We start from the raw sequence: 263,139 nt of genomic DNA on the forward strand, positions 1-263,139 counted from the left end.
TATTGCAGTACAGCGGTGAGAAAAGGAACCATGGAGCGATTACACGTCTGAATGGAGTAGAGAGATAGGGATTTCCAAGCCTCTGATTTCTTCAGGGATATGTCGCTGTTTCTATTTCTTAATAATTGATAAAAATGAACGTCATCATGTATCTGTCCCCTGATGTATTTAAAGAAAACCAGCTGTAAAAGTGATGATTTACTTGTGTGACACGTAAGGGTGCAATTACTGATGCAACAACACATCATGTCAGCTATTACATTTTTTTACATTTATGTCATATCATAGAGATTAAGCAGCTGATCTGCTCTGTGTCAGCCTGATCCCGTCAGATCTCAGAAGCTAAGCAGTGCAGGATCTGGTTAGTACTTGGATGGTAGACCTTGTCGGAACACCAGCAGCTGTGTGTGTTTCTCCGGGTAAAAATGGAGTTGCGCCAGGAAGGGCATCCAGCGTAAAACGTGTGCCAAATGCCGATGCGGATCTGGCCTTATCCGCTGTGGTGACCCTGAACAATACGGGAGCAGCCGAATGGACAGCATGTCATATGGTAGAGAGTTTAAAGGGCATGACTTTAGACATTTTTATATACAGAAGCCTTATTTTTAATTATTATTTTTTTTAACTTTATGTCATTCCAACATTCAGTTGTGTGATAACTCGAGCGTTCACATACTTTTTCTTGCCACTATATTGTGATTTTTGTTTACATTTTTAGTTTAAGATGGTTAATCTTCAGATCAGTTGGATAATATTTTTACCGGTTGTGTTGAGTGCAGCTTCTCTAACTGAAGTCAAGGAGGAGGCGAAACTGACAAAATCCATGTGGGATGAACCTCTTTTGACAAAACTGGACTGTTCCACTGCCAACCTCCTGGATGGTGTTCAGGCGGAGTTCCAGGCAGCAGAAACCCTCCTGTACTGTCACTCAGGTCAACGTACCTTCAGATTTTACTGTTTGCATGTACGAATCAGAATCAGTTCTATTGCCAAGCAAGTTCTCACATACAAGGAATTTGATCTGGTGTCATTGGTGCATAAACAACAGTAAAAGAAAAATACTTCTATTAGAAGTAATAGATGCATAAACAACAACAATAAAAAGAAAAGGAAAAAATGCTTCTGTAAGAAGCAAAGGAGTCAAATAGACAAATGGGCAAAGCTAAGTTTACTGTCAAATAGATATAGTGGAATGGGGCTGTGCAGGCATGCAGATGAACAGTACAGGGGTGATCAGTTTGTGGTAGTGGGGGGGAGGCAGGATAAATGGGGGGTTTCTTCCATTATTTATAAGAATGATAAAGGTGCACGGTGTAAAAGTTTGGTGAATATTCCAGTTGTGCTTCTGTTCCCATTGACTTGTGACAACCTCCTGATACCAGAGCAAAGAATGGGATGAAGTCAAGATACAGTTGTATGCAAAAGTTTGGGCATCCCTGCTAATTTTCATGATTTTCCTTTATAAATCATTGGTTGTCTGGATCAGAAATTTCAGTTAAATATATCATATAGCAGACAAACACACTGATATTTGAGAAGTGAAATGAAGTTTCTAGTATTTACAGAAAGTGTGCAATAATTATTTAAACAAAATAGGGCAGGTACATAAATTTGGGCACCCTTGTCATAGATTTGAATGCATTTACCACTAATTATTGGAACAGAAAATTGGTTTGGTAAGCTCATTGACCCTTGACCTCCTTACACAGGTGAATCCAATCATGAGAAAGGGTATTTAAGGTGGCCATTTGCAAATGTTTCCCCTCTTTGCATCTCTTCTAATGAGTGGCAACATGGGAGCCTCTAAACAACTCTCAAATGGCCTGAAAACAAAGATTGTTCAACATCATGGTTTAGGGGAAGGATACAAAAAGCTATCTCAGAGATTTCACCTGTCAGTTTCCACTATGAGGAACATAGTGATGAAATGGAAGACTGCAGGCACAGTACTAGTTAAGGCCCAAAGTGGCAGGCCAAGAAAAATGTCAGATAAGCTGAAGCAAAGGATGGGGAGAACAGTCATAGTCAACCCACAGACCTGCTCCAAAGACCTACAACATGATCTTGCTGCAGATAGTGTCTCTGTGCATCGTTCAACTATACAGCGCACTTTGCACAAGGAGATGCTGTAATGCAGAGGACACAAACAGAGTCACTTGAGGTATGCTAAAGCACATTTGGACAAGCCAGCTTCATTTTGGAATAAGGTGCTGTCCCTGATGAAACTTAAATTGAGTTATTTGGACATAACGAGGGGCGGTATGCATGGCTGAAAAAGAACACAGCATTCCAAGAAAAATACTTGCTACCTGCAGTAAAATCTGGAGGTGGTTCCATCATGCTGTGGGGCTGTGTGGCCAGTGCAGGTACTGGGAATCTTGATAAAGTTGAGAGTCACATGGATTCCAGTCAATATCAGCAGATTCTTGAGAACAATGCTCATGAATCAGTGACAAAGTTGAAGTTGCGCCAGGGCTGAATCTTTCAACAAGACAACAACCCTAAACACTGCTCAAAATCTACTAAGGCATTCATGCAGAGAAACAAGTACAACGTTTTGAAATGACCATCTCAGTCCGCAGACCTGAATATTATTGAAAATCTGTGATGTGATTTTAAGCTGGCTGTCTGTGCTCAGAAACCAACAAAGCTGAGGTGTTTTGTAAAGAATAATGGTCCAAAATACCTTCAACCAGAATCCAGACTCTCATTGGAAGCTATAGGAAGCATTTAGAGGCTGTTATTTCTGCAAAAGGAGGATCTACTAAATATTGATGTATTTTTTTCTGTTGGGGTGCCCAAATTTATTTACCTGCCCTATTTTGTTTAAATAATTATTGCACACTTTCTGTAAATCCTAGAAACTTCATTTCACTTCTCAAATATCAGTGTGTTTGTCTGCTATATGATATATTTAACTGAAATTGCTGATCCAAACAACCAGTGATTTATAAAGGAAAATCATGAAAATTATCAGGGGTGCCTAAACTTTTGCATACAACTGTACTCCAGAAAGGTGTTGTTAAATAAGAACACAAGCTAACAACAGATTTCTCATTTGACTTTGAATTTCTTGTCATAAGCAGAGAGAGAGATTCACATCACTGCAACTCTGAAAAAGTCTACAACCCCTGGCAAAAATTATGGAATCACCGGCCTCGGAGGATGTTCATTCAGTTGTTTAATTTTGTAGAAAAAAGCAGATCACAGACATGACACAAAACTAAAGTCATTTCAAATGGCAACTTTCTGGCTTTAAGAAACACTATAAGAAATCAAGAAAAAAGATTGTGGCAGTCAGTAACGGTTACTTTTTTAGACCAAGCAGAGGGAGAAAATATGGAATCACTCAATTCTGAGGAAAAAATTATGGAATCACCCTGTAAATTTTCATCCCCAAAACTAACACCTGCATCATATCAGATCTGCTCGTTAGTCTGCATCTAAAAAGGAGTGAACACACCTTGGAGAGCTGTTGCACCAAGTGGACTGACATGAATCATGGCTCCAACACGAGAGATGTCAATTGAAACAAAGGAGAGGATTATCAAACTCTTAAAAGAGAGTAAATCATCACGCAATGTTGCAAAAGATGTTGGTTGTTCACAGTCAGCTCTGTCTAAACTCTGGACCAAATACAAACAACATGGGAAGGTTGTTAAAGGCAAAACATACTGGTAGACCAAGGAAGACATCAAAGTGTCAAGACAGAAAACTTAAAGCAATATGTCTCAAAAATCGAAAAATGTACAACAAACAAATGAGGAACGAATGGGAGGAAACTGGAGTCAACGTCTTGACCGAACTGTAAGAAACCGCCTAAAGGAAATGGGATTTACATACAGAAAAGCTAAACGAAAGCCATCATTAACACCTAAACAGAAAAAAACAAGGCTACAATGGGCTAAGGAAAAGCAATCGTGGACTGTGGATGACTGGATGAAAGTCATATTCAGTGATGAATCTCGAATCTGCATTGGGCAAGGTGATGATGCTGGAACGTTTGTTTGGTGCCGTTCCAATGAGTTTTATAAAGATGACTGCCTGAAGAGAACATGTAAATTTCCACAGTCATTGATGATATGGGGCTGCATGTCAGGTAAAGGCACTGGGGAGATGGCTGTCATTACATCATCAATAAATGCACAAGTTTACATTGATATTTTGGACAATTGAAAGGATGTTTGGGGATGATGAAATCATTTTTCAAGATGATAATGCATCTTGCCATAGAGCAAAAACTGCAAAAACATTCCTTGCAAAAAGACACATAGGGTCAATGTCAACGAGTAGATCTGATTTGATGCAGGTGTTAATTTGGGGGATGAAAATTTACAGGGTGATTCCATAATTTATTCCTCAGAATTGAGTGATTCCATATTTTTTTCCTCTGCTTGGTCTAAAAAAGTAACCGTTACTGACTGCCACAATCTTTTTTTCTTGATTTCTTATAGTGTTTCTTAAAGCCAGAAAGTTGCCATTTGAAATGACTTTAGTTTTGTGTCATGTCTGTGATCTGCTTTTTTTTTTACAAAATTAAACAACTGAATGAACATCCTCTGAGGCCGGTGATTCCATAATTTTTGCCAGGGGTTGTAAAATAACTAAAGTTCTGTAAAAAAAAAATAAAAATAAAGTTTTTAATGCAAAAAACAAATGCAATTTTTATTTTAAATTGAGTTGGGATGGGGGGCAGCAAGGTGGATTAGTGGTTAGGATTGTTGCTTCACAGAAAGAAGGTCATGGGATCGATTCCCACCTGTGTCCTTTGTGTGGAGTTTGCACGTTCTCCCTGTGTTTCCTCTGGGTGCTCCGGCTTCATCCCACATCCAAAGGTTAGATGGATTAGAAAGTTGTCCGTAGGTGTGAATGTGTTTGTTTGTGGCCCTGTGACAGACAGGCGTCCTGACCAGGGTGAACCCTGCCTCACATCTTATGACTGCTGGGATAGGCTCCAGCCCCACCGTGACCGGATCTTGGTAAGCGGTTGGGATGGGAATTGAGAACCGGCTCCAATGTTTCAATCTATCAGACACTGTTAGATCTCTCTTATCAGCAGCTGCATGTTTTGGGGACAACTTCACACATCAACTCACGTTTGACATCACGTCTGATGTCAGTACGAGTGAAATCTGCTGACGTTGATCCTGAAAACCTGTGTCAGCCCACATTATCTCAGAGAAAATTAATCAGGTATCCATAAAGAACCGGACAGGATAATGGCATTGATATCGATAAAAGTCAAATCCCATCTCTTGCAAGGAAGTTTTATGGATATTTTTTTTTTTTTTTTTTGTAGTGGAAAATTTGCGACGGCATATTAGGGCCAAAAATCAGGAGGGTGAGGGGTGCTAATATTTCAATAAAGTAACAGAAATGACACATTCTTGTGCAGCTGCTCTGTTTGGCTTGCGGTGCACAATCCACCTCTAAAGTCAGTGACAATAAAAAAAACCCTCATACTCTTTTATGATCATCAATTTAACTTTAACCTTTTTTGCAAATTCATGACATTTTGGGTTTCGCAGATTTACACGTTTTAATGTTTTTTCCCCTCAGAATATGCCCCCCCCCCCCCCTCTTATGTTTTTTTTTGTTTGTTTTTTTCAAACCTACAGCAGCTTGACTACGCCGTTGTGCCTATTAGTCATATCTGGGGTGTAATTTCTCGGTTTCTCAGCTCTGGAATGCACTTTTTGTTTGTTTTTTTTGTTTGTTTGTTTGTTTTAAAGCGGGGAATATGTTGGCGGGGGTTCGTTCGGTTTGTGTTGCACAGCTGTCAGAGAAGGGGTGTCGAATCCTCTGTGGTTTTCTTTTTTCCTTATCACCTCCCTCCCTGCTGCTCCTCTTAGGGTCAGGTAGCAGGCGTAACACACTTTCACACGCGCACTCACACACCCTCCCTCTCTCTCTCTCTCTCACTCTCTCTCTCTCTCTCTCTCTCACTCTCGCTGTCTTCAGAGGGATCGGTTTTTGCTGAGGACAGCATGGGTGGCTGTGAGCTGTGACGATGGAGAAGAGAGTGTGTGTGATCCAGACTGACTTCCACCAGTACAGAGCCACCATCGCTCCCCACAGCAGACGCCTGGCACATGTAAGAAACCGCACACTCCTCTTCTCTCCCTCTCTCTCTTTCTCTCTCTCTCTAACCTCCTCTTCTCTCCCTCTCTCTCTTTCTCTCTCTCTCTAACCTCCTCTTCTCTCCCTCTCTCTCTTAACCTCCTCTACCTCCCTCTCTCTCTTTTCTCTGTGTGATGATCTCTCTTTTCTGTCACTGTGGGCTCCTGTGTGTTGCTGCCTGAAGGGGCCTGAGGTCTCATCCTCTTGACAGGTGCTCTTGTTCAGCAGGGGGCGCTGCAGTGTGCATTCGATTTTGGGTTTGATGGGAATGGAAGCGATGCTTTCTACTCACTGCTTCTTTTTTGGTTTGTTGCATTGCTGCACAGAACTTGAGAAGTTCTGTTTTTAAGGTCCAAGCACCCCAGGGTCGCTGGTGGAGGACTTGACTAATTTTATGGATTTTTATTTATTTATTTTTGTCACATTACAGTTAAATATGCTTGTGGTTTTAAACACCCTCAAACTCTCACAGTTCTGTGTCGATGTTTGTGGAAACGCCTCTGCTGTTAGCATCATTTAAAGGGCTCGTTTTTATGTCACGGAAGATGATATCTGGACTTGGAAACAGCAGCTTTCCAAGCTCATGGTCTATAGGATTTTTCCACCCTGTGCTTTGTCTTAGAAATGCAAAAAGCTTTATTTTATTAATGCGTCAAATGCGGGCAGCACAGTGGCTTAGTGGTTAGTACTGTTGCTACACAGCAAGAAGGCCATGGGTTCGATTCCCACCTGTGGCCTTTCTGTGTGGAGTTTGCGTGTTCTCCCCATGTTCGCGTGGGTTCTCTCCGGGTGCTCCAAAGACACACGGGTTAGGTGGATTGGATTCTTTAAAAAAATTTGTCCGTAGGTGTGCGTGCAGGTGTGAATGTGTTTGTCTATATGTGATCCTGCGACAGATAGGGATAGGCTCCAGCCCCCTGCGACCCTTAATTGGAGTAAGCAGTTGAAGATGAATGAGTGTTTCAAATGCCCCAGCTCACAAAAACTGTTTTTTTGGGGGGGTTAAGAATCACCCTGTTTATGAGTCTTGTAAGCACAACTGCTCTTGCATCAGTTTGTGTGTTTCAATGAAATTTTACACAATGACAGACCACAATGTGAATCAGTGAGTTTTCTAAACCGGGAAATAGGGGTGCCTCACCCTCTTGCCGAAATGCCAATTTTTATTTTTAAGCGTTATTCCTAGCATACAGCCTTCCCCTGGGTGATCGATTTTTCTGTAAATACATAACATTGATGCCAGGAAATAGCAAGCATGTTCGTAATAAACAGCATAATTTTTTTCCAAAATACTAAAACATGGCAAAATGACAGTAATAATGCGAAACATGTCTTGTTTCACTCAGCTCCCATGCTCTGTTGCGTGGTCCCAGGGGGGCTCAGACGAACTGCCTACTTAGCCCACTTTTGCCATGATATTTGTACTGGTGCCTGTTTGATGCTGTGAGCTGTCAGTCCGTTGTTTTGCGCAGCAGGTCTGAGTTGAAAAAAGAGTTCCCTTCTGTGTCTCAGAGCAAACATATTTTTAAACTATTCTTTTCTTTCAAACTCTGTGCCACTCTGTGAGTGTCCTCGCTCTGGTTAAACTAAAAACACAGTTGCAGACGTGCGACGCGTTACAACAAATACTAATGCTTTTTTTTTTTAAATATGCCCAAAGGCTCTTTCTGAGGACAGCATGTAAAGGGCTGTTAAAACCTTCTAACCTCTCAATTATGTCATGCTTTCCAAATGGAAAGAGGGTGTTGTGGGTATTTATAAGATTTTATCAACATCAGTGCCATTATTGATTCTGCTTATCTTTCTGATTCTTTATTGGTTCCCTTATCAATACTTCCTGTGAATTTTCTGTGTGTAAAAAGTATGCTTTACAGGTTTTCTATGTTAACAACATTTTATTGAGTCTTAAAGTAAATAAATAGGAAATTAGTCACTAGATCTTTGATCTCTGGACATAAATAAAAATAAATAAAATGTGTATCAGTAATACCCGGGCCTGAGTTTTACTACAATTCTGCACTGTTTAATTGATGAGCTATATAAAATAAGTTTGCTTAATGTAACTCTTCTTGAAATGGCTGAACATCAACTTAAATTTCAGGGTGCTTTCGGAGAAGGGGGCAGAGCCTGAACATATTTAAGACTTTAACACCCCTTTTCATTTTAAATAAAATTTTCGCCGCTGGCCTTTTATGACAGTTTCTCCTGTAAAATGTTGTTGCCTGAATTGAAAATAGTTCCAAAATTCAGGGTGTTACTGTTCTTCCTACATGACCTGGGCAACATCATGGAATCGTCGTTGTCCCTGTCGCTCCAACATTCCAAAGGAATGCAAACTGAGACAGGCTGGAAACAGCTTCTTAGTAAAATGCACTGACTCGTACATAGCTGAAGGCAGTTTAGCAGCTCAGTCGTTAGCGTGCCCCCTTAGGGCAACGCTGTAGTTTCAAACCTGATCTCTCTGCTGCCGTGTTCTTCCACTGTGATCCTGTCATACTTACATGTCCTCAAAACCACTGGAATTGTTGGATGTTTGCACTTTTAAGAACCATTACTTTTCCGTATGTTTTTTGAGCACTACTTTTGTACTGTATATATAATTTTATACCCGTGTTTTTGTTTACCGATTTATTTTCATGATGCTGGGTGAAAAGCTGGAGCCAAACCTGCAAAAGAAATCTTTACCTTTTAGAGCAGAATTGAATAGTGATCAGTCTTCAACATTAGCTTTTGAAGGAACAATTATTGTGTCTTTGATCATATTAAAGGCTGGCTGGTAGATCATTAGGAGCAGGTTGGACTCTTGGGCAACACCTTCTGACACTCACACAGGATGTTTTTTCAATAATAAATGATAAGACATGTCACAGCCCATAATCCACAGTCTGCATCCAGCCCTCAGACCATTTCTTTAACCACTGCCCAAAGTCTAGATCATCATCATCAGTGGTGGTACTACCAGAATGCGAGGATAGCTGAGAAACAATACAAGAAACAATACAATACAAGACATTTGATTCTAACACCAGAGGTAGCCCCTGGGTGCTCAGTGTGCTGATTAGATTTTTGTGTTGTTTAGTGTATAGATTTGCATATTACTGGGATGAAAGTCATTTATTATGTTTTTCCCTCCCTAATAGCCATTGCTGTGCACTGCTTTATCTACTGCTATAAGCAACAGGTTGATTGTCATCGTGTCCCAAGGTTCATGAAATGGAGCAATATCGCAACCTGGTGGACATTTACCATTAATGCAGGTACAATAGAATTTTACCAAGAGCTCTAGTAATTTATATTTAAAATGTTCACTGTGAAAGGCCAAGGGGACGTCCATGTTTCATGTGGGTGCGCCAGATACATGGTTACTTGTGGAGATGGACTGCTTCTTTGCATGGGTGGTTGCCATCCAAGAAAGAGCATTATAGTTTGGTAGATGTGGCGACATGCAGCACATGGTCCCAGACCTGACATGAACTATGTTAAGTTGACACAAAGGTGATGACTTTTGCAAATATTCTCATTTGAATAAATAATTCTAAAAGCATAACTCAAGAATGCTTGAGAAGAGAGTTCATATTCACAACATCTACATGTGTTTTTGTGGTTTAAGTACATCATCGAGTTAAGGAGTTGGGCTACCAACTTGGGTTCAATTCCTGGTCATGCTACCTGTCTTTGTCCTTGGACAAGACACTTCCTCTGCACTGCCTCAGTCCACACAGCTGTAAATGGGGAAGTAACCTGCAATGGACTGGTGTCACCTCCACGGGGAGTCGTACAGTGGAATCCGAATCATGCTATGGAACCTGGGGATAAGCACCAGTGGCCCTCAGGGCTTACACAGGACTTACTAGCAGCAATAGGGTGCCTAAAACTTGCAAGGCCATTAGCTTATTAACCTCTTAAACCCTAGAGTCCCCAAATTTGGGGACTTTCCCTGTTTTGGAACATTTGAACACTCATAACTAACCAACGCTGACACCAACATACACTTATTATACATCAAAATGTCAAGCGAAGTCTCCTTTACAAAAGTATCCACTTCAATCACCTAGCAACTAACCACAGCTGAAACGCCAAGCAAATAAAGACATAAATCGGAATTCATTTTTGGGGGAAAAAAAACCTCATTTACTCCTACCAAGTATTATTTACTTTCAATTTTTTTTTTTCTGCATCCACAACCATCCCCTAGGACCTGTCTTTTAGCTGATCCAAACTTTTTGCATTTTTGACCTTGTACAAGCTGAGAAATAAATCATAATGGGCCTCATGTATCAATGTTGAGCACTTGTGGCATAAATTTACGGCGTAAACTTGAAATACACCAAAGTCACCGTGATATGTATCAAGCAGTGCGCACCTGCCCATTTCCGGCGTACGCCTGACGTGATCTTGATAAATGCGGCGGGTGGAAACGATCGGAATTATAATAAACACGCCCATAAATATTCAGACGCCGCTTCAGACACACCCTCATTTTACGACATAGAAGCCGGAAAGACGGCAATGAAAAAGAACTCCACCAATCACAACGCGTGCCAATAGAGCGTCAAAAGCAGCCGTCGTATCAATTGTTTTGTAGTATATTGATATACTACAAAACAATAAAGTGTTACAGTGGCCCCTCATTAATCGCTGGAGTTACGTTCTAAAAAATAGCCCGTAATACGCGAAACCGCGACGTAGTCAGCGTTATTTTTTACAATTATTATAGACGTTTCAAAGCTGTAAAACCCCTCACTACACAGTTTATACACTTTCTCAATCAGGCATGAACATTTTCTCACTTTTCCCTCGTGTGTAAACACTCTCAAAGTTCAAACCTTAGTAGGAAAATAATACCAAACTGTTTTCAGGCCCAAACATTTGTTTGAGAAATAAAAATAGAACGTTTTCCTATAAATAATTATGATGGCATTTAGAACTAACAAATTAATTTTAACAATCAACGAACGAGGTCGGACACATAAGAAATTATTAATAGTGACTGACCAGTATGTCACAGATCGGGCCTCTGCGTCCTGACGCTGCGCCTTTTTCCACTCACACCTCGCTGCAGCAGGTGTTTGTTTCCGTGTGACAAACACAGTTATGAGTAGTTGTTGGGGCTCTTTTCCCTTCTGGGCAACAAGATTCTTATAAACAGATATGCAGAACACAGAACACTGTAAAAAAATGTCTTTATTTTTTAAATGTACAACCCCTGGCAAAAATTATGGAATCACCGGCCTCAGAGGATGTTCATTCAGTTGTTTAATTTTGTAGAAAAAAAGCAGATCACAGACATGACACAAAACTAAAGTCATTTCAAATGGCAACTTTCTGGCTTTAAGAAACACTATAAGAAATCAAGAAAAAAAGATTGTGGCAGTCAGTAACGGTTACTTTTTTAGACCAAGCAGAGGGAAAAAAATATGGACTCACTCAATTCTGAGGAATAAATTATGGAATCACCCTGTAAATTTTCATCTCCAAAAGTAACACCTGCATCAAATCACATCTGCTTGTTAGTCTGCATCTAAAAAGGAGTGATCACACCTTGGAGAGCTGTTGCACCAAGTGGACTGACATGAATCATGGCTTCAACACGAGAGATGTCAGTTGAAACAAAGGAGAGGATTATCAAACTCTTAAAAGAGAGTAAATCATCACGCAATGTTGCAAAAGATGTTGGTTGTTCACAGTCAGCTGTGTCTAAACTCTGGACCAAATACAAACAACATGGGAAGGTTGTTAAAGGCAAACATACTGGTAGACCAAGGAAGACATCAAAGCGTCAAGACAGAAAACTTAAAGCAATATGTCTCAAAAATCGAAAATGCACAACAAACAAATGAGGAACGAATGGGAGGAAACTGGAGTCAACGTCTGTGACCGAACTGTAAGAAACCGCCTAAAGGAAATGGGATTTACATACAGAAAAGCTAAACGAAAGCCATCATTAACACCTAAACAGAAAAAAACAAGGTTACAATGGGCTAAAGAAAAGCAATCGTGGACTGTGGATGACTGGATGAAAGTCATATTCAGTGATGAATCTCGAATCTGCATTGGGCAAGGTGATGATGCTGGAACTTTTGTTTGGTGCCGTTCCAATGAGATTTATAAAGATGACTGCCCGAAGAGAACATGTAAATTTCCACAGTCATTGATATGGGGCTGCATGTCAGGTAAAGGCACTGGGGAGATGGCTGTCATTACATCATCAATAAATGCACAAGTTTACGTTGATATTTTGGACACTTTTCTGATGTTAAGGATGATGAAATCATTTTTCAAGAAGATAATGCATCTTGCCATAGAGCAAAAACTGTGAAAACATTCCTTGCAAAAAGACACATAGGGTCAATTTCATGACATAGGGTTAATGTCAACGAGCAGATGTGATTTGATGCAGGTGTTAGTTTTGGGGATGGAAATTTACAGGGTGATTCCATAATTTATTCCTCAGAATTGAGTGATTCCATATTTTTTTCCTCTGCTTGGTCTAAAAAAGTAACCATTACTGACTGCTACAATCTTTTTTTCTTGATTTCTTATAGTGTTTCTTAAAGCCAGAAAGTTGCCATTTGAAATGACTTTAGTTTTGTGTCATGTCTGTGATCTGCTTTTTTTCTACAAAATTAAACAACAGAATGAACATCCTCCGAGGCCGGTGATTCCATAATTTTTGCCAGGGGTTGTATTTCTGTATTTATTTTATTGTGACAACCGAATGGAGACAACAGAACCTGGTTGCAGGACGGGTGAATTAAGGGAATGACGAAACTACAGTTGTTATTATCAATTTCATTGTCTAAAACGATCACACCACATGAAGTTAAACTCAGCGCTGCTCTGGCTCCAGGCTCGACGTCTGGAGAAAAAGGCGAGCAGCGCTTTCCTTCCTGTCAGCGCTGTGACCACGGATCGTGCTCCATAACAATCCCGCAACAGCGGGATTTGTATTGATTATTATGTAGTATAATCAGGAAAGTGTTATTTATGTAACATATGCATTGATTTGTATAATGGCACTGTTTATCATGTTGATCATCTTCATTTTTATGTGGATTCCAGCGCTGGTTCATTTTGGTGTATAATTTACACCACCTCTCGACCTGGTGTATATTTTCAGCGCAGCGTACGCCAACGACCACATTGATAAATGCCAAGTAGCGCAGCCGTTTTGGCGTACACCCCATATACGCTCAAATATCGCCGTACGCAACGTTGATACATGAGGTCCAATGTATGGGTATGTGATTTTGGTGAAATAGGCTCTAGGGCTTAAGAGGTTGCCTGTTGTTTCAATGATGTCTGACTTTGTGCCATCATTATGTATGAATCATAAGGGTTTTATCTTGAACGCCCCACCTTCTCTCCACGCCACATTATGTTGGCTCTTGGTAGAAAAATAGTGGTTTCCTATTTTCACAGATGATGCATATTGGTGCTCTGGTGCTGCCTGCTTTTAGGTTAGTTTGCCAGAAAAGACACGATACTGCATACGGACCAATGCTGTGATTTTGCCGATACCTTTTAAATGAGCAAAATTAGAAGGCAGATTTGCAGATAACTCTGTCAGTGGCTGTAACCTGCTGGTGCTGTGGTCCAAATGTCAGGCTTTTCAATCCATCCAATATGAGTAATGATATTAGACAGTCATGAATTGGAATATATTATAGACGACATACCTTAGTGAATTTTCATGAGAGAAGAAACTCTCAACTGCTTTTATACTTTCAGCACTTACTTTGCCAGTGTAATTATCTGACAACAATCATGCCAATGATATGATTTATAAGCCGGCATACTGTTCCTGACTTGCACCCCATCTACCATGTGAGATGAGTGTAAGTGAAGTGTGAGGTTCTTGACTGATCAAAGCCTGGCAGCGCGTTCCTCCGTGACCTGAATCAGCCAGAAGTTCAGCCAGAGGCCACGGGACTGAGCTGCACTTTTTAATTTAAGAACACCGTTGTTCTGTGATTCTGCAGAAATGCATAACGGTGAGTGGACGTTAAGGCGCAGCCAACATCGATCAACAGCACACCGCCAGACCTCACTGCTCCCTCAGAGAAACTAACGCTCCAACCTTTGATCAACCAACAAGCCTCTGAAATCAGTTCTAAGTCAACAAGACTCTATTTGAACCTGATTTAATCTGGGTCCAAATTATATCGGGTCTGTTGGGTTCTGTTGAATAAAATGCCGTACTGGGTGGTGATGGTCTAGATGTTTGACTAGAGGAGCCTCACTTCAGATCTGCATCAGACCCAAAACTAGGAAGCATCCTTTGGCCGGGTCCTTAATGCCCAAGTTGTTCTTGGTGTGCACCTTACATGGCAGCACCCTGACATCAGTGTGTGAATGGGTCTGTATGTGAGGCATCGCTGTAAAGCACTTTGAGCTTCTGTTTTTGATGGTAACATGCTTTATAAATGCAGTACATTTACACTTTACTTTGTGTCAGAAGAAGAAGAAGAAGAAGAGGAAAAGCCATATAATATAATAAAGCCTTTATTGTCATTGTACATACATACAACAAAATGTGTCCTCTGCATTTAGATTTTACAGTTTGACACAATCCAACCACTAGGAGCAGTGGGCAGCCACAGTCCGGCTCTCGGGGACCAACTCCAGATGTAGAGACGCTGCCTTGGTCAGGAGCAGAGAAAGGAGCAAACCCTAAATAAGCATGTTTTTGACTGTGGAAGAAACCGTAGGAATGCAAACTCCACACAGAAAGGGTGGGAAGCGATCCCACAACCTTCTTACTGTGAGGCATCAGTGCTAACCACGCAGCCACCGTGTCCTGCTGATATCTGCCCTGATGCCCAGTAGAGCCGGTGCTTAACCCAGGATTCCACAGTAGTTTACGACTACTCCTGGATGGGACACCAGCTCATCACAGGTTACTCCCCCGTACCTATTTACACCTGGGAGGACTGGAACAATGCAGATCAAGTTTCTTGTCCAAGGACATCTAGGCAGATAAAATGACTGGGAATGAAACCCAGGTCAACATATCAGAATCCAAACTCAATACTCTACAAACTGTGAAGGACACAGATTGTTAGATGCCAACAATAAGTCGGGCAGTTAAATAATTTATTAATTATTATGAATTAATGTGCATGTAGCATTTAAGGTTTTTGATGTAAAATGGATCATAATGAGTCTATTTCTTTAACCCTAATCTTCAGCGATGGAAAAAGATCCAACTCCTCTGGCATGTTTTCCAAATAGTACACAACAGTATGCAGTAAATATTTTATTAGCACTGTGATTATGTTAGAAAATGACTGATGTTTAGGCCTTTAACAAATAGAGAACTGTGGAAAAATGCACACAAGGGCACAACTAAAACATTTCTAGGTTGTGTCAAGATTCTTTACTTGCATAGTTATACTCTAACAACATGCAGATAAACGTCCCCCAAAACCGTGCCGTGTGTGTTGATAAAAATAAATAAATCTGTTTCTCTGTGTGTGATCCACCTTAGTAATTTTCCTGTCAGATCAGGGAATTGAGCTTTAAATGTTTTGGTCAGAATCCTGTTGCTGCTAAACTTTCAGCTGTTTATGTTTTTCATTATGATTTCATATATTAGCACATGTACCAAATATATAAAAAGTTATAGCTAATAATATGAATTCTTCCTCCACAGCAGCCCCCTTCTAAATAATATTTGCTGGCTACATACGAGTATCACGTTGTAGTTTTTGGGGGTCCCAAAGCAGTCTGGATTATTATTTGCTGGAAAAGTGTGGACACTGAGTGGGACCTTGTACGTTAATACGTTGCTTAAGCACTCGAGGGCGCCGTCAGTAGTATTTAACTTCCTGCAGGTGTGAACAGGAGTTGAGATGGAGAGCAGCTGTTCAAATAAAAGAAAGGAATGGATATGATGAGATTGATATCCCAGTTAACACCAGTAAAGTGTAGGAGTGTCAGAAATCCAAGGATGAGGAACTTGCTTGGAAAGCTGGTTGCAATATCTAGGAAAAATCTTCTATTTCCTCAGGGCCACCACAGTGGATCCCATCTGGGAATAATGATGATAATAATAATAATAACAAAAAAAGGTCATTCTTAATTCCAGCAAAAAAAAAAAAAATCTGATGTAAATTTTGAAAGTTTGTTTGACTTGAAAAGCAAAGTGTCTTTTCCGATGGCGAGTGTTGTGAATGGGACAAAGACCAGCGCACTTCAAGTTAGAACACGAAACGTTTTCAAACACATCCATCATGCAAAGAAAGGGATTGTACGGCGACAAAGACGGCCTTAAATTGGCCTCGGTTAGTGTGTTGTCAGCGGTACCTGTGGATTACCGGGTTGAGCCCTGGGATCACTCTAAAGGTGAACCATCGATACGTCTTCCACGGCCTTTCTCGACATCACTTGTTGAGTGTGACATTAAATCCCACACTGACAGATAAAAATATGACCTGAACTCACGTCAGGTGACGGCGGTTCAGGTGTGTCAGCCGGCGTGCTGTGTAACATACGTGCACTAAATCTTACATGACAACATGGCAGTTACCGGTGCATACTTGTACAAAGTGGATGCCACATTTCCCCGTCTAATTTCCTGCTGACACGCTGTAGCGTTCTTCATCTTGAGGAGGTGAAGTTGCTGTTGGCCTTCAGAGTGCCGAGGTAATGACAGCTCTTTTCCACTGTCAGAGATACTCAAGCAGCAGCAGGTTTTTTCGATGTGCTTTCCTTTTTTAAATCTCTTCTTTGAAACTCACTGTGGAAAATCAGCTCACATCTGTTTTCCAGTGTTCTACTTTTTTTTTTCCGCTTTACTGGAAGAACTTAATTTGCTTGTAGTATCTTGTTAGGTGTGGAGAAAAAAATTGATGCAGTTATCAAATTTAATTTCTCTCCGCAAGTGTTTGCTTTTTTTGTTACAATGCGTTTAGATTAAAGCTACAGTGTGCAGGGTTTAGGAGCGCTTGTTAGCAGAAATGGAGTGCAGCATTCATAACCGCCTGTGCAGAGTTGACGTGTTTTCAGAAGATGAAAATGAGTCCTTCATATCTACATGAGAGCGGTCCCCCTCGTGGACACCACCATATTGCAGCGGAATGTTGATTCAGTAGCCCTAAAGGGACGTACTAACTCTGCCTTTTGCGTTGTGCAGCACGGCTTGGTGGCTAGCGCAGGCTAACAAGGTTGAGAACCCTAATTTTTGTGAAAGGATGCATGTTGCTTATTCCAAGAGTAGGTAAGGGAACATGAGTCCACATTACTAAAGAAGCAAAAAAAAATCATGACGGGAAAACAAAGTCATGACCAGCGTTGACATAATACAGTTTGCAAGCTCACCACAAGATGACACCAAATCCTGCACACTGTGGCTTTAAAGTTACAGCCCAAGAAAGCCTTTTGGTGTTTAAAATGCATAAAGTTGAAATGTATTTAAGTGTGTGGGCTGACGTCTCATTTGGCTGTGCACAGAAAAGTCAAGAATACGAAGTGAAATATATAAAACCTGAAGAATGCTGAGGAAAGTAACGTTTATTTGTTGAGTCACAGTGCTGGCTGTGGTTTACTCTCTTGTGATTGGCTCCATGTAAATGTGTTTGTATGTAAGTATGTTAATGAGATATCTCAGGAACGCCTAGTAATCCAAGTTTGAGTAGACTTGGCAGGTATGTTGGGCCTACGGTTGGTCAGAACAGGTCAATCCTGGGAGCATGAGCTGGTGCCAAATCTGCCATAACCCCATGGAACCACCTCTGGCCCTGTAGTGGAAGAAGTGATTTGATTTTTTTGGTTAAGACTAGACAATGATCAAGAACAAGGTCAAAGTCGATACTGGAAAATGACTAATTATATAGAAATGACTTGTTATTTTATTGATGATGAACATTTTTTTAAAGGCTTATGTAATATTTTCTTGACATTCCTGACACTTTGAGCACTTTTTTTTTTAATCTATTTCAGATGATTTCAAATATATTAAATTTTAGGCACATGCACATGAGTGATTTTACAAACTTCAGCTACATTTCAGATCTGGGCGTTCTTGGCACTCCCTTCACTGCCCATGTCTTAGCCTCATACATCATTACTGGTCTAATCAGTGTCTTATAAATGTGACCTTTACCCTTTGCCTTAATTTGTCAGTCTCACTTAACTTCATTTCCACTCTTCCAATTGTTGCATCCAGTTTGTACTTTATTGGTTAGTTTTGCACCTGATTCTCCATCTTTGGCCGCCACTGGTCATACGTATTTAAAATGAATCAGTCCTTGGTGCATCTCCCTGCAGGGGTAATATTCTCCAGTCTTCCAGCCTATGCAAAAGTTTCACTTAATATAAGCTCCATGAGTTGTGTGCAAATGCCCCATCAGTCTGAACTGACCCTCTCAGCAGTCTACTGTGGAATATAGTTTTCATACAATCATATTGTGCAAACACATCCAAAAATGGAACCATCAACTCCTCTTTGAGATAATGTGTTGAGAAGTCGAGCGTCATTCTTTTCTCATGCAGACGTGAATTCCTTTGCAAAAAGCAGGTTTGGTTTGTGTCACAGGGTGCACGGAGTATTATTATGTTTATATTCAGCTGTCAGGATCTTTGTCTGCAGTCTGACATCTGTTGAGCCTGTGAGTCTGGTTTGATGATGAGGTGTTGCTGATGGGGAGTATGATGCCCAACAACAATCTCTTTACTTTATTGTGTGCATCTGAGAAACTAACCTCTGTTGTAGAACCTTTTGATCTCTGGCCTCTGTACCAGGTGGAGATCAGATCTGCTTTAAGAGGTCTTTCAGGTCTTAGTGTTTATCTGGGTTGAAGTGCCTGCGTGTTGGAGTTAAATGCACCAGGAATGCAGAAAGAAACAGGTCAGGAACGTGTATCAGATTTACTCCAGTGACTTACCGGATTGCCTCAGTGACCCATATAGTCAGATGTAATGCAGTTAGTAATGGTTTCTACTCCAAGCTAGACCCAACATTCTCAGTATGTTTACATAAATAAGGTCATTAGTTTCAGAGCAAAGTAGTGGATTTGATGATTACTCCATAGAAGTAAGTCCTCTATAGGTCCTGAGGTACATGGCTCCCAGTGTGTATCCCTGGATTCTGTAGTGTGAGGCAGATAAGAGTCTGCAGCTCCGCTTGGCCATTAGAGCTCCAGTCACGGGGGTCCTCAACACGCAGACATGTATGTGCTGCATCATGCACAAAATGTCAAAGCTGACGCTCCGTCGCAATGCAAGTAATACTTCTTATCTTAGTCTCCCTAAATAACTGCTCATTTGACACAGTCATTCCAGTGATACCCAAGGATCCTGTGAAGATACGTAACTCCAAATACGTAACTCATCTCCCTAAGTCACTGGTTAGCATTAATGTCTCAGAACCTTACAGTAAGACAGGCGGCAGGAGCCTCAAGACTTGGAGCTGGTTATTGGTAGGTAAGATTTCTGTTGGCCCTGATTTAGGTTGGCGTCCTGTCTAGGGTGTACCCCGCCTCTCGCCCATTGACCGCTGGGATAGGCTCCGGCCTTCTCGTGGCCCTTCATTGGAATAAGCTGGTATAGAAAATTAATGAATGAGTAAATGCACATCAACTTTTTGAGTTGAAGGGGTGGGGGATGATGTTCCAGGAGAACCATACTGCACTCTTGGAAATTAAATAATTAAAATACTTTTTGAAGTAAATTGCCTTCCCGTCGTTGTTTCCTTAACCTCAGATTTGGCTGCATAAAAATGTGTAAAAATAGTTTATTTGGGTTGGGCAGTGTCTACTTCATTGGTATATCACCATGTCTGCCATGATGCATCATGCAGGGAGCTCTTGTTGTGTTGGATTATTTTTGTCCGTGCTCAAATTGAAAGCTGGATGCCGTGTTGTGTTTCCTCCGCTGGATGACAGTCAGCTGTAGCCTTGCATCGTTGCTCTCGATTGGCTTCTGGCCTCCGCCCACTATACATTTGGTTCATGAATCTCAGCCTTTACATATACAAATAAATACTCACGCCATCATTAGTTTTTGCACTCTGGCTGCTGCTTCCTTAGGGCCCCTTCACACATAGTGCGAAGTTTGGACGAAGTTCACACTTAGTGCGCATGACGCAGGAATCGTGTGCAAACCGTGTAATGTCGTAATGCTGTGCGAACCCATCGCACCCTCTCACGGCAGGTGTCGGCCAAATTCCAGGTGACACGCATGAACAGCTAACACCGCTCGCATGGCACTTAGAAAATGTGTGGTCAGTCGCACTCTGCACGACAGCAGACTGCAGACGACCACTGTCGTACTGGCAGGGAAATTTGTTCCACATGACTGTGGCTTTGGTGTGTGCGCTGAGAACTGACAGGAGGTGTGGCTATGACAGAAGTAGCTGTGGTGATCTGTCATTCTGGACCTTCCAGCTTTACAACACCTACTGGGTTTGACAGACAAGGACTGCCAACTGTCCACTGTGAGGCGCGTGTGTCTGATTGCTGTATTTACGTGGACATAAATAAAAACATATCGCGGTGACGACAAGCTGCAGCCAGTGAGCACGCACACGGAGCGGACATTGGCAGCCTGCCAGGTTGAAATGGACTGTCAGATCAAAACATGCAGCGGGCGATCTGACGGTCACGTTACCCACGTGAGTAGGCATGGGCCGGGATGAGATTTTGACAGTATGATAACCGTGGGCAAAAATACTGCATTCTTACAGTTTCACTTTGCTTTAAAATGTGCTTTAACAACATTATGGCTATTTGCATATGAAGCACATGTGATTCAGGTGCACGAATTGACGCGATGTCTACCGAGCACTATACCACTGATAACTTTAGAGAAAATACCGAAATAATCTGCCCCGTGGGAAACATGACTTACTTGCTTAGGGAGAAACGTGGCTGGAATAAAGTCCGGAACTCTGGATGCTCAATAATGGCCCAGCTTCACCAACAAAGTGCTTGGAATAGATGTATTTGGCCTTCTTGACATGTTTGTGAGAGAAATTTGGTCGACCACAAGCACGACTCGAGTCCACCGCGTGTACTTCTCAGTGGTTTCAAAGATGGGATAAAGTTTACTCCTTCCATGTAATCCTTTGTGGGTATCTTGAATCGCTCAGAGTCCGACACAGGCCAAAGCTACAGTGCTTTGTTGCCACCATTTTTGGCTTGAAGGGCTATTCTGCGGAAAATAAAATGAAAAAGACGAGTTGGTCTTTTTAGATGGAGGGAAAAGTTCAGTGCAGGCTTCGCCTCCTTCAGTCATGATGCAGAGCTAGTTAACGTTAGCTGCCTGTTTGTAAACAGAGACAGAGGTGGTCACCAGGGGGAAGGGCGTCAGCGGCTGCTTCCACTCTGCCTGTCAAGAATTCTCATAACCCGCTCATACCGTAGGGACAGTATAACAGAAAATTTTAGTGGTTTTGATACTGTGGCTTTTTCATGCCGCGGTATACTGTGAAACTGGTTATTGGCCCATTTCTACACATGAGCTCTGTTCCATATGATGCAGTACCTGTGCTGCGGCGCGCCGTCCATAAGACACGTGTGTCAGGCAGGACATGCGCGCAGCCGACTGGACGCACCGGACCGGTAGATGTGGACATCAGAGCGCACTGCTTCTTATTCATGTCATTTCATGACTGTATGTCTGTGACCATGGGTTATCACCAGAGGAACAGACGGATCATATTTGTGTTGCTCGCTTGATAAATGCGGTGTTTTTATATGGTGTGGGATTTTCTTTTTTTTTTGTAATACTTCCATGTCCTTCCTGAAATGAGGCAGCTTCCAGCAGCTTTCAAAGAACAGCTGTGTAGCTCAGTGCTAAAAGCCGTGGTCACAACCCGCCGTACTTGCACGTGCGTGCAGTCTACTTGCAAAAACGTGGGCTAAATTTGGAGATCCGTACTTCATAAGTACTGCCTCAGTACGAATTTAGGAGCACGCAGACACACGCAGACACACGCAGACACACGCAGACACGCCGTAGAGGTTTTAGTGCATGCAGAACGTTCGCTGCGGTCAGGCTGCGGATTCATCAGCAGTACAGATGACGCATGCTGTGAGTACTGCCTCAGTACGGATTCAAAGCAGCACATTTTCATTCAATTACTATTGAATTAACCAAATCCACATACTGTGGAGGCCGACAGACTTACATGCACAATGCAGCTTCTCACTTGAACTTGGACTTTATTTCCAAACGTCAGCAACACAGACACTCCACAGCTTCAGTCTGATAACTAGCTGTAACTTTTCGAGGCAAGTAAACACTCGTACAACTGACCGCTGCAGGCTGGACATGCTCATGCATCCCCAACGCTGAAAAACACCTGCTGCTCCGGTACCGCTCATAAAAAAGAAAAGCGACCCCACACACACACACACACACTGCTTTATTGTCAACTCTCTTTATCGTTACACTCCTAGAGACGTGCGTTGAACGTACTCCCTCCCTCCTCTTGCTACTGCCTCCGTACGTTTTCACAAAAACGTAGTGGCCGTGGCATCCGCAGAAAACGTACAGCGAAAAAAAACACACGGTGGGTTGTGACCAGGGCTAAAGTCGGTGACTGGGAATCAGAGCCTTTGTTTTTTTGTTTTGTTTTTTTCCCCTGTCTGCATATATAGTAATGGTAAGTGCCACCCTGGCAGAACCATTTATGAACATTAATACACATATGCAATTTATTCTTGTAAGACAGAAGGTATATAGTGCATGAGTGAACGTGGTGTGTGTGTGAGACCCCCATCTGCCCTTCCCGATCAACCTTCAACATCATACTCAAAGCCAACCAACAGCTTCTATCAGGAAGGGCCGACCACCAAAACAACACGAAGACAGACAAGAACGAACAAGAAGTGGTGAAGGCAATAACTGTGAAGTGACACACTAAGGAGACAGGGCCTCAACCATATAACATACCAGGACAAACAACCACACATGAACAAACAGTGACAGCAACAGTCTGTAATTAGTGAGCATCCATACCCTAATCTAAGACACCAGAGTGTTAATCCCCTTGAGAGCATCCAAAACCGAATTGTGGTGACGGCTACAAACATGCGACCATCTACACACAGAGACTCAGATCGCAGCTAAATATCTGATCACTACTGTGGCTGGTGTGCTGGGCCAAGACTAAAGTACAGAACCTTACCATATGACATGGACCACTCCGGTGCGTTGAAACCATACGGCCGGCCATGAGCAATGACGGCAACGAGCCCAGGACATGGGGCCCTGGGAGAAACCAGGATAAAAGGGCAGCAGAAGGGCACATGGGCCAGGAAGGGCAGCCCCCAAAGCCACCGGGGCAGACGACGAACCAACAGGGGAGCGGCCTGGCGGCGCCGGAATGTACCCCTGATACCACCACCCCCCCACGGAGGCACGGGGAGCAGCCTCATACCCAAGGGAAGCACACAGGGCGCTGGCAGATCCCACCAATAGGGGGTTACCCCAGAACCACACCACCAGGGCCATGGCCCCAGAAGACGGGAGCGAGCTGCGGCAGCAAGGTCGGGGAGCAACCGGATCCAAACACGGGCAGGGACCACCAAGCCATACGAGGGTGGGGCCCGGCCCCCAGACAAGATGCGAGGTGCAACCCCAGGAAGCACGAGGCCCCCACGACACCCAAGCCCCCCCGCCTAGCGCAGCCAGCAGGACCCCTCCAAACTCTCCCCAGCAACCCCCTATGTGACCAAAGATAAAGTGTTGCATTAAAAGCAGGGCAGGAGACGGCAGGTGGCAGACTGCCATGGGAGGCCACGACACACCGCTGCACCACAGCCTGCCCTGCAAACCCACCACCGTCTAGTGACCCCGACTCTAAATTAGTGAAGGTGTTTACTAAATGTGTAGAAAGAAAGTGTGTGCATTAAAATTGCAGGGCAGGAGTGGCGGATGGAGATCGCAATGGAAGGCTACAGCGCACAGCTGTGCCACAGACTGCCCTGCAAACCCATCCCCAACACCCAACCGCAAAATTCTATGAACCCTATAGTGTGCTACTTACAACCCAATATGATGTGCGTGCAGGTACTAACCTGGTGAAGTGCATTAAAAGGATGTGACATGTGAGGCCCAACCCCAAGCAGCAGGCGGAAGGAGAGGGGCGGCGCAGGGAGCAGGCCACATACACCAGGCCCCCAGCCCAACCTCAGATCTGGCGGAGGCGCCAGGGAAACCACGAGATTGGTGGAGGCGGGCAGCCCGGGAGGAGCACCAGAGGCCCAGGGAGGAACAAACCAAGAGGGGGGACAGGGAGCCGCAGATGGATGGGCCACACTGCCCAGAGGTCCGTCAACTAGGGAAGGCGCGAGATGGGACCCTGGAGTGGCAGGGGCAGCCGAGCCACAAACCCGGAGGGAGAGGCCAGGGCATGAGGGGCCACATACACCCGAGCCCTGGGGAGAGGCACCACCCCCCGCCGAGGTACTGGAGCCCAACCCACCATCTGCAGAGCAGACAGACCCAAATGAAAAGGAACGATGGCCGCCAACTGTCAATAGGACCAGAAGCCCCACGGAGCGGCACCACGGCCCCCAACGGCAGGCCGCCCAGCTCCCCCAGGTAGAGAGGCGCGCCCACTAGGGTTATGACAAATCTCAAATTTATTAGCCTGGGGTTATAAATGATGAACTGTTAACTAAAACTCACAAAAATGACTTTGGTTTTGCCAGACCTTGAAAAAAACCTCCCGCACCTAAGACAGTTTCATATTTCACATTAAAACACCTCGCAGCTCAAACACTCTTTATTATAACATGTCACTTTTACATACAATACACAAGGAATACATGAAAATGAGTACATATAGCATTTGTAGTATTTTTAATAGTGTTTCAGATTTGTGTATTAGTGTTAATAAATTTGCTGTTAAGATATTTATCTGTTTTGCAAGTAGAACAAACCTCCTCCATCAACTTTACAGCCGTCTCAGCTACTATGTTGGAGCGAGGCACATCAAGCACTGATAGTTCCTTTTTCCAGTGAGTAGAGAAACATTTCACATCTTTGGGACACTTAAGTTTGGATATTGCTAATAGCAGGTCTTCATAATCCATCTCTTAATAGTGCTGGTTAGAAAACCAGGCCCACAACCATGTAGTTGCAATGAAATCACAAGTTACCCTCAGCTGTTCTCGCCAATTTGAAAGAAGGAAAAATGCAATAAGTGCAAAAATTCCTTATGAGTTCCACCTGGCACTGTGAGTGATGGCAGCTTGTGCCATTTGATGTGAGGCCATTTTTACTCTGTTTTGTAAAACTTGTATGCTTCACAAAGCTCAAAAGGGAATTTAAAATCATGTCTCCAGCCAAGGTTCTCATACTCTGGTATCACTTCTGTGCCCATGTATGCATTTTGTAAATCATCATCCTGTTCCAAAATCTCATCAATAAACTCATAGTTAATGGTAGGTGACTGTGACCGTATAGGAAAAAAGAAGTCCAACACATGTCGCAGAACAAGATCAAGAATGTGGTGCTGGCAGCCGATGTATTGAGGTTCATCGAATCCCTTGTCTCGAAATGTTCTCTGAAGCCTGGCTACAACACCATTTTTGCGACCAGTATTGACTGCTGTTGTGTCAGAGATGATCATCTGAATACTGTTATATTTTATCTTTTATCAATTTTATCTATTTTACCTTTATTTTTTATTTCTTTTAATTATGGTTTATTAATATATTTTAGCAATATTTATTTGTATATATTTTCTTGTTATTTCTTGATACTTGCTAATTCTTTTCTTGTTACATTATTTTTAAATAGTATTGTGTAAACTCGTATATTTTTAAAAGTGATGCGGTGCTAGGTGCGGGAGGTTTTTTCATGATCAAATGAAATAAACTTCAAAAAAGTGATCTGTGGGTAAAGGTTCATCAAATGCAACATCAGGAAAATGAAAGTTTTGAAAAAGTTTTTGTGTGAAGGGGCCCTTAAGTAAAATATTCAACAGTGCTCAATTTACCACAATTTGTTTTCTCATTCTTGTTTGAAACAGAGGTGATATGTAGTAATGTAATAATCAGATTTGGTCAACAATACATTTCACCCTCTGTTGAATGAATGTACTATTACATTATTGAATACTAGTGCATATATAGCACTATTGAATGAATGTACTATTGCATTTCTACCTCGTTTCAACCCATAGTAGAATTTGAATTATTTTGATTCTGGAATTTCAAAATAAATTTCATGAATTTAAATATTAAAACATCGTGAGTATTGATATTTCCCCCCACCCCTAATAAATACAGTAAGGTGGAAAAAGAGGTCGGCAGGCTATCCAGCCTGCTTGCTGTGCTCCAGCTGAGTGGAATAATCTACCTGTCAAAATGAGAACGTTGCATTCTGTTGAAACATGAAAATCAGACTAAAAACTCAGTTATTTAGTTGTATTTCATGTGCGTATGATGAATTGCGGTGCTGAATTTTTATCTTTGTTTTTCTCTGCTTGCTTCTTTTTCTTTTGTTCTTTATTTTTGTGTGGGAGGGTTTTTGATATAAAGCACTCTGACACATTTGACTGAGATTTGCACTGTAAAGTCATTATTATGATCTAACATTTAAAAAATTCCCAAATACGAGTTCTCAGACATCCTGCTTTGATATTCTCCTTCAGCTTCCGTCCCTCCCTCACCTGTTAGCTTGAAGTGCGTGACGCTTCACATTGTGGCCGTTTGCATCGTGTCACCCCAAGTCTCTGACATCTGTTTCATCAGATCTTAGTCGGTAGAGTGCAGAAAGAAAGAAACTTCTGCTTGCAGCAGCAGTGGGAGAAGTCTGTGGATTGAGGAGAGACACAGGAGGAGCACAGTTCAGACCACAACATCTCAGCCAAATGGCCCAGCTGAAGTATCAGACTTTCCTTCCAGCTCGGGTCTCATCCGCAGAAAAGGAGGCAGGGGTGAGGGAGAGAGAGGAGCTGAGGAGAGCCACAGAGCAGAGTGACCGACTCCTCTCTGAGGTCCGAGAGCTGCAGCAGAAGAACGCGATGCTTAACAAGGAAAAGAATGAGGTGGCCACTAAATATCGAGCTGTAAGTCTGCCTCGCTGCTCTTTTTTCCTCTTTTGTTCCATCAACTTGATATTTTCGAACTTGCTTGACTCCGTGCTCCCTGAGGGATGTAGAATGTGGTGTTTATAGTGACCTCAGGTGCGTGATATTAAGTGGATAATGATACCTCAGACCAGAGAGCAAAGATGCAGCCATCAGTGTGTTCAGGCTTGTTTTAAAGCTTCTTTGTGTCTGTGGGCTTTGATGCTCGGTTGATTATTTTCCATCTGATCTTTTTATTGAGCGGTTGAGTAGAGAGTGTGCACGGGTGTAAAGGATCCGGGCCTGTGGTTTGTTTTTACTGTGTGACTGCAGGGTTTTAACTGATATTGGGGAAAAAAAACCTGAATAAATTTACATTTGACCTCTTTTAACTTGAGAATGAAAGTGTCAAGACTTATGAGTGACATGTCATTGGCTTTGTCCTATTTCTGAAAATGCACATAATTAATGGTAAAACAACTATATGTTGAGGGCTTTTGAGAAAATGACTTGTTGCTGGGTTCAGATTGTGCTGAAGTGGATCCTTTTTGTCAGCAATAATGGTTATTTTTTAGTATAAAGTAGCTTTTCATTAATTGTACAGTAAAAATAAAATAACACTTCACACTTTTTCTCTGGTAGATATCATTAAAAGTACTAGTTTTCACACACACACACACACACACACACACACACACACACACACACACACACACACACACACACACACACACACACACCCCACACACACACACACAGAAAGAATTGTACTACATTCAAATATAGTTTTTAAAACCAGAAAAATGTAGTCAGTTTGAACCAGTTTATATTGGAACAACTTAAAATCTGTTAAACATCTGGTTCAAAAACTGGTCAAATTTGTTTAAAAATGTTTGAATGGATAGAAAACTGTTTAAACTTAGTTACAATCAGAATTATGTCTGAGTCAGATGAGAGTAATTTTATGCCATTTTACTGTAATATTACAACATTTTAAAATGTTGGATTCCATTTTAAAGTTGTTAAAAAGTGACTTACACAGACCCAGAACTGTTATGATCAGATTGTCTCTCACTGAGCTGCACTAAGATATTTTACTATTGCAGTTTGAAATGTCCAAAACAAGACACTATCTTGTTTTAAATAATTTTCAACTGGTTAAAATGTGAATTTGACAGGTATAAGACTGATTAAACTGAATTATGATCAGATGATCCCTTATGGAGCTACATTATAGCCATTTAAAGACATTCCACCATTGCATTAATGTAGATTAACAAGAAAAAATAAGACAACAACTGTCTTAAAACCAGTTACAATTATATTATTCCATATTGAACTGTATCAAAGCAATTTTAAGATATTTTAAAAGTACAAAATAAGCAGCTGTCTCAAAACCTGTATTTTAAATTCCATTACAATCAGATAATCCCTTATACTGTAGAGTAATATTAAAGCAAATTTGTCATTTTATCATTCAGTTGGTGCAGTTTAAAAGTTTAAAATACAACAGTATCATGTTAAAAGCAATTAGAAAGTTGTTTAAAAAGTGAATGAACAGATGCAAGACACTTTAAACTCAGTTACAATTAGATTATCTCTTATAGAACCATATTAACACACAGCAAGAAGGTTCTAGGTTCGCTTCCTCCCGGTCCTTTCTGTCAGGAGTAGGTATGTTGTCCCCGTGTTTGTGTCCAGCTGGCCCAGTGACTGCTTGGATAGGCTCCAGCCCCTCCACTTCCTTGACCATTGAGTGGAATAAGCGTGTTTATAAAATGATGGATGCCAGAGCCGATTTTTTGAGCATTTGTTTGATTATTGAAAAGTGGCTGGACATCCCATTTTGGGGTGGACATCTCCTGCAGGCAGACGATTCTGTGGTTCAGCTGCGATGCTGTTTGTGTAAAACACTCCATAGTTGCCCACAGGGTTTACTATGGTGGTGCTGAGTGCCGTAGCGAAGACATCAGACAGCTTCAGTGGAACATTTCAGAAAGCGTCTCACCAGTTGGCCCGGAGCTCTGAGCACTTTGTCTTTTATTGCTGTACATAAATTCAAGTGTCACTGCTGATTTTTGAGGCTTTGACTGCAGTGACCTTTTTGCAAGACTCATTTAATGCCTGAATGACTGAAAACAAATTTCTGTATTTATCATCAGAATTCATCCAAAGACTAAAACTTATTGCTCATATTTTCCTCTCCAGTCCAGTTTTTAGCAACGTGCAACGTATCAGTAGCACAAGTCCTCTGGAAAAATTTTTTCTTAATCCCTTTCAGAAATTTTGCTTCAAAAAGCCCGAATCACCAGGAGTGCTGTGGCTCCGGCTTTGTGTTTTCTTGCACCGCTTTGATTAGCAAAGCGTTCATAATGACGTTAATCTGCAGAGGAGACGGATGGAGCAGCGTAATTCATACTTGGTGCCTTTGCAATTTGACTGCAGCGAGAAATGTGACCCTATGTCAGACCCATTTAGTGCTGCTGTCTGCAGGAAGCCTTCCAGTTTTCCACTGGAAATGGGTCCTTGTAGTCATTATCCTGTCGGCTGCTGAGGCTGGAGTTGGCCGACTCCGAGCAACACGTAATTCTTCTTTCATCAGCGGATGGTGAATTCCTGATTCTTAATCGGCCTTATCACCCTGCTGCTGCGGCCCTGCTAATCATTTTAATTACTTCTTTACTCAAACTAGTTACTGGCTTTTGAACTTAGTTCTTTACAGAAACTCAAGAACTTGGGGTACTTTCACACCATGAGAAAAGGAATTAATTTAGTTCTTGAAGGGTCATTCTAGAACAGTTTGTTTTTTAGTCACTACTCCAGAATATGGACAGGCTGATGTTACTGGAATGACTGAAGCTTGGAAGTTGAGTAAGACGTCTTCAAGGAGAAGAACGTGGTATTCCACAGCTGTGAGGGTTCCCACACCCAAAGACTGACATGTGACCCTGAACCTTCCCCACTAAACCCTCAACCCAAACATGTCCATGTCCAAATGTGTAAGAATGCCCATTTTGGACAAAAACCCATTGATGTAGGTTTGGTGAATTGGTGACTCTGTATTGACTGCAGGCGTGAGTGAGAGTGTGAATGTGTTCACCTGTCTATATGTGACACCGGGACAGACTGGCGTCCTGTCCAGTGTGAACCCCGCCTCTCGCCCTTTGACTGGTGGGATAGGCTCCATCTCACCCATGACCCTTAATTGGAAAAAGCGGGCATAGAAAATGGATAAATGAATGTTCTAAAGCAAATAAACAGCAATAACTCTCCACATTAGCAAATTATTCTGTCCAAAAAATTACTGCACTAGGAATAATAAATAAGATTTGTACTTTGCTATAAATAAACATAATGTATATTAATTTCAGACTCATTTTCATTTCAAGATTTATGCCAAAGTGACAGAGGAACCAATGTCGTCACGTTGTCATCGAGCGGTAAGCTTCGATGGCCTCAGATGTCGCCCTACTGGCCACATCTGACTGGCCACTTGTTCAGTATTCTTTCATCACACACTGAGCCACTCAAGCTCCACCTCTTTATAGATTAATGAGTTCATCGTGACGTAGCCAGAGTCAACACTGCCGCTGCTGACAAGATGGCGATGCCCAAATATGTAAGACTGCTTTTTTGCATTTGCGCAGTCTCTCTAAAATTAGAAAGGTCTTGTCTCAGAGTGATGCTGGAAAACTAATTCATGCATTTATTTCCTCTAGGCTGGACTATTGTAATTCATTATTATCAGGTTGTCTTAAAAGTTCCCTGAAAAGCCTTCAGTTAATTCAAAATGCTGCAGCTAGAGTACTGACAGGGACTAGAAGGAGAGAGCATATCTCACCCATATTGGCCTCTCTTCATTGGCTTCCTGTTAATTCTAGAATAGAATTTAAAATTCTTCTTCTTACTTATAAGGTTTTGAATAATCAGGTCCCATCTTATCTTAGGGACCTCTTAGTACCATATCACCCCAATAGAGCGCTTCGCTCTCAGACTGCAGGCTTACTTGTAGTTCCTAGGGTTTTTAAGAGTAGAATGGGAGGCAGAGCCTTCAGCTTTCAGGCTCCTCTCCTGTGGAACCAGCTCCCAATTTGGATCAGGGAGACAGACACCCTCTCTACTTTAAAGATTAAGCTTAAAACTTTCCTTTTTGCTAAAGCTTATAGTTAGGGCTGGATCAGGTGACCCTGAACCATCCCTTAGTTATGCTGCTATAGACTTAGACTGCTGGGGGGTTCCCATGATGCACTGAGTGTTTCTTTCTCTTTTTGCTCTGTATGCACCACTCTGCATTTAATCATTAGTGATTGATCTCTGCTCTCTTCCACAGCATGTCTTTTTCCTGGTTCTCTCCCTCAGCCCCAACCAGTCCCAGCAGAAGACTGCCCCTCCCTGAGCCTGGTTCTGCTGGAGGTTTCTTCCTGTTAAAAGGGAGTTTTTCCTTCCCACTGTCGCCAAGTGCTTGCTCACAGGGGGTTGTTTTGACCGTTGGGGTTTTTCCGTAATTATTGTATGGCTTTGCCTTACAATATAAAGCGCCTTGGGGCAGCTGTTTGTTGTGATTTGGCGCTATATAAAAAAATTGATTTGATTTGATTTAGATGTGGGCTTTGTATCAGCTGTTCTGGGTCTCTATAGAAAACCTACAGGTGGCGTCCTGCAGGCTATGCATGGATCTATTTTTTTCCATTTCCGAAGCATCCCTCAATAACTTCACATTGGTTAATAGCATCTCACAGCAGGACCTCACAGCCTTCTCTTTCCTCCAGTGTTGTCACTTTAGTTTTAAATGCTTGGTTTTATGAGCTTTTCCACATTATAGAGGCACAAATTCGATCAGCAAAATGCCAAGAATATGGTTTGCATTTATTAACAAGCAGCCAAACACAATGAAACATCATCTGTGTGGCCAGAGGGCTTTCCTGTAATTCACATCCTTTGATGAATAAAAGAGTAAAACCAAAGAACAAACAGTGTAAACAGGAAATGGGATTTCTTTTGCAGTACCTATTGGCGTTACCGGCCTTTCTATTTCATTGAGAGTGTTGTTGGACAGAAGCGGTGTCTGAGCAGGCAGCTTGGTTGAGCCAAGTCTCTGGCTTTTCCCCTTCAAGTGGGAGTGACAGGAACAGACCTCTGTACTGCCACTCAGACCACATTGCCAAAATAAAGCTGAATTCTCAGAAACCCTGTGTGCTTATAGGGTTCCAACGCTCGGTGGCGTTGGCAGAGTTCTTATCCTTTGTCATATAACGGTCCACTTTTAGATTTGGTGTTATTCTAACTTACATAATTTCAGGAAGTCAGATTTAGGAGGAACTCACATAGAAAGACTCACATTATCTTTCACTGTGGTTGTTTTCTCATTGGGTTAGAGTTCTCAAATAAAACTGGACCTTCAGCAGTCTCATAGAACTTGGTAAAAATGTTGAGCGAGACCTCAAATCGTACTAGAATTTGGGCAAACATTTGTTTGTGTGTTTGTTCCACAACTCCTCTAAGGTGCTTTGGCCACTTTCCACCAAACTTGATATGTGGATGACAGTCAATCCCAGAATTCCCCCTTAAAGGTCAAGGTCATTTGGGTCAAAGCTCAAAATTATGATTGTAGGAATGGGAATTGAGAACCAGAATTTGAATTGGGTCCTTCACTCGTTATCACTTCCTGTTGTCAATAATATGATAGTTTTGGCAGTTCTGTGTTAAAGCTCATCTCATGATGTCAGACTCTGCATCTCGTAACCAGAACAGATGCATTAATACTGAAAACCTCCTCTTCACTTTTACAAGCAGAATATTGATCAGGAATTGATGAAGGAATCAAAAAAAAAATTTGAGCCGACAGAATCAAAAATTTTATCAATGTCCATAAAATCTGATCAATTCCCATCCTTGTTCTGCTGTGCACCAAACCTGGCACACATATGTGAGTAGGTTCCAGAATTAACCAGGTGACATCAAACTTATCAAAGGTCGATCATTGGCGTAAAGGTCATTGGGTTCAATGGTTAAAATGGATAAAACACTGATCAGAAAGCAGCAGATGATGCCCTCAGTGGCAGCCGCTGCTATTGCCAGCGAGTATAGCACATCATTGGTTGCCACTAACACACCTGTTCTGCATGAGACAGGCTGTAAGGTCAAAGGTTAGCTCCACACATTCAAATCTGGATATGGCACATATGGTAACTTTAGCAGAAAAATGCACATATCTGGAAGGAATTTTACTCCAGCATGACGTCTGGACGTTCTCTGCACATTGTGTGTGTATGTACGACCCTCTGTAGAGCCATTCATCTGAACGGAAGCATATTTTTGCACACGTACTGGCTATAACTTTTAATACCCGTCTTGTACTTTTGACGTTTATACATTGCACATGTATGTATGCAGTATTTCTTTTTTTCTTTCCTTGTCAAATTCTTAAAAGAGTCACAAATTTTTTATCCATAGTTCTTCCAAAGACCTCCAGTTTGTCAGGCACTACTCACGATTTTTTGTTGTCGCTGTTATAACCTTTTGTCCAGTGGTCAAATTGCCCCCTTGAGCAATATCATTTTTGCTGTAGTCCTGATATAATCATGCAACCCTTCTTGATGTGTATTTTTTTTTTTTTATCTCTGCTCATCTGTGGTCCTTTCATGAAAAAACACTCGAACTTGAATCTAAAGAACAATATGCCTCATTGTTCTTGAATAACATGAATAGCATGGCATTATGAGGGAATTGTGTGGGTGTGGGCGCACAAGACATTTATGTCAATTATGATGTGGACTAAAGCAGAATTGTCTGTTATCTCTGGAATTCTGTGCTGTTTTTCCCCCCGTCTTTGTGTGACTGATGGCTTTGATGGCACAGCTGAGGCAGAATAGCTAAACATTAAAGGCTTTTCTCACCACCTGACATTCTACACCAGCAGCCACCATTCATTCCCCTGGGACACCTTTAGATCCCCTGAAGCTGGGAGGAGACACCTGGGTTTTTTTTTCAAGGGGAGTCCAACAAATAGCAGCGGCTGTACTAAAGTGGACGATACGTTGGCTAGCATGGATGGCTACAGGCGACCGTGGAAAAAGAATGCTTGGATTTCAGTGGCCTATATCTACACCCTAAAATGCAAAATAGATGAGGGGTTGGTTGACTGCGAGAAGTGAGGGGGGGGGGGGGGGGGGAGCTGGCATAGAGCCTTGAGAACGAAAGCAGTTTACAGTGAGAGGAAGGCGATAAAAGGTGAGCAGAGCTGCACCTTTGTTGAGTGAATTACTGCCGTTCCTCCTGCAGAATTCCACCCGGAACAACTGGAACAAAGGAAGAGAGACAGGACTGAGAACGTGTCCCTTGCAGGAGCTCCTGAAATTGAAGCTGAGGTGGTTCAGCTTGATTGTTTGCCAGCAGAAAGGCAAGAAGGTGTGTCGACTGGAGGAAGCATTGCCAAGATGATTTCTGCGAGGTGCGGTAAGCATGGCCACTCCCTCACTGATGATTTTGAGGAAGCCAATGGGAACCGAGCTGATCCTGGACCTGAACAAGAACCTGAGGACCTGGACTGGGATAGTTATAGCACCACGCTGGAGGAGAGATTAGCATCTGTGGGTAATCTTTGTTAGTTTGTACATGTGTGTGTTGATTGGGAGGATTCAGGTGTGTTCACAGAAGAGGCTGAAGTATCAAAGAATTGGTGTTTTAGCCCATGTGACTGTCACACAGTTCTCTGAAATGTGAACAATAGGTGTTAGCAGAACTACAGCTTTGGCCGTTGGTCACCTTCATTCAGTCCACAAACTATCCACTAATGTAACTTTTAACCACTTCCTTCTTCTGACTGTTACTTTTTAAAATATTCACAATCAGATGGTGTTTATGTTTTTGTTGTGTCTTCACATATGTTGCACAAGCCTTGGTGACCACCAGACCTAATAAGCTCATTTCAAACGACATGTAACTTCAACCATACCTGCTCCTAATTTCCATCATGGATGTGATTTTAAAAAAAAAAGTTTATTCCCTGCAACAAGCCCAGACATGACCAGCAGGTGGCAGACAAGTACAGGGTGTATTATACAAGCATAAGAAACTTGCTTTTAGTGTTGATATGGTGCATCAAAGTCAACCAAAGTTTAATCCGTTCATCCTCATTGTGTGTCCTTGTAATTTGGATACTTACAAGATGGCAGCATTTACTGACCAGAAGGGATGGAGCAGTTTTCATTCACTTCATATTCATGGTGCCAAAGCCAGGTGTGAGTGTGAGATCAGCTACATTGGCTGTTTTGGCTATTTTTTTCTCTTTGAAGATCAGCTGCACTAATGAAACATATAATCTCTTGAACTGTGATACAAGCACCACATTTGGCAAACAAGAGCAGATTTCTGACATCTGCCAATCTGGATCCAGATCACTTCCAAAATTCAGTGGAGTCTTCCATGCCCTAATATCTATCTGTGGTGCAGATATGGTGAGAATCCATGAAGTAGTTTTGATGTAATCCTGCTAACAAACAGGCAGATAAATAAATAAATGAACGCCGATGATTTTATTAGGTCCTTAGCGGATGTAAAAAAAAATGCTCCTTAGATATTGCACTTTTGGAAGTACCCTCAGACTGTTTTGCTGCCATGCTTGGTATGTAAATTATTCTTGTGATAAAATATACACACGTGTCCAAAATTAACAGTAATAAATGTACAATCTAAACTTGGAGCTTCACAAGCCATTCTTCAGCTCCACCAGCGGTGCTTCTGCATGTAGACCTGGTCCCACTAACGCTACTTGTTTGTGACCTTGGAAAAGACACTTCATCTGCATCATCACGTTCCAGCTGACTGTCAGTGGGAACCAGCCCAGACTGGGAAGTAACCTCAGAGGGACCGGCATCCCATTTATGGGGAGGTGTAGACTGTCTTGTCCTTCATGTCCTGGTCCACGGGGATAAACACCTCAGTGTCTGTGTAGGCCTTCTCTATGCCCAAAAATCTACTTTTAGACACCAAAATCGTCCACCATGTTGCACGTTAGGATTCCGTGCCATAATGGTGGTCATGTTTAATTTGACTTTTCCAGTGAGTGGCCTGAGAGGAATACCTCAGTAGTTTTTTTAAAAATCAAATTTGGTGTTTGTTCTGCTGTTTGAATGATTATTTTGGTAATCTGCTGACCTCGACAAACACTTGCACAACTCATAGTGGATTCATGTGTATTCACTAACATGCACGCGTGTGGATTCGTGCATTGATGATCTTTTATTCCCATGTCTCAGCACAGGCAACACAACTGTCAGAACTGTTTCAAAAATGAGTACAGAGCACAAACCAAGGTCTTTTATGGAAATAAATGCAGATGGAAATGTGGTCACCTGATCATTTCACACATGCCCAGATATTTGGGCATTGCGTTTGCTTGCTCCTTGCACATGAGGGCTGTCATAAGAAAATAACAGTAACCAGAACAGCGTCTCAAAATCAGCTGTGTTCAGTCCTGTTATGGATGCCTGTTTTGACAAAGTAATCTCGGGTTTGGTAGAACTCGCTTATCGAGTTGGCGCCCGATACGTCACTGCGCTGCCTTTACAGTTGTACTTTATTAAGGGACAAATCGTGTCGCTAAGAGAAGGTTTCTGCTGACTGGAGAGAAGAGAAGTTCCAGCTTGTGGCTTAGTCTGTGGTAAGACCTTTGAACAAATTCACTCTTTATTTTTGCTTCAGCTAATCCCCATTATTCAGATAATCCCTTCCAATTAACTTTTTCATCCGGTAGCCTTCAGAGAATACTCTTCTTTTTTTTTCCCCCTTACCCCATTTTGAGCTGACTGTTTTTTGTTTTTTTTTGTCTTTGTTAACTGAATAGTCTGTTGTTACAGTTTGGTTAAAGCTTATTTAGATAATTGCAAGAACATCGGTATTTCTGGTGCAACAATTGTCATTGTTATTGTCCGTTTACTGTAATGACAAATATAACAGTGGTCATGTCTGTTGTGGTTTCAAGCAGGCATATTGTGCAAGATTTATCTGCCTGCAACAGTTAAATATAGTTCATTAGTCACAGATATCCATAACTGGATCCTTTTTGCTCTGTGAGGCAGGACCAATGAGCTGGTTTGCAGAAATCTTTCAGGGAAAATAGAGGGAGAGGGGCGTGGCAGGCAGCAGCGTCTTTCTATTTGAAGCAACAGATAAGTTCTTTAGAGGCCTGAAACTGGGATTTTTTAATGTATCACATCATACTGTTTACAGACATACATTAAGGACTTGATAATCCACGCAGCCCAATACAGCGGCAGTTTTCATGCACACCGCCCACTTCCTTTAAATTGTGCTTTTGTTTGCATCTGTGGGTGTGTTGCTCCCAAACTGATGTTTTCAGGTGGAGGGATGGTGCATGTGGAAGCAGATAGTGATTTCAGCACAAACCAGCTGAAACCTGGTCAAAAGTCAAGCACAGTGTATTTGTGGTGTTAAAATGGTGTAATACCTGGACACGCCTGACATCAGACCCTGCTTATATACACAACAAATTCAAACTTGATAACCTCAATTCAAAGAAATAAAAGTAAGCACTTGTAGAATTACTGAAAGCTCACTTCACTGCTTCACCTCAGGGAGCTTTGGTGGCTGCTGCCCGCTGACCCGCTCTCACAGGTCATGGGGTGCTGTGCACCTGGCAAACAGACTCTTAAAGCAGATTGTGTTTGACACTTTTATTTATTTCATATTAAACATGCTCATAAGTACTTTAGAGGGGAAATACAACTCCTGTGCACTGAGCATCCTATTATGTGCTCAGATTACGCTTCATGTAAAGAATAAAAAAGTAGTCAGACACACTAGGATAAGTCCCTTAATGTCAGTTCTTATAAGCTATTTAGAACATGAATGACATTTTCCAGCCTTAAGATTAATTGGATGTTGTATAAAACACAGTTTATTCTGTTTCCTCGTGTAGAGTACTCGTACTGAAGTGTGTCAGGCTCTGACTTTGTCACTCCTGATAGCGTGAAATAGATCTTCCACAGAGGGGTTTGGGGAGTGATGACAGTGTCACTCTCTGAAGAACACTGGCGGAGCTTCCGTGCGGATACAACACAGACAGATTAAATGTGAGAAAGCAGCTATCAGAGTGCAGAGATGCTGCTATATGCAGTACGAGTGAGCATGTGCACAATGGATTTTTCTAAAATCTTGGAGTATTTTCTGAACACTCCATTAGTCAAGTTGTTTGGCAGCATGATAATCCATCTAAAACTGGAAATGTTCACTACATATGTTATGTCACCCTTTCTCCATGTAAATCCTTGCCTGTGTCGGTGTCCAGGAGCAGGAGAGCACCCTGGCGTCGGAGCAGCGCTGTGCCCAGCTGGAGCAGGCCCGGCGCGAGCTGGAGCGGCAGCTCTCGGGCCTGTCGGAGCGCCTGGAGGAGGAGGAGGCCTGCTCGGCTCATATGGTGCTCCAGAGGGACAGGCTGGAGGCGGAATGCAGCAGCCTCAGACGCGACGTGGACGAACTGGAGAACGCGTTGTCTGCAGCTGAACAGGACAAACAGGTAGAAAATAACCCACATCTGAAGTCAGACTTCCACAGTGGGGCACAAACCTCACAAAGACTGATCGTGGCTCTGCACCCAAAACCAAGGGCAGCATGCTCCACTTTCATTATTGAGATTCATGCTTCATTTCAAATTCAGAAATGGACAAAAATCTAAAAAAAACCTCACTATTCACTATTTCAAAATTATTCTTATCCCCTTCAAAATTTGATGGGTTCTTCTATAAAATTTATTACAATAAAAAAAATCTTCAAAATTGTATAATCATACATTTTTCTGTTCTCAGTGTTGTAGTACAACCACAGGGAGCTCAGTGATGTATGAGATGACAAGCAATAAATAAAAAGTTATTGAGATTTTATTCAAATTTATTGGAATAAAAAATCCCTAAAATTACATAATAGTACATTTGTTTTCCAATGTAATGCTGTAGTACAACCAGAGGGAGCTCACTGATGTGTGATGTGAGTTTGGTGGCACTACAAACCATAAATGTGACGTTATTGAGTTTTTATAAAAGCATTTCATTTTGCGTGTTAATTTGTTGACAGTCCCTAAGCTCTGGTCTCGCAGCCAACTGCACGTCAAGATTGATGTACGGAGGACGTCTCATTTGGGGGTGACGGGGGGGTTTGGTCTGTTGTAGTTTGTTTTCTGTATTACGCCGCGTTCACACCGCACGCGATGCGACGCCACAAATTTGCTTCCTTTGCCTGGCGATGGACATGCCACCATCGGCCAGTGCGTCGCTCTGCTTGGGCGAAAACTTTCACTGGGAAAATTCGCCTGCATCATCAAATAGGAGGAGCTTCCATTCCGCTCGCCGTCGAGTCAACATGGCGGACCTTGATCACACGGAGCAAGTTGTTGCGCTGTATTTGTTGTGGAAAGCCAACAAACGTCGCCAGTGGCACTGTCGCTGGGTTCACAATATCCTCATGAGGCATTCCCAATTCTGGGAGTTTCATCATTTGGTGCAGGAGCTGAGTCTGGATGACGGCTGCTTTCGGCGGTACTTCTGCCTCTCCAGGACCCAGTTTGAGTCCCGTTCACACGCGCACATGTAAACAAAGAAAAAAACTGGCTGCCCCTGGACTTCCTCACTCTCTCTCCCCTCAAACGCTCATCATTGTGTTATAAACCAGTCACCATTTGTTTTATCATACATCTGTGTTAATAAAATGATCTTCACAGACGATTCGTTCACACGCACGTGAAAAAAAAAAAAAAAAAAAGCTAGCTGCTGCGGTGCTGCTCGCTCTCCCCTCAAACTCTGTCATCATTGTGTTATAAACCAGTCACCATTTGTTTTATCATACATCTGTGTTAATAAAATGATCTTCACAGACGATTCGTTCACACGCACGTGAAAAAAAAAAACAAAAAAGCTAGCTGTTGCGGTGCTGCTCACTCTCCCCTCAAACTCTGTCATCATTGTGATATAAACCAGTCACCATTTGTTTTATCATACATCTGTGTAGTTAATAAAATTATCTTGACGGACGATTCATTCGCACGCGCGCGTGAAAAAAAAAACTAGCTGCTGCTGCGGTACTGCTTACTCTCCCCTCAAACTCTGTCATAAGTCCTGCTCACAGGCTGGTTGCCAGACACAGGACATGTCCGTATCAAGTATAAACTCCAGACATCTTCACATCACTACATATCCAGTCCCTCATTGGTCATCGTGGCACGACAAGACGAAAAAGTTCATATTTTTCAACTTGGGGAGGAGGGCGCCATGTGGCTTGAACTTTTGTGGCGGCACAACATGTCCTTCCATAGGGATTACATGGCAACCTGTCGCCACCGTCGCTCGCGTCCCGTGCGGTGTGAACGCGGCTTTACAGCGTATTACCCAGCATCTCATGTCTCCACTAGATTTAAGAGAACTGTGTTCACAGGTTTTTGAGTAATTTTTCTAGCAACATAGAAAAAAGGGGCTGAATCTCAAGTGTCTTACATGTTAACCAGTGACAAAACATTGTCTAGATCACATGGCTGTGTGTTTAACATGTTTACAGACCATACAAAGACAAAAATGGCATGTCCAGGAAAAGAGACCCGCGCTGGGAGCATCAAAGGGAGACGAGCTTTTCTAGTGAAGTCTCGTCTGTGTAGATGCTAATGAGTAGAGGCTGCGCTGCAATCTCCTTTATCTGCATCCCTGAGACGTATTAAAGGATTAAGATGGTATCTTTGTTCAGGAATGCCACAGGAATGTGTTTTACCCACACCTCTGCACGTGAAGATCAGAAAATGTGCTCAGTGAGGCAGGATTGTGTCCCGTGAGCCGAGGGAAATTTTCACCCATTAATTTGATCTCTGTTACTCTTTTAAGAGCTGCCATTTGCAGACGCGCCCTGAAGACTTCTTGGCCAGTTAGGTTCCGGTTGGGTAGACGCACTGGAAGAATTGATTGCGAGCAGATTCCAACTAAGTGGATGAAACAAGACAAAGCCTGTTGGATAGCGGAGCTGATCGTAGGCTTAGAAGAAAGGAAAAAAAAAATGACACGGCCCCTGTCCCTTTGTGTATGCTGACATGACAGGTGGGCATGGCCTCGATGGGGGTAACGTTCATTGTATCGTAATCCTGCAGGGTCACATCTGCAGGCTCATCACACTTTTAACTCCCACCTGGGACCATGATTCCATTTGCTGTTGCGCAGTTGTGAATCTCTTGTTGTCTTGCGGCCCGTGATTTATGCGAGAGGTCGGTTTCAGCAGAGTTACGGTTTAGTTCACAATCTAAACACATCACGTGAAGTATGGACAACAAGAATCCATCGTGCCATAGCAGAAGTTCATCACAGATGCTACACTTCCTCTAGATAACCTCAACTTAGAAGAACATGTCATCATCATAATCGCTGGTGAACTCACTGAATCGACGCATCCACATCCTCGCTAGCCATTGTTTACATGGCTTTGAAATGGCGGAACTCTACTGGCGCTGCGGTACATTCTGGGAAGTGCTGGGAGCCGCCAGGGGGATTATGGGAAACGTTAAAGCAGCAAATATGCAAAATGTGAAGCTTTGAAGTCCACAAGAGAGTCAAAATGAGGACATTTGTCATGTCACTCTGTATTTGCATAAAATAGACTTCAGGTCTGTTTTGGCCCCACCTAGCTGGTGGCAGAGCGACTGTCCTCCCCCCACACACACAGAGTTTTATGCTTAAATATTATATCTTAATGTTTCTTCTAAATCTGTCTGGCTGAAGTGGTAGTTCTTCACAGCGTGAGTACTTGTACTTGGACATGTCGCGCGCTTCTATAAGTCACACTGTTCCCTGATGTCCACAGGGATAATGTTGAGGAAAAGTGATGTTTAAAACCATGACAGTAAGTAATAAAGTGGCTTTATATTTATTTATTTCTCTCTGTAGTTGTCAGACAGTGAGCTGAGGAGGCTTTCAGAGGAGGTTTTACAGAAGGACCAAACCCTGCAGAAGCTCCAGAAAGAGAAGGACCATCTGGTGGAGCTCAGCCAGGTGAGATCTGTCAAAATCACTGGAGTTGAAAGCAAAAGATTGTGAAATCACAGTGCTTTAATTTGAAGCTAAATCCATACAGGTCAGGTGAAGTGTGCAGGAATTACAGTGTTATGTGTGAGAAAGATATAGTTGAAAAGAAAATGTAGAAAATCGAGGTCGGAAAACTTAGAGGAGGTCCTAACCTACATTTTGTTTCTAACGAGGGCGTTTTCTGTGCTGTGAGGCTCCGCTCAGAGCTTTTTGTAGTCTCACCTCACGAATCTGCTTCGTGTACTGTCACTCTGTTTTTGCAGAATGCCGACTCGAGGCAAATTTCCCACAACGTATGATACTTTGTCCAATTCTTGATGGTTCATATAATTTAAATCCAACACATTAATGTGTAACATTAATGTGCTTGAACATAATTAGTTGCATTCACTTGGGTTCTACTTTTTTAAAAGTGAGGCAGTTGGTTTCCTGACTTTTTTCAAGTAAACCAAATATCATATTTACTTTGAAGGCATACATGAACATTTTAGATTAATTCATCTACTCACTTGTCAAAGAAAGAAGGAAATAGAGGGGAACCTGTTGTCTTCAAACCTTCATATTGTTACAGTGTAGTGATTAAAATACATCAGCCTGTTATCAGCAGTAACGATGATGTCTCTTGGTCCTCAACCTTTTTAGATCAGGAGGTGCCTTGGTCATGGATAGAAGTGTTTCAAATCAAATCAAATCAATTTTATTTATATAGCGCCAAATCACAACAAACAGTTGCCCCAAGGCGCTTTATATTGTAAGGCAAAGCCATACAATAACAGTGTTTGTCAATGAAAATATCTTTGCAGGAGATGTGAAGCTCCCAGTCTTGAGGGTCCTGGTGCTTACTGTGTGGTTGTCAGACTTGTACAGTAATAATCAGTCTTTGGTACTCAGTCTTTTCAAAATATCCATGCATATGATCCTTGTACATGTGTGGAGGAACCAACAACCAATATATTCTCTGCGTTATTGGTTGTTGGTTTTATTTGCGTTTGTTAAATTCCACGCATTTTAAATGTAGCAGATAAGGATTACTGTATCTGGAATTTTGTTTTCAAGGCCTCTACTGCCATCTACTGGTCAGTAGTGTTCACTAAGCGTGTGGGAACCAGTAGATAGCAGTGTTCTATTTATTTTGACCCCGGTTATGTCAGATGATTGCCAAATCAACTTTTTGGCTTTGCAGATGGCTTTTTTTGTGTGCAATGAATGTATACATTATACAAGTTTCACTTTTTTAATGGAATTACAACCTTATTTCTTTTTCAAATTCTCCCATTTTTTACATCCAGCCTTATTTCCTTTAGAAATTTCCTTGACAAATAATATCAGTCTATTAGGACGTCAGGTTATGTGTTACACATATACATGTGTCTGTAGATATTTTCCAACATATTCCCATTGATGAAACTTTTCATTTTCTGCCTGAAAGCTTATTAGATGAGTGTGTTCAGGGCTCCGTTTGTTTACAAAATATACACCTGTTACAGACCTTGAAATCCAACAGCAGGGATTGATATTATCCAAAGATTTATGAACATACAAATTAACGTGCTTACACTTAATCATGATTTTCTCCGTTGTGAGATATAAAAGTGTCTTATCGTAGCGTTCGTGTGTATGTGCATTATAACGCAGCGCACGACCAACGTTACGATATTCTTCAGAAAGACAACATACGCAACATGCATCCAGCAGCATGCACGGTCCTGTCATAGGCAACTGCCTGTAAAGTTTTTTGGTAAGTTATAACTTTCTAAACAGCGTAATTTGTAATGAAAGCCGCTTCATTTGTGCGGCTCTTTCGGTGCCATGTTTGTTTTTTCAGAGACAGCAGTAAGCTCCTCCTACCCCTCCAAACGGAGGGATTTGTAGCCCTTTGCCTTCCCCTCCGCCTCGCTCCAAAAAGAGGCACTTTTACCCAGAATCACCATAAGTCAGCATGACTTTATTTTTCAAGACCTGCGCCTGACCGGAGTGTCGTAATTGATAGAGAGTTGGTTTTATGGCTGCTCTTGGAGTGCCTCTGTGCTGGGAGCTCTGTAGTAAATAAGAGCTTCCAGCAGGGGCAGAATGTTGAAAGAAAAGTGTGGTCTCATTGTTGTGGTCTGTTTTTATTTTTATTATTATAAGCTATTAAATTTGTTCTACTAATAGTTGTAGATGTGTGATTTTTGGGTGGTTTATTGTTTTATCTTTATCGAAGATAACTTTTCAGTTATCTGATTATCTGTTATCGAAGTTATTTTTTTGGTTATCTGTGCCCACCACTGGTGACTACAGAACATAAAATATTTTGGCTTCATGGTGTCTGCCCCAATGTGGCAGACAGATGAACGTGATGGTGAATCAGGGAATAAGAGGCGGGTGATTCTTTAACTACGGGCACTATTGGCCTTGTAAATGTAATTTCCACCACACCATTGCCTTACAATATAAAGCGCCTTGGGGCAACTGTTTGTTGTGATTTGGCGCTATATACATGTGCTCTGATGTCACTGTTTATCTCCATAGAAACTACCCAAACAATCTTTCATACAAACTGTTTAGGGACATTACAGTGTTGTGGTGGAAATTACGGCAATAGTGTGGGACAACTACATTTTGTTTAAAAAAAAATCACAACAGTTGTATGACATTGACTACCCCAATTATGTTTTGATTATTTTACTGATATTTTATTCAGAGATATTTTAAAACATTAGAAAAAACGTTTCTTTACCATTCATTTTTATCATTGAAGATCAAAAGTCTGGGTGTGGGACAAGCACAAAACAGCAATATTTGCATATAATGATGCTGAAAAAAGGTGGAAAAGTCATCATAGACTACTAGAACAAATTTCTTAACACACTTTCATTGTAAAGATAACTATAAAAGTGTGAAATTTCCCCTTTTTTCTGTTTTTCATACAATATGATCAAAGGACATAATAAGTGCCCGTAGTCTAAGAATCACCCAGGCACATGTGCAGCCAAAGACTCAGACAGCTTGTTTCACCCCAACAGCAGGCCATTGAGGATTTGCAGCGTGAAGATGAGAAAGTCAACCTGCTGACCAAAGAGAAAGTGAAGTTACAGATGCATGCTGAAGATGTAAGTACGCAGACTTGATGTTCAGTTTTATTTTAAATGTAGTGTGTGCTGCAGCCACAAAGACACAATATTAGAGTGCATACGTCTGTCGACTCCCTGCGCTTTTAGCAAAAGTGGTTGGCCACCGTAGAGGTCACACAACATCAGAAATTTTGTTTAAATCAATAATTATGTCACAAAAGTCACGTCAAAGTTGACTAACCACTGAGGACATCATTAATGAAAGGCATTAGGGGGCTGATGCACACACCCTGTGTGCTCTGCACACTGAGATATAAATTTATATTGTGAATTATAAATACAGTGGCTTACAGAAGTATTCAGCCTCTTGGAATTTCACACATTTTAATTTGTTTTTGGCATTTCAAATACAAAAAGTAAATCAGGGTTCTCAATATAAAAAAGTTGAAAATTATCTTCCTTAGACTCAAACTGAAAGTAAATCTCTACAACTTGATATAAATTAATTAAAAATGTAAACGCCAAGATGATGGGTTACATAAGTAATCAGCCCCTTTGGTATAATCCCTGTAAATAGGTTTAATTGCCAGTTTTCTTCAGGCACGTCAGGGGATGGATACATGAACATTTCCAAGTCACTGAATATGTCTTGGACTTTATTTACATCTGTTATGTAGAAATACAAACAGTATGACACACTGTGGTAAATCTGCGTGGAGTAGAGAGTTCTCAAAAACTGAGTGACTGTGCAAGAAGGAGAAGAGTGAGGAAAGCCACCAAGACACCCAGACAACCCAGAAGAAGTTACAGGCTTCTGTGGCTGTGATTGGAGAAATTGTGCACAGTGTATGTTTTGCATTTTCTATCCCCAGTTATACAGCTTCATGATGAAGTGGTACAGAGGAGGGTTTTTTCCACCAGAACATTAAATCTAGGCTTGCCTCTCAGATGTACCTTCTGGCAAATTGTAACTGAACTTTCAGGTCATCTTCTTAATAGCATCCTTTACTTAATGAATATGAGCTTCTGATCAGATCTGTAGCCACACTGCTAAGCAGAGATATTATGATAAATGTTGGCTGTGTTTTGCTAGACCTTGACTTGGAACTTTGACCAGTCTGTTCCAAACATTAAACATTTGGAAACACTAACCCAAGTAGTATTCTCGCCAAGTTTGGTGAAATCCCATCCAGCTGTTTTTTAGTTATTTTGTTCAAAAATGAAAATAGGAGTGGTTATGGAATCCTGCTCATTTGGCAGTGCACAAGATAAAGGAAGGCTTTACAGTAATCCTCAAGAATTTATTTCTCAAGTGCATATCTTTTGCACAAACAAGGAAAAACAACACCACCAAGCAACAGTAGCACACTGTATTTTGTGTATTTGTTTTTTTTTTTCTCCAGCTTGAGTGTCAGCTTGAGCAGGAACGCCATCAGCGGAGTGAGCTGGAGAAGAGCAGAAGGAAGCTGGAGGGTGACGGCAGATCCACACAGGAGGGTCTGGGGTCGATGGACAAGATGAGGAGCGGTCTGGAAGACCTGATTAAAAGGTCAGTCATCTGCATTGTCACTCGTGAGAACAAATGATTTACATTCACGTCCATCTATTATTGTCAACCTTCATCATCGAGTCCAGCAGCAAACTGCAGACAGCACCGTGTGAGGGTTTGTCTGCAGGTGTGCTGCCTGGTGCACGGCAACACTGACAGGTTCTTTTTAAAATCAAACTTCAGCTGATTGCTGAAAATAAATGATGCAATTTTTAAGATGAAAGTGGTCACACGTTTTATTTAATTACAGTTTTTGGATATTTTGTACCTGACGGGATTGTCAGGCTTCATTATTTTGTAGGGATGTGAATCCACAACTCACGATTCAATTCGATTCCGATTCGTGAGGTGACGATTCGATTCAGAATTGATTTTTGATTCAAACAGCTCTGAGAAATAGTTATATTACTTAAAAAATGTTTATGTTTAAGAAAATGCAGCTTTACAAGGTTAATCAAGTGATTCTAGATGTACGTAAATTTACTTATCTGCTTTGCTTGTTCAGGTGGGCAGTTTAGCGAAGCGCTGGTCAGTAGTATTGCAGAGACCACTGCTCCACTTCTTTTAGCTCCGGGTGATGGCGTAGCATGTGGGCTTGCAGATTTGAAGTGTTACCGAAGTACTTGACTTTCGTTTTGCAGATTTTGCACACTGCGTAATTCATGTCAAGCTCTTTCTTATGCAGCAAATAATAAAATCCAAAATGCGCCCAAACATTTGCCTTCAGCAAAGACGGTGCTGGCTGAATTAGCTCTTCGTCCGCCATGCTAAGCTGCAGCTCACGAACGTTTGAAGCACGCCGGACCCTCCCCTCGCAGGGATGCTGCAGTACGGAAGCCGTTGCCTGACAAACAGTACACGCAGCGAGTAAGCAAGAAAATGTTTAATAAAATGCTTTTTAAAAACCAATTCTTGGACATTTTGGATCGATTCAGAATCGTAATAAATAAGAATTGTGATTCGGACGTGAATTGATTTTTTTCCGACACCCCTATTATTTTGTCTGGTCATAATTTGATGAATGGGTTTCTCCCCATCTTCAATGCCCAAATTGAACCATCTGGAACTGAGAGATAGCTCCTCCAACTAAACAAATGTGCACAGAGGTTATTCAAGCACTACTGCCTGGTTTCTGTGTGCACAGTGACTCAAAACATGGTCTGGTTTTGACGTTTCCTTGTAGAGATGGTCGAGCAGACCATCACAGATGACTTCTCCAGCCGAGGCTGGTACCTCTTTATAGCTGGGTGGACTGAGACTCTGCAGATGAGGTGTGTTGTCCAAGAACACAACTGGCATACGTCTGGAATCAAACCCAGGTCTATATATTGGTCGTCCAACTCCCATCCTTTGAGGGATTTGCTTTCCTTTTATTTTCTTATTGATTTTTTTTTATTGCACCAACAGTGAGTTAAGGTCTCCTGACACTTGCATGAGTTTGATGCACGTACTTGCTTGCCCTGTGTCATGCAGGAGAGTAAACCTATCGTTAACGGGTGTAGACTAAATGTAAGAGGGGCGCCGGCGCGTGCAGTTGCGCAAAGAGAATTTTGAAATGTTCAAAAAAATCTTTCACACATAAATATTGTGCAACGTTGCGCGATTTACTCTCCAACACGACGTGCAGCTCGTCAAGTCGAGTAAAGAAGTGGCCTGTGTAAGTGGTTGCATCAGCACACTGCGTCAGAGCGCAGCTCGTCTGATCGATTATAACGAGATGTGAAATCTGTCACAAACATACTTTTACAGCTGCACACAAGAAGGAAAGAACATGCAACTGTTTTACCAAGCCATGACAATGTAAACCTAACAAATAATTTACCTTTTTAGATGGCTCCAGATGCTTTCTCCACGTTGTTCAGCGGATGACATCCGCCTTACATACTCCATACATACTCAATACATACACAATACTCAATCTATGCTCTGTATATTCACCGTCATCTGCTGATATCCGCAACTGACAGGGATTTGTGGCTTGGCAGCGGATTGGGACAGTGTGTAAAATGGATATTTTGCATGCCCATCATGTCCACATCACAGACTAAAACAAGCTGTAGCGACTGCATACAGATTGCGCCGTGTACACCGCCAACCCATTCACATTTCTAACCGTTTTTCCCCACTCGACGACACACCCGCCGAGGATCAAACTCTGGTTATTGGCGACTCTGTTTTGAGAAATGTGAAGTTAGCGACACCAGCAACCATAGTCAATTGTCTTCCGGGGGCCAGAGCAGGCGACATTGAAGGAAATTTGAAACTGCTGGCTAAGGCTAAGCGTAAATTTGGTAAGATTGTAATTCACGTCGGCAGTAATGACACCCGGTTACGCCAATCGGAGGTCACTAAAATTAACATTGAATCGGTGTGTAACTTTGCAAAAACAATGTCGGACCCTGTAGTTTTCTCTGGGCCCCTCCCCAATCGGACCAGGAGTGACATGTTTAGCCGCATGTTCTCCTTGAATTGCTGGCTGTCTGAGTGGTGTCAGACAATGAGGTGGGCTTCATAGGTAATTGGCAAAGCTTCTGGGGAAAACCTGGTCTTGTTAGGAGAGACGGCATCCATCCCACTTTGGATGGAGCAGCTCTCATTTCTAGAAACTGGCCAATTTTCTTAAATCATCCAAACCGTGACTATCCAGGGTTGGGACCAGGAAGCAGAGTTGTAGTCTTACACACCTCTCTGCAGCTTCTCTCCCCCTGCCATCCCCTCATTACCCCATCCCCGTAGAGACGGTGCCTGCTCCCAGACCACCAATAACCAGCAAAAATCTATTTAAGCATAAAAATTCAAAAAGAAAAAATAATATAGCACCTTCAACTGCACCACAGACTGAAACAGTTAAATGTGGTCTATTAAACATTAGGTCTCTCTCTTCTAAGTCCCTGTTAGTAAATGATATAATAATTGATCAACATATTGATTTATTCTGCCTTACAGAAACCTGGTTACAGCAGGATGAATATGTTAGTTTAAATGAGTCAACACCACCGAGTCACACTAACTGCCAGAATGCTCGTAGCACGGGCCGAGGCGGAGGATTAGCAGCAATCTTCCATTCCAGCTTATTAATTAATCAAAAACCCAGACAGAGCTTTAATTCATTTGAAAGCTTGACTCTTAGTCTTGTCCATCCAAATTGGAAGTCCAAAAAACCAGTTTTATTTGTTGTTATCTATCGTCCACCTGATTGTTACTGTGAGTTTCTCTGTGAATTTTCAGACCTTTTGTCTGACTTAATGCTTAGCTCAGATAAGATAATTATAGTGGGCGATTTTAACATCCACACAGATGCTGAGAATGACAGCCTCAACACTGCATTTAATCTATTATTAGACTCAATTGGCTTTGCTCAAAATGTAAATGAGTCCACCCACCACTTTAATCATATCTTAGATCTTGTTCTGACTTATGGTATGGAAATTGAAGACTTAACAGTATTCCCTGAAAACTCCCTTCTGTCTGATCATTTCTTAATAACATTTACATTTACTCTGATGGACTACCCAGCAGTGGGGAATAAGTTTCATTACACTAGAAGTCTTTCAGAAAGCGCTGTAACTAGGTTTCAGGATATGATTCCTTCTTTATGTTCTCTAATGCCATATACCAACACAGTGCAGAGTAGCTACCTAAACTCTGTAAGTGAGATAGAGTATCTCGTCAATAGTTTTACATCCTCATTGAAGACAATTTTGGATGCTGTAGCTCCTCTGAAAAAGAGAGCTTTAAATCAGAAGTGCCTGACTCCGTGGTATAACTCACAAACTCGCAGCTTAAAGCAGATAACCCGTAAGTTGGAGTGGAAATGGCGTCTCACTAATTTAGAAGATCTTCACTTAGCCTGGAAAAAGAGTCTGTTGCTCTATAAAAAAGCCCTCCGTAAAGCTAGGACATCTTACTTCTCATCACTAATTGAAGAAAATAAGAACAACCCCAGGTTTCTTTTCAGCACTGTAGCCAGGCTGACAAAGAGTCAGAGCTCTATTGAGCTACATCTACATCATCGGCACACCCTCTGTGTTACATGTTACTTGGAAAATGTTTATTTTTCTGCAAAAATTGAAAATAAAGAATTTCAAAAAAAGAAATTGGGCTATTAGTAAAAAAAAAAAGTAGAAAAGGGGGTGTTCACAATAATAGTAGCATCTGCTGTTGATGCTACAAACTATACAACTATTATGTTCAAACTGCTTTTTTAGCAATCCTGTGAATCACTAAACCAGTATTTCATTGTATAACCACAGTTTTTCATGATTTCTTCACATCTGCGAGGCATTAATTTTGTTGATTTGGAACCAAGATTTTGCTTGTTTACTAGTGTGCTTGGGGTCATTGTCTTGTTGAAACACCCATTTCAAGGGCATGTCCTCTTCAGCATAAGGCAACATGACCTCTTCAAGTATTTTGACATATCCAAACTGATCCATGATACCTGGTATGCGATATATAGGCCCAACACCATAGTAGGAGAAACATGCCCATATCATGATGCTTGCACCACCATGCTTCACTGTCTTCACTGTGAACTGTGGCTTGAATTCAGAGTTTGAGGGTCATCTCTCAAACTGTCTGTGGCCCTTGGACTTCAAAAGAACAATTTTACTCTCATCAGTCCACAAAATATTCCTCCATTTCTCTTTAGGCCAGTTGATGTGTTCTTTGGCAAATTGTAACTTCTTTTGCACATGTCTTTTATTTAACAGAGGGACTTTGTGGGGGATTCTTGCAAATAAATTAGCTTCACAGAAGCATCTTCTAACTATCACAGCACTTACAGGTAACTCCAGACTGTCTTTGATCATCCTGGAGCTGATCAATGGGTGAGCTTTTGCCATTCTGGTTATTCTGGTTATTCAATATCCCATCCCCGTAGAGACGGTGCCTGCTCCCTGACCACCAATAACCAGTAAAAATATATTTCAGCATAAAAATTCAAAAAGAAAAAATAATATAGCACCTTCAACTGCACCACAGACTAAAACAGTTAAATGTGGTTTATTAAATATTAGGTCTCTCTCTTCTAAGTCTGTGTTAGTAAATGATATAATAATTGATCAACAAATTGATTTATTCTGCCTTACAGAAACCTGGTTACAACAGGATGAATATGTTAGTTTAAATGAGTCGACACCCCCGAGTCACACTAACTGTCAGAATGCTCGAAGCACGGGTTAAGGAGGAGGAGTAGCAGCAATCTTCCACTCCAGCTTAAAGACCCAGACAGAGCTTAACTATTAGAGAAAAAATTACTCATAACCATCCCAAAGACGTATCGTTATCTTTGGCTGCTTTCAGTGATGCCGGTATTTGGTTAGACTCTTTCTCTCCGATTGTTCTGTCTGAGTTATTTTCATTAGTTACTTCCTCCAAACCATCAACATGTCTATTAGACCCCATTCCTACCAGGCTGCTCAAGGAAGCCCTACCATTAATTAATGCTTCGATCTTAAATATGATCAATCTATCTTTATTAGTTGGCTATGTACCACAGGCTTTTAAGGTGGCAGTAATTAAACCATTACCTAAAAAGCCATCACTTGACCCAGCTATCTTAGCTAATTATAGGCCAATCTCCAACCTTCCTTTTCTCTCAAAAATTCTTGAAAGGGTAGTTGTAAAACAGCTAACTGATCATCTGCAGAGGAATGGTCTATTTGAAGAGTTTCAGTCAGGTTTCAGAATCCATCATAGTACAGAAACAGCATTAGTGAAGGTTACAAATGATCTTCTTATGGCCTCAGACAGTGGACTCATCTCTGTGCTCGTCCTGTTAGACCTCAGTGCTGATTTTGATACTGTTGACCATAAAATTTTATTACAGAGATTAGAGCATGCCATAGGTATTAAAGGCACTGCGCTGCAGTGGTTTGAATCATATTTATCTAATAGATTACAATTTGTTCATGTAAATGGGGAGTCTTCTTCACAGACTAAGGTTAATTATGGAGTTCCACAAGGTTCTGTGCTAGGACCGATTTTATTCACTTTATACGTGCTTCCCTTAGGCAGTATTATTAGAAAGCATTGCTTAAATTTTCATTGTTACGCAGATGATACCCAGCTTTATCTATCCATGAAGCCAGAGGACACACACCAATTAGCTAAACTGCAGGAATGTCTTACAGACATAAAGACATGGATGACCTCTAATTTCCTGCTTTTAAATTCAGATAAAACTGAAGTTATTGTACTTGGCCCCACAAATCTTAGAAACATGGTGTCTAACCAGATCCTTACTCTGGATGGCATTACCCTGACCTCTAGTAATACTGTGAGAAATCTTGGAGTCATTTTTGATCAGGATATGTCATTCAAAGCGCATATTAAACAAATATGTAGGACTGCTTTTTTGCATTTGCGCAATATGTCTAAAATTAGAAAGGTCTTGTCTGAGTGATGCTGAAAAACTAATTCATACATTTATTTCCTCTAGGCTGGACTATTGTAATTCATTATTATCAGGTTGTCCTAAAAGTTCCCTGAAAAGCCTTCAGTTAATTCAAAATGCTGCAGCTAGAGTACTGACGGGGACTAGAAGGAGAGAGCATATCTCACCCATATTGGCCTCTCTTCATTGGCTTCCTGTTAATTCTAGAATACAATTTAAAATTCTTCTTCTTACTTATGAGGTTTTGAATAATCAGGTCCCATCTTATCTTAGGGACCTCATAGTACCATATCACCCCAATAGAGCGCTTCGCTCTCAGACTGCAGGCTTACTTGTAGTTCCTTGTAAGAGTAGAATGGGAGGCAGAGTCTTCAGCTTTCAGGCTCCTCTCCTGTGGAACCAGCTTCCAATTCGGATTACGGAGACAGACACCCTCTCTACTTTTAAGATTAAGCTTAAAACTTTCCTTTTTGCTAAAGCTTATAGTTAGGGCTGGATCAGGTGACCCTGAACCATCCCTTAGTTATGCTGCTATAGACTTAGACTGCTGGGGGGTTCCCATGATGCACTGAGTGTTTCTTTCTCTTTTTGCTCTGTATGCACCACTCTGCATTTAATCATTAGTGATTGATCTCTGCTCCCCTCCACAGCATGTCTTTTTCCTGGTTCTCTCCCTCAGCCCCAACCAGTCCCAGCAGAAGACTGCCCCTCCCTGAGCCTGGTTCTGCTGGAGGTTTCTTCCTGTTAAAAGGGAGTTTTCCTTCCCACTGTTGCCAAGTGCTTGCTCATAGGGGGTCGTTTTGACCGTTGGGGTTTTTCTGTAATTATTGTATGGCTTTTGCCTTACAATATAAAGTGCCTTGGGGCAACTGTTTGTTGTGATTTGGCGCTATATAAATAAAATTGATTTGATTTGATTTGATTCTTCTATCCATTTTGATGGTTGTTTTCCATTTTCTTCCACGCGTCTCTGGTTTTTTGTCCATTTTAAAGCATTGGAGATCATTGTAGATGAACAGCCTATAATTTTTTCACCTGCGTATAAGTTTTCCCCTCTCCAATCAACTTTTTAATCAAACTATGCTGTTCTTCTGAACAAGGTCTTGAACGTCCCATTTTCCTCAGGCTTTCAAAGAGAAAAGCATGTTCAACAGATGCTGCCTTCATCCTTAAATAGGGGACACCTGATTCACACCTGTTTGTTCCTCAAAACTGACAAAATCACTGACTGAATGCCACACTACTATTATTGTGAACGCCACCTTTTCTACTTTTTGTTACTAATAGCCCAATTTCATAGCCTTAAGAGTGTGCATATCATGAATGCTTGGTCTTGTTGGATTTGTGAGAATCTACTGAATCTACTGGTACCTTGTTTCCCATGTAACAATAAGAAATATACTCAAAACCTGGATTAATCTTTTTAGTCACATAGCAGTACTATTATTCTGAACACTACTGTACGCAGCATCCAGCGCAGAGCGCGTGGCACCCGGCAGAACAAAGAACGGCGTCCTGCTGTGAACACAGTGCATCTGATTTGCATCCGCCGCAAATCAGATGCAAAGCAGACATAATAAAAACGCTTTATTTGTGGCCAATCTGTATGCAGTCGCTACAGCTTGTTTTAGTCTGTGATGTGGACATGATGGACACGCAAAATATCCATTTTACACACTGTCCCAATCCGCTGCCAAGCCACAAATCCCTGTCAGTTGCGGATATCAGCAGATGACGGTGAATATACAGAGCATAGATTGAGTATTATGTATGTATTGAGTATGTATGGAGTGTGTAAGGCGGATGTCATCCGCAGCCAAAATTTTGTGCAGCTCAAAAATCCTGGCAATGGAAAAACGTGCCTCTGCGGATAATTGCGGACGTGTGTGGGTGTCGATTCATACAATCATGTTTTACACATATTGCGGATGTTAAGCGAATATGAGCCAATTTTCTGCATAATCATACGCAAATCCTCCTAAACGCCAGTGGGACTGGGCCCTAACAAACACATTTTAAAATTAAAACACAGACATCAACCATCAACAATGATCTCACATACACACCTTCAAAACACATTCCAGTCAAGCAGCGATTTATGGTATAATCTTAACTCATAAACATTTTATCAGTCTATAAAAAAATAGGAGTTTAAATCAAACAAATACAGTCTGCAAAATGGATTTAGTGAAATTTACTCATCATTTTATAGGGATTTGTAATAAAAAAACAAACATGATTACAGGATTGATCCACGTTCCTCTAAAGACACTTGCAGCTAATTCAGAGCGCCCTGTTACCCAATAAATAAAAGTTTAAACACAATACTCCAATGATGCGGATTTTCTGAAGTAAAAAGGGACCTCCCCCACAATCCAACGGGATTTACACTTTGAAGAGTAAACCTCTCCCCTGATGCAGTGCCTAAAATTCCAGCGTGTTGCTGTCTGCCCTCAGTAATAGGAGCACAAATGGAATCATTCACTGCGCAACGCTGGAGGACTGTCAGCAGAGTCCACACACAAATCACTGCACAATAACATCTCCGTTATAAAGTCAAAACTTGTTCTCTTTGGCTCCAGTCGTGGTGTGACCTTCTTTAATAAGGTGAGTGACTCATCTCGTTGCTCAGGTGCTGTGTTGTTTCAAACAGCTCCTGGGAGAAAAAATGAAATCTGTCACTCACTTCAACATTTTGCTTGAGTGACGCAAACATCATTAATCTTATTTACTTGGATGAACTGGCTCAACACAGCAGGCTGGGTAAGGCTGATAATGCAATACAAGAATAAAAACTGTGAATGTATGCAGTGTACTACAAAACATGCAATGATAAACATGAAGTATACTCCAAAACATGCAATGACAAATATGAAGTATGATCCAAAAGATACAATGATAAATATGACGTATGCTCCAAAACATGCAATGACAAATATGAAGTATGATCCAAAAGATACAATGATAAATATGACGTATGCTCCAAAACATGCATGAAAAACATGCAGTATGATCCAAAACATGCAATGATAAATATGAAGTATACTCCAAAACATGCAATGATAAATATGAAGTATACTCCAAAATATGCAATGATAAATATGACGTATGCTCCAAAACATGCAATGACAAATATGAAGTACAATCCAAAACATGCAATGATAAATATGAAGTACGATCCAAAACCTGCAATGACAAATATGAAGTATCATCCAAAAGATACAATTATAAATATGACGTATGCTCCAAAACATGCATGAAAAACATGCAGTACGATCCAAAACATACAATGATAAATATGCAGTATGCTCCAAAACATGCAACAATAAACATGCAGTCCGCTCCAAAACATGCATGAAAAACATGCAGTACGCTCCAACTCTTGCAATGATAAATATGAAGTATCATCCAAAAGATACAATTATAAATATGAAGTACGCTCCAAAACATGCAATGATAAATATGAAGTACGCTCCAAAACATGCAATGATAAATATGCAGTACGCTCCAAAACATGCAATGATAAATATGAAGTATGCTCCAAAACATGCAATGATAAATATGCAGTACGCTCCAAAACATGCAATGATAAATATGACGTATGCTCCAAAACATGCAATGATAAATATGACGTATGCTCCAAAACATGCAATGATAAATATGACGTATGCTCCAAAACATGCAATGATAAATATGCAGTACGCTCCAAAACATGCAACAATAAACATGCAGTCCGCTCCAAAACATGCATGAAAAACATGCAGTACGCTCCAACTCTTGCAATGATAAATATGAAGTATCATCCAAAAGATACAATTATAAATATGAAGTACGCTCCAAAACATGCAATGATAAATATGAAGTACGCTCCAAAACATGCAATGATAAATATGCAGTACGCTCCAAAACATGCAATGATAAATATGAAGTATGCTCCAAAACATGCAATGATAAATATGCAGTACGCTCCAAAACATGCAATGATAAATATGACGTATGCTCCAAAACATGCAATGATAAATATGACGTATGCTCCAAAACATGCAATGATAAATATGCAGTACGCTCCAAAACATGCAATGATAAATATGCAGTACGCTCCAAAACATGCAATGATAAATATGCAGTACGCTCCAAAACATGTAATGATAAATATGACGTATGCTCCAAAACATGCAATGATAAATATGCAGTACGCTCCAAAACATGCAATGATAAATATGCGGTACCCTCCAAAACATGTGATGATAAATATGATTTATGCTCCAAAACATGCAATGATAAATATGACGTATGCTCCAAAACATGCAATGATAAATATGACGTACCCTCCAAAACATGCAATGATAAATATGACGTATGCTCCAAAACATGCAATGATAAATGCATGCACTGACCTGTCAGTTTTGGAGCAAAAGGTTGATTCCAAAACCTCATGTTATTGATGACTCTAAACTATTGAATGCTTTAATATTTTCAGAAAATGGAACATGAACATTGCGTCAAATAGTAAGAAATATACTAAGTCCCCTTGGCTGCTCCCTTGTTTGAACTCGGGGTCGCCACAGATCCAAGGTGGTTCTGCATGCTGAATTGGCACAGGTTTTAAGCCGGATGCCCTTCCTGACGCAAATCCACATTGCATGGAGAAATGTGGCAGGGGTGGAATTTGAACCTGGAACCTTCCGCACTGAAATCAAGCGCACTAACCACTTGGTCACCACCCCTGTGCCAAATAGTAAGAAATATAAATAAGTTAAATTGGATAATAATAATGATAGAAGAAGAATAAGGTTTTATGTTGTTTTTTCTCTCTCTGCAGGAAGGACATGGAGATCAGCAATACCACCTCCAAGTTAGAAGCAGAAGAGGCCATCAGCACTGGACTGCAAAGGAAGAACAAAGAGCTGCAGGTTAGCGTCCACTGTGTCAGCATGTGCAGACGTTTCTGACTGTTGTTGATTGTCAATAGCTAAACTCAGTGTCTTATCAGTCTGTAGATGTCCTGTTAGGGCGGGAATCTGTCACAAATGTAGTCCGTCATAATTTTGTTGAGGTCTGCCTGTTTCATATCAGGCACATCTGGGCAGTATCTTAGCTTTATAGTTTACTGTCACATGGACAGGCTCCTGCCTGCTTTTCTTCCCTGAAGTAGGGATCTTAGCGAGGTCATGGCTTTTAGTCAGCGTTAAAGTTAACTTGCTTCGATAAGGTTAAGTAACTGATTTACTAACCTGTTGTGATTAAGGCAAGTTGCTGTTTGTCAGGGTTTTGCTGCTGCTCGGTGGACACACGAACCACTGGAGTGATGCTACTTGACGACACTAACATAAAGACACTTAGCTAATGCCTGTGCATTAGCTTACCCAAACATGTATTGTCACTTGTAGAGGATTTTCCACTTGGGTTAGCTGTACAGCTACGTTCCTAACAGTTGCACCATTGTTTGATGACAAATTGGTAAGAGCAATTCTCTTAAAAAATGGTATTACCGTAAACAAAGTACCCAGTGACCAATCTTGTTCAGTGGACATATGAGCTAGCAACGGCATGGAGAGAACAGTAAAGGTTTTCCAAGAAGATGGTCTTCTCACATTGGAAGTTTAGATATCCTCCAGCATTCGAACTAAAGCGCTGTAATCCCGCATTACATGTTGGCAGGATGCAGCAGACGGTAAATTGGATTGTTTCAGTCTGGACGGTGGACTAGTTCTCGAAAATTTCAAATTTTCTGTTGTTTATGGTTGTGAAAAGCAGTGCCTTTGCTGCCTTCGTTGGTGAGAAAAAGTTTACTGATCTTGACTTTGTGGATGATACTGTGATCTTTTCTTCATCAATGGAAACCCTGACTGCAACGCGTGAGAAGCTGAGGGAGGAATCAGAGTGTCTGGGTTTGTGATGGTCCTGGATTAAGACTGAAATCTGGACTTTCAGTGACTTCCTGGACCATCTGAAGTGTAACTGTTTATGGTGAAAGTGTTGAACTTGTAGAAACATTCACTCATCTCAGCAGTGACTTTCTTGTTTCTGGATTCTTGGCTGTTCAGATGGTGAGATGCCTGGGAAGCTCTTATGGAGTCATATGGTCACTGGGCCGAGGTGTTGGTGAAGGTCCAAGTCTTTAGGGTGCTTGTACTTCCTGTCTTACTGTATGGTTGTGATACTTGGATGGTACCCAGTGACTCGGTCTCTCTCTGGAGGATCCCTGGGTAGGACTGGATGGAGTTTGTGTAATGAGTATCACTCACATTGTGAGGAAACAATATCTACAACATTTTGGCCATGTGGTTTGTTTCTCTGTGCACGGTCCAACGCGCAGGTGCCTCAGTGTTGAGGACCCAATCAGCTGGAGAAGGCCAAGGGTACGCCCACCTGACACCTGGCTGCACAGATAGCTGGTTACTTTCAAGAGATGGGATGGACCAGTTGTCTGTCTGGGTGGTTGACATCCTGGACCAGGGGCAGTTCTGTGGTGTGGCGGGTGTGGCGGATGCGGCGATGCGCTGCAGTAGCGCGTGCTTCCAGACGTCACCTCTGCAGAGGACTGGCTCTTTTTATAACAGTATTAAAAGCATGACTTTTTATTTATTCATTTATTTGTGCTGTAGTTCTTTGTTGTTTTTAACAGAACGCCACACAGGTGTAAGTTTTTGCTAATAATTAAGTGAATGAAACGGTTGTGTTGACTGACACATGACCAGAGATCAGGACGCACAGGGAGCTCAGCTGCAGCTTCCAGAACACTGGAGACGTGTGTTCCTGTCTCTCAGCAGAGCTGCACAGCTCCGTCCCCATCAGGACACAGTTAAAACATGCCAACTGCGTCCCCTCTGATAACCGTCTCCGGCCTCGGGGAGCGACCGTAGGAGCAGCAGGCGGCAGCCGTTCCCTCTGCTTTCACACTTTTCACCTTCCTCAGAAAATTCTTTTGGCATATCATCTCCCATTTCCAATGGTACTTTCCATCTCCAGGGATGCGTTTGCATTGGAATAAACTGCGTTGCAGGTATTTAATGTGGTGTCGCTCCTGGTTCTGTGATATCTGCAAGTGCCTTTATTTCACAATTCTGATCTCAACTGAGTGTAGTTTTCTTGACTGAAACAAAAACAACAACATAACAGCGCTCTCATTTAGTGGGTGTGTGAGCCTGCGTTCCACTATGACATCAGTTTTCAGAATGCAGCTGCTTCATAAGGTCGTGATTTGTGACTAATGTTGGGATGTCATGCACTTTCATATTTAGGATGAGCTGCATAAGAAGTTGTGTTTTGATGGAAAAAATAAAGCTGCAGTTTCCACGATGAATGAAGACTTTCACTTAACCTATGCAGTGATGAAAGTTTTGTTTTTCCCCTCAGTGAGCATTTGCAGGTGGAGGTGATGAGCTAAAAGTACCAGCCTGCAGCTTTTTTGCAGCAGGCTTATGTGACATTGCAGCTCATGACTTGAGCGGGAGAGATGAGGCTGTAAGGATGACAGGGAATGTGTTGAGGGAGGTTTATCATCTGAACTGAGTTGGCTGTAAGGTTCACGTTCTTTTTAATTCTTGCATCTTCTCAATGATCTAACATCAGATGGACTCTTTGTTGCATAAGCTGCCATGTGCTTCCAAACCAGCAACCCCAAAAAGCAGCACAGCAGCTACCATCCTCTGAGTACAGACGCATCTCATTTATCAGACAAGTGATGTATTGACAGACAATTGGAAATCAGTCCTCCTATGGTCACAGGCCAAATACATGTCGGTACATCATAGTAATCTTGTCTTGCTGAAGGGCACTTCAACACCCATCCGGATTCAGGGATTGAACCCACCAGCCCTTTACAGGGTTCTTATCAGGATTGTTTCACAGCATGGGGGGAACTTAGCGTCGCATAGCCACGAGACAAATGTTTCAAGTGCAAGTATTGTAGGAAGATCCAGGGGCAACCCCCCAGGGAATATTTTGAAATTTATAACCCTTTGAAACACTATTTCCTGTATTTTGAGGGCCAAATTGTGTTGCTAACTGGGACGTTAAATAACATGCGACATGTCCTTTAAAAAAGAAAGAAAAAAAACATAAACGCCCCCCCATGCTAGTTATATCACAGCATAGGGGCCCAAATCACAGCATAGGGGCCCCCTATGCTCAACTGTGCTAGTGAGAACCCTGCTTCAGTTAATTTAGAACCTACTCTATGAACTGAACATGAACCTTGCAAAGGGAAAGCACGTTCCAGGTGTAAGCCCACATGAGCCGGCTCAGGTTTGGACCGTGCAGGTCCAAATCACATCCCTATTACCCCCGTGTCTCTCCACTCCCCTCACCCTGGCTTCCTCCCTGCCACCCTGGAGGCAGCGCGGTTTTTACTGCTGCAGCCTTCAACTCCCCAAGCTGGGCAGCGTGGGCCCCTCCTGCTGCAGCCTCCCCCCTCTTTGCCTCAATTTGAATGAGTGACTGCTTCAAGTTTAGTGCACATAAACAATGTCAAATGTATGTGTTGTCTTTAATTCTGATGTGTGCCATTATTATGTTCAACTAGTAATAACTGTGGATTAATTGCTGTTTTTGTCTGAGGTAATTGGAGTGTAAACGTAATTTCATTGTTGTTGCACTCGTGTAATGACAATGACAATAAATCTCATCTCATCAGTGAGTATGTGTGAATGGGTGAATGTGAGGCATCACTGTAAAGTCCTTTGACCATTAATGTAATAAGTAATGACAGTAATGACACTCGGTTACGCCAATCGGAGGTCACTAAAATTAACATTAAATCGGTGTGTAACTTTGCAAAAACAATGTCGGACTCTGTAGTTTTCTCTGGGCCCCTCCCCAATCAGACCGGGAGTGACATGTTTAGCCGCATGTTCTCCTTGAATTGCTGGCTGTCTGAGTGGTGTCCAAAAAATGAGGTGGGCTTCATTGATAATTGGCAAAGCTTCTGGGGAAAACCTGGTCTTGTTAGGAGAGACGGCATCCATCCCACTTTAGAGGGAGCAGCTCTGATTTCTAGAAATCTGGCCAATTTTCTTGGATCCTCCAAACTGTGACTGTCCAGCGTTGGGACCAGGAGGCAGAGTTGTAGTCTTACACACCTCTCTGCAGCTTCTCTCCCCCTGCCATCCCCTCGTTGCCCCATCCCCGTAGAGACGGTGCCTGCTCCCAGACCACCAATAACCAGCAAAAATCTATTTAAGCATAAAAACTCAAAAAGAAAAAATAATATAGCACCTTCAACTGCACCACAGACTAAAACAGTTAAATGTGGTCTATTAAACATTAGGTCTCTCTCTTCTAAGTCCCTGTTGGTAAATGATATAATAATTGATCAACGTATTGATTTATTCTGCCTAACAGAAACCTGGTTACAGCAGGATGAATATGTTAGTTTAAATGAGTCAACACCCCCGAGTCACACTAACTGTCAGAATGCTCGTAGCACGGGCCGAGGCGGAGGATTAGCAGCAATCTTCCATTCCAGCTTATTAATTAATCAAAAACCTAGACAGAGCTTTAATTCATTTGAAAGCTTGTCTCTTAGTCTTGTCCATCCAAATTGGAAGTCCCAAAAACCAGTTTTATTTGTTATTATCTATCGTCCACCTGGTCGTTACTGTGAGTTTCTCTGTGAATTTTCAGACCTTTTGTCTGACTTAGTGCTTAGCTCAGATAAGATAATTATAGTGGGCGATTTTAACATCCACACAGATGCTGAGAATGACAGCCTCAACACTGCATTTAATCTATTATTAGACTCTATCGGCTTTGCTCAAAAAGTAAATGAGTCCACCCACCACTTTAATCATATTTTAGATCTTGTTCTGACTTATGGTATGGAAATAGAAGACTTAACAGTATTCCCTGAAAACTCCCTTCTGTCTGATCATTTTTTAATAACATTTACATTTACCCTGATGGACTACCCTGCAGTGGGGAATAAGTTTCATTACACTAGAAGTATTTCAGAAAGCGCTGTAACTAGGTTTAAGGATATGATTCCTTCTTTATGTTCTCTAATGCCATATACCAACACAGTGCAGAGTAGCTACCTAAACTCTGTAAGGGAGTTAGAGTATCTCGTCAATAGTTTTACATCCTCTTTGAAGACAACTTTGGATGCTGTAGCTCCTCTGAAAAAGAGAGTTTTAAATCAGAAGTGTCTGACTCCGTGGTATAACTCACAAACTCGTAGCTTAAAGCAGATAACCCGTAAGTTGGAGAGGAAATGGCATCTCACTAATTTAGAAGATCTTCACTTAGCCTGGAAAAAGAGTTTGTTGCTCTATAAAAAAGCCCTCCGTAAAGCTAGGACATCTTTCTACTCATCACTAATTGAAGAAAATAAGAATAACCCCAGGTTTCTTTTCAGCACTGTAGCCAGGCTGACAAAGAGTCAGAGCTCTATTGAGCTGAGTATTCCATTAACTTTAACTAGTAATGACTTCATGACTTTCTTTGCTAACAAAATTTTGACTATTAGAGAAAAAATTACTCATAACCATCCCAAAGATGTATCGTTATCTTTGGCTGCTTTCAGTGATGCCGGTATTTGGTTAGACTCTTTCTCTCCGATTGTTCTGCCTGAGTTATTTTCATTAGTTACTTCATCCAAACCATCAACATGCTTATTAGACCCCATTCCTGCCAGGCTGCTCAAGGAAGTCCTACCATTATTTAATGCTTCAATCTTAAATATGATCAATCTATCTTTGTTAGTTGGCTATGTACCACAGGCCTTTAAGGTGGCAGTAATTAAACCATTACTTAAAAAGCCATCACTTGACCCAGCTATCTTAGCTAATTATAGGCCAATCTCCAACCTTCCTTTTCTCTCAAAGATTCTTGAGAGGGTAGTTGTAAAACAGCTAACTAAGCTAAGAATTCATCATAGTACAGAAACAGCATTAGTGAAGGTTACAAATGATCTTCTTATGGCTTCGGACAGTGGACTTATCTCTGTGCTTGTTCTGTTGGACCTCAGTGCTGCTTTTGATACTGTTGACCATAAAATTTTATTACAGAGATTAGAGCATGTCATAGGTATTAAAGGCACTGCGCTGCGGTGGTTTGAATCATATTTGTTTAATAGATTACAGTTTGTTCATGTAAATGGGGAATCTTCTTCACAGACTAAAGTTAATTATGGAGTTCCACAAGGTTCTGTGCTAGGACCAATTTTGTTCACTTTATACATGCTTCCCTTAGGCAGTATTATTAGACGGTATTGCTTAAATTTTCATTGTTACGCAGATGATACCCAGCTTTATCTATCCATGAAGCCAGAGGATACACACCAATTAGCTAAACTGCAGGATTGTCTTACAGACATAAAGACATGGATGACCTCTAATTTACTGCTTTTAAACTCAGATAAAACTGAAGTTATTGTACTTGGCCCCACAAATCTTAGAAGCATGGTGTCTAACCAGATCGTTACTCTGGATGGCATTTCCCTGATCTCTAGTAATACTGTGAGAAATCTTGGAGTCATTTTTGATCAGGATATGTCATTCAAAGCGCATATTAAACAAATATGTAGGACTGCCTTTTTGCATTTACGCAATATCTCTAAAATCAGAAAGGTCTTGTCTCAGAGTGATGCTGAAAAACTAATTCATGCATTATTTCCTCTAGGCTGGACTATTGTAATTCATTATTATCAGGTTGTCCTAAAAGTTCCCTAAAAAGCCTTCAGTTGGTTCAGAATGCTGCAGCTAGAGTACTGACGGGGACTAGCAGGAGAGAGCATATCTCACCCGTGTTGGCCTCTCTTCATTGGCTTCCTGTTATTTCTAAAATAGAATTTAAAATTCTTCTTCTTACTTATAAGGTTTTGAATAATCAGGTCCCATCTTATCTTAGGGACCTCGTAGTACCATATTACCCCATTAGAGCGCTTCGCTCTCAGACTGCGGGCTTACTTGTAGTTCCTAGGGTTTGTAAGAGTAGAATGGGAGGCAGAGCCTTCAGCTTTCAGGCTCCTCTCCTGTGGAACCAGCTCCCAATTCAGATCAGGGAGACAGATACCCTCTCTACTTTTAAGATTAGGCTTAAAACTTTCCTTTTCGCTAAGGCTTATAGTTAGGGCTGGATTGGGTGACCCTGGACCATCCCTTGGTTATGCTGCTTTAGACGTAGATTGTGGGGGGGTTCCCATGATGCACTGTTTTTTTTTTTGTTTTTTTGTTTTTTCTCTTTTTGCTCCGTATGCATCACTCTGCATTTAATCATTAGTGATCGATCTCTGCCCCCCTTCACGGCATGTCTTTTTCCTGGTTTTTTCCCTCAGCCCCAACCAGTCTCAGCAGAAGACTGCCCCTCCCTGAGCCTGGTTCTGCTGGAGGTTTCTTCCTGTTAAAAGGGAGTTTTTCCTTCCCACTGTGGCCAAGTGCTTGCTCATAGGGGGTCGTTTTGACCGTTGGTGTTTTTCATAGTTGTTGTATGGCCTTGCCTTGCAATATGGAGCGCCTTGGTGCAATTGTTTGTTGTGATTTGGCGCTATATAAGAAAAAAGTTGATTGATTGATTGATTAAGGCACTATGTAAATGCAGTCCATTGACCGTATTGGCTGTTGTACTGAGCGTTGGCTGATGTGTTAGCTGCTACTTTATTGTATTGGCTGTTGCGCTCTTGTTTATGCTGGTGTTTCGTCTGCCTCCATGTCATGGTTTGCAGAGTGATGCGAAGGTTTTCCTGCCCAGATAGAATCAGGTAAGTTTGTGGCTTCAACACTTTGCTGATGGTGTGTTTTGTCTGAGCAAACGAGATGACTGGCTGCTGTGACTTTGAGAAAGACATTGCAGGGCTCAGGTCGTGCTCCTCAGACGTGGAGATGCTTTTGGGAGGTTTGTCGTGCAAACATAAAGAACGTCTTTGATTTGCTGCTGTGTCTGAGTAGAGGAGTGAAAGGCGAGTCTCCCAGGGATGTGTGTTCACATTTACTGTAGGTCCGGTGTTCTCCCCGTCAAACAATGAGGCCTTTGTAAGTGCACGGACCTGCTGAGAACGCTGCAGGTGCACAGGCAGGCCAGCTGACGCAGCTCACGCTGGTTGCTGCCCACTCACGTCTAGTTTTGACGTAAAGGTCACGCGAATATGTCCACAGCCTCTAGTGGAATCAGAGATAGCTTTGTCTGCGTTTGATGATGAAGCCGCCTCCCCCCGTCAGAGTACGCTCTAATTCAAAGCATCTGACTTCAGGGAGCGTTGTTGGCCTGCAGTCCCGCCAGTTCCTAAAACATCCTGTAGGCTTAGCTGTGTTATTACATGGTCATAAAGTGGTTATGCTCAGTCATAATAGTCAAAAAGGTCATCGTAATCTGAGAGTCGGTGCCGTCTTGTGTTTGCTTAAAACCAAAGGTTCGATGGAGGTCGTGGGTGACACTCACACAAGAAAACACATTTCGTTTAGTTTTGAGTCTCCCGTGTTCCTTCTGGAAGACTGTAGCTGAAATTTCACGTCGTCTTTTTGAGAAACTCTTGCTGAGTTCCGCTCCACCATGAAGCTGTGTGACTGCTAGCAGACAAAAGTTGCACTATGCACAGTTCTTATAATCACATCACGTAAAGTCTGGGAGTGTACACTGGTGCTGCAGCTCATCGCATGCGTCACACGTTGGGTCCCAGAGAGTAACCGCCTCAGCAGACAACCGGTCTATAACCACCTCTCCAAAGTACGGTAACCTGTCTGGTCTAGGGGAACCATGGGTGTGTTCTGGCTCTTCTCCAGCTGCTGGTGTTCTTCAACACTGAGGTACCTGCAAACACAAATATTAATCATAAAATGTAATCTGATTCATCATCAAATACTAAATTTAGTAAGTCCTTTAGAGGCCCCGAGGCCCATTGGTGCCTGTGCTTATCTCTGGATACCATAGCATGAAGTGGATGAGGGTCTACTACTTCCCCTGGACAAGACTCCAGTCCATTGTACCATTAATTACTAAACTATACCAACAAGAAGTAGTCCTGCATAGTCCCTGAGGTACTGGTGCAGGAGCTTATCCTTAGACACCGTAGTGTCAAGCTGATGAGAGTTGTTGACTCCGCTGGATGGGACACAAGTCCCAGAGCTAAAGTATAGAAGTTAAAATTCCATGAAAAATACAAACACCAATATTCAAAAAATGTCACTGCCTCCTTCAGTTCATACCAGCGTTTACTTTGTCCATCATCAGAAGTGCATCTGGCAGTTCTTTTATGACTTTTAGGAATTTGCTTACTTGATTTTTTCTCCTTGCATAACTTCAGGATTTCCTCATACTTATGTCTTTTTTTTTTATGGCAGTGGAACAAATTTGTCTGATCTTCTAAATCCAATCATGTTCCATCCTACGGAGGAAGCTCCTCTCTGGGTGATTAACTCTTCTTTCTCACCTACATTTTGAACTCCACCTTCTCTGTGTTTGTTCTTGTTCTCTGTACATTACCCACATGTGATGTGTATGCAAACACATCATCAGCTCCACCGGTATTATTGCAGGATAACATACTCTTACAATGTGGCACTTCAATACAGGTTGGTAGCCAGTTGGGACCAGAGTGGTTCCATATGGTGGTGGATGCACCAACATGCAGCACCTAGACCTCCTAAACCTGATGTGACTTATCTGCAAAGGTTACTCACTGGGGCTTTGAAATTGTTCAGTTGAATTTTGGAATACTCCACAAGAGATCTCGAAAACTGGAAAATATTTGTGTGTGTGTGTGTGTGTGTGTGTGTGTGTGTGTGTGTGTGTGTGTGTGTGTGTGTGTGTGTGTGTGTGTGTGTGTGTGTGTGTGTGTGTGTGTGTGTGTGTGTGTGGCCTCAGTCATGGAGAAACTGGGGAGAGCTGGCATTTGCTGTTTGGTGTGCTTATGTATTTTCGGTCAAGGAAGAACACTGCGAAAATGTAAAGTTGTTAGGAGTAATATTTTTGGAGAAATTAGCAATATTAACTAACAACAGTGAGAAATGGATGCTGTGCTGAAATGCACCATGGGAGTTTGAGGTTTTGTGGTTTTAAATAGTATTATTGTGGTTCATGTTAGCTTAACAGTGTTGTTAGTGTTATTGACTTATTGTGTTTTTGTAGTTTATTTGGTTTAGTCAGTTTAGTTAAGTGTCATGTTGGCGTTACCATGAGTGAGAAGTGTAGTGTGTTTGATGTCTTCTGCCACCGTCTCTCTTTGTGGGCGTGTAAAAATAAAAGCGCTTGCTTGTGGCAGAATGCAGAAAAGACAAAAAGCTCTGTGTGTATGTGTGTATATAACTTCAGTCATGGATGGCATTTGCCATTTGGTATACTTATGTATATTTGGTCAAAATGAATATGTTGATAGCACTAATAGTTTTGGAGAAACTATGGATATTAGGTAGCAACACTGAACAATGGACATTGATAAGTACATTCTGGACTCGCACGCCTTCCAGCGAGGGGTAAATTGTTTATATATTAGAAGCTTGCGTGTGTGATTTTATTTATTAAGTTCATTGTAAGTACATAGTATAATTGTAAATACATTCAAAATACATGGATGACACAAGAAATTGAAAATACTTATTTCTGTTGTGGTACATTTAAAAATCAAATGATAAAATTGAAGTAATAATAAAATAAAAGAATAATAATACTAATAATAATAACGATAACAATAATAGTGTGTATATGTTAATTTATAATCAATTCATTAAGACAGTAAATCAACATTAAAAATTACGTAATTAACAGGAAATAAAATAATTTTCTTCTAAAAGCTTTTGAGGTCTAAGGTTCTAAAAACATTCTGGACTCACACAGCATTCCAACTCATTATAAAACTTTGCATAATTTATTACCACCCTTGAAAAATGTCAGCTACCTATTTTATAAACATGACCCAATATACAGCCCGTGGATCCCCACGGGGAACACGCTAGTATATGTAGAATCTCCCACACCAAATTCTACAATTTCTTTTTTTATTCTAGAATACTAAATCTAAGAGGGTTCAGCCAAATATTTTTGACTGTCCAAGTGTTACTTTTTGATTCCAGTCTTCTGTGTGCTTGAGTGCAAAAGTTAGGTTTGAGGAAAAATGTACAAAAAAACCTGGTTTCAATTATAACCTCGCCCCTGAGTGAGCTGCAGCCTCTGAAAAAGCTTATCCCCAAAATATCAGGTTATCAGTGCTTCTCCAGGGTGGTTTGGTTTTGGCACCGCCAGGCTGGCATTTGGATCTTTACTGGTATTTATCATTTAAATATGTTGTTTTAATGCCATCTGAAGCTGTTTAGAAGAACAAAAGGCAGACAGGAAGTAAACCTGAGTTATGCGAGCATGTGTGGACAGTATGGTGGTGGGACGGTATCAGCACAGGGTCTGAACTGATCTGGATTGGGCTCGGCCTGTCTGAGCCAACAGCGTCTCCAGTAGTTTGGCTCTTTGGGGGCTCACAGGATATAACTGCCCACGCCGATTAATAATCCCTCAGACATCAGCCATGTGATGCATGTGATTGCAATTTATACACCATTATTATGGCTTCAAGGAAGAAAAAAAAATCATGGAGATCAAACCCTGCAAGCATCTAAAGTTATTATTTTTTTTATTTGCCCACATGACTCTGAGAGAAGAAAATGATACCATGCTGGTGTGAGATCATTTTGAATAAATACCATTTACAATAAAATCAGTGTATAATTTTTGCCCTGGATAAGTCGTACAAATGACATTCATCTAACCCGCTCGGGATCAGCCGTCTTAACACTGTTAGCACGCCTTGTTTTATACAGTCTTTGTGTGCCGCAATATTTATTTTGAGGCTGTGGAAAGTAGAAATTTAACAAGAAACAGATAGATGGTGGGGAGGGGGGGCTGTGCATAAAGGGGGGTGTGGACAGCAGAATGCTCCAGGGGATCCACAGTGAATGTGTGTGTGTGTGTGTGTGTGTGTGTTTGTGGGACAGTCAGTCAGTCGGGCTGCTGCTGCCTCACCATGGCTGTTCTGTCTGCAGACGTCCTGCGCTGGCATGTGAGTTTGTCGACTTTATCTCACTCCTTCTGTGTCAACTTTAACATGTGGTCAACCTGCATGTGCAGGGGATGTTTTCTTTTCTATTTTTTTGTAAATTAATGGTTTCATGCATGAGATGGAACCCTGCTGAGGTTTTGAGATAAAAGCGGCTTGTGTCGATAGACGTTCAAGGATTTTATCTTTATTTTGTGCTAAAATGTCTGTGTGTTTCGGGAGCTTTTGAGTGCCATGTAGCTTCTAAGTGGGTTCCACCACATCAGTGAGGTACGTGTTGTGTTGCTGCAGATGGCCCCGGGCTCCGCGCCTTGTCTGACACACTTCCTGACACTGAAACATGATCGAGCTGGAGATAGTGCAGGACGAGACACGACTTGAAAGGATGCGGCCATGGCAGGGAATGTAGCAATTAAAAACAAATTATTAGAAATATGAACTGTGGCTTTGGCACAGATGAGTGAAGAGGAGGGGGACATAAAGTTAATGTTTGTCTCATCATCTTCTGAATGTTTTTTTTATAGAGAGAGAAAGGAGGTGATTATATGATGCACTGTGACTAATTTTTATGACGAGATTGTAGGTCAAAGAAGAGTTTGGTTGCTTTCACACTGACTCTCTTTGGTCCCTTTTCATACAAACCCTTCAGATGGGTCAGTCAGTTCTGCTGGGTAGGTTTGAACTCTGGTTTGAACCATGGTTCACCTAAACATCTGCTCCTGTTCCAAGAACAGTGAAGTAGTTAAGTGGATCGGCGTGCTGTGAAAAGCCTCTGCACACTGAGTTGTGGTCACTGCATATGAAGAGATCTAAATAGTGTACAGCTGAGTTTGAACTGTTCTGTAGTACAAAGAAGCTTTTCCATGATACTGATTGCCTCAGCAGGTGGTTTCACAGATGATCAGGGCCACCTCCTGAGGCCATCAGTTGAACCATCTTGACCGTTCATAGTGAACGGTTTCCCACCACTGGATTAGGCAGGTGGTTAAATTTGATGCACCAGATCAATTAAAAAAAAAAAAAAACAGCCAAGACACTGCAGGTTTTCCTTGCAACCAATCACCTCAGCAGGTGGGTTGCTGATGAGCTTCTACCCTGAAAATAAACACCTGGTCGGCTGAGGTGATTGGTAGGAAGGAAAACCTGCAGTGTCTCTGCCCTTCATGGCACATGATTGCCCACTCCTGGTCTATGTATTAATCCATAGATGTGGCTGCCACCTGTTGGGTGATTGGTGGAGGCGCCCACCTTCACATGAGTATCAGCCACCAAAAGTTAAACTAGTAACTGCAGCGAGAAACATGATGCCCAATAGGTGGTGACCTAATACTGGACAAAATATACAACAGAATGAGAAGGTAAAACCTGACTTAAGGAACAGATAGGACGTGTGGCTTGGGGTGATAACAAACCATTTCTTTGGTACTGCAAATTTGCGATGGCTAACTTGAAATGCTGTTCTGTGTTGTTATGTAAACCTTTGCAACACCCATGTTTGTGAATATTGTTCCAGCTGTGCTCATTCAAACTAATGCATGCAAACTTTCCAGTTGATTTGCGCCCTCTGGTGTTGACACAGTGAGAAAAAAAAAAACAAAAACAAGTGAATGAAGTAGGATTGCAGTGTTTTGATTCATGAACGGTCCTTAAGTAAAAATGAAAAAATAATTCAAAGTTACAGTCAGTCTAATCTGAGTACAAGCAGCATATGTGCTAATGCTAACATGCTTGTACTCAAAATGCACTGCACCCTCTGCTGGATACAAGAGGTAAGTTCTTTCCACCTCACTATAAATAAAGATTAAAATGAAGCAATTTGAATATTCATTCTGGAATAAAAAAAAACATAAAACTAATATCGCTTAAAAGAATGGTGATATGTAAGATAATTGACTCCCCCCCCCCCCCCCCCCCCCCACACACACACACACACACACACACACCCCTAGTGCACCCGTATGTGGCTTTTATTTACATGTGTCAGTTTGCTTTGAAATCTTGCCATATGAATGCAAAATGAGCGAAAGGAAAAGTGCAACGTTGTAAGATTTTGGTCACTAATTTCAGGCCAAACAAGTGAACTGTAGGTGTGAAAACGTTATTTGAATTTTTAGACAGATCAAGATCCACCTCAAAATTGTGCTATTTTATAATTCACAAATTCCAGAGTTGTTTGAATTCTTGCTTCGGCTGAGTTAATGCCTTGTAGCGTAGCGCTTTCGCTATCACTCAGCTGCCATGTTGGCGATCTTTATATACATCCTGTGTGGCCGTTAAGGATCCTGGTACGAATGATTCCAGTCTGTCCTGGTGGAATATAGACAGGTGTGGTTTGCATTTACTATATTTGAACCAGGAATGTAAAACCAAGATAAAGCAAAGACATAATAGGAATTCTTAGAATGACATAAAAAAAAGGCATTGATGATTTTTGGCTCAGCTGGCAGACGCAGCAGAACCACCCTGGGTCAGAATACAGATAATGACAGTGGCTATGGAATTCTTGCTCTAAATTGCTACCTGAGGAAAATGCCAGAGGCCAACCAAATCCCCACAGAAAGCACAATGTATGCAAAGGCCTCGCCGCACAAGTGCTGTCCTGAAATAGCAAACGGCCTGCAGCGCTGACACCCTGTTTGTTCTTGGCCAGAAAACATATACACATCCCAGAGTGTTTGAGTCTGATATCCTGGTCATATTTTAGCGAGAGCGTGTGCAAATTATTCTCATTCATTTTTCTCATCTATAGGCCCGGATTGAAGAGCTGGAGGAGGAACTGGAAGCAGAGCGGGCTATGAGAGTCAAGGTACGGTACCAACTCCTCTACTGGTACCGTATAAAATGACACAGACGCTGCTACTCACTTTCCTAAAGTCAACACAGAGCAGATGAACCTTAAACTTTTCTGTCAGGCTGCAGATAAGAAAGAGAAGGTCAAACCGTTCCAACAGAGCGAGAGAGTGAAGTAAAACATGCCGCGTTCTGTCATTTCTGAGTCATTATTTTCAGTGTCCGACCCAGTGCATCTACTTGAGAAATGATCATCGAGCATTGAGAGATAATTTCATTCTGCATCTTGGGGGAGGGATTGTCATTAGTTTGCAGCCCAGCGCCGTACTGAGCGCAAACATGAAGTCCACAACTCAAGTCAGGAAACGTCAGTTTCATTTATCGCATAAAAGCTGCCATCAAACATGACATACAAGTAAATATTAAGGAGAAGGTCCTTCGGGTTACTGCTCACTGTGCTGTGTGTCAGATCATTGACCTTGGACTTCATGGATCCCCCCTGACTTTCCAACTTGGAATTCCAACTTGAATGCCTGTTCTATTGCACATTTCCGAGTTGGAGTACAATCAAATGCAGCATTAAGTGAGAGATGTAAAGGTGAATGAAGATGGCGGATCTGGGTTTTTGTCTGTTGGCGCTGCACATCAGGTCGTCCAAACTATCTGCACCTGTGATAATAAACTTGGCAGGGGGAGGCCTTGTGTTTCCGATTATCGTCGAGGGTAACCCCGGAGGCGTCGAATGAGCCGGAACATCCTCCTTCCCTTCTTTCTTATGTCTTATTTTTGTGTTTGTTCTCCAACGCACGGCGTGCCTTCTGTTTCTTGTAATCCCTGTTCGCTTTGCTCCTCACAGCGTAACGGAAGGACAACCGGTAATTTTCTAATGTGAAGGCTTCAGAGGAGTGTGTCTGGTTCACATAAAGGTGCTTCAAGTGCTTGATAATCGAAATAAGAAGAGTGTGTCTTTAAGCCGCAGACCTCGGTTGCTCCTCTTAAGACTGATTGCAGTTCCCGTGTTCCACACCAGAAATTCAAACGTGCATATTTCAGCCTGAGTGCTTAATCAAGTGACGACGGGCCCGCGGGTGTTTTTTTGCACACTTCTCCCCTCTCTGGGTGGTATTCCAAATGGCGCTCCCTCTCCCCCAACTCTCCGAACGGTGAAGGAAAAGGCAGGCAGGGACACGCTGGCTTTTATCTCCTCCACAGCTCAAATACAACATAGATCCACTGCAGACAGACTCGCTATTGTTAAGTTCTGCTCCTCAGGTCGAACAGGTGAGATATCATCATTAGATAGAGATGAGGAGACACCGCTGTTTTCCATCAGGTCTTGTTCCAACAGGAATGCCAGTGTTGCTTACAGACCCATAGATATACGTGCATGTGTATAATGTCATACTTTAGATTATTCAGGTCTTTCTGAAGCACCAATAAAACACGTGCATTGAATGAACTGAGGGAACAAGTAAATCCAAGACCAGGAAGCATCAGGGAAGACTTGAATCTCATCATTTTCATCCTCTGGTCAGTCCCACGTCTCCAAAACTAGGCTGTGATTGATTCTTATTTAACAATGGGGACATTCAAGGGAGTATAGCAGACCAGAGGTGGGTGGTGGAACTCTCCAAGCCAGACTGTATGATGCAAGCACAGAATTTATGGGCTTTCTTTGACTATTCTAAATGAGAGGCAGCGCAAATAATGATTTTTTTTTTCCACAAACAAACAAAAAATCTCCCAGTGCACCAGTTGTCCAGTTGAAGAGGTCTAGAAGCAGCTAGAAATCTTATTTTAGTCTTCTTGATGGGTCACTATGGATTAAACTGGTTTCTTCAGTCTTAAGGTCATGTCTGGTCTGGGATCAGGCACTGCTGCTGTGTGCCGCCACATCCACCACACTATGGAACCCCCCAGGCAGACAACTGGTCCTTCTCCACCTCTCAAAACGAACCATCGTCTGCCCCAGCCAGGTGAAACGGAGGCATGCATTTGGCCTTCTCCAGTTGCTTGAGGGCCTCAACGCTAACCCAGAGAAATGTGTCACATGGTCAAAATTACATCAGCAACATTTTCTCACAATCCAAGTTTAACTCCAAGTTGATGTCTCCTGAAGTAACCGTTCATTTGATACAAAGTCATTATAGTGGTACCCAAGGATCCTAGTACCAGAGACATCTAGTTGTCACCTAATATCACTAGTGAGCATCCAAGTCTCTAACTCAAGTTTTTTCCTGTTAATTTTCACTTTGGGAACACCGTGTGACTGTATGGGACAACTCGCTTCCACTGTGAGCTGGCACAGGTGCCAGATCCAGACATGTTCCAAAACTCTCCAGCTCACTTTTTTTTCACATATCGTTGCATTTCATTCCACTCTTTTTTTTGATGCATCATACAATGCAGCAGATCACTGCCGGTGTTAGTTTCAGTGGATAAACGAGAGACGAATGGATTCTGTTTGACACCAACACACATGTAAGGGGGCAACTGGAAAAAACTAATCCTGCATACGACTCAAAGATGTCCTGAAAATACACTTGTTGCAAAAGGTTAAAGTTCAGCTCATCAAACCTCTTCGTGGGAGCTTTGAGCTTTGCAGCAAATAGGTAGACACTCTCCTGTCTTCTTCTGGACAGTTTAGGAGCACTGACCTGCCTCTGGTGTCAGTCTGGACGTTGTGAGTGGTGTTGGGTGGTACTTACTGGAGGAACTGCTGGCTCAGTCCGGAGTTTGGACAGGAGCGATAAGTGAATCGAGCGTTAACCCTTCCCAGTTCACACACAGCTGAGTTGTGGAGGCAGAGCTGTGGACAGGCTGAGAGATCTTAAAAAAAAACTCCAGGGCTGCAAGGGGGGGTCGTTCTGAGTGTCATCTGGTGTTCCGTGTTGTGCCTGAGGTGTGTTGACGGCTGCTGTCAGGGAGGGCCGAGTCTCAGGTTTTTACAGGTCGGTCTCAACATCTACGTCTGTCTTAAAACCAGCTGTAAAAGACTGAAAACAAGAAGCGCTTGGAGCTGCAGAGCGCCGGCTGTTTGTGCAGGTTACGACCCCACACGACAAACTCTGTCCATGTGTGCACGAGAAGGTGTTCTCTGAAGGAGTTCATGAAAAATTCAACTGCTGATGCAGATATCATGTCACTATTTTAATTTAAAAACCATCATAATAAAAATAAAATGTGACAAAAGTGAATCTAAATGAACAGCAGATTATTTAATGACTGCATGAAATGTGTTATTACACAGAATGTGAAAAAGGATGTGGTCTAAAGCTAATAATTAAAAAAATAAATTTAATAAATGAACAACTAATGATCCATTGAAAGGTGATTTGATTATTATCCAGCCATCCATTTTCCGTAACCGCTTGCTCCAGTTAATGGTCATGGGGGTGGGTGGAGCCTATCTCAGCAGACACAGGGCGTGAGGCGGGGTCCACCCTGGACAGGATGCCAGTCTGTCATTGTGCTATATGCAGACAGATAAGCACAGTCACACCTACAGACAATTTAAAGTTTCCAGTCCACCTGCATGCCTTTGGAATTGGGAGGAAGCTGGAGGACCCGGAAGGAACCCACACAAACACAGGGAGAACACGCAAACGCCACACAGAAAGGACATAGGTGGGAATCGATCTCATGACCTTCTTGCTGTGAGGTGACAGTGCTAACCACTAAGCCACCGTGCTGCCCATTTCATTAATATTAGTATGATTATTATTGTATCATTCTCCAGGCCATTCAGTCTCTGTACTCACAAAGGGAGAACTGTGTTTGGGTCCTTGGCAGTAATCCTTGTCACCAATCCTGTTTGTGATATTCATGGACAGGATATCGACGAGGGTCTTCAGTTTGGTGGGCTCAGGGTCTCATCGCTGCTTTTTGCAGATGATGTGGTTCTGTTGACTTCATCAGCCTGTGACCTCCAGCACTCACTGGCTCACTTTGCAGCCGAGGGTGGAGCAGCTGGGATGAGGATCAGCATCTCTAAATCTGAGGTCATGGTTCTCAGCAGGAAACCAATTGCCTGCTCATTTTGCTCATTCCTCTTTGCAGCATCTCTCAAGCTCCATCAGGTTGGATGGGGAGCGTCAGTACACAGCCATTTTCAGATCTCTCCAGAGATGTTCAGTCGGATTCAGGTCTGGGCTCTGGCTGGGCCACTCAAGGACATTCACAGAGTTGTCCTGAAGTCACTCCTTTGATATCTTGGCTGTGTGTTTAGGGTCATTGTCCTGCTGAAAGATGAACCGTCTCCCCAGTCTGAGGTCAAGAGCGCTCTGGAGCAGGTTTTCATCCAGAATTTCTCTGTACATTGCTGCATTCATATTTCCCTCAATCCTGACTAGTCTCCCAGTTCCTGCTGCTGAAAAACATCCCCACAGCATGATGCTGCCACCACCATGCTTCACTGTAGGGATGGTGCCTGGTTTCCTCCAAACATGACACCTGGCATTCACACAAAGAGTTCAGTCTTTGTCTCATCAGACCAGAGAATTTTGTTTCTCATGGTCTGAGAGTCCTTCTGGTGCCTTTTGGCTGCCATGTGCCTTTTACTAAGGAGTGGCTTCTGTCAGGCCACTCTACCATACAGGCCTGATTGGTGGATTGCTGCAGAGATGGTTGTCCTTCCTGAAGGTTCTCCTCTCTCCACAGTGGAATGCTGGAGCTCTGACAGAGTGACCATCGGGTTCTTGGTCACCTCCCTGACTAAGGTCCTTCTCCCTGATTGCTCAGTTTAGAGGGGCGGCCAGCTCTAGGAAGAGTCCTGGTGGATCCGAACTTCTTCCATTTACAGTTGATGGAAGCCACTGTGCTCAGTGGGACCTTCAAGCCAGCAGAAATGTTTCTGTACCCTTCCCCAGATTTGTGCCTTGAGACAATCCTGTCTCAGAGGTCTACAGACAATTCCTTTGACTTCATGCTTTCTTTGTGTTCTGTCAACGTGGGACCTTATATGTAGACAGGTGTGTGTCTTTCCAAATCATGTCCAATCAACTGAATTTACCCCAAGTGGGCTCCAATTAAGATGTAGAAACATCTCAAGGATGATCAGTGGAAACAGGAGGCACCTGAGCTCAATTTTGAGCTTCATGGCAAAGACTGTGAATAGTTATGTACGTGTGATTTCTTAGTTTTTTATTTTTAATAGATTTTCAAAAATCTAAATAATAATAATAATACTTTTCACATTGTTATTATGGGGTATTGTGTGTAGAATTTTGAGGAAAAAATAAATTTCATCCATTTTGGATTAAGGCTGTAACATAACAAAATGTAGAAAAAGTGAAGCGCTGTGAAAACTTTCTGGATGCACTGTAAGTCTTCTGGCTTTGACTCTTTTGGTTTTCCCTGATCTGTCAACATTCACCAAGTCATTTCACGAAGAATCCTGTTCACGGACCAACAGCAAGCAGAATCAGGTGAACATGTGACGCTCTCGTTGGTAGTGATAAATGCTGCGTATGTCTGCTGGTTTTTGTTAGGTCGAGAAGCAGAGAGCAGATTTGACCAGAGAGCTGGATGACCTCACTGACCGGCTGGAGGAGGCTGGAGGAGTCACCGCCTCACAGGTAACCACAGTCACCTGTTGATTTCAACCTCTGTTTACAAAGTCACAAAGTCAGTCACAGTCCACAAAAGCAGGCGAGATGTCACACCTCCAATAATTCAGACGACTGTGAATGCAAAAAAGTAAAGAAGACGTAAAACATTTATTATCTTCCAGGCGTTTCTTCAGATCTTCAGCTATGTTCTTGTGAAAATCAAATAATGAGAAATGAGGTTTATTCAAAGGCAAAAACAGAACCAGCAAAAGCATCCGGAGACTTTTGCTGTCCACCAATCCGGATCCGGATCCAGATCACCTCCAGAATTCAGTGGAGTCTTCCATGGCCTAATATCTATCTGTGGTGCAACTTGGTGAGAATCTGTGAAGTAGTTTTGACGTAATCCTTCAAAGACTTTATAAAGTGAAACTTAATCCAGAATCCGGATCCGGATAACCTCCAAAATTTAATGGAGTTTTCCATGGCCTTATATGTATCTGTGGGGAAAATTTAATCAAAGTCTGTGCAGTAGTTTTGGCGTAATCCTGCTAACAGACAAATAAATAAATAACAATGATTTTATTACGTCCTTGGCGCATGTAAAGATTTGTCAGGAAGATATCGCAAAGAAAATCATGAACAGGCTTGAGACAGACTTGAAACGGAACCGATGACATTTTGAAGCAGATGAGGGTCCAGGATCATTTTCAGGTGAAATTTTATGTCTCCCACTGATTTCCATGCAGTTTGTACTTTGGTGAAACAGCGCCACCACCTGCACTGTGTTTAATTCCACAGGAGTTTGGAATAACTGAAACCGGAATAAAAGATTTTGAGAATCATCAAAATGAAACAGGAAATGAAGAATTTGGTAAAAGAAAAGTTGTGTTTCTTGTCAGTAGAATTGATCAATTCTTCTGTCAATTCTATCAATTCTGCATAAAGTCACTATGTTGCCAATTGGTATTTTTTTTCGTTTTCCCATGATGCCTGGTGTGTGTGTGTGTTTGTGTTTTTAACGTCATGCTTTGGATAATGTATTTACACGAATGTCAGTGGTCCATAATAGGATTTCGGTCGAGCTGAAGTTAGTTGGAGTTGTTACGTGATGTTGCAGGATGTTCAAGTTCAGTTGGACCCCACTTTAGATATTAAAGCTGACGGACAGACTTGGTGTCTTTAACAGATGGAGGTAAACAAGAAGCGTGAGAGTGAGCTGCAGCGTTTGAGACGGGACCTGGAGGAGTCCTCAGTCCAGTCAGAAGCGCTGGCAATGTCGCTGAGAAAACGTCACAGCGATGCTGTGGCAGAGCTGAGCGAGCAGTGCAATGCTCTGCAGCGGACCAGAACCAAACTGGAGAAGGACAAGCAGAACCTGCGGATGGAGGTGGACGAGCTGGCGGCGTCGCTGGAGAGTCTGCAGAAAGCAAAGGTCGTGAAGTGCAGACTGAGAATCTGAGTCGGCGTTCACTCTGGCAAAGTCTTTTTAATTTGTTACCGTTTTACTGATGCTGTGTTTCAGACGTCTGCAGACTGCCAGATGAACAAGCTGGAGGAGCAGCTCTCCGAGGCCAACAGGAGAGGAGATGACCTGCAGAGGGCGCTCACTGAGCTCAGCGTGGCCAAGAACAGACTCACAGGTTGGCTCAAATTTGGGTTTTACCACTAGATTAAAAACATCAGTACATTTTGAATGCATCAGTGTTTCCTAACAGCTTGTCTGATTTCTCAGATGACAGAAAACAAACCAAAAGGAGAATGAGGCAGAACAATAGTAAAACAGGAAATTCTGTTAGAATATACAATTCCAATGTAAATTTAATTAATTTCTTTTCATAGTCACTGCTGCTGTGTGTGCCGTGTCCTGTGGCATGCCCCAAGGCTTTGTCCTCGGTCCCATTGTTGTGTGCTTTGGACGCATTTTGAATACTTGATGCTATGATATTCAGCTATGCATCTCAAAATGTTCTAATGTAAAGAACTAAATGTCAATTTCAGTATTAATAGAGCATGCATATGTCCAAGTGACAGTGAATGTATTCACAAATGCTATAACTGTATTTATTAAGATCAATAATGCCTTTACATTCTTTAAAGTTTAGTCAGCTGGTCCATATGGTGTTTTTTTTTTACTTTCTAACCTTTTTATTGTATTTGTGTATGTTGTCAGCTGATAACGCAGACTTGAGTCGACAGATGGAGGAGGCAGAGAGTAGAACCAGTCAGCTAAGTCGCACTAAGACTGCGCTCCAGTCACAGGTAGAAGACCTGAAGAAACAGCTCGATGAGGAGATCAAGGTTGGTGTGTAAATAAGGCACTCAAGTTGCAGATAAAGTTCAAATATATCATTGGGGGAAGGAATGACCTTGGAATCCTTCATGATCCCAACCTATGTGAAACCAGTGGGTTGCTCCTTTATTACTGTATTTTCCAGACTATACGAGGTCTGTGATAAAGGTAACGGACCTTATTATTTTTTTCAAAAACCATATGGATTTGAATCACGTGTGATTACATTAGACATGCTTGAACCCTCGTGGGCATGCAAGAGTTTTTCACACCTGTCGGTTACGTCATTCGCCTGTGGGCAGTCTTTGAGTGAGGAGTCGCCCACCCTCTCGTCGTTTTTTCATTGTTTAGGAATGGCTCAGAGACTGCTGCTTTGTTTGATAAAAATTTTTTCAAAAGCTGTAAGGCACAACTGAGTGGACACCATTCAATAAATTCAGCTGGTTTTCGGTAAAAATTTGAACGGCTGATGAGAGATTTTGGTCTGGTAGTGTCGCTTTAAGGATGGCCCACGGTGCCTGACGGCGATCTGCGCTTCGAGGCGGCAGCGTCTCGCCGTTTCAAGTTGAAAACTTCCACATTTCAGGCTCTATTGACCCAGTAAGTCGTCAGAGAACAGAGAACTTTCAGAAGAAGTCGACAGGAGGAGTTTATTCGGACATTCCACTGTTAAAGGTCATTTTGTAATGAAAGAACGTGCGGGCAGAGTCGCATGTTGGGCCAGACCCGACCGCGGGGGGTCGCGACAGGAAAAACACCTCCGTTGGAAACCTTAACGGGCAAGTTGGAACATGCCCAAGCTGTTAAACAATTTCTCAGTTACTCACTTGTTGAAAGCCATCAAAAGCCGCCTGAATTTTACAAATGGTTTTCAACACGGAGGTGTTTTTCCTGTCGCGGCGCACACAGATTCGCCGAGTCATTTCCGTGACGACTCGGCAAATCTGTGCGCGCACATCTTTCATTACAAAATGTCCTTAAACAGTGGAATGTCCACATAAAGTCTTCGTGCCGGCCTCTTCTGAATCTTCTCTGTTCTCTTACGACGTCCTGGGTGAAATAAGCCTTAAATTAGAATGTGTTCAGGTCGAAACAGGCCGACGACGGCGCCTGGAAGCGCTGCGCGACGTCCCGCTCCGTGGGAAGTCCTTACAGCAACAGAAACACCCCATAATCTCTCATCAGCCGTTAAACTTTTCACCGAAAACCATCTTAATTTCTCGAATAGTGTCCACTCGGATATTCCTCACAGGTCCAGAAAAAATGTTGATAAAGCAACGCACGCCGTCCGCAGCGGCTATTCAGACAGAGATTCTGACGGGCGGGGTGGAGCACTCCTCACTCAAGGCCTGCCCACAGGCGAATGACGTCACCGACATGCGTGGAAAAACTCATGCATGCGCACGAGGGTTCAAGCTTGTCGGACGTAAAAACATATGAATCAAATCCATTTATTTTTTGAAAAAAATAAAAAGGACTGCTTTTTTCATCACAGACCTCGTATGTTGCACTGGAGCACATCTGTCCAAAAATGTGTCATAAAGAAGAAAAAACATATGTATGTATGTCCAGTGGTGGGCACAGATAACCAAAAACTTAACTTCGATAACAGATAATCAGATAACTGAAAAGTTATCTTTGATAAAGATAAACCGATAAACCACCCAAAAATGTATCAGAAGTTACAGATAACTGATAAATTCCAGTGTTGTCTCTGGTACATTTGTAACTACTAACAAGCTGAATTTGAGTTTTAACACCACGATCGCTTTTGGAAGCGATATAAGACTCAAACAATGAGTCAGGATTTCTATGTTTGAACATACTGCCCCCTGCTGGAAACTACACAGATACAGCACTGAAGCACCCTGAGAGCAGTCACAAAGCCAGCTCTCTACCAATCACAATGCTCCGGTCAGGCGGAGGTCTTGAAAAATAAAGGCATCCTGACTTATGGTTTTGTGTGAATACTGATAGAATAACTCCATTAATGTCAATTCTGTCATTTGTACAAAGTTAAAATATAACATATATCTTTTAATGTTGAATAATGCACTAATTCTGAGGTTTTGTAACACACACAGACAGATTGCAAAGGATTCTGGGTAAAATGTGCCTCTGCTAAACACTGATTGGTTCAATCATTCATTATGTAAACCAACACGTTAATGTGTCGTGCGTCATGTGTTGGTGTTTACAGATAATTGAGATAAATGTGCTTGTAAAATATTCCATTTTTATTTGTAAAAACAGGCATTTTTACGGAGCCCTGGAAGTGTCATCGCAAAATGTTTTACATGTGGAGAGAATGTGCGCACGTTTTATGATGTTGTAAAATGTGCACTCAATATTGATATAAATGTTGGCTTTACACTGTGCGAGAGAATTTTTTGGACCGAGTTTCAGGTTAATCGCGCGTCCTGCATCGTGTAGTGTACATGGAGTAACAAGCTGCGTTTAACATCTGACGACCACCTCCTGATCGCCGATCGTATGGTCGAATGAAAATCAAACCTGTTTGATATTATATATAAAGCGGAAGAAAATGGATGGATGGACCTGTTTGATATTATTCTGGTCGGCCGTCGTGAGGGTATCCTGCTGCTGCAGAGAGCTACAAGTGTCCAACCGCTTGCACAGTGCCTGTGCAAACACCGCAGAGCTGTCTTGTAATGTTTTTTTGTTGTTGTTGTTGTTTTGTTTTTAAACTTAATTTGTTAAAAAAAAAAAATACTGCTATGAACACCACTGGCCAGTAGATGGCAGTAGAGGCCTTTGAAATCTTTCCAAAACAAAATCCCAGATAATTCATCTGCTACATTTAAGATGCGTGGAATTTAACAAATGCAAATACAATAACGTCTATAAACCCAGAGAATATATTCAAGAGAGTTTTAGGCACTAGAGTTTAATGCTGCTGTCCGTGGAGCCTGAACAGTGTGTCTGAAATGCATTTGTCCTGTTGTGAACACCCTGTCCTACCCATAATGCACTGCTGGGCTCAGCATGTGCTCACAAAACCTTAAAAATTAGCACATTATTTTAAAACTAAAACTTATATCTGATGTTTTTACTTTATAAAACTTCAGACATGACAGTAATTTTAATAACTTGTCCAAAATTAGTTTTGTTAAAATTTGAACCATAAGTTAAAAATGTATGCCTCTGGATGACTTGGGTGATATTGCCAGCATATCGGTATGGTGTTAAAGTTAAAGAAACGTGTACATGTTTACCTCATGAAATGTAAATAAACTTTTTCAAATGAGATTTTTAAAACATTACAGTTAGCCTTACCTTAGCCGAGCCCTCCTATTTGTTGTTAGTCTGGCTGTCCCACAAAGCGTAAACAAGTGGATTGCAAAGTAGTATGAATGTTATAGCATCTCTTTATTAAAGAGTATGACCTTTCAGATTGAGAGCAGGATTTATTAATTTCACTCTTTCTGTAAGACCCAGCATGTCCTCCACATTCAGATCTTCTTCTTCTTCTTGTTTTACACTGTTTGGTATCTACCTGAATGGTGGATTATTGTGAATCACAGATCCTCATTCAGATCTGTACACAGGAGCAGTTTGTGACAAGTGTAGACGGTGCCATATTGTGGCTGTAGATGATACAGTACATTTCACAGAACCAGTGCACACAAGTTAAATTAAAATGTGTGACTTAAAGCCTGTAAAATACGGTCCCACAATGGGTCACACGCACGTGTTTACTGTATACGTTTGTGGTTTTGGTGTCCAGTGTAAGCAGGTGGTCAGCGGCAGTCTGAGCTCAGTGCGGCAGGAGTGCGAGGTATTGAAGGAGCAGCTGGAGGAGGAGCAGGAGAGCAAGCAGGAGCTCCAGCGCCTTATCTCCAAACTGAACAGTGAGGTGACGCACTGGAGGAGCAAACACGAGGCCGACACCATCCAGCACACCGACGAGATGGAGGACACAAAGTAGAGAGTCAACCAAGCCTAAATTATGTTGGAGTTTTTTTGGTGAAATATTTGTTTTGTGACCTAACTGTGTGTGTCACAGGAAGAAACTTGCGTCTCGCCTCCAGGAGGCGGAGGAAGCCGTTGAAGCCACCCAGGCTAAATGTTCTTCACTGGAGAAAACCAAGCAGAGGCTGCAGGGAGAAGTGGAGGAGCTGTGCATGGACCTGGAGAAGGTAGAGTCGTTTTTGTGGTCATGGTGCAACCCTCAAAGAGGAAGCCACGGCTGCGTGTGAACAGACAATCGTTACAAAGTAATCTTGATGAAAGGTTTTTCCGGGAGCGTACCGCTGACTCACGGGCTGCAGGAAACGCTGATGCTGCGTTGAGATGTTGGCGGGGTGCAGCGGACGGCAAACCAGATGTTCTGCTGTTTTCAGTGAAAGGACGATGGAAAACTCCGCCTGCGCTGGCTAGAAGTGCAGAACCACGACCGCACGTGCCATCCAAAGTTGGCAATTTCAAACATTTTCCATTTGCTGCGGCGACAAAGTCAAAATGGACTTTTAATAATGATGAAAGCTGATTAGGCAGAGATAATCTGAGTCTAATTTTATGTTGGGTAAATAGGAATAATTTGTTAGTTCACAGGGAGAAATGAAGCTGTAACTTCACAACTTTTAAAACAACAATCAGAGTGAGAGCTTCCTCTTTTCACATATTTTGCAGAATGCTGAAAAGCTGTTGTATCTTTGAATTTAGTAAATTACCGGCCGCTCCGAGCACACCTGGTCCTCATCAGGTCTCTGACACGGTGCTCGTTAGTACTCGGCTGGGAGACCATGTGGGAACGCCAGGAGCTGGGCCTGTGTTCCTCTGTGTAGAGCCGGAGTTGGGTCCAAAAGGGCAGATAGAGGGCTGGTTTCAGGATATGAGGAAGGAACATTTGTATTTGTGCATGGTTGCTATCCAGGATATGGCCAGACCTAAGCTGATCTAATGTCATCATCTACCGTCAGCCACTCCAGATGACAACAGTTGTGCTATAGCGCTGTTTCTGCCATCAACATGTGAATGCAAACTAACCGTAGGTTAGTGTTGGCATATGCGCTCATGCTAAAGCTAACATAAATCCACTGTTGGTTCTACTTCATATCTGCACTGGGAGGTTTTATTTGTGGTGCAGTAAGAGAGCACTCACACTGAGTTAGAGTTTAATCCTGACACCAGTATCACACGTACAGTAGTGTTCAGAATAATAGTACTGCTATGTGACTAAAAAGATTAATCCAGGTTTTGAGTATATTTCTTATTGTTACATGGGAAACAAGGTACCAGTAGATTCAGTAGATTCTCACAAATCCAACAAGACCAAGCATTCATGATATGCACACTCTTAAGGTGATGGGGCGAATAGTACAAAAGTAGAAAAGGTGGTGTTCACAATAATAGTAGTGTGGCATTCAGTCAGTGAGTTTGTCAATTTTGAGGAACAAACAGGTGTGAATCAGGTGTCCCCTATTTAAGGATGAAGCCAGCACCTGTTGAACATGCTTTTCTCTTTGACAGCCTGAGGAAAATGGGACGTTCAAGACAGAACAACGTTTGTTCAGAAGAACAGCGTAGTTTGATTAAAAAGTTGATTGGAGAGGGGAAAACTTATATGCAGGTGCAAAAAATTACAGGCTGTTCATCTACAATGATCTCCAATGCTTTAAATGGACAAAAAAGAAAAAAAAAACAGAGACACATGGATGAAAATGGAAAACAGCCATCAAAATGGATAGAAGAATAACCAGAATGGCAAAGGTTCACCCATTGATCAGCTCCAGGATGATCAAAGACAGTCTGGAGTTACCTGTAAGTGCTGTGACAGTTAGAAGACGCCTGTGTGAAGCTAATTTATTTGCAAGAATCCCCCGCAGAGTCCCTCTGTTAAATAAAAGACGTGCAGAAGAGGTTACAATTTGCCAAAGAACACATCAACTGGCCTAAAGAGAAATGGAGGAATATTTTGTGGACTGATGAGAGTAAAATTGTTCTTTTTGGGTCCAAGGGCCGAAGATAGTTTGTGAGACGACCCCCAAACTCTGAATTCAAGCCACAGTTCACAATGACCCCAAGCACACTAGTAAACGAGCAAAATCTTGGTTCCAAACCAACAAAATTAATGCCTTGCAGATGTGAAGAAATCATGAAAAACTGGTTATACAATTAAATACTAGTTTAGTGATTCACAGGATTGCTAAAAAAGCAGTTTGAACATAATAGTTTTGAGTTTGTAGCGTCAACAGCAGATGTTACTATTATTGTGAACACCCCCTTTTCTACTTTTTTTTTTTACTAATAGCCCAATTTCATAGCCTTAAGAGTGTGAATATCATGAATGCTTGGTCTTGTTGGATTTGTGAGAATCTACTGAATCTACGGTACCTTGTTTCCCATGTAACAATAAGAAATATACTCAAAACCTGGATTAATCTTTTTAGTCACATAGCACTACTATTATTCTGAACACTACTGTATAACACCAACATATGCTAATATCACTAACCGCTAACGTGTGACTACATTTACGAACGATTTCCACAGCGAAAATAGGGCTCATCAGTCATGAAATGCTACATGTCAGTGTGAATGGCGGTGAGTTGAATTCAGTTTGTCACAAATCCTTCCATCACTAAAACACCACCAACCAGTAAATATTTTTGAAGGATTCTGACCGTCCCTATAACTCAGTTCTACGACTTAACAGCACCACGCCGCTGAGCGCAGGAGCTCACCTGGAAGAAGACTATTATTTTTGTAAAATGCTTTATTGTATTTTTTAAATTTTTTATCATATTGTTTTAATGCTTTATCATATTTTAATACTTTATTATATTTTTAAAAATGCTTTATCATATTTTAATGCTTTATTGTATTTTTAAAATTAGTTTATCATATCTTTAAAAAATTTTCATTTTTTTTAAATGCTTTATCATATTTTACTGCTATATTATATTGTTTAATGCTTTATTGTATTTTTAATGTTATTGTATTTTTTATTATTGCTTTATCATATTTTGAAATGCTTTATTTGATTTTTTTAACACTTTATCTGATTTTATTTTTTTTTTTATGCTTTATCATTGTTCTAATGCTTTGTCTGTCTGTATGTCTCCACTTTCAGGCCAGCAGCTGTGGCCAGGTTCTGGATAAGAAGCAGAGAGTTCTGGAGAAGCAGCTGATGGACTGGAAGCAGAAGTGTGAGGAGCTGGTGGCCGAGGTGGAGAGCTGCCAGAAGGAGAGCAAGCAACACGCTACTGAGCTCTTTAAACTGAAGACCGTCCACGAAGAGTCAGTGGAGCAGCTGGAGGCCCTGCGCAGGGAGAACAAGGCCTACCAGGGTACAGACAGGAAGTCACATGATGAGACAGCAAGTACTGAGCGGCTTTAACGTGGGTTTGTGCTGGAAGTATCTGGTCATGCACATGGACGTTTAGTGAAAACGGTTTGGGTGTAAAGTGGTGTTCTGTATGTTGGGTGGTGAACACGTTTTCATACAGGGCGGCATATATCACACACTGCCAGCAGGGGGTGCTGTGTGGCCCCGAGTCAACGCACAGACCTGTCGCGGCAGTGAGGTAGTAATCATACTTTACTGTGTACTGTGTAGAGACGGTGCCTGCTCCCAGACCACCAATAACCAGCAAAATCTATTTAAGCATAAAATTCAAAAAGAAAAAATAATATAGCACCTTCAACTGCACCACAGACTAAAACAGTTAAATGTGGTCTATTAAACATTAGGTCTCTCTCTTCTAAGTCCCTGTTAGTAAATTATATAATAATTGATCAACATATTGATTTATTCTGTCTTACAGAAACCTGGTTACAGCAGGATGAATATGTTAGTTTAAATGAGTCAACACCCCCGAGTCACACTAACTGCCAGAATGCTCGTAGCACGGGCCGAGGCGGAGGATTAGCAGCAATCTTCCATTCCAGCTTATTAATTAATCCAAAACCCAGACACAGCTTTAATTCATTTGAAAGCTTGACTCTTAGTCTTGTCCATCCAAATTGGAAGTCCCAAAAAACAGTTTTATTTATTATCTATCGTCCACCTGGTCGTTACTGTGAGTTTCTCTGTGAATTTTCGGACCTTTTGTCTGACTTAGTGCTTAGCTCAGATAAGATAATTATAGTGGGCGATTTTAACATCCACACAGATGCTGAGAATGACAGCCTCAACACTGCATTTAATCTATTATTAGACTCAATTGGCTTTGCTCAAAATGTAAATGAGTCCACCCACCACTTTAATCATATCTTAGATCTTGTTCTGACTTATGGTATGGAAATTGAAGACTTAACAGTATTCCCTGAAAACTCCCTTCTGTCTGATCATTTCTTAATAACATTTACATTTACTCTGATGGACTACCCAGCAGTGGGGAATAAGTTTCATTACACTAGAAGTCTTTCAGAAAGCGCTGTAACTAGGTTTAAGGATATGATTCCTTCTTTATGTTCTCTAATGCCATATACCACCAACACAGTGCAGAGTAGCTACCTAAACTCTATAAGTGAGATAGAGTTTCTCGTCAGTAGTTTTACATCCTCATTGAACACAACTTTGGATGCTGTAGCTCCTCTGAAAAAGAGAGCTTTAAATCAGAAGTGCCTGACTCCGTGGTATAACTCACAAACTCGCAGCTTAAAGCAGATAACCCGTAAGTTGGAGAGGAAATGGCGTCTCACTAATTTAGAAGATCTTTAGAAGAGTCTGTTGCTCTATAAAAAAGCCCTCCGTAAAGCTAGGACATCTTACTACTCATCACTAATTGAAGAAAATAAGAACAACCCCAGGTTTCTTTTCAGCACTGTAGCCAGGCTGACAAAGAGTCAGAGCTCTATTGAGCCGAGTATTCCTTTAACTTTAACTAGTAATGACTTCATGACTTTCTTTGCTAATAAAATTCTAACTATTAGAGAAAAATTACTCATAACCATCCCAAAGACATATCGTTATCTTTGGCTGCTTTCAGTGATGCCGGTATTTGGTTAGACTCTTTCTCTCCGATTGTTCTGTCTGAGTTATTTTTATTAGTTACTTCCTCCAAACCATCAACATGTCTATTAGACCCCATTCCTACCAGGCTGCTCAAGGAAGCCCTACCATTAATTAATGCTTAAATCTTAAATATGATCAATCTGTCTTTATTAGTTGGCTATGTACCACAGGCTTTTAAGGTGGCAGTAATTAAACCATTACTTAAAAAGCCATCACTTGACCCAGCTATCTTAGCTAATTATAGGCCAATCTCCAACCTTCCTTTTCTCTCAAAAATTCTTGAAAGGGTAGTTGTAAAACAGCTAACTGATCATCTGCAGAGGAATGGTCTATTTGAAGAGTTTCAGTCAGGTTTTAGAATCCATCATAGTACAGAAACAGCATTAGTGAAGGTTACAAATGATCTTCTTATGGCCTCAGACAGTGGACTCATTTCTGTGCTCGTCCTGTTAGACCTCAGTGCTGCTTTTGATACTGTTGACCATAAAATTTTATTACAGAGATTAGAGCATGCCATAGGTATTAAAGGCACTGCGCTGCGGTGGTTTGAATCATATTTATCTAATAGATTACAATTTGTTCATGTAAATGGGGAATCTTCTTCACAGACTAAGGTTAATTATGGAGTTCCACAAGGTTCTGTGCTAGGACCAATTTTATTCACTTTATACATGCTTCCCTTAGGCAGTATTATTAGACGGCATTGCTTAAATTTTCATTGTTACACAGATGATACCCAGCTTTATCTATCCATGAAGCCAGAGGACACACACCAATTAGCTAAACTGCAGGATTGTCTTACAGACATTAAGACATGGATGACCTCTAATTTCCTGCTTTTAAACTCAGATAAAACTGAAGTTATTGTACTTGGCCCCACAAATCTTAGAAACATGGTGTCTAACCAGATCCTTACTCTGGATGGCATTACCCTGACCTCTAGTAATACTGTGAGAAATCTTGGAGTCATTTTTGATCAGGATATGTCATTCAATGCGCATATTAAACAAATATGTAGGACTGCTTTTTTGCATTTGCGCAATATCTCTAAAATTAGAAAGGTCTTGTCTCAGAGTGATGCTGAAAAACTAATTCATGCATTTATTTCCTCTAGGCTGGACTATTGTAATTCATTATTATCAGGTTGTCCTAAAAGTTCCCTGAAAAGCCTTCAGTTAATTCAAAATGCTGCAGCTAGAGTACTGACGGGGACTAGAAGGAGAGAGCATATCTCACCCATATTGGCCTCTCTTCATTGGCTTCCTGTTAATTCTAGAATAGAATTTAAAATTATTCTTCTTACTTATAAGGTTTTGAATAATCAGGTCCCATCTTATCTTAGGGACCTCATAGTAACATATCACCCCAATAGAGCGCTTCGCTCTCAGACTGCAGGCTTACTTCTAGTTCCTAGGATTTGTAAGAGTAGAATGGGAGGCAGAGCCTTCAGCTTTCAGGCTCCTCTCCTGTGGAACCAGCTCCCAATTCAGATCAGGGAGACAGACACCCTCTCTACTTTTAAGATTAGGCTTAAAACCTTCCTTTTTGCCAAAGCTTATAGTTAGGGCTGGATCAGGTGACCCTGAACCATCCCTTAGTTATGCTGCTATAGACTTAGACTGCTGGGGGGTTCCCATGATGCACTGAGTGTTTCTTTCTCTTTTTGCTCTGTACGCACCACTCTGCATTTAATCATTAGTGATTGATCTCTGCTCTCCTCCACAGCATGTCTTTTTCCTGGTTCTCTCCCCCAGCCCCAACCAGTCCCAGCAGAAGACTGCCCCTCCCTGAGCCTGGTTCTGCTGGAGGTTTCTTCCTGTTAAAAGGGAGTTTTTCCTTCCCACTGTCGCCAAGTGCTTGCTCACAGGGGGTCGTTTTGACTGTTGGGGTTTTTCCGTAATTATTGTATGGCTTTGCCTTACAATATAAAGCACCTTGGGGCAACTGTTTGTTGTGATTTGGCGCTATATAAATAAAATTGATTTGATTTGATTTTGATTACTTTAAGCATTAACTTCAACCATGTTTCCTTTCTGATTGCAATTCTGTTTGACCGCCTGTTAAACATGAAGATGGCTACAGGAATGTTTAGGGAGTTTCCTGTAGATGTGGCTGTGTTTTACTAATTCTACTTTTGTTTTCATGCACTTTGGCTTTTCTTTCCAGATGAGATCGCTGACCTCACGGATCAGCTCTCAGATGGCGGTAAGAGTGTCCACGAACTCCAGAAAGCAAAGAAGAAGATTGAGATGGACAAAGAAGAGTTGCAGGCCTCGCTGGAGGAGTCTGAAGCAGCCTTGGAGGTACGTGGTCTCATTCAGGGAGCATTCTGAGCCGGTCCACCGACCAGTGCTTCAGCTCAGCACGTGCACAGTGTGCTCAGCGTGTGCACAGCGTGCTCGTGGTGAATCCTGTCTTCTGCCTCTCAGGCGGAGGAGACCAAAGTGCTCAGGCTGCAGCTGGAACTGTCTCAGGCCAAAGGAGACCTGGAGCGCAAACTTCAGGAGAAGGAGGACGAGAGCGAAGCTGCCAGGTACCACAGTGGAAGCCCCTGGTTCCCAACCTGGGGTCTGACACCCCCTCAGGGGAGCACCAAAGGTTTTGTCTGGTCTGAGGTTGTCAAAATATGTTAAAGTCAATTTTTTCTTCATAAAGAAATATGTAAAAGTTTGTCTTTTTATACAAGCAGGAGGAGCTTCAAGGAAAAAAGATGGGAATCATTTGTTTAAATGGATCAGAAAAAAACAAAAGTGTAACTATGATAAAGAGCCCAGAGTTAACGGGCGACTTAACGGGTGAGTTAACGGCGACGCCGAGTCGTCCTGGTTATTAGTTGTTCTTGTTACTGTCTCATCCCGACCTGATTAAGGTCACTGTCTTTCTGTGAGCACTGTGAAACCCTTTGACGAGGTGCTTTGACGAGGGTTATGTACGAGGTCTGTCCATAAAGTATAGGTCCTTTTTATTTTTTTCAAAAACTATATGGATTTCATTCATATGTTTTTACGTCAGACATGCTTGAACCCTCGTGCGCATGCGTGAGTTTTTCCACGCCTGTCGGTGACGTCATTCACCTGTGAGCACTCCTTGTGGGAGGAGTCGTCCAGCCCCTCGTCAGAATTCCTTTGTCTGAGAAGTTGCTGAGAGACTGGCGCTTTGTTTGATCAAAATTTTTTCTAAACCTGTGAGACACATCGAAGTGGACACGGTTCGAAAAATTAAGCTGGTTTTCAGTAAAAATTTTAACGGCTGATGAGAGATTTTGAGGTGATACTGTCGCTTTAAGGACTTCCCACGGAGCGAGACGTCGTGCAGCGCTCTCAGGCGCCGTCGTCAACCTGTTTCAAGCTGAAAACCTTCACATTTCAGGCTCTGTTGATCCAGGACGTCATGAGAGAACAGAGAAGTTTCAGAAGAAGTCAGTTTCAGCATTTTATCCGGATATTCCACTGTTAAAGGAGATTTTTTTTAATGAAAGATGTGCGGGCGGATTGCAGCATCGGCTCGCAGCCGCCGCGACGCTCCGCCACAGGAAAAACACCTCCGTTGGAAGCCTTAAGGACAAGTTGGAACATGTCCAGCTGTTAAACAATTTCTCATATACTCACTCCACTGAAAGCCATCAAAAGCCGCCTGGATTTTACAAATGGTTATCAACACGGAAGTGTTTTTCCTGTGCCGCCGCACCGTGCCGGCTGCGTCCCGACGCGCGGACCCGTCCGCACGTCTTTCATTAAAAAAATCTCCTTTAACAGTGGAATATCCGGAAAAAATGCTGAAACCGACTTCTTCTGAAACGTCTCTGTTCTCTCACGACATCCTGGATCAATAGAGCCTGAAATGTGGAGGTTTTCAGCTTGAAACAGGCTGACGACGGCGCCTGAGAGCGCTGCATGACGTCTCGCTCCGTGGGAAGTCCTTAAAGCGACAGTATCACCTCAAAATCTCTCATCAGCTGTTAAAATTTTCACCGAAAACCAGCTTAATTTTTCGAACCGTGTCCACTTCGATGTGTCTCACAGGTTTAGAAAAAATTTTGATCAAACAAAGCGCCAGTCTCTCAGCAACTTCTCAGACAAAGGAATTCCGACGAGGGGCTGGACGACTCCTCCCACAAGGAGTGCTCACAGGCGAATGACGTCACCGACAGGCGTGGAAAAACTCACGCATGCGCACGAGGGTTCAAGCATGTCTGACGTAAAAATATATGAATGAAATCCATATAGTTTTTGAAAAAAATTAAAAGGACCTATACTTTATGGACAGACCTCGCAAACGACCTGATTGATTTTCAGGTTTTTAGTGTAGCGCTAGTTCCGCAAGACGTTGTTGCATTGACATGGCAGATTTGACTGATGGTGCATCGAATTCAACAAATCACCAACACAGAAAGTGTGGTTGGTGTTGACCAGGTGAGACGCTACGTGTAAACGATGCAACACGTTACACAGTTCAGCCGCAGTTAGGCTCACTGCAGTTTGTGTTTTCTTTAATCCTCCGGACCCCAAAGCAGTTTCTAGGTTTTTGGGTTTTTTTTTGCTCCTGTCACATTTTGATTCACTGTAGGTTCATTTTTCACTGCACCTCGATGGAAACATCACAATGACGGAAAGAAGCAGGTAGAACTCAGAAATGTTTTTGTTCAGTGAAACAAAGTTATAATGTCATGATTCATAAAAGAAGAAAAAAATATGCAAGTTAAATTTCATTGATAATTTAACTAATTTAAGTGTCCACAAGGGGTTATTGATATTTGGGGGTCAGTAGCTTCTCTCTCTCTCTCTCTCTCTCGACAGTAGTTGAACACTCACAGTTTTTGTCACGTGACAGTTCGTATCAGCCGGGTCGTGTTAACGAAGAGTGCAGAATTAATTTATTTTTTAAAAACAGGATCTGAGGCAAGCAAAGGATTTTATTTTTCCACAGGTTTAAGTTTAGAATAAATTGATTTTGATGACATGTCACTATTTTACGCTTAGAATTGATTATTTTTTGAGGCAGAATTATTATTTATTTATTTATTTATTTATTTAAAAGTCTTTTAAAGCCACCAGAGGGTTGTGGAGTTTAAAGGATTAATGTCTGTCACAAGTCAAATATGACATGTCAGTGCAACAGTGTCCAACATGAAAAGAACTTCCATAAAACCTTTATTACTGCAGTTTACTTTTTAAAATGAAGATTTCGGATTTTGTCCTTGGTGGTGCTCCATCACTGTGAGCACACACACAACACATACGATCACTTATGATTTATGTATGTATTTATTTTTAATCTCTCTTCTCTTTTCCTTAAAACTGTTTTCACGCTATTTTACTTTCAAACACTCGTGCTTTCGTCTTTTAATTTGGTCGTATTTCTGTGCCTTTGTCAGAAAGAGCCACCAGAGGGCGCTGGAGTCCCTGCAGGCCAGTCTGGATGTGGAGGTGAAAGGCAGGACCGAGGGTCTGAAGCTGAGAAAGAAGCTGGAGGCCGACATCACTGAGCTGGAGCTTCAGGTTGACCTGCTGACCAAGAACAACACAGAGCTCAGCAAGAACTGCAAGAAGATGCAGCAGCAGATGAAGGTTCAGCATCAGAAAAATCTAAATAAGAACCATTTGTTGGTTTATACACAGTTTTCAGCCCATTAGTTCTTCATCTGACAAAATACTACAAGGAATTAAAACTGGAAATATTTTTTGAAATGCTCCACTTTTTGTCATTATGTTTGAGAAAGTGTTTCTTCCTCTTTCCAGGATCACCGGTGTCAGTGCTGTTTAATGTTTATTTTTCTCCAGCAGGTGGCAGCGTTGATTGATTGATTGATTTTTCATTTTCAAAACTAAATAAGGTATTATTATTTAAATGTTAATATAGCAGCCAATAGCTACTTTCTGCGTAAATATGTAGCAAAGAATGAAGCAACACTTCCTCTGTGTCTGCTGGAATCTGAGCTTTTATGTTGCTTGGTTTCATAGCTGGACCTGCCACATGTGCACGTTTAGTGCATGTAAACCCATCCATCCATCCATTTTCTTCCGCTTTATCCGGAGTCGGGTCGCGGGGGCAGCAGCTCAAGCAAAGCTACCCAGACCTCCCGATCCACACACACACCTCCCCCAGCTCCTCCGGGGGAACCCCAAGGCGTTCCCAAGCCAGCCGAGAGATGTAGTCCCTCCAGCATGTCCTGGGTCTTCCCCGGGGCCTCCTCCCGATGGGACATGCCCGGAACACCTCTCCAGCGAGGCATCCAGGGGGCATCTGGAAAAGATGCCTGAGCCACCTCAGTTGGCTCCTTTCAACGTGGCGGAGCAGCGGCTCGACTCCGAGTTCCTCCCGAGTGACCGAGCTCCTCACCCTATCTCTAAGGGAGCGCCCAGCCACCCTGCAGAGGAAACTCATCTCGGCCGCTTGTACTCGCGATCTCGTTCTTTCGGTCATGAGCCAAATCTCATGACCATAGGTGAGGATCGGAACGTAGATCGATCGGTAAATCGAGAGCTTTGCCCCCCTACTCAGCTCCCTCTTCACCACGACGGTCCGATACAGCGACCGCATCATTGCAGATGCTGCACCGATCTGTCTGTCAATCTCACGCTCCATCCGTCCCTCACTCGTGAAGGGACAGATGGAGGCAAGGACACTCCACTGACCTGAAGAGGGCAAAGCACCTTTTTCCGGTCGAGAACCATGGCCTCGGATTTGGAGGTACTGATTTTCATCCTGGACGCTTCACACTCGGCTGCAAACCGCCCCAGTGCACGCTGAAGGTCCTGATTTGACGAAGCCAACAGAACCACATCGTCCGCAAACAGCAGAGACGAGATTCTGTGGTTCCCAAACCAGACCCCCTCTACACCCTGGCTGCGCCTAGAAATTCTGTCCATAAAAATAATGAACAGAACCGGTGACAAAGGGCAGCCCTGGCGGAGGCCAGCGTGCACTGGAAACAGGTTTGACTTACTACCGGCAATGCGAACCAAGCTCCTGCTGCAGTTGTACAGGGACCGGATAGCCCTTAGCAAAGGACCCCGTACTCCCGGAGCACCCCCCATAGGGTGCTCCGAGGGACATGGTCGAACGCCTTCTCCAGATCCACAAAGCACATGTGGACTGGTTGGGCGAACTCCCATGAACCCTCGAGCACCCGATGGAGCGTGAAGAGCTGGTCCAGTGTGCCGCGACCAGGACGAAAACCACACTGCTCCTCCTGAATCCGAGGTTCGATTATCGGTCGAATTCTCCTCTCCAGTACTCTGGAACAGACCTTACTGGGGAGGCTGAGGAGTGTGATCCCCCTGTAGTTGGAACACACCCTCCGGTCCCCCTTCTTAAACAGAGGGACCACCACCCCGGTATGCCAATCCAGAGGCATTGTCCCTGACCGCCACGCGATGTTGCAGAGGCGTGTCCCACAGTCCCACAACATCCAGAGACTTAAGGTACTCCAGACGGATTTCATCCACCCCAGAAGCCTTGCCACCGAGGAGCTTTCTAACCACCTCGGTGACTTCGGCCTGGGTAATGGATGAGTCTGCCTCTGAGTCCCCAGTCTCTGCATCCTCTTTGGAAGACGTGACAATGGGATTGAGGAGATCCTCGACATATTCCTTCCACCACCCGACAACTTCCCCAGTCAGGGTCAACAGCTCCCCACCCGCACCATAGACAGTGTTGGTGGAGAGCTGCTTCTGCCTCCTGAGGCGTTGGATGGTTTGCTCAAATTTCTTTGAGGCCGACCGATAGTCCCCCTCCATGGCCTCCCCGAACTCCTTCCAGACCCGAGTTTTTGCCTCATGCGACCGCACGGGCTGCGGCACGCTTGGCCTGCCGGTACCTGTCAGCTGCCTCCAGGGTCCCACCTGCCAACAAAGACAAGTAGGACTCCTTCTTCAGCTTGACGGCATCCCTTACTTCGGGGATTGCCGCCGTGACAGGCATCAGAGACCTTGTGACCACAGCTATGAGCAGCCGCATCGACAGTGGAGGTGGAGAACATGGTCCACTCGGACTCTGTGTCTCCAACCTCCCCCAGGATCTGGGAGAAGTTCTCCCGGAGGTGGGAGTTGAAGACCTCGCTGACAGAGGGTTCCGCCAGTCGTTCCCAGCAGACCCTCACGATACGTTTGGGCCTGCCAGGTCTGACCGGCTTCCTCCCCTCCCAGCGGATCCAACTCACCACCAGGTGGTGATCGGTCAACAGTTCAGCCCCTCTCTTCACTCGAGTGTCCGAGACACGTGGCCGAAGGTCAGATGATACGACTACAAAGTCGATCATCCCACTCATGTAAACCCCACCTTGTGAAACCAGGCAGAGACATTAGTGACAGTCTCTGTACTGTGCATACAAAATGGTGAAGAATAGTGACATTCCCGAAACTGAACCCCCCCAATCAAGGACATGGTTGGACTAGAATCAACACCAACACCAGCTCTGGTTTTTCTCTATGAAAAGCCCTTCAAGGTACTACAGGCTCTAACTTGACTTGGCCCTGTGTTCCTTGTTGATGCTGAGCAGGGAGGGGGCGGAGCCTTAGCGTAGAGTCATTAAATCATTTATCCGGCTTTAACAAAAGATTATTTGTTGATGAAAGTTTTCCAGACCTGAGCAGTTTTCCATATGTGGGGCAGATTGCTATTTATACCACACTTTGCTAAATCAATATGGCAACTTTGGCTAATGGCAGCTGCAGATTACATCATCTGTTAGCTAATGCTAACAGTGTCTGTTGACTGCTGGGCAGAATGAAAGAAAAATTTAACTACAGTTACTATATGTGGTCATGCTAACCATGGTTAGCACGAACAATGTACACTGTAGTTTGTGCTAACATACGTAGTCACGCTAGTGGTGGGTACAGTTCCGCTAACTGCTAATTATCGAAGCTAACATTTTCATTATCGGATTAGCTTTCCAGATAACTTTGAAAACCATCAGCGGATGAATTAGCTTCCGATAAATTTAGTTCCGATAACTTTTAGACTGCTAACATATGTTTGCGGGCATAGTGAATAAAGCTCAACAGTTAAAAACAGTCTGAAATCAAAGATTTTAGTGTGTATCTGTTACTTGTTTTGTAGCAGACAGACAACCATGAATGGTAGAGCTCCATCCTCTGCAGGCAGAAGAGAGCTGACTACGAGAGAGAACAAAAGCGGAAGGAGAGGGAAAAAAAAGATAATTTATCTTCACACCATAAAGACCTGCTGGCATATCACTGGAGTCATGCACAGGCTGACAGTTTTGACTTATGGTTATAATTTTAAACAAACTAATTCCGGACACATCATTGAAATTAACTTCACGTCTGTCATTTTATAAAGTGAAAATATCAGCTATATGTTTTAGTTTTAAAGTAATGCACTTATTTTTAAGGTTTTAGCATTTAGACACACATGCCACAATGCATTATGGGAACATTAGTTTCCTGATGTCAGCAGTGGTTGGTCAGTATAACCATATACAGAAACGTGGTGGGTTTTACAAATAAATCTGTATTTATAAGAAGAGCATTAGCATTTTATTTAAGATGACTTTTCATTCATCAAATGTGCCACGTTGATGTATCATTCAGCGGTGAAACTCACAAACTCAGAAACGGTTAATTTGATCAATGATTATTGATGATACGAAAAATCAGAAATAATCACTGAGGTTTATGTGAGGTTTTTACCGAACGTGCAGCAGAAACACTGAATAAAATCAAGATTATTTTTTCTTATGTGATATGTTCTGGGTTTTTAGACATACCTGCTTATTTCTGGTGCACACATGCAAGCATGTGCACGCACACACACAATGAATGAAGTCAAATATTTGGTGTCAGGAGCTGCAGGTTCAGCTGGAGGAGGAGGTGCGAGGCCACGAAGTACGCAGGGAGGAGCTCGCCGCTCTGGAGCGACGCTGCACTCTACTGGTCAGCGAGGGAGAGGAGACACGCACCGCCCTGGAGAACGCCGAGAGGGCTCGCAAATCCCTGGAGGTGGAGCTACAGGAGGCCAACGAGAAATCCGGTGACCTCAACAACCAGGTGACGCCGGTTCTGGAAGGCGTCGGTTCTGGAAGGAGTTTACATCAGATGTCTCATCCTCCTCCTGCTCCTTCCTCCTCAGGTCCAGTCGGCTGCGAGCGGGAGGAGGAAACTGGAGGTGGACCTCCAAACTTTGCAACAGGAACACGAGGAGCTCCAGGGCGAACTGAGAGGATCAGCCGACAAACTGAAGAAAGCGAGCTGTGAGGTAAAACGCACGTTCACCACACACGACTCTACGAGTTTAACTTCAGAACGTGTCGTCAGTCTGTCGTTTCTTCTGCTTCTCTGAGCTTTAATCACAGACACAGACAGTGTGATGTCATCGGCACCATTTTGGTGATCACTTTTAATTGCTGTGTTGTTGCTCGTCGTCAAGGTTACGTTGTAATGTTTGGACGTGCTGCAAAAATCGCTCTTGTGAGGCAGAATTTTTATGCTTTGAATTCGAACTTGTTGCATTTACTTCAGAAAGCTCGACTCGCTGATACGGAGTCATCAGCCGCTTTCACAGCTGACATCCGGTTTATGCACTTTTGCAACAACTGGAAGGCTTAGTCATTAATTTAGGCCACACCCCTTGACTTCTGAAGTCCATCCAGATTGTCTATAGTGCTGCTGGTGTTGCTTTTGATTATTTAAAAAAAAATAAAATAAAATAAAATAATCATCACCTTGCATTTTATTTGGGAAACTGGTTTAAATACTGCTCCCTTGTGGCCAAAGTAAAGAATGTCCATTTAAAAAGACTGAACAGAATTTTTTTTTTTTTTTTTACATAAAATATCTTCCCACCTGCTTCTCTTATCAGCAGCTGAATTTCTGTGGACTGAAACGTTTATCAGATGTGTGAAATAATTTGTGTGTGTGTGTGTGTGTGTGTCAGCTGGCTCGTGTTGGCGAGGAGCTGCGTCTGGAGCAGGAGCACACGCTGCACCTGGAGCGGGCCAAGAAAGGTCTGGAAGGTCAACTCAAAGAGATGAGCTCCAGGCTGGCTGAGGCCGAGCAGACGGCTCTGAAAGGAGGCAAGAAGATCATCCAGAAGCTGGAGGGGAAGGTAGATACAGCTGGAAGTCACTCACCGTCACACCTTCTTACACTCACATCAGGTTAGGGGTTTGTTTCTTTCTTTTCAGGTAATTTAAAAAAAAAAAGCTGTATTTTAAAAAACTGGAGTAGAATTTTTTTCTGCAGTTGTAGGCCACATGACATGAAATACAAAAAACAGAGAGCTTCTTAAACCTTATAAGACATAACAGATTCTAAAAAAACAAAACAATGGAAATGCCAACATTTAACTGGATTTACACATTTGTCAATTATGTGTATTATAATTAGGGATGCAGCAGTACCACTTTTTTCCAGACTGAGTACAAGTACGAGTACATACAGTTGTGTACTCGTCGATACTGATTACCAATACGAATACTTAATGATACCTTTGCAGTTTTATGATGACTTTGAAATCATGTTTTATTCATCAGTTGTTCCTCACTTTTTGACTGTAACCGCTACCAATATCATTAGCTTTGTTTTTATTTACAAACATTTCACTTAAATCATGTAACTTCACTTTTTGATGACAACAAATTGTCATTAACATTAACTGTGTGTTTCTTAACAAACATGACACTGAAAGACGTCTCACTGAAATGTAACCTGTGGACTTCAGCACGCAAAATACTGTATACAACACCAGGAACACAACTGAAACTGTCCATCAGTAACTTTACTTCTGTCTGTCAGGACTAAAAGCCTTTTTTGAAAATATGAGGGGCAGATTCTTTTTGATGAAAAGAAGCTTCTCTGCTTAATCTAAAAACTGAACAACAAAAAACAAGTGCAGATCAACCTTTAATTGTAATTGTTGCACATTCTGAGTGCCAGCAAATGTCTAATGAATAACTGATGAGTTCAGTGAGTGTGTGATATGTTTGCATGCAGGTGAAGGAACTGGAACTGGAGCTGGACTCAGAACAGAAACGGCACGCAGAGACGGTGAAGACGCTGCGGAAGAACGAGCGGCGGCTGAAGGAGCTGCTGTTCCAGTCGGAGGAGGACCAGAAGAACCAGCAGCGGATGCAGGAGCTGGTGGAGAGGCTGCAGAACAAGATGAAGGCCTACAAGAGACAAGTGGAGGAGGCTGTACGTACCTCTGCAGCCTGCCACCACCTGCGGGTCAATCAAGGGTGGTGCATGCAAATGAAGCTCCAAACAAAGATCATTCATTCATTGATTCATTTTCTGTGATTGCTTCATCCAGTTAAGGGTGAGTGGATGAGAGGTGACACCGTGGACAGGCCGCCAGTCTCTCAGTGCCCTCCAAAGAAAGTTAAACGTTTTAATGTTAAGAACCTCACAACATCCTCGTTCGGAAAACAGACATTTAAAGTTAAACTGAAAAGGAAAAATATTGTTTCCTAACGTGCACTCATTTACCGTATTTTCCGCACTATAAGTCGCACCACAGTATTAGTCAGATCTGTGCAAAAGTGCATCAAGAACAAAAAAAGTGACAGGCAGGTCTACAGGCAGCTACATGGGCAAGACAAAGTGGGTGTTTGGATCAATAGTCCATTAACGTTCACCATATTTTCATCACTTTATCTTCATTCTATGCACTTTCAACTTGGTGACTTCTAAGATCACAGCAGTTACTGTTTTTGAGTTACTGTGTTAAACTGAAGCAGATGGACTTGTTTATCTATTTGCCTATGCATGCAAAACCTAGAAACAGCATTCAACACATTCTAGATTTGTCCTCCACTAGAAAACTGAACATTTCTGCTTTTTTTTTTTTAATGGAACATTGTTTTTTAAAATTTCTTATATTTTATTGTCCTACAGGAAGAGCAGGCAAACATGAACCTAGCAAAGTACAGGAAGACCATCCACGAGCTGGACGACGCTGAGGAGCGAGCTGACATCGCCGAGTCCGCTCTCACCAAGATCAGGACCAAAAACCGAGGCAGCTTCGGGAAAGGATACTCATCTGTGAGTAACTGCACCAGTCACCACATGAAACGCCGAAAATCAACCGCTTCAATGCTTGATACGAGAAATCTGTTGTCTTATCTCAAAAATGTGATGTGATTAGCAAAAAACTAACACCAGATTTGGATTCAGCACCCCAAAATGACCCAAAATCGATTAAAAACTCCATGCAAGAAAAATCGTGTTGACCAGTGTAATTTAACAGCGTTCCTCCTCAGTTTGATCCAGAATGTCTCAACAACCACAATTAATCAGATCTTCAGATTGTAGAAAAGTATTTTGTCAGCTCTGGGGGCGGGTGAGACACATTCTGGTTTTTAAATATGTGTTTGCTTCTTTTTTCACTTTTATGTCACAGTAAATTAAATAGTTTTTGATTTTATAAGATAAACCCCCAAAATTTAAGACATTATGTTAGGCTTTGCAAAATTATAATGATAATTTAAAAAAAAATAACCTCCTCTGTTGCTACAAATTATCTTTGGGAAATTCTATTGTACCTGCATTAATGGTAAATGTCCACCAGGTGGAAATATTGCTCCATTTCATGAACCTTGTGACATGATGACAACCAACATATTGCTTGAGTTATAGGTATATTTTCTAAAAACTAAAAATGAGTTGATTGTGAAAATAACTGTTCATTGCAGATCTGGTAGTGTAACGTTACATCCACTATCGCGCACAGGAAGGTGCAGGTCATGTGTTCACTGCAGTCTGTCTGCAGACTGGACAGCTCTGATTTCACAGTTTGTGATCTGGATTTGTCCTCAAATATGTCCTTTTGTTGCTATTTTTAACTTTCTGTCATAAGGTCACATCATGCCTGATTTATTTTTTTTAACTTTACCTTATGACATCAGAGGTGTGGCGCCCCCTTTTGACAGCTGGCAGCTCTAATAATTGCTGGCCATCATTTCTGCAGCAGAGGAACACACTCTAAGTTCTGTTCTAGTTTAATATCGTGAGCTACACTTTTCCTTCTTTTTGTGGATTCCTCTTTGTGATGTCATAAGGCTCTATAGCTAACAGTTTCCTCTTTAGTGGCATTGTTAGTGGCAAAGTCTGCGCTCTGTAACGAGCGCGGCAAAGACCAAAATGTTGGTGACGATGACACGTTTCCTCCACCAGGGTTACAGCACCCCATACCCGGGCCTGGTCCGCTCGCCCAGCTCTGTGGGCTCAGAGGGCAGAGGGGAGAAGATCCTCAATGACGACAATGAGTCCGTCAGCTCCCTCATCCCGGCGTACCTCAACTCCCTCAAGAAGCTCATGATCGAGTAACCGGAAAGCTCGCCACGAGTCTCCAATGTTTCAGGTGCTACGTCGCTGTGAGGTCTTATCTAGAGATGATATGAAGTTTGAAGAAAAAAAAAAAGATCAGCGACTGATACTGTCATTTCAAACACGAGCCCCACGGACGCTGTACATTTCCACCAAGTTTACGAAAAATCTACACAAATCTGTGCCATAGCGTTTGGATCAGACTCCAGCGTGAACGCAGATCTGCGTCTCGTTACCATTTCACATCATCAACAACAACCCGCGTCTGGAAATTTGTATATTTAAGTTGACTGGATTGTCAACTTCGATAAACGGACTGACATTAAACCAACGAAACAAGACACAGATGTGCAAACAGTCTGCGAGATTGATGATTTCATCTATAAAATGTCAAAAGAAGTGTGACGAAAAAAAAACCCCATAAAGGTTTAGAGAAAAATGATCAGCACTCCAAAATAGAGAGAAATCCATTATCCTGCTTCAGCCAGTTTACTATAGCGCCCCCTGGTGACACTGGCGAGAGATCACACCATTTCTCTTCAGTGCCTTCAATTACACTGTAAACAACACGACTTTAAAGCAGGAAAGTCAGTTTTCATTATTACAGCCTTTTTAATAATTAGTAAATAATTATGCTAAAATCATATCAGTGTCCTTTTCAGATCTATGTAATCAGCTTTTGAACGTTTTATTTGAGCGTGATGATTTTCAAGTTTTTAATTATCTGCTAAAAAAAAAAAATCATAAATAGGATTTTTAAAAATCTGCATTGCAAAAAATTAATATTGTGTATGATTTTAGCAGGTAATCCTGCAGTAAAACTACTTGAAAATCATCACCGGGTAGTTGGGGAGGTGTTATACAGGAAAGGGGCGGAGTTTACTGATAACTACATTCGATAGTTTTATGACCTTTTAAAAGTCTGCCTCTGTAGAACTGAAAGGGAAATTATAATTTTACAGTGTAATTATTTTTAAAAAAGGAATGTCAAAGTTCAACTAAATATTAACACTATGTGGCTGTGGAATAATTAGGAGGTGCTGTAGTTTACTGTTTAAAACCACTTTAAAGTCAACTGGTAAGAATTAAAAAATCATTTTCAAAGGGCTTTGAGGAACTTTACACTAATTTTGTCAGAAATAAAACAGGAAAAAAGATTTGAGAAGCTGGAAGAAGTTAGAATCCACCTTTTTAATTGATAAATGACTTCAGCGATAAAAGAATTCACAAAATCAATCAGTGATCTGGTCAGTCAGCTCATTCTGTCAGCTCTGATTTATTGTGCAGATTACATACGTCGATAAAAGGAATCATTTTTAATCCACAACTGATGAGACTGAGTCACATGACGGGAACAGAAAATATCTTAACAAAAAGTAAATATTCTGAAAATGTATTAATACAATTTTCAAAAGATGTTCTGAAATGATTTTTTTTTTCTTTTTGCAGACTGAAGGTGCACAGAGATTTTTAAAAAAAATCCACATTATTGTCTTTGTGCAGTTAAAACAGTTTGATTCTGGAAAACTGTGTCCAATATTAAATTCACAGTTATTTTGGTCATAAAGATTAAATGAAAATTCTCCATTTTCTACTTTTAACTTTTAACTGAATCTTTATTTTCACTGCCTGAAATTGTAACGTGACCAAAACATTTGATATTTGAATGTGAAAGTATTTGTTTTTGCCGGGAAATAAAGACCTTTTTCATTTACAGCGACGTTCCCCTGTTATCTTCGGTTTGATTTAAATTTTTATTATTTTTAGGACTGTTCTTTAGTTTGGTGTTATGTCCTTTATGTCGACTCGTGTTCTCTGCAACAGTGTCATTAGACAAACAAAAATCTTCTGAAATATCCCCCCCAAAAAACAAAAACTGACATAAGATATGCATCTTCATTTATTAAAGAAAAATTCAAATTATTTTTTAGCAGTTAAAACACAAAATCTTCAGTCCAGTTCGCTAAGTGATACTGGACAAGACAAGATGTAAAAGAGTATTTTAGCTTCTGACAGCAAATTTAAACTGTAGAATGTTTTTTCTACTGCATATGGAAAACACTCAGTATTATATATTATCATTGGTACCAAATTTCTATATGCATCTTTAGACATGATTCCACTATTTTATTTTACAGCCTTCATGTCTCTTTCCTTTATTCATACATCTCTGTATTTACATCAGTCTGTGTAGCAAATATGTTTATCTTCAACAGCACCACATAAAAAAATTACAAAAAATAATAATAAAATATCTATACATAATTTGGGTATAAAGTGCAACCGGCTGATCGATTTTAAACAGGAAATATTAATGGAGGAATCTGAGCGATGCGATCCGGCAGACATGAGACAAAATATTTATCGAACTGCTAAAAACAAACACACCTGCAAATCTCTGTATTTAATATCTGAGGGTGATCCTCAAAGTGCCAGCTGTGGCCCCCCGGTGGGCCCTGAAGGTACTGCAGATTGGCTTTTGGAAGTGTGTGTGTGTGGGGGGGGGGGGGGGGGGGGGGGTGTCATTAAAAATGAATAAAAATTTTCAAATTTGTAATAAGTTTAAAATGACCAAAAAATATCTTGTGACTATTTCTAAAATGTAATTTAAAATAATGAACCAAAGCACATAAGAAATACTTCAACAGCCTTGTGATTAACCGTTTGGATGAACCCTGCAAGATTATCAGGTTTCAAAATGGGAAAAGGCATTTTTAAGTTTAGGAATGGCTGATTTATGAAGTACATTTAGTTTTTTTAGTTACTCAGTTCTCCCCACCAGGGGGCAGGCTTGTGACCGTCTGATTATGAACTCAGAAAACTCAAGTCTCAGGTTCAGCAGGTTTTTTTGGAAACAGAAGCTGTGACGGTTGTTTCTTCATGCACAGAGGGAAATAGTGACAGAAAACCTTCTTAAATCAAAGTCTGTTTAATGTGGCGTGAGGATGAAACAAACAACACGCTGCAGGTACCATGAGGAAAAATGTAAATGATGGCACAATAGTTACTTTACTCATTTAAAGGTGGTTATTGATCATTTTAATACTGGGCAAAGAAGAAGCTGAAATGCAACATATTTTCTGTGAACGCTGTATCGTGAAGTCTCATGTCTGTTTCGAAACTTTTCGTCAGAAACATTTCTTCAGAAACATGACAAATGTGGAGTCAAATTTTACCACAATAACAATCGACTTACGCGGTCATACTGTTGACTGTATGAGAATGATTAAAATTAATTTCCACTAGGGGGCAAATTAGAGCTGAACTGGCAAGAGAAATCGTACTAGCGATGTTGCACAAAATTCTCAGACAAGCTTATGTGTCACTGTTACACGGCATGATGATGTCATTTAACACTTCTTTTTGCCCCCCGCAGTTCGTGGCAGGTACTGCATTTACAAAAGGTGACATGCTAACCTCGGAGAGCGCGCGAAAACAACGCCTGGAACAACCACAGGACTGTCGTGGCATCACATGCAAGGACGGAGTTAAAGAAGTACAACTCAAGCCTTAGCTGCAGCATTGAATGTCTCCTCACAGTGGCGGCTGTTAGTATTGCAGGTCCTCAGCAGCAGACAGTGACGCTCTGCGCTCGGAATGCGTTTTGTTTATTTGTTAGCAGCAGCTGTTAAATTGTGTCGCAATGGGAACAAAGTAACACAAAGAGCAGCGCTGCAGAACGACATGAAGCTGACGGGAAATGACCGGTGTTCGCCTGTTGATCGCTATCGTTCACCTGGGTGTCAGTTCACTCAGAGTTCTCGCGCTCGCTGTTCCCACGATTCCCACTGATGATGGCGGTGCGTCGGCTTTCGCAGAGCTGATGCCTCGATTTGATCGTTCGTGTTTCTCGCTAAACAAATTGCCCTCAGAAGAGCCAGATAGCGGATTGTCAGTCAAAACCCGTCCAGTCAGGCTTCACTCGTCTCGTCTCTGGGTCAGAGTGGGCGGGGCAAAAGGCGCTGTGCTGTGCTGAGGTCAGATCTCGATGTCGACGGGTCTGATTTCTCCGGTCTTGTTCTCCAGCACCCACAGCTCTCTGTCTCTAGTCGGGTCCACACACTGCAGCAGCTGGTCCACTGGCTCCATCGTCTGGACAAACACGGAACAGCAGTCAAAACTCAAAAGACTTTTTTTTATGATTTAGTTGCACAGAAAGTACATTTCAGTGAATCAGATTTAAAAAAATTGTTATAAATCTTATGTTAAATATCAACAGGAAAGATTCCATTAATACAGTTTATTCAAATTAATATTTTCTCTGTCATTAAATGAATACATTTTCCTACATTTTTTCTATTAATATTGATGTCATAATGCCACCATGAAGAGATCAAAACATTAAAATGAGCATTCACTCACATTTGCTTTCTCACTCTTAACTCTATTTTTCCACATTATCTTATTTGATTGTATGTGTATTTGTATGGACTGTCACTAGATGGCAGTATTAACTACTTTCTGAAATAAAACCAGCAGGTGAAAAACTGAAGAACTCATTAAACTTTGGAAAATTTCTGATTTGTTTGATTTTCATTATTTTTTTCCTCAAGAATAATTAATTAGATTTTTATGAAAAATATATTCAGGCATATTTACAGCAATAATATCTATGAATGTTTAAGACTTGGTGCCGATTTAGATTAAAAAAAAACTTGTTTTTTAGTTATTGTAGAAATTCAGTTTCATTCATAAATGAAAAAAAACCTCTCAATTTATCAAATGAAAGTAAATAAAATGTATCTTCACAGCGCCACCTTCCTTATTGTCAGCATTGATGTTAATGGTATTTTTAATGGCAGCACTTGCACATGTTTATTTTGCACCACATCAATAAAAACATCAGAATTTTTTATATATAAGCTGAGATATGACCATGTTACTCATTTCTGCAATGTTCTTGTTTAAATTAAATCACTGCAACTTCATTTGTGTTTTACATCATTCATCCATTCACATTTTAATTACAATATAAAGATATATTTGAAACAAAACACTTGTTGTGACAGCAAAGTTTCTAGCTGCAGAAAAAGTCACATGTAGCACAGAGCTCTCAAGTCTCACGCATTCTGAGTGAGACTCAACATGTTGTCACACTCTCATGCTAATGACATTCTCTATGACCTTCAAGACCAGATTCGGCGGAAAGTAACTCCCTGAGTGTATCTCAACTTGAGAGCTCTGGTATCAAATTTAAAAACTTATTTCTTTTTTCACTCCCTCAAATAAAAGTTACACTGTTGAAAATTCTTCATTGCAGATGCACAAATTCTATTCTGTGAACCACAAATTTAAAAACTAATAATAACAATCATAGGCTCACAGCTTTGCTGCAGCTGCTGCAGAATACACACAAACACACGTATCAATAAAACACAGCTGCACACCGACAATATTTTCCACACAAATATATATATTTTTTTTCTGCATTTTTCCTGCCTAAAAAACATCATGAAGTATGACGGCTCAAATCTGCCGCTGCGCGTCTGAACGTCTGTGCTGCACCAAATATCAGCAAAAGTGATTTGAACCTGCAGACAGTGTTGCCACATCCTGAAAGAAATAAGCAACCGCAGCTTCAAAGACAATTACAAAAAGTAAGTCGAATAAATGTTTTTCACCGTATTTAACGCAGCAAGAGTTAAATTAATTTCCTCCACCAACAAAGTTATGTTTTTGTCCCTTTTTGTTTGTCTATTTGTCACCAGCCTGAAACACACAATTTTTTATATGTCATTATGAACTTTTTTTCTGGAGGATTTATATCCTGATGGGCAAGAACTGATTCAATTTTCAGGGTGATAGCTCAAAGGTCAAAGTCAGGAAAAATCTTGGAAAAATCCCTGTCATTTAGCACTGAACAAATTTTCAAAAACTAATACCTCTGTTAAAAAGATCAAATTTCTTTCATATTTGAGATTGTTATGTAGGATGGTATCCTTTATCGACTGACAAAGTTTGATCCGGATCTGATCCAGATTACAGAGTTTGTAGTTATTTAAATTTAACATTGAAAACCCCATTTAATGTATATTTTACATTATATCTTAATCAAACATGCCCCAGTCACTCTCATTTTTCTGTTTTGAATTTATCTACACTGCCAAAATTGGATGGAGGTTCCAATTTTATGCCTGTTTGTCTTCCAGTTATCAGTCGAAAACCAAGTGCCAAAAATCTATGACAAATTGTGCACAGCAGAGATAAACAATGTTCTGTGAAAATTATTTGGAAAAACAATTCATGAACCAAAAAAAGTTGAAGAAAAAACAAAACAAAACCTGACAACACCACAAAAATAAACTTTGATTCAAGTGCATGAACTAAATACATCCTCCTGACATTTGATCACATCTCATTTATCTTATAAAAAGTCACTTCTAACAGGACTTTGACCTTGTAAAGCTTTTCAGAGGTAAAACTTTCGCATTCTACGAGCGCAGTCCTCTAGTTTGTGATGTAAAACACAAGATTTGTGCAGCTGCAATAAAGAGGGAGAGAGAGAGAGAGAAAAAAAAAACTTCTGTTCCTCAAGTCGCTGATGCTCAGCTGTTCTGCAGCTGACTGACGACCTCTGATCACATTCACCCGCACGCCCAAAGTCCAGCTGGTTGATTGGCGGTGGAAGTGGTACTTACGCTTTGGTTGAACATGTCCGTCTCGTGGCGTAGCATGGTATACTGACACAGGTGCTGCCGGATCATCTCCACCCGCTCCACCTCCAGCCTCTCCAGCTCCTGAGGGAGAAGGTCAGCGATTAGCTTGGTGTTGAAGCAGAACAAAAACTAACTGTCAACACAGTGTGTGTGATGAGGACGATGGCTGCTGATTGGCTGTTAGCTCGGTGAGAACACATTTAATTCTCTCTGCAAATGAGCTCCAGATGTCTCAGTTTGTAACTCAGAATTTGAGACACCTGTTGGAAAAAAATCTGCGTTGCTTGAGGAAAAAAAAGAACAGCATCCCTACAGGTGTGTGTGTGTGTGTGTGTGTGTGTGTGTGTGTGTGTGTGTGTGTGTGTGTGTGTGTGTGTGTGTGTGTGTGTGTGTGTGTGTGTGTGTGTGAGTGAGAGAGAGAGATGTGCATCATTACAGTAAGATTTATGTCAGTATCTCCTATATTAATGGACTCTGGAACATGACGATGCGGTTCGGCCTTTGTAGCAACAAGAAATTAAATTTACATTGTACAAACCAGACATCAGGGATCGAACACACAGTTTCTTACCAGGCTGGTGGTGACCATCTCCTCAAACCACTTGGACTGCGACTGGTTATAAAGGTCGATGCACCGCATCAGCTCGTCTCCTGTGACAGTCAGCGGACAGGAAGCTCATTAGGGGCGTTATACTGTGCAAACGCTCAAAATGCTCAAAAGCAGCAAAACCTGACATCACTAGGCAAAGAAACAGAAAAAAATAAATGGAACCCTACAAATTGCTGCCAGCCACCTGTTCTGAAGTGAATATGATTTGTATCAGAACAAAAATAAGTTTTTATTATTTTCCCCAAATTCCTGTAGCTTCATTTCCTCACAACCAGCTGAAACTGGAACAAAATGAAGAGCTAACGGATTTTATTTGAGCTTTAAATGTCAATCAAAATTCAGTTTGCAATCAAAAATATTATTATTTATGTGTATGTGTGTGCGATAGCAGTCAGGCTAATTAAGGATGGTACTTACTGCTGCAATAATGAGAATTACCTGACAATGTGGTTAAATAACTGCTTTGCCTTTCAAAATAAAAGCACAGCTGTGCACACTGCATGATCTCTGTATCTTCAGTGCTGGTTTTAATAAATTAGTTTTTCCTCCTCTGTCTTTGGGACAGATGTGCAGATGTTTGGGGACAAAACACTTTGAGAAATCAAAGTGTGCAGTGCACAAACACCACCAACAGGAGGAGCTGGTGTTCAGATATTAACTGACGGCTCAGATTACGACCATGAAGAGAAATGATGCGGAGGATCATTAATAATCCTGCCCACATCCTGCTAGAAATAAGTAAACAAACACTAATTGTCTATGAGATTAGATCACAGAGGAAATGATGCTGAACATTTTGTTCTTCAGCAGATGAGACTCGGTCATCAGGCTGACCTACTGTCTAAAACCTGAACCCACTCACAACTGTGGGAAGACTCTGGACTTGATCTTGACCTGAGGTATCGACACAGCTGAGGCACAAACCCTCTTCCAGCCGGACATTATGAACATTTTATTGTTAAAATTGACCCATTTCCTGTCTGGTGAGTGATGATAATGCTGTACAACGACAACGACGTTCTCGGGTCACTGATGAAGATGGCTCAGTTCTACCTTTGCAGTCGGCCTTTCAAGCGTACTGTTCCACAGGTACTGTGCTCAAGGTGGCGAATGGTTTGTTAGCTTTCAGTGCAGATTCTCTGGGCCGCCATTCGTACAACTGATCACCATACTTTAGCGGAAAGAACTGAGAATTATTCTGGTATTTGCTGGCAGATTCTTTCTTCGCTGCAGACTTACTTGTCAGGTTGATATCAGTGTGATTGTTATACCAACATTAAATTAGGGGTACCTCAAGGCTCTGTTCTAGACCCACTGTTATTCTCTATGTAGCACCTACAGGTCAGGTTAAATGCAGATCTGGACTCTCCCCGTTATGCACATGGTTTGCAGATGCTTGTGCGTGCCTTTTTTTGGACAAAAAATCTCTCAAGGTGTAAAACTAGAGACCTACCCGGAGACACTGGATGTCCTCGGTTTACTTTTAAACTTAGAGAAGACTGAGATGATTGCCAATGGTCAAAAAAAGATCAGCTATTTATGTTGCAGATGCCTTATAATTCTACCATGTTTTATAAACTATTCTGATTTGACTGACAACAATTAGAAATACTGACTGACGTTTAAGGGACAAACACCCCTCGTCTTTAGTTTCTTTTAACCAATGATTGAAGGTAATGAGTTGATTATGACTCGAGGAGTTTCCATTACAGGTACTTTGATATGGAAACATTTGAAAAGCGCTTTCATGGGGATGTTGAAGTCAGTAAGAGCTGCCTGTGAGGCTGTGCAGAGGGCAGCGAGCGCACGAAGCCATAATGACTCTTTGTTACGAGCAGACACATGACGTGTTTTCGCTGTTTTGGCGTCTGTCTCTTCTCCTTCTCACTCGGACCGTCGTCAACAACTGCTGCTGTTTTTCTCGCCAGAGGCTTGGAGGCAGGATGACCGAGCCGCGTTGGCTTTGTGCCGAGGCGCCGCGTGTAGCCGTGCCTGGTCGCTCCACGCCGTCACGTTTCCCCTTAATCCACCTTGACACTTACATGAATTGGATCCCCGCACTGGAATGCAAACTTGCTTATCAATTACTAAACTGTGGGAGGCTGCATGCAAGTGCGCAAAGAAAATTTTGAAATGGGCATGCATAAATTTTGTGCTACTTGTGTGAATGAGCTGTGAACATAGTGCAGTCTATTCACAAACACTGCGTGTCACTGCATGTCAATATGTGCCATTGCGCACAGAGCCTCACACAGTTTACGACAACTTTACTCATTGCCACATAAGATTGCGTGCCAATGCGGGGATCAAATTCGTGCAAGTGTGAGGGTGGCTTTAGATGTTTCCTCGGCTCACACACCTGTTAAACTTTTACAAAATGACCTGGATCCTGCTGACGTTGCGTCTCCACCCCGCACTTTAACCCCTTAACACCTGAATTTATATAACTGTATATAAAAAAATGTTTTGTGTGTGTTTTTGCCTTTAAGTAGATGGTAAATAATGTTGAGATTATTAATTTCACTTTTGCACAAAAAATAAATAGTAATTTTGGTATTTTGGTAATAATGTTATACTAATAATAATGGTATGTTGCAAATTTGCGACAACAGGAATACTGGTCAGTTTGGTATGTTGCATATTTGAGTAAAATATTGTAGCATATATGCGACAATAGGCGTTAAGGGGTTAAGACAAAATGTCATTTACATTTAAATAACTTCAAGTTCAAACATCTGAAGCGATAGTAGCTAATGTTTTGTTTGTGTTATAGTCCTGCAATCAAAGTGCCACAGAAGGTTCGAGAGAAGGAAATTCAATATTCATGCTCATAAGTGTGATACAAAAGGTGCCATTTTAAAAGCAGACACAAAAAGGACTCGCAAAAATGACTGTGACAGCCGCTTGCTGGGAGCACGAGTGTTGGATGGATTCTGTTAGGCACGGGCATTTTCTAGTCCAAACATGATGCCCACCAATCAGTGGCGCCTGCCCTTCCCTTTAAAGAGAAGTGGACAGAAGTTCAAGGACTTCTGATGCGGTAAAAGATTAACTCCAAACGGTCAGCGTCAGTGTGCATAGCGGCCACCAAAGCTCCCTGAGGTGAAGCCGAGGTGAAGCCGTCAAGCTGCAAGGTCAGGTTTTTTTTTTTTTTTATGCAATCAGTGTTGATTCTGATTAGTTTTCAATTCAGTCTTGTGTATTTTACACAGATGTCACCTGTCTCGAAGAGAACGGGAAACAGACGTTGGGACAATTCCCTCATAAAATGAGGAGTTTTCGCCCTCGTCTGAGTCTGTTTTTCCCATTTTCCCGACAGTGGTCATAAAACAGCACATTAATATTACATCATTGAAGGTGACTGGCGACAATACACGCAGGTAAGCAGACTGCGTTGTGAAGCTGCTTCAGACTGTTCGGATTTTTGCACAGTGCTTGCTGGACTTTAGACCTGGTTTTTGGTGGTTTAACACTTTCAGATAATGAATGATAACCTCACTTCATTTTCAGTTTATGATGGCTTAATATGATTGATAAGTTCTTTTGCCAGGCTGATTTGTTAGCATTAGCATGGTAGCACTAGCTTGTAAATATTTTGCTTCCAACGTTAAATAATTGTGCTTAGCCTGTTAGCATGACTCAGCTGTTTTAAGATAATTCCAGCAAATGTTACTGTCAGAAAAAACAGACATAAAAAAAACCCTACTTGTGGAAAAAGTGGGTTCATGAGGTTACCTCACAGACAAATATGGATCAACTACTTAGCCTATCAGAGTAGAGCTAGGCTAACATTATTGTTTGGGCAAAATTAAATTGTCAAAGTTTTTTTTGTTTGTTTTGTTTTTTTTGCTGCTAACAACTAATTGGACACAGAATGTGAATATATCACATAGCAGTAAAGTCTTGTTAAAACTGAAGTTTAAAGACACATTTTCAACATTAAGAATGCTGTCTAACCAGTCGCACACGCGGCTGCCACAGCTGTGATGTCAAATCAGATACCTCGGGTTTCTCAATTTCCTCATGGGTTTCCCAGCATTCAACGTATTTTCCTCTGAGCTGCAGGTTGGAATCTTCGATCTTTTGAGGGTTTTGAACGCAGCATTAGCCTTTCGGGATTATGATTTTTTTTTTTATCTCTAAAGGAACGTAAATGCTCAGAAACAAAATTTTCACAAAATAAGTGGAGATGAAAGTTTTGTCTTTTTAAGGGGTTCTGAAACCACAAGAACAAAATATTGACATTAATCAAAACAAGTCAATGTGTGAATTAAATTTTCAATAAATCAACTGATTTGAGTTAAAAATGTTTAGTGTATTAAATACTAATGTGACAGTGACAAAAAAGGAAAAAAAAAAACTTGTGAGAAATGTTTCTGCAGCAGATGATGGTCTGGGGTCGACGCCCACGCCTCGCTGGGAGTCTTTGCTTTAACACTAACCAGTTGAGTGAAGAATGTTTGTGACCCCACATCCCGCCGTTAGAACTCCCCACTCGGACTCACAGAAACATCTTGGCTCTGTGCCGAAACTGAGCAGCCGGACAAAAAAAAAAAAACCCCAACACAATAACAACAACAACAAAAAAAATCATGCCTAAATCCATTTGGTAAATCTGCCGGATTGAAGGAAGAGTCTCAGATCTGTTCACACCAACAGACTGCTGGACAGATTTGAACTAGCATGCCTATTCATGATCTCCAGAGGATTCTGGTGACCCTTTGACCTAAAGCCAGTGTTGGGCGACACTGTGACCTGCAGTTTTGACCTTTGACCCCGGCTCTGACCTGCTTGTGTGGACTTCCTGCGGGCCTTCTTGATGTCGTCCTCGATCTTGTTGCTGAGTTTGATCTCCAGCTGCTGAGTCTTCAGCTCCAGTTCTTTCTGCCGGTCAGCCAGAGCCTTACGGGACTGACGGAGACGAGAAGCCACGTCACAAACACAATCAAAAAAACAACACGTTCTGCCTCCGCTTCAGCACGTCTCTCAGCGCTAAAATAAAGAATATAAATGAAGCTCAAATATGTCTCTCACCTCCTGAACTCTGAACTGATCGACAAACAGACAAAAACAAACTAAATCACAACTCTGCAGACTGAACTTTGTGTTCTGAAGATTTGAGAAGCTTTGTTCTGTTTGTTCTGGAGGGAAAATGAAGATTCTAATTAGTGATGAACGTGTGCAGCATTCATTCATTCATCACGCCGATAACGCAGCCTGTCACAAACTTTCCCACTTTTCATCCATCACGTCACTGCTTTATGACAGCCCGAGTCTTATTTTCTGATCCCAAAACCAGCCGATGAGTTCATCAGAAGAAAATGAGCTCATTTTGCATTTGTCACAAAGAACGAGAAACATTCCGGTGTCGGGAAACAGGCGAGATATGAAACTTCAACCAGCATCCAGTTCATTTCTCAATCTCTGGTGCTGCTAAAAAAAAAAATAAAAAAAAAAACAGTGATTATGTTTGATTATGTTTTGTCTGTGCTGCCACCTACCTTCTCTACGGCGGCGTAACGACTGACCAGCTGCTTTCGTAAGTCGGCGATGTGGTGGTCAAACCGCTTCATGTCCTTCTTAAAATTCTCCCTGAAGGACAACAAAGGTTTCTCCACTTCACTCTGGAGCTGCTCGAGACAAAAGGAACCAAAGTTCACAACAGAGCAAATTCAAAAGAAATGCCACCGCCGCGCCGCAGGCCACCACCGCAGCGCTGAGTCACGTGTCCTTGAGCAACACACTGAATCCTGGCGTTCTTGTGGAAATATGATGAACGTGTTTTTGATAAAGATGTCAGATTGATGATATCATACAGAAGAAGATTTTAAAGTAATATGACCAAAGTCAGGGGGTGACTGAGCACCAAGGGACACGACCCGATCTCCTCCTAACTATGGCTGACGAGCGCCCGCCGCCGTTACTGTTACGACCGTAGGCGGGACAGTTTAAATGTGATAAACACGTTAGCGTGATCGTTCACAGAGCTGTCAGGAAGAGTTTGACTGTATGTAATTAGATCTAATCCCAGCCTGTCTGCGGGTTTACACTCACTGCAGAGCCTCATAAAACACAAACCAGATTTATGTGGGGCATTTTTCCACCATTACATAGTTTGTTTGTGTAAATACAAATTTAAAAATGAGTAAATCCATCTTCTAAGCTCCGCCGACACAGACACTGTGTTCTAGGACGATCGGTTCCAGTAGCACAGAATATTTTGACATTTAAAAAGGCCTAAAAGTTTCCTGGCTCCTTCCTTTTTATGAAATGTAGGCAGGAATAAAAATTAAATAATCTAAATTCAAGGTAAGGCACAACCGAGGCTACATTTGCATTACTGGCTGACGTGACCTGATCAGATTCTTCAGTTTGAATGTTTGTTTGTCTCAGATTTTTTTTAAAAGACTCAATGTGTATAGTTTGAAAATATTTAACGACCTGGCACTGTCTGTTAATGGTTTATTTTCCAAGTTAAACCCAAACTTATTACCAGGTTTTATAAAGTTTAAAGATTTGAGTAATTCTTGGATCAAACCAAGCAAACAAACCTGTTGGCAAAGATAAAAAGAAAGAAAGAAAAGCAATAAATTACCTTTGAGGAGAACTTGAGGTGAACTTCAGCTTCATCAGCCAGACTCTTCTTGAGCTGAGCCCACGCCTCCCCCAGAGTCCTGACAGCAGATAAGAAACCCCACACAGACGTTTACACTGGATTACTGGACATCAGGGAAGACCACACACATTTCTCTACATAACGACATGCAGGGAGGCGAGACAGAAGAGAAGGCCGACGCCATCATTCACAGCTACATAAGGGAGCAGTAAACCCACGGGCGGGTCAGCAGAGTGATTAGGATGGATGAGACGCCAGGTACCGCGAACACGTTCAGCACAGCTGGACACAATAACAGAGTGAAACAATTTGGACTCCGAAACTCATCCCTGACCGGCGGTTCACGTTCAGCGTGTCACTACAAACCAACTACCACAAAAAAAAAAAGGTGCATGGAATATTTATTTATTCATAAAGTGATGCAAGTAAATAAAAATTCCTCTAGAAAAAAAGGAACAACAAGAACAATCAGACACCAGTAATGCGCTGTTTTTATGGATAAATAAATCCACAAAACTTTTCTGGGAGGATTTGTTTGATTTCATGATGATTCTTGCAGATGACACGTGAACCATGTGGTCATTTCAAATCACCAAAACCGGCGTTTGAAACCATTTTTAACAACCCACTTGCAGCATTAACAGCTTTTAATTGTAGTTTTCATTGTTGTTTTGTTTGTTTGTTTGTTAGCAGCTTGAGTTGACACTTTTTTGCACTTCAAAATAAAAACTGATGGAGTCAAACCATCAGACGGGTTTCCTGTCACAATCCAGTTTCATTTACAAAACCTTCACAAACGTCCTGCAGAGACACAAATTTTTAATTACTGACAAACTGAACCTCATGTTCAACGTGTCACCTGTGAAACTCTTCAGACTGCTGTTGGACTTAAAGTAACGTCAGTCTGCGGAGTCGACCTGCTCCTGTGTTCAGCGACGCGACATCGCTAAATACCATCGCACAATATCGAGCTTTGGCTTCGTATTGAGAAATCCTTCATACAAAATGTAAAAGTAAGTCCCTTCAGCTGCTCCCTTGTTTGCACTCGGGGTTCGCCACAGCAAATCCAAGGTGGATCTGCATGTTGAATTGGCACAAGTTTTACGCCGGATGCCCTTCCTGACGCAACTCCACATTACATGGAGAAATGTGGCAGGGGTGGGATTTGAACCCGGAACCTTCTGAACTGAAACCAAGCACATTAACCACTTGGCCACCACCCCGCTATTATGGTGTTAAATCGACACTGCGTTTTTAAAAAATATTACATTTTGTATCCTTCATACAAAATGTAATATTTTTAAAAAACGTAGTGTCGATTTAACACTGTAATATGTGATATTAACATCAGAAGTATTTGTGTTTCATTAAATAAATGCATCTTTATTGGACGAAAGGAAAAGTGTGATGACGAGATGTTGAGAGGAAAAAAAACAAAGTCTGATTGTGAGCGTTTCTGAAGAAAAACTTCTGACAGCAGACATGCAGCAGGTGGACTCGGTCTCCAGACCTGAGCATCTTCACAGCTGAGCAGGTCACTTCAAAGTGTGGCTCAGAATCAAAAATGTGTGGAATTCCTTCAGACTGACATCCAAAAAGAAAAAAAAAAAAAACCCTTCACCCCGTTCAAGTACCGTCTGGCACAAGAAGCCCTGCGGCATCAGAAACTGGTTTAAAAGAATTCAAAGATTCTGTGAAACTGATCTGAAACACGTGTGGATCACATTTGGTCATCAAAAGGGCAAAATTCAAACTCCCACTTTGCTGTATTTAGATACAACCCACCCCCATGACCAGCCCCAATCAATTAACAATAAAATAATAATAATAATAATAATGATCCAGACTGAGCGACTCTTCAGTAAATAGTCCGTACATCTGATCTGTGTTTGATCGATATGTAAATAAATCTGTCATCAGGTTGTTTTCTTCAGTCACTCTTTCCTCACCATCTACACACTCTGGACAAATAATGTCCGACTTACTCCAACTGAACCTCAGCAGGGCTAAGTATTGACAGGACGGATAAATTCATCGTCTTCTTCACACTGAGCAAAATTTTTGCCCCAAACCTTGGCAAATGTAAAGAACAGTACCTACTTTACAATCCTCTAGGCTTTGGTTGATTCATTTTTAGTATTTTCTGTAGTTAAAGGAGACAGTTACCGACTAGCTTGAATCCAGATTGTGTAGGTGTGACATCATGACTTTGGGAAACGCCCCCACTTGTCAAAACCAGGCTTTACTTTTGGGATTCCCCTGTTGCCATGGGAATGTAAACAAACCCATGACTATTTTCTGTTTGCAGCGGCTCCACCGAGCTGCACAAGAAGGGTTTTCTCACAGAGAAAGCATCTGTGGAAGGGAATCAAACGTATTGTTGCAAGACTTTCACCAAATATCATAGAAGCCGCGGTAGCTTTGGGACCGTAGACAGGAACAGGTACAGGTGTATTTTCCAAGAATTCCTTTGTGTCCAATAGATACAGAGTTTCCCTTTCCAGCAAAGTCCACCACAGTTTCTGTCAAACTCTGGTTCACAATGACGAAATCTCAAGAGCAAACGATAAAAGTAGTTTGGTTGAACAGAATCAGTCGCTGAACACGTTCACCTGATAATGCCCTTGTGTTTGTGAAAGAAAGCGTAACAAAAAATACTGTGCGTATAAAAAGGTGTTGACATCATTAATTTTTTTTATCATATATTTTTGTTTTTTAAATGATGTCATGAAGCAGTGGGTTGTCAGCATGCTAGTTATACCAAAAAGGTCTTTTCAAAGCTCGGTTGATGCTAACTATGCAAGTTAACCAGTTGAACAAGCCTTTGCATTGAATGGTATAATATAATTATAATAATAATTTATTTGCTCCTCCATGTTGAAAGGAGTCAGTTGAGGTGGCTCGGGCATCGTTCACGGATGCCCCCTGGATGCCTCACTGGAGAGGTGTTACGGGCACGTCCCATTGGGAGGAGGCCCCGGGGAAGACCCAGGACACGCTGGAGGGACTACATCTCTCAGCTGGCTTGGGTACGCCTTGGGATTCCCCCAGAGGAGCTGGGGGAGATGTGTGTGGATCGGGAGGTCTGGGCGGCTTTGCTTGAGCTGCTGCCCCCGCGACCCAACTCCGGATAAAGAGGAAGAAAATGGATGGATGGATGGATTTATTTATTGGGGGAGGTCTAGTGGCTAAGGTGTTGGGCTCGAGTCCAGAAGATCATGGGTTCAAATCTCCACCTGACTGGAAAATCACTAAGGGCCTTTGGGCAAGGCCTTTAATCCCCTGTTGCTCCCGGTGTGTAGTGAGCACCTTGTATGGCAGCACCCTGACATCGGGGTGAATGTGAGGCATAATTGTAAAGCGCTTTGAGCATCTGATTCAGATGGAAAAGCGCTATATAAATGCAGTTCATTTACCATTTATTAATTTATATAGCGCCAAATCACGAGTAATCGCCTCAAGGCGCTTCACAAACATCATTTAAAAGCAGAATAAAATGAAATAAGATTAAAACACAATAAAAAAATGAACCATAAAAGATAAAAGAAGTAAAATAAATAAAAAGAATAAAAAAAGACACAATCATATAAAATACTAATGATAAAACAGGGAGATGTCTTCAACCTGGCTTTAAAAGTCTCCACAGAGTCCAACTGTCGTATCAGCGCAGGCAGATCATTCCACAGAGATGGGGCGCGGTGATAGAATGGTCAAAGCTAGTTAAGTTGAGTAGTGTGAAAGCTTTTGAGAGTTGAAAGTGTTTGTACGATCCTGACTGGTCTAAAAATGGACTTCAATGGGTTTAACTCTCCCGTACAGCAGGAATTTGTTAAAGTGCGTTAAGTTTCACAAAACACAAACATGACTTCCATCAGAGGTTAGCAGACCCAAGATGTGATTGAGTTAACAAATTTTTCATTTGTCAACACAAAATTCATTCAAAATAGTCACAAAACCTTTGCACTGAATCAGTAAATATTTTTGCGATATTCTGCCTGTATGTGTAAAACTAACGGCAAACTAAACTAAACTTCATTCAAATTCACTAAAAAAAACAAAACAAAACCAAAAACATCACATCCAAATTGTTAGCATGCCCTGTGTCTCTTACTAGGTATTTTTATAATTTGATATTTGCCTCGCGCTCTTGCTTACTAGCGCTGAGAATCCTGCGCTAACCAAAGCACGGCAAAAGCCTGTTTTTTGTTTGTTTGTTTTCTTTTGAACGCGGCTTAAGACTGCCGGTCCGCAGTGACGTCACTACATGACTTAAACCTTACAGTAATTTTTCTTTATACTCCTACATTTGGCACCACATTGTTAGTTGTTCCATTACTGTTTGGAATAATGAGGAAAAAAGGGGTAATGTTATTTTTCGTCACTTTTCACTGAACCCCAGCTGCAGGAAAGTGTCACCTTTAAACGTTATTCTGCCGTCGATATGTTACGTTACGTCTCCTCCGTAACATTCACCTGACAGCAGCATCCTGGAGCTCGGAAAAATGATTTGTGTGCCGCGCACGGGCCAGATGAAGTGCATCACTGATAGAAATAGAAAGTGGTCACATGCCTCACTGCCAAACAATCGGCAAATTCAGGAATAAACAGTCAGCTGGTTCTGGGCTGCGGCCGGTCAGATAGGAACTGACCAACAAAACGCCGATTGTCCGTCCTGACAACAGAAGCGGACTGAGGGAATAATGAAAGCATTGTGCTGCACTTTTCTGGGTGTGGACAGCCTCGGCCGACCGGTGTAATCTGGATTCTATACGGGGCGATTCCATTCCTCTCTGTCCCTCTATTAGGAGTATGAAGAGAGATTTTTTTTTTTTATTTGCATGCAAACAGAGCTGGGAGCGCAAATCCTGATAAATGCTTATTTAGATGCTCTGTCATCTCACCGAATAGTCATCTCACCGAATGCCCACTTTTCAGAGGCTGGTTTCAGGAAATAAAATATGTTTTGCTCGAGTTTTGAGTGAATACAGACATTTAAAAAACAAAACAAATACTGGATTACAGTTTTACCTCACAAACAAAAGGCAAGAAGGTATCAACACCCATCATTAAAACTATAAATGACAAGTGTTATTACTGATGCATTAACACGAATGCAGCATTAATTAAAGATGTAAGTCTTTTGATTTTTTTGTTTTGTTTTTACCATTAAAGTGATTAAAAAGGATTTTCTTCAGCATCATAATTTTGAATCTCCAATATCTCCAATATGAACAAAATTCACCTCTTGCCTGGAAACAATTTTGAATTTTGACCCATGTAGGATTAAAATACAGTGATCAGGCACCTTTACACACTATCTGTAGTAATGACACACTAAGAAATGAAACATACACTCTTAGGCATAAAACGCTGAATTTAATTGATAAAGTTAAGGTAACTTTTTCCACATAATATTGTCAATTAAGTGCAAAACAATATTGTAGTTGAAATTAATTAAATCAAATGAAACATTATTACTTAAATACCAATATTGTTTTGTACTTAATTGACAATGTTATGTGGAAAAAGTTACCTTGACTTTACCAATTAAATACTACATTTTATTTCTTAAAGTGCAGAAAACAGGGAGGGGAGGGGTAGTGTTCCAGTCCCCGAAGGGTCTGCTGGGAAACTTTGCTGTTCAAGGGTTGAATGGTTTTGCTACACTACATATGCTAGTGTTAGAATGACAACACAACATGGGCAGACCTTTAATTGTGAAAGGAAGGAACAAAACAAACAACAACAACATAAAAAGGAAATGGAAAGACAGCGATGGATATGGCCCATAAACACAGACAACTGTGTTCTGTTTTGATAATCTGGACAATTTTCTGCTGGACCACAGTCTGGCGCTGTCAGCTGTTAATATGAGCGCAGCAGCGCGAAGCTCACTCATGGTACAGGGCGTCCGAAACAGGAAGTGCCTATTTTCAAAGCCACAGTAAAACAGGTAATGTTCAAATGTCAAACACTTCCTGGATTGACAGATGAGATCCCATGGAATCTCGTGGGAACTCAGTGGCAAGCTCACATTCAAACAGGAAGTGCCAATTTATCAGTCACAGTGAAACAGGACATGTTGAACACTTCCTGGCATGCGTGGAGCTAGAGCGGAGGCCAGGGTTCCACTGGACTCCTCGGAAATCTGATTGGACACAGATGACTGACATGTCACAGCACCACGCGTCTGGTTGAAAGACCTACATTTTCAAATCAGTGAGTCACACTGACTGCTATTTGAACTGAACATGTCGTTTGAACTATGGACTTCTAATCACATCAAACTTATATTGGTGAGCAAACGACCGTATTTTATGCCAGAAATGAGGTCCAGGTTGTTAAAAGCAGCATTTCTCCTTTAATTTGGGGGGGGTCTTATATACACATGTTTAAGCTAACAGACAGCAGCTGGTTCATGCTCTGTTGGCTTATTAGTGCAGCAGATAACTGAAACAATCCTTCAAATGGTGATACAAGCATCAAATTCAGCACAAATACAGCTTGGAACTTAATTAATGGAGCAACTTTAACTTTTGATCCCTGTACAAACTGAAACTGACCTTTGTCACCATTCTTTCTGCTTTTACCTCTTAACTCCATAACATTCAGTCACAGATTGTCCAAACTATACTTTTTTTGGAATCATTATGATCAGGCAAATAATGTGGTGTAGTTTTCCATATGATTGGAGCATATTTTAATTTTGACCCCTGCCTGGCTGCCTATTGAAAATTCAAGTGGCCAATCAGTTTTTTCAAAAGAGCTCATGTCTATGGATTATTTGTGCCAAATTTGATGTTTGTATCACCATTTGCAGGATTCCACTCTAAATATTCTCTTATCTGCTGCACTATATATGAGATGTAAGATGCTGCTCCTCACTGTTTCTCAATTGCCCTCAAAAGTATTCGAACACTTTGTATTTCACACATTTTAATTTGTTTATTCCATTTCAAATACATTTTTTCCCCCCAAAATGATCTTTCTTAACTCAAACTGAAAGTAAATCTCTACAACTTCATATAAATGAATTAAAAATCTAAAATCCACCCTAATTCCTGATGAAGTGGTGTAGAGGAGGATTTTCTTAAAAAGAAGACCTGAATGTTCAGCTACAATTTGACAGAAAGTACATTTGAGATGAAAGACTAGATTTGATGTTTTGGTGAAAGAAACTTTTTTATTTCTTCATAATTGATGTAAATATAGTCCAAGACATATTCAGTGACTTGGAAATGTTCATGTTTCCATCCCCTGACTTGAAAACTGGCAATAAAACTGATTATTATTTACAGGTTTTATCAAGTTTTAGAGATTTGCTTTCAGTTTGAGTTTGAGGAACATAATTTTACAAATTTTTATTCTTTATTTTTTTGTATTTCTTGTACTTAAAATGACAAACAAACTCAAATCTGTGAAATTCCAAGTGTTCCAATACTTTTGGAGGGCAGAGTATCCTAATGAGTGTGGTATTATTACTATTTTGTTTAAGAATGTTTAATTTTCACTGGGCGCTCCCTTAGAGATAGGGTGAGGAGCTCGGTCACTCGGGAGGAGCTCGGAGTCGAGCTGCTGCTCCTCCACGTCAAAAGGAGCCAGCTGAGGTGGCTCGGGTATCTTTTCTGGATGCCCCCTGGAGGCCTCGCTGGAGAGGTGTTCCGGGCACGTCCCATTGGGAGGAGGACCCCGGGGAAGACCCAGGACACGCTGGAGGGACTACGTCTCTCGGCTGGCTTGGGAACACCTCGGGGTTCCCCCGGAGTAGCTGGGGGAGGTGTGTGTGTGGTGGATCGGGAGGTCCTGGGTGGCTTTGCTTTAGCTGCTGCCCCGTGACCCGACTCCGGATAAAAGCAGAAGAAAATGGATGGATGGATGGAATTTTTACTGTTGCTGCACTTTGTGTCAAATCATAGTCATATCCTATATCATACTGATATGAAAATTCAGTAAGGTATATCTTCTATTATGCATTCCAAATCTGGAACTCTACTAGTGTTTACTAAGGTACCTAAATATCTTTAAAAAAACAAAAAGGGAGTAGAGCCACTTAGGTGCCTGGTCTTGAGAACCAGGGATGGTAGGTTGAAAAGCTTTTTTATCCCATGGGAACTCTCCCTACCCACCCAAGGCTCAAGAATATGGACAGCAGGCATATAAGTGACATTTACATGACAATTTATATGACAATATTAAGATACAATAATGTGGTCATATTGTACAGCCCTACTGTCAACGAGCTGAACACTTTGAAGATTAATTTACATCTACATTAAAATAAATGCTTAAAGTGGCAGGGGGTTAATTTGGGGGGGGGGGGGGGTCAGCTGAAAAGCAAAAAAAGAAAAATGCATAAAAAGGTGGAGAGTATGGGGGGCAGAGCCCCTCCAGAAGCTGAAAAGTAAAATAAGGAAAATGCTTAAAAGGTGGGGGGGGTCCCCCCTAGAAACTGAAAGGTTTTAGTCATGCTAATGCTCCCCTGAAGCATTTACTCAAAATAAAGTCTGAAGGACCTAAAGGACATGGTAAGATGCTGACGAGCTTTGCTCGTTCATGTCCTCGACATATGCATATTATTAACATTAATTACGTAAATTAAATAACAACTTTTTTTAATCACAGCTTCGTTAGACTAATGGGCTTTTCACACTGAATACGTCAGATGCGTCAAATGCATCAAAAATCGGTCTAAAAAGCATTATTTTTAATGAGATGCATTGCTTTTTAGATGCGTCAGATGCGTCGCGTCAAAAGCTGAGCTAAACCGACGCTTCTGACGGGAGCGCGCATTGCTGCTTGTCGGCAGGCTGACGCAGTCCAAGTTCAATCCAGTCCAACTTTCGATGCTCTGAGCTGTGACGTACCTTTGCGCTGTCCAATAGGAACGATGCGTTGGGCCAAAACACGGAAGACTAGTGGCAGAAACCACTGATCTCTACAAAATGGATCGGTGTAGAAACAAACCACTGATCTCTACAAAACAAACGTGTCACAGGACTGCTCATTTATGGAGCAGTTTTCTGACGAAAAATCCTTGGAAATGTTTTTTGTTGTTGTTGTTTGTTACCTCAGAATTTCTGATTACTGTAAAAAAAAATTTAGAACACGTAATTAAAATAGTTAAATAAATCAATAAATGGTTCTTTAGAAACCTTTCATCTGTAAATTAAAACCACCTGTGATTTCAGATTAGATCATTTATTGTTTAACATAAGGAACCTCAGACATTTATTTTTAGACAAAATAACATGGAAATTTGTACTTTTTTTTTTAAGTCTGGTAGATTACACTATGTAACAAATTTTTATTTTTGTTTTGTTCCTGGGTACACAGTGTGTTTTCCTAACCTGTTATGCCTTAAATAAATAGCTGTTATGCCACAGAAACTTTACTTCTGTGATCAGGACAATGATATTTTGAAATTTGTCTGTTTTCAAGAATATTCTCGATTCGCCTTCAGTACTACTGAGTAGTCTTCTAGAATATTCTTTAACTGCTACAACTGTCCAGAATTTTCTAGAAGTTTCCAGACATTTCTAGAACGTTAAAGAAAATAAAATCATAGTGTGTGCTGAATGTAGTCATTTTTCCATAGACTTTAGACATAAGCAGTTGAAATATAACAGGAACAAAAACTGTTACATAGTGTTATTTATATCTCATTTCAACCATAAAAACAGACACTGTAAATAAATACAAATGTTTATTATAAATGCAACAGGAAATAATTTAACACTGACTGCAGTGTGATTGTAAAGTAGGATTTCTGTGACATAAACCTCATGATGAATTTTTTTAATGGTCATTTCAACTTGTAATTTGCCAAAATATGTAATTGCCTTTAATGTGTTTATCAGGACAGAGTCATTTCTAAAATATGAATTTGAGCGCAATCAGTGGAGAGTTTCTACCTGTGCAAATGTCTTTTGACTTTGATTTCATGGGACATTTTTAATGATCCGTTCATTATTGTTAAAATATAAAAGTGAAACCGCTTTTTAAAAATAATAAAATAGTTGCCGTTGAAAGAGCCTTTTATTTAGAAGCAGGTGATGTTCTGCTGGATTCTCAGGACCAGATGAAGGTCTCTTCTTCAGCTTTGACCTCTGGTGGTGTTGCTGAAGACACTTTTGTCCTATTTTGAAGAGCAGAGATGTTTCTTTCGACTGGACTTCGTGGGTGTTCAGCTCATCAATGGAAGTTTGGTTTGTTCTGCACAACAAATGTTCCTGATTGGGACAAATAAAAATATTTATTTAAATATAAAGAAACACTAAACAGTTTATATATAAAAAAGGAAAAAACGATGGGAAAAAAAACGCCCGAAAAAATAAGTTATTTAAAGTTGAGCTTTTGTGGTGTCTGAAAAAAGCTGTAGCTTTATTTGGTAAAAATAAAAAAAGACTGAACCATTTACAAATTAAAGCGTTCACTATCAGATCACCTGTGGCTAAAAGGCTAAGCAAACGTTAGCTGATCATTAAACCCTTCACAGCAGTTCAGTAATGTCAGGCGTTTTATTTTTATATTCTCACGGCTCAATAAAGGCTGTCATAGAACTAACCTCCGTTGGGTCAAACTGGGACTTTGGCATATATAGCACAGAAAGTTGGAGATTTTGACTGAGTGGTGTTGTTTCATCCCTCCGGCTGCCTGGCCTCGCTCTGCCCAGTGATGAGGCATGAAGGCCGGCTTCTCTCGTGGCGGGTCGGCCGCGCTAGTCGCGGTTCGATCGATATCCGCACCAAATCGTCAGTCCTCGCCTCGGTCGGCGTCACTGCCGAAAAGTAGCTGAAAAAAAGCTTCGACCCAGGCAGGGTGATGGGAGAATTGTTCTACTGCTGTGTTTTTTAAAGGCTTTTTTTTTTGTGGTTCAGGCGACGCAAATTTCAAGATAGGCGATCAGCTGAGCGTTGGGGAGGTGTGACAATGGCATCTCCGCCCACCATTAGTGGCTTCCGAAGCGACGGATTGGGACACGTTGACGGATTGGCCTAAAGTACTGAGTGTGAAAGGCCCTTAAGACTAGACTTTTCTAAACTGTAAGTTGGAAATTCGGCATTCCCAACTTCCGTCAACTGCAGTTTGAACTTCAAACCATGCACACACGCACAGGCGCTTCCTTCTTCATGTCATCTGTAATATTTCACAGAGTCAACTCGCTATATTTGGCATGTACGCTCCCCAAAATAAATCATTTTCCAGCAATAAAACTACGTCTAATGATGTTGAATGGGGACGTGTTAAAACGGTCAAATGAGCTTGGTTTGTTGTTTTTTTCTTGTTTTTGTCATTTCATATCTTGTGATCTACTCCTGCTGGCTGAAGTTATTATTAGTGCCATCACCTCTCAGGGAGAAGGTCTGGGTTCCAGCCCAAACTAAGGCATTTGGCAGATTCCTCTGGTCGCCCAAAGCAGTGCAGGTTCGGTTCAGTTAGCTGTTGATCCGAAACAAGACGTACAGTTAATGACTAGATTACGATAAAATTTCAGTCTCAGGTCACCTGCTGACCATCTTCAACTTTTAACTGGTCAGCATTGAGTTGGCTGGTGTTGAACCCTGACACGGTGTCATGTTTGCCGTGCAGGACAGCATTGTCCCCAGGCAATGTCTTAATAAGACGACTTTAGCAACAATGCCTCCGTACAAATCACAGTCTCCCCTCTTTGTGGGGGTGGTCTTCAGCCCGCCGTCTCCCTCTCTGCTTCCTGCTTACTTCCTTTCTGTGTTCCTGTCTCCCCTCGGACAAGAAGACAAAGAGCCGCCTCAGCTTGATGTCCCCTCTGTTGTCAGACGCAAGAAAAGAACCAAGTGGCTGGAAATGCTTTTTCTTCTCTGCCAGGGGGGTCCCCCCCCCCCTCCCCCCGCCGCCTGCAATCCCCACTCCCTCACACACACACAACACACACACACACACACACACACACACACACACACACACACACACCCTTCCCTTACCTCTACCTCCTCTCCTCCCTGTCTCCCCTTCTCCTTGCCTCCTCTCCTCCCTGTCTCCTCTCCTCCCCGCCTCCCCTCCTCCTTGTCTCCCCCATCCTCTCTCCTCTCCTCCCTGTCTCCTCTCCTCCCTGTCTCCCCTTCTCCTTGCCTCCTCTCCTCTCCGTCTCCTCTGCTCCCTACCTCCCCTCCTCCCTACCTCCTCTCCTCCCTGTCTCCCCTTCTCCTTATCTCCTCTCCTCCCTGTCTCCTCTGCTCCCTACCTCCTCTCCTCCCTGTCTCCTCTGCTCACTACCTCCCCTCCTCCCTGTCTCCCCTCCTTGCCTCCTCTCCTCCCTACCTCCTCTCCTCCCTACCTCCCCGCTTCCCTTTCTCCTTGTCTCCTCTCCTTCCCTGCTTACTCTCCTCCCTGTCTCCTCCCTGTCTCCCCTTCTCCTTGCCTCCTCCCTGTCTCCTCTCCTCCCCGTCTCCACTCCTCCCTGTCTCCTCTGCTCCCTACCTCCCCTCCTCCCTGTCTCCTCTGCTCCCTACCTCCCCTCCTCCCTGTCTCCCATCCTTGCCTCCTCTCCTACTGCCTCCTCTCCTCCTACCTCCAGCCTCCCCTTCTCCTTGTCTCTTTCTCCTCCCCTGCTTACTCTCCTCCCTGTCTGCCCTCCTCCCTGCTCCCCTTCTCCTTGCCTCCTCTCCTCCCTATCTCCCCCGCCTCCCCTTCTCTTGTCTCCTCTCCTCCTTGCCTCCTCTCCTCCCTGTCTGCCCTCCTCCCTGCCTCCCCTTCTCCTTGTCTCCTTCTTTGCTAATAACTAAAGGATGCTTTAGAATGGAGATCAAAGCATCCACACAGTTTCGCAGCGTCCCTTGAAAGACTCATACCGGGGTGTCTCGCCCGACAGGGACGTGAGACTGCAGACTGGGTGGACAACTAAAAGGTCTTTTATTTTCCTTGAGGTCAACATGGCGCCCAGAAGGAATACAACTGTGTTACCTTCTGCCAGACAGTCAGAGGGGAAACTCAAACCTGGGCTTTAAGTCACTGTGACATCATAATCTTGTTCTTCAAAGAATAGAACAAGATGAATGGCAAAGAATAACATCAAAGAAAAAAAAGATATTAAGGAGGTTTAGCAACGGTACAATGTTTTAACTGGCAACCAAGATGAGGAAGTCATTCAAACTTTCAGTTATAGGCTGATTATGACTATCGATCTTTCTGATATAAAAAAAAAAAACAGGTCATAAAATAGTGGAAATTGAATGGAACTGAAATGAAGATCAAAGGTCAAAGCAAAAATAAATGTGATAAAAGGAAGGTTTTGCAAACGTGCAATGTTGTTCCTGGCAACCAAGATGTGGAAGAAGCTTGAAACTTTGGCGTTAGAATGATGTGACAATGCAAGTTAGTCAAGATACTTCTGATGCCATAAAGCCAGGTCTTATAATAGTGGAATAACAAAAAGAAAAAAAGGAAGAGATGAAAGAAGTGATTCACACTTGTACAGTATGATGCTATGCAGTACTTTCCACCAAGATGAGGGGAGGGGCTTCTAGGCTTTGTTCTTAGGTCAGTGTGACATCACATATTGTAACCTTTTTGATTTCATAAAGCCAGTTCTTAAAATACAGAAAAAAGCAAAAAGGAACAGAAAGATAAATGTGGAAAAAAGAAATTTGCACCTGTACAATGTCACTTTTTACACCAACATGAGCCAGAAAAGGAAAAAGAAAGTGATAACAGGAAAAGAAAGAGTGTGGATCAGATCCGGATCACACGATCTGAAGCCACTCATTTCTTTTCATTTCATTTATATAGCGCCAAATCACATCAACGTTGCCTCAAGGCGCTTCACACAAGTAAGGTCTAATCTTACTAAACCCAGAGCAAGACAACAGGAGACGGTGGTAAAGGAAACTCCCTCTGATGATTTGAGGAATAAACCTCAAGCAGACCAGACTCATTATGGTGGATTCTGTGCATGCAATGTTAGCGATGCTGCAGGATTACTGGTTAAAACTAGGGTGCACAATGACCACGCACAGATGTGTGAGAAGAATAATGGTGTGTGTCTACGTGCTAGCGCACCTAGTATAAGGAGCAATTTGATGGTATGACTTCGAAAGCTGCAGCAGTTCATCAGTTTTCCTGACGGCAACAGACACAAACGCACCGCTGGGAAAAAAAAATCATTAGATTCAGCTTTGGGCTTCCATACAAATGCTGACCCAGTTTTCCCACATAACTACTGATATACCGTTAAACTGTTCAGGATGAAGTTGTTACTCTTGTGGTAAACAGCATAATTCTTGTGGTTACCTCACCAACATGGTGGCAGAGGATTGAAACTAGTGTTGCCACTGCGGTAACCTTTCTGTCATATTATCAAAAATCACGGTTGTTGTGTTTTAGCAGCGCTGAGTGTTGGAGCTCGTTGGATCAAACGTCAGATTTCAGCAACTCAATAATTCCACACCGGAGGGTTGGAATCGTGGTAGGACACCGGATCCACAAAGCTGCTGCCAAAAATATAGCACAGCCGTTATCATCTTATTAATTAACACAATGCCATCCCTGCTGTGTGACATGTCAGAATGTTTTGCTGTGAAACAGACCCAGTTGGGTGTTTGTTTTTCTCGCTCACTGGAAACTTCAAGGCATTTAACATGCTACGGCTGCTACCGCATATTAGCGTCTCCTCATCGCTCATTATTACCGATTCCTCGCACCTCACTGCAAAGCTTATTTTTAGTCAACTGTATCTACTCCCGTGTTGCCAAGCATCTGCCACTGAGTCTGTGCCAGCAACACGGATGTGCTCTGCAGCCGACCCGAACCTTCAACAGTCTTGGCGAGAAACAAAAGAATAAGTCCTCCATGGTGCAATAAACTATCCTGTATAACTACTGTCACAAAATATATGAGAGAGAAAAGGGAATCCAAAGTACACGATATACAGACACTCAACTTCAGAGTGGATGATGTACAACTCCAAATCAGAAAGGAAGGAATAGTACAGAAAATGTACATTTAAAAACCCCACAGTAATCCTACATTACTTTGAACCAAAGATTTCATGTTTTGTGTGGTCAACTTCTTTTCATTTGTCAAGATACATCCATTCCCACATTTCATACCTGCAACACAGTATCCCCCCCACAAAAAAGAAACAAAAGTTGGGATGGGGCCAGTTTAGGACTAATAATGAAGTAAAAAAAACAAACAAATAAATAATGATGTTACTTCAAACAGGTGAGTGAAATCATTATTGGTACAACAGCAGTATCCTGGAGAGGTTGAGCCATCCAGGAGCAAAGATGGACAGAGGATCTCCTACTTATTACCAAATATGTTAAAAAAGAAAAGAAAAGATGGAAGGGATTACCATATTTCTCTCTACAGTGTATAATATCATTAAAGTATTCAATAAGTCTGGAAGAATTTCAGTGTGTAAAGGGCAGAAGTCTAAGCTGAACACCCGTGATCTCCAAACCCTTAGATGGCACTGCACCACTAACAGTCATTCATCAATAGCTGATATAACCACATAGGCAAGGAATTATTTTGGGAAACCTTTGTGAGTCACTAAAATACAAAATTAAATTCACAAATGCACTTAAAACTTTAGTGTGCAAAAAAAGCCTTATGTCATCCTTGTACAGAAACAGAGTCAAGTTCTGTAGGTTCAGAGGTATCTGGGTTGGACCATCGCACAGTGGAAATATGTATTGTGGTCAGACCAATTAGTATTCCGGATCTTACTTGGAAAACATGGACACCGTGTGATCTGGATTACAAAGACGTAGCTGCAGTGCAGATACTGGTACGGAACCGCCTGCAGTCCTGACCTGACCTCAACGCAGAATGTGTGGAAAATTGGGGGGGGGATACAACAACGACTAACTGTTGCACACTTTAAGGGCCCCTTCACACATAGTGCGAAGTTTGGACGAAGTGCACACTTACAACCCCTGGCAAAAATTATGGAATCACCGGCCTCGGAGGATGTTCATTCGGTTGTTTAATTTTGTAGAAAAAAAGCAGATCACAGACATGACACAAAACTAAAGTCATTTCAAATGGCAACACTGTAAGAAATCAGGAAAAAAAAAATTGTGGCAGTCAGTAATGGTTACTTTTTTAGACCAAGCAGAGGGAAAAAAAATATGGAATCACTCAATTCTGAGGAATAAATTATGGAATCACCCTGTAAACTTTCATCCCCAAAACTAACACCTGCATCAAATCAGATCTGCTCGTTAGTCTGCATCTAAAAAGGAGTGATCACACCTTGGAGAGCTGTTGCACCAAGTGGACTGACATGAATCATGGCTCCAACACGAGAGATGTCAAATGAAACAAAGGAGAGGATTATCAAACTCTTAAAAGAGGGTAAATCATCACGCAGTGTTGCAAAAGATGTTGGTTGTTCACAGTCAGCTGTGTCTAAACTCTGGACCAAATACAAACAACATGGGAAGGTTGTTAAAGGCAAACATACTGGTAGACCAAGGAAGACATCAAAGCGTCAAGACAGAAAACGTAAAGCAATATGTCTCAAAAATCGAAAATGCACAACAATACAAATGAGGAACGAATGGGAGGAAACTGGAGTCAACGTCTGTGACCGAACTGTAAGAAATCGCCTAATGGAAATGGGATTTACATACAGAAAAGCTAAACGAAAGCCATCATTAACACCTAAACAGAAAAAAAAAACAAGGTTACAATGGGCTAAGGAAAAGCAATCATGGACTGTGGATGACTGGATGAAAGTCATATTCAGTGATGAATTTCGAATCTGCATTGGGCAAGGTGATGATGCTGGAACTTTTGTTTGGTGCCGTTCCAATGAGATTTATAAAGATGACTGGCTGAAGAGAACATGTAAATTTCCACAGTCATTGATGATATGGGGCTGCATGTCAGGTAAAGGCACTGGGGAGATGGCTGTCATTACATCATCAATAAATGCACAAGTTTACGTTGATATTTTGGACACTTTTCTTATCCCATCAATTGAAAGGATGTTTGGGGATGATGAAATCATTTTTCAAGATGATAATGCATCTTGCCATAGAGCAAAAACTGTGAAAACATTCCTTGCAAAAAGACACATAGGGTCAATGTCATGGCCTGCAAATAGTCTGGATCTTAATCCAATTGAAAATCTTTGGTGGAAGTTGAAGAAAATGGTCCATGACAAGGCTCCAACCTGCAAAGCTGATCTGGCAACAGCAATCAGAGAAAGTTAGAGCCAGATTGATGAAGAGTACTGTTTGTCACTCATTAAGTTCATGCCTCAGAGACTGCAAGCTGTTATAAAAGCCAGAGGTGGTGCAACAAAATACTAGTGATGTGTTGGAGCGTTCTTTTGTTTTTCATGATTCCATAATTTTTTCCTCAGAATTGAGTGATTCCATATTTTTTTCCCTCTGCTTGGTCTAAAAAAGTAACCGTTACTGACTGCCACAATTTTTTTTCCTGATTTCTTATAGTGTTTCTTAAAGCCAGAAAGTTGCCATTTGAAATGACTTTAGTTTTGTGTCATGTCTGTGATCTGCTTTTTTTCTACAAAATTAAACAACTGAATGAACATCCTCCGAGGCCGGTGATTCCATAATTTTTGCCAGGAGTTGTAGTGCGCATGACGCAGGAATCGTGTCGTCCCTGCCTCCAACACTTCATACACATGTTGCTACAACTATTTGCGCACACAGGTGCCTGAAACACAAAGTGGCGGCCAAATTCCAGGTGACATGCACAAACATCCAACACCGCTCACCTGGCACTTAGAAAATGTGTGGCCAGTCACGCTCTTGGCATGATAACAGACTGCAGACAATCACCTTCGTGCTCACAGAGAAATTTGTCTAAGTCCCACACGAGTGTGGCTTTGGTGTGTGCGCTGAGATGACAGGTGTGTCCTCCCACTGAAGCGGCTGTGGAAATCTGTGGATCTGGACATCCCAGCTGGACACCACGTACTGTGTTTGGACGGACATGGACAAACAACTGCCCACTGTGACGCGCATGTGTCTGTTTGCTGTTATGAAGTGGACATAAATAAAAACACGATGTTTCATGGTGCGCTAATTTCGAACTGTTTGGCACTGTTTTGCCGTTTTTGTCCAAACGCTGTCCAAACTTCGCACTGTTTGCAGGAAGAATGGGACAAAGTACCCAGACAAGTCATTTTGCACAATAAATCTGTGTGTTGTAGAGGGGAAAAGTAATTTGAGTGGGACTTTAAATTCCATTTATTTATTAATTATTAACCACATCTTCCAGCCATGTGTAATGAAGTCTTCAAAGAGTAGGTTTTTTGTTGCTGTTGTTTTTTTATTGCAGTAAAATTAGGGAGGCGTGTCACTCACCCTTCTTCCTGGCTTGCGAGAGGGATCTGGGAGAGTTTAGAGAGACTTTTGGCATATTCTTCTTCTATCTTTATCCTGTGAGGGAAGTAAAGAGTTTCATTACCACACATTATTTATGCAACTCTGAGCGTTTCCATGTGCGTTTCCTGTGTTGTGCAACACAGTGATGTACGTACATGAATGAGCACAAAAAAAGGGAAACTGTTTTGTTTGGTGATAACTGCACAGTTTTCATGGTAACTTAAAAATAGTGATAAAAAACAAACGGCTGATCTGTGACAAAAAAAAAGCAGACTTTGCACCTCTCTCGTATGAACTCTGCCATTTCTTTCTGCATCTGTTTCCCCTTCAGCTGTTTCTGCAGCAAAACCTCAAATCCTGTAATGCAACCGTTGCCCTGGAGATCCTTCTTATCGGCCTGCAAGATAAACGTGACAAATGCATCACACAAACAAACACAAGAACATCACACCTCCACAAACCTGCACAGTCAAACACGGAAACGCAACAACCAGTGATGTCTAAAGAACAACAAACAAACTAAAGCACACAATTTAGCAGTAGATGTAGTAGATTATGTGGTAGAGCTGATTCAAAAAGACAATATTTCCATCTGCAGTGACCCCAAATTCTGTCTTTTTTGTTTGTTTGTTTGTTTTCTTCATTTCATATTTCAGAAACTTCAGCTGTGGTGGAAGACCTGATTTACCTTTGATTTCTGTCAAAATCACTGCAGTGACAATGAGCTCAGATGAGAGCATGAATCTAACTTGCTCCATCCTCACATGCAGCCCAAGAGAGACATTTGTTTTCAATCTGGCTGCTGTTGTATCAGATGATATCAGATGAGATACAAGTTATATGACAAATAAGAATGTGAACCACAAAGTAGAAAAAAAAACCAAATACAATTCAGGTCACTTCATCCCATAATGTGAATGTAAACTCAGATCGACAAACGTGTAAGTGGCACAAATATGCTATTGAAAAAAATTTAGGTCACTTCAAGCTTTAATGTAAACACTGCCTCATATGTATGGCAAGGTATGCAACTAATCCAGTCTGAAGAGGAATAAATAAACTACATTTAAAAAGAAAAAATCTGGCATCGAGCCTGGCACATGGTCAAATCAACCAATATTGAGAATGTAGCCCCAGCTCTAGGATCACATATGGAAGTGATCTAATCACATTCTAGGGGTCAGATTTCCATGTTCGAAGATATCACAAAAAATTAATGTGCAATATTCTGAAATCTCAAAAAGATTCAAATTGTCACATTAAAAATTTTACTCAAGATGTAAATGCAGTTCCTAATCTAGAAAATCATATGCAAATGAGCCAAAATATACATATAAATAAATGATTTTGCATGTTCTCACTAACCAGAAAATATCTGATCTTTACCATATGGTGGGGAACACAAAAACAATGAATTTAGGTCAATTCAACCTGTAATGTGAATACAGCCTCAGATCTCAATCTGATCAGTTTCAAACACTGCTCTTCCCACGCTCGAGCTGCTTCTATCATGTTGTTGTCTGCTTATGGACGGCTGCAGCGTCTTATCCCCAACGTACTGCAGGGGTGGGAGACGTCCAAACGGAGCGGCCGGGGCCAGCTGGCCTTCACGCAGCCGACCGGTTACATGTCATCTATTATCCTCCCGCCCTGTTCGCTGGACCTTATTAAAGCCGAGGTTGATTCTCAGAGTGTAGCGCGGCCAGCGAGAGCAGAACATGGACTTGAGATAAAAGATGAAAAGACGGCGGTGTTGACTCTCTGGGATGCTCACATCGTGATAAACCCGAAGCAGCATTGATAGCAACAAGGCTTCCTAAAGGATGGAGTTGCTACACTATTAAGATTCACTAAAACAAAACAAACAAACAAACAAAAAAAACATTCATTTTTAACCCATTTTTAAACATCCAGATTTTTTCCCCTCCCTCCCACTTTCCCAGTGTTTAGTCAGCTGGATCTTAAGATCTAAAGAGTCCTCATAGTTAAAGATCCACTGCACTCATAAATGTGTTTTTCTTCTGACTGTCTGATTATCATGATTCTGCAAACAATCTTAGTTATTACAGCACTTAAAAAAAAAATTACAGCTGATTCTTTCCGCGTGCCTCGAAATTAACACAGGAAAGAAATAATAAAAAAAAAGAGAGAGAGAGAAAAAAAAAAAACTCAATTTCAAGTAAAACTGTGCCAATCCAAAGGTTTCCCCAGAACAGAAGCACTGCACCTTTAACAAGCATTAAAAGTTAGAATAATCACAATGCAGAATAACAACTTTTAGTTAAATATATGCAGTACAGGGCAAACATTTTAGGCACATTTAATTAATCATGAAAACATTAAAAATTATGAAAAACCTGATAAATATTCATAAATAAATGAAATGTGTGATAAAGTTCAACTTTAATGATGATCAATATGAAAATTGGGTGCTATTTACCTGTGAGTTTTCAGAATATAAGTCACACCAGAGTACAAGTTGCAGAACCTCATAAACTATTTTAAGAAAATGTGACTGAAAGTTTGAGTAACTGTGTCTTACACGTATTTTAATATTGATCATTTGCAGCTGTGTTTGTGTGGTATTCGACTGGCCAGTACACTTAAAAAGAAATGATTATTATTGAATTTAAAATAATATACCACACATATTCACTTTTGATGGAACTGATTTTTGTTGACATGCCATTAATACATCAAACGCTACTTTTATTATAATTCTGGGGATGCCTAAAACTTTTGCACAGTACTGTCATTTCTGACTGCAATAATGTGTAAACTGCAGTATAAAATCTTACATTCCAGTACCCCAAGAAAAACAGGATATTTTTGTTTGTATGACCAGAATACAGGAACAGAAACTGTGCCGTGTACTTTGGAGTATTTTTGAAATTTGGCATAATCTGGTGTTATTTTTACACTCGTGTTTGTTTGGCTGTTGTTATGGGCACATGATAGTTTATTAAAGAAGTGCATTTCTATCAAAATAAGGCCAAAACATGTCAGTTTTTACCATTCAGAATCTTAAATGTTCTGTTGCATAAAGTGCTAATTCTGCTAATGTGGAACACCAAACGGCATATTTTGGATTTGTTTCAGCTGCCAGCTAATTAGCTTTTCATATTCCAGAATTACTTGGAATGTAAATCTCAGCAACTGCCAAAAAACAATAAATAAATAACGGTATATTCACACACATTTTAGCTTGATGCCAATCTCAGGAGATGAGACGCGTTTAGTTAGCCTAGCTTAGCACAGGCTGGAGCTTGACTTTGTCCAAAGTTTAAAAATAAGCCACACTGGCCTATTAAAGTTTCCTTATTTACTCAACACATTTTGTTGAACAGGCTAAAACAAAATTTGAAAAAAGAGGATGTGTTATTTTTGTAGGAGTGACAGATTGGCACAAATCAGTTAAAAATAAAATAAAATGGCTAGCTAACTTTTAGCTTCGGGCCAGATGTGACAGGACAGAACGTGACCGCTTCAAGGTGATAACACCAGATTGTGCTACGAAGAAGTGGAGCAAATTTGAGGTACATTTACCCAAAAGTAGTCGCAGTAGCTCCATTCGTTTGGTTTCAGCAGCTGTTGTTCCGCCATGGTCAAAGGCAGCGGGAACGTCACACAGTTAATCTGCAGAAAATGGCAAGATGAGATGAGATTAACACAGCAGGTTACAAAATAATGACAGAAAACTATGATTCTTTGATATGTACAGTTCACTGAGCACCATAGCAACCAGCGCGAAGGGTAAAACAGCATTGCTCGCTACGTCTCTGAAGGCAGCGTCACGCATATCTGCCATTTAATTATGACCAGAAGACTGCACCAACGAAGTCATAGGTCACCCAATTCTCCCTACTGCATACAGGAAAAAAAAAAAATCGACCCAGAATGCATTGCGTCATCAATATACTTATTTCCACACAAGAAAGCCATGCAAGTTTGTACAATTTTGTCAGCGTGTCACCATGAAAGGGTTGGAATGAAAGCGCTGCCGGGTTTGTGATCCCAGCGGGATGGCTGTGGTGTGGACACGGGACTTTGAGGCAGTTAGCACTGCTAGCTGTCAGCGACATCGGCGCTGACTGGCGTGACTGTAGCTGTACAAATGAAAGAATCAAAATGACATAAAAGTGACAATCGGATGTTTAACTTTGAAATATTCAAGCATATGAAGGCCTGAGAAACACAAAGCCGCGTCGGACAGCAGGACGATATTCTCCGTGACCGCCGTGTTGTTGCAATGTGCATTTATTATTTGTTATTTCATTTTGTCCAGTCTGGTTTACACTTATTGGATGTATTTTTAACGCTCGCTGCGCCAGTTAGAGTGCAACAGGAAGAACTGCTGACTGGAAATCTCTTCAAAATAAGACAAATAATAATAATAATAATAATAATAATATGCGGTGGCCTGGATGTGACTAAATCCAGTAGGGACGTCGTAATACAAAGTATTTGATTGGTCTGTGAAAAAATGCATTCATCTGTGTAAATGCATGGTTAAATTCGTTTAAACTTGCCTGTACTCTGTGGACATGAAGTATTTGTTTTACCCTTCATAAAGACAGTGGCAGCGGGTTGCTGAGCAGGTACCATAACTGACACGGTTCAATACCGGGTTCTTTCAGCCACAATTCAATAAGTCATATTCCAAAACTTAACAGAAATCTCCACTATAAATGTTTTATTTAAAAAGTCAATGAGAACATTAGTTCTGGAAGGAAAGTTAGAAGCTGATGCTTCTGACGTTGCCCAGATTCATTTACAATCTCTTCTGGGGATCATTTTTAATCCATTCACCACTTCTGAGATCAGTGCCGAAGCCTTTCAAACCACAATGGACTGAATCCATTTGTCTGAAAGCACCCGAACGCCACACGGCACTGCATCTTTTCAGGTTTCAATCGGTAAATATTGCCACATCATAACACGCCTCCATTTCCTGCAGACACTGTGCATTAATGTTCCGGAAAAAGCAGCAGTTTGTTTCACATTTGTCCCCACACGGACCCATCCCAATCCCAATACTCCCAGTAATGACTACTGCTTCTGAAATCAGCCCTGTGAGCCAACGTCACTTTGTGCTTTTAGTAACACATTAGAATGGTGAATTTTACCAGTTCATACCATTTTAGCAGTGACAAAAAAAGTCAGGGAATTTTCAATCAATTTCAGTCAACTTTTGTCTTTTTGCTCCATCCCAGAGAAATGGATTGTGCTTTGTGGTTTCTCAGCCTTTTGGGATCCACCATCTACTTTCCTTAGATCATCACTGTGAACTTTGGCCCACTGCAGTCAGCTAAACGGATTTCTAAAGATAAATTATCTCAGTCCAGTTAGTTGTCTGATTGTTCTCCGAGCGGCAGTGATGCTGAACCATTGGGTGACGGGCGCCGTGCGCTGGGCTAATCCTCTATAAAACTCCACCTTGACATTTCTCCAAATGGCTGACCTTTATTTAAAAGTATGAGGATCTTTAAAGTTTGAGAACCCCTCTTTGTTAGATATATACACACACACACACACACACACCGAATTAAAGAAAGGAGAGGAAGGAAAGAAGACCTCCAGGAGCTTGTGAGTTTCTTGAGGGAAAGGCTTCCTGTTTAAGTAGCTGTAGATACCCCGAGGCTGACAGCAACACGAGAAGAGGGTCTGGGATTTGACCTTGGTTTCCTTCGGTGCCGGGGAGGCCAAGGCTTCTTACTGCTGTGCAACAATCTCCCAATGACAGGCAGAGTTTGTTTGCTCCCGGCTCTTACTAAATGATTCATGACCTTCTCTGTCATTAATCAATTGAATAGAAGATACTTTGTCCTTGAAATTGAAGTCCCACAAGACAGACAAATGTCAAGGCAGGTCACTTGGAGAGAAACAACTGAATATGAGTACATATTGTACAGTTTGTTCCCCTCACATTCATACAAGAGATTACTTCTTGGACCATGAACACCTGGGGATCGAGGCTAAAACTACATGCGCTCATAAAACCAAAACTTCTTCTACATGTACAAACACAGTTACCGTTAACGATATGAATGAAACGTATCTGACCTTATTATTTTTTTCAAAAACCATATGGATTTGAATCATGTGTGATTACATCAGACATGCTTGAACCCTCGTGGGCATGCGAGAGTTTTTTCATGCCTGTCGGTTACGTCATTCGCCTGTGGGCAGTCTTTGAGTGAGGAGTCGCCCACCCTCTCGTCGATTTTTTCATTGTTTAGGAATGGCTCAGAGACTGCTGCTTTGTTTGATAAAATTTTTTTCAAAAACTGTAAGGCACAACTGAGTGGACACCATTCGATAAATTCAGCTGGTTTTCGGTGAAAACTTTAACGGCTGATGAGAGATTTTGGTCTGGTAGTGTCACTTTAAGGACAGCCCACAGCGCCTGACTGTTTCAAGTTGAAAACTTCCACATTTCAGGCTCTGTTCACCCAGTAAGTCGTCAGAGAACAGAGAACTTTCAGAAGAAGTCGGCATGAGGAGTTTATTCAGACATTCCATTGTTAACGGACATTTTGTAATGAAAGAACGTGCGGGCAGAGTCGCATGTCGGGCTGGACCCGACCGCAGGGGGTTGCGACAGGAAAAACACCTCCGTTGGAAAACTTAACGGGCAAGTTGGAACATGCCCAACTGTTAAACAATTTCTCAGTTACTCACTTGTTGAAAGCCATCAAAAGTGGCCAGAATTTTACAAATGGTTTTCAACACAAATGAGGTGGGCTTCATAGATAATTGGCAAAGCTTCTGGGGAAAACCTGGTCTTGTTAGGAGAGACGGCATCCATCCCACTTTGGATGGAGCAGCTCTCATTTCTAGAAATCTGCCCAATTTTCTTAAATCCTCCAAACCGTGACTATCCAGGGTTGGGACCAGGAAGCAGAGTTGTAGTCTTACACACCTCTCTGCAGCTTCTCTCCCCTGCCATCCCCTCTTTACCCCATCCCCATAGAGACAGTGCCTGCTCCCAGACCACCAATAACCAGCAAAAATCTATTTAAGCATAAAAATTCAAAAAGAAAAAATAATATAGCACCTTCAACAAACATTAGATCTCTCTCTTCTAAGTCCTTGTTAGTAAATGATATAATAATTGATCAACATATTGATTTATTCTGCCTTACAGAAACCTGGTTACAGCAGGATGAATATGTTAGTTTAAATGAGTCAACACCCTCGAGTCACACTAACTGCCATGCTAAACTTTGGGTCTCAAGAGCACTGAAAATCCTATTCAACAAAAGAAAAAAGGCATTCCGTGAGGGAGATCTCCCAGAGTTAAACAGATTAAAAAGGGAGCTCAAATGTGAAATTAGGAGAGCAAAATACAACTACACAGCCAGGATCGAGAAACAATTTACCCACAATAAGTTAGGCTCTGCTTGGGATGGCCTAAATACCATTCTAGGGAAAAAATCTAAAATCATCCTGTCTGGGGCTAAATCGGCTGTCCTGGTTCTCCACCTTTTGATGAACGTTCCTTGATAAGCTTCTTTAAACGTGCTAAAGTTAAAAAAAAGTCCAGGCCCCGATAATATTTGTGGTCGTTTGCTGTCTTTTTGTGCGGAGCAACTAGGCCCTATTTTCTTTTATATTTTTAAACTGTCGCTTGCTCAACAAAAGGTTCCAAAGAATTGGAAACAGAGCATAGTAATACCTGTGGCTAAAAACAAGCATCCCAAAGTTTTAAATGACTTTAGACCGGTAGCCCTAACATCTCTTGTTATGAAGGCATTTGAAAGACTTATGAAACATGAATTGCTTTCACATGTAGAGTCATTACTAGATCCCTTCCAGTTTGCTTATAGGGCTGGCTGTGGAGTGGAGGATGGTACTGCCACACTTTTAAATCTTGTTTTTAAACACCTTGAGGGCAACAAAGCACATGCCAAACTTTTATTTCTTGACTTCATCTGCTTTTAATACTATCCAACCTTACATTTTAATTGACAAACTTGTGAATAATTTTTCTGTAGATTTTAATATTGCTGGTTGGATTTTAGATTTTTTAACAGACCGATCACAGAGAGTCAGAGAAAATGGGTGCATGTCAGACACCCTTTTGTCCTCAACAGGATCTCCTCAGGGCTGTGTCCTTTCGCCACTTCTGTACATATTGTACACTAATGATTGTCAAAGCCATCACGAAAATCGTTTTATTTTGAAATTTGCAGACGATACTGTTATTGTTAGTCTCTTACATAATCATAAGAATAATCATGGCCCGGTGGTGGAAGATTTTGTAAAGTGGTGTGATAAGTCATATTTACAATTAAACGTGGCTAAAACAAAAGATATGTCTGGGGACTTCCGACGACAGCTCACACCAGCTCAGGCTACCTTCATTAAGGGCCAGCAGGTGGAGTCTGTGGAAACTTATAAGTATCTGGGGACTATAATTGATCACAAGCTAAACTTTAATGTTAATACTGACATGTTGTGTAAAAAGGGTCAACAATATTTGTTCTGTCTTCGTAAATTGTCTTATTTTCAAGTGGATAAGACTATTATGATTCTTTTTTACAAATCTTGTATTGAGTCTGTTTTAACCTTTTCTATGTTGCGTTGGTATGGGAATCTAAGTCTTAAGGCTAAAAATTCACTGGTTAAAATAGTGAAGGCCTGTGGAAAGGTACTGGGAGTACCACAGAGTACGTTGTCTGACCTATACCACAGACAAGTAAAGAGGAAAGAATTGAGTATATTGTCGAACTCTGCTCACCCTCTTTTTAGTGATTTTCAATATTTACCTTCTGGCTCACGGCTCAGGTTTCCCTCTGTGAAGGGTAACAGATTTAAGTTCTCTTTTGTTCCTGCAGCCATTGCTGCTCTGAACTGTAAATGTAAATGAGTCCACCCACCACTTTAATCATACCTTAGATCTTGTTCTGACTTATGGTATGGAAATTGAAGACTTAACAGTATTCCCTGAAAACCCCCTTCTGTCTGATCATTTCTTAATAACATTTACTCTGATGGACTACCCAGCAGTGGGGAATAAGTTTCATTACAGTAGAAGTCTTTCAGAAAGCGCTGTAACTAGGTTTAAGGATATGATTCCTTCTTTATGTTCTCCAATGCCATATACCAACACAGGGCAGAGTAGCTACCTAAACTCTGTGAGTGAGATAGATTATCTCGTCAATAGTTTTATATCCTCATTGAGGACAACTTTGGATGCTGTAGCTCCTCTGAAAAAGAGAGCCTTAAATCAGAAGTGCCTGACTCCGTGGTATAACTCACAAACTCGCAGCTTAAAGCAGATAACCCGTAAGTTGGAGAGGAAATGGCATCTCACTAATTTAGAAGATCTTCACTTAGCCTGGAAAAAGAGTCTGTTGCTCTACAAAAAAAAAAAGCCCTCCGTAAAGCTAGGACATCTTACTACTCATCACTAATTGAAGAAAATAAGAACAACCCCAGGTTTCTTTTCAGCACTGTAGCCAGGCTGACAAAGAGTCAGAGCTCTATTGAGCCGAGTATTCCTTTAACTTTAACTAGTAATGACTTCATGACTTTCTTTGCTAATAAAATTTTAACTATTAGAGAAAAAATTACTCATAACCATCCCAAAGACATATCGTTCTCTTTGGCTGCTTTTAGTGATGCCGGTATTTGGTTAGACTCTTTCTCTCCGATTGTTCTGTCTGAGTTATTTTCATTAGTTACTTCCTCCAAACCATCAACATGTCTATTAGACCCCATTACTACCAGGCTGCTCAAGGAAGCCTAACCATTAATTAATGCTTCGATCTTAAATATGATCAATCTGTCTTTATTATTTGGCTATGTACCACAGGCTTTTAAGGTGGCAGTAATTAAACCATTACTTAAAAAGCCATCACTTGACCCAGCTATCTTAGCTAATTATAGGCCAATCTCCAACCTTGCTTTTCTCTCAAAAATTCTTGAAAGGGTAGTTGTAAAACAGCTAACTGATCATCTGCAGAGGAATGGTCTATTTGAAGAGTTTCAGTCAGGGTTTAGAATTCATCATAGTACAGAAACAGCATTAGTGAAGGTTACAAATGATCTTCTTATGGCCTCAGACAGTGGACTCATCTCTGTGCTTGTTCTGTTAGACCTCAGTGCTGCTTTTGATACTGTTGACCATAAAAGTTTATTACAGAGATTAGAGCATGCCATAGGTATTAAAGGCACTGCGCTGCGGTGGTTTGAATCATATTTATCTAATAGATTACAATTTGTTCATGTAAATGGGGAATCTTCTTCACAGACTAAGGTTAATTATGGAGTTCCACAAGGTTCTGTGCTAGGACCAATTTTATTCACTTTATACATGCTTCCCTTAGGCAGTATTATTAGACAGCATTGCTTAAATTTTCATTGTTACGCAGATGATAACCAGCTTTATCGATCCATGAAGCCAGAGGACACACACCAATTAGCTAAACTGTAGGATTGTCTTACAGACATAAAGACATGGATCTTCTTCTTTGTCTTTCGGCTGTTCCCGTTAGGGGTCACCACAGCAGATCAATCATTTCCATCTCACCCTGTCCTCTGTATCTTCCTCTGTCACACCAACCACCTGCATGTCCTCTCTCAGCACATCTATGAACCTCCTCTTTGGTCTCCCTCTTCTCCTCCTGCCTGGTGGCTCCATCCTCAGCATCCTTCTCCCTATATACCCTGGGTCCCTCCTCTGCACATGTCCAAACCATCTCAATCTCGCCTCTCTGACTTTGTTTCCAAACCGTCCCACCTGAGCTGTCCCTCTGATATGTTCATTCCTAATCTTGTCCATTCTTGTCACTCCCAAAGAGAATCTCAACATCTTCAGCTCTGCCACCTCCAGCTCTGCCTCCTGTCTTTTTGTTAGTGCCACTGTCTCTAAACCATACAACATAGCTGGTCTCACTACTGTTTTGTAAACTTTCCCCTTCACTCTTGCTGATATTCTTCGGTCATAAATCACTCCTGCCACCTTTCTCCACCCACTCCACCCTGCCTGCACTCTCTTCTTCACCTCTCTACCACACTCTCCATTACTTTGAACAGTTGATCCCAAATATTTAAACTCATCTACTTTCACCACTTCTACTCCTTGTAACTGCACTATTCCACTGGGCTCCCTCTCGTTCACACACATGTACTCAGTCTTGCTTCTACTGACTTTCATTCCCCTTCTCTCCAAAGCATATCTCCACTTCTCCAGACTAGACTCAACTTGCTCTCTACTCTCACTACAGATCACAATGTCATCTGCAAACATCATAGTCCATGGGGACTCCTGTCTGATCTCATCTGTCAACCTGTCCATCACCACTGCAAACAAGAAAGGACTCAGAGCTGATCCTTGGTGTAATCCCACCTCCACCTTGAATGAGTCTGTCATTCCGACTGCGCATCTCACCGCTGTCACACTATTTTTGTGTCCTGCACTACCCTAACATACTTCTCTGCCACTCCAGACTTCCTCATACAATGCCACAACTCTTCTCTTGGCACCCTATCATAAGCTTTTTCTAAGTCCACAAACACACAATGTAACTCTTTCTGTCCTTCTCTGTACTTTTCCAACAGTATTCTCAGAGCAAACATTGCATCTGTAGTGCTCTTTCTCGGCATGAAACCATATTGCTGCTCACAGATCTTCACCTGTTTTCTAAGCCTAGCTTCTACTACTCTTTCCCATAACTTCATGCTGTGGCTGATCAGCTTTATGCCTCTGTAGTTACTGCAGCTCTGCACATCACCCTTGTTCTTGAAAATAGGAACCAGCACACTTCGTCTCCACTCCTCAGGCATCCTCTCACTTTCCAAGATGTTATTAAACAATCTGGTTAGAAACTCTACTGCCATCTCTCCTAGACATTTCCATGCCTCCATTGGAATGTCATCTGGACCAACTGCCTTTCCACTCTTCATCCTCTTCATAGCAGCCCTCACTTCTTCCTTGCTAATCTCTTTTACTTCCTGATTTACTCTCACCACATCATCCAGCCTTTTCTCTCGCTCATTTTCTTTATTCATCAACTCTTCAAAATATTCCCTCCACCTTCTCAGCACACACTCCTCACTTGTCAGCACATTACCATGTGCATCTTTTACCACCCTAACCTGCTGCACATCCTTTCCAGCTCTGTCCCTTTGTCTGGCCAATTGGTACAAGTCCTTTTCTCCTTCCTTACTATTCAACTTCTTGTACAGCTCGCAATATGCCTTTTCTTTTGCTTTTGCCACTTCTCTTCTCGCCTTACGCCGCATCTCCTTGTACTCCTGTCTACTTTCTTCATCTCTCCGACTATCCCAAAACTTTTTCGCCAACCTCTTTCTCCTTATGCTTTCCTGGACCTTTTCATTCCACCACCAAGTCTCTTTGTCTTCCTTCCACTGTCCAGATGTCATACCCAGTACTGCCCTAGCTGTCTCCCTCACCACATCTGCAGTACTTTTCCAGTTGTCCAAAATTTCTTCCTCTCCAACTAGTGCTTCTCTCACCTGCTCGCTAAATTTCACACAACAGTCTTCCTCCTTCAGCTTCCACCATCTGATCCTTTGTTGAGCTCTCACTCTCTTCTTCTTCTTTACCTCTAAAGTCATCCTACAAACAACCATCCTATGCTGTCTAGTGACACTCTCTCCTGCTACCACCTTACAGTCTGTGATTTCTTTTAGCTTCCATCTCCTATAAAGAATGTAGTCCACCTGTGTGCACCTTCCTCCACTCTTATATGTTACCCTGTGCTCCTCCCTTTACTTAAAGTAGGTATTCACCACAGCCATTTCCATCCTTTTTGCATAATCAACTACCATCTGTCCTTCCCCATTCCTATCCTTGATACCATATCTACCCATTACTTCCTCATCACCTCTGTTCCCTTCACCAACATGCCCATAGAAGTCTGCTTCTATCACCACTCTTTCATGCTTGGGCACACTCTCCACCACCTCATCTAACACACTCCAGAAATCTTCTTTCCCCTTCATCTCACAACCTACCTGTGGGGCATATGCACTGATGATATTCATCATCACCCCTTCAATTTCCAACTTCACACTCATCACCCTGTCAGACATTCGCTTAACCTCCAACACACTTTTAACATACTCTTCCTTTAAAATGACCCCAACACCATTTCTCTTCCTGTCCTCACCATGGTACAACAACTTGTACCTACCGCCGATGCTCCTGCTCTTACTTCCCTTCCACTTAGTCTCTTGCACACACAATATGTCTACCTTTCTCCTCTCCATCATATCAGCCAGCTCTCTCCCTTTACCAGTCATACTACCAACATTCAAAGTCCCCACTCTCATTTCCACCCTTCTAGTTTTCTTCTTCTCCCGCTGTTCGTGGCAACGTTTTCCTCCTCTTCTTCGCCGTCTTTGCCCAGCAGTAGCCCAATTTCCACCGGCACCCTGTTGGGCAATAGCACCGGTGGCGGACGTTGTTAACCCGGGCCGCGACCGATCCAGTATGGGAATTCGATTCTGAGTCTGCATAGTTGGGTTGGCTTGTTTTACGCCGGATGCCCTTCCTGACGCAACCCTCCTCATTTATCCGGGCTTGGGACCGGCACTCAGAATGTACTGGCTGCACACCCCATGTGGCTGAGTTACATAAAGACATGGATGACCTCTAATTTCCTGCTTTTAAACTCAGATAAAACTGAAGTTATTGTACTTGGCCCCACAAATCTTAGAAACATGGTGTCTAACCAGATCCTTACTCTGGATGGCATTACCCTGACCTCTAGTAATACTGTGAGAAATCTTGGAGTCATTTTTGATCAGGATATGTCATTCAAAGCGCATATTAAACAAATATGTAGGACTGCTTTTTTGCATTTACGCAATATCTCTAAAATCAGAAAGGTCTTGTCTCAGAGTGATGCTGAAAAACTAATTCATGCATTTATTTCCTCTAGGCTGGACTATTGTAATTCATTATTATCAGGTTGTCCTAAAAGTTCCCTGAAAAGCCTTCAGTTAATTCAAAATGCTGCAGCTAGAGTACTGACAGGGATAGAAGGAGAGAGCATATCTCACCCATATTGGCCTCTCTTCATTGGCTTCCTGTTAATTCTAGAATAGAATTTAAAATTCTTCTTCTTACTTATAAGGTTTTGAATAATCAGTTTCCATCTTATCTTAGGGACCTCATAGTACCATATCACCCCAATAGAGCGCTTTGCTCTCAGACTGCAGGTTTATTTGTAGTTCCTAGGGTTTGTAAGAGTAGAATGGGAGGCAGAGCCTTCAGCTTTCATGCTCCTCTCCTCTGGAACCAGCTCCCAATTCGGATCAGGGAGACAGACACCCTCTCTACTTTTAAGATTAGGCTTAAAACTTTCCTTTTTGCTAAAGCTTATAGTTAGGGCTGGATCAGGTGACCCTGAACCATCCCTTAGTTATGCTGCTATAGACTTAGACTGCTGGGGGGTTCCCATGATGCACTGAGTGTTTCTCTTTTTGCTCTGTATGCACCACTCTGCATTTAATCATTAGTGATTGATCTCTGCTCCCCTCCACAGCATGTCTTTTTCCTGGTTCTCTCCCTCAGCCCCAACCAGTCCCAGCAGAAGACTGCCCCTCCCTGAGCCTGGTTCTGCTGGAGGTTTCTTCCTGTTAAAAGGGAGTTTTTCCTTCCCACTGTCGCCAAGTGCTTGCTCACAGGGGGTCGTTTTGACTGTTGGGGTTTTTCCGTAATTATTGTATGGCTTTGCCTTACAATATAAAGCGCCTTGGGGCAACTGTTTGTTGTGATGTGGCGCTATATAAATAAAATTGATTTGATTTGAACACGGAGGTGTTTTTTCTGTCGCGGCGCACACAGATTTGCGTCGTCGTCATGGAAACGACTCGGCGAATTTGCGCGCACGTTCTTTCATTATAAAATGACCTTTAACAGTGGAATGTCCGCATAAACTCCTCATGCCGGCCTCTTCTGAATCTTCTCTGTTCTCTCACGACGTCCTGGATCAACAGAGCCTTAAATTAGGATGTTTTCAGGTTGAAACAGGCAGACGACGTCGCCTGGAAGCACTGTGCGACGTCCCGCTCCATGGGAAGTCCTCAAAGCGACAGAAACACCCCATAATCTCTCATCAGCCGTTAAACTTTTCACCGAAAACCACCTGAATTTCTCGAATAGTGTCCACTCGGATATCCCTCACAGGTCCAGAAAAAAGTTTGATAAAGCAACGCGCACCGTCTCGAGCTGCGTCTCTAACAAAGGAATTCAGCCAAGAGGGCGGGACCAGTGTTCACTCAAAGCCTGCCCACAGGGAAATGACGTCACCGACACGCATGAAAAAACTCACGCATGTGCACGAGGGTTCAAGCATGATTGGTGTAATCGCATGTCATTCAAATCCATATAGTTTTTTTTTTTATAAAACTGCCGGTTAGTTTTATAAGATACCTCGTATAACATAAAGCATGCCCTGCAACTGTATGTGTGCATCGTCCCCGTGAATATGTCTGTCACTTGCAATACCCAGGTTAGCCACGGGGGGCAACATAACTGCAGAAGTAGTTTAGAATTGCGAGAGCAACACGACAAACTGAAAAATCTGACATGAAATCTGTGCATTTGTCCACAATTATCTCACCATCATCAAAATATCAGAAAACTGGAGTGAGTTCGCCTACAGGACCAGGATGGTATTATGTGGTCAAACAAAGATGTTTCAGTGGTGATCTGCCTCCCCGGGGGTTTAACTTTTTAAACCTTCAATTGCGTGCAAGATTCACAGGAACATACCTCAACAATTACGCTTGTGATTGATGTTCCATGCAGCAGATTTAAGTCTGATGAATATGTGGTTCTTTCAGCTTTCCATCACAACTCAACTATCTCTAAACGTGCAGGATGCTTATTTATACTATGAAGAGCAAAAGTTTATATAACAGTTTGAAGACAGACGTGTGTGTTCAATAGCAGGAACTAGAAAAGTTATGAGGTCTAAAACACCAAAGGGGTGTTGAAGTCCTGGTGATTCCAGCATCACTGGACACCATCCAGGAACCTAAGGTGATGAATGGGTGTCTCTGCTACTACATTTGTTAAGAGGATCCCTGGGTAATGACTGGAATTATTTTTGTGTCAAACGTGCTGGAAAACCCCGGTAAACTGTACACTATGTGGCGTGTTTCTTTGGCGTGACCCACAGTTTAGGTGCCTCAGTGCTGAGGCCCTCAGCAACTGGAGAAGACAAAGGGGACATCCACGGATCATTTGGCTGTGCTGGATATATTGCTACTTTCAGAAGGTGGGGATGGACCGAGTGCCTGCTTGGATAGTTGGCAACCATAAGGGCAGTTTGATAATGTGGTGGATGAGGTGACCTGACCCGATTCATTCAGTCCACCGACTGACATTTTTTTCTTTGAAATATATCTAAATCTAAAGTATACCTATTCTGAGGCCTTGATCCTATCATGTCATCTCGAAACCTCACCTTTGACCCGAGCAGTGTGATTGCTGACTTGTAATCTCGATTTCTGTTATTATCTTGGATCATGTTCCTGACTGTCAACCCTGATCCCTGAACTTAGATCTTGACTGGTGAAATCGTATCCTGATCGCTGCCCTTCCATCCTGCTCAGGTCAGGTCTGAGCACATGCACTGATCCCATGCATCACCACAACTGCAACACTAGGGCATTTCCTTCAATCATGGTTGGCAACCACGTTTTCAGACAACCAGCTCATCCCCACCTAAATGAAAGTAGCCATTTCTCTGCTGAACTCAGGTGATACGTTGGATCTTTGGGTATCGCTGGAATGATTTTGTGTCAAATGAAGTTCCTTCAGCAGGTATCTAGTCCTACACTCGGGGACAGGGTGAGAGGGTTGAACATCCAGGAGGGACTCAGAGTAGTGCCGCTGCTTCTTTGCATCAAAAGGATCTCTCTGGGGAGGTCTTCCAAGCAACTAAGCAACTTCCAACTGGGAGGAGGCCACAGGGACGACCAAGGACATGCTGGAGGGATTATATTTCCCAGATGGCTTGGGAACACCTCAGGACCCCCCAAGAGGTGCTGGAGGACTTGGCCAAGGATATGGAAGTGGGGGATGAGCTGCTTGGTCCCAGACCCTGATAAGCAGCAGATGGTGAATGATTAAATGGTTGCTTGGGGAGACTTCGGTGCACCTCTGTTAATCGTGATGGCTCCACCCTTCCACCAGGGTTCATTAAAGCTGGTGAATTAGTTTTTGTGTGATCCCGCTCACAACACAGCAAAGCTTATGAAAACACAACCTGCTTGGTGGGACTCATAAATACAATAAAATATTGAAATATGTTAAATGTGCCTTTCATTCCTGCACAGTGCTGAAGCAGACGTGAGCAGAGGTTAAACGAGGACCAAAAACAACAACTCTCAGTTCGTGTTGTAACTGTTTATCAGCAGCATCACCTGGCTGCTATGGCAACGATGACATGCCTCCTCCAACCTTGAAAGCTTGCGGTTTTAGATGTGGAGTGTGAAAAAGAAAGAAGAAGAAGAAAAACATCTAGAGAACTCTATAAACTCACACCAGCCCTGCACCTCTGCTGTTTCCAGAGCGACACGACCTGACGGGAGGGAAATCACGGATCCTGGAAAGGATGATGTCGCTGTTTATCCGAAAAGGAGCAACTGAAAACAAACCAAGCACGTTTCCTCCCTGCACTCAGACGAGTGAGTGAAAGACCATTAAACACATTTACACCAGCTGATATTCTGTTTTATACGTCTCCATCGATGTGCCCACTGAAAATGTATTTACTCATGATGCACCCACAGGTGAGGCAGCACATCGCTAAAAACAAACGGTCACACGGGGAGACTCTTTTAATGTCGTTTTCAAAGTTCAGAGTCCAAATTAAAGCAGCTGAACCGCGTTATGATATATCAAACGCAGCCCTTTAGGGCTGCGTTTGGCCGTAGTAGTAGTTCTGCTCGCCCCACTCACCGTGACCGTGGTGTCCTTGCTCTGTTTCCTGGTGGGCGACGTTGATCCAGGACTCTGCGGGGAGAAGAAGGATGCACAGTCAAAACCGTCCTCCCTGTCAGACATGACTGCTCACATGCACACAGTTGTTTTTTTGTGCCGTGTGGCTGCACGCTGCCACGCAGAGCAGGCACGCTCGTTCTGCAGCGTGGTTTGGTTTCTATCTCTTTGTGTGGTAGTGTGTGTATGTACATTCATACTTAAAGATACAGTGAGGAAAAAAACAAAAACAAAACAACAACAACCACCCAATAATGTTCAAGTTCTCATCTAGTTATCTGTACAGTTTGGTATACTTCACGCTGCATATGTTGAAATGACACACTTACATATTTAAATTGCTGTATTGTCCTGTAAAAGACAAAAAATAGTTTAAGTGATCCGTGTCCTGATATATATATATATATATATATATATATATATATATATATATATATATATATATACAGGGTTAACACACTCCTTGGTTTCAAAAACACTCCTTGGTTTCAAATATTTATAATATCAACAGTCATATGAATAATTTTATAATTTAGAAGAAGAATCTGCAAAAGAGAAAAAAAACTTGAGTTTCTGCAACTGTTGATACCAAAACTGTAAAATTATTCACGTGACTTTTGATATTATATATATATATATAAAAAAAAACCCAATTCAGTTATCTTGGTCACTTTGCATAAAAGTCATGTTCTTTCAAATTTATGCTCCAAATGGTATGATTTGTTGGCGAAACAGGCCTCCAGGCAAAATATCTTGTGCTTGTTTGATCAAGACATGCTGGGGAAGACGAATATACGAGGTCTGTCAATAAAGTATAGGTCCTTTTTATTTTTTTCAAAAACTATATGGATTTCATTCATGTTTTTACGTCAGACATGCTTGAACCCTCGTGCGCATGCGTGAGTTTTTCCACGCCTGTCGGTGACATCATTCGCCTGTGAGCACTCCTTGTGGGAGGAGTCGTCCAGCCCCTCGTCAGAATTCCTTTGTCTGAGAAGTTGCTGAGAGACTGGCACTTTGTTTGATCAAAATTTTTTCTAAACCTGTGAGACACATCGAAGTGGACACGGTTCGAAAAATTAAGCTGGTTTTTGGTGAAAATTTTAACGGCTGATGAGAGATTTTGAGGTGATACTGTCGCTTTAAGGACTTTCCACAGAGCGGGACGTCGTGCAGCAGTCCCAGGCGCCGTCGTCAGCCTGTTTCAAGCTGAAAACCTCCACATTTCAGGCTCTATTGATCCAGGACGTCGTGAGAGAACAGAGAAGTTTCAGAAGAAGTCGGTTTCAACATTTTATCCAGATATTCCACTGTTAAAGGAGATTTTTTTAATGAAAGACGTGCGGGCGAATTGCAGCGTCGGCTCGCAGTCGCTGCGATGCTCCGCCACAGGAAAAACACCTCTGTTGGAAGCCTTAAGGACAAGTTGGAACATGTCCAGCTGTTAAACAATTTCTCATATACTCACTCCACTGAAAGCCATCAAAAGCCGCCTGGATTTTACAAATGGTTATCAACACGGAGGTGTTTTTCCTGTGCCGCTGCACCGCGCCGGCTGCATCCCGACGCGCGGACCCGTCCGCACGTCTTTCATTAAAAAAATCTCCTTTAACAGTGGAATATCCGGATAAAATGCTGAAACCAACTTCTTCTGAAACTTCTCTGTTGTCTCACGACGTCCTGGATCAATAGAGCCTGAAATGTGGAGGTTTTCAGCTTGAAACAGGCTGACGACGGCGCCTGAGAGCGCTGCGCGACGTCTCGCACCATGGGAAGTCCTTAAGCGACAGTATCACCTCAAAATCTCTCAGCTGTTAAAATTTTCAACCGAAAACCAGCTTAATTTTTCGAACCGTGTCCACTTTGATGTGTCTCACAGGTTTAGAAAAAATTTGATCAAACCAAAGCGCCAGGTCTCTCAGCAACTTCTCAGACAAAGGAATTATGACGAGGGGCTGGACGGACTCCTCCCACCAAGGAGTGCTCACAGGCGAATGACGTCACCGACAGGCGTGGAAAAACTCACGCATGCGCATGAGGGTTCAAGCATGTCTGACGTAAAAACATATGAATGAAATCCATATAGTTTTTGAAAAAAATAAAAAGGACCTATACTTTATTGACAGCCCTCGTATATTTCAAGTTGTGTGTTAGCTTTCAAGTTAGCTTTATGTTCTACCAACTTACCAGCTAGTTTTACATTCAGTTAGCTTGACTCAGCCTTGAATTCAGTTTGCTTTCAGTTAGACCTTGTTGATTAGCTTTATATTTTTAGTTAGTATTATGTTTTTATATTTTCTTAGTTTTAAATTTGATTAACTTCCAGTTAGCTTTATATTCTACTTGCTTTATGATAAGTGAGTTTATTGTTCAGTTAACTTTAGTTAGTCTTGAATTTGGTTGGTTTTCAGTTAGATTTATACTACATTAGCTTTTTATTGTTATCTTTATATTCCCTTATTGCTAGATTAAATTAGATTTATATTCCCTTTGATTTAGATTCATTTAGCTTCCAGTTAGCTTTATATTTTGCTAGCTTTATGATAAATGAGTTTAATATTCAGTTAGCTTTAATTAGCCTTGAATTTGAGTAGATTTCAGTTAGATTTATGTTACACTGGCTTTATATTCAATTTATTTTATGTTCAGTTCACTTTTTTTTTTTTGGTTATCTTTACATTCCCTTAGTTTTAGATTCCATTAGATCCAAGTTAGCTTTATGTTCTACTAGCTTTATGATAAGTGAGTTTAATGTTCATTTAGTTTTAATTAGTCTTGACTTTAAGTAGATTTCAGTTAGATTTATATTACATTAACTTTTTATTGTCATCTTTATATTCCCTTATCTTTAGATTAAATTAGCTTTATAGTCCCTTTGATTTAGATTCTATTAGCTCCCAGTTAGCTTTATATTTTGCTAGCTTTATGATAAGTGAGTTCGATGTTCAGTTAGCTTTAATTAGTCTTAAATTTGAGTAGATTTCAGTTAGATTTATGTTACATTAGCTTTATATTCAGTTTATTTTATGTTCAGTTCACATTTTATTTCCTTATCTTTACATTCCCTTAGTTTTAGATAGATTTATATTACATTAGCTTTTTATTTATCTTCATTTTATTTATTTATTTTTTTGCGAGTTGTCTGGAGAAATATTTGATTTCTTTTATCTGTAACTATGTGCTGCTGTGTTTAGATTGTGTTGGATATAAATGTTTATGAACAGGCATATATGCCTGTTTGATTGATTTTATACAGGAGGGTAGGCATGGATAAGCGTTGATTCTGCCTACGCCTTTAGGCACCATGTATTTGGTTTATTTTCTTATATTTCTTTTCGTCTTTGACTTTTCTGTTATGAGTTTGGTCATTTGTATATGAGCGAATTTCTGTTATGCATGGGTGTCTAATAATAAATCTAAATCTAAATCAAAATCAAGATTCCATTAGCTCCCAGTTTTATATTCTACTGGCCTTAAAATAAGTTAGTGTTATGTTTAATTAGCTTTAGTTAGTCTCAGTTGAGTTAGTCTTGCTTTCAGTTAGATTTCCATTCTACTAACATTATATTTTTGTTTGGTATTGTGTTCAGTTAGTTTTATCTTTATATTCTGTTTTAGTTTCAGTTTGCTTTATATTCTACTGGTTTTCTAATAACTTAGTTTTGTGTTCAGTTAGCTACAGTTGACCTCGGGTTTATATTCTTAACTTCAGTTTGTTTTATATCCAATTAATTTTATATTCAATGAGCTTTATATTTTACTACTTTTGTAATAACTAATTTCGTGTTGAATTCACTTGGGTTATTCTTCCACTCAGCTGTATATTCTGTTACCTTTGTACTCACTCCTTTTTACATTCATCTAGATTTATACTCTGTTAATTTTAGAGTTAGTTAGCATTCAGTTGCTTTCATATTCTGTTAACTTTATTAACATTAATAAAGTTAATAAATATTACTATACTAATAAATTACTACAAATAATAATGTTAACTGAGTTTATGTTAACTCTCAACATAAACTCAACTTTCAGTCAGCTGTACATTCTAGATTTATTTTCAATTTGTTTTAGATTCAGTTAGCTTTTTATTCAGTTAGATTTGAATTCAAGTCATTTTATAATCAGTTCCATTCATATTCAGTTATCTTCATATTAATTTCATGGGTAGCGTGATGGTGTAGCCCCAGGTTCCTTTCTGTGTGCAGTTTGTATGTCGACATGAGTTTCATCACTGAGTTTCAAACACTGTATGTGAAGTTATTCTCTACGAGCATGTTGCTAAAATGTCATCCCCATCAGGACATGGAAATGCAGAACTGGGGAGGCGCTCATCAATCCTATATGAAATTACAACATGCTCATGGCAAGCTAACACACATCACGCGGTGTCATAAAAACAGATATCAAAGGAGTTGCTGTTTGCCACGTCCACTATGTGAAGGTCGGGGGTTAAGAGTTAAGAGACTGTGAGTGCGTCGCAGAGCACGCAAGGATTTAGATTTAGACTTCTGTAACATATGTCACAGAAGTGAAAAATGAGCTGTTACAGGCTAAATTTTACAAATAGCAATGTAGTTTATATGTACACAGATGAAAAAATGCAGGACTTTGAAGATGTTCAACAGAAATCTCCCAGCAGATTGAAGCATAAAATGCTGATTAAAATCTATTTCATACAATATGACCCTTTAAAAGCCATTTTGCATATTTTGAGTGGCAGAGTGTAAGAAGCAGAAGTGAGGGATGAAGAAAGAGAGCGAACAAGTAGTGGGTGGATACTGTATAAGTGCACCCTGACTGCCTGGTTAATTATGATCAAAGGAGCAGACAGTGTAGGAGGGATTAATCTGCTCTCACTGCCATCATCCTCTGCATTACTAACGAGAGCAGAACAGGAGACAGCTCGATTATCTCAGCCCTACATCGTTATTGTTATCTACCCGTCAGCTTTGTGAAGATGCTGTGAATCCACCTTTGTAGAATAGCTGTAGTACGATGCTTTTAACGGAACCTGTGTTTGACTCCATCATGTTATAACAAACAACCACACAGGGTTCAGATATGGTCTATTTTTGTACCGTATTTAAAGTAAGTCCCTTCAGCTTCTCCCTTGTTTCACTCGGGGTCGCCCCGGCCAACTAGAGGTGAATCTACATGTTGATTTGCCACTAATTTTGTTTTTACGCCAGATGCCCTTCCTGATGCAATTCCACATTACATTGGACAATGAGTGGGTGGGCCTTGAACCGGGAACCTTCCAGTCTGGAAACAAGTACACTTAACCGCTTGGCCACCAGGGAGAATCCACTGGTCCTAACCTCTTTATATTATAACCCCAAACTGATTTTAACGTTCACAAATAAATGTAATACTTTCAAATAGCTAACAAACCAGCTCCAGTTTTGTTCAATTTACAAAAGTAAAACATACTAGGGTGTTGCTCGTGGGGATCCACGGGGTCTAGATTGGGTGGTGTTTGTAAAATAGCCAGCTGACATTTAAGGGTGGTAATAAATTAAGCAAAGCTTGTTAAATGAGTTGGAATGGCATGTGAGTCCAGAATGTTTTAAAACCTTAGACCTCAACAATTTTTAGAAGAGGAACTCAACCCTTTTAATCTGGGGTTTGTACACTAGTATACACATCTTCTAATATTCTGCCAACAGGGTTCAAACCAGATAATACCAATTTCTATCTGTATCTAACTCTTACAATTTCACCCAATCATAAAATTGTTTAAATTAAATGTAATCTCCTGTATCAGAGAAAATCAGAATCATCTTTATGGCCAAGTATGGACAAACTAAAAAAAAAAAAAAAATCTGACTTTTTGTTTCCTTTACAAATAAAGAATCAAATCAAAGACATATGTAGATACAAAATGCACTACAGCTTTAATTTGTTGTAAACCGATTTGCAGAAACCAGGTTTTAATTGCTTTAAAAGCAGTTTTAAATGTTTTACACCATTTAAAGTGACATATTGTTTGTCACATGGATTAAAACCTGTTGTCGTTTGATTTAAACAGATTTGATTTGAGCAACTGATTTTGGGCTCTATTTAAAAAAAAGGGGGGGGGGGGGGGGGCTTTAATATCTTTGAACTGTGGACAAGTAATGTGAAGACCTTGAGATGTTGGACACAGTTTAGTCATTTAAGTAATCTTCCTGAACTTTAAGGGCTAAACAATGAAAGATCTGGAAAACAGATCAATCAGTATTAACTTTATCGCAACCTTTCACTGATTTAAACTGTGTGCAATGTTTAAAAACTTTGAACATATGGTCCAACACTGGTATCATTAAAATTATCTCCTTCCACATGCATATTACATATATGTGATATGTAGGGAAGCACTGACTTTATTAATAACAAAATATAAGCAGATGTGACGAGAAAGTCACAGGAGCAGACAGGAAAATCAGTAGAGCTCACTGTGAGCAACGTCCGGAGACCCCCAAGCTGAAGCACGGCGGCACCCTGACATCAGTGTGTGTGTGCGTTTGTGTGTGTGAGAGAGAGAGAGAGGCATGATTTTAATGATTTAATGATTTTTGTTTGTATCAGACCGAACAGTGGTACATAAACACAGTTCATTTGGAGGATGTGATGGTCTAGTGGCTAACCTTTAGGCCTGAGATCAGAGGATCCTCAGTTCAAATCCCAGCCAGACCGGAACATCACTAAGGGCCCTTGGGCAAGGTCCTTAATCTCCTAGTTGCTCCCGGTGTGTAGTGAGCACCTCGTATGGCAGCACCCTGACACTGGTGTGTGTGTGTTTGTGTGAATGGGTGAATGTGAGGCATCATTGTAAAGCGCTCTGAGCATCTGATGCAGATGGAAAAGTGCTATATAAATACAGTCCATTTAATTTACCATTTCACATGCTGCTTGGACAGATGTTACCAACCAGACAGATACCACACACACACACACACACACACACACACACACACACACACACACACACACACACACACACACACACAACATGCAGTGAGTTTAATGAGTGAAGGCTGCGCACACTGTAACAACTGATATGTCTGAATAATAAATCAATCAATCAATAAGGTGGTCGTGACCGTAAACCAGCAAACAAATGAGGGCAGAAACAGCAGATCCGTGGTGGATGGAACAAAGGTCCTACCTGTGGCTCTGCACTGGACTTTCTAACCAGACTTGTGTGTGACTGCTCCACATGATGCAAGGGGCTGCCACCGGAGTGAAATCCATTCACTGCACAGACGAAGGCAGACAAGAAACAGTGTTAGGCCATTTGGCTGTTTACTGGGCGAGAAACAAAACCTGCAGTCGCACTTCAGCACAAACTTATTTTCTGTGTAACTTGCTGTCACCTATGGATTAGTTCAGCGGTATGATGTGTGCGCTGCATTCACATAGTTGCACGTAAATAGTTCACATGAAATACAGTTTGTTAACTTTGACACATGAATTTGGTACTGTTGCCAAACCTCATGGTTTTTTTTTTCAATTTCAATTTAATTTCATTTATATAGCGCAAAATCACAACAGAGTTGCCTCAAGGTGCTTCACACAAGTAAGGTCTAACCTTACTAACCCCCAGAGCGACAGTGGTAAGGAAAAACTCCCTCTGAGGAAGAAACCTCAAGCAGACCAGACTCAAAGGGGTGACCCTCTGCTTGGGCCATGATACAGACACAAATTACAGAAACAATTCACAGAACAATTCACAGATGAATATGCAGGAAATGCTATTGGTGCACAGGACAGGAGGGTCGCCAGCACCAAATACAACTCCCAGGAGAGGGAGGATGGTTTTGATCATTACTTTTATTACATATTAGTGTACTTAATTTTTATACTTTTAAAATGTATTTTTGATTCCGCCCCACCACCACCAAAGCCACCTGCAGTATCTGCACGGCCCACCAGAGGGCCAGTAGCCCACACTTAGTTTTCCAAGGTATGTGCAAGGTTTCAAACTGTGAACGTCCCGAATGGATAACTGTTGAAAATGAGAACGGGCCTTACTTCTATTATAACGCACAAAACAAATCATACAAATTACAAATACTTATTTACTTGTGCTAAATAAAATATGGCAGAAACTTAACATGCATAACAAAGGGCATCCAATTAAAACTTTGCATTTTAACGTTAGGTGCAGTCCCCCCGATCACTGGTTTCTAAGTCCCGAGTATGAAGTGTATTATTACCTTTAAATACTGTCATTCTGATACTGTCCAGATAGTTGAAAACGTTGCGACAGGACTTTTGGTCCATAACCATCCAGCGCGAGCAGACATCAACGCTGACTTCTTAATTTAATTTATGAGCTAAAACAATTTGTTCGGACGTGATCCAGTAAGTGATTCACTGTAGAACGTTTGCAGGGCTTCACGTGAGTAATGAAGCAAACAGCGGCTCCTTGACAAGTAACCAGGCTAACGTTCTAAATGTCATTTTTCTTGGAGCGGCAATTTGTCCCATAAGCTACAATTCACTTGTCAACACATTCTGAGGCTGTTCTGTTTGAATCATGAGTCCTTGCTCGTCTTCCCCTCTAAAGACAGTGAGGTATTGTAGTCTTAAATATTGAACAGGTACGTTAAAGTTACCTGGCTCCTCGAAGGTCACATTTACGGAAGCCAATAATATACATGACTACAAATTATGAAGAAAAAACAAGTATGATACTTACATGCATACAACACTGACAGACACTAAATACCACAACAGGCCCCACAATAACTCGCTGTCACTAAGATTCTGGCCCTGCCCAGTTTGCTCGATCTCGCTGATAATATTCGTGTGACTGTGGAATAAGAAGTGACAGAAGTGAGAACTGCTGCCAGAGTTTGACCACTTCTGAGAGTGGAAACTGTTCTCAAACCGTACTGGTTCTCTCTGTTTTTCTGCTTCTTAGGAGCCGGTCCAAACGAGACACAGAGGGGCTCTCAGTTCTGTGGTCGAGGTTACAGATAAAATTAGTCACAGGAAGTGTCTGTTCGGTGGCCATGAGCGGGTGCTTTTGTGCCGCTGTGGAATTTTTAACCAAATTCATCGCCCCAGGGCACTGAGATGTGAAGAAATGATTTAGAATTGAGATGGACAGAGATGGGCTTGTATTACCTGCTGGCAGGGAGTTCTTGTGCCGGAAGGAGGATTTGGGGGTTCCAGGTACGCTGGACGGTCGCTCCCAAGTCGTTTCTGATGATATGAACAAAGAAAGAAGAAAAATGATCAAAGAAAAACAGCATCACATGTCCTTTTGGATACTTTACTGAAACCATTAAGCTGTTCTTTCAACAGGGTCCCTCGGACAAGAACTAGTCTACTTTTGAATGTCACATTCAGATCTCTAAAAAATAATCTGTGCCTGTCACTTTAAATGGGAACAAGCTATTTCTCACAGAGGGGACAAGTCCATTTTTCTCCTGCTCACATCGTGGATGTGGACGTTTCACTGGGAATCTGGCAGAGTTGTGACGTATGTCACAAAAGCCTAACACAAGCCATTTCAGGGCCACATTTTGTCAAACAGTCACAAACCTGTGAGACTTTAAGGACTGTGAGACGTGTGTAACTGTAATAAACAGATAAAAGTGATTCTGCTCAATATGTCCCTGTAAGGACGACACTCCATGTTATTTTGTCGCATCCTGCCACTGTAAGAAGTTACAGTAGTGTTCAGAGTAATAGTAGTGCTATGTGACTAAAAAGATTAATCCAGGTTTTGAGTATATTTCTTATTTTTACATGGGAAACAAGGTACCAGTAGATTCAGTAGATTCTCACAAATCCAACAAGACCAAGCATTCATGATATTCACTCTTAAGACTATGAAATTGGGCTATTCGTAAAAAAAAGTAGAAAAGGGGTTGTTCACAATAATAGTAGCATCTGCTGTTGATGCTACAAACTCAAAACTATTATGTTCAAACTACTTTTTTAGCAATCCTGTGAATCACTAAACTAGTATTTAGTTGTATAACCACAGTTTTTCATGATTTCTTCACATCTGCGAGGCATTAATTTTGTTGGTTTGGAACCATAATTCTGCTCGGTTACTAGTGTTCTTGGGGTCATTGTGTTGTTGAAACACCCATTTCAAGGACATGTCCTCTTCAGCATAAGGCAACATGACCTCTTCAAGTATTTTGACATGTCCAAACTGATCCATGATACCTGGTATGCGATATATAGGCCCAACACCATAGTAGGAGAAACATGCCCATATCATGATGCTTGCACCACCATGCTTCACTGTCTTCACTGTGAACTGTGGCTTGAATTCAGAGTTTGGGGGTCATCTCACAAACTGTCTGCGGCCCTTGGACCCAAAAAGAACAATTTTACTCTCATCAGTCCACAAAATATTCCTCCATTTCTCTTCAGGCCAGTTGATGTGTTCTTTGGCAAATTGTAACCTCTTCTGCACATGTCTTTTATTTAACAGAGGGACTTTGCGGGGGATTCTTGCAAATAAATTAGCTTCACACAGGCGTCTTCTAACTGTCACAGCACTTACAGGTAACTCCAGACTGTCTTTGATCATCCTGGATATGCGTATCATGAATGCTTGGTCTTGTTGGATTTGTGAGAATCTATTGAATCTACTGGTACCTTGTTTCCCATGTAACAATAAGAAATACGAGGTCTGTTAGAAAGGTATCGGACCGTTTTATTTTTTTCAAAAACCATATGGATTTGAATCACGTGTGATTGCATCAGCCAAGCTTGAACCTTCGTACGCATGCGTGAGTTTTTTCACACCTGTCGGTTGCATCATTCGCCTGTGAGCAGGCTTTGAGTGAGCACTGGTCCACCCCTCTCATCGTTAAGGAAATGTCTGAAGGATTTGGAGCTTTGCTGCATCAATTTTTTCCTGAAACTGTGAGAGACCTCCAGGTGGACATCATTCGGAAAATTAATATGGCTTTCAGGGACGATTTTATGGGGATTACACAGATTAAGGAGTGCTCCAGCCGGTTTAAAGACCGCCCACAGTGTCAGAGCGCGGCGCGCTCCGAGCGCCGATCGACAGGCTCAAACCCCGCTGAAACAACCAGATCATTTCCAACGTGAAGGCTTTGTTGATCCGGGACGTCGTCTGACTTTCACAAAAAGGCAGAATGCGTGGACATCAGCACTTTTTCGGCACATTCCACTGTTACAGGAGTTTTTTTCATGGAAAAAGAAGTGGATGAATGCGCCACCGTGCCGCTCATGGCGCGGGACAAAACCACCTCCGTGTTGGTCTCTCAGGACGGCTTTCAGACGGCTTCCGGTTGCTTTTCTGTCGTGTGAATATCCGAGAAATTGAGCATGAGCTGGACATGCCCCAACATGTCCTGTGAGGCTTCATCACGGCGTTGCTTTGCGCCATGCAGCTCTGCCGCGACGCGTGGAATTCCTCCGCACATCTGTCTCAATGTGCCAAAAAAGTGCTGATGTCCACATCTTCCGCAATTCCTGTGCTAGTCAAACGACATACCGGATCAAGACAGCGTCCAGTTTAGAAATGAACGGCACATTCCACTGTTACAGGAGTCTTTGTCATGGAAAGAGGAGCGGAGGAATCCCGCGCGTCACGGCGGAGCCGCATGGCGCAAAGCAACGCCGTAATGAAGCCTCACAGGACATGTTGGGGCATGTCCAGCTCATGCTCAATTTCTCGGATATTCACACGACTGAAAAGCAACCGGAAGCTGTCTGAAAGCCACCTGAAAGCCGTCCTGAGAGACCAACACGGAGGTGGTTTTGTCCCGCGCCATGAGTGGCACGGTGGCGCAATCCTCTGCTTCTCTTTCCATGAAAAAAAACTCCTGTAACAGTGGAATGTGCCTAAAAAGTGCTGATGTCCACGCCTTCTGCCTTTTTGTGAAAGTCAGACGACGTCCCGGATGAACAAAGCCTTCACGTTGGAAATGATCTGGTTGTTTCAGCGGGGTTTGAGCCTGTCGATCGGCGCTCGGAGGGCGCCGCGCTCTCAGACATTGTGGGCAGTCTTTAAACCGCCTGGAGCACGCCTTAATCTGTGTAATCCCCATAAAATCGTCCCTGAAAGCCATATTAATTTTCCGAATGGTGTCCACCTGGAGGTCTCTCACAGTTTCAGGAATAAATTGATGCAGCAAAGCTCCAAATTGTTCAGACATTTCCTTAAGGACGAGAGGGGTGGACCAGTGCTCACACAAAGCCTGCTCACAGGCAAATGACGCAACCGACAGGCGTGAAAAAACTCACGCATGCGCACAAAGATTCAAGCTTGGCTGATGCAATCACACGTGATTCAAATCCATATGATTTTTGAAAAAAATAAAAAGGTCCGATACTTTTTTAACAGACCTCGTATATTCAAAACCTGGATTAATCTTTTTAGTCACATAGCACTACTATTATTCTGAACACTACTGTATGTTCTCCTTACAACAATGTCACCAGAAAACAACAGATGCAAGCTTTCATTAAGCTCTCCCCCCCCACCACCACCACAATATTATTCATTGATAAGTCTTCTGACAGATCGTTAAAAAGGTCTCTTGTTGTCCCCAATTTCACTTCTGATGGTAAATAAACTGAAGAGAAAAGAAAAGAAAGGAGGACATAAACATCCTTGATTTTGAATAACATTACATCCTTTCAGCCTGATTTAATGTTAGCTGTGTGCTACAGAAAGCAGCCTGATTTCGTTTGGGTCTTCTTGTTGGCTCTGCAGCATGTGGTGCCGCCTCACGCTGGAGACAACGAAGCCAAACCCATCAGCTCAAATGACATGCTCTGAGAGGAGACGCGGCAGCGGGCTGCGCCCTCTTGTACAACACCATTTACTCACAGGCCATAAACGCCTCAATTCCTCTGCCCTCGCTCGTCATAAACAAATCGATAATATGAAAAAAGCTGGGTATTAATGCAGGCAAGGATTGCATAATCTTCTTAGCTCTGGTAAATTGTTTCTTATTGTGACGGCCTGCCCTCGCTCCCGAGTCAGCGGCAAGAACATCACTCATAAATTCAATATACATTACATTTCAGAAGGGGACAAAGCCAGCAAACTGAATTTAAATTACATGTGAATTGTTATTGTAATTTTGTTCATTAACTATGCAGTTAAACGTATTCTTGAGTCAAATAAAACAGCAGTTTTCCTGAGTCGTTATGTGCATAATACATATTTACTATAATGTGGTGACACTAAAGGAGAACCGGTTGGGTTTCTAGGCAACTGGCTTGTCGAATGCAGATTGCCAATCACTTCCGTCAAACCATTTATTTATGCAGGTGGCAGACTTGGCACCTGCCGGATTCAATGAGATGCACGAGCGGCAGCACCTGGAGAAATCCACAGATGAACTGAAGAGGAAAAGTCATCAGTCATTACAAATCGCCTTGACTGACATGATGCAGAGAACATCAGAAGCAACCAAAATACACCCAATTTACCTCACGTTTAGGTTTCTGGAATAGATTATTTGGCCTTCTAAGGCACTTGTGGAGATGGAAGCAAACCTCAGAATACCTTTACCTCTATTTGAACAAAGGCCATCATCAAAATGTTTAATCAACACTATCCACACCACAAGTGATGCAAAACACGGACGTGATACTAACAAGGAGGAGGAGATATGACCTAGTTAGTGTCGATGCAGTTATATTTTATTCATAACCATATGACTCTGGTCCCCAATGCTCCAGCTTTCTGCTGTCACAGATTTCATCAATCAAAACAGTTCATTCACAATATAAAAAAGAGAAGAGAGACCAAAACAGCACACATTACTTATAGGACTTCATTAGACATAATACCACAGTGATGTGTGTGTGTGTGTGTGTGTATATATATATATATATATATATAAAAGAGAGAGAGAGATAGAGATAGAGGGGGTAAAAACAGGAGATTAAACTGCTACTTCACTTTATCTATATATAACACATTTTATAGGATAGTATACTACTATTACACTGAAAGCACAATTTTTACTATTATTTCAATCGCACATCTCCTGTTTACACATTTAGTTACTGTAGAATATTGTTAACTGTATGTACATCTTTTTTTTTTTGCTCTAACACTTGCTTTGACAATGTAAACGTATGTTTCCCATGTCAATAAAGCTCCACTGAATTTGAATCATAGGGACATAGAAAAGAAAGACAGAAAAAAAATAGAGAGAGAGAGAGAGAAAGAGAGACAAACAGAGATAGAGGCATATGATATATACAGACAGAAATAAAATCAGAGATGTGGAGACAAACAGAGATAAAGATTTCAAGACATAGAAATATGGACACATAGAGAAAGACAGACAGGGATGTAGAAAAACACAGATAAATAGAATAAAACTCAACTTGGAGTACTGGTACTGTACACTGTGAAAATCACAGGTGTATTTAACCCCTTAAGCCCTAGAGCCTATTTCACCAAATCACATACCCATACATTATGATTTATTTCTCAGCTTGTACAAGGTCAAAAACGTAAAAGTTTGGACCAGCTATAAGACAGGTCCTAGGGGATGTTGTGGATGCAAAATACTGAAAGTAAGTAATACTTGGTAGGAGTAAATGAGGTTTTTTGTCCCAAAAAATGAATTCCGATTTATGTCTTTATTTGCTTGGCGTTTCAGCTGTGGTTAGTTGATATGTGATTCAAGTGGATACTTTTGTAAAGGAGACTTCTCTTGACATTTTGATGTATAATAAGTGTATGTTGGTGTCAGCGTTGGTTAGTTATGAGTGTTCAAATGTTCCAAAAGAGGTCAAGTCCCCAAAGTTAGGGACTCTAGGGTTTAAGAGGTTAATAAAACATCTCTGTTGTTGATGCATAAGCAGAGTTGTGGTCAAATGCACAGCTGCTGCATTCAAGGAAGCAAAAATATAAGAGGTTTAACAAACAAGGATTTCTGCTCCACACATTTCTGTAACGATGGCAAAAAACTATTTCAGAACTTTTGGGGACACACTAGAAGAGCTGAGTGCAGGTCAGCCTGACACCAGAAGCTCGTGACAAACAAAATAAAAGACAGAATGGGCTTGTTGGAGAATTAATATGACTCCGATAAAGATGAAACGGTGATCGTATGTCATTTAAAGTTATTACTAATTCAGAACAACTCAGACGAGGAGAAGGATCACCACCAGGTGTTCTGTGGGCTTCAGGAGACACGGAACAGAAGTACAAACCATCATCCAGTAATTATCCAGTACCAAGTAAACAAAAGAGATCTGGTGTCCAAAGAAACCAAAACTAATCAAAGATACAGAGTTACAGCAACACCAGCAGCGACCTTGGATGATGCCCGGTGAGACCGAGGAGAGATAAAGATGTCCAAGTTGTTACAACAAAGCCTGAGAACAAGAGACATGTCTGTAGCAGGAAAAATATTTCAACTTGAGACTGAGACGTCTAAAAGTCTACGAGAGAAAGATTGCGGAGAATTTTTAAGAAACCGCGCTCAAAATGATTAAAACTTTCAAAGCTTTAAACAGCTTAAACAGATAATAGAGAAGCTTGAATCTTTGACTGGACTGGGCAAATCAGGAAGTTTCACAACCTTTAGTGCAGAAAAGGCGTACTTTCAGTGGGAGTATTTTTAAAGATACACCCAGACAAATTAGTGACAACAGGGAAAATTGGGTAAAGAACAACCCAGTCCAGTCGAAGATTCAAGCTTCTCTACTATGGAAACCACCTGGACAACGGAGAGCCTACACAGAAGCTTAAACTGATGAGTAACATAAAAATTCACCCCGTATCGTTGTCCCGAATGGGGAAACAAGCTGCAAAGACCAAAACAGGTTTGTTTGTTTGTTTGTTTTTAACCAGGCTGTAAACATGTTTGTTCCTGCTGTGGCAGTTGAACATTTTAACATGAGAATCTTATTTTGGTTGATCTACTTTTGACACCAGCCTCCTTCCACATCGCCTTTATTTTTCAGCATCAGATGCTGCCGCTTGGACATGAGAAGCCATGACGAGATGGAAGATCATTTTTGAACATTTTGGGGAAAAAAAAAAATTAAAAATGCTACTACATGTCATGGGCTGAGAGGATCTGTGATGACGCCAAACCACAGCGCGGTGCTGCTCGAGTCCACGAGACATCAACAGGACTCACCGCAAGTCTTAAAGTTCAGTGCAATTCATGCTAAACATCATGAAAGTGGGGACCCCCCCCCCTTTACCCTGCACATCCTGCGGTGTGCACTGAACATCAGTGATACCAGGCAGAGAAAAGCTGTCACCATCCAGCACTACGTGAAACATTCAAATATTTGGGTTGATGTTTAGCACCAGTCAGGGTGGTTTGAGAGACGGGTCTCAGGAGACGGCTGCTACAAACCACAGAGGAAACCACATAAAAAAAAAGGCACAAGAACCTGCAACTCTGTTACTATGGTGATGCAGACACACACACACACACACACACACACACACACACACACACACACACACACACACACACACACACACACACACAGAAAGAGCAGTAACTCATCTGGGTGACCTTTAGCTCAACAATAGACGTCCAACGAAAATAACAGCGTTGCTATAAATACTAAACATTGTTTCACTTTTAATGATATCAGATGGTTTGTTTGACTGTGATTGTGAACTACAAGCCTGTAAAGTGCAGTAATAATAGAGTTTGTGTGAAGGTGTATATTTAAGAAATAATTAGAGGACAGTCACATTTTTTGGAATGTTAATGGTAACAGAGAGAAAATCTCACGTTTAATGGCAACTTTGCCACAGCTAAACCCAATAAAGCAATAAAAACACAAAGAAAACAGAGAAGGAGAATGTACGGTTATAAACCTGACAGCAGCCAAAAACACACAAACGCACAGTGAGACAAGATTTCACAAATCAGGAACAAATCAATCAATTACAGTGATTTTGATTGGTATTTTTCTATTTTTGGGCAGGTGGTTTTAGGCTCCAGTCTGGATGTGACTGATGCGGAGGACAACCAAGGACAAGTGATAACTTAAATCTGCACAAATTATTATTATTATTATTATTATTATAAGTGACATTAATCCACTTTCAAGACAGACTTTGGCTTAAACATTGAATTCAAGTAAATATTTAAATTTCAAGATGATATGTTTGGTTTCTAAGTATGTAAGTTGTATTTTATTTGCGGATGATACGACTGTGTTTTGTAGTGGGGATCATTTGGGACAGCTCCTGGACAAGATGTAGAACGAATTACATAAATTTAAAAAATGGTTTGATTTAAATAAATTATTGCTCCATTTTGGTAAAACTAAGTGTATGATATTTGGGAATAAGACCAGGAATTTAAGTAAAAAACTATTATTACATGATATTGAAATTGTAACAGATACAAAATTTCTTGGTGTTCATATTGATGATAGATTAAGCTGTAAAACACATTAACTATGTTAAAACTAAAATGTCAAAAGCCACTGCAATTCTGCACAAAGCCCAGGACTTCCTCACCCAACATGCATTGACCACTTTATATCATGCATTACTTGTTCCATATATGACATATTGTGTCGAGGTTTGGGGAAATACATACAGAACTAATACTAAACCAGTTTTTCTGTTGCAAAAGAAAGCTATAAGAATTATCAGTAATAAACCATATCGAGAGCCAACAAATTTATTTGCTTGTCTGCAAATTTTAAAATTCTGGGACTTGGTTGATTATATTACAATACAGATTATGTATAAAGTTAAAAATAAGCTTTTGCCTCTACATGTCCAGAATCTGTTTTAAAATGAGACACTCCAGCTACTGTTTGAGAGGAACATTATTATTTGAGAAATTGAAGATCCGTACTACTGTTAAAAGTCATTGTGTTTCCGTCAGGGGTGTTAATATTTGGAATAATTGTCCTGATAATATTAAAATACTTGGTACATTGGTTGGTTTTAAAAGGCTTTACAAAAAGAATATATTTACCCATTATAGGTTGAAGGATTAGGTTTATATTTTGTCACTGTTCACTCTTACTTGTTTGGTTGTGTTTTGAAATTTTGTGATTAAGTTAAATTGTTTATGTACTTTTTTCTTTTTCTTTTTCTCTCTCTTTTCTTGTACAGTTATTATGACCATATGTGTAGGTTTGTATGTATATGTATATATGTATGTATGTATATGTATATATACATTCTTTATTTTTAATGGTATAAGGGGAGGCTGCTTATAAGCTTTGCTTCTGCCTTCACCCTTTCGGCCACACAGGTTTTCGTATGTTGTTTTTTTATGTTCTGTTACTGCCTTTGTTGTTGCTCAGTTGTGTGCCGGATAAATAAATAAATTCAAATTCAAATTCAAAACCTAAAAAAACTAAAATTTAGGATTTCCAGTAGAATTACAAACTTAAAGCACTCGTTATGTTTAATTTTGTGGTGATGCTGAACATTTACTCTGTTATTTTTTTCTGAGCAGTCAGACAACTGTTTTGCACTCAATTTGCATTAAATGTCTTATTTTGTAACAAGACGCTGGTGCTGCCAATGTGTTTTTAACTCAGGAGGTTATGAAAATTTAATTATTTTCTCCTCATAGGAAATACTGCTGGAATCAAAATGTTCCAGCACTCCGCCCTTTGTCATTTGTCACTCTGTCCCTCCGGAATACGATTACGGGTTTATTACCGGAGATGTGCTTCCAACTGCCGTTGTATCATGATGGAACAGATTTGTGTGAATCCTACGGGAACCTCAGGATGAGGAAAACTGAACGTTCCCTTTGAGAGATGTCGGTCTGGTTTTGTAGAAACCTTTGACATCTCATTTATAACAAAATAAGTAAAGGAAGGAAAAGAGGACCAAAACCAAGAAAGACAAAAAACAGGAAGGAGGTCAAAGGGTCTGACATCTGCATTCTGCTTTTACTATAGCTAGCAGAGGTCTCCGTATTCAGCCGAGTGAAAAGTAGTCACCAAGTTGTGAGCATTTTTCATAGAAAAAAATTAACTGGAGCATATCATTGAAATCAGAGCGTGGAGGTCTCTAAAATAATCATCCCTCTACTGCAGCCAGGTGAAACGTGGATGTTCCCATGGCCTTCTCCAGCTACTGGGGTCCTCAACACACAGGCACGTGTGCGCTGGGCCACATGGCAAAAAAGTCGTAGCTGACGCTCCCTCACAATCAAAGTGATCCAACTCTTCCTTGTCTCCATTAGTATCCATTTGTTTAATATACAGTAAAGTCATTCCAGTGGTACCCAAGGATCCTCCAAGGACACCTAGTACCAAAGACATCCCACCGTCGCCTTAAGCCCCGGTCACACGGCACTAATGAAGGACACCGAAGCCAAAACAAAACAAGAAATCTGGACTTACGTTGACTTTCTGAGACATTGTTTAACCGTCGTCCAGCTTCGTTCCTGTAGCTGGCACTTCAAAGCACAACTTCAATTCATCTGTAATCCGTTTTGCTTTCTTTCTTGACGGTTCCTCATCGTTTGCGTAGTTCCCATACAGTCAGCCTTCCGTTTGATTGTCGTCCAACTTCATCCAACCTCCCAAGTCCGACATTTTGCATGAACATTGACAATATCTGAACGGATCAATAACTAAAGATCCAACAAGCTGAACATGACTCGTCCATGTGTGGCACGAAAAGCAACGTTGTCATACAGAAACAATAGCGGCAAGAAAGTTTTATCAACTGCTGTAACTATTTACACATGTTCGCATCCCGTGTGTGGCCAGAGAGGCTGTGCACACGTTTGCGCACACGTTTTTGTGAAGACAGCCCTGTTGTCAAGACAACTCTCGCACCTGCAGGTGCTGTGGCTGCAGAAATGATCACAGGCTGGCACTCTGTCTGATACCTGCTGTTAAGTAACATCATCATAAATGTTTTGTTTTGATTTTGTTTAAAGTGTCAAAGTCACCGTTTGCGTCATTTTTTGTTAGTTTCGGTTTTGTTTCATTCCTTTATGCGCTCTGGACTCGCAGGCTTTTTGGTGATGGGATTCATCTGCAAAGATATCGGCATCGCCAAACACCTCTGCTCAGTGACCTCATAACTTCACAAGTTCTTCCCAGGTGCTTCTGGAGCTCAAAGACTGAGGACTCAGACACATGAATGAACACTGCCGAGATTAGTGAAAGTCTCTACAAGTTCAACACTTTCACCACATACAGACACACTTCTGATGACTGAGTCCGGGAAGTTTTTAAAAGCCTGACATGGTGGCACCAAATCAGCCCCGTCTGGCTTATACACGATACACAAAATTATGTCCATATCGGCACCAATACCACCAACGTGTCGTGATATCAGCACATGATAACTTACACAGGGAAGAAATTTCTTACATGTGCAAAAAGAAGTCTCCGATTTGTAAAAGTGTCTTTGGAGAGCTTTTTCTTCAAGGCCACATTAGCGCAACATTTCATTATTAGTTAAATGCACCAATTCAAGACCAAACTGCCTGTGTAGGAAGGCCGTTTTGTCACGCCTGTCCAGTGGATGTACAAGAAAGTCCTCGGCTAATAGCGAAGGAGGAGTAGCTGTTCTCCTGCCTGGGTGGAGCTCGGTGCTAATTTTAGATCCCCTCTCCTGACCACACAAGCTGGACCACTACAGCGGTGATCACAGGCAAGCGCCGTGTGAAGGCTTCGGGTCAAACTGAAGTCAGTGATTAGCCGACGCCGTGTGTTATTTCCTTTATTACACCCTGAAAGGCGCATGAGGATTTCTCCTGCGCCAACGCAAGATATTAGTTCCATCAGTCAGGCTTTACAGTGAACCCACTCATGGACAGTAAAAGCAGGCAGTGCCACGTGTAGAGGAGGGCATTAAACTATGTGTCTGTGTTTGTTTATGTGCCACTGGGAGACGCCGAGCGGTAATTGTGTCGACATAATCAAGGTCCTATCAGCAGCATGGGTTCTTGGACCCTGATGTGTTTTGTCCTGTCTCTCTGAGGACATGCTGTGTGTCGAGTTCTGCAGCTCTACAGACAGATGGAATCACTCAGGTATCACTTCCCAGATGAAATCAAGCTGCACTGTCAAACACGTTGGGGAGAAATATCGTCTTACTTACAGTTAGGTGAGGGTGAGGCAGGAAATCATCTCAAATTAAACACACATATTAATATTTTTACGTGCATCTTTAATAAAAAAAACAGGAAACACTGGAAACTGTCAAACTGCCAATCGGGCAGAAGTTTTTTTGCTTACTGCTGCAAATATTTCCTCTTTTCTTGTCCTTTCAGTGGTGGCAAAGCAAATCTATCCAGCAGCAACTCAACTTCATTTCAACAGGGGGTGGGCGGGGCCAGGTCTCTCATAAGAGGCTTTATTGTTCTCAAGAACAAATGTTTCAGGTTTGAAGAGAGGTCAGATCAGGTTTGGGAGCTTAGTGGCAAAATGTTTCCCAGCTAAAAAAAAAAAAAAAGTCCAGTAGCTCTGACTAAACGTCAGGAAGCTTTGGGAAGATTCACTTCTGCCACACATTGGCGCTTCAAATATGCCACTGAACCACCTCAGGCCCTGAATGGCAACCACCCAGGAGGCAGCTGGTTTGTCCCACAGAGCCGCTTATAAGAGCCAAAGGCTGCAGTTGCACTGAGACGCATGCCGGCAAGGAGGCGTGGTCACCAGTTTCAAACCGGGCAACTCAGTGGGTAGCGCGCAACATGTGAATGCCCGTTTACCGTTAAATGCAATACAGTAACACCAACGGTGCTCATAGATCATGCCAAGATACAGCTGGAAAATGCCGGAAAGCTGTGCATGTTGGCAGTACCACACCTGGATTAAGAAGGGAAACAACATTTCCTTCCATAAGTAAGTATCTTTGGTTTTTGATACTTTTTCCCTGACTTTTGGGCGATAAACTGGTGCATCTTGCAGAGCGTCATGCTGATGCAATGCATGACTACAAAGTTGTAAACCATATAAAATGTGTCTCATGAATGATCATCCACAAAAGAATTGATTATTGTATTTTTATTGTAACTACTGAAGGGCCTGTACCCAATCCGAGGATTTAGAAACCACCTGGAACGGAATTTTACTCAAAGCTGAATTAATTCATTACAATACAAAAATGGATTTACCATGTGGAATTAATTGATGTGGCCTGTGTGCCCAGTCTGGATTGTGTGTATGGAGATATTGTGCCTTGTTATGTCTGCAGAATTTGGAAGCTGGAACATATCGGATCTGTGAAAACTTTCAACACTAACTTGTTTGGATTATGACACGTTCGAGTTCAACTTCTGTACCTTGATCTTACCTGGCAGTGCCTGGAATAAAATGTGACTCATGATGAATGATTATCCTCAAAGGAACTGAGTGAAGCTGGAACAGATGTGTGGGTGTCCGGGTACGTTTAATACTTTTCTTACATAATTTAATGTAATTTAATTTTACTGGCTCGATATCCAGGTCAGTATTTTGCAAACTTTTTTCTGTGTGCGTTCACTCACATATTTACCTCCGCATCATAGACACTCACTCACTCACCTTCAACTGCTTACTCCAATTGAGGGTTGCGAGGGGCTGGAGCCTATACCAGCAATCATAGAGCATGAGGCGAGGAATGTCGCCACATACAGGCAAACGAACATTCAAACCCGCATTCACACCTACGGAAAATTTAAAGTTTCCTATCCACCTAACCTGCGTGTCTTTGGATGTGGGAGGCAGCCGGAGCACCCAGAGAGAACCCACACAAACACGGGGAGAATATGCAAACTCCACACAGAAAGGCCACAGGTGGGAATCGAACGCATGACCTTCTCAGGCAACAGGGCTAACCACTAATCCACCATACTGCCCGCATCACAGATATAATTTCAAAAACAATTCCAAAAGATAATAATAATAATTTCCTTTATTGTCATTGTACAGACATACAGTAGCGTTTAGAATAATAGTAGTGTGGCATTCAGTCAGTGAGTTCGTCAATTTTGTGGAACAAACAGGTGTGACTCAGTTGTCCCCTATTTAAGGATGAAGCCAGCACCTGTTGAACATGCTTTTCTCTTTGAAAGCCTGAGGAAAATGGGACGTTCAAGACATTGTTCAGAAGAACAGCGTAGTTTGATTAAAAAGTTGATTGGAGAGGGGAAAACTTATACGCAGGTGCAAAAAATTATAGGCTGTTCATCTACAATGATCTCCAATGCTTTAAAATGGACAAAAAAAACAGACGCGTGGAAGAAAACGGAAAACAACCATCAAAATGGATAGAAGAATAACCAGAATGGCAAAGGCTCACCCATTGATCAGCTCCAGGATGATCAAAGACAGTCTGGAGTTACCTGTAAGTGCTGTGACAGTTAGAAGACACCTGTGTGAAGCTAATTTATTTGCAAGAATCCCCTGCAAAGTCCCTCTGTTAAATAAAAGACGTGCAGAAGAGGTTACAATTTGCCAAAGAACACATCAACTGGCCTATTTTTTGTGGACTGATGAGAGTAAAATTGTTCTTTTTGGGTCCAAGGGCCGCAGACAGTTTGTGAGACAACCACCAAACTCTGAATTCAAGCCACAGTTCACAGTGAAGACAGTGAAGCATGGTGGTGCAAGCATCATGATATGGGCATGTTTCTCCTACTATGGTGTTGGGCCTATATATCGCATACCAGGTATCATGGATCAGTTTGGATATGTCAAAATACTTGAAGAGGTCATGTTGCCTTATGCTGAAGAGGACATGCCCTTGAAATGGGTGTTTCAACAAGACAATGACCCCAAGCACACTAGTAAACAAGCAAAATCTTGGTTCCAAACCAACAAAATTAATGCCTCGCAGATGTGAAGAAATCATGAAAAACTGTGGTTATACAACTAAATACTAGTTTAGTGATTCACAGGATTGCTAAAAAAGCAGTTTGAACATAATAGTTTTGAGTTCGTAGCGTCAACAGCAGATGCTACTATTATTGTGAACACCCCCTTTCTACTTTTTTTTACTAATAGCCCAATTTCATAGCCTTAAGAGTGTGCATATCATGAATGCTTGGTCTTGTTGGATTTGTGAGAATCTACTGAATCTACTGGTACCTTGTTTCCCATGTAACAATAAGAAATATACTCAAAACCTGGATTAATTTTTTTAGTCACACAGCACTACTATTATTCTGAACACTACTGTACAACAAAAATTGTTCTCTGAATTTAGTCATCCTAATTACAGTTAAACACAATCCAACCACTAGGGGCAGTGTGCAGTCAGAGTCCGGCGCCCCGGAGACGAACTCCAGATGTAGAGACGCTACCCTGGTCAGGGGCTGAGAAAGGAGCAGAACCTAGATAAGCATGTTTTTGATTGTGAGAGGAAACCCACACAGACACGTGGAGAAGATGTGAACTCCAATCCCGTGACCTTCTTGCTGTGAGGCATCAGTGTTAACCACTAAACCACCGTGCTGTCACCACATCTAATGTGTGTAAATAAAGCCAAAAAGTCCCCTGGACTTTTACGCGTCATTTAGTCTTACCATTGTTTGTTGTGTTGACATAATATCGCCGCCCTTGTGGAGACATGTAGCATTTCCAATGAGGAGGCAGGGGGTCTATGTGGTCTTCGACCGGAAGCTGACTCAAAGATGGTGTCCTCTGTAAATACACACAAAATCCCCCCCAAAAAACATCATTAAGTGTCAATAACCACAGATCGAAAGTAAAGTGCCCATTTGCTGGCAGGCAACGTACTTATTTCACGAGAGTCTTCCATAATAGGTTGTAATTGCTGGAAACCGATAAAAGGAGATAAACCCACTGGAGATCAGGCTGCACAAAAGTTATGCAAGAAATATGCAGTGCTCAGCTCAAGCTCAATGAATTTCCCATTTCCTCCAGTATTTCACAACCAGAAAGGGATGACATCACAGCCGAGCTACAGAAGAACAAACTGGCACAGGACTACAGCTGGGTTGAGAGCCAAATTTTCAGTCCAAATGTGCACACAACATACAGCTGAGGGACACAAGGGAGCGCGTAGGCAAGCTGCTCCCATCTGCTCCTGATTAGTAAGAAAACAACAAGCTTGGACCGTTGTAACACATTATCGAGATGCTGTTTTGATACTTGGGAGAGCCAGATGAAATTCCGTATCGGTTTTTATTGCTGGCCTCTGTGCCAGGTCATTCAAGCGCCAAGCAGAGGTTAGTTTAAGTAACCACAAAGAAACTCAATACTGTGGATGCAGGCTCGAGGAAGAAGCTTTGTCATTTGTTTGAAGATTTCAACACACTTTGAAAATGAGATTAGCTTCAAAACAATGCAAACCATGTGATGGTTTCAAAACCAATCAGTAAAGGTCGGGTCGCATAGCTGTGTTTAAAAAAAGCCTTTGAATCTGGGAAAGTCTTGCAATAAAACTCTAGAGACTACTGGATATCACTGGAAAGCCAACGGGGACCAGTGCCAAACAAGCATCTTGACATATCTGCCCTTTATTAGGTACAATTACAATCTCATCACCCCCTTTTTTGTAGTGATCAAGCTGTAGTACAGATGTTTGAGCACATTTGGCATTTTCCTGAAGCTTGAAGTCTTCATTATTCTGCAATGTTAAATTTTGACAGTCATAGAACTTTGGCATCAGCAAATGTGTGTGTAAGCAGTTTTCCTAAATAATAAATAAAAACAAAGATTTGGGTGATTTGGTTTTAGCCACAGTCACAAGTATAACAAATGTTTGTGCCAATCCAATTCTCTGAATGGTGTTAAAGCCATGAATGGAAAAATCCCCTTGGTGATGCTCTCTGACAGTGATTTGAGCCCTGAAAGTGCAGCAAATAACAGATACAAGCACCAGATTTGGCACAAATATCCTTAAACATTACTCTCTTGAAAAAGCAGACGGGCCACTTGAATTTTCAGCAGGCGGCCAGGTCGGGGGCACTGAAGAATTGCACAGAGGTCAAAATTTAAAAATGCTCCAATCATATTGACAACTACGAGGGTACGCTGAAAAGTTCTAAGGCTCCCCATGAAGGAGTAATGCATTAACTGCATTATAGTGAGCCTTAGAACTTTTCAGCCTACCCTTGTACACCACATTATGTGTCTGATCATAAAGATTCCAAAAAGGTATAGTTTGGACTATCTATGACTGAATGTTATGGAGTTATAATGTAAAAACAGCAGGAATGGTGAGAAAGGTCAATTTCAGTTTGTACAGGGGTCAAGGGGTCATCAGTTAAAGTTCCTCCAATTGTAGTAAAACATGATGCAAATTAACCTTAACTCATTTCTATTTATTCCGCACGCTCCTCCGGGACCAGGACGCAGCCTTCAGATCAGGAGACAGCGCACTATACAACACCACCCGTGCTGACCTGAGGAGAGGCATCAAGACCGCCAAAGCGGAGCATAAGAGCATGATAAAGAACCAGCTTAACAACCCTCGACAGGTGTGGCAGGGCATACAGTCGATCACCAATTACAGAGGGTGTGCTGCGACACCAGGGAACTCAGATCTGGCACTAGCAGAGGAACTGAACAGCTTCTATGCCCGTTTTGAGTCTCAGGCACGGCACTCAACCGCAACACCCCAACCCCCACTACAACCCATTCCAGCCTCCAGTTCCCCCCCACTTACTCTAGCGGCTGAGGACGTGAGACGAGTGCTCCGGGCTGTGAACCCCAGGAAGGCTTCAGGCCCGGATGGAGTACCAGGGAAGGTGCTCAAGGCATGTGCTGACCAGCTAGCACAGGTCTTCACTGTCATTTTCAACCTGTCACTAGAACATGCCCTCATCCCAGCCTGCTTAAAATCCGCTACTATCATCCCAGTTCCAAAAAAATCACCCACAACCAGCCTCAATGACTTCCGCCCAGTAGCACTCACCCAGTCATCACCAAGTGCTTTGAGAAACTGGTTCTAAGACACATCAAAGCTTGTCTCCCCCCTACCCTGGACCAGCATCAGTTCGCATACCGATCTAACAGATCCACAGAAGATGCAATAACAACTGCCCTTCACTCAGCACTGACTCACCTGGAGAAACAAGGGAACTATGTCAGGATGCTCTTCATTGACCATAGCACAGCTTTTAATACCATAATACCGGACATCCTTATCCCCAAGTTATCCAACCTGGGAATCCCACTGCCCACCTGCTCCTGGGTCAAAGACTTCCTTGTCAACCGACCACAGCAGGTGAAGCTTGGTCCTCACTTCTCCTCCTTCCGTACTCTCAGTACCGGCTCCCCCGAGGGCTGTGTGCTGAGCCCACTTCTCTACTCACTCTACACATCTGACTGCACCCCCACCCACTCGGAGAACATCATCGTTAAATTTGCTGATGACACAACAGTGGTGGGGCTGATAACAGGGGGAAACGAAGCGGCCTACAGAGATGAGGTCCAAAAACTGGTCGAGTGGAGTGCAGCCAACAACTTGGCACTAAACATCACAAAGACTAAGGAACTCATCCTGGACTTCCGTCAAAAGAAAACTGCCCCTGCCCCACTGTACATCAATGGCGAATGCGTGGAGCGAGTGGAGTCCTTCAAGTTCCTAGGGGTTCACATCTCTGCTGGCCTCTCCTGGTCAGTCAACACTGCAGCACTGGTCAAGAAGGCCCAGCAGCGACTACACTTCTTGAGGGTGCTTAGGAAAGAGCAATTAAGCACACTCCTGTTGGTGACCTTCTATCGCTCCACTATAGAGAGCCTGCTGACCTACGCAGTGTCAGTGTGGCACTCCAGCTGCACTGAAGCTGACAGGAAGAGACTGCAGAGGGTAGCAAACACTGCCCAAAAAAAATCATTGGCTGTCCTCTGCCCCCAATTTCCACCATCTACACCTCCCATTGTCTTAGTAGGGCCAAGAACATTCTCAAGGACAATACACACCCCAGCTTTCACCTCTTCAACCTGTTGCCCTCTGGCAGGCGCTACAGGTCCATACAGGCCAGGACAAATTGACTCAGAGACAGTTTCTTCCCCAAAACAATCACCATGTTGAACAATAATCTGTAGTAAAAACGGACCACCCTTGCCACATTTCTCCATGTAATGTGGAGTTGCGTCAGGAAGGGCATCCGGCGTGAAACCTGTGCCAAATCAACATGCAGATCCACCTTGGATTTGCTGTGGCGACCCCGAGTGCAAACAAGGGAGCAGCCGAAGGGACTTACTATTAGGTACTGAGTCGCACCATATCTATCTCATTTGTAGCACAGGACTTTTGCACATTTTTCAGTTGTTCCATTGTTTACGTCGCCTATAGTTGTCATACAGTTTTACATTTCCTTTTGCACTCTCTCAATTGCTACACTGTTTACACTGTCCACATGTTACACAATCTTACATTTCAGCAAAGGACTTCACGTGTTTCTTTATGTGATAGTTGTTTATTCATGTTATATTGTCTGGTATTGCACTGCGTGCACTTTTTAAGGAGCAGCCCCCCTAATCTCGTTGTACTATGCAGACTGTGTTTGCTGTGTATAATGTCAATAAAGGCTTTCTATTCTATTCTACTACATGTGTCTGATGTCAGCAACATATGGTGGGTGTGGTCAGGGATGACTGACAGCACACAACACGTTCCTGGAAATATGAAAATATTTGAGGTGACTTAAATGGTCAAGTGGTTAGTATGCTTGGTTTCAGTGCAAAAGGTTCGCGGTTCAAACCCCACCCTTGCCACATGTACAGAGTTGCGTCAGGAAGGACATCCGGTGTAAAACTTGTGCCAAATCAACTTTCTGATCCACCTCGGATCTACTGTGGTGACCCCAAGTGAAAACAAGGGAGCAGCCGAAGGGTCTTACTTTTACTTAATGAACAGTTTAATTTTATTGTAATCATGAGGTACAAGTAGTATGGTTGCCGGAAAAAAAAAAAAAAAAAATCGATTCACGTCCGAATCGCGATTCTTATTTATTACGATTCTGAATTGATCCAAAATGTCTAAGAATTGATTTTTAAAAAGCATTTTTTAAAACATTTTCTTGCTTACTCGCTGCGTGTACTGTTTGTCAGGCAACTACTACTACTTCGTGAGCTGCAGCTTAGCATGGCGGACGAAGAGCTAATTCAGCCAGCACCGTCTTTGCTGAAGGCAAATGTTTGGGTGTATTTTGGATTTTATTATTTACTGCGTAAGAAGGAGTTTGACATGACTTACGCAGTGTGCAAAATCTGCAAAATGAAAGTCAAGTACTTCGGAAACACTTCAAATCCACAAGCCCACATGCTACGCCATCACCCGGAGCTAAAAGAGGGGAGCAGCGGTATCTGCCGACTACTGAGCAGCACTTTGCTAAACTGCCAGCCAAAGAACGAGCAAAGCAGATGAGTAAATTTACATCTAGAATCACTTGATTAACCTTGTAAAGCTGCATTTTCTTAAACATTTTTTAAGTAATATCGAAAATCGATTCTGAATCAAATCGTCTCCCCAAGAATTGGAATCGAATTGAATCGTGAGTTGTTGTACAATTCACATCCCTAACAAGTAGCATATAGTCAAAACTTTTAAGTTCTGGGAACAGCTGACTAAGTTTATGAAGTCCAAAATTTTGTGGCAATTGATTGCCTCAGTATTATTGAGTTGTTCGGGTTTACAGTGCATTTTGACCTATTCACCGTCAAAGTCCACAAAAAAAAAACTGTAGAAAATTTAGTTTTTCCCACCATTCATTTCAGTAGAGGGCGTTTCCCTACATGATGTCAAAGTCTGCATTCCTCACAGCTTCATGTTTCTGAGCGTTTATCAGCAGCAAGTGATATCAGGCTAAATTTCCCATGATTAGGATTTAATTCCTCAGGGCACATGGCACCAAAAATAAAATGCAATACATCGATATTTTCATAATTCTTTATTTACTTAGAAGAGTCAGCTCACTTGACACTTTATTTACTGGTGATATGCACTTTCATTCCCTACCACAGAGGTCCTCTGCTCCCTGGAGAGAAAAGCTGCACCTTCTCCTCTCCTGGTTTAAATCATTAAATGGCACTGCTGTCTGGAAGAGGACAAGAGCCAAAACCAAGAATCATCTGGTCTTGTAGGAGTACAGACTGTGACTGTCAGCCTCACAGTAACTTATGACTACATGTTGTCACCAGGTTTTCATTTGGTGGTCACTGTTATATTTATCTTTCATGTTCTTTCAAGAAACAGATTTGGTGAAACAGGACCAAAATTTCCTCTGGCATTACAAAAAGCCATGTCAAAAATAGAATGTGCAGTAATGGATGCACATGAGTAATGGAGGCGGAGGCCAAACTCCAGTGTGTAATGAAGGGAAAGCTGAGCCTTTTCCAATGCTGTCAGTGATACATAAAAAGATGTTTACCTTCTGGGGGGAAAAAAAGTTGTAGAAAAGTCGATATCTCTGAATAACCACAGAGACAAAGTGGATCTACGTGAATGTCTGCAAAAGAGACACACCTTCAAAAGGTCCACGCGTGTCGGCTCTCAAGAAAACAAGCGGTATCGTGTAAACAGGACAACAAACACATCGTGTTCTTGAGGGCGAACAACTCTGCACATTCCCAAACCATCTCAATCTCTCTTCTTGATTTCCAAACCATCCTACCTGCACTCCCCCTCTGATACGCTCGTTCCTAACCTTGTCCGTCTGCGTCACGCCCAAAGAAAACCACAGCATCTTCAGCGCCATCATCAAGCCTCACAACACAGCTGGTCTCACTACCACATTGTAAAGTTTTTACAATCTGCAAGTGAGAATTCTGAACAAGCAACAGCAGCCTCAGTGGCCACCAGGACCGTGTGATTAGCAATGAGGTTTCATAAATCACATGTAAACAAAAGTCCCGTTTCACGTGTGCCTGACTGAACAAGCCCACACATGTCAAGAGTTCAAGTCTGCCGCATGCACTGCACCACAGAACCAATCGCCTTGGGTCCCTGATGGCAACCACCCATTAGTCCACCTGCGTGCTGGATCATGCAAAGATAAATGCACCACATAGCCACAAAATGTCATATCAACACCTCCTCACCATGCATGTGATCCTCCTCATCTGAGTCTCCCTAAGTAACCACTCATTTCTCACAGAACCATTCCAGTGGTACCCAAGAATACTTCAAAGCATTCTTGGGTACGTACCAAAGACACCTAGTGATCACTTTTGGTCACTGGTTAGCATCCAAATCTCACAACCACGTACAGTAAGACAGGAAGCACCAGGACCTAAAGACTTGGACCTTCATTCTCATGCAAAGATATGAGCATCACCAAACACGTCTGCCCAGTGGCCTCATGACTCGATAAGCTTTTCCAATGAATCTCCCAATCTCAAAGGCAGAGAACCCAGAGACATTAATGTCTCCACAAGTCCCACCAGTGTTGCCCCCTACAGATACACTTCTGATGGTCAAGCCCAGGAAGTGACTGAAAGCCTGGCTGCTAAGATCTGGACCGGGGATTTCATGATTCTGTGCCAGCCTTCCAATTTAAGGTAATATATAAAACATTAACAGCAAATTAAGGTAAAAGATGCCAACATGGGTCAAAATAGAACACTGGCACGTTCTCACCTGCATCTGTCAGAATCTAAAATTTCAAAGTGGAAAATTCTGTAGTTTTTGCAGAGTTACTGATGGAATTTTAGGGAAAACCGTAACAGAAATGTACTATGCCGTGCAAATTGCAGAGAAAATCCCCAAATCAATAATTCAGCATTAAAACTTCAGACATCCAGAACAAGCACAGTGGCAACAGTTGTAAAGTAACCTGAACCTGAACCTAAGGAAGGAACCTGAAGCAGATCAGACTCAGAGGGGTGACCATCTGCTTTGGTCATACTACCATTAATTAATTAACAAATAAGGCAAAGCACAATGAACAAATGTCAAACTGGCAAAGACAGAAGATAAGCATCCAATTACTTAAAAAGTCCACTGTGAAGTGGAACAACAGGGATCATCAGCCAGTGGACAGATTTGTTACCTAAAACATCTCAAATGGTTATCATAAACCCACAAAGTCAACCACATATCTAGGGCAGGTACTGGACCTCCACAGTCTGCCTGACCCTGTCACTGTCAAATAAAGGTATGGCCAGTCCAGTCCAGCCAACGCACCATCCTCATAAAAAAAACAAAACAAAAAAAAAAAAAAACCCTCTAAACCTCCTGTGGAAGTTTGCACTCAGACGTTCTGGAACTGCCCACAGATCTGCTTCAACAACAACTAAACTTTGAGGGTGAACTCTGATCTGAGACCATGTTAAAACTGTCCTTCCCAGATGTGTGTGACAGATACCACAGCCCTGTTGCACACTTAAGACAAACACAAAAACCAGGAACACCTTCAGGAAGCAGAACATGTCGAATCTCAGAGCCAGCTTGTCTCAGCATATGCAACATTAAATAATGCACCCTTCCAGATGGTTATCCTTCGAAACCTCAGAATGCTTTTGGTTCCACATTCACAGTGTTCCAGAAAAGCCCCTAGCAGACACCACAAGCACTGATTTGTAGCTGTGATGACTGAAGAGGAACCACAAGAATCACAAACAATGTCTGTGAGCTCTGCAAACTTTGTCAAACGACCTGTTTTCCACTTTGTTTTCCACAACAACATTCAACATTAACCATCTTCAACTTCAATACCCCTTCAGTATATGCGAGCTCGGTCATGCCACTTGGCAAACTGTCTATGCAGGTTTTTCCCTGGTCTGTAATCTGAGCGTTTGCTCTCAATAAGGTTATCTGATTTTTGCTGTCTGTTCTGTCTTCTGATTACACTCCGACTGAGGTACCTGGGGTGTGACCGTCCTACTTACCTGATTTATTTACTACAATTTTCATTACTAAGAATAATTATTTGGATTTTCAGCAAACAACAAATAACATGAACACCAATATGAAATGTTATATAATACCATACATAAAATATGCTCCTTCATCCACATCCAGATTGGGACCAACTCCAAAATATAACCACTTCTTCACAGCCCCAAAGCCTCTGTGTGTCCACTGAATTTCATTAAAGTGTGTCCATTAATACTTGAGTTATATGTGGTCCAAAGACAAATGCCAGACAAACCAGGACAAAAACACTGGTGGAGGCAACAATTTTTGGTCAACACTGTGGAAAAATGACATTTTTTTGAAGGTTCCATGTTTGGAGATTCGTCACACCTGTTCATCACCACTACAAGAGCTAGTATTGTAGTCGTTTTTAGTAAATCATGCAGCCAATTTTTACACTAGCAAATTGCTTTAGGCAGCATCTGAAATCTTACAGATGCTGTACCGGACCATCATGGTGAAGAAAGAGCTGAGCCTCTCAATTTACCAGTCGATTTACGCACCTATCCTCATCTATGGTCATGAGCTTTGAGTAATGTCTGAAAGAATAAGATACAAGATACAAGCAGTGGAAATGAGATTTCTCCATTGTGTATCTGGGCTCACACTCCTGGACAGGGCGAGAACCTTGACTATCTGTGAGGGACTCAGCAAACAGCCGCTGCTTCTTCGCATCGAAAGGAGCCAGTTCGGGCACCTGTTGAAGATGCCCCCAGGTCGTTTCCATGGAGAAGTCTTCCAGACACGTCCAATTGGGAGGAGGTCCCGGGGAAGACCCAGGACACGCTGGAGAGTTTATACTTCCCAGCTGGCTTGGGAACACCTTGGGATCTCCCAGGAAGAGTTACAGGACTTGACCAAGGATAGAGAACTGTGTGATGAGCTGCTTGCTCTGTTGCCACCGTGACCCAGACCAGGATAAGCGGTTGAAAATGAATGAATGAAATTGCTTTAGGTTCATTAATGATGTGTTTTATTCCAGTATATTTCATTATTATTTTGTTTTCTGGGCTTTTCCAGCTCTACAAGGAGAAAGAACATAATGTTCCTGTTTGTTTCCTTGTTTTTTTGATGATGGAAGGAAACTGGGAAACCCGGAAAAAAACCCACACAGACACGGGGTGAACATTCAAACTCCACAAAGAAAGGAACCACACTGGTGAGCTTGAACCCAGGACCATCTTAGTGTGAGGCAAGACTGACATGCCAACAATATTTCATTTTATATACGGCTGAGTGGATCCTTGTCATTTGATTGGTGCTTTGTATGTCACATGACTTAGATTATTCATCCCATTTGTGTTGCATTGCATTTAGAGTGCAGGTTGGTTGCATTTAGAGTGCAAATTTGGTTCCATATGTTTGGTACCATTGCACATGCGCGCCCACATGTGCTCATGCACGCGCATGCATGCGCGCCCACACATGTGAGCGCACACACACACACACACACACACACACACACACAAAACAAATCTGGAAAGCTGGACTAATTTCTGATGGATTTTTTTTTTTTTTTTTTTTTGCTGCACTGAGGATGTTCAAAGTCTTTTTTTGGTAGTACACGCGCACACAAGTGTAAACCAGGATGCGTGTGTGCGCGCACGGGGGACAACAATGACTTGATTGAACTAACTGACGCTGATAATTCTTGTAACACACACACACACGCACACACACACACACACACACACAAAATCCACTGCGCTCTAAGCCGTCTGGATGCATGAAGACCTGTTCACCCGAAAAGCTGATGTGATTTTTGGCTGCACTGAGGAACTACACAAAGTCTTTTTTTTTTTTTTTGCCTTTTTTTTTTTAAAGGAAGCCTGAAGTCAGTGCACAGCATCACACGTCACAATTTGGACTTCAGCAGCAGTGGAACACCAAAATGTAAGTCCCTTTTCTGTTGTTTATAAATTAATAAAATCAAATGACAAGGATCTATTTTAGCCATTATATAAAACAAATAATGAATGTTTTTACATTCTTTCAATGGAACAAATTTAATTCGGTGAAAGCTGGAACAAACCATTCAACTCGGCTTCGCCTTGTTGAATGGTTTGTTCCAGCTTTCACCTCATGAAATATTCCTACCACTGAACTCATAAACATTCATTATTTGTATAATATAATTAAAATATTGTCTTATAGACAAGATTTAAGAAGCAGATTAAAAAGTCCAAGTATTCTTGGTATTACCAACTTTAGAGGGAGAAACTCTTATTGTGAAAATCATAAATGCCTCATGATCTCTAATTTTGTGACACTGGCTCTTTGCATGGAAAAACAAGAATAACTTGTTCATTTAAATGAACAGATATGACGTCATGTTGATTGTGAGGGTAGAGATGTGGGCATCATTTATTGGCATTGCACACTCATACATATGTGCAAACTCATGCATACATGAGTTTGAAAATAAAGCCTGTCGCCTGTGAGATTTACAGGAATAAATTACACGCATGTGCACAGAAACTCTGACCAATGTGTGCAGACATTTTTGCCAATGGTGGAAACTGGTGATGCCAACATTGACATTGTGAAACAGCGCCAGAGTTTCACAAACAAGCCTTATCACATGATTACAATGAAATGTTCAGGACAAGCTTTCAGTCGAAAGGCAGGTGAGTTTGTACAAGCCCAGAATTGTCCTTGAGAGGAGAAGACATCACCACAAACTACAGAACAGATGAGGAAACTAATAAATTAAAAAAACAAAGGTTAGATCTCAAAATGACCCTGTAAACACAAACATGATGATATAGTATAAAAAATCCAATCAAATTAAAACTGGAAACAGAATTAAATCTGTGATTCCAGTGATGTCAGAGGAATAACCATTTTTAGGTGTGAAGGTTTGGAGCCGTTTCCAGTGTTGAGCAAAAAGCACCGAGCTGAGTGATGCATCAGTCTGTAGGCACGGAGCAGACGGCAGGTCAGCGCCATGACTACAGAAACACTGTCCTAAGAAGGTGAGTCACCCCACGCCACTGCAACATCTCAGAGCGTACAGATTGTGAAAAGCCAGTCACCCCCTCAGAGGCTGTGCACAGGAGCGTTTCAACAGACCGGACTGGTGGGTCGGCCCACATTGAGCCATCCTTACACGTGCCCCAGTGACTCACGTACCTCCTGACTTATGACTGGTTATCTGTGTATATGTCGGCTGTGGAGTGTGCACGAGCTGGTGTGCATGAAAAAGCTCATTTACAGTGAAGAATGTTGTTGGGAACCTAACCTCTGGTGACCCCAGTGGAAACATCTGGGTTTGTGAGAATGAGAATCCATGAGGTCACTCATGGTCTCTTACATCTGCGAGCTGGAATGAGGCAGAAACGGAGAATTTCTGTGACCTCTGAACCACACCAGGGACACAACTAATGATCCGTGCACGAATACTGATGTTATTCTGTGTACTGTCTATTGGCCGTCCACAGAACGTTGACCTTAGCTGCAGTCTGCAGCGTGCACATCTACGAGCAGCAGCTCCAGTCAATCAACTGACAATGTGCAAAAAGCTGCTGCTGAAATCTACACATTTCCTGAAATTGCTGAAGAAAAGCATTTTAAACTGAAGACAACACCGCAGCTTCAGTGTGAAACTAAAATGCTGGTTTGTTAAGTTTTCCCAAATTAAACAACAGTCATTTGCCTAAAATGTCAAATTTTATGTCAAGTATTTATACTCACCAACCTTCACCACCTCTCCTCCTGGCAACCTCGCTATTCCACTGTGTGCCTTCTCATGTACTCACACTTTCATTCCCCTTCTCTCCAGAGTGTATCTCCACCTCTCCAGGCATAACACAACCTCCTCCCTCCTCTCACTACAGACCAGTGTCATCTGAGAACATCACAGTGCATGGACACTCCTGTCTGAGCTTGAATGCCAACCTGTCCATCACCGCTGCAAGCAAACAAGGACCTCAGAGCCAATCCGTGATGCAGTCCCATCTCCAGCTTAAACCTGTCAGTCATTCCTAGTGCACACCTCGCTACTGTCACACTGTCTGCAAAACATGTCCTGCACCACCCTCACATACTTCTATGTCAGTATGGGCTTTGTCAAATAATACTCAACTCAACTTTATAAAGCACTTTAAAACAACTGTAGTTGAAAACAAAGTGCTGTACATAGAGACATAAAACAATTAAAAGCAATAAAATAAATAAGAACAGTTCTTTCATTGTTTTTAAAAGCAATTAGAAACAATAAAACAATAAATAAAAGAAAACCATAAAACACTAAAACAAAAACATTCTCATGAAGAGTTGAAAGCCAGGGAGTAAAAATGGGTTTTAAGACTAGTTTTAAAAATGGACAGTGGGGAGGCTCGTCTAATGTGCAATGGCAACTCGTTCCATAACTTTGGAGCAGCAGTGGAGAATGCTCTGTCCCCTCTGAGCTTCTGTTTGGACCTCGGTACCTCCAGGAGCAGCAGGTCAGCTGACCTGAGGCACTGAGCAGGAACATACGGTTGAAGGAGCCCAGAGAGGTGTGTGTGTGGGGGGGGGGGGGGAACCATTTAATGACTAAAAAAAAACTAATAAAAGAATCTTAAAATGGACTCTAAAGTGCACAGGCAGCCAGTAGAGGGAGGCCAGGATGGGAGTCATGTGCTCTCTCTTACGTGCTCCAGTTAGGAGGCGAGTGACCATAACTCCTGTCTTGGTACCCTGTCAAATCCACAATGCAATTCCTTCTGGTCTTCTCTGTAATTCTCCAGCAACACTCAAAGTCAATGCTGTATATTCACCTCTCTTCTCAGCGTGGCTTCCACTGCTCTTTCCCATCACTTCATGCATTGGAACCAACACACTTCTCCTCCTCAGGCAGCCTCTCACATTCTAAAATTTAGTTTAAAAACTGCACTGCCGCCTTCTCCTAAACATCTCAATGCCTCTACTGGTGCGTCAACTGGACCAACTGCCTTTGCATTCTTCATAGCTGTCCTCACTTCATCCTTACTAATATAGTATCTCACACTCTCTGATTGTTTGCATCTGTTATTCTGCTGCTGCAGCCAACCAACTGATAAGTACTGGGCTTCATAAGCAGCTCTCTAATTAGAGACACCACCAGATTGTTTCATTCCCTAGTGTTAAAATCACCAGCATTGTCTATCTCTGTACTTCACTTTGAGCCTGTTTTCTGACTTTGGGCTTTTCCTAACCCGTAAATGCCTCGGCTGTTGTCTTCTGACCTTCCACTTATGATGCAGACTCGTAAATTCACTATGGTATTTGTCCTGCTGATTAGTCAACTAATCCTGGTGGGTATAGTCAGTCCAACTGCAATGAAGAGAAGTGTGAGATTGGAAGGTTTGACTAAAGTCTGCACTTTGGTGAAGTGGATTATTTCCTGTGACAGTTCCCTATCTGGCCAAACATTTGTGTGACTGCCTGTCTCTCGTGTTTAGGACACTGTGACTCACCCAGTCTCTGCAGCCAGGCCAGGCCCTCACTAGTCCACAATAAAAGTCTTTTACAACCCCAATTCCAATGAAGTGGGACATTGTGTAAAATGTAAATAAAAACAGAATACAATGATTTGTAAATCCTCTTCAACCTATATTCAATTGAATACACCACAAAGACAAGATATTTAATGTTCAAACTGATAAACTTTATTGTTTTGTGCAAATATTTGCTCATTTTGAAATGGATGCCTGCAACACGTTTCAAAAAGCTGGGACAGTGGTATGTTTACCACTGTGTTACATCACCTTTCCTTCTAACAACACCCAATAAGCGTTTGGAACTGACACTAATTGCTGAAGCTTTGTAGGTGGAATTCTTTCCCATTCTTGCTTGATGTACGACTTCAGTTGTTCAACAGTCCGGGGTCTCTGTTGTCGTATTTTGCGCTTCATAATGTGCCACACATTTTCAATGGGTGACAGGTCTGGACTGCAGGCAGGCCAGTCTAGTACCCGCACTGTTTTACTACAAAGCCACGCTGTTGTAACACGTGCAGAATGTGGCTTGGCATTGCCTTGCTGAAATAAGCAGGGACGTCCCTGAAAAAGACATTGCTTGGATGGCAGCATGTGTTGCTCCAAAACCTGGATGTACCTTTCAGCAAGTTGCCCATGCCATGGGCACTAACACATCCCCATACCATCGCAGATGTTGGCTTTTGAACTTTGCGCTGGTAACAATCTGGATGGTCTTTTATCTCTTTTGTCCGGAGGACACGACATTCATGATTTCCAAAAACAATTTGAAATGTGGACTCATTAGACTACAGCACACTTTTCCACTTTGCGTCTGTCCATTTCAAATGAGCTCGGGCCCAGAGAAGGCAACGGCGTTTCTGGATGTTGTTGATGTATGGCTTTCACTTTGCATAGTAGAGTTTTAACTTGCATTTGTAGATGTAGCGACGAACTGTGTTAACTGACAATGGTTTTCTGAAGTGTTCCTGAGCCCATGCAGTAAGATCCTTTTCACAATGATATTGGTTTTTAATGCAGTGCCACCTGAGAGATCAAAGGTCACGGGCATTCAATGTTGGTTTTCGGCCTTGCCACTTGTAAAGTTCTCCAGATTCTCTGAATCTTCTGATTATATTATGGACTGTAGATGATGGAATCCCTAAATTCCTTGCAACTGAACACTGAGAAACATTGTTCTTAAACTGTTGCACTATTTTTTCACATAGTTGTTCACAAAGTGGTGATCCTCACCCCATCTTTGCTTGTGAATGGCTGAGACTTTGGGGATGCTCCTTTTATACCCAATCATGACACTCACCTGTTTCTAATTAACCTGTGGAATGTTCCAAACAGGTGTTCTTTGAGCATTCATCAACTTTCCCCATCTTTTGTTGCCACTGTCCCAGCTTTTTTGAAACGTTGCATGCATCCATTTCAAAATGAGCAAATAAAAAAAAGTCTATCAGTTTGAACATTAAATATCTTGTCTTTGTGGTGTATTCAATTGAATATAGGTTGAAGAGGATTTGCAAATCATTGTTTTCTGTTTTTAATTTACATTTCACACAACGTCCCAACTTCATTGGAATTGGGGTTGTACTCTGTCGAGTTTGTCGTAAGTGTTCCTCACTGGGGTTCAGCTCTTGTGTCACACAACACTTCCTTCCTGATTGACTCTTCCCACCTCATCACATCGTCTCGCTCTCATTTTCTTCATTCATCAGCTCCTCAAAATACTCCATCTTCTCTACACACTCTGCTCATTTCAAACATTTCTATCTGCAACTTTGTCACACTAACCTGCTGCACATCCTTTTCAGATTGGTCCCTCTGTCTGGCCAGTCAGTATAAGTCCTTTTCTCCTTCCTTAGTGTTCAACGTCAAGTACAGATCACTATATATCTTTTGCCACCTTTCTCCATCTTATTCTGCATCTCCTTATACTCTTCCCTTTGAATTTCTTCATCACTCACACCATCCCAGTGCTCTTCCTCCTGCTCATACCTTCCTGTACTTCCTCAGTGTGTACACACACACACATATATATATATATATATATATATATATATATATATATATATATATATATATATATATATATATATATATATATATATATATATATATATATATATATGTATATAGTGCACTTTATGCTGTGAAGACATCATTTCCACCTCAATGTAAACTTGATTTTGCATTACTGTTAAAAATATGCAAATTGTTAAATGAGACTTGACAAATCAAGATGTTTCACACCATTTCACTTTAACCATCAACCCTTCTCTAGTTTTCCTACTGTATATAGGAATGCTTGTCACACAGCAAAACAAATTTCAGTTGTGTGTATATATATATATATATATATATATATATTCTAAAGCAGATCTGTAAAACAGCCACGAGCACGAAGCAGCAGAAAAAAAAAAAATCTTCATAATCAGATGCAGATGACATGTAGTCCATCTGCAGTCGGGAGTCTTTGCAAAAATAGCAGGAAGGTACGCAGTTCTGTTTGACATGGTGATGTTTTCTTCTCCTACATTCTCCTGTCAGTATGGGAACAGAGGTATGACAGACAGAAGAAGTGTCTGTTTCCTATTCTTCGCCCATAAACACCTCCACCTTCCTTTTGTGGTGCAACACTGTCATATATATTCACCCCAGGTCAGTAGGAAATTCAATTCAGCTGCACTCAGGTAAATAATAAAATAGTCTATGCGAGAAATCAAACTTCACAACTTCTAGCGATTTTTAGTATAAAGGAAAAGAGATGTACCAAAATGTTAGGTTTCTATCTGTAAAACTTGCTCAGATATAGCCCACTGAAATCTACACCTCACCATACCTCAACCAAGTCAAGATGAGAGCTACAGGCACAAGTGAAGGATTGTCTGTGAGCGAACAAATCTCAATCAGCCGTATCAAGGCGTTTGATTGCTACGTGAAATGAACCGTTCAACTCCCTGTTTGTTCACTGAAGGACCGGATCTTTTATGGAACTCAGAGACATCAACAAACTAAATCCAGAGCATGAAATCTCAATGAATGATATGATGAACGGAACAGAATGCTACTCATAGTAGAAAGTGGAAATGAACGATGACGGGAACAAACTGGATGGAGAAACCGGAAGTTGACAAGAATGGAATAAACCAATCTGAGGAGCAGGAATTCATGATATTGGAACAAACTGATGCATTATGGATGAAAAACTAACTTTCAAGCTTATACAAGGTCTAATCAGAAAAGTATCCGACCTTATTATTTTTTTCAAAAACCATATGGATTTGAATCACGTGTGATTGCGTCAGACAAGCTTGAACCCTCGTGCGCATGCGTGAGTTTTTCCACACCTGTCGGTTGCGTCATTCGCCTGTGAGCAGGCTTTGAATGAGGAGTGGTCCAGCCCCTCGGTGGATTTTCATTGTCAGAAAATGGCGGAATGATTTGGGCTTTTTTTCCATCAGAATTTTTTCAGAAACTGTTAGAGACTGGCAGCTGGAAACCATTAGAAAAATTTATCTGGCTTTCGGTGAAAATGTTACGGGCTTGGTTTCTAAACGGATGGCTGTCTGGATCTGTGACCATCGTGTGCCATTTCTCTGGTTATCACAAGAGCTGGACATCAACCATTTTCCGGCAGATTTCACTTTTAACAAGAGATTTTGTCATGGAAAGCCGAGCGGACGCTTCGCGCGTCACGATGGATTCGCTACTGGAGCGAGACAAAACCACCTCCATTTTGGTCTCACAGGACGGCTTTGAGGTGGCGTTCAGACAGCTGTCGGTGGTTTTTCCATCGAGTGATTATCCGAGAAATTGTGGATGTGCCTGGACATGCCAGAACATGTCCCATGAGGCTTCATCACGGCGTTGCTGTGCGCCATGCGGCACTGCCGCGACGCGCGGAATTCCTCCGCACGTCTGTCTCAATGTGCCGAAAAAGTGCTGATGTCCACGTCTTTTCACAATTCCTGTGCTAGTCAGACGACGTCCCGGATAAAACACAGCGTCCAGTTTGGAAATGAACGGCACATTCCACTGTTACAGGAGTTTTTGTCATGGAAAGAGGAGCGGAGGCTTCGCGCATCTCGGCGGTGCCGCATGGCGCACAGCAACGCCGTGATGAAGCCTCACGGAACATGTTCTGGCATGTCCAGGCACATCCACATCACACACTGCTACAGCAGTGGCTACAGGTGTGTTTCGTTTAAAGCATGGAGATCGTCAGCTTCGGTTTTGTTTTGTTCCTCTTTGGTTCCTTTTGTGCTCTTCATTTGCAGGCTATTCGGTGATAAAGCTCGTTCGTTGACGTTTTCTTGATGATCTGTGACTTTTTTCCCTTCGTTCAGGAATCGTCGTATGTCGTGTGACCGGGCCTTTTAGAAGCTAACTCTGCAGTATCTGGAGATAAGCGGTGGCACCGCTGCGTCTCAGGGTCTTTATTGGTCTTAGTTTTTCTTTTACATGCTAATTGGTTCCTCAAAGTTTGTCAACTCTCATTTCTTCTTCTTCTTTCACCTGCTTCCATTAGTGGGCACCACAGAAGATCACAGTTTCCATCTCACCCCGTCCTCAGCATCTTCTTCTGTCTCACTAACCACCTGCATGTCCTCCCTCACCACATCCATAAACTTCGTCTTTGGCTTCCTTCTTCTCCTCCTGCCTGGTGGCTCCATCCTCAGCATCCTTCTCCCTATATATGCTGTGTCCCTCCTCTGCACACGTCCAAACCATCTCAATCTAGCCTCTCTGACTGTCTCTAAACTGTCCAGCCTAAGCTGAACCTGAGTTGGCCTCCTGTCGTTTTGTTAGCATCACTGTCTCTAAGCTGTCCATAGCTGGTCTCACTACTGTCTTGTAAACTTTCCCCTTCACTCTTGCAGATATTCTTCAGTCACAAATCACTTCTGTCACTTTTCTCCACCCTGCCTGCACTCTCTTCTTCCCCTCTCTATCACAATCTCCATTAGGTTGGACAGTTGACCCCAAGTATTTAAACTCATCTACTTTCACCACTTCTACTCCTTGGAACCGCACTATTCCACTGGGCTCCCTCTCATTCGAACACATGTATTCAGTCTTGTACTGACTTTCATTCCCATTCTCTCCAGAGCATATCTCCACCTCTCCAGGCTCAACTCAACCTGCTCTCTACTCTCACTACAGATCACAACGTCCTCTGCAATCATGATAGTCCATGGAGACTTTTATCTGATCTTCTCTGTCAACCTGTACATCACCACTGCAAACAAAAAGGGGCTCAAAGCTCCCCCTCCCCTTTTTTTTTTGAGGACTTTTGAAGACACTCTCCCCTAACTTTCTGAAAGTTGGCCCACTGGATGTGAAATGTCCCCTACTGATTTTGACATAACAGTTGGCAACTTAAAAAGTTGACAAAACACTGTTCACCCGTCTTTCCTTTCTCATGAAAATGCTTCACAGTTCTTACAGTAGCCAAGCTGTGTGCCTTGAAGCACCAAAACCTAGTTAACACAAACCATTAGGCTCGACCAGCGTGTTTGGCCATTAGCTACAACACTAACTCTTAAATCAAATGCTGACGGCTTGTCTGTTGTTCAGCATAAACTCCCACTATGAGAGTTGTGATGCTGAGCAGAGAGGTCTCAGCTCTCTGGCATCTCTCAGGCTTCATGTGAGAAATAAAGCCGAGAAGAAATTTCTCACACAACCGACAACTATGAGGGAATGTGTTGAGCTCTGCGGCTGAGTGGAGGAGGCGTGTCCAGACAGGGGGAGAGCAGGGAGAGCGACGGGGGCCGTGGACTGTATCTTTATTTGGGAGACATTGTTTTGGTTTGGACAGATGTGGGAGTCTGAAGTGAAGCTGCATTCCCAGATGTAGACACTTCAGACACTCAGAGAGGAGGAGTGAAGCACATGTGTGTTTAAGCACACATACGCGTGGTCCTGCATGTTCGCCGCCCGCGCACCCTCACGCTGACAAAGCCCATGTTGTTGCAGTCTGCCCCCTCTGGTTTATGTGAATTTTTCCATCCTTGCTCCTCTTTCTGTCTGTAAGCAACTTCTTCGTCCGTGCAAATGACACGTGAAGATGATGGGAGGTGAGACACACAAACGCCGACTGAATGCTGAGGCGACCGTATCTGCACAGGGCTGCTCGTGTTCTCCGGATCAGATCTGTCAGTGCGACAACCCGCTGTTCTGCTTTACCCTTGAGGACTAATCTCTCCCAGCACGCCACAGTAACTCAGGCCTTTCTTACGTTGACCAACAAATAACTCCTGTTGGACGCCGCTGCAATGGCGTTAAGAATCCCGACTATTTCCCTCAACTGGATGAACAGATTTTTGCAGGAAAGCAGTTCCTTGTGATCCATGTGAGCCAGTTGAGGGCTACATTTTATACATGAAGTCCTTCCACATAGTTCAAATACCAGCAGCAGAGATACAGAATGTACTGCTGGAACCGTCCATATGACTCCCAGTAACAAGGACACAATCCGCCGTGATGTTTTGTCCTTTACCCTCAAGTCTCTGCAGGATTCTGTCTCCCACTGGAAAGGCCCAGCAGCCCAACAAACCTATAAATCTCAACAAGTACAACCTAAAACTGGAAAAATAAGGAGAGTCAGCAGAGAACTGCTGCTGACAGTTCAGCCATTTCCTGTTTTGATGCTGCAGGCAGTCAGTGAAATATGTAAAGCAGTGACTCGAAAATCATTTTCTTGAATGTGCTTCACAACAAATCATTTTATCACTGCAGCATGCTAACATAATCAGCGTCTGTTAGGTTTACAATTTTTATAAAAACATAATGCGTCTGGAAGGAATTTAGAAAGATTGTCTGTCCAAAACATGTTCTATCACGTAGACAAAGAATGATGAAGGAAAAACACCAAGGAGTAGCAAGACCTTATTAAATCCTGAAGCTGAGGTCCACTGACAGGCAAGGGCACAATTTAGAAGTAGAAATTAGGGGGATAAAGTGCGAGGCCCGCAGGGCCGAAGCCCATAGGCCGGGGGTCTACGGGCTGTTTTAGGCCCCCACAAGCCAACGGCTTCTAAATAAGCTCAGATGCATTCTGAGCATCCAGAACAGTAATTTTAATGTTTTGAGAAGACCATAAAGTGGACACCATTTGACTTATGCAATTTGAAACTGTGGATATAAGTACTTTATTCTGAGAATAGCCAGCATTGATTTTATTAACATCCTGGTGTAAATAAGGTATCACCACATGTGTAGAACTCAAAAAGAATTATAGGTTGAGTTTTCATTAAAAAACAACTGCAATGAGGTAAAATGTATTCATAAATATGAAAGAACAGGCTCTTAATAATTATTAACTATCGCATACTGTATTTTTTTCTCAAGATTTGTTTTTGCATAAGTTTGAAAAAACAACAGATCATAAGTTTAGGATAAAATACTTATCATGAATTTAATTTTCAAAGTGGCACTAATGACAACACTCATACTGAACATAATTTCACTTGCATAGACTGATTTTGGAGATCAAGCAATAATTGCAGATGGGCTTTCTGAGGTCCCAGATAGCTTTTCTGATTTCCTTTTCTAACTTTCAAAATTTAGTAAATGAGCATATACTTGATACTTATGTGTAGACACTAGTCCCTAGAGGCAACTATTTTTGGTTTCAAAAATTCTGAATGTGACAAACAAGAAACAGGTGTTGTAAACAAGTCAATGCTGCTAAAAATACAAACTTGCAGAAACAAAGATACTATTCTGACACGGTTTGCACATAAGACTGGCATAGCATGTTTCAAGTACCCCCATATATGTCAGGGGGGGGGGGGGACATACCATATTCTGTCCCCCTGGTTGAAAAGGTGGGGGGACATGTCCCCCCTATCCCCCACCAAATTGCGCCCATGCTGATAGGCCTGTATCTAACAGTTATTTTAGAGATTTATTAATATGGATATATATACTCAAAATATTTAAACATGCCAATAATAAATCATTCTTTCAAGCTTTTGTTTGAAGGAATTAAAAGAATATACAAAAGAAATATAGCAGGAATATGTGTTTGAAACAGAATTTAATTGATTATTTTAACTACGAGGTCTATTAGAAAAGTAGCCGACCTTATTATTTTTTTCAAAAACCATATGGATTTGAATCACGTGTGATTACATCAGACATGCTTGAACCCTCGTGGGCATGTGAGAGTTTTTTCACGCCTGTCGGTTACGTCATTCGCCTGTGGGCAGTCTTTGAGTGAGGAGTCGCCCACCCTCTCGTTGATTTTTTCATTGTTTATGAATGGCTCAGAGACTGCTGCTTTGTTTGATCAAAATTTTTTTCAAAACTGTAAGGTACAACTGAGTGGACACCATTCGATAATTCAGCTGGTTTTCGGTAAAAATTTTAACGGCTGATGAGAGATTTTGGTCTGGTAGAGTCGCCGTAAGGATGGCCCACGGCACCTGACGGCGATCTGCGCTTCGAGGCGGCAGCGTCTCACCGTTTCAAGTTGAAAACTTCCACATTTCAGGCTCTATTGAACCAGGAAGTCGTCAGAGAACAGAGAACTTTCAGAAGAAGTCGGCATGAGGAGTTTATTTGGACATTCCATTGTTAACGGACATTTTGTAATGAAAGAACGTGTGGGCAGAGTCGCATGTCGGGCCGGACCCGACCGCGGGGGGTCGCGACAGGAAAAACACCTCCGTTGGAAACCTTAACGGGCAAGTTGGAACATGCCCAAGCTGTTAAACAATTTCTCAGTTACTCACTTGTTGAAAGCCATCAAAAGCCGCCTAAATTTTACAAATGGTTTTCAACACGGAGGTGTTTTTCCTGTCGCAGCGCACACAGATTTGCTGAGTTGTCACGGAAACGACTCGGCGAATTTGTGCGCACATCTTTCATTAAAAATGTCCTTAAACAGTGGAATGTCTGCATAAAGTCCTCATGCCGGCCTCTTCTGAATCTTCTCTGTTCTCTCACGATGTCCTGGGTGAATTAAGTCTTAAATTAGGATGTTTTCAGGTCGAAACAGTCCGACGACGGCGCCTGGAAGAGCTGCACGACGTCCCGGTCCGTGGGAAGTCCTTACAGTGACAGAAACACCCCATAATCTCTCATCAGCCGTTAAACTTTTCACCGAAAACCAGCTTAATTTCTCAAATAGTGTCCACTCGGATATTCCTCACAGGTCCAGAAAAAATTTTGATAAAGCAACGCGCGCCGTCTCGAGCAGCGTGTGAAACAAAGGAATTCAGCCGAGAGGGCGGGACCACATCTCACTCAAGGCCTGCCCACAGGGAAATGACGTCACCGACATGCGTAAAAAAACTCACGCATGCGCACGAGGGTTCAAGCATGATTGGTGTAATCGCACGTCATTCAAATCCATATAGTTAAAAAAAAAAGGGTTGATTTATTATCTAATAGACCACGTATTTCTCAGTGTGAAGCGTATGACAAGTTGTAACACCTGTACCAGCGATTACGATGCTTCTTTTAAGCCAACTTTAAGCATTGGTCTGCTCTACAAGCACCTGCTAGTGCAGATACAGACGCTGCACTGACTGAAATCTTTAAGTCTGAAATTCATAATTTGAAATGGATGCACATTTCTGAAATATCCAGCAGGTGCCATTGTTGAGCAGGTGACCCCACAGCATGCCATGTGTTCCTTTTCATGCAGACTCCAGAACAATGTTTGAAAGACAGATGTTTCAAGGTTTAGAAAAATTTCAGAACAGTATTTCGAATTTGCTATGACAAATTTGCACGACTGGCAAAAAAAAAAAAAAAAAAGTTTGCTTAACAACCCCAGTTACATGTTCAAACCACTGTTTAATTTTAATGTTATTTTACTGTTTTGTATATTTCATTGCGAAATTGGCAAATGAGCAACATATTTGTCCCCGCAGATGCAGTTAGCTTACCTGATGGCACGTGCATACCGCTTCAGCAGATAGCTATGAGGTATTACGTAAGATAAATAAAGTTATTTATTCCATTGATGCAGTGATGTATCAAAATTCCCCTTATTTGTCCTCATAGCCTTTTAAGTTTCACATGTTTGAGATTATAGCATTTACTGCATTTTGGAGTGATTGTCGACACACTAGGCTAAGCTAACCCGTGTACTCACGCCTCAACATTTCTTCTGTAGAAGCCGACGCCGTTACCAGCACTGGGAAAAATTAAGACTCGAAGGAACAAAGTCCTTAAGAATCATTTTGCCACTTTAACACAACACTGATAGTCTATCTTGAACACACTGGAATTATTTTCCAGTTCCATTCGCTACAACTGACACACACCGTACAAGTGCACATTTTTATTTTGCCAAATGAGCTAAAACCATTAAAAAAAAAACCTTCCAGAGTGAAAACAGCAGGATGTGTCAGTACGGTGCTTTCTGTGGTGTAAGTCAGAGAGATGAGTGTGTGTGGGCATGCCATCAGCGCGGCGAGGCGCCGTTAGCTTTCCAGCACGCAGGGGAAACACCTGTTCTGACCCGAGGTTCCACTACTGCGATTACGCCGGGCTAATTTGCCATCGGCGTCACGCGCTCTCAGTTACACAGTTACATAATAAACACGACCAGGAGGAGAATCATAGAGAGAAAGCTGCTCTCCCGCGTACATTAGCCCAAAATTAAACATGCAAACCACATGGAAGAGAGAGAAAAAAGATAATACTGTAATAAAAATAATGTGAGCCTAATATTTAAAAGGTGGGGGTAAAGTACAACCTAACGTCACCTTCAAAATTAAGTAAAACTACTTGACTCGTCAAGCGGACAACAGACCAACATTTGTACCCAGGCCCGGCGCCAGAAAAAAATATTAAGGGGGCGATGAGTTTATCACAGGGGGCGGGGTCGACCTCCTGCATACCCCAAAACCAAACCAACAACTGATCTGAGAAACGACACGAGACAGTAGATTAACCCCACATACAGCCCTCCATCACAAGCGCAAACACAGCGCAACTGGGCATGACAGTCACACAACGGGTCAAAGATAAACCTTTCATGTAGCTATATTTGCAACAATACAAACTTTAATATCTGTCTTTGCGGGCGACTGGCCGTGAACGGAGGAAGAAAATGCATATCGCACGACAACAGCATGTTATTTCCATTATTATCACTTTTTGCTGAGACACACAACACATAACGCGTACATAAAAAGTTGGCTCATTTAACTTTTGTCGTGTCGGCAATCGGCTAGCTGGAGCGTGCTGTTCTCCAATTTAGCCAGTGCGTCCTCATCAAGCTGGCTGCTTTAGCTGCTGTTCATTGTCGTACTATCCATGAGAAAATCATCCGGAATATCCATATTGGGAACAAAACACGCTTCTCGCATTTTCATCTTTTCCTCTGTGGACAGTCCCCCCCCTGCGGACAGTTCTTGGGCTGCGCGCGCGCTATGATGTCATTTGTTTATGCATAGTGGGCGGGTATAGCCAGGTACCGTCGACCTAAATCTACGATACCGGCCCAGCAACGCCCCGGTAAAGTGATAATATTATTGAATAACTAATATTTTGCTATATTTTCCAGTATTTCTTTTTCTTTCTTTTCTATTTTTTTGATAACTCTCACATCTGAGGGGGCGGGATTGATGACCTGAGGGGGTGTCGCCCCAAATGCCCCCTCGTGGCGCCGGGTCCGTTTGTACCCCCTAATTTAAAGTTTCCAATCCACATAACCTTCATGTCTTTGGATGTGGGAGGAAGCGGGAAAACCCAGAGGGAACCCACACAAACACAGGCAGAACATGCAAACTCCACACAGAAAGGACACAGATGGGAATCGATCCCATGACCTTCCTGCTGTGAGGCAACAGTGCTAACCACTAATCCAACAGATACTATCAGGATGAAAAACTCACTCTTTACAAAGATGAAATCTTCAATGAAATATGGCAATCGGGCCAAGAAATAAAGAAACAAACAAACAAACAAGAGCATCAGTGTGGAATGAGTGAGAGCTTCCAACTCAGGAGGCTGGAAAAAAAAAAGAAGCAAAAACAAAAAACCCAATCGATTAAACCAAAAATGTTAATGAATGAACATAAATCAATCCAGTTTAACCGCTGGCAAGATGTTCCAAAACATTTCAGTGTTCCAGCCTGTTTTTGACAATAGAATCCATTCAGCTGAGCCGAATGACGTCATCATGAAGAACGTCATGGCAACCGGTTCATCATCGATGGCTTTCAGCGTTCCTGCATTCTTCTCTTCATTTTGACAACAGTGAGCACAAACTCTGATGTGACTCACTTTCATCATGACTCATAAATTCCTGGGGATTGTGAGCCATTACTGGTTTTATTCAGTTTAAAAAAAAAAAAAAAAAAACGGTCCATTGAGAAGACAATTCTTCTAAAGTCACCTTGATTCAGGAATCTTCTGACAAAGGCCTTCGAAGACAACAGTTTGTTTTTTCCTCTTTTCTCAACTGCCAGTAATCTTGCACAAGAAGTAAATGAATTTTTCATCTCCGAGAAAAAAAAAAACTGGAATCTGATTTGGAGAACAAAGCCACCGTGAAGAAGGAGAAGACGGCCCTCGATGGGAGCAGCGCGGTTCAGTGTTCACCAGCCTCACTTTACAGTTACCGAACCACATTTGTAACTGCTGGAATTGTGGTGATTTCCTGAAAAGCCCCTCAGTCTGACTGAGCAAATGACCAGAATGAGGAAATCGAGGTTTGATGTTGTGTTTCACCCATTTCCCTGTGTCACCACGTTGCCCTGAAACGTTCAGTGTCAGTTTGAAGAGATGAGTTTCTTCATTCCAGAGTAACGGTCCTGTGCTCATCAAATCTTACATGTTCATGTACTGCTGTGTAGAGCACCGCAAGGTCACAAGGTCGCTCTTCCATACTGAAAACATCAACACTGATGTGAGGCATCTTACAAAAAAAAAAAAAACATGACCCCATTCTGTGACTGTTAGTTTAAACAGAAAGGAACTACTTTTGGCCACACCTCCTTTCCCTAAAGGAGGGGAGTTGGGAGCAAAGTAAGGGTTGCTTTAGTCTCACAAATGTCAAAGGGGGCAAGAAGCGCGGCTGACACAAACGTATTCTTGCGGGTGCGACAGGTCATTTAACACACCATCAATTTTGTTGATACATGATGCTGCCTTTCTCCATGAGTGAAGCACTGCATGGAGATCTTTACCCATGAAGAACTGCAGGAACAGAATGTGGCAATTTGGGGCGGCACAAATGGAGTTGATTCTTAGAACCGTTTTGAATCTGTCCATCCATCTGGAGCTGCTTCTTTACAGATTAGATTAGCTAGAACTTTAATGATCCCTTGGGAAGACTCCCTCAGGGAAATTGAGGTTCCAGCACCATTGTATAGCAGCACACAGGGTAAGAAGCACACAGAGTATCAAAAGTGAAAAAAAAGAAAAACAGTTTGCAAATATAAATATAAATACTGCTCCTGTTTTTGTTTTTTGCCAGATGCCCTTCCTGACACAACTCCAGTTTTACCTGGAGAAACACACACAGCTGCTGGTGTTCCAAAGAGGCCTCCCATCCAAGTACTAACCAGATCCTGCACTGCTTAGCTTCTAGGATCTGACGGGATCAGGCTGACACTGAGCAGACAGCTATAAATATAAATACAAATATAAATAAACTCCAGGTGTCCAACCCTGGCCTGGTGCCTATATATAAGTCCTATATAGATCTTGAGGGCCATCAGGTTGGTGCCTATCCCCAGATACATCGAATTGACACCACCTGGAGCTACGTACGTCTCCACAGGGACCACGTGTAGCCTGATGTCTGCCATATAAATAAAACAAATGCTATCAATGGACATAAAACCATAAAACTGTGAATGGTTCAGCTCTTTGGCCAACATCGGGGCAAACAAAATATGATATTTACACTTAATTCTGCAGTGATGTGTGTCATAGAACAGACATTTTGAAAAGTTGCACCTTTATTGCTACCTGTTGGCTGTATGAACGCTGACGTTTATCAGCGCTTATTAGTTATTTGAGGCGCCTGATGCAAGATGTGACTCATGTCTCACTCAAGTACTGAGCTTTACATCCATAAAGGCAACACACATCCCAGCAATCAAAGCCCTGTGTGGTACAACCCTGGCACCTTCCACATCCTTGGAACCCTCCAAACAAGTAAGAACCTCTTGCCAACCTTTGAATAGAGCCATTTTAATTCCATAACCACATCATAACCTTGATTCCAGGATAAGTACTGTCTGATGGAACTATGGAATGAAATAAGACTAAACAAGAACGCAACAATGTAAGTGGACTAAAACTGTAGTTTGATGAAAAGCTCTTACACAAACAAATTGACAGCATAAAGGTGTTTTACAGTATGAGAGCACAGATATCAATTCTGTTGTACTTTTGTGCAATGGCAATTAAAGATATTCTGATATATGTCCTGCCTGGGTGGGTGGGGTGACGTATACCCTGAACATGCAGTCATTCCAACAAAACAGACGTTAAGACCAATAAGCCAGGCGTTGTTAATCTTGTCTTGAGGCCCATTGGGTCAATGATTATCCCAAGATACTGTAAGTCTGCAATTTGTCCAAGACAGGATGCAACACCAGTCCATCACAGGTTATTTCCACAACCAAGACCAGGACTCACTAACAGCGAGATGGACTGGGACAATGCAGATGAAGTGTTTTGTCCATGGACAGAGACTGCACACACCTGGTATTGAACCTGGTATTGAACCCAGCCTAAAAGTTGGTGGTCCATCTCATATCCCATAGAGCCACCTGCTCTCCATATTTGTTATTGCAATTAGTTGTAATTACCAAAAAAAAGTTTTTTTTTTCTTTTTAAGCGGACAGTGAGATGATTTCATGAGATTTTACTGATGGCATCATGACCTCACTTATAACACATAATGACAAATGGTTAGCTGCTCGATATTAGCTTTGGATCACCTCCCTAACCCCACTGGTTGCAGAGATATCCTGAAAAATATGTTTTTTCAGACAAATACGTTTGACAACCTTTGCCAATCTGGTTCAAAAATTAAGGATCTAGAGCAGGGGTGCCCAAGTTCGGTCCTCGAGATCTATCTTCCTGACACTCTTAGTTGTCTTCCTGCTCCAACACATCTGAATCCAATGAAAGGCTCATTAAAAGCCTGCTAGGGAGTCTTTCATTGGATTCAGGTGTGTTGGAACAGGAAGACAACTAAGAGTGTCAGGAAGATAGATCTCAAGGACCGAACTTGGACACCCCTGATCTAGAGCAATGTTTCCCAATCCTAGTCCTCTGGACTGAAAAGACTATGAATTTTCCATTTGTCCCTGATCTACTCAGACTAGATCATTTTTATCAGTTGTGTTCAGCCAAATCAACAACAATGGAACACACCTGATGTGGCTCACTATGTGCAGTCAGAGCAGGGAGAAACAGAAAACATGCACAGTAGTTTGAATCCCAAATCTAGAAAGACTTTCCTACCACGTTTGGTGAAAATCTGCTCAACCAATTCTGAGTTATTTCGCGCAGACACACACACGAGCAATGACAATACCCTGTGGTACTGCTGGCACACAGGAACAAATTAAATAAGTAAAAGATCTCAAAGATCACAGTGGCTCCAAGAGACAGGGCATGATGGATGGAGCAGAATCCCAATTCTTTTCATAAACATTGGTAACAAAGACGGGGTTCTGGCCAATGTACACGCACGCCATCGCTTTAGTTCCTGGAACTGGACCTCTTTCCTCCCAGAAAAAACCAGTTCTGAGCTAAACTCAAAAGCTCGACTTTCCACACGCGAGGTTGCTTCAGACGCTCAAGGGGTGAAACATCTCTTTGTGATCATATCAACAGATGCAGCAGCAGCTCAGACCGTCTGCCTGGTGGAGCAGGTACGGCGAGGTGATGGTGCAACGCCGGGCCAACAACGCTAAAGGAAGCCAGAGCCTCTTGCCCACATTACTGTCACGTCTGGCATCTTTAATGGTTATTTTTAGGCTGCTGCACTCGTGTGACTGACAGGAAAGGTGGGTGACTGTGGGATGTGGTGAGAACCAAGAACTGAACCCACAACGCTACAAGAATCCAACACCAGTTCAAGACCGCAGAGTTATCACAGTATGAGAGTGAAGTGAATCTATCAGCAATAAATCAGACCTCAGAGCAGAGCTGCTGTTCCTTAATTTAGCCTCTGCTGAAGACTGAGCATTTATCTTGTTTTGCATCTGTGTTTTATTAAAAGTGCAGCAGCAGAACAGAGCGACACGCCCGCCTCGTTTTCTTCATCTTCAACAAAACACGCCGAAGCCTCCCATCTTTGTATCTTGCGTCCATTTTAATTACGGCTCTCTGAATTGATTAACCTGTCACTTTGAGATGAATATCCAAGGGTTGCAATCAATTCTCATTTTTGATTGTTGATTATTTGAATAATTAATGGTTCACATTAAAAAAAAATTGTTTTAAAGAATACAAATCAATAGTCCCAACAACAGCCCAAAATACAATGTTTTAGTTACTGGCAGCCAATCAGGGCAACTTCATCTCCTAATTAGCCCTTTAAACTGGTTCCTGTGTGTTTAAATCCAGTTCAGAAACTGTATCATCTGTTTCAAAACCATTTTAAAGGGGTCTTAAACACAAGGACAACCCCTGGACTTGATCTTGTGAAATATAAAAATTTAAAGAATTTTAAACCAGTTTATCTCAAATGTTTACAACAGAGAATCATTTATTTTTCTTGATAGCCGACCTAAATGACAACTGGTAAAATTAAAAGTTTTGCTTATTTTCTGTCAATCAAATAATAATTAATTAACTAATTGCATTTCAATCTGACTGTCAAGAATAAATCTATTGCTCAGAACATTTTTGGAAAGAACCAACATTCCAATTTAAAATGGTTAATTTTCTATTTTCGCATGAACCTCCATTTCAAAATTTGACATTTTGTGAAAGTATGACTGCACATTTAACAGTGCCTCCTCTATTTGCTTATTTCCTTTTAGTTTGAACATACACGCCACCAGTTTGTGTGTGTGAGGCAGTTTTCTTTAATTGTTAATTTCTGAAAATGATGGTTTAAAAATATTGCTGTTTTATTTTGAATGTTGCAGTATTTTTTGTTTGTTTGTTTGTTTGTTTTTTACATGTTACAATTGAGTTACAGATTGTGGCTCCCTGCAGGGAAATCCCTTTTATTTTGGTCCTGCTACAGAGAGGTCAGAGGTCAGTCTCCAGAGGATCAGGTCTGTTAGAATTAGAAGAACTCTTCAACCAAAATCCCACAGGATGGACGATGGCCCTTTAACTGTCTCTGGTCTGAGGACACGGACCATAAATTTATTTTTTATTAAAGGCTCAGCGTGGGCCTGAGAATGAAAACAGCTGAGTCACAGTGAAAATCAACACGGAAACAAAGTTGAAGAAAATGTGGTCGGAGTTGATGGCTGTCTAATTATTACCCAAGACCATCAAATATGGCCATCGGTATTGTCTGTCCATCTGTGTGTGCTCAGCATAAGTCCAGTCCTATTACGGCCAGAGTCTTCAAATTGACAGGGAACATTCTTAGGACACAGACTTTGGGCAAGTTCAGAGATGGTTAACCTTGACCTATTTTAAGAGGTTAAAAGTCACATTCTGTTCCTATTTTTATGGTATGACTCACGGATGTTAGCATGGTGACGCGACTTCCTGGTGTCGCTACCTGCTAACATAGCTTCGTTTTTGGCTAGAATAACACCTTTCTCTATATTATGTAAAACCTAGCAAGAAATAGACACTTCTAAACTGAAAACGCTGTTTTTGTAACCTGATAACACCTCTGGAAACATTAACAAAACATTTAGCGGAGGTAAGCGTGCGGATGTCATTTCCTGGTATCACTAACTGCTAACTTCGCTTCATTTTTAGCAGGAAATAACACCTTTCTGATATATTATGTAAAAACTAGTGAGAATTAGACACTTCTAAAGCTGAAAACAGTTTTTTTTTAAACATAACACCACCTCTGGACTCATTTATAAGATATTTTGTGGATGTCAGCATGCGCTAACTTCCACTAACTCAAAGCTAACTTCCTATAGAGTTAAATTTGTCTCATTAATACCTGCAAATGCACAGAGGGCGATCTACAAATATTCCTTAATTGGCACAACATGAACAAGTGATGATTTGATTTGAACATGTACAAATTATACGTAAGACAAAAAAACTGTTGTTTTTACAGGAAAATGCTGGCAGCTGTGGTTACCAGGGAATTCCTGTAAAAAATACAGCAGCACAGTAGATAACTTTACAGACATAATATGTAAATTGATTTACAGTGAATGAACCAAGGCTGTAAATCCATTTACATATTATGTGTATAAAGTTTACTGTGCTGCTGTATTTTTTACAGGAATTCCCTGGTAACCACAGCTGCCAGCGTTTTCCTGTAAAAAAAACAGTTGTTTTTAGTAATTAATTAAATAATGGCAAATTATGAAGAACAGAATGCTCATACGGCCGAGGGCATTTTAGCATTGCATTATACACTCAACAAAAATATAAACGCAACACTTTTGGTTTTGCTCCCATTTTGTATGAGATGAACTCAAAGATCTAAAACTTTTTCCACATACACAATATCACCATTTCCCTCAAATATTGTTCACAACCAGTCTAAATCTGTGATAGTGAGCACTTCTCCTTTGCTGAGATAATCCATCCCACCTCACAGGTGTGCCATATCAAGATGCTGATTAGACACCATGATTAGTGCACAGGTGTGCCTTAGACTGCCCACAATAAAAGGCCACTCTGAAAGGTGCAGTTTTATCACACAGCACAATGCCACAGATGTTGCAAGATTTGAGGGAGCGTGCAATTGGCATGCTGACAGCAGGAATGTCAACCAGAGCTGTTGCTCGTGTATTGAATGTTCATTTCTCTACCATAAGCCGTCTCCAAAGGTGTTTCAGAGAATTTGGCAGTACATCCAACCAGGATACGACGCACAAACCCAACTAGACACCAGCAGGTGAAACGAAGCACCAACTGAGATTTAGGAAACACTGGCAGGTGGTGAAAGGGAGTCGGAAAATTCTGACTGGAATGCCGAGTGCACAATGCAAAAAGTCCTTTATGACATCAATTACTGCACATAAGAGCCTATGCTGGTTGGACAAGGTCGACCACTTTCAATAAGTTTCTCATATCTGACGGGATGAGCTCTGGCGGCGTGCCGGCTCCCGTTGGACACGCCGCTGTCACTGAGACATCTCCTTAACTCAAAGACAGCAATTCCACCTGACTGAGCCAAATGTGCCAAATCAAAAACGTATGAAAAGTATGAAAATGTGATCTGTGTCTGAGACTGACAGGGAGTGTGAGCTGGGAAGGAGACGTCGAGGAGCGGGAGCGCAGCAGGCCCCCTTTGTGTCTCTGCGCATTCATGCACACAGAGAGGAGACCAGAGAATTTCCATGGAATGTGCGAGGAATGAGGAAGTGGTGTAGTAGCCAGGCAGCGAGATTAGCATCAAAGTGAAAAAACTTTTTATTAATGCGCCTCTGTTTTGGAAGGTGAGCAGGAGTCACTCAGTAGAACGCAAACTTAATTTCTGCAGAGACTCAAACCCGCCCCTTTATCAATGAAGTGCCTCAACAATTTATTTATTTTTTGCCAATCACACTTAAAAGTTAAACGGTTTCTAATTTAGGTCAGACCCAACATTTTTAGCCCAGTTCCTTAACTCCTGAGATGAAACTTATGTGGCATTTACTGGATTTCCATATGTGGAATGTTCCACTATTTTTCATTGTAACATTTTGTAAAATTACGACTCATATTAACACAGAGGACATATTTATCCAGGGGGGAATTCCATAACACTTTTTTTTCCTTCTAACACCATCATGCAGATGGAGGCAGGAGAAGCACTAACATCCGTAAAATGTCTGTAAATCACTTCAGAGGTGTTATGTGGTTTCAAAAACAGCTTTTTTAAATTTACAAGTGTTACTTCTCACTAACCTTTAGAAAATATATGAGAAATATATTAGATTTATACAGAAATAAGCTGTTTCACAGCATTTTCCACCATCTTGGTTTAGTTTGTTTGAGCGAGCAGCCAGCTGACTTCATGCTGCCTTTCTTTACTCTGATTGGCTGTCACCGTGTCCTTCCCAGCATCCCTCGCGCAGATCGGGGGAAGCCCCCATGTGATCTATGACATCACTGCCCAATGCACGTCACAGCGTCTGATTGCTTTAATTTCTCCCGTTCAGGGGTCGAAATTCGAAATTGTTTCCAGACAGCATGAATTTTGATCATATTGGCAAAACTATATTATGAATCTCTTATTTAAATGATAAAGAATAAAATTATAGTGGTGCCAAAGAAAAATTTTTTATGACAAATCTTTAAAAAAAACTGAAAGGCCATACAGCTTTAATGCTGGATGCAGTTAGTTAATGGTTAAGTTGGTTCCACTCCTCCAGCCAAGGCAAAAGAATCAGTATCGGGTTATTTGGTCATGTGACCTTTAGTCAGGATTCTGACAATTTGCTGATTGACTGAGACACGCCGCTCTCTGATTGGCTGCAGCCTTGTTTACAACGTAAGTTGGTTCCACTCCTCCAAAGAGAGTGTGGTACCAGTGCTATTTGGTTTGTTTTTCACATTTTCAGTAGTTACACCACAGCCAATCACAGAGCGTGGCATGACAGCCAATAGCGGCCGACGTATCAGATGGACCAATCACAGCCATGTTTTCAAAAACACGCTACCAGTCTCTTTGCACAAGTGACCAGTGGTACCAGTGGTAGTTAATGGTTAGCCACTGATGCTAACCATAGTTAACTATCTGCAAGGGGCAGCAAGTGTGGTTAACACTAAGTTAGCTGTTGATTACTATTAGCTGTTGATGCTAACAGTTAGCTGTTGATGCTAACAGTTAGCTGCTGATACTAGCTATTGGCTGTTGATGCTAACCATTAGCTGTAGATACTAGCTGTTAGCTGTTGATAGTAACCATTAGCTGTTGATGCTAATGTTAGCTGTTGATGCTAACCATTAGCTGTTGATACTAACTGTTAGCTGTTGATAGTAACTATTAGCTGTTGATGCTAATGTTAGCTGTTGATGCTAACATTAGCTGTAGATACTAACTGTTAGCTGTTGATAGTAACCATTAGCTGTTGGTGCTAATGTTAGCTGTTGATGCTAACCATTAGCTGTAGATACTAACTGTTAGCTGTTGATAGTAACCGTTAGCTGTTGATGCTAATGTTAGCTGTTGATACTAAATGACAGGGATACAGTTTAGCATAAGTTGCAGTTAACGTGCTTATTTACGCTAACTGTGGTCAACATTTTCTTGACTATGGCCAATCAGTATTCAAATGCTCCACGACAAAGTAACAGGAGTTATAAATAGCAGTACACTTCAAATCTGGAAATTCATGGAAAATGTTCAGCTTTGAAACAGCCAGTCACATTGTCGGGGGGGGGAATCTCGCAGCTGCCTTTTATCAAGAACTACGCTAGAAGTTACAGGAATCTATTCCAGGACTGACCAACAGATTCCATGAAACTACACTTTTATCTCGCACATGAAGTTAAGGAAAAAGGAGGTTGGTAAGGTTAGACCTTACCTGTGTGAAGCGCTTTGAGGCAACTCTGTTGTGATTTGGCGCTATATAAATGAAAATAAATTGAAATTGAAACTGAAACTTTACTAGAAATGACTAGATTTCCACATTTGGAGATGCCACTGTTATCATTAGCATATGAAGTCGTGCTAAGTGCTGATGATGCTAACTGTTAGTATGAAACTGCTAACCCATGTTAATCATGGGTTAGCATTTTCATCACAGTCAAACATTTTGACATTTAAAAAAAGATCTTTTATAAATAGTTGCACAGCACAAACCAAGAAGCCTGGTGACACCCAGAAAAATTTAAAATTAAAAAGAAAAAGTGACTTTGCAGTTCCTGTCTCTGCCTCTTTTCTGCAGGTCTGCCCCAAGTCATAAACTTGAACTTCAGTGGCACCAAAATGAGATTTGGACTTTTACCTGCAGACATGAACACTGTGACCTTAAAAACATGAAGCCATACAAACCGTGATAAAATTAGTGAAATGTCTCATAGAAACAAAGGCAGAATCTGAAGATTTCCCTTCTTTAAAATAAAAACTGTGCATTAAAAATGATTACAAGAACCTGTATTTATCTTCCCAGATTGCCTGATAATTTAATTTCAATGGGGGGGGGGGATATGCCCCAAACCCCCCCCCTTCACCTGAAGTTAGATCCACCCCTGACAGCAGCTCAACAGCACACTCTATTTTCCACCTCATTAAAAATCATAAAAATCTCCATGAAGATCAGATCTGCCTCCAGGATTTCTCCCAACTGTGACAACACTAATTATTGACTTGTCATTGATTACTTCATCATCTTAAACCATATTAGATCAATCAATTAGGTGGCTGACTATTTAAAAACTGCACTGGATGAAGATTTCCTGGAGCTCAATTACTGCTTTTATTTTATTTTTTAAAAAGTATAAAAACCAAAAATTTGGAGTGACATACTAAAGGCAGACTGCTGCCAGATGCAGTAATGTGAAAGCATTTGTGAGCTCGTGAGCTTTTTAACACATTTTTAATAACAGCAAATTTTATTCTTCACATGTCCCTGTGAAGTTCTTTCAGCTTCTCCCCGTTTACACTCTGATTCGCCACCAAACGAGCTGATATGGATCAATAACAAAAGGAAATCTTCTCTTTCACCTCCACTCCACCATGAAGACGTGCAGCTGGTGAAGCAACACACAGGAGCTGCACCACGTGCACTTTCTCCAGCCACAGACACAAACAGAAGACTTTTAAAGCTGCACGAGTGTCTTGGTGGCAGGGGTGCCGAAAGTGGAGAATAAGGAGAAGGATTCTAGGGGCCCAGAGAGGTCCCGAATACAATTATAATACTGACAAAGTAATATTTTGGGGGGGGGGGGGGGCTGCTTGGTGGCTTCCCTCACCGGACTCCTCTGCATAAATCTACCACTTTACTCTTTGTGTTTCTTGTGATTGATGTGAATGAATTTCAAGACAAATGTACATGTGTCCGTCCCCTGACCCATCGCAAAAAACACCGGCTGTAAAAGTGACAATGCATTCCACTGTTTTGGCTTGACTTTTTATTTATGTCATGTTGTAGAAATTGAGTTTTAAGTGTACAATTTTACACATTTTAACACAAAGAAACCAGTATGTTTTTATTTGTTGTTGTTTGTTTGGTTTGTTTTTGTTTTGTTTTTTATGTCATAAAAAATACACAATTACAAACTTTCACAGAACTGTAAATAAATTATCGAAGAATGAGCTGAATATTATCAGACTGATCGATTATTAATTCCATCCCTTTAAAATAAAACCAAAATCACATCTTCTTACCTCCAGAACCTGAACGTAGCTGGAGGGGAACCATCCCCGGGCTCCGTCCTTCTCTCCCTCCCACCAGCCTCCGGGAGCAGCCTGGACCACCTGGAGGATCTCCCCCCGCCTCGAAGCTCAGTCCCTGTTGGTGCTGCTCCCCGCTGAACGGGTACAAAGTTTTACACAACGACCCGGACATCACAAGAAGTCCCGCTGACACCGGTGGAGGACGGACAAAGACTTCTGGACTAGTTTTGTCTTTCGGTGTGAAGTTCAAACGGACCAAAAGGACACCCAAACAGGTCTGAAGTCAGTCGATCGACCCGACTGACTGACTGAAGAAACCGCTTCAGAGCAGCGTCAAGACACGCCGAGAGCCGCCTTCAAAATAAAAGACAGAGCCATCTTCAAAATAACTAAAGGCCTCCAAAATAAAAGACAGAGCATCTTATAAGTGACACGCCTTCAAAATAAAAGACAGCCGTCTTCAAAATAACTAAAAGCCTCCAACATAAAAGACAGAGCGTCTTCAAAATGGCACGCCTTCAAATAAATACTAATGGCCTCCAAAATAAAGACAGAGCGTCTTCAAAATAACTAAAGGCCTCCAAAATAAAGACAGAGCGTCTTCAAAATGGCACGCCATCAAAATAAATAACTAATGGCCTCCAAAATAAAAGACAGAGCGTCTTCAAAATAACCTAAAGGCCTCTAAAATAAAAGAGTTGTCTTCAAAATAACAGCATCTTCAAATAAAGACAGAGTGTCTTCAAAATGACACAGAGCCTTCAAAATAAAAGACAGGAACATCTTCAAAATAACACAGCACCTTCAAAATAAAAGACAGAGACAAATCCAAACCTCACTTCAAAGTTTAGACACAGCCGTCTTCAAAATGACAGAGGGCCTTCAAAATAAAAGATAGAGCCATCTTCAAAATAACTAAGGCCTCCAAATAAAAGACAGAGCCAAGTTCAAACCTCAGACCGAGGCCCTTCAAAATTAAGACACAGCCATCTTTTGATCAGGATATGTCATTCAAAGTGCATATTAAACAAATATGTAGGACTGCTTTTTTGCATTTACGCAATATCTCTAAAATCAGAAAGGTCTTGTCTCAGAGTGATGCTGAAAAACTAATTCATACATTTATTTCCTCTAGGCTGGACTATTGTAATTCATTATTATCAGGTTGTCCTAAAAGTTCCCTAAAAAGCCTTCAGTTAATTCAAAATGCTGCAGCTAGAGTACTGACGGGGACTAGAAGGAGAGAGCATATCTCACCCATATTGGCCTCTCTTCATTGGCTTCCTGTTAATTCTAGAATAGAATTTAAAATTCTTCTTCTTACTTATAAGGTTTGAATAATCAGGTCCCATCTTATCTTAGGGACCTCATAGTACCATATCACCCCAATAGAGCGCCTTCGCTCTCAGACTGCAGGCTTACTTGTAGTTCCTAGGGTTTGTAAGAGTAGAATGGGAGGCAGAGCCTTCAGCTTTCAGGCTCCTCTCCTGTGGAACCAGCTCCCAATTCAGATCAGGGAGACAGGCAACCCTCTCTACTTTAAGATTAGGCTTAAACCTTTCCTTTTTGCTAAAGCTCATAGTTAGGGCTGGATCAGGTGACCCTGAACCATCCCTTAGTTATGCTGCTATAGACGTAGACTGCTGGGGGGTTCCCATGATGTTTCTCTTTTTGCTCTGTATGCACCACTCTGCATTTAATCATTAGCTGATCGATCTCTGCTCCCCTCCACAGCATGTCTTTTTCCTGCTTCTCTCCCTCAGCCCCAACCAGTCCAGCAGAGACTGCCCCTCCCTGAGCCTGGTTCTGCTGGAGGTTCTTCCTGTTTAAAAGGGAGTTTTTCCTTCCCACTGTAGCCAAGTGCTTGCTCACAGGGGGTCGTTTTGACCGTTGGGGTTTACATAATTATTGTATGGCCCTGCCTTACAATATAAGCGCCTTGGGGCAACTGTTTGTTGTGATTTGGCGCTATATAAAAAAATTGATTGATTGATTGATTGATCTTCAAAATGACAGAGGGCCTCCAAAATAAAAGAGAGAACATCTCCAATATGACAGAGGGCCTTCCAAATTAAAGACAGAGCATCTTCAAAATAACACACCACCTTTAAAATAAAAGACAGAGCATCTTCAAAATGACAGAGGGCCTTCAAAATAAAAGACAGAGTGTCTTCAAAATGACAAGGAGCCTTCAAAATAAAAGAGAGCATCTTCAAAATAACAGCATCTTCAAAATAAAAGACAGTGTCTTCAAAATGACACAGAGCCTTCAAAATAAAAGACAGAGCATCTTCAAAATAACATAGCACCTTCAAAATAAAAGACAGCGCCAAATCCAAATCTCAAACCAACAGAGGCCCTTAAAAGTTAAGACAAGGCTGTCTTCAAAATGACAGAGGGCCTTCAAAATAAAAGACAGAGCCATATCCAAACCTCAAACTAACAGAGGCCCTTCAAAGTTTAGACAAAGCCGTCTTCAAAATGACAGAGGGTCTTCAAAATAAAAGACAGACCCAAATTCAAACCTCAAACTGAGGCCCTTCAAAATAAGGGCACCTTCAAAATAGCAAAGTGACTGAAATGTCACTTTCTACAAGGATTGAAAGTGACATTTCAGCCACTTTGCAACCTTGCAGATGACTTTTTCTTTTAAACTGGTTGAGGGTTAAGGTTTGAATCCATGTAATAAAAAGCAAGTAGTCTCTGTGTGTGTGCATCCAGAGCATCAACTGAAACCCGGAAAGAGCTGACTTTCGTCTTTGGCCTGCCTATGTCTTTTTTTTCATGAGGATTCAAGTGGTGAAAATAGCAAGATGATCTGACCAATATGTTTTGAGAAATCAGTCATTTTTGAAAACAATAAGCCTGTTTATGTCGCACTTCCACAATAAGAGCATGTATTTCAACATAAAAGCCTGTGAGGTTGCTGCAGACCTCACAGAATTCATCACTCTGTCCATCCTCTAACATCCACAAAGCAGATTCAAAGTTGGACATTTTCTGTATGCAAAACTGTAAGATTGACAAACAGGCATAAGATTGCAACCCCCATCCAATTTTGGCGGTGTAGGTAAATATAACAGAAAAATTAGAGTGATTAAGGCACTTTTGATTAAGATATAATGCAAAAATCTTCACCAAATGGGCTTTTCAATATTAATTTCAAATGTCCACAAACTCCACAATCCGAATCAGATCCGATCAAACTTTGTCAGATGACAGTGTGTCAGTCTGCACCTCACTTTCAAATATGAGAGTGGTTGAGGCACGTTCAGATATAATGTGAAATATAATTAAATGGGGTTGCCAATGTTAAATTTAAATGGCCACATAATCTATAATCTGAATCAGATCCAGATCAAACTTCTTCAATCGATACAGGATACCATCCTACATAACCTTCTCAAATATGAAAGAAATTCAGTCTTTCTGACAGAGTTATGAATTTTTGAAAATTTGTTCCGTGTTCAAGGATAAGGATTTTTCCAGTTTTCAAAGATATTTCCTGACTTTGACCTTGAAAATTGAATATTTTTTTCGTCTGATATGAATCCTCTGTAAAAAAAAAAAAAAAAAAAAAAAAAATCATAACGATTATGGGTTACAGGCTATTGACAACCAAACAAACAGAGGTGAAAGCAAACCTTTGCCTAACGTCACTGGCGGAGGTAAAAATGTGTTAGCAAATCTGATTCCAGCTTGACAGCTGTCATGGCAACTATAAACTTTAACGTTTCCATGCCAACTAGGCTTTCCGAAGCATTGCGGCAATCAGCTCATGACTCAAAGATTCATTCGGCGCCCGTGGGCGACATCTGCTGGACAACTGGATGCAGTGCAGTGAAACAGCTCGTCTTTAATGACGTTACAGTACTGTACTGTAACATTAAATATTTCTGATCGGATGATTTTAATGAGCGTCACACTGATTAGTTTGAGTTTATAATAATAATCATTCCTTTAAGGACCCACGGGACTTTGTACAGCATTCTATGTGTGGCTTTTTGTGATGTCATTGGGCCGCAATTTGAAAAAGAGATAAAGGTTTAATGAAATCTAAATGTGTCTAAAAATAATTAAAGGTTCAGCCAATCGATCAAAAGTAAACACAAAAAATAAACATACAAACATAAAAGCTTAGTACACAGAGCAACTATATCCTTTACGCTATAATTCAGATTTTATTTATTTAATTCCCAGCATGAAGAAGAAGAAGAAAAAAAAGGACGTATCTTTTTGAGTGTGTGTCTTTTAGGACGCCACGAAGCTAAATTGTGAAACCACACAAACGAACCACCTCTCGACGAAGCAGTGAATTTGTGGTTCAAACGTCAGTCACGTGGTATAACGGACTCGCTGTCTGATACACCGAGAAGATCTTAAAAGTTTAAGCGTTTGCAGCGGCGCACTCGAAAACTATCACATTACAATGTCCGATGTGGAATCTGATGAGTTTGACGAGAGTACCACCCTTGGGGTAAGAAAAATATGTTCACTGACTGTTTGACTTAGATGCCGAGTGTTAAACCATGCTAAACATTTAAAAGATCTGATAGTAAGTCCCTTCGGCTGCTCCCTTTTTGCACTCGGGGTCGCCACAGCAAATCCAAGGTGGATCTGCATGTTGAATTGGCACAGGTTTTACGCCGGATGCCCTTCCTGACACAACTCCACATTACATGGAGAAATGTGGCAGGGGTGGGATTTGAAACAGAACGTTCCGTGACCCTCTGCTTGGGCCATGATACAGACACAAATTGCAGAACAATTCACAGAACAATTCATGGACGAATATACAAGAAATGCTATTGGCGCACAGGACAGGAGGATCACCAACAAAGATATAAAAATTTTGTTTTATATCTAATGATTATTTTGTTTTTATGTCTGACTGTTTTTTTTGTTTGTTTGTTTTTTACATCTGAGGGTGTATTTCATTTTTATGTCTGATGTTTTTTTTTTTATGGCCGACGGTTTTTATTTTTACATTTGAGGGTGTATTTTATCTTTTATGTCTGACAGTTTATTTAATTTTTATGTCTGATGTTTGTGGTCCAAGGACAGCTGATGACAGCACTGGTACCACAGTCTCTTGTGCCTTGGCTGGAGGAGTGGAACCAACTTAAACTGATGATTGACTTGCGTGGATGAAACCTCTGACCTTGTCGTGCCACCGGCACACACCCCCCCCCCCCTTCCTTTTTTAAAAAAAAAAATTGATGCAGCTGATTTGATGTTATTTAATCTTCTAATTTATCCTGTGTTTTGTCAGAAAATTACATCAGTATGAACTTTTCTTGTCTTTATCTTCCTTTCTGAATGCAGTCTTGCCACAGAAACGTCAGTCACACTGTGTTAACACATTTCTTTAACTTGTAATGTATTTTGAACTGTGGTTCTGATGCTTTTTTCTTTTCTTTCTTTATGTACCTGATTTGCAGGAATATGAAGGTGATAGAAATGAAGCAGGGGAGCGACACGGAGTGGGTAAAGCTGTGCTGCCCAATGGAGACATTTATCAGGGACACTACAAAAATGGAAAGAGACACGGGCAGGTTCTGTATGACAGCGCACCACCACAGTGGTCTGGCGTCAAATCCAAAATGGATTTAAAGCTATAGTCAAGCGTTGCATTTATATCACAACCAAATAGTGTGTATGTTTGTGTGACATATGACACTATTTATTAAAATGCATGAAAGTAGTTTTTGATCCACATTCCTCATTCTTCCAGTGATAACAGTTATTAACTCCTGGATCTGCATCCAAGTCTAGATAATCTGACAGTTGCACTAAAAAATAACAAGCACTGTATGGGTTGACGGTAGATTTCCAGTATCCATCATTTAATAGAGACACGTGAACTGGCCAGCAGGTGCCAGTGTTGAGCATGCCATTCTTGCTATTCCACTGAAATATTTTTTTCTTTTGTGCACTTTGTTAGGGGACATATCAGTTCAGGAATAGTGCAAGATATGTGGGATGTTATAACCAGAACAAGAAACATGGTCAGGGTACCTTCTACTATCCAGATGGATCCAAATATGAAGGTATGATGGTGGATAATTGTTAGTTTCTGCATGTCACATCCTGCAAGTGTTTCAAAGTTTTATCAGCGTACATCACATGCTGTGCTACCCGATGCCGAGATGTGTGTGCATTCTTCTTCGTTTTATGTCAGGCTTATGGGTTGATGACCTGAGACAGGGTCATGGCATCTACACTTACCCCAATGGAGACACATACAGTGGAGAGTGGCTGAAGCACATGAGGTACAACTGCAGCTTTACTGTATATTCTCTATTGACTGTCTCAACATGGCTTAGGCCGTAGCGACGCTGTGTTTCATTTCTGTAACCTTAAAACATCAAATCTCACCTGCAGGCTAAACATTCTAGATGTCATTCAATATGCAAATACACAAAAACCATTTTGTTTTTGTCTAATTTCCAGCATGGACAGGGTGTGTACCACTATCATGACACTGGCTCCAGGTACAAAGGATCATGGGTGAATGACAAGATGGAGTCAAGCGGAGAGTTTATCCACGCCAACCACAGATACCAGGGCAACTTTGTCAGCAACACTGTAAGTTCTCCTTTTATTACTCACTTCAAACGCTCGGCCAGTCATTGCTGATGAGGATGGAGAGGAGCCTGGATGTTGTGATTCTTTGTTCTATCACCTTGTGCCTGAAAAGTGTACAAATCAAATGCTACGTTTCCCAAAATGCTTGGTATTAAGTGTTTTTACAAACGTCTTTAATATTGTGTTTGTTTGTGGGAACACATGCGTGTGCTCTTCAGAGGTTCTCAGACTGCTGATCAGATTCATTCATTTATTTTCTATACCTGCTTATTCCAGTTCAGGGTCATGGGGTCTGGAGCTTCTCCCAGCAGTTATTGGATGAGATGCAGGGCAAGACCTGCTCAGGCAGCCAGTAGATACATATTAATATGAATGTTTGTGAGTGCAGTGGAAATACTCATTATTTATTGTATATGACACCTAAAGAAATCCTAGTCTTTTGACATTTACTTCTTAGCCATTTCTTCTTTAAACAGTAAGCTGAAAGCAGTGCCTGTGTTCACGCAGCAGTTGCTTTGTCCCGCGAGCTGCCGACTGCTGGAAACTGACACGTACGTGTGGACGCACGCGTCTATTTTCCTCAATCCAGTGAAAAACTGCAATAGGAACTTGTCCAATTCTTTATCTCACAGCACTTCTAGGGCTGCTAAAGATGTTCCCATTAATACTGTGTAAGCTTTTAATCACTTAATGGAATACTGGACTTAGTTTCCTCATATTATGAACACGTTTACAAAAGGTAGTGGAGTCATTCAACAAAGAAAGTAAAAACCAAACTGCATGAAAAATGGCATCAGTCGTACTGTACCCCATGGACTATTTCTCATATAAATGGGACAAATAGTCAATGTCACATGACATACAACCCACCAATAAAATGACAAGGATCTATGCTGCCTCAGTCAATTTGTATATTTAAAAGAAAGAAAAAAAAATGCAGCTGTTTTGTGATTGTGAAGTTGCTTTGGCTGAACGATCCCAAAGTTTTCCAAGAACATCATGTTGATCAACTCTTTATTTCTCAGTTATTATCGTATGTTTTCTTTATGGACTCATGTTACGAGGTGAATTTACAAAGTGTTCAGGGGTTTTTTTTAATTAATCTGAAAAGATCTGTTTCTAAAATAAAGTTCTCTTTAATATTTTGGGTTTTTGCTATCATAGTAGCAAAAAAAGAATAAACTTGATTACACAGAAGCACTGGTATGCCTAAGACTTTTCCACATCTGCAAGCATATAAGATTCAGGGTTAAATTTAAGGTCCGTAACAAGCAGCAGCTTTTCATGGCATTGAGGTTTTTAATATTAAGAACGAATCTTCCATGCTGTTAATGTGAGAGCGTTCTTGATGGTTATGATCTTCTTTTGCAGCCGTCTGGTCCGGGGAAATACATATTTGACAACGGCTGCGAGCAGCACGGAGAATTCCACCGACAGGTAAGTTAGTATTCAAACAATGCCTCCTCCATCCTTAAAAACGCACAGGGAGCTGGACTGAGTGAGCATGTTGTGGACTTATTACCTCCCTCGAGGGCGTAGAATTAATTATCCTGACTGACAAAGTGCACAAAACATCACAAGTAAAAAAAACATTGTTTGTATTATTAGTGTGCACACGTGGTCCCGCAGATGAGAAACTGTGTTTTGGTTCAAATATGAGTGAATTTCTTCTCTGTATGTGGTGTGTGTTTTAATATTTGTCTTTCTCCTGCACGGCTCCTGACAGGACAAAGCCGAGGGGGAGTCAGACCCCACCATCACCCTCAAATGGACTCCACAGTATTTCACTGCAACACAAAGGACTCCTGATGTGGAGCCATGAGGCGAATTTCATCAGCTCAGCGTGGTCGTGTGATATCAGACAGCTGGTCCATTTCCACTGTCACTACAGACAGAAGATCTTAACTACGGTCATTATTACCTGTAAAAAAAAAACAAAAACAGCTAACATAAATAAATAAATTCCATATAATGGTGTTAAATAATTTGAATAGATATTTGTCACAGTGGTGACAGGTCTGTTTTTGTCAGTCTACAGACAGAAAACTAATCGTTTGTGTAATCTCTCCACAGTCCCACCTGTTAAAAAGATAAATAAATGACACGAAAACCTCTCAGTGACTCAAGATATTTTTTTATTTTTTGGTCTCCATCTGATTCTATTGCTATCTGTTGGAAAACTCATGAATATTATTAATAATGCTTACTTTTGTGGTTTTATATTCTCCAATTAAAAAAAAAAAAGAGTATATGGAAGAAAAACCAGACAAAATTCATTATTCTTACCGAGACATAAAAAGCAAAATAATTATTTTTCAGTCGGTAAATGCAGATTTTTCTTAAATGTTTTCATGAAACTGAGTAATAATAGAATATTTAAGATGAAAAGTAGAGAATTTCTGCATAAAACTAAAAAAATACACTGCACACACAAAAACAAGTAAACTGTTATAACTTGTTGGATAACAGATTGTGACATTTACAAGAATTAATATTGCATTCTTGCTCCCACAACAGTTATTTGTATTTTTGGTGAAGTACTGTGCAAAAGATTTATTCATGGCCAAATCAAAATTAAGTCAGCAAAATACAGCAAAAATTATGAAAGTTTTACTGATAAATGAATGCCAAACACCTTTAAGATCCATTTAGCTAAATAAAATCCTTTTCAGACTTCAGATTTATTTTTTAACATAAAAAGGGTTAATAGTGTTAAATATCAGGTGTGTTTTAAAATGAAACAGCATAAAACAGATTTCTGCCACTTCAATACAGATAAAAATCATTCTGGTCCCTGTCCTGATGGCACGTAAACTAATCTCTGAGTGAGGCAGAATTCTGAAATGAGCAGTAATATCAAGTGTCACCTGGTGGGCGTGGCCTGCAATATGAGCAACTCATAATTTGATGGAACATGGGTGCCGATTTTTTCTTTGTCAGACCAGAAAATCACTTGGCGCTCTGAGGCAAGGTCCAGAATGCCCAAGTTGCTCCCGGTGTGTAGTGAGCTGTAGTGAGGTGCATGGCAGCACCCTGACATTGGTGGGCGAATGTGAGGCATCATTGTAAAGCGCTCTGAGCTTCTGATTTGGAAAGAAATGCAAACCATTTACTTATTTCCATTGTGGCCCTCAAGAGTCCCAACCAGGGTCAGTTCTGGACAAAAAACAAAACTTGATTATTTTCCTTTGTGCACATCTTAATATGTCGTGGTTTAAGTGAAGCTCTCAGACAAATTCATTCACTATACCTGTCCCAGACGTTAGACAGCTTTATTTTGAAAGTCTCAGTTGGATCATTTCGCGTGACGTCACACCTTCATATTCACCAGCGGGACCGGTTTCTGCAGTTTCTTCCTGAAAGACGGGTGAAATTATGGATAAACAGGATAACAACGCGTGTTCTCACCGGGTGCCGCTTTTTACATTCGGGTGATATCCGACGTCCAGTACGCAGACATTAACGACGGGTCGGATTACACCAAAACGCGGAGGCGGTTTTACCGGAACAGCCTCCAGCTGCTCCGGAACGCGATGCGGAGCTGGTCGTCTGTTCGACCCGGGTTCATCCTGCAGCTGGGGGACGTTATCGACGGCTTCAACAAGCAGCACGGCGACTCTGAACGGGCTCTGGAGTCGGTACTGACGGAGCTGAGCTCCGGGGAGGCGGAAGTCCACCATGTTTGGGGAAACCACGAGTTCTACAACTTCAACCGGCGTGAACTGATGGGCTCGAAGCTCAACAGCGCCCCCCGCAGGGACGGCGGACTGCTCGCTCAGGATATTTACGCCTACACCTTCAGCCCCGCCCCCGGCTTCATCTTTGTGGTGTTGGATGCTTATGACGTCAGCGTGTTGGGCCGAGAGGAGTCCAGCGAACAGCACAGAACCGCCCTGGATTTAATAAAACGCTACAACAGCAATCAGGATCTCAACTGTCCCCCGAGTACTGCATCTCGTTACACTTTTACTTTCTGCTACGCAGTATTTATAGGGTAATTTGTGCATGTGCCTGATCAGAGTAGCACTTTGATCAGGCAGAAGCTTTGTAGTTCAGGTCTTATATGTAAAGGATCAGTAGTTCCAGAGATACTTTAATCTTAACCTGCGTCCCCAAGTCCTAAATGGCGATGTAATAATATTGTCGGGACCTAATGTCAGAACTGTTCCTGTATTGGGCCGTTGGTATTTTTGCTTATCCAGAGATTCCATAGTGTCAAGCAGATGAGAGTCAACAACTCCATCTGTCTGGGACACCAGTACCATGTAGGTTACTTCCCCAAACGTAGTCCGTACCTGGTCACAGCTGGGTGGAACAACGCCGATGAAGTGCTTTGTCCAAGCTTGCAAACAGGTATGAGTGGGAGTTGAACCCCGGCCTACATACTGGCACCCCAACTCCTTTCCACCAATCTACCTGCTCTCTTAGGCCTGGACCAGCTAGCGAGTTAACCCGGTTACTACTTGAGTATTGAACTAGCCCGTGTTACAGCTGACTGGAAATGACATGCATCTGTTTATGGAACAGTGTTTCTTTCGTAAGGTAGAATATAGTTGTATTTTGGCCGGTGCTTACTGTCGTTGCCTTTAAGCTCAATCAGTACGTGCTTTCTGTGTGTAAGTCAGAGAGATGAGTGTGTGTGGGCATGCCATCAGCGCGCGAGGCGCCGTTAGCTTTCCAGCACGCAGGGGAAACACCTGTTCTGACCCGAGGTTCCACTACTGCGATTACGCCGGGCTAATTTGCCATCGGCGTCACGCGCTCTCAGTTACACAGTTACATAATAAACACGACCAGGAGGAGAATCATAGAGAGAAAGCTGCTCTCCCGCGTACATTAGCCCAAAATTAAACATGCAACCACATGGAAGAGAGAGAAAAAAGATAATACTGTAATAAAAATAATGTGAGCCTAATATTTAAAAGGTGGGGGTAAAGTACAACCTAACGTCACCTTCAAAATTAAGTAAAACTACTTGACTCGTCAAGCGGACAACAGACCAACATTTGTACCCAGGCCCGGCGCCAGAAAAAAAATATTAAGGGGGCGATGAGTTTATCACAGGGGGCGGGGTCGACCTCCTGCATACCCCAAAACCAAACCAACAACTGATCTGAGAAACGACACGAGACAGTAGATTAACCCCACATACAGCCCTCCATCACAAGCGCAAACACAGCGCAACTGGGCATGACAGTCACACAACGGGTCAAAGATAAACCTTTCATGTAGCTATATTTGCAACAATACAAACTTTAATATCTGTCTTTGCGGGCGACTGGCCGTGAACGGAGGAAGAAAATGCATATCGCACGACAACAGCATGTTATTTCCATTATTATCACTTTTTGCTGAGACACACAACACATAACGCGTACATAAAAAGTTGGCTCATTTAACTTTTGTCGTGTCGGCAATCGGCTAGCTGGAGCGTGCTGTTCTCCAATTTAGCCAGTGCGTCCTCATCAAGCTGGCTGCTTTAGCTGCTGTTCATTGTCGTACTATCCATGAGAAAATCATCCGGAATATCCATATTGGGAACAAAACACGCTTTCTCGCATTTTCATCTTTTCCTCTGTGGACAGTCCCCCCCCGGACAGTTCTTGGGCTGCGCGCGCGCTATGATGTCATTTGTTTATGCATAGTGGGCGGGTATAGCCAGGTACCGTCGACCTAAATCTACGATACCGGCCCAGCAACGCCCCGGTAAAGTGATAATATTATTGAATAACTAATATTTTGCTATATTTTCCAGTATTTCTTTTCTTTCTTTTCTATTTTTTTGATAACTCTCACATCTGAGGGGGCGGGATTGATGACCTGAGGGGGTGTCGCCCCAAATGCCCCCTCGTGGCGCCGGGTCCGTTTGTACCCCCTAATTTAAAGTTTCCAATCCACATAACCTTCATGTCTTTGGATGTGGGAGGAAGCGGGAAAACCCAGAGGGAACCCACACACACAGGCAGAACATGCAAACTCCACACAGAAAGGACACAGATGGGAATCGATCCCATGACCTTCCTGCTGTGAGGCAACAGTGCTAACCACTAATCCAACAGATACTATCAGGATGAAAAACTCACTCTTTACAAAGATGAAATCTTCAATGAAATATGGCAATCGGGCCAAGAAATAAAGAAACAAACAAACAAAACAAGCATCAGTGTGGAATGAGTGAGAGCTTCCAACTCAGGAGGCTGGAAAAAAAAAGAAGCAAAAACAAAAAACCCAATCGATTAAACCAAAAAGTTAATGAATGAACATAAATCAATCCAGTTTAACCGCTGGCAAGATGTTCCAAAACATTTCAGTGTTCCAGCCTGTTTTTGACAATAGAATCCATTCAGCTGAGCCGAATGACGTCATCATGAAGAACGTCATGGCAACCGGTTCATCATCGATGGCTTTCAGCGTTCCTGCATTCTTCTCTTCATTTTGACAACAGTGAGCACAAACTCTGATGTGACTCACTTTCATCATGACTCATAAATTCCTGGGGATTGTGAGCCATTACTGGTTTTATTCAGTTTAAAAAAAAAAAAAAAAAAACGGTCCATTGAGAAGACAATTCTTCTAAAGTCACCTTGATTCAGGAATCTTCTGACAAAGGCCTTCGAAGACAACAGTTTGTTTTTTCCTCTTTCTCAACTGCCAGTAATCTTGCACAAGAAGTAAATGAATTTTTCATCTCCGAGAAAAAAAAAAACTGGAATCTGATTTGGAGAACAAAGCCACCGTGAAGAAGGAGAAGACGGCCCTCGATGGGAGCAGCGCGGTTCAGTGTTCACCAGCCTCACTTTACAGTTACCGAACCACATTTGTAACTGCTGGAATTGTGGTGATTTCCTGAAAAGCCCCTCAGTCTGACTGAGCAAATGACCAGAATGAGGAAATCGAGGTTTGATGTTGTGTTTCACCATTTCCCTGTGTCACCACGTTGCCCTGAAACGTTCAGTGTCAGTTTGAAGAGATGAGTTTCTTCATTCCAGAGTAACGGTCCTGTGCTCATCAAATCTTACATGTTCATGTACTGCTGTGTAGAGCACCGCAAGGTCACAAGGTCGCTCTTCCATACTGAAAACATCAACACTGATGTGAGGCATCTTACAAAAAAAAAAAAACATGACCCCATTCTGTGACTGTTAGTTTAAACAGAAAGGAACTACTTTTGGCCACACCTCCTTTCCCTAAAGGAGGGGAGTTGGGAGCAAAGTAAGGGTTGCTTTAGTCTCACAAATGTCAAAGGGGGCAAGAAGCGCGGCTGACACAAACGTATTCTTGCGGGTGCGACAGGTCATTTAACACACCATCAATTTTGTTGATACATGATGCTGCCTTTCTCCATGAGTGAAGCACTGCATGGAGATCTTTACCCATGAAGAACTGCAGGAACAGAATGTGGCAATTTGGGGCGGCACAAATGATTCTTAGAACCGTTTTGAATCTGTCCATCCATCTGGAGCTGCTTCTTTACAGATTAGATTAGCTAGAACTTTAATGATCCCTTGGGAAGACTCCCTCAGGGAAATTGAGGTTCCAGCACCATTGTATAGCAGCACACAGGGTAAGAAGCACACAGAGTATCAAAAGTGAAAAAAAAGAAAAACAGTTTGCAAATATAAATATAAATACTGCTCCTGTTTTTGTTTTTTGCCAGATGCCCTTCCTGACACAACTCCAGTTTTACCTGGAGAAACACACACAGCTGCTGGTGTTCCAAAGAGGCCTCCCATCCAAGTACTAACCAGATCCTGCACTGCTTAGCTTCTAGGATCTGACGGGATCAGGCTGACACTGAGCAGACAGCTATAAATATAAATACAAATATAAATAAACTCCAGGTGTCCAACCCTGGCCTGGTGCCTATATATAAGTCCTATATAGATCTTGAGGGCCATCAGGTTGGTGCCTATCCCCAGATACATCGAATTGACACCACCTGGAGCTACGTACGTCTCCACAGGGACCACGTGTAGCCTGATGTCTGCCATATAAATAAAACAAATGCTATCAATGGACATAAAACCATAAAACTGTGAATGGTTCAGCTCTTTGGCACATCGGGGCAACACAAAATATGATATTTACACTTAATTCTGCAGGATGTGTGTCATAGAACAGACATTTTGCACAGTTGCACCTTATCTTGCTACCTGTGGCTGTATGAACGCCTGACGTTTATCAGCGCTTATTAGTATTTGAGGCGCTGATGCAGATGTGACTCATGTCTCACTCAAGTATGAGCTTTACATCCATAAAGGCAACACACTCCCAGCAATCAAGCCCTGTGTGGTACAACCCTGGCACATTCACATCTTGGAACCTCCAAACAAGTAAGAACCTCTTGCCAACCTTTGAATAGAGCCATTTAATTCCATAACCACATCTATAACCTTGATTCCAGGATAAGTACTGTCTGATGGAACTATGGAATGAAATAAGGACTAAACAAGAACGCAACAATGTAGTGGACTAAAACTGTAGTTTGATGAAAGCTCTTACACAAACAAATTGACAGCATAAAGGTGTTTTACAGTATGAGAGCACAGATATCAATTCTGTTGTACTTTGTGCAATGGCAATAAAGATATTCTGATATATGTCCTGCCTGGGTGGGTGGGTGACGTATACCCTGAACATGCAGTCATTCAACAAAAACAGACGTTAAGACCAATAAGCCAGGCGTTGTTAATCTTGTCTTGAGGCCCATTGGGTCAATGATTAGTCCCAAGATACTGTAAGTCTGCAATTTGTCCAAGACAGGATGCAACACCAGTCCATCACAGGTTATTTCCACACACCAAGACCAGGACTCACTAACAGCGAGATGGACTGGGACAATGCAGATGAAGTGTTTTGTCCATGGACAGAGACTGCACACACCTGGTATTGAACCTGGTATGAACCCAGCCTAAAAGTTGGTGGTCCATCTCATATCCCATAGAGCCACCTGCTCTCCTATTTGTTATTGCAATTAGTTGTAATTACCAAAAAAAAAGTTTTTTTTTCTTTTTAAGCGGACAGTGAGATGATTCATGAGATTTTACTGATGGCATCATGACCTCACTTATAACACATAATGACAAATGGTTAGCTGCTCGATATTAGCTTTGGATCACCTCCCTAACCCCACTGGTTGCAGAGATATCCTGAAAAATAGTTTTTTCAGACAAATACGTTTGACAACCTTTGCCAATCTGGTTCAAAAATTAAGGATCTAGAGCAGGGGTGCCCAGTTCGGTCCTCGAGATCTATCTTCCTGACACTCTTAGTTGTCTTCCTGCTCCACACATCTGAATCCAATGAAAGGCTCATTAAAAGCCTGCTAGGGAGTCGTTCATTGGATTCAGGTGTGTTGGAACAGGTAAGACAACTAAGAGTGTCAGGAAGATAGATCTCAAGGACCGAACTTGGGACACCCCTGATCTAGAGCAATGTTTCCCAATCCTAGTCCTCTGGGACTGAAAAGACTATGAATTTTCCAGTTGTCCCTGATCTACTCAGACTAGATCATTTTATCAGTTGTGTTCAGCCAAATCAACAACAATGGAACACACCTGATGTGGCTCACTATGTGCAGTCAGAGCAGGGAGAAACAGAAAACATGCACAGTAGTTTGAATCCCAAATCTAGAAAGACTTTCCTACCACGTTTGGTGAAAATCTGCTCAACCAATCTGAGTTATTTCGCGCAGACACACAACACGAGCAATGACAATACCCTGTGGTACTGCTGGCACACAGGAACAAATTAAATAAGTAAAAGATCTCAAAGATCACAGTGGCTCCAAGAGACAGGGCATGATGGATGGAGCAGAATCCCAATTCTTTTCATAAACATTGGTAACAAAGACGGGGTTCTGGCCAATGTACACGCACGCCATCGCTTTAGTTCCTGGAACTGGACCTCTTTTCCTCCCAGAAAAACCAGTTCTGAGCTAAACTCAAAAGCTCGACTTTCCACACGCGAGGTTGCTTCAGACGCTCAAGGGGTGAAACATCTCTTTGTGATCATATCAACAGATGCAGCAGCAGCTCAGACCGTCTGCCTGGTGGAGCAGGTACGGCGAGGTGATGGTGCAACGCCGGGCCAACAACGCTAAAGGAAGCCAGAGCCTCTTGCCCACATTACTGTCACGTCTGGCATCTTTAATGGTTATTTTTAGGCTGCTGCACTCGTGTGACTGACAGGAAAGGTGGGTGACTGTGGGATGTGGTGAGAACCAAGAACTGAACCCACAACGCTACAAGAATCCAACACCAGTTCAAGACCGCAGAGTTATCACAGTATGAGAGTGAAGTGAATCTATCAGCAATAAATCAGACCTCAGAGCAGAGCTGCTGTTCCTTAATTTAGCCTCTGCTGAAGACTGAGCATTTATCTTGTTTTGCATCTGTGTTTTATTAAAAGTGCAGCAGCAGAACAGAGCGACACGCCCGCCTCGTTTTCTTCATCTTCAACAAAACACGCCGAAGCCTCCCATCTTTGTATCTTGCGTCCATTTTAATTACGGCTCTCTGAATTGATTAACCTGTCACTTTGAGATGAATATCCAAGGGTTGCAATCAATTCTCATTTTTGATTGTTGATTATTTGAATAATTAATGGTTCACATTAAAAAAAAATTGTTTTAAAGAATACAAATCAATAGTCCCAACAACAGCCCAAAATACAATGTTTTAGTTACTGGCAGCCAATCAGGGCAACTTCATCTCCTAATTAGCCCTTTAAACTGGTTCCTGTGTGTTTAAATCCAGTTCAGAAACTGGTATCATCTGTTTCAAAACCATTTTAAAGGGGTCTTAAACACAAGGACAACCCCTGGACTTGATCTTGTGAAATATAAAAATTTAAAGAATTTTAAAACCAGTTTATCTCAAATGTTTACAACAGAGAATCATTTATTTTTCTTGATAGACGACCTAAATGACAACTGGTAAAATTAAAATGTTTGCTTATTTTCTGTCAATCAAATAATTAATTAATTAACTAATTGCATTCAATCTGACTGTCAAGAATAAATCTATTGCTCAGAACATTTTGGAAAGAACCAACATTCCAATTTAAAATGGTTAATTTTCTATTTTCGCATGAACCTCCATTTCAAAATTTGACATTTTGTGAAAGTATGACTGCACATTTAACAGTGCCTCCTCTATTTGCTTATTTCCTTTTAGTTTGAACATACACGCCACCAGTTTGTGTGTGTGAGGCAGTTTTCTTTAATTGTTAATTTCTGAAAATGATGGTTTAAAAATATTGCTGTTTTATTTTGAATGTTGCAGTATTTTTTGTTTGTTTGTTTGTTTGTTTTTTACATGTTACAATTGAGTTACAGATTGTGGCTCCCTGCAGGGAAATCCCTTTTATTTTGGTCCTGCTACAGAGAGGTCAGAGGTCAGTCTCCAGAGGATCAGGTCTGTTAGAATTTAGAAGAACTCTTCAACCAAAATCCCACAGGATGGACGATGGCCCTTTAACTGTCTCTGGTCTGAGACACGGACCATAAATTTATTTTTTATTAAAGGCTCAGCGTGGGCCTGAGAATGAAAACAGCTGAGTCACAGTGAAAATCAACACGGAAACAAAGTTGAAGAAAATGTGGTCGGAGTTGATGGCTGTCTAATTATTACCCAAGACCATCAAATATGGCCATCGGGTATTGTCTGTCCATCTGTGTGTGCTCAGCATAAGTCCAGTCCTATTACGGCCAGAGTCTTCAAATTGACAGGGAACATTCTTAGGACACAGACTTTGGGCAAGTTCAGAGATGGTTAACCTTGACCTATTTTAAGAGGTTAAAAAGTCACATTCTGTTCCTATTTTTATGGTATGATCTCACGGATGTTAGCATGGTGACGCGACTTCCTGGTGTCGCTACCTGCTAACATAGCTTCGTTTTTGGCTAGAAATAACACCTTTCTCATATATTATGTAAAACCTAGCAAGAAATAGACACTTCTAAAACTGAAAACGCTGTTTTTGTAACCTGATAACACCTCTGGAAACATTAACAAAACATTTAGCGGAGGTAAGCGTGCGGATGTCATTTCCTGGTATCACTAACTGCTAACTTCGCTTCATTTTTAGCAGGAAATAACACCTTTCTGATATATTATGTAAAAACTAGTGAGAATTAGACACTTCTAAAGCTGAAAACAGTTTTTTTTTAAACATAACACCACCTCTGGACTCATTTATAAGATATTTTGTGGATGTCAGCATGCGCTAACTTCCACTAACTCAAAGCTAACTTCCTATAGAGTTAAATTTGTCTCATAATACCTGCAAATGCACAGAGGGCGATCTACAAATATTCCTTAATTGGCACAACATGAACAAGTGATGATTTGATTTGAACATGTACAAATTATACGTAAGACAAAAAAACTGTTGTTTTTACAGGAAAATGCTGGCAGCTGTGGTTACCAGGGAATTCCTGTAAAAAATACAGCAGCACAGTAGATAACTTTACAGACATAATATGTAAATTGATTTACAGTGAATGAACCAAGGCTGTAAATCCATTACATATTATGTGTATAAGTTTACTGTGCTGCTGTATTTTTTACAGGAATTCCTGGTACCCACAGCTGGCCAGCGTTTTCCTGTAAAAAAACAGTTGTTTTTAGTAATTAATTAAATAATGGCAAATTATGAAGAACAGAATGCTCATACGGCCGAGGGCATTTAGCATTGCATTATACACTCAACAAAAATATAAACGCAACACTTTTGGTTTTGCTCCCATTTGTATGAGATGAACTCAAAGATCTAAAACTTTTTCCACATACACAATATCACCATTTCCCTCAAATATTGTTCACAAACCAGTCTAAATCTGTGATAGTGAGCACTTCTCCTTTGCTGAGATAATCCATCCCACCTCACAGGTGTGCCATATCAAGATGCTGATTAGACACCATGATTAGTGCACAGGTGTGCCTTAGACTGCCCACAATAAAAGCCACTCTGAAAGGTGCAGTTTTATCACACAGCACAATGCCACAGATGTTGCAAGATTTGAGGGAGCGTGCAATTGGCATGCTGACAGCAGGAATGTCAACCAGAGCTGTTGCTCGTGTATTGAATGTTCATTTCTCTACCATAAGCCGTCTCCAAGGTGTTTCAGAGAATTTGGCAGTACATCCAACCAGGATACGACGCACAAACCCCACTAGACACCAGCAGGTGAAACGAAGCCACCAACTGAGATTTAGGAAAGCACTGGCAGGTGGTGAAGGGAGTCGGAAAATTCTGACTGGAATGCCGAGTGCACAATGCAAAAAGTCCTTTATGACATCAATTACTGCACATAAGAGCCTATGCTGGTTGGACAAGGTCGACCACTTTCAATAAGTTTCTCATATCTGACGGGATGAGCTCTGGCGGCGTGCCGGCTCCGTTGGACACGCCGCTGTCACTGAGACATCTCCTTAACTCAAAGACAGCAATTCCACCTGACTGAGCCAAATGTGCCAAATCAAAAACGTATGAAAAGTATGAAATGTGATCTGTGTCTGAGACTGACAGGGAGTGTGAGCTGGGAAGGAGACGTCGAGGAGCGGGAGCGCAGCAGGCCCCCTTTGTGTCTCTGCGCATTCATGCACACAGAGAGGAGACCAGAGAATTTCCATGGAATGTGCGAGGAATGAGGAAGTGGTGTAGTAGGCCAGGCAGCGAGATTAGCATCAAAGTGAAAAAACTTTTTATTAATGCGCCTCTGTTTTGGAAGGTGAGCAGGAGTCACTCAGTAGAACGCAAACTTAATTTCTGCAGAGACTCAAACCCGCCCCTTTATCAATGAAGTGCCTCAACAATTTATTTATTTTTGCCAATCACACTTAAAAGTTAAACGGTTTCTAATTTAGGTCAGACCCAACATTTTTAGCCCAGTTCCTTAACTCCTGAGATGAAACTTATGTGGCATTTACTGGATTTCCATATGTGGAATGTTCCACTATTTTTCATTGTACATTTGTAAAATTCCGACTCATATTAACACAGAGGACATATTTATCCAGGGGGGAATTCCATACACTTTTTTTTTTCCTTCTAACACCATCATGCAGATGGAGGCAGGAGAAGCACTAACATCCGTAAAATGTCTGTAAATCACTTCAGAGGTGTTATGTGGTTTCAAAAACAGCTTTTTTTAATTTACAAGTGTTACTTCTCACTAACCTTTAGAAAATATAGAGAAATATATTAGATTTATACAGAAATAAGCTGTTTCACAGGCAATTTTCCACCAGCTTGGTTTAGTTTGTTTGAGCGAGCAGCCAGCTGACTTCATGCTGCCTTTCTTACTCTGATTGGCTGTCCCGTGTCCTTCCCAGCAATCCCTCGCGCAGATCGGGGGAAGCCCCCATGTGATCTATGCATCACTGCCCAATGCACGTCACAGCGTCTGATTGCTTTAATTTCTCCCGTTCAGGGGTCGAAATTCGAAATTGTTCCAGACAGCATGAATTTGATCATATTGGCAAAACTATATTATGAATCTCTTATTTAAATGATAAAGAATAAAATTATAGTGGTGCCAAAGAAAAATTTTTTATGACAAATCTTTAAAAAAAACTGAAAGGCCATACAGCTTTAATGCTGGATGCAGTTAGTTAATGGTTAAGTTGGTTCCACTCCTCCAGCCAAGGCAAAAGAATCAGTATCGGGTTATTTGGTCATGTGACCTTTAGTCAGGATTCTGACAATTTGCTGATTGACTGAGACACGCCGCTCTCTGATTGGCTGCAGCCTTTGTTTACAACGTAAGTTGGTTCCACTCCTCCAAAGAGAGTGTGGTACCAGTGCTATTTGGTTTGTTTTTCACATTTTCAGTAGTTACACCACAGCCAATCACAGAGCGTGGCATGACAGCCAATAGCGGCCGACGTATCAGATGGACCAATCACAGCCATGTTTTCAAAAACACGCTACCAGTCTCTTTGCACAAGTGACCAGTGGTACCAGTGGTAGTTAATGGTTAGCCACTGATGCTAACCATAGTTAACTATCTGCAAGGGGCAGCAAGTGTGGTTAACACTAAGTTAGCTGTTGATACTATTAGCTGTTGATGCTAACAGTTAGCTGTTGATGCTAACAGTTAGCTGCTGATACTAGCTATTGGCTGTTGATGCTAACCATTAGCTGTAGATACTAGCTGTTAGCTGTTGATAGTAACCATTAGCTGTTGATGCTAATGTTAGCTGTTGATGCTAACCATTAGCTGTTGATACTAACTGTTAGCTGTTGATAGTAACTATTAGCTGTTGATGCTAATGTTAGCTGTTGATGCTAACATTAGCTGTAGATACTAACTGTTAGCTGTTGATAGTAACCATTAGCTGTTGGTGCTAATGTTAGCTGTTGATGCTAACCATTAGCTGTAGATACTAACTGTTAGCTGTTGATAGTAACCGTTAGCTGTTGATGCCTAATGTTAGCTGTTGATACTAAATGACAGGGATACAGTTTAGCATAATTTGCAGTTAACGTGCTTATTTACGCTAACTGTGGTCAACATTTTCTTGACCTATGGCCATCAGTATTCAAATGCTCCACGACAAAGTAACAGGAGTTATAAATAGCAGTACACTTCAAATCTGGAAATTCATGGAAAATGTTCACTTTGAAACAGCCAGTCACATTGTCGGGGGGGGAATCTCGCAGCTGCCTTTTATCAAGAACTACGCTAGAAGTTACAGGAATCTATTCCAGGACTGACCAACAGATTCCATGAAACTACACTTTTATCTCGCACATGAAGTAAGGAAAAGGAGGTTGGTAAGGTTAGACCTTACCTGTGTGAAGCGCTTTGAGGCAACTCTGTTGTGATTTGGCGCTATATAAATGAAAATAAATTGAAATTGAAACTGAAACTTTACTAGAAATGACTAGTTCCACATTTGGAGAGGCCACTGTTATCATTAGCATATGAAGTCGTGCTAAGTGCTGATGATGCTAACTGTTAGTATGAAACTGCTAACCCATGTTAATCATGGGTTAGCATTTTCATCACAGTCAAACATTTTGACATTTTAAAAAAAGATCTTTTATAAATAGTTGCACAGCACAAACCAAGAAGCCTGGTGACACCCAGAAAAATTTAAAATTAAAAAGAAAAAGTGACTTTGCAGTTCCTGTCTCTGCCTCTTTTCTGCAGGTCTGCCCCAAGTCATAAACTTGAACTTCAGTGGCACCAAAATGAGATTTGGACTTTTACCTGCAGACATGAACACTGTGACCTTAAAAACATGAAGCCATACAAACCGTGATAAAATTAGTGAAATGTCTCATAGAAACAAGGCAGAATCTGAAGATTTCCCTTCTTTAAAATAAAACTGTGCATTAAAAATGATTACAAGAACCTGTATTTATCTTCCCAGATTGCCTGATAATTTAATTCAATGGGGGGGGGGGATATGCCCCAAACCCCCCCCCTTCACCTGAAGTTAGATCCACCCCTGACAGCAGCTCAACAGCACACTCTATTTTCCACCTCATTAAAAATCATAAAAATCTCCATGAAGATCAGATCTGCCTCCAGGATTTCTCCCAACTGTGACAACACTAATTATTGACTTGTCATTGATTACTTCATCATCTTAAACCATATTAGATCAATCAATTAGGTGGCTGACTATTTAAAAACTGCACTGGATGAAGATTTCCTGGAGCTCAATTACTGCTTTTTTAAAAAGTATAAAAACCAAAAATTTGGAGTGACATACTAAAGGCAGACTGCTGCCAGATGCAGTAATGTGAAAGCATTTGTGAGCTCGTGAGCTTTTAACACATTTTTAATAACAGCAAATTTTATTCTTCACATGTCCCTGTGAAGTTCTTTCAGCTTCTCCCCGTTTACACTCTGATTCGCCACCAAACGAGCTGATATGGATCAATAACAAAAGGAAATCTTCTCTTTCACCTCCACTCCACCATGAAGACGTGCAGCTGGTGAAGCAACACACAGGAGCTGCACCACGTGCACTTTCTCCAGCCACAGACACAAAACAGAAGACTTTAAAGCTGCACGAGTGTCTTGGTGGCAGGGGTGCCGAAAAGTGGAGAATAAGGAGAAGGATTCTAGGGGCCCAGAGAGGTCCCGAATACAATTATAATACTGACAAAGTAATATTTTGGGGGGGGGGGGGGGGCTGCTTGGTGGCTTCCCTCACCGGACTCCTCTGCATAAATCTACCACTTTACTCTTTGTGTTTCTTGTGATTGATGTGAATGAATTTCAAGACAAATGTACATGTGTCCGTCCCCTGACCCATCGCAAAAACACCGGCTGTAAAAGTGACAATGCATTCCACTGTTTTGGCTTGACTTTTTATTTATGTCATGTTGTAGAAATTGAGTTTTAAGTGTACAATTTTACACATTTTAACACAAAGAAACCAGTATGTTTTTATTTGTTGTTGTTTGTTTGGTTTGTTTTTGTTTTGTTTTTTATGTCATAAAAAATACACAATTACAAACTTTCACAGAACTGTAAATAAATTATCGAAGAATGAGCTGAATATTATCAGACTGATCGATTATTAATTCCATCCCTTTAAAATAAAACCAAAATCACATCTTCTTACCTCCAGAACCTGAACGTAGCTGGAGGGGAACCATCCCCGGGCTCCGTCCTTCTCTCCCTCCCACCAGCCTCCGGGAGCAGCCTGGACCACCTGGAGGATCTCCCCCGCCTCGAAGCTCAGTCCCTGTTGGTGCTGCTCCCCGCTGAACGGGTACAAAGTTTTACACAACGACCCGGACATCACAAGAAGTCCCGCTGACACGGTGGAGGACGGACAAAGACTTTCTGGACTAGTTTGTCTTTCGGTGTGAAGTTCAAACGGACCAAAGACACCAAACAGGTCTGAAGTCAGTCCGATCGACCGACTGACTGACTGAAGAAACCGCTTCAGAGCAGCGTCAAGACACGCCGAGAGCCGCCTTCAAAATAAAAGACAGAGCCATCTTCAAAATAACTAAAGGCCTCCAAAATAAAAGACAGAGCATCTTATAAGTGACACGCCTTCAAAATAAAAGACAGCCGTCTTCAAAATAACTAAAAGCCTCCAACATAAAAGACAGAGCGTCTTCAAAATGGCACGCCTTCAAAATAAATAACTAATGGCCTCCAAAATAAAAGACAGAGCGTCTTCAAAATAACTAAAGGCCTCCAAATAAAAGACAGAGCGTCTTCAAAATGGCACGCCATCAAATAAATACTAATGGCCTCCAAAATAAAAGACAGAGCGTCTTCAAAATAACTAAAGGCCTCTAAAATAAAAGAGTTGTCTTCAAAATAACAGCATCTTCAAAATAAAAGACAGAGTGTCTTCAAAATGACACAGAGCCTTCAAAATAAAAGACAGAACATCTTCAAAATAACACAGCACCTTCAAAATAAAAGACAGAGACAAATCCAAACCTCACTTCAAAGTTTAGACACAGCCGTCTTCAAAATGACAGAGGGCCTTCAAAATAAAGATAGAGCCATCTTCAAAATAACTAAAGGCCTCCAAAATAAAAGACAGAGCCAAGTTCAAACCTCAGACCGAGGCCCTTCAAAATTAAGACACAGCCATCTTTTGATCAGGATATGTCATTCAAAGTGCATATTAAACAAATATGTAGGACTGCTTTTTTGCATTTACGCAATATCTCTAAAATCAGAAAGGTCTTGTCTCAGAGTGATGCTGAAAAACTAATTCATACATTATTTCCTCTAGGCTGGACTATTGTAATTCATTATTATCAGGTTGTCCTAAAGTTCCCTAAAAAGCCTTCAGTTAATTCAAAATGCTGCAGCTAGAGTACTGACGGGGACTAGAAGGAGAGAGCATATCTCACCCATATTGGCCTCTCTTCATTGGCTTCCTGTTAATTCTAGAATAGAATTTAAATTCTTCTTCTTACTTATAAGGTTTTGAATAATCAGGTCCCATCTTATCTTAGGGACCTCATAGTACCATATCACCCCAATAGAGCGCTTCGCTCTCAGACTGCAGGCTTACTTGTAGTTCCTAGGGTTTGTAAGAGTAGAATGGGAGGCAGAGCCTTCAGCTTTCAGGCTCCTCTCCTGTGGAACCAGCTCCCAATTCAGATCAGGGAGACAGACACCCTCTCTACTTTTAAGATTAGGCTTAAACCTTTCCTTTTTGCTAAAGCTCATAGTTAGGGCTGGATCAGGTGACCCTGAACCATCCCTTAGTTATGCTGCTATAGACGTAGACTGCTGGGGGGTTCCCATGATGCACTGTTTCTTTCTCTTTTTGCTCTGTATGCACCACTCTGCATTTAATCATTAGTGATCGATCTCTGCTCCCCTCCACAGCATGTCTTTTTTCCTGCTTCTCTCCCTCAGCCCCAACCAGTCCCAGCAGAAGACTGCCCCTCCCTGAGCCTGGTTCTGCTGGAGGTTTCTTCCTGTTAAAAGGGAGTTTTTCCTTCCCACTGTAGCCAAGTGCTTGCTCACAGGGGGTCGTTTTGACCGTTGGGGTTTTACATAATTATTGTATGGCCTTGCCTTACAATATAAAGCGCCTTGGGGCAACTGTTTGTTGTGATTTGGCGCTATATAAAAAAATTGATTGATTGATTGATTGATCTTCAAAATGACAGAGGGCCTCCAAAATAAAAGAGAGACATCTCCAATATGACAGAGGGCCTTCCAAATTAAAGACAGAGCATCTTCAAAAGTAACACACCACCTTTAAAATAAAGACAGAGCATCTTCAAAATGACAGAGGGCCTTCAAAATAAAAGACAGAGTGTCTTCAAAATGACAAGGAGCCTTCAAAATAAAAGAGAGCATCTTCAAAATAACAGCATCTTCAAAATAAAAGACAGTGTCTTCAAAATGACACAGAGCCTTCAAAATAAAAGACAGAGCATCTTCAAATAACATAGCACCTTCAAAATAAAAGACAGCGCCAAATCCAAATCTCAAACCAACAGAGGCCCTTAAAAGTTAAGACAAGGCTGTCTTCAAAATGACAGAGGGCCTTCAAAATAAAAGACAGAGCCATATCCAAACCTCAAACTAACAGAGGCCCTTCAAAGTTTAGACAAAGCCGTCTTCAAAATGACAGAGGGTCTTCAAAATAAAAGACAGACCCAAATTCAAACCTCAAACTGAGGCCCTTCAAAATAAGGGCACCTTCAAAATAGCAAGTGACTGAAATGTCACTTTCTACAAGGATTGAAAGTGACATTTCAGCCACTTTGCAACCTTGCAGATGACTTTTTCTTTTAAACTGGTTGAGGGTTAAGGTTTGAATCCATGTAATAAAAAGCAAGTAGTCTCTGTGTGTTTGTGCATCCAGAGCATCAACTGAAACCCGGAAAGAGCTGACTTTCGTTCTTTGGCCTGCCTATGTCTTTTTTTTCATGAGGATTCAAGTGGTGAAAATAGCAAGATGATCTGACCAATATGTTTTGAGAAATCAGTCATTTTTGAAAACAATAAGCCTGTTTATGTCGCACTTCCACAATAAGAGCATGTATTTCAACATAAAAGCCTGTGAGGTTGCTGCAGACCTCACAGAATTCATCACTCTGTCCATCCTCTAACATCCACAAAGCAGATTCAAAGTTGGACATTTTCTGTATGCAAAACTGTAAGATTGACAAACAGGCATAAGATTGCAACCCCCATCCAATTTTGGCGGTGTAGGTAAATATATAACAGAAAAATTAGAGTGATTAAGGCACTTTTGATTAAGATATAATGCAAAAATCTTCACCAAATGGGCTTTTCAATATTAATTTCAAATGTCCACAAACTCCACAATCCGAATCAGATCCGATCAAACTTTGTCAGATGACAGTGTGTCAGTCTGCACCTCACTTTCAAATATGAGAGTGGTTGAGGCACGTTCAGATATAATGTGAAATATAATTAAATGGGGTTGCCAATGTTAAATTTAAATGGCCACATAATCTATAATCTGAATCAGATCCAGATCAAACTTCTTCAATCGATACAGGATACCATCCTACATAACCTTCTCAAATATGAAAGAAATTCAGTCTTTCTGACAGAGTTATGAATTTTTGAAAATTTGTTCCGTGTTCAAGGATAAGGATTTTTCCAGTTTTCAAAGATATTTCCTGACTTTGACCTTGAAAATTGAATATTTTTTTTTGTCTGATATGAATCCTCTGTAAAAAAAAAAAAAAAAAAAAAAAAATCATAACGATTATGGGTTACAGGCTATTGACAACCAAACAAACAGAGGTGAAAGCAAACCTTTGCCTAACGTCACTGGCGGAGGTAAAAATGTGTTAGCAAATCTGATTCCAGCTTGACAGCTGTCATGGCAACTATAAACTTTAACGTTTCCATGCCAACTAGGCTTTCCGAAGCATTGCGGCAATCAGCTCATGACTCAAAGATTCATTCGGCGCCCGTGGGCGACATCTGCTGGACAACTGGATGCAGTGCAGTGAAACAGCTCGTCTTTAATGACGTTACAGTACTGTACTGTAACATTAAATATTTCTGATCGGATGATTTTAATGAGCGTCACACTGATTAGTTTGAGTTTATAATAATAATCATTCCTTTAAGGACCCACGGGACTTTGTACAGCATTCTATGTGTGGCTTTTTGTGATGTCATTGGGCCGCAATTTGAAAAAGAGATAAAGGTTTAATGAAATCTAAATGTGTCTAAAAAATAATTAAAGGTTCAGCCAATCGATCAAAAGTAAACACAAAAAATAAACATACAAACATAAAAGCTTAGTACACAGAGCAACTATATCCTTTACGCTATAATTCAGATTTTATTTATTTAATTCCCAGCATGAATAAGAAGAAGAAGAAAAAAAAGGACGTATCTTTTTGAGTGTGTGTCTTTTAGGACGCCACGAAGCTAAATTGTGAAACCACACAAACGAACCACCTCTCGACGAAGCAGTGAATTTGTGGTTCAAACGTCAGTCACGTGGTATAACGGACTCGCTGTCTGATACACCGAGAAGATCTTAAAAGTTTAAGCGTTTGCAGCGGCGCACTCGAAAACTATCACATTACAATGTCCGATGTGGAATCTGATGAGTTTGACGAGAGTACCACCCTTGGGGTAAGAAAAATATGTTCACTGACTGTTTGACTTAGATGCCGAGTGTTAAACCATGCTAAACATTTAAAAGATCTGATAGTAAGTCCCTTCGGCTGCTCCCTTGTTTGCACTCGGGGTCGCCACAGCAAATCCAAGGTGGATCTGCATGTTGAATTGGCACAGGTTTTACGCCGGATGCCCTTCCTGACACAACTCCACATTACATGGAGAAATGTGGCAGGGGTGGGATTTGAACACAGAACGTTCCGTGACCCTCTGCTTGGGCCATGATACAGACACAAATTGCAGAACAATTCACAGAACAATTCATGGACGAATATACAAGAAATGCTATTGGCGCACAGGACAGGAGGATCACCAACAAAGATATAAAAATTTTGTTTTTATATCTAATGATTTATTTTGTTTTTATGTCTGACTGTTTTTTTTGTTTGTTTGTTTTTTACATCTGAGGGTGTATTTCATTTTTATGTCTGATGTTTTTTTTTTTATGGCCGACGGTTTTTATTTTTACATTTGAGGGTGTATTTTATCTTTTATGTCTGACAGTTTATTTAATTTTTATGTCTGATGTTTGTGGTCCAAGGACAGCTGATGACAGCACTGGTACCACAGTCTCTTGTGCCTTGGCTGGAGGAGTGGAACCAACTTAAACTGATGATTGACTTGCGTGGATGAAACCTCTGACCTTGTCGTGCCACCGGCACACACCCCCCCCCCCCCTTCCTTTTTTAAAAAAAAAAATTGATGCAGCTGATTTGATGTTATTTAATCTTCTAATTTATCCTGTGTTTTGTCAGAAAATTACATCAGTATGAACTTTTCTTGTCTTTATCTTCCTTTCTGAATGCAGTCTTGCCACAGAAACGTCAGTCACACTGTGTTAACACATTTCTTTAACTTGTAATGTATTTTGAACTGTGGTTCTGATGCTTTTTTCTTTTCTTTCTTTATGTACCTGATTTGCAGGAATATGAAGGTGATAGAAATGAAGCAGGGGAGCGACACGGAGTGGGTAAAGCTGTGCTGCCCAATGGAGACATTTATCAGGGACACTACAAAAATGGAAAGAGACACGGGCAGGTTCTGTATGACAGCGCACCACCACAGTGGTCTGGCGTCAAATCCAAAATGGATTTAAAGCTATAGTCAAGCGTTGCATTTATATCACAACCAAATAGTGTGTATGTTTGTGTGACATATGACACTATTTATTAAAATGCATGAAAGTAGTTTTTGATCCACATTCCTCATTCTTCCAGTGATAAATACAGTTATTCTAACTCCTGGATCTGCATCCAAGTCTAGATAATCTGACAGTTGCACTAAAAGAAATAACAAGCACTGTATGGGTTGACGGTAGATTTCCAGTATCCATCATTTAATAGAGACACGTGAACTGGCCAGCAGGTGCCAGTGTTGAGCATGCCATTCTTGCTATTCCACTGAAATATTTTTTTCTTTTGTGCACTTTGTTAGGGGACATATCAGTTCAGGAATAGTGCAAGATATGTGGGATGTTATAACCAGAACAAGAAACATGGTCAGGGTACCTTCTACTATCCAGATGGATCCAAATATGAAGGTATGATGGTGGATAATTGTTAGTTTCTGCATGTCACATCCTGCAAGTGTTTCAAAGTTTTATCAGCGTACATCACATGCTGTGCTACCCGATGCCGAGATGTGTGTGCATTCTTCTTCGTTTTATGTCAGGCTTATGGGTTGATGACCTGAGACAGGGTCATGGCATCTACACTTACCCCAATGGAGACACATACAGTGGAGAGTGGCTGAAGCACATGAGGTACAACTGCAGCTTTACTGTATATTCTCTATTGACTGTCTCAACATGGCTTAGGCCGTAGCGACGCTGTGTTTCATTTCTGTAACCTTAAAACATCAAATCTCACCTGCAGGCTAAACATTCTAGATGTCATTCAATATGCAAATACACAAAAACCATTTTGTTTTTGTCTAATTTCCAGGCATGGACAGGGTGTGTACCACTATCATGACACTGGCTCCAGGTACAAAGGATCATGGGTGAATGACAAGATGGAGTCAAGCGGAGAGTTTATCCACGCCAACCACAGATACCAGGGCAACTTTGTCAGCAACACTGTAAGTTCTCCTTTTATTACTCACTTCAAACGCTCGGCCAGTCATTGCTGATGAGGATGGAGAGGAGCCTGGATGTTGTGATTCTTTGTTCTATCACCTTGTGCCTGAAAAGTGTACAAATCAAATGCTACGTTTCCCAAAAATGCTTGGTATTAAGTGTTTTTACAAACGTCTTTATAATTATTGTGTTTGTTTGTGGGAACACATGCGTGTGCTCTTCAGAGGTTCTCAGACTGCTGATCAGATTCATTCATTTATTTTCTATACCTGCTTATTCCAGTTCAGGGTCATGGGGTCTGGAGCTTCTCCCAGCAGTTATTGGATGAGATGCAGGGCAAGACCTGCTCAGGCAGCCAGTAGATACATATTAATAATGAATGTTTGTGAGTGCAGTGGAAATACTCATTATTTATTGTATATGACACCTAAAGAAATCCTAGTCTTTTGACATTTTACTTCTTAGCCATTTCTTCTTTAAACAGTAAGCTGAAAGCAGTGCCTGTGTTCACGCAGCAGTTGCTTTGTCCCGCGAGCTGCCGACTGCTGGAAACTGACACGTACGTGTGGACGCACGCGTCTATTTTCCTCAATCCAGTGAAAAACTGCAATAGGAACTTGTCCAATTCTTTATCTCACAGCACTTCTAGGGCTGTTAAAGATGTTCCCATTAATACTGTGTAAGCTTTTAATCACTTAATGGAATACTGGACTTAGTTTCCTCATATTATGGACACGTTTACAAAAGGTAGTGGAGTCATTCAACAAAGAAAGTAAAAACCAAACTGCATGAAAAATGGCATCAGTCGTACTGTACCCCATGGACTATTTCTCAATATAAATGGGACAAATAGTCAATGTCACATGACATACAACCCACCAATAAAATGACATGGATCTATGCTGCCTCAGTCAATTTGTATATTTAAAAGAAAGAAAAAAAAATGCAGCTGTTTTGTGATTGTGAAGTTGCTTTGGCTGAACGATCCCAAAGTTTTCCAAGAACATCATGTTGATCAACTCTTTATTTCTCAGTTATTATCGTATGTTTTCTTTATGGACTCATGTTACGAGGTGAATTTACAAAGTGTTCAGGGTTTTTTTTTAATTAATCTGAAAAGATCTGTTTCTAAAATAAAGTTCTCTTTAATATTTTGGGTTTTTGCTATCATAGTAGCAAAAAAAGAATAAACTTGATTACACAGAAGCACTGGTATGCCTAAGACTTTTCCACATCTGCAAGCATATAAGATTCAGGGTTAAATTTAAGGTCCGTAACAAGCAGCAGCTTTTCATGGCATTGAGGTTTTTAATATTAAGAACGAATCTTCCATGCTGTTAATGTGAGAGCGTTCTTGATGGTTATGATCTTCTTTTGCAGCCGTCTGGTCCGGGGAAATACATATTTGACAACGGCTGCGAGCAGCACGGAGAATTCCACCGACAGGTAAGTTAGTATTCAAACAATGCCTCCTCCATCCTTAAAAACGCACAGGGAGCTGGACTGAGTGAGCATGTTGTGGACTTATTACCTCCCTCTAGAGGGCGTAGAATTAATTATCCTGACTGACAAAGTGCACAAAACATCACAAGTAAAAAAAACATTGTTTGTATTATTAGTGTGCACACGTGGTCCCGCAGATGAGAAACTGTGTTTTGGTTCAAATATGAGTGAATTTCTTCTCTGTATGTGGTGTGTGTTTTAATATTTGTCTTTCTCCTGCACGGCTCCTGACAGGACAAAGCCGAGGGGGAGTCAGACCCCACCATCACCCTCAAATGGACTCCACAGTATTTCACTGCAACACAAAGGACTCCTGATGTGGAGCCATGAGGCGAATTTCATCAGCTCAGCGTGGTCGTGTGATATCAGACAGCTGGTCCATTTCCACTGTCACTACAGACAGAAGATCTTAACTACGGTCATTATTACCTGTAAAAAAAAAACAAAAACAGCTAACATAAATAAAATAAATTCCATATAATGGTGTTAAATAATTTGAATAGATATTTGTCACAGTGGTGACAGGTCTGTTTTTGTCAGTCTACAGACAGAAAACTAATCGTTTGTGTAATCTCTCCACAGTCCCACCTGTTAAAAAGATAAATAAATGACACGAAAACCTCTCAGTGACTCAAGATATTTTTTTTATTTTTTGGTCTCCATCTGATTCTATTGCTATCTGTTGGAAAACTCATGAATATTATTAATAATGCTTACTTTTGTGGTTTTATATTCTCCAATTAAAAAAAAAAAAAAGAGTATATGGAAGAAAAACCAGACAAAATTCATTATTCTTACCGAGACATAAAAAGCAAAATAATTATTTTTCAGTCGGTAAATGCAGATTTTTCTTAAATGTTTTCATGAAACTGAGTAATAATAGAATATTTAAGATGAAAAGTAGAGAATTTCTGCATAAAACTAAAAAAATACACTGCACACACAAAAACAAGTAAACTGTTATAACTTGTTGGATAACAGATTGTGACATTTACAAGAATTAATATTGCATTCTTGCTCCCACAACAGTTATTTGTATTTTTGGTGAAGTACTGTGCAAAAGATTTATTCATGGCCAAATCAAAATTAAGTCAGCAAAATACAGCAAAAATTATGAAAGTTTTACTGATAAATGAATGCCAAACACCTTTAAGATCCATTTAGCTAAATAAAATCCTTTTCAGACTTCAGATTTATTTTTTTAACATAAAAAGGGTTAATAGTGTTAAATATCAGGTGTGTTTTAAAATGAAACAGCATAAAACAGATTTCTGCCACTTCAATACAGATAAAAATCATTCTGGTCCCTGTCCTGATGGCACGTAAACTAATCTCTGAGTGAGGCAGAATTCTGAAATGAGCAGTAATATCAAGTGTCACCTGGTGGGCGTGGCCTGCAATATGAGCAACTCATAATTTGATGGAACATGGGTGCCGATTTTTTCTTTGTCAGACCAGAAAATCACTTGGCGCTCTGAGGCAAGGTCCAGAATGCCCAAGTTGCTCCCGGTGTGTAGTGAGCTGTAGTGAGGTGCATGGCAGCACCCTGACATTGGTGGGCGAATGTGAGGCATCATTGTAAAGCGCTCTGAGCTTCTGATTTGGAAAGAAATGCAAACCATTTACTTATTTCCATTGTGGCCCTCATGAGTCCCAACCAGGGTCAGTTCTGGACAAAAAACAAAACTTGATTATTTTCCTTTGTGCACATCTTAATATGTCGTGGTTTAAGTGAAGCTCTCAGACAAATTCATTCACTATACCTGTCCCAGACGTTAGACAGCTTTATTTTGAAAGTCTCAGTTGGATCATTTCGCGTGACGTCACACCTTCATATTCACCAGCGGGACCGGTTTCTGCAGTTTCTTCCTGAAAGACGGGTGAAATTATGGATAAACAGGATAACAACGCGTGTTCTCACCGGGTGCCGCTTTTTACATTCGGGGTGATATCCGACGTCCAGTACGCAGACATTAACGACGGGTCGGATTACACCAAAACGCGGAGGCGGTTTTACCGGAACAGCCTCCAGCTGCTCCGGAACGCGATGCGGAGCTGGTCGTCTGTTCGACCCGGGTTCATCCTGCAGCTGGGGGACGTTATCGACGGCTTCAACAAGCAGCACGGCGACTCTGAACGGGCTCTGGAGTCGGTACTGACGGAGCTGAGCTCCGGGGAGGCGGAAGTCCACCATGTTTGGGGAAACCACGAGTTCTACAACTTCAACCGGCGTGAACTGATGGGCTCGAAGCTCAACAGCGCCCCCCGCAGGGACGGCGGACTGCTCGCTCAGGATATTTACGCCTACACCTTCAGCCCCGCCCCCGGCTTCATCTTTGTGGTGTTGGATGCTTATGACGTCAGCGTGTTGGGCCGAGAGGAGTCCAGCGAACAGCACAGAACCGCCCTGGATTTAATAAAACGCTACAACAGCAATCAGGATCTCAACTGTCCCCCGAGTACTGCATCTCGTTACACTTTTACTTTCTGCTACGCAGTATTTATAGGGTAATTTGTGCATGTGCCTGATCAGAGTAGCACTTTGATCAGGCAGAAGCTTTGTAGTTCAGGTCTTATATGTAAAGGATCAGTAGTTCCAGAGATACTTTAATCTTAACCTGCGTCCCCAAGTCCTAAATGGCGATGTAATAATATTGTCGGGACCTAATGTCAGAACTGTTCCTGTATTGGGCCGTTGGTATTTTTGCTTATCCAGAGATTCCATAGTGTCAAGCAGATGAGAGTCAACAACTCCATCTGTCTGGGACACCAGTACCATGTAGGTTACTTCCCCAAACGTAGTCCGTACCTGGTCACAGCTGGGTGGAACAACGCCGATGAAGTGCTTTGTCCAAGCTTGCAAACAGGTATGAGTGGGAGTTGAACCCCGGCCTACATACTGGCACCCCAACTCCTTTCCACCAATCTACCTGCTCTCTTAGGCCTGGACCAGCTAGCGAGTTAACCCGGTTACTACTTGAGTATTGAACTAGCCCGTGTTACAGCTGACTGGAAATGACATGCATCTGTTTATGGAACAGTGTTTCTTTCGTAAGGTAGAATTATAGTTGTATTTTGGCCGGTGCTTACTGTCGTTGCCTTTAAGCTCAGCGGAATCGGTTTCTTGAGTGTTTTGGCATCAACAGTTCTTGTACATTCAGCTGTTCCCAATTTCTCAGGGTCACCACAGTAAATCCAGTACAGATCCACAATGGGATTTGGCACAGATTTTACACCGGATGCCCTCTCTGATGCAACTGAACATTACACGGAGAATGAGCAGGGGTGGTCTAGAACCAGGAACCTTCTCTTTAGAAACAGTTGACAAAATTGACTTGAATTGAGCCCCCGATGACTTGAGTGAAACGTTGCGAGTGTGAACAGCCAGTTAGTCCATTAAGAGTTAAACCGTCAACGTTTAGACATTTCAGACGCTTGTAACTAAGGAAATGAATAATTTGTGTAGAATTCAGTTATGCTTTATTTTATCAGACACATTGATGGGACGCATTCTGTTCTTACAGCTTACAGTGTTTTCTTGTTTTAGTGTGTCTGGACCACACAAGATACAGGATGTTCAACGGCGGCTTCAGTAAGACTCAGCTGGACTGGCTGGATGACCTTCTGTCCGCGGCTGATGAGAAACAGGAAAGAGTCACAATTGTTAGTAAGTAAAATCTGAGGAAAGTGATAGTTTGTCGTGTGATTATGAGCCTGAAAAAGCGTCACGGCACTGATGATAAAGTCATTATTTGGGGCAGGTCACATCCCCGTGCACCCAAAGGCTGCCGACCCCATGTGCCTCGCCTGGAACTACGACGAGCTCCTGACGGTACTGCGGCACCACCGCAGTGTGGTCTGCTTCTTGGCCGGACACGCCCATGACGGCGAGTACTACTGGGACAAAGACACGAGAGTGCACCACCTGACTTTAGATGCCGTCATCGAGACGCCGCCGGACAGCAACGCCTTCGGCACCATCTCCGCATACGAGGACAGAATGGGCCTGCAGGGAACCGGAAGGGTGTGCGATCAAGTGTTCATGTTTCCAAAATCAGATCTAAACCAAAGATTAAAAAAAAAAACCTCAGATTTATAGATTAGTGATTGGATACTTCACATCTTACGGCCCGGTCACATGGCACACGACGATTCCTGAATGAAGCGAAAAAGTAAAAAAGTCTCAAATCACTGAGAAAAGGTGGACGAATGAGCATTTGACTTTTCCCATCACTGAGTAGCCTGCGTAACAAGAGCGCAAAAGGAATGAAAGAGGAACAAAACAAAACCAAAGCTAACGATCTCCACGCTTTAAACAAAAACGTGCCTGGAGTGGATCCACCTGCTGCAGGAAGGAAGCTGTGCGAAGGTTAAACAATGCAAATGAAAGTCCAGATTTCTTGTTTCGTTTGGGCTTCGTTGCCCTTCGTTAAGTGCCGTGTGACGGGGCCATTAGATAGTCCTTCTGAAAATTGTACTTTAAAGGAGTATTCTTCAGATTGGGACAGTATGTTTGAGAACGTCTCAGCAGTGGTGGTGGTGGGGGGGCTCACTGGTCATCTATATATTAAAAGCCAAGTGGCCTCTGTGTGTGCGTGTATGTGTTTGTGTGTGTAAAAAACTTTGATCACGGAGAAACTGGGGAGAGCTGACGTGCCGTTTGGTATGTTTATGTATTTTGGGTCAAGGATGAACGCAGCGAAAATGGGAAGTTGATGGGACTAATATTTTTGGAGAAATTAGGGATATTGAACAATGGCCATTGATGTCACCATTAATCAGTTGCTGGTAACCAGACAAGCTCTGAGCAAAGGAAACATCTCAACCTTGCCAGTAGTAAAACATGACATCAACTAAATGTGCCAAATAATAAATACAATTATTCACAAAACTTTCACAAATTATTCACAAAACTGAAAACTCAAGATGAGATTTGGGTTTTATTGCTCAGTGACCCCAAGTTTCCATTTATTTCACTCGAGTACTGTCCTTGAAAATAACAGTGTGAAATGATCCCTCACTCAGTGTTTTTTAGTAACCACTGAGACGAGCGAGCAGGTTTTGGGCAGAAATTATTACTCAAAGTGGCCCCAAAACTAAAGTTTTATTCTGGAAAATGACTTCTCATCCTGATGCTGGAATGACCCCTGTACAGGTCCAAAAACTGTTCCAGCCATGTGAATGTTACTTCAGATGAGTACTTCCAATCATTTCTGGCACTTTATTCAGATATTTTATGTTCAGATCCTGAGTTTGTTTGACATATGTACTGTATGATATACTGACATTAGTTGAATATTGGAGCTAAATGAGGCAGCTTCCTTAGTTCTGCCTTTTTGTGATTTGCACATGACTTGTATTCTTATTTTGTTACTTTCACAGTTTATTATGCAACTGATCAATGCATTGTATTTATTAAAATTTGATGAATAAAATAATCTTTGTAACAGCAGCTTTCGTCTGTGTGTCTGAAATACATCATCCACGTACATCAGGTTTGCGGCTGATGCGATGGACCAAGAAGGGCACCCTTAAGAGCACATACCTCTACCTAAATCCAGGAAATCTGTTGTATAGGACTTGATGTTGATATCCCTTAATGACTACTTGAGGCACTGACGTGAGTGATGGTATCCTTTGGGTTGTCAAGTGGGCGCCCTCCTTCTTGGGTGTTTCGCTGATAAGCCCACGACACCTCCAGAGGGTTCAGCAGTGAGTCCCAGCGTCCCAGGTTCACTCCCTGGATGCCATCACCTCACTTGAAGGCCCAGACGGAGTCTTCCCTTTTCAGCAGCGGAGGAGAGGTCTTTGACTGCCTGCCGATGGGCCTTCCCTCGTACTCCCAACTCCCTGAGCAGCCTGGATGTTGAGGTGGCTACAAATCCTCTGCAGCCTACTTCCACTCGGCGTACCTTCACATTCCAGCCTTGTTGCGCATCAACTACAAGTCCAGTGTACCTCAACCTTTTCCGCTCATAGGCTTCCTCCACTGCGCCCTCCCAGGGCACAGTGAGCTCGATGATGTAAACGAGCTTGAACGAGGATGACCACAGGACAAGGTCTGGTCGTAGGCTGGTGGTTGTGATTTCCGCTGGGAAGCACAGTTTCTTTTCCAAGTCTGCCAGCAGCTTCCAGTCCTGCGCTCTGCCCAGCTGACCAGTGTCTGACCTTGCAGTTCTAAGGTTGGTTTGCTGAAAGCCCTCCCAAACAAATGATGCTGGCTGCCACTGGGATGAAGGGCATTCACGCTTGTCCGCTGACTTTCCAACACTGCCGCAAGACCAACCAAACAAAAAAAGCAAATAAACAAATTGGACGCTACACCATCATTTCTCTCTCTCTCTCTCTATATATATATATATACTCAACAAAAATATAAATGCAACACTTTTGGTTTTGCTCCCATTTTGTATGAGATGAACTCAAAGATCTAAAACTTTTTCCACATACACAATATCACCATTTCCCTCAAATATTGTTCACAAACCAGTCTAAATCTGTGATAGTGAGCACTTCTCCTTTGCTGAGATAATCCATCCCACCTCACAGGTGTGCCATATCAAGATGCTGATTAGACACCATGATTAGTGCACAGGTGTGCCTTAGACTGCCCACAATAAAAGGCCACTCTGAAAGGTGCAGTTTTGTTTTATTGGGGGGGGATACCAGTCAGTATCTGGTGTGACCACCATTTGCCTCATGCAGTGCAACACATCTCCTTCGCATAGAGTTGATCAGGTTGTCAATTGTGGAATGTTGGTCCACTCCTCTTCAATGGCTGTGCGAAGTTGCTGGATATTGGCAGGAACTGGTACACGCTGTCGTATACGCCAGTCCAGAGCATCCCAAACATGCTCAATGGGTGACATGTCCGGTGAGTATGCCGGCCATGCAAGAACTGGGACATTTTCAGCTTCCAAGAATTGTGTACAGATCCTTGCAACATGGGGCCGTGCATTATCCTGCTGCAACATGAGGTGATGTTCTTGGATGTATGGCACAACAATGGACCTCAGGATCTCGTCACGGTATCTCTGTGCATTCAAAATGCCATCAATAAAATGCACCTGTGTTCTTCGTCCATAACAGACGCCTGCCCATACCATAACCCCACCGCCACCATGGGCCACTCGATCCACAACACTGACATCAGAAAACCGCTCACCCAAACGACGCCACACACGCTGTCTGCCATCTGCCCTGAACAGTGTGAACCGGTATTCATCCGTGAAGAGAACACCTCTCCAACGTGCCAAACGCCAGCGAATGTGAGCATTTGCTCACTCAAGTCGGTTACGACGACGAACTGGAGTCAGGTCGAGACCCCGATGAGGACGACGAGCATGCAGATGAGCTTCCCTGAGACGGTTTCTGACAGTTTGTGCAGAAATTCTTTGGTTATACTTTCTGCCAATCAAACAAAGTGCAGGTTGACAGAATTATTAGCAGCAGATCTACTTCAACACTTTGAAGGTAGACAGAATTTCAAGCTTTTTTTTGTGTATGACAACAAGATTAAATCCATCAACATGGAGGAGACACATAACCATGAAGAAGCTGACACCTTGATACCACACCAGGTCTTAGCCTCAGTCAATGAAAATCCATGCAAAAAAGTGTGTGTTTGGTCCCCAGACACCGATGTCCTAACAATTCTCATGGACCTTGCCTCCAATCATCTTGACTCATCAAAAACAAGTCTGCATTTTCTGACTGGCAAGGGATCAAGACACAGAACAATTGATGTAGTTGAAAAAGTAAGAATAATTGGAAAGGAGAAAAGTCAAGGCCTCATTGGCATTCACAACTTTTCTGGTGCTGACTGGGGAGGCAAATTTGTAGGAGTAACCAAAAAGACTTGGGTAAATGCATACATGAAGCTTAAGGATAATGATCCTGCTCTACAGTGCTTCTCTGATCTTGGTTGTGGTCCTATTCCTATGAACCTAATTGATGGTGAGCTGCCACAACAGGTCAGACCTTTGGAGAGGTTTGTTGGTCATGTCTATTCATCCACTGGCCCTTACACCTTACCTGCAATGTGATGGGAGCTGTTTAGATCAAAGAATCTGGAAGGAGAAATGCTGCCTCCTACTCGTGCTGCATTGCTTCCACATATAGCAAGGGTCAACTTTGTCTGCATGAGAGATAAATCCTGTGATGACAAAAATGCATCTCTCCCCTCTGTGGATGGAAATGGATGGAACATTCGGAATGAGATGTCTGTGCCTCTGAAATGCCTTGAGCTCCCAGCACCTCGAGCAGTCATTGAACTAACCAAGTGTGGGTGCAAATCAGGATGTAAAGAAATAAGATGGTGTGTTTGTCTGAGGAACAATATTCCATGCACCCCTCTATGTAAATGCTTCTCAATTAAATAAAATTAAAATAAAAAATAAAATCTTAGCTTTGATGGTATTTTTTATTTTTATTATGTGTTCAGTATGGGTAAATAATGCTGCTGAATTTCCATCACATTCTGAAATAAAATAATTTATTGTCCTAAGAAAGTTAAAGAAATGAGGTGCTTTTTGTTCTAATTTTCTTATAGTTAATGCTAAAATGTTAACAAAATTGTTAAAAAATACTAAAATATGTCTTTTATTTGGTAGCCTGATATCATGTTACCCCTTAAATGTCTCATAAACACCTTTATATTACCAACATTAACTTACAATTTAGAAATATTACCGAAAATCGGACCTTTTTGGTAGGAAACTTAAGGGGCATCCCCAAGGTGGGCTCCAGGGGCCTGAAAATTCAGACTGTGACATTTTTTTTATTTATTGGCACCCAAATAAAGCCATTTAAACAAAAAAATCAATTTTGGCAAGCAAATCCTATGGAATTACATAGTGTATTGTACTATGAGGGCCACAATGGAAATAAGTAAATGGTGTTGTGTGGGCCGCTGAAGAGGAGGTACTGCTGGCCCACCACCACCAGATGGCGCCCTGCTTGGAGTGCAGGCTTCAAGCACGAGAGGGCACCAGAGCCACTGGGAGTGACAGCTGTCGCTCTTCATCAGCACCAGCTGTCACTCATTCAACCCATCACCATCACCATAAAGGCCGGACTGCAACTCCACCTCCTTGCCGAGAAATCATCTACCATACAGGTAATGTTCTCTGCTGAATCTAAACCGAACAATAGTCTGATCTCTTTTGCAGCCATTTTCCTGTGACGGATTCCTTGTCTGCTGTGTTGGCGTTTGGTGTGGACTGCGACGGCTTCGCCTCCCACCCCAGCCAGATAAGTGGTTGTCTCAGGAGCTGTCCGAGTGTGTTATTGGAGGTGGAGGTTCTCCCTCCTAACTGAACACAGACTGTGGGATTACTGAGTGTGCGTACTCACACTCATCAAACTGTTTCTGTTCTCTGCCAGCAGTACCGGGTCTGACTGCTGAAGACAGTGGCCACCTGGGGCGCAGGGCTTGGTGGCTCCGGTGTTCTTCAGATCCGTTGGTGGTGGAAGCTGTGTGGGTTCCGGCTCTTCTATCACCAGACGTCTTCTATCTTCGAGCCTGCCACACGCCACCTTGTGTATGATTGACATTCCGCAATATTGTTATTGTCTGTACTTCGTTGTGCGCTTCACAACATTAAATTGTTACTTTTTGGCTTGCGTCCGTGTCACGACACCGTCCCAACAGGATTTCTCGGCCAGCGTCATGGATCCCGAGGGGCGTCAACCATCGCTTGAACAGCCAATGGAAGAGCGAGGTGCACAGGCGCCAGCAGGAGGCGTGTTAGGTGAGCTGCAGCACATCTTAACCGCCTTTACTGCTCGGTTGGACTTAGTTACAGAGCAGAGCATTGTTCTCAATCGAAGGATGGAGGCTCTCACCGCCCAGGTGGAAGCGCATGCTCAGGGCGCTGCTGCAGCACCTCCTCCTGCTGACCGTATGCCAGAGACAGACATTCCACTGGTCGTTCAACGAACCCCCCCACCTTCCCCTGAAGCATACATAAGCCCTCCGGAGCCGTATGGAGGCTGTGTGGAGATGTGCGCAGACTTCTTAATGCAGTGCTCGCTCGTCTTTTCACAGCGTCCCGTCATGTACGCGTCAGACGCTAGCCGGGTGGCTTACGTTATAAATTTGCTTCGAGGAGAGGCACGCGCCTGGGCTACGGCGCTCTGGGAGCAGAATTCACGGCTCCTAACGATTTACACTGAGTTTGTGAGGGAGTTCCGACAGGTGTTCGACCACCCTCATAGAGGCGAGACCGCTTCAAGCGTGCTGCTGTCGATAAGACAGGGGTGTCGTAGCGCAGCGAAGTATGCAGTCGACTTCCGCATCGCGGCAGCGCGAGCCGGCTGGAATGCTGTTGCGCTCCGCGCCGCCTTTGTGAACAAACTGTCTCTGGTCCTTAAGGAGCACCTGGTGGCGAAGGACGAGCCGCGGGATTTAGACGGGCTTATCGACCTGGTTATACGGTTAGACAACCGATTAACAGAACACCGACGGGAGTGAGACGAAGGGCGTGGTCAGGCACAAGCCGTCCCTCTTCCTCCCGGGCCGAAAGGGAGCCGACCTCCCCACGCTCCACAGCCAGGGCTCTCCACGTGACGACAGCTCCCCCTGCTGACGTTGCTATGGAGACGAGCAGGGCCAAAAAGCGATCAGATCAGAGACAAAGGAGGCTGATCCGTTGAGAGTGTTTTCTCTGCAGCTCTACCGAGCACATACAGAGAGAGTGCCCCAAACGGTCAAAACAGCAGCACTCGTCCTTAGAGACTGGGCTAAGGGTGGGTCACAATACCCACGCGGGGAAACCCCGAAGATCTGCACGTATCCCAGTCACGATCCTGAGTGGGGATCTAACCCTTCACGCCCCAGCACTGGTGGACACGGGGTCGGAGGGGAATCTGCTGGACAGCAGATGGGCAAAGGAGGTTGGGCTCCCTCTAGTGGCCTTACCGTCACCATTGTCGGTGCGGGCACTAGATGGCACCCTTCTTCCACTAATCACACACCAGACACAGCCCGTGACTTTGGTTGTTTCTGGGAATCACAGGGAGGAGATTGTGTTTTATGTAACACCTTCTACCTCCCGAGTGATTTTTGGTTTTCCATGGGTGTTAAAACACAATCCCCGGATTGATTGGCCGTCTGGGGTTGTGGTTCAGTGGAGCGAAACCTGCCACCGGGAGTGTTTAGGATCCTCGGTTCCACCCGGTGTGACAGCTAAGGAGGAGGTTTTCGTCCCCCCCAATCTGGCGGCGGTGCCAGCCGAGTACCATGACCTTGCTGACGTCTTCAGCAAGGATCTGGCACTCACGCTGCCCCCACACCGTCTGTACGATTGTGCCATTGATTTGATACCGGGCGCTGAGTACCCGTCCAGTAGGCTGTACAACCTCTCACGTCCGGAACGCAAATCAATGGAGACCTACATCCGGGACTCGTTAGCTGCCGGGTTGATCCGGAACTCCTCCTCCCCGATGGGTGCTGGTTTCTTTTTTGTGGGCAAGAAGGACGGCGGACTCCGTCCATGCATTGATTACAGAGGGCTGAACAAGATCACGGTTTGCAACCGATACCCGTTACCTCTGTTGGATTCAGTGTTTACGCCCTTGCATGGAGCCCAAATTTTTACAAAATTGGATCTTAGGAATGCTTATCACCTGGTTCGGATCCGGGAGGGAGACGAGTGGAAGACGGCATTTAACACCCCGTTAGGTCACTTTGAGTACCTGGTCATGCCGTTCGGCCTCACCAATGCGCCCGCAACGTTCCAAGCGTTGGTTAATGACGTCTTGCGGGACTTCCTGCATCGGTTTGTCTTCGTATATCTAGACGATATACTCATCTTTTCTCCGGATCCTGAGACCCATGTCAAGCATGTACGTCAGGTCCTACAGCGGTTGTTGGAGAACCGGCTATTTGTGAAGGGCGAGAAGTGTGAGTTTCACCGCTCTTCTTTGTCCTTCCTGGGGTTCATAATCTCCTCCAACTCCGTCGCCCCTGATCCGGCCAAGGTTGCGGCGGTGAGAAATTGGCCCCAACCAACAAACCGTAGGAAACTGCAACAGTTCCTCGGCTTTGCGAATTTCTACAGGAGGTTCATTAAGGGCTACAGTCAGGTAGTTAGCCCCCTGACAGCCCTGACCTCCACCAAGGTCCCCTTCACCTGGTCGGATCGTGCGAAGCCGCGTTTAGGGAGTTGAAGCGCCGGTTTTCGTCTACACCAGTTCTGGTGCAGCCTGATCCTACTCGCCAGTTAACAGTGGAGGTGGATGCCTCTGACTCAGGGATAGGAGCCGTGCTGTCCCAGAGCGGGGAGTCCGATAAGGTTCTCCACCCTTGTGCCTATTTTTCCCGCAGGTTGACCCTGGCTGAGAGGAATTATGACGTCGGCAATCGGGAACTCCTTGCGGTGAAGGAGGCTCTTGAAGAGTGGAGACACCTGTTGGAGGGAGCGACGGTGCCCTTCACGGTTTTCACGGACCATTGGAACCTGGAGTACATCCGGACCGCCAAGCGGCTGAACCCCAGGCAAGCCCGCTGGTCACTGTTCTTCGGGCGCTTTGACTTCCAGATTACATACCGCCCCGGGACCAAGAACCAATGGTCGGATGCCCTGTCCCGGGTGCATGAAGAGGAGGCCAAGGCCGAGTTGTCAGACCCCATAGAGACCATCATCCCCGAGTCCACTGTCGTGGCCACTCTCACCTGGGACATGGAGAAGACCGTCCGGGAGGCCCTGACATGGAACCCGGACCCGGGGACCGGCCCGAAGGACAAACTGTACGTCCCACCAGAGGCCAGAACTGCGGTTTTGGACTTCTGTCATGGTTCCAAGCTCTCCTGTCATCCCGGGGTGCGCAGAACCATGGCAGTGGTCCAGCAGCGCTTCTGGTGGGCGTCCATGGAGGCCGACGTCCGGGACTACATCCAGGCCTGTACCACCTGTGCCAGGGGCAAGGCTGACCATAAGAGGACTTCAGGACTCCTCCAGCCCCTGCCGGTACCTCAACGCCCCTGGTCCCACATCGGCCTGGACTTTGTCACGGGCCTCCCGCCGTCCCAGGGCAACACCACCATCCTCACGATAGTGGACCAGTTCTCCAAGGAGGCCCACTTCGTGGCCCTCCCGAAGCTCCCAACGGCCCAGGAGACAGCAGACCTCCTGGTCCACCACGTCGTGCGTCTGCATGGGATACCAGCGGACATCGTCTCAGACCGTGGCCCTCAGTTCTCCTCTCAGGTCTGGAGGAGTTTCTGCAGGGAACTGGGGGCCACCGTGAGTCTCTCGTCCGGGTATTACCCTCAGCCAAACGGACAGGCAGAGCGGGCCAACCAGGAGCTGGAGCAGGCCCTCCGTTGCGTTACCTCCGCGCACCCGACGGCCTGGAGCACCCATCTGGCCTGGATCGAGTACGCCCACAACAGCCAAGTGTCGTCAGCCACCGGCCTCTCCCCGTTTGAGGTGTGTTTGGGGTACCAGCCCCCATTATTTCCACTTGTGGAGGGAGAGGTCGGTGTGCCCTCGGTCCAGGCCAACCTCAGGAGGTGCCGCCGGGTGTGGCAGACCGCCCGTTCTGCCATGTTGAAGGTCCGGATGAGGGCCAAGGCCCATGCAGACCGCCGGCGTTCCCCGGCCCCTGCACACCAGCCCGGGCAGGAGGTGTTGCTTTCAACCAAGGACATACCACTCCAGGTCGAGTCTCAGAAACTGAAGGACCGCTTCATCGGACCTTTTACAATCCTCAAAGTCCTCAGTCCTGCCGCGGTGAAGCTGAAGCTGCCGGCTTCACTGCGGATCCATCCTGTCTTCCATGTGTCGCGCATCAAACCTCACCATGTTTCACCCCTCTGTACCCCCGGACCGGCACCGCCTCCTGCCCAGATCATCGACGGGGAGCCGGCTTGGACCGTGCGCCAGCTCCTGGACGTCCGTCGGAAGGGCCGGGGATTCCAGTATTTGGTGGACTGGGAGGGGTATGGACCCAAAGAACGCTCCTGGGTGAAGAGGAGCTTCATCCTGGACCCGGCCCTCCTGGCCAACTTCTACCGGCGGCACCCGGACAAGCCTGGTCGGGCGCCAGGAGGCGCCCATTGAGGGGGGGGGGTCCTGTTGTGTGGGCCGCTGAAGAGGAGGTACTGCTGGCCCACCACCACCAGATGGCGCCCTGCTTGGAGTGCAGGCTTCAAGCACGAGAGGGCGCCAGAGCCACTGGGAGTGACAGCTGTCGCTCTTCATCAGCACCAGCTGTCACTCATTCAACCCATCACCATCACCATAAAGGCCGGACTGCAACTCCACCTCCTCGCCGAGAAATCATCTACCATACAGGTAATGTTCTCTGCTGAATCTAAACCAAACAATAGTCTGATCTCTTTTGCAGCCGTTTTCCTGTGACGGATTCCTTGTCTGCTGTGTTGGCGTTTGGTGTGGACTGCAACGGCTTCGCCCCCACCCCACCCAGATAAGTGGTTGTCTCAGGAGCTGTCCGAGTGTGTTATTGGAGGTGGAGGTTCTCCCTCCTAACTGAACACAGACTGTGGGATTACTGAGTGTGCGTACTCACACTCATCAAACTGTTTCTGTTCTCTGCCAGCAGTACCGGGGCTGACTGCTGAAGACAGTGGCCACCTGGGGCGCAGGGCTTGGTGGCTCTGGTGTTCTTCAGATCCGTTGGTGGTGGAAGCTGTGTGGGTTCCGGCTCTTCTATCACCAGACGTCTTCTATCTTCGAGCCTGCCACACGCCACCTTGTGTATGATTGACATTCCGCAATATTGTTATTGTCTGTACTTCGTTGTGCGCTTCACAACATTAAATTGTTACTTTTTGGCTTATCCATTGTCCGTTCATTAACGCCCCCTGTTGTGGGTCCGTGTCACGACACCTTCCCAACAAATGGTTTACATTTCTTTCCAAATCAGAAG

The 263,139-nt window shown here is 41.9% G+C and overlaps 6 protein-coding genes, 2 long non-coding RNA genes and 1 pseudogene across 12 annotated transcripts; 7 read left to right on the forward strand and 2 right to left on the reverse strand.

The window, feature by feature from the left end:
• Positions 1–5,957: 5,957 nt before the first annotated feature.
• On the forward strand, positions 5,958–105,813 carry LOC117531092 (myosin-16). 4 transcript variants are annotated; one of them, XM_034194132.1, is made up of 23 exons: positions 5,958–6,094; positions 38,457–38,684; positions 42,079–42,183; positions 45,222–45,308; positions 46,673–46,818; positions 58,038–58,128; positions 72,943–72,999; positions 78,473–78,559; positions 79,722–79,967; positions 80,058–80,175; positions 80,706–80,833; positions 84,574–84,770; positions 84,853–84,985; positions 87,922–88,138; positions 91,975–92,111; positions 92,238–92,341; positions 95,183–95,375; positions 99,618–99,821; positions 99,904–100,029; positions 100,708–100,878; positions 101,766–101,966; positions 102,669–102,815; positions 103,947–105,813. In XM_034194132.1, the coding sequence occupies exons 1-23, from the start codon at positions 6,011–6,013 to the stop codon at positions 104,097–104,099; spliced, it is 3,360 nt and encodes a 1,119-aa protein (XP_034050023.1). In that variant the 5' UTR covers positions 5,958–6,010; the 3' UTR covers positions 104,100–105,813. The 4 variants fall into 4 exon arrangements, with proteins under 4 accessions (XP_034050023.1, XP_034050022.1, XP_034050025.1 ...); XM_034194131.1 differs by lacking the exon at positions 5,958–6,094 and adding an exon at positions 26,857–27,148; XM_034194134.1 differs by lacking the exon at positions 5,958–6,094 and adding an exon at positions 34,430–34,737.
• On the reverse strand, positions 105,361–216,127 carry LOC117531093 (growth arrest-specific protein 7-like). The gene is given in 15 exon segments (XM_034194135.1): positions 105,361–108,191; positions 110,738–110,836; positions 111,327–111,406; positions 116,153–116,276; positions 116,867–116,995; positions 117,961–118,039; positions 136,305–136,379; positions 136,607–136,722; positions 139,872–139,961; positions 154,276–154,329; positions 161,462–161,550; positions 163,429–163,506; positions 178,758–178,875; positions 215,933–216,037; positions 216,039–216,127. Coding segments are annotated over 15 exon segments (1,425 nt in total). The 5' UTR covers positions 216,114–216,127; the 3' UTR covers positions 105,361–108,077.
• On the forward strand, positions 177,937–191,711 carry LOC117531094. The gene is made up of 4 exons (XR_004566519.1): positions 177,937–177,948; positions 189,706–189,714; positions 191,448–191,562; positions 191,650–191,711. It is a non-coding gene; the product is annotated as an uncharacterized LOC117531094 (long non-coding RNA).
• A 4,141-nt stretch (positions 216,128–220,268) lies between the features above and the next one.
• Positions 220,269–222,274, forward strand: LOC117530635 (radial spoke head 1 homolog). Its single transcript, XM_034193517.1, has 4 exons — positions 220,269–220,418; positions 221,383–221,496; positions 221,886–221,991; positions 222,123–222,274. Exons 1-4 carry the CDS (start codon positions 220,371–220,373, stop codon positions 222,272–222,274), a joined length of 420 nt encoding a protein of 139 aa, XP_034049408.1. The 5' UTR covers positions 220,269–220,370.
• Positions 222,275–222,399: 125 nt separating this feature from the next.
• Positions 222,400–224,466, forward strand: LOC117530883 (radial spoke head 1 homolog). Its single transcript, XM_034193831.1, has 3 exons — positions 222,400–222,529; positions 223,901–223,966; positions 224,256–224,466. Exons 1-3 carry the CDS (start codon positions 222,464–222,466, stop codon positions 224,349–224,351), a joined length of 228 nt encoding a protein of 75 aa, XP_034049722.1. The 5' UTR covers positions 222,400–222,463; the 3' UTR covers positions 224,352–224,466.
• A 1,354-nt stretch (positions 224,467–225,820) lies between these two features.
• LOC117530848 lies at positions 225,821–227,064 on the forward strand (annotated as a pseudogene).
• Positions 227,065–235,293: 8,229 nt separating this feature from the next.
• LOC117531054 lies at positions 235,294–240,475 on the reverse strand. The gene is made up of 3 exons (XR_004566511.1): positions 240,121–240,475; positions 237,262–237,269; positions 235,294–235,303 (listed from the first exon to the last, which is right to left on the reverse strand). It is a non-coding gene; the product is annotated as an uncharacterized LOC117531054 (long non-coding RNA).
• Positions 240,476–244,469: 3,994 nt separating this feature from the next.
• Positions 244,470–248,685, forward strand: LOC117530849 (radial spoke head 1 homolog). Its single transcript, XM_034193791.1, has 7 exons — positions 244,470–244,619; positions 245,589–245,702; positions 246,099–246,204; positions 246,336–246,426; positions 246,608–246,743; positions 248,122–248,187; positions 248,479–248,685. The coding sequence occupies exons 1-7, from the start codon at positions 244,572–244,574 to the stop codon at positions 248,572–248,574; spliced, it is 657 nt and encodes a 218-aa protein (XP_034049682.1). The 5' UTR covers positions 244,470–244,571; the 3' UTR covers positions 248,575–248,685.
• A 1,371-nt stretch (positions 248,686–250,056) lies between these two features.
• adprm (ADP-ribose/CDP-alcohol diphosphatase, manganese-dependent) lies at positions 250,057–252,867 on the forward strand. Of its 2 annotated transcripts, XM_034194439.1 has the most exons (4): positions 250,061–250,703; positions 251,792–251,911; positions 252,006–252,367; positions 252,697–252,867. In XM_034194439.1, exons 1-3 carry the CDS (start codon positions 250,133–250,135, stop codon positions 252,341–252,343), a joined length of 1,029 nt encoding a protein of 342 aa, XP_034050330.1. In that variant the 5' UTR covers positions 250,061–250,132; the 3' UTR covers positions 252,344–252,367; positions 252,697–252,867. The 2 variants fall into 2 exon arrangements, with proteins under 2 accessions (XP_034050331.1, XP_034050330.1); XM_034194440.1 differs by lacking the exon at positions 252,697–252,867 and having other exon boundaries at positions 250,057–250,703; positions 251,990–252,244.
• Positions 252,868–263,139: the final 10,272 nt, after the last annotated feature.

This window comes from Thalassophryne amazonica, chromosome 18 (genome assembly GCF_902500255.1).
Source record: "Thalassophryne amazonica chromosome 18, fThaAma1.1, whole genome shotgun sequence".
Classification (NCBI taxonomy): Eukaryota; Metazoa; Chordata; class Actinopteri; order Batrachoidiformes; family Batrachoididae; genus Thalassophryne; species Thalassophryne amazonica.

Coding starts and splice junctions, on each gene's coding strand:
- adprm (XM_034194439.1), top strand. CDS start 250,133: ATGGATAAACAGGATAACAACGCGTGTTCTCACCGGGTGCCGCTTTTT. Junction 250,704..251,791: donor GGATCTCAACTGTCCCCCGA/GTACTGCATCTC, acceptor TTCTTGTTTTAG/TGTGTCTGGACCACACAAGA. Junction 251,912..252,005: donor GGAAAGAGTCACAATTGTTA/GTAAGTAAAATC, acceptor TATTTGGGGCAG/GTCACATCCCCGTGCACCCA.
- LOC117530849 (XM_034193791.1), top strand. CDS start 244,572: ATGTCCGATGTGGAATCTGATGAGTTTGACGAGAGTACCACCCTTGGG. Junction 245,703..246,098: donor ATGGAAAGAGACACGGGCAG/GTTCTGTATGAC, acceptor GCACTTTGTTAG/GGGACATATCAGTTCAGGAA. Junction 246,744..248,121: donor GCAACTTTGTCAGCAACACT/GTAAGTTCTCCT, acceptor CTTCTTTTGCAG/CCGTCTGGTCCGGGGAAATA.
- LOC117531092 (XM_034194131.1), top strand. CDS start 26,951: ATGGCCCAGCTGAAGTATCAGACTTTCCTTCCAGCTCGGGTCTCATCC. Junction 42,184..45,221: donor ATCTGGTGGAGCTCAGCCAG/GTGAGATCTGTC, acceptor TCACCCCAACAG/CAGGCCATTGAGGATTTGCA. Junction 88,139..91,974: donor GGAGAACAAGGCCTACCAGG/GTACAGACAGGA, acceptor TTTTCTTTCCAG/ATGAGATCGCTGACCTCACG.
- LOC117530635 (XM_034193517.1), top strand. CDS start 220,371: ATGTCCGATGTGGAATCTGATGAGTTTGACGAGAGTACCACCCTTGGG. Junction 221,497..221,885: donor ATGGAAAGAGACACGGGCAG/GTTCTGTATGAC, acceptor GCACTTTGTTAG/GGGACATATCAGTTCAGGAA. Junction 221,992..222,122: donor AGATGGATCCAAATATGAAG/GTATGATGGTGG, acceptor GTTTTATGTCAG/GCTTATGGGTTGATGACCTG.
- LOC117530883 (XM_034193831.1), top strand. CDS start 222,464: ATGGAGTCAAGCGGAGAGTTTATCCACGCCAACCACAGATACCAGGGC. Junction 222,530..223,900: donor GCAACTTTGTCAGCAACACT/GTAAGTTCTCCT, acceptor CTTCTTTTGCAG/CCGTCTGGTCCGGGGAAATA. Junction 223,967..224,255: donor ACGGAGAATTCCACCGACAG/GTAAGTTAGTAT, acceptor GGCTCCTGACAG/GACAAAGCCGAGGGGGAGTC.